The following is a 288,358-nucleotide window of genomic DNA, read 5'->3' as shown; positions in this document are numbered from 1 at the left end:
ATTGTCCCTTCTAATCCTAGGGCTAAGCTCCCCAGCCAGTCATTCTGAGGAGGAGGAGATGGTGCAGGCCCACGATCCAGGAACTGAACACAAGGTTTCCCGCACAGCGGGGGGTGGCCCTCAGTCCCCCCTTTGAACCGTCTGCTTCCCTGAGCTGGCTCTTCAGCTGTGCATGGGTCGGTGCAGAGTCTGGGGAGGATCATTAGATTAGGGCCTTGGGATTTCCTTAGAGCCAATGTGCTGGGATTGGATAAAGTAGAGTAGTGTTCACAGATTTTGAACCCCAGTATTTTCTTCAGCATTAAATACATAGCAAAATGAAATCATGAACGGGTTGATTTTACTTTAATTCACAGGTGAATGATCTTGTCTTACTAATTTGGCTGGGGAATGAAATGGGGGAAAAAAAAAAAAAGTCTTTTTCATTTGCTTCAGGGTTCCTTTGAAAAGCAGAGAAAACATTTCGGACCCAACTTCCCCCCTGAGGACAAAGTTTGTCTACCGACTCTCAGAACTGTAAGTTTTGTCTCTTTCTTATGTGCGGTACCATAATGAAGTTGACTTGGGTGTGGATGAGGGTTTGGGAGCACTGTGAATGTCTTCTCTGCCCTGTTCTGTATAGAAATGAGAGCCAGTATCAGACAGGCACCTCCAGGAGCCAAGCTGATTGATTCATCTTGAAGCACTGAGGTCCGTTTTCCCCTTTTAGTGGTGGAACTGGCACACAAATAGCTGAACGGTGTAGGACAGTCCCTTCTTATAGCTCTTACTCTTTAGGCCTGTGAGAGCGTGACTGTGCACATTGCCAGAATGGTTGCAGCGTGTAAGCAGGGAATTTTGGGACCCTCAGTAAGTATGATGCCACGGTGCAGCAGGACGGAGAGAGGAGAAGGGTTTGAAGCTGATAAAAAAGGGCATGGGGTGGAGGGGGTCTCTTTCTGTTTTCTGACCCTCCATTCTCGTTGCTGGTACAGTGGTAATCTGCCATTCCGTTGTAGGAATGCCCCCCCATTTCCCAGGGCCTCTAGTTGCTGGAAAAGGAGGGTTTGCCGGCCTTTGATCATGCAGGCAGCGAATCCTTTCTCCTCTGCTCATTGTTAAGAAGAGGAAATACAGATTCTTATTCTGGCCTGGGTACAGATTCTCAATGCTGGCGATGCTGTGTGGTGGAGAGAAAGCACAAGTCTAATTGTCATGACTGATGGCTGCTCTAGGCTAGTTGGGGCTGGCGAACAGCTTGTAGCCTGAGCAGCAAGAGTGAATAAACAGTGCAGTGCTGGGAACGGGCTTCTACCATCAGGGTGAATTTTCAGTAGGTAAAGCAGGCAAGTGCCTATGAGCAACTGTTCTGCCCATAAATAAGCTCCTTTATATCTCTTAAAACACTGAAAAATTCCCCAAAAAATGGGTAATCAAGTCATTGATTCTCATTACAACCATTAGCCTATCTACATGTATGGGCAGGCAAATATCAGGAGATCTACTATCTTGACAGTTATGATTATGTAATCTTTCCTTTTCTTTCTATACTTTTTATTTAAAATAATAGTTAATTATTTAAATCCTCTTTTGTTATAATTAAAAAAAAAATAAATTTATATTGATCATGAAGTTGATTGTATTTTTATTCCAACTTTGTTTTATTATTTTTTATTTTATTTGAATTTTTATGTTACTGCTATTGTAAACCGCTTTGGTCAATCTTGTATTGGTAAAACGGTATATAAATATTTTAAATAAATAAATAAATAATCCCTTTTCACAAAAAATGTTTCACAAAAAATGTAATTAGGAGGGAAGTGGTTGTTTCATAAACTTACCAAGGAATCATCCAGGTAATCCTCATTATTATTTTTAATCATGAACAAACCACCGTCCCTCCACACCTAATTTATTATTTATCGCAAAAAACAGTTTTTTTTATTTTTTATTATTTTTTCTTTTTGTAATTTTTGTAAAATGTCAATCCTTGTCAAAAATGGAAACAGTTCGCCAGCAAAATAATCAAAGGCTGAATATGCTTCTTATGTTTTCATTAACCAACCAAAAAGTACTTAGCTTGATTCGGACGCTGAGACCTCAATTCACAGTTGCGTCTTGGTTGTAATGAGACTCAATGAATTGATTACCCGTTTTTTTGGGAATTTTTCAATGCTTTAAGAGATATAAAGAAGAAGAAAAAAAAAAGAAATAAAGAAAAACAACATTTGATGTGGGTTGGTTGTTGTGATTTTGGGCGTGTTACCCTCAGTTGTGGATTTTTGGATTGACATAAATAAGCTCCAGCAGCATGGCCACATTGTCACAGAGAGACCCCTCCGGACTTGCTGCAACCTTGGAAGGGGAAACTCCCCTCTCCACCTGGAGGTTGTGGCTAGCTGTCGGCATGCCTAAGGGCTCCTGAGGGTATAGTCCCTCACTGCCTACAATCATTTATTGTTCTGGATGGACACTTTGGTGTCCCAGCCAGGGAGGAACTCTTTTTCCCTTGCCTTGGCCTGCTTTCGGTGGCTATGGTTAACACATGTGTACCCGTGTCTTCTAGCTGCAAGAAGTGTGACCCGGATGAAATTGAGCTGGGTGGCCAAATAGTGATGGCATCTCAGAGCAACAGCTGTAGTGACATCGACAATACGTGCTACACCTACAACAGGAACAAATGCTACACCAGCGACATCCGGTACAAGTATGGAGGGCAGACCAAGGTCATGAAGGCAGCCCTGACTCCAGAATCCTGCTACGACTACTAGATGAAGAACTTTGTCACTACTGTGTGTGATAATGTGCTGATAACAGAGCTGCCAGCTGGCTTCAGGTCATCAGGGAGGGGCTGAGCCAGTCCTGCTTTTGCCCAATAGCATCTATGAACTTGTAGCTCCAATTTGTTTTAGGAAAATCAAGACTACAAGGGGCAAAACTGGGATCAACTTAGCTTCTCGCTAACATATAGCCATTTGCTAATCCTATAAAAGAAATCCATGCAAAGAATTTGTGACTAGCAAGAGAAAACTTGTGAGGAGATCATCCCCTGCTGCTGTACCTTAATGATATATATAGATGCAAGTTTGAGTAACCCCGTTGTAGTTTTGACATGAAGTATCGCTTTCCCTTTATGTTGTGCTAATAAAGCTTATTTGTGCTCTATAACATTTTATGGCAACAGCAGAAGATATTGGGTGCAGTTCCTCAAACCTTTCCTCGAGTGATGTCTGAAATGCATTCCATTCAGCTGTTTACACAAATACATTTAAGCTCAAAGGAAAAGCATTTTCAACTCATTTCTGGGAAAGCCAAGAGTGTATTTCTGTTATACGGCTCGTCAACGTGTCATTAATGTTCCAGGCATTGGGGCGGATTTTAAAAGGGTTACCCACGTATATTATGTGTGAAACGCCGAAAACCCGCTCCTGCACGCGCCGAGCCTATTTGCATAGGCCCGGCGAAATGCGCAAGCCCCGGGACGCGTGTAAGTCCCAGCGCTTGAAAAGAATGAGCAGGGTGGGGGTGGGACGGTCCGGGGGCAGGGCGTGGGCATGGCCAGAGGCCTCTCCACTGCCGCTGGGCCCGGAGATCGCGTGTCGGCACTCGGCCGGCGCGCGCAACCTATGCCTGCCCAGAGGCAGGAGTAAATTAAAAAAAATAAAGGTGGGGGGGATTTAGGTAGGGCTGGGGGGTGGGTTAGATAGGGGAAGGGAGGGGAAGGTGGAGGGGGACGGAAGGAAAGTTCCCTCCGAGGCCGCTCCAATTTCGGAGCGGCCTCGGAGGGAACGGGGAAAGCTGCGCGTGCATGTTATCAAATCAGGCGTAGATTTGTGCGCTCCGGGTTGCGCGCACAAATCTACGCCTGCGTGTAGGTACAAATATCTGGTCTATTCTGTTCTATAGGATGCAAGAAATGATGCAGAGGGACAGAATCTCCCTGGGGGAGAGCCAAATATCCCCTGAGCCAATCTGAACAGCATTTTTGGGGGTTTTTTTTGCAGCCTGAGAAAACAAAAGTGCAACAGATCAAATATCTCCAAATACCTAAGCGTTTTATAGCAGCTTAGAAATTTGACAGGAGTGAGGCTTTAGTCCTCCTAACTCAGGGCTTCCCAAACCTGTCCTGGGGACCCCATAGCCAGTCGGGTTTTCAGGAAACCCAAAATTCATATGCATGAGATAAATTTGCATACACTGAGTCTCCATGATGTTCACATTTATCTCTCGCATATTCATTGTGGATATCTTGAAAACCTGACTGGCTGTGGGGTCCCCAGGACAGATTTAGGAAGACCTGCCCTACCCCATTGTTAATAGACTCGCTGAAGGCAGAGGATGCTCTCATGCAAAATGAACCGAGAGTTGAAATGCATGTGCAATGTACTCCTGAGCTGTTAGCTGTGGGAAAGCACTAAAATTCATATTTGGCTGTGCTACCATGGGAGACTTTGTAAATGTTCATGCTGCTTAGAATAATGGTTGTCTTAGACTTACCCTGTTTCCCCTCTACATGCCCTTCGTTGCACAGCCAAAGTGGTAAGCATTACCGTCAGTGCATGTCAATGTGCTGGTTTGCTTTAGAGTCATCTACAGTACACAGCATCATTTGTAGCATTTCAATATCATTTATTTATTTATTTAACATTTTTATATACCGGGATTCATGCAGAATTTGCATATCATCTCGGTTTTCATTGTAACTGAAAAAGACATGCAAGAAGAGTGCAAGTTACATAGAACAGGGTTCTTAAAAACTTGGAACAGAATACATGGGTAAAATAACTTATAACATAATAGATGAAGGAGAGACTGAATATTATCTTAGTTGTAATGTATCATGTTTAATGGAGATGTCCCCTCACAACTGCTGGCTACAGATTTTCCACTTGTAAGAAAAATATAGCACGCAATAAGTCAGGAAATTGGTTTCTTTGGTGGTCATGGCACATTTGATTGGACCAACAAAAAGAACCATCCCAAGATGTTGTAACAAATGAGCTTTCCAGATCCTGCAGGGCTGTTCTGTAGATCACTCAATAATGAACATTTCAGTTGCGGCATTCAGCTACCACATATTATATAAATCTGAATCATTATCAGATGTATTTCTAGGAGATTATTTATGGGGAGAAAAGTACAATCCTAAATGTCATCTATTTTTTTTTCACCTGACAGTTTCCTCCTTCTCCTTTAATGGGAACCAGGGCCGGGATCTGGCACCAGGAGCCTTCATTCACAACCACCCTAGGATTCCCACCCCCCATTTTATATCCCCTCCCAACATACTTTAGTGAGGTCATTGCAGCGACAGTCCTCGGCCAGAGTTCCTTTCAGAACCCTGCCATCATGGCTTCCAGATCCAGCCACTAGGTGTCACCATTGTGCAATGACCATGACTCCTTTCCCAGGGGCCGTGAACACTGCTTCAATGGCAACCCCAGCCCTGGTGGACCTGTGGAGTGGAAGATTGTGAGCAGGAAATTGAACCCAGGTCCTTCTGCTTGGCAATGCACTGCACTGCCACTGAGCAGGCAGGCTAGCCCCATCATCCATTTAAAAAAAAAAAAATATATATATATATATATAATCGATGGGCAAAATTGGCAACAAGGTAGTGTATGCATTTGACTGAATTGTGTACACATCCTGGTTCAGAGAGCTTGTAATCAAACAGTGGTATAAACATCCCAAAGCAGCATGAGAGGGGCAAAGCAGCCACTCACAATGGTAAGACCCCTCCGAAGCTTGGAACAAGGAGCACAGTCCACCAATAAAAGTGGTATGAAGATCCCAAGGCACCAAAAGAGGAGCAAATGGCACCAACAACAGTGACATGAAAACTCCAAAACACCGTGAGAGGGATGTGAGGGTAATGGCAATTTTATAGCCATTTTCTAATCAAAATCAAACTGGAGTACAATAAAAATATAAATATCAATACAATAATTTTCAAACACAATGCACATTGACAATCAGAAATCTAAAAGCAAGAAAATATGTTAAAACTAATCCCCTAAAATCTGAAGAAATCCTTCACTAAAATACAGTTGAAGATAGTTCAGTTAAAATCCTATACAAACAACCAGACTTTCAGAATCTTCCTAAATTTAAGATCATTTTTTTTTGGTTCTTAAATCAAAAGGGAGGGTATTCCACATTAATGGAGTCTGATATTGGAATGTTATCTGCCTCGTATTTTCTAAGCTTATCTCACGAGGAGATGGAAGGGTAAGCTATTCTAGTTGCAATGATCAGAAAGTCCTAGATAGTCTGTAAGGAACTAATAGGTTAGATAAGTGCATAGGTAAGTCTCTATATACTGCGCTGTAAGATAAATTACTTTAAACAGAATTCTGTATTGCACAGGCAAGCAGTAGAGTTCATACAATAATGGTGTCACATGTGCAAATCTTAATACACCAAGGATAACCCTAGATGCTGTGTTCTGTAAAAATGTTGCACCCTCCTCATAAAAACTTCTGGAATACAAATATAAGGCTTTGGGGTGTAATTGCCACTGGAAGTGGCTGCTTTGCCCCTCTCATGGTGCTTTGTGATGTTCATGCCACTGTTTTTTGCTGCTTTTATCCTTTACCAGTGCCTTGGGGGATTTTCTGCAACCTTTGGTGCTTCTCTCCCCTTCTCACAGGGGCGGATTGGCCGCTCGGGACTTCGGGCATGCCCTGGTGGGTCGGTCAGGCCAGTCACGTGGTTGCGGGGCTTAACTTGTGTAGGCTTTGTGCAGTCAGGGCATCGTTAGGACACACAGTGTTTGTTCCCCGAGTTTCAGACATAGCTCCCGCTTATCTTTTTTTTAAGTCCAATTTAGCCCCAACATTTCCTCGTTACTCTGCTCCGGATTAGGGACAGTGAGGGAGTTTTTTTGCTCCCCTGGGTCCCTCCTCCCTGTGGACTGAAGAGAAGGCTGCTATGTCTGCAGTAGCTTAATTGCCTGGATCTGTGTGGCAAAAAAGAGAAGGCCGCTGTGTGCCTGGCCATGCAGCAGAAGAGAGGAGCCCGCTATCAGCCGGTCCGCATGGCTTCCTCTCTTCAGCCGCATGGCCCAGCTGACAGGAACCTTTTCTCTTTAGCCGTGTCACTGAAATGAAGAGGTCCCTGTCAGCTGGGCCATGAGACAGTAAAGAGAAGGTTACTGTATGCGGGGCCGCATGGTGTAAAAGAGGCTGTTGCTGGTAGCTGCACTACTTAAGGGACTTTTGCACCTATAGGGCTGCATAACTGAAAAACGCTTTTTGCGCTCGCGAGCTGTGCGGAAAGGAGGCTGTTGATCAGTAGGGCCACATGGCTGAAGAAAGAAGGCTGATGCTACCTGAACCCTGTATGTTCCTTGGAGAGAGAGAGAGAATGTGTGTGAGTAAATAGAATGTAAGACAGCATGTGTATGTGTGTGTGAGAGATGTTGCACAGGCCCAAGGAGCAGGCTGCTGTAATTGGTATGTTCTGGGGGGAGAAAGATGGGAAGTGTTTTTGTGTGTGTGTGTATGAGAGAGAGAGAGCATATATATGTGAGATGGAGCATGTATGTATGTGTGAGAGAGCACACGTGTGAGCAAATAGCATGTAAGAAAGCATGTGGGTGAACATGTAGAGGAGAGTGTGTTTGTGAGAAAATAGCATGTAAGGCTGCATGTGTATGTGTGTGAAAGAGAGAAGTGTGCAGGCCCAAGGGAGAGAGAGAGAGTATGTATGCATGAAAGAGAATATGTGTGTGTGCATGTATGTGTGTGAGAGAGATTGTGAAAGAGCATATGTGTGTGTGTGAGAGAGAGAGAGAGTATGTGTATGTGAGGGAGCATATGAGAGAGAGAGAACATCTATGTGAGGATGTGTGAGTAAGCATGTGTGTGTGTGTTGGAGAATATGCATATGTGAGAGAGAGAGGAGAAAGTTGTACCACTCTATCCCTGAACTAATCTAAGACAATGTTAGGGTAAGGAGAGAAGGAGATTCTTTTAATCTTTATTAGTTTTGATGTCTTCTGTTTTTAAATATTTTATTTATTTGATTTAGATTCTGCTTTTAATGGTATTTGGGAATAATTTAAAAAAATTTAAATATTGGGTATTCTTTTCATCAGCTGTTTTGAAATAGTTATTCTTTTTATGACTATGGTTTTACTATTATGATTGAAGGTTTATATATCTTGATTTTATTGTTTGATGTTTAATGAGGAATGGTTATGTTTCTGTTTTTCCATTGTTGCACTGCATATAAATCATGTCTGGTTATGGTTTCCAGTTCAGTTTTTCTCTGCATGTTTCTAGTTATACTTCTTTGTCTCTTTATTCTGTATTTGGTGAGGGTCTGTCTGTGTTCTGCATATGTGAATGAGGTGAGATATTTTGCTAGCATGCAGCTTCTGTGTAGGGACCTATAACAGCTTGGCTTGTTCTGTTTTCCTAATATCAGGTGTATTAGTGTTTTAAGGCCTGGTGTAATATTTGAAGTGTTGCCTTTTCATAGGTATGGTTGTTACTGTTTGAGTGCTGGCAGTTAGAGCTTTTTTCATGTGGGAGGTTTACTATATTGTAATTAAATTTACTTAAAGCTTTCTGAGGGCCGACATGTTTTATAATAGTCCCAATACCATATGACTGCAGGGGTCTTTTTTGCAGAGTTTTCCCGCTTGGTACCACAGCAGTACATGTAAATAATACACATTTTAAGTGATATTTTTACCTTAGAACACTGAATATTCTTTTTCATGTAAAATCTGTTACTATAAATGCATATTTTTTAAATTATTTGTGGGAAGGGTGTGCAAGGCTGTAAGGCTCGCCTATGACACCCAATACCCTTGCAACAACTCTGGCTGTATTGGCTTGAAAACAGAAAACAGGATTCCATCTGGAACTGTGCTATTTTTGGATTAGTAGCTCTCTCCAGTCTTGGCCAGGGCTTAATTTTCTCTTTTTATAAGTCCAGGGAACAGTATGGGTCATTTCTGGTCCCCTCTCCCCTGGAGTCGGTAAGCAGTGCAGAGCCTGGGAAATCATAAAAGCAGCAGACTGTTTAGCCTGCAGTCAAGGGGAATGCACTAGAGTGGTGGGAGGGTTGCGGAGAATTGGAGGCAAGCTACAGGCACAGGAAGAAAAGGGGTAAGCCAGGAGGAAGTTCCTATGCAGTGTTAGGGAAGCTTCTGTCTGAGGTGACTGTACTGAGCTCTGAGAGAAACAGTTGGCTGTGGAAACAGAGAGTCTCCTAGAGCAGTGGTTCTCAACCTTTTTCCCATCGTGACACACCTGACAGACCATGTTCACATGTGTGACACACTGCTCATTACAATTTATGGCGGAAAGAAAAAATAAAGGCCCAGTATTATTTTTATTGTTAAGAATGACACAAGGAAAAGATACATATTCTGTCTGAACAGAAATTGCATAAACTGTAAACACCCCACACCAAAACAGCACCAATTTCCAGCACTTAAACAGTAACCCCCTTACCTAAGAAAAGGCAACACTGAAATATTACACCAGGCCTTAAGACACCAATACATCTCCTATTAGGAAAATGGACCAAGTCAGGCTGCTATAGAGTCCTACACAGAAACTACACGCCAGCAGAGAACCTTGCCTAAATCACATGTGCTGACCCTCACCTAACAAAGAATAAAGAGACCAAAACGCATAACTAGAAGCATGCAGATAAAAACTGAATTGGAAACCGCAACAAGCCAGAGTTTCTTTATGCAGTGTAACACACACATGCTCTGAATCACATACTCACATGCTCCCTCACCTAAACCAGCTCTCAATCACACACAGGCACACATGCTCTCTGTCTCTTTGTCTCATTTACACACAGGTTCTAAATCACATACTCACGTGCTCCCTCACCTAAACCAGCTGTCAATCACACACAGACACACATGCTCTCTCTCTCTTTCTCTCATTTACACACAGGTTCTCAATCACATACTCACGTGCTCCCTCACCTAAACCAGCTCTCAATCACACACATACCCTCTTTCACATGTACAAGCTCCCAGTCATTCACACACATGCTATCTCACTCACACACACACAGGATCTCAAACACACATGCTTGCTCATTCACTCACTCTCCCCCAAACTAGTGGCAGCAGCAGCCTCCTCCACATCTAACCCTAAAGGCAGCACCAACCTACTTCATTTTCAGCCCTCGCAGAGCAAGGAGTCCCATGGGCCGCGGGGGCTGACGTTGTTTTTCATTTATCTGCGAGCCACACTGCTCATTCCTCAGGCCGCGGCTCTCTTCTGTTCTTCGGGCCAACTCTGCCTGCACTAGCATGGTCTCTTCTTCCCGCGAACGCACCCGCTGATCACCACTTTCTCTTCCGGGGAGCGGGGGGCGGGAAGAAGAGAGCATGCCGGTGCTGCCGACTCCAGCTCTCCTGCCATGTTCCGCCCGGGCTTTCAGCATTTTAAGCCCAGGTGGAGGACCTATCTTGCTCGGGTAGGGGGAGCAGCTGGATCAGCAGGGGACTGGGAAGTGTCGCGACACACCTGCGTGTGCTTGGCGACACACTGGTGCATCACGACACACCAGTTGAGAACCACTGTCCTAGAGAATGGGTTTGGGAAAAGGAGAGGGCTGCTGCAGAATGGCAGCAAGCAAGAACTTTACACCATGATGCAGCAGTGCTGGACTGGGGGCACTTGCTCTCTGGCTATTTTAAAAGGAACGTGCGTGCGCCCATAAACATGCATATTGACACATGAGCACAGAAACGCTTAATTTTATATTGTGCGGGCAAGTACACGTGTATCATTTAAAATATTCCTGCGAGGAGCCCCGGGGGCGGCTCCAGCCGCTGGACCAGCCCGGGGATGTGGCCTTAGCGCCGCGAAGATGCCGGTGATGTTGGGGGCAGTCTCGGCCCGTGGTGAGGGACAGGAAGGCCGCGGTTACGACCGTGGGGGAGAAAAAGATCCAGGGCGGCCTCCGGGCCGCGTGGGGCAACTAGGCCCGGAGGCCCGACGGCAGCGTCCTGCCGCTTCAGGTGAAGAAGGGCAGCATGGGTGAGTGGCTCTGCTCACGGGGGGGCCCGCGGGCAGCGGGTCATAACACAACTGGCTCAAGAGCCAGACTGGGAATACAGGATATATCTCTATAAGAGATATAAGCAGATGTGTAGGGGGCCCAACCAATTTGCATGAATGGAACTGGGGCTGCAGCTCTGCTCACCCCTGGTTTAGAATGCATTCAGCTTCTTAGTTATTTAGGAAAGATGAAGCTTATTTTGGAGATATTTTGGCTCAATTCTGCCGAGATCCAGTGTTGACTTGGTGTGCTTTTGGGAGCTGTTGACATATGTGCTGCAGGGAAAGTGCATGAGGGCATCAGATACCCCATTGGTCAATTTTGAAAGAATCCCCCTGGCCAATATTTTCCTGCACTCTGCCCCTGCCCTCTCATAATACCTTGTGCTGTTCATGCCACTCTTGGTATTGCTTTGCACCTCTTTTGGTGCATTGGAATCTTCATATTAATGCTTTTTTTGTGCCCTTTCCTTTGCTTCTTGCCATTCTTGGTGCTGCTTTGTTGCTCTAACAATGCCTTGAAGTGTTGAAGCCTTTGGGCTACTTTGCCCTGTCATGGCGCCATGTCCTATGCATGTTACTCTTGGTTCCATTTTGACACAGTCTTGATGTCTTGGAGAGAGGCCTTCCCTCTGCTGCTGGAATTTGCCTGCAAGGTTCACTAAACTTAAATAGAAAATCCCCATGTTGGAGCCCAAAATAAAATGCATTACTTCTCCCATTGAGTTTAATGGGAAACTGTTATGCCCGTCAGTCCCAGCTGGCTGCGACCACTAATGCTGCATTGACACCGTTGACACTCTTTGACACCATTGACACTCTTTCTTTGCTGCATTGACACCGTTGGGGAAAGTGGTGACCTCCACCAGCTACTGCCGACCTGCCTGGCGTTCCCGGGATCATTCTTCGGGATCACTTAGGCACGCACGTGCATGGGCCAGTCTTAAGCACATCATGGCAGGAACCTTGGGGGCGTCCCCTCCAGATGACGTTTTTACTCCATGATACTTAAGCCGGTTGGCCTTGACTACTGACGACTTGGCAATGAGTTCCCTCATTGCTGAATCCACTTCGCTCACTATGGACTTCCCATTCCAGTTCCTGCATATTTGGCGTGAGACTCTTTGGGTACCTGCTCCTCGGGGGCCCTTCCTCGTCTCCGGCTATCCGCTCCTCGGAGGGCCTTCTTGCCTTGGACTGCTGCCTATCCCGTGTCCCGGGGCTTCCGCTGGAACACTTCTTACTGTAAGTACCTTGACTCTACGGACCACTACTGTACCATCTCTAGTGTGGAATCCTCTCCGGTGTACCCTGCACTGCAGGCCACTACCGTACCATCTCTAGTAGGAGACCTTTTCGGTGTACTTCGCGCTGTGGATCTCTACTGTACCATCTCAAGTGTTGCGCTCCTGCGAGCAGGCCTAGCCACGAGCAGGCGCTTACCTTCATGGCAGGAGGCCACTGAAGTTTTCTTTCTTTACCGTTGCAGGGAGCTGCGGACTTCGGCGTTCTTCAGCGCGGCATGGAGCCGCTGTTGCCGGGACCCTCTCGCAGTTGTAACCGCTGCCGACGCTATCTTTATCTTCGTGGCCTGGAGGCCGCAGACACTGGCATCTCTTGTGGCAGGAGCTACTCTTCAATCTCCGTCAGTGGCAGGGAAGCCGCCTCCCTCGTTGGGGCCTGCACAGAGGCCTGGTTTCTGCTCCTGCAGCATGGCCGCTGGCCATGGTCCTGCACAACTTCCTGCACTGTTCGCAGCGAGGATGCCACTCTCCATGGTTCTGACTTCCTGTTCTTATCTTCCTCTTCCTGTGATTTAAAGGGCCCCGAGGCCAGATATGCCCCAGGCCCCACCTGGACTCCTCCCAGGGCGTTTCCTGATCTTCAGCCCTATTTTAAGGCCCAGCTTCCAGTCTGCAGTGGCCTTCGCAAGGAGTTAGTTCCTCTCAAGGACTTCTCGTCTTCGCTCCTTCTGGTTTTCCTGTTCTTCGTGGGATCCCTCATCGTTCTTCATGTTCCTGGTCTTTCCTCTGGATATCTCTCATCTTGTCCTGATGTTTCGTGGTCTTCCTGATGTTCCTTCCTGATGCCTCATTTTCACTTCTGCTTCCTGGACCCTTGGTTCCTCATTGCTATCTCTTCTGGTGTGCCATGTCATGTTTCGTCACCTTGTGGCATGAGTCTGTTTTCTCATCTGCAGCACAAGCCTCTGGAGGGTCATATTTGCCTGAAGCCAAGTCTCGCCTTGGTCCCATGTCTCATGCCTGAAGCCAAGTCTCATCTTGGTCACCTGTTTGAAGCCAAGTCTCGTCTTGGTCCCCTATCCTGAATCTCATCTCGGCCCTCGGATGTTCTTGTGGCTGCTCCATCCATGCCTAAGACTCTGACTGAACCTGCTCCATTCCAGCATGGTCCGTGACCAGCCATGGGCGGCTGTGTAGGGCGCGTCTCGGTGCAGGATTCTACTGAATCTTCGCCATGTTTCGGCTTCATCTTCTAAGTATTCGTCTGGAGTCTGCCTTGCACTCAAGCGTGGTCTGCGACCAGTCCTGTGGGTTTGCCCTGTGGTGGGCTGTGTAGGGAGCGCTGCATCGCAGCCTCAACTCAGTACTAGACTTTGTTCCTGAACCTTGATCCTGAGTCTTTGTGCTCAAGCTTCTCGTCTGTGTCTTCACGTCTTCAAGTTCCTCATCTTGAGTCTTCATGTTCCAGAGCCTTCGTCTGCCCTCGTCTCCTGTCTGGCCTGCTGCCTTTGCCATTCCCAGCGGCAGGTCCGAAAGGGCTTGGAGTAGTTGGAGGACCACTCAGGGTCTGGCTTCCTGGTCTCAGCCCAGGCTCGGACATGTCTCACCAGCCTCGATTCTGCCTTGGAGTCCTCTGGGGTTGTGCCGAGGTCCAAGGGCACACAATCTCCTTGGAAATGGGACCGCTCTCCTAGCGCTCCCTAACATCAAGTGGGAATCCCTCACTGGTGTACCCCATGCTATGGGCCACTACCGTACCATCTCTAAGTGAGGAACCCCTTCATTGTATCCTGCGATGTATATCCCTCTGGATATACCCCACCGCACAGACTCTGTGTCTTTCTCCTGCACTCCCCGCTTCTCGGGCAGTGCTCTTCTATCTCTCTAATAAAGACTCTATTCCACAGCTGTGTCTGACATCTGCTGAGACCTTGCCTCCCGACAGTGAGGCTCATAGGGCTCCTCCCTGTGGGCGGTACCATCTCTCACCTCGGCCCAGGGCCCACATACCTACATAAGAACATAAGAAATTGCCATGCTGGGTCAGACCAAGGGTCCATCAAGCCCAGCATCCTGTTTCCAATAGAGGCCAAACCAGGCCACAAGAACCTGGCAATTACCCAAACACTAAGAAGATCCCATGCTACTGATGCAATTAATAGCAGTGGCTATTCCCTAAATAAACTTGATTAATAGCCGTTAATGGACTTCTCCTCCAAGAACTTATCCTCCACTGGGGAGGAATTGGACACCTATCTGACATCCTTGCTGCAGAATCTGCACCTCTCCCCATGCATGCTGTCCCCTGATATTAGGCATTGGGAGATCAATAAGTTGAGATTTCTAGGGCAACTGAGGACAGATGGGAGGTTAAAAACTTTCATTGAACTAATGGGAGAATTTCACATTCTTGCCGGTACTAGATATTTCATTTGCAACTGTGTAAGGTTTTGTTCCCCCTAACTACCATAGTGGATGCTTTGGAGTGAGGGAATTGAGGGGTTGCTTAGCTGCAAGGTTAGGGCACATCACCTGATATCAGTAATGTACAAAACAATCAGATCTGGTGTAATTGGGAAGGATACCCAAAATAATTTGATCCAAGAAAGGAATACAGATTTGGGGTGTGAGTATGATAAGAAAGATTGGAAATCAATATGGAAATGGACCAGAAATGTTACGATATGTAATAAAGGTCAAAAGTTACTATATAAGCTGGTGCATAGAATGAACCGTACCCTGGTTTTTTTTGCCAAGTTCACTAATCAAGGCAGCCTTTGTTGGAGAGGATGCAGGTAGATTGGGACCTATATACATATGTGGTTGGGATGCAGGGAAATTGTTGCGATTCCGGGCCGCCCCCGGAATCGCCACCCACCTGGTCGCGCGTCCGCTCGGGTCCCGTGCTCCCGGGCCTCCGGGACCTCTGCCGCCGCAGGCCCGGCGTCCCTCCACCTCGCCCGGGCCTGCAGCGCCTTCAGTTCCTGCTCCTTCGCTTCGCCGGAGCAGCCGGCGCCTCGCGGTGCTAAGCCCCGCCCCCTAGACGCGCGCGCGCGTCTAGGGCTAGTATTTAAAGGGGCCAGCGCGGGAAACCTCTGGGACGCCCCCTGATGACATCAGACGCTGCAGGGTACTTAAGCCCTGCAGCTGGACCAGGACATCGCCTTGCAACGAGGTTCCCAGGTTCGTCCTGCTCCCAGTTGCTGTGTTCCTGCTCTTCGCTTGATCTCCTGGTTTTCGACTTCGGATTGGCTTGTGGTTCTTCCTGGCTCCTGACTCTGGTTTGGCTTCGGTGACTTCTGGCTCTCGACTCGGCTTGGCTTTCGGTACTTCTCTGGCTCTTGACTTGGACTGGCTGACGACGATCCTCTGGCTCTAGACGCGGACTGGCTGACGGCGATTCTCCGGCACCTGACCCTGGCCTGGTGAGCTCGACTCCGTCGGTAGAGATCTCCTAAGTCCCAGCGGCCGGGTTCCTACGGGCTCCTCCCGGGGGGACACCGGCTTCCAGGGTGAATCGCCTAAGTCCCAGCGGCCGGACTCCTACGAGCTCCTCTCGGGGGAGTACCGGCTTCCAGGGCGAAGATCCTCGTCCACCGGGTCAGCCTCTCCTCCTGGCCCTTGGTCGCATAGGGCCCTCCGTGTCCTCCTCTCAGCTGTCCGCGAGCCTGTCTTCGCCGCCTCCCGGTTGGAACCGGTGTCTCTACCTCTCTAAGGTATTCCATCTCCTGGTTCCGATCGGCCCAAGGGTCCACGAAGCTGACAGATTGCAAGGCCATGGACCCGGCGGACCTTGCCGGTCTCAAGGCTATTCCAGGCCTGGCCCAGAAGTTGCAGCAACAACAGAGCTGCCTCGACACGCTCATGTCGACAGTACAACGTCTGGCAGATCGCGTTGATGGAGCCTCCGCAGCAAGTTCCCGGGCATCCATGTCCCAGGCCACTCCCAACTTCGCCGCTCCCGTACAGATGCCCGCTCCATCCCGATATTCAGGGGATCCGAAGGCATGCCGGGGGTTCCTCAATCAATGCTACATCCGCTTCGATCTACTACCCGCCCAATTCCCTACGGACCGAGTCAAAACGACCTTTATAATCTCCCTCCTGGAGGGGAGACCTCTGTCTTGGGCTTCAGCTCTTTGGGAACGACAGGATTCCCGACTGAATAATCTGGTTCAGTTTGTCAAAGCCTTCCGCAGAGTCTTCGACGAGCCTTCCCGGGCCTCCACGGCCGCTTCCGAACTGCTTCAGCTCCGGCAGGGCAATCGGCCCCTAGAGGAGTACGCCACAGAGTTCCAGACCCTGGCCACTGAGCTGGCCTGGGGGACCGACAGCTTGCACGGCATCTTCATGGAAGGCATCTCTCCTCGTCTTCAGGATGAGCTCGCCGGCCGTGACCTCCCCGACGACCTTCAAGAGCTCATTGAACTAGCTGGGCGCGTAGACCGACGAATTCAGCGTCGGTTCCGAGAGCGACGGCCTACTCAGGGCCAAACCACACGCAGGATCACTCCGCCTCGAGTCCGGACGTCTCCGCCTGCAGCTACCACTCCATCAACCGAGGAACCCATGCAGTTGGGTCGTGGTCCCCTATCTTCTGAGGAACGTCGACGCCGCCGTACCCAAGGACTGTGTCTTTACTGCGGGGGCCAGGGGCATTTTCTGGCCCGCTGTACCGAGCGTCCGGGAAACGCCCGAACCTAGAGCTCAGCGGGGAGTTGACTCTAGGCAACATTTCACCTAGCTCCCCATGTACCGTTCCGGTACGCCTGTGTCTTCCGGAGGGAGGCTTCGACACCCTAGCCTTACTCGATTCTGGCTCCGGGGGGAATTTCGTTCTCCAGGAGCTGGTACAACAGCTACAGCTCGAGGTTTGCCCGCAAGAACCGCCTGTGCGGGTTTCCTCTATTCAAGGGAGCCCTCTTCCTGGTATCATATCCACTCGCACCAGCCCTCTGAAGCTTCAGGTGGGAGCCCTCCACCAGGAGGAAATCTCGTTTCTTATCCTGGAAAAATCCATCCACCCAGTCATCCTGGGCTTACCCTGGCTTAGGGAGCACTCTCCGGTGATCGATTGGAGGTCTCTACAGATTACCTCCTGGAGTTCTGCGTGCCACCGTCATTGCCTTCCTGCACGCCCGCTACAACCCATTTCGCTCTGCACGGCCTCGTTAACAGTACCCCCACAGTACCATGCCTTTCAGGATGTTTTCTCCAAAGAGAAGGCAGAGTTACTCCCAGAGCATCGCCCGTTCGATTGCGCAATCGACTTGCTCCCGGACACCACGCCCCCCCGTGGGAGAGTATATCCTCTGTCCTTACCAGAGACCAAGGCTATGTCCGCCTACATTAAAGAAAACCTGGACCGAGGGTTCATCAGACCGTCTAACTCCCCGGCTGGAGCCGGCTTCTTCTTCGTGGCCAAAAAGGATGGGTCTCTCCGGCCCTGTATTGATTACCGGGGCTTGAACCAGATTACCCGGCGAGACCGCTATCCATTGCCTCTGATTCCGGAGCTCCTGGATCGCCTGCAAGGAGCTCGCATTTTCACCAAGTTGGACCTTAGGGGGGCATACAACCTCGTACGAATTCGACCAGGCGACGAGTGGAAGACCGCCTTTAATACCAGGGACGGCCATTACGAGTACCTCGTCATGCCCTTCGGTCTCTGTAACGCCCCAGCGGTGTTCCAAAACTTAATGAACGAGGTGTTACGGGACCTCTTGTACACATCCGTCATTGTGTACCTTGACGATGTGTTGATCTACTCCCGGAACCTCGAGGAACATCGGCAGCATGTACGACAGGTTCTGCAAAAACTGAGGGAAAACCAACTGTATGCAAAATTGGAGAAATGCCAGTTTGAGGAAGAATCTCTGCCCTTTCTGGGATACATCGTATCCTCCACCGGCTTCCGCATGGACCCTGAGAAGGTTGCTGCCATCCGGAACTGGCCTCAACCGGTGGGAGTGAAGGCGATCCAACGGTTCTTAGGCTTCGCCAACTTCTACCGTCACTTTATTCCACACTACTCCTCCCTGGTGGCGCCATTAACGGCCCTCACACGCAAAGGCGCCGACGCACGAAACTGGTCTTCCGCCGCCGTCCAGGCCTTCCAGGACCTTAAAGAGGCCTTTCTGCAGGACACTTGCCTCCGACACCCGGATCCCTTACGTCCGTTCGTTTTGGAAGTGGATGCCTCCAACGTGGCCGTGGGAGCCGTCCTGTCCCAAGCCTCCAAAGACGGGAAAACCCGACCATGCTCCTACTTCTCCCGAAAGTTTTCACCTGCTGAGAAAAATTACGGAATAGGAGACAAGGAGCTATTGGCCATTAAGCTGGCCTTCGAAACTTGGCGTCAGTGGTTAGAGGGGGCCCAACATCCCATCGTGGTGTACACGGACCACAAGAACCTCGAGTACTTGTCCCATGCTCAGAGGCTCAATCCACGGCAAGCACGTTGGTCCCTCTTTTTCAGCAGGTTCAATTTTGTTCTCCAATATCGGCCAGCAGCCAAGAATACTAGGGCAGATGCCCTCTCACGTGTTTCGGAGAGTGAAGATGGTCCCAACCCTCCGCAATACATTCTGGATCCGGCAAAGGTCCAACTGGCGGCCACCGAACTAGCACCGGCAGGGACTACGGTGGTTCCCGTACGTGCCCGAAGGAGGGTCCTGGCGTGGGCACACGATTCTTTGACGGCGGGGCACCCCGGGGTAGCCCGGACTCTCCAGCTCCTGACCGAGTTTTATTGGTGGCCGAAGGTAAAGGAGGATGTCCGCCTTTACGTCCAGTCATGCCCCACATGTGCGCAGCAGAAACCGTTGCCTGGTCGCCCCTGGGGACTCCTTCAGCCTCTCCCTGTACCCGCGGAGCCGTGGACCCACATCTCCACAGACTTCATCGTCGAGTTGCCTCCCTCACAAGGGAAGACGGTTGTCTGGGTCACGGTTGACCGCTTTTCTAAAATGGCTCATTTTGTGCCATTAGCGAAGCTACCCTCGGCTCCTGAGTTGGCAGACCTCTTCGTCCATCATGTCTTCCGCCTACACGGTCTGCCTCAGCATATCACCTCAGACCGTGGGCCCCAGTTTACGGCCAAGTACTGGCGGGCGCTCTGCAAGACGTTTGGGATTCAGGTAGACCTGACTACGGCGTTCCACCCCCAGGGCAATGGTCAAGTGGAACGCACGAACCGAACCCTGAAAACGTTTCTCCGCGCTTTTGTAGGGGAACAGCAGGACAACTGGGTGGCTCTCCTCCCCTGGGCCGAATTCTCGTACAACCGGCATCGACACTCTGCTACGCAACAGTCTCCCTTCAAGATGGTATATGGAAAGGTCCCTAAACCACCATTACCGTTGCCTGTCTCCACCTCCTCGCCAGCAGCGCAACTGACGGCCAGCCAGATTCAGCAGCTTTGGCACTCCACGCAAGAGCAGCTCCGCCATACCGCCGCACGCTTCAAGACTTACGCGGACAAGTCTCGGCGACCTGCTCCGGTATTTCTGCCTGGTTCCAGGGTGTGGCTCTCTACCAAGAACATCCAGCTCAGGATTCCCTCCATGAGATTAGCTCCCCGCTACATCGGACCTTTTCGGGTAGCCGAACGGGTTGGCGCGGTTTCCTACCGCTTACGTCTCCCATCTACCCTTCGGATACACGACGTCTTCCACGTTTCTCTCCTCAAACCAGTGGTCCTCTCTCGCTTTCGGCCTCTGCCTCCGGAGCCTTCCGAAGTTGCTTCTGATCCTGGGACCACGTACACGGTGAAAGAAGTCTTGGACGTTCGGTTCCGTCGTCATCGCTGGGAGTATCTTCTCTCCTGGGAAGGATACGGCCCTGAAGAGAACTCATGGGAGCCCTCCGCCCACATTCTGGATAAAGACCTCCTTCATCGATTCCATATGGCGCATCCTGATAAGCCGCGTCCCCCCGGGAGGGGGCGTAGGAGGGGGGGTACTGTTGCGATTCCGGGCCGCCCCCGGAATCGCCACCCACCTGGTCGCGCGTCCGCTCGGGTCCCGTGCTCCCCGGGCCTCCGGGGACCTCTGCCGCCGCAGGCCCGGCGTCCCTCCACCTCGCCCGGGCCTGCAGCGCCTTCAGTTCCTGCTCCTTCGCTTCGCCGGAGCAGCCGGCGCCTCGCGGTGCTAAGCCCCGCCCCCTAGACGCGCGCGCGCGTCTAGGGCTAGTATTTAAAGGGGCCAGCGCGGGAAACCTCTGGGACGCCCCCTGATGACATCAGACGCTGCAGGGTACTTAAGCCCTGCAGCTGGACCAGGACATCGCCTTGCAACGAGGTTCCCAGGTTCGTCCTGCTCCCAGTTGCTGTGTTCCTGCTCTTCGCTTGATCTCCTGGTTTTCGACTTCGGATTGGCTTGTGGTTCTTCCTGGCTCCTGACTCTGGTTTGGCTTCGGTGACTTCTGGCTCTCGACTCGGCTTGGCTTTCGGTACTTCTCTGGCTCTTGACTTGGACTGGCTGACGACGATCCTCTGGCTCTAGACGCGGACTGGCTGACGGCGATTCTCCGGCACCTGACCCTGGCCTGGTGAGCTCGACTCCGTCGGTAGAGATCTCCTAAGTCCCAGCGGCCGGGTTCCTACGGGCTCCTCCCGGGGGGACACCGGCTTCCAGGGTGAATCGCCTAAGTCCCAGCGGCCGGACTCCTACGAGCTCCTCTCGGGGGAGTACCGGCTTCCAGGGCGAAGATCCTCGTCCACCGGGTCAGCCTCTCCTCCTGGCCCTTGGTCGCATAGGGCCCTCCGTGTCCTCCTCTCAGCTGTCCGCGAGCCTGTCTTCGCCGCCTCCCGGTTGGAACCGGTGTCTCTACCTCTCTAAGGTATTCCATCTCCTGGTTCCGATCGGCCTAAGGGTCCACGAAGCTGACAGAAATCCAGGTTTTTGGTCTGAAGTGACTGCTTGTATTTCATGGATATGTGGTCAACAGCTAGAAGAGAGTTCGAAGCTGTATCTTATGGGTCATTGGCTCAATAGAGGGTTGATGAGAGGTTGCAGGAAGCTGGTGGGTCTTCTCTTTCATGCTGCTCATTTGATGATTGTCCATTAATGGAAATATACTCCTCTTTGCAAGAATGGGAGTTTAAGGTTGCTGAGATTGCCATTATGGAGAGACTGACCCTCATGTGGACAGATACAAAAGTATTTGGGGTCTATATTGGACTTGATGGGGGGAGGATTTGGGTATTTATGAAGGAAGTGTTGTGTTGGGGTTATAGAATTTGAGGCTCATTGGGGAGATATGGAACCAATGTAACATATCGGGATGCTCGAGCTGTTGCGATCCCCCCTGCTGCTGCGCTACAGGAGGTCTCTTACCTTCCTCCAGAGGCCGCTCTGAAGCCAGGGCCTCGCCTGCGCATCATCCAGGACTTGCTCCAGGGCCTGAGAGGCCTAGCTGCTCCTGGGGCATGCCTGTGGCTTGCATGCCTCAGCGTTTGGACTTCCTGCTTCCAGCCACGCCCGTTTCTCTAGGGGCTGGCCCGCAGCTCTCTACCCTAGTTATAGGACCAGCGGTGGGCGGTCCTGGCAAGCTCCTCCCAGGGAGTTGCCTTCTACCTCCAGTACTTAAGGACTGTCTGTTCACTTGCACCGGGCCTTCGATCAGGCCTTACAGTTGGCTGTAACCGTGCTGATCCAGGTCTTCCATGGTTCCTAGTCCAGTGTCTCTGCCTAGATGTTTGTTCCTGTGCCTGCCAGCCGTAAGGACTTCGGATGTGAGTATCCCAGCATCGGAGTTCCTCTTCGCCTGGGTCTTCCCCGCACCCTCCTTCTCAGCGTGGTCCACGACCAGCCTTCCTGGGCTGTGTAGGGTGCGACTGGGACAGGGTGGTCCGCGACTCAGTCCCACGGGTGGGCTGAGTAGGGCGCCGTGATGGACAGTGCAATGTTCCCGTCCAGCCTTGTCTACAGTGTCTGCTTCAGCCCTTGCCCGGATGTCTTTCTCTGCCAGCCGAGGGGGCTTCGGATGTGAGTATCCCAGCATCGGAGTTCCCGCTCGCCTGGACCTTTCCTGTGTCTCGCTTCAGCCCTTGTCCTGATGTCTCCGTCTTGCCTCAGCCTGCTTCTGCCCCGTCTGATGTCTTCTGCTAAGGACTCTGTCTGCCCTCGCCTCTGTCCGGCCTGCTGCCCATTGCCGTTCCCTGCGGCAGGTCCGAAAGGGCCGGGAACAGTCGGAGGACCGTTCATTAGTCAACTTCCCCGTGTTGGCTACCATGGGCATGCAGGTCCGGCTGAGGGTCGGACTCCCTGCTTCTGTTCCTGCCTGCCTGGCTCACCATGCCTGCTCAGCTCACCTCCCACGGTGTGGCCTTGGGCTCCTCCTGGGGTCCTGCCGTGGCCCAAGGGCTCACCACCTGCCCGAGACGACCGCGCCCCCGCGCGCTCGTAACACGAGCTATGTATGGGTTTTTTCTTGGATGTACTGTGTCATGAGCATGATAGGTTTTTGATGTATGTTATGATGTCTTCTTGAAAAAAAAAAAAGAAAAAAGTTATTAAAAAAAAAAATCTTGATGAAATGAAAGTAAACCATATTGAATGCCCTTCCTTGATCTAATCCTCTAGTCACCCAGTCAAGAAAATCAATCAAGTTCATTTGATAGGACCCTCCTCTGGTAAGTCCATGCTTCCTCAGATCCTGCAACCCACTGGATTGTAAATAGTTCACTACTCTTTTGTTCCATTAATTTTCCCACCATTGAGAGAAGGCTAATTGGCCTATAGTTTCCAGGCTCCTCCCTGTTACCACAGCTGCTTTACTCCAATCTTGCAGCACCACTCTCATCTCCAAGGATCTATTGAACAGGTCCTCCAGCAGACCAGACAGCATCTCTCTGAACTGTCTTAGTATCCTGAGATTTATCTAATCCGGCTCCATGGCCTTGTCCACTTTAATGTTCTGCTGTAGTTTAATTTGTTAACTACTTTGAACAAGTGCTTGGTAATAAGTCGGGCTATAAATGTTTGCAAATAAATAAATAAAACAATTACACTGATCAAAACACCTAATATGACATGTGATAGGGGCAAGGTCAGGTCGTGCCATTTTGAAAAATAATGCTGACTGTGCCCAGAACTGGGGGCTCTCTGGGCCCCATCAAGAGATTGGCTTCAATTTTTGAAGATTTGGGAGTGCAGGGGGGTTCAGGGGGATGCCAGGGAATTCCCACTTTTTCTGACATTAGGGGAGGGGAACAGGTTGGTAAGGGAGGCACTATATCCCCAACAATTTGGAACAACTATTGGGGTGGGAAACCAGTGTCAGGCTTGAGGACTTTGGAAAGAGGAGGTGAGGAAACTTTTTATTGAGGACAGGGTTGGGGATTGGGAGGGACGGTGACGCACGTGAACTTACATCTATTTTTTACACTTTGGGGTGTCAGGGCCCCCTCAAGTGGTGACCCGGGTTGAGCCAGGGGTCACCACTACCCCCACTCAACTTCTCTCTTTGCCGGTCAATTTATTTTGCATGATCTGTTAAATCTAATACAGGAGCCTCAGGACCTACATTAGGGTCTTGGGGCTCCAACATTAGATTTATTGAAAGCCAGGGAGGTAGTGTTAATTTATTGCAGTTGACCACTTTCTCAGTCAGCTTCAATAAATTATTAACATAGAATTGCCCAGTAATGAGCTATTTTGTATGGATTTCATTATTCATGCATGCAAATTGCATGCAAAGCAGTGATTTATGGGAGGGAATATGGGCAGGGCCATGCAAAATATCACATATATTGCACGATATCACCGCCATAGGGCTCTTTCACAAGATAAACAGCATGCAATATATGCTGTTTAATGTGCGTTAGAGCCCTATTGTGGCTTGAAGCAGCTCCCACATATGGGCCGATACAGTAAGGTGCGGTAGAATGGGGTGCGTTAGTGCCGGGCGCATCCGCGTTTGCTGCACGCACAGTTTGAAACACATACCGCTCGATACTGTATTTAAATGGCATGCAAATGCAAGCCGCATCTAACGCGTGTCCAGGAAGCGCAATCCATTTTACTGTATAGGCGCTATATAGCACCTATACAGTATCCTGGGTGCGCTGGAAGTGGATACAGGAGAAGGGCTGACTGACCCCCTAACTGACCCCCTAACTCCCCCCAAACTTTCCACCAGCCCCCGCTGGATACAGGAGAAGGGCTGACTGACCCCCTAACTGACCCCCTAACTCCCCCCAAACTTTCCACCAGCCCCCGCTCACCTGCCCTGGCCGCGTCCATCTCCCGCGCTGACAGCTCCGGAGCAGCCCCAGCCAGCCCCGCTTCACTGCCTGACCCCCTAACTCCCCGGGACAAGACCGAAGTGAATTGGGCAAACTTTCCGCCAGCCCCCGCTCACCTGCCCTGGCCGCGTCCATCTCCCGCGCTGACAGCTCCGGAGCAGCCCCAGTCCTCTCTCCCCTCCTCCCGGGGACAGCCGGCGGTGAGAGCGGCTTCAGAAGCCCGGGGCGGATCGGGCGCTCCCCATGGCTCCCTATTCTCTAAAATGTAATGAGTGCACGCCGTGACCTCAGACGTCCAGCCGGGCGCTCAGGTCACGGCGTGCGTCGTCCGAGGTCATAGCATGCACCTGCTTTGTGGTCCTACCCTGCTCCCAATAGGGTATCCCTAAACCCCACTAGCTATAGCACTCCCCCTCTAGCTATTCTCACTTTTTTATACACCAAAAACTGGAAATTGCTTGGGATAGAAGCAATGTCCCCTCTCCCTCTCTCTGCTTTTTATCAGTTCCAAGAACAGCTGTGATGTTCTGTTTACTTTCCCATCTTGAATTGCTGACAATAACTAAAGTTCTCAGATTCTTGCCGGTTCTTAAGCATTTTTTAGCATTCCTCGGTGACAAAACAGTAAATATGAGTTTACTCAGAGGCTGGCCTGTGGCTTTCAAACTAGCCTCAGTAAATTCCATTACACTCGTCTGGTTTGGCAATAACATCTCGCCGAGATTCGCCATGCCGTTGTTATAAAAGAGCCCTTGATAAAGGACGTGTGTAGAGTCTGAAACACAGTACCATGTCGGGCAGAGAGACCACAACCGGCTAAGAGCCTGAAAAACTTGGGCATGGAAACCACAAGTGGCTGACAGCTTCATGTGAAACGAGACACAGATAACTTTCCTGTGGAATAATATACAGATAATCTTTCAGATAAGTTACCATTTATTCATGAATTGAAATGAAATGACAAGGAAAACTGATGATTATTTTAATCTCACGGATAAAGTACTCACGGAGCACACAAACAAAAATATTTAAAAATAGTTTTGTTTACATTTTGGGACTGACCGATGATTAAATGTAAGGCAGAGTGGAAACAAAAGCTGTATAGCAATACACAATGATGCCTATTATGATGGTCATTTTGTAAGCGTCAATATATTGTTCTGAGGATTGGGAAATTAGTGGTTGGTTTTGGAGTCTTCTGACTTAATTAGGACATGCTTGAGACTTTTTAAAAATCGTGTTAAACAATTACAATTAATCACATGTGGTTATATTCTTAGAGGAAGTTAAGTATGCACTCTTTTCTTAATCTTTCAGAAAAGGAAGGACGATGCAGTCATAGTTTCAGTATATGTAAGGGGAAAAAAAGTGAAAAAGGACTTTAGACATTCCTGTTCTTGTTCTAATTCCCTCATACCCACTTCCCATGACCTCTTTCGATCTGCATGTGCAGTTCTAGGCTCTGTGCTAACGTTGCCTTTAGCACCCTGAGGTGATGAATGAATACTAGTCTAGGGCACGGCTCATCTATCCCTTCCAGCGAGCTAGCTGGGCAGTTTTTCTCTTTCATCCCCTTTTGTAAATCTTTACCTCTTAACAACCTCTCAGTGTACTTAAAAGGGGAATTTTAGGAGAACACAAGAACCGAAAACATTTGAAATGAAGATGATCAAACACTTTGAAACAAGCACAAAAGGTCTAGTAAGGGCATTGACTTTCTCACTCACTATCAGATATTAGGCTCTTTCAGCTGTAAAGTGTCCCTGTCCCAGTCATTATTTCACCCCCTTCACTTTCACTTTACTGAACCGAAATGGCACAAGCAGGCAACTTGAGGCTGACTCTATGTAACTCTGCTGCTTCTTCACTGACCCGATGAAGAGCGGAGAACTCTCAGCAGCTTGTCACAGATATATTCAGTTAGTCCAATAAAATGATATCATCTAGAGCTTGTTTACTGACCCATATGTATTTATTTATTTAATTGTTTTTTAATACCAGTATTCGTGGGTACATCATACCAGTTCACAGAGAACATAACAAGATACAATAGAACAATTCGGTTCAAAACGAAATACAATAGAATAGTTCGGAGGAATGGGGTAGAAATGGGGAAGGAGGGGGATCAGGGTCAGGGTAAAACACTAAGTACAAATGAGGAAGGGAGGGTAGCTGGAAAGTAGGGGGTAACATATATAAGAAATGAGGTGTGAGATTAACACAGAAGATAACTTATATATACAGAAATGAATAATTATAATTATATGAGGGGGGAAGGAAACTGGAATGGGAGGGGTAACTTGTATATGCGAAGTAAAGTATAAGATTAAAATACGGGCCGATAAATTACAGTGCGATCTGATGGAGCGCACTATTAGCCGGCATTTGGATGCGCGTTTTGGACGCGCTAGCTTTACCCCTTATTCAGTAAAGGGTAATAGCGCGTCCAAAATGCGGGTCCAATCCCCCCCGAATCTAATAGCGCCCGCAACATGCAAATGCATGTTGATGGCCCTATTAGGTATTCCCGCGTGATACAGTAAGTAAAATGTGCAGCCAAGCCGCACATTTTACTTTCAGAAATTAGCGCCTACCCAAAGGTAGGCGTTAATTTCTGCCGGCGCCAGGGAAGTGCACAGAAAAGCAGTAAAAACTGCTTTTCTGTGCACCATCCGACTTAATATCATGGCAATATTAAGTCGGAGGCCTCAAAAGTTACAAAAAGTAAAAAATTTAAAAAAAAAAATTTAAAATGGGCCCGCGGTTCGTGGGCCAAAAACCAGATGCTCAATTTTGCCGGTGTCCGGTTTCCAAACCCGTGGCTGTCAGCGGGCTCGAGAACCGACGCTGGCAAAATTGAGCATCAGCTGTCAAACCCACTGACAGCTGCCGCTCCTATCAAAAAAGAGGTGCTGTCCCTAGCGCCTTTTTTTACCGCCGGCCCTAATTAAAATAAATTATAATACTGAATCGCGTGCACAGGAGAGTGGCCTGTGCACGCGCCTGGAGAGCGGGCGTTCGCCTGCTCTCCGGCGATTTTACTGTATCGGCCCGATGGTAAGTAACTTATATATACAAAGTGTAATGTACATGATTAATACAATGAAGGGATCTTATTATGACCAGAGGATGAGAAAATGTAAGGAGGGGCTGGGGTGGGGGGTAGAGCAAATTAATGGGAATCATGAGGAGAAAATATATGCAGGGAAGGGGGAGGGGGTGTGACACAGTAAAGGGTGGGGGGGTTATTGAACAGCAAGGAGTGAGGGGCGCAGGAGGGCACTAGGAACAGGGAGATGTGGTGGGGGAGGGGGGAGGAGCTCAATTCTGGGAATGCCTGTTTAAACAGCCATGTCTTAAGTTTTTTCTTGAATTTATGAGAGCATGACTCTAGGCGGAGGTCAGGGGGCAAAGTATTCCAGAGGGTGGGCCCTGCGCAAGATAGGGCACGCTGCTTCGTCTAGATGAGGCGTGTAGTCTTGGGGGAGGGTGTGTATAGGCAACCACTGTAGGCGTGTCTGGTAGGATGGTTGGATGCAAGGAAGCGGAGAGGGTTTTCAAGCCAGTGGGTTTTGTCGGCGTTTAGGGTTTTGTGGACGATGGTGAGGGTTTTGTAGCTTATGTGGGAGGAGATCGGGAGCCAATGGAGATCCTTGAGGACAGGGGTAATGTGTTCTGATTTCCTGGTGTTGGTGAGGATTCTCGCTGCTGCATTTTGCAGCATCTGGAGGGGTTTGATGGTGGTGAATAGGAGGCCAAGTAGTAGGGAGTTACAGTAGTCCAGTTTAGAGAAGATGGTTGCTTGGAGGACCGTACGGAAGTCGTGGAAGTAAAGGAGGGGTTTAAGTTTTTTGAGGATTTGTAGCTTAAAGAATCCATCTTTTATGATTGCATTGATGTGTTTTTTCAACCCACTGGCTTGAAAACCCTCTCCGCTTCCTTGCATCCAACTGTCCTACCAGACACGCCTACAAAGGTTGCCTATACACACCCTCCCCCAAGACTATACGCTTCATCTCGACGAAACATCGTACCCTATCTTGCGCAGGGCCCACCCTCTGGAATGTTTAAGTGTTGGTCGAAGGTGACACCGAGATCCCGTACACTTCCAACTCCATTGGACTCTTTCTGCTAACGGGATACCCGCTCCTCGGGGGCCTCTCTCCTTCTTTCAGGGTGCTATCAGGTAACCGGTACTCGCTCCTCGAGGGCCCATGTTCCCTACCCGCTGCCTGCATCTATATCCTCCTTCTACTTGGAAGAATTCGCTACAGACACCATCAGTGAGTACTATCATCCACTCCTCAGAGCTGTCTCCCTGGAACCAAGTACTCACCCTCGAGGGCCTGCCTCCGTTCCAGCACCAGGGCCATCACTTATGTGGAACCGCTGTGTGAGTACTTTGCCAACAAGTCTCTCTGCTTCCAGGGATCTGGTACTCGCTCCTCGAGGGACAGCTCTCCCTATCTCGGGGCTCCTCCATATTTGGGACTATGTGAATGTTCTATTGTACTCACTATCTCAGTTCTCTCCACTACAGCACTGCTACCGGAGGAATCGCTGTTCCAGTGCCCTGGGGAATACTAGCCCAGCTGGGCTACATCTTCTACTCACTACTGCCACCTCTGGTGGCTTCTCAAACTGTCTAAATAAAGATATAATCTGTGTTTGTGTGTCCAAGAGCTGAGCCTGACCTGTGGCCCCTCACGGGACTTTTCCCCGTGGGTGTGGTCAGCTGCCACAGTGTCCAAGGGCCCACCCAAACCTCACTAACTATAACAGATTCCCATTCCATGTGCAGGATCCCAGAAGCAGGCTGAGCTCCAGAGTATCAATGCATGGATGAGAAGATGGTGCAGGGAAGAGGGCTCTAGATTTGTTAGGAACTGGGGAACATTCTGGGGAAGGGGAAGCCTATTCCAATGTGCTAACATTTAAAGAGGAGATAGAGCAGCTTTTAAAATAGAATATGGGGAAAGCTAAGTTGTTCAGAAATGCATGGCTCAGGGGAAGTATCTTCTAAGGCCAGTAGAGAGGCTGTGGTTAAGGCTAAAGTATTGTAATAAAGAATTTAGTTGATTTAACAAGAAAATACGGGTATATGATGTATAATTGTATGATATAGGATACCTGTAGTGAACCCATTGTTTAGAAATATATATCTGACCATTAAGGCTAAAGTAGGCCAGATGCTTGTAGATAAAGAGCATACAGATGTGAATGACTGCACTGCCTGTATTTTGTTTTAATAAGCAGGTTGTGACTACAAATAGAAATAAAAATGCAAACAAAAGACAAACTTTGAAATGTCTGTGTATGAATGCCAGAAGTCTGAATAGTAAAACTGGAGAGTTAGAATGTATGGTATCATATGAGGATATAGTCATTATATTCATCTCAGAGATGTGGTGGAAGGAGGATAACCAATGGGCCACTGATATAAATTATATCAATATGGTAGGGCAGATTGAACTGGTATAAGGGTGGCACTATGTGTAAAGAATGTCATAGAATAGGGATTTTCTGAAATGAAGAGAGCCCCATGAAGGATCAGGATATGGTGTGATGGTTGTCATTTGTGGGTTGACCCAGAAATGAGTGGCCTTGTGTCAGAATAGTCAAATCCAAGCCGCTCACGGTAGAAGATCTTCTGCCTATGCCAGCCACCTTCGAATTGAGCCCTCAAATACTAGTGGCTGGTGAGGCATGAGAAATATGGATAGTCCCCCATTACAAACAAGGAGCGAAAGGCCTGGAAATGAGTGAGAATCTGGAATAAACCAGAATCCAGGAGCCCAAGAAGGATAATAGGCAGGAGAGCTGACTGTATAATCTGCATATTAAGTCTTCTGGATACAGGATACAGGAACAGAGCCAGAGTATGAGGATTGGAAGATAGGACTAAGCTCTGGCAACTGACTGATGAAACTACCTCAGTATAAATACAAATCTATACAGGAAACTAGGGGCACTGGGTTGGGAGGACTGGATAGATAATCCAAGCAGTTCACAGTGCCACCTGCAGGCCAGAGGAGAATTAAGCAATGGATTCCTACAGTACTCCTCTCTTCAGGGATGGCCTCTGGACTACCCCAAGAAATTTCTTCAAAAGACGAGATGCATGGAGGTCAGATGAATCAACCCATGATCTTTTTTAGAAGCCATACCTCTTCTAATGGAGCAACTACTGTACTCTATTACAAGACACTCTAGAGTGCAGAATCTCCTCAACCTGGAATTCAGGCTGGTCATCAATCTGGACCAGTTCTGTATGTGTTCCTTGCCTGTTGAAAGGATCTGGTATGGCTGGCTTCAACAAGGAGAAGTAAAATGAAGATGATATCTTAAATGTGAAGTCACATGGTTACTGGGTTGATTTTCCCAATATTGGTATATGGCTCTATGTACTTGAGTTTGAGCTTAGCTCATGGGAACTTCAGATGTAGATTCTTTGTAGATAGCCAGACCTTATTACTACCCTGAAACTGGGTTTGCATCTACAATGCTGGTCAGCAGATTTCTTCTGCTGGGACATGGTTTTCTTCAAATTATTGCATACCTCTATCTAGGTTTTCTGTAAGTGTCACACCAAGCCATTGGCTGCAGGAATTTCAGTAGCTGGAGCAGAAGCAGGTAAACTATCATCTCTAAACTGTAAAGAATGGAGAAACCCTTGTAGATTTGCTAACATGATAGTTGTGAGCAAACTCAGCCCAAGGGAGCAATCTGGCCCAATCATACTGATGAGCAGAGATGAAACATCTAAAGAACTGCTCAAGATTTTGGTTGGTCTTCTCCATAAGGCCATTTGTCTGGGGATGGTATCCTGATGAAAACTGCAAATTGATGCCCACATTTTTATAAAAGGCCCTCCAGAATCTGGCAATGCAAATGGAATGCTCCATTCAGGAAAAGTGGTCCACTACCAGCATGATGGCAGTACAAGCAATGGAAATCGGAAGGCTCATAATAAACTCTGTGAGAGGTGAGTCCACAGTACAGAAGAAATCGGGAGCAGGTGAAATTCATCTGAAGATTTAGAATGAGGGGCATTCATTTTAGGACATGCTGGACAGGCCAAGATATAAGTCTTGCAATTCTTTCACAGAAAAAGCCACCAAAAAACCCTGGAAATCAGTTAAAAAGTTTTCTCTGAAGGTCTGAAAAGTGTGGAATCATGCTTCCATTTGAAAACATCTGGTGACAAGTGTCTGGACCAAAGTATGCCCAATAGGAACCACTACAGGAGGTTCCTAGACCAAAAATTTCAGATGAATTTTCTCTATTTGACTGTGTTTTTGACAATCCTGGAGATTAGTATAATGGAGTCTTTATCGCCAGGTACAGGAGTCTACTCAGAAGAAACCTGTCGTGACAACACAATAGCCTTAACATTCTTCAAACCAGGATGGCAGGAGATAATGAACTGGAAAATGGTGAAGGACTTGGCCCACCAAACGTCAAGGGTTTAAGCATGTCACAGCTTCCATATAAAGTAAATTTTTGTGATCTGTAAGGATTGTAATCTGAAAGGGGGCTCCTTCCAGCAGATGACTCCACTCTTCCAAGGCCCACTTAATGGCAACGAGTTCTCAGTTTCCTTCATCATAGTTGCATTCCACAGGAGAGAACTTTCGGGGAAAGGTAATCACATGGGTGGAGCCGATAATCTGTATCAGGTCTTTGAGACAAGACTGCACCTTCACCAACCTCGGAGACATCTACTTCTAAAAAGATGCAAATATCATAGCACAATGCACGAGTTCTGTTCAGCTGCAGAACTAACAATTTTCAAGTAAAAAATTATCTGTTAAAAAAAACACGGTGCTTATAGTGGCTCACTATTTATAAAAAGCTGATGCCTCAAACCAGTGGGTGAAAGGCAGAAGGTGCAGTTTTTATGTGATCCAGCAGATGGTAAACTTATCCCAAACACAGAATTCAGAACACAGAAGAGGCAGAAGACTTGGGAATGGGAAAATGCAGACGAAGCTGTTACAAAGAAGGAAAGCAGTCGATAGTAATACTGCTACTGTTTGATAGTTATACAAGTACCATCCTCATACACAGCACTGTACAAGGTAATTCCATCAGCTGCAACGTGCAGGGCTCAGGTAGATTAGATGACTTCCTTATAACCACATGGTCTTAAGGTCATGGGTCAAACTGGGGTGTCATGTTTGCAACCCTTGGTCTCATCACTCTTTACACTGCCATCCCCATTTGTCACACTGGCAATCCCTCATAGTCAGGTAAACTGAAAAATATCAAACAAAAAAACACAATGCCCAATAGTCCACAGGCTGGAACAAATTATTAGACAGCCCAAACGTTTTTCAAAACTATTTTTCTATTGAGAAATATTGTAATAAAAAATGTTAGCAAATTTCCCATAGGAAAACGGCCAAGTTCATTAAGACGGTAATTTTGAAACCAGCCCCGCGGGCGCACATTCGTCAGTCCGCGCCCAGGAACGTGGCTGTTTTATAACTTGTGCGCATATATGCATGAAAGTTATTCAATAGGCTGGCTGCATGCACATGTGCACCAAATTTTAAGTGGGCGTGCGCATGTGCGCTCAAATGGCAGTTCTACCACGTAAATCGGGGGATTTTAAAATGAGCATGCGCTGACGCCATTTCCAGTTTTACCAGTTCGTCCCCAGTTCACCAAGTTAAAAGACAGTTTAATAGCCTTCCCTAGTTATCCCCCACCCTTAAAACCCCACAGATTTGCCTATTCATCTTTATTTTACAACTTTACACAGCATCCATAGCAGAAGTAAAAGGTTACGCAGCAGGGGGCCTCGGCGTGCTCGGATTATATAAGTATTTACGTGCCCATCTCAGCTTCACTCCTCGAAATGCTGATGACCTGCCCCTACCACGTTCACACCCCACCCCTTTTTGTAAACCTCCGAGATGTGCAAGCTGCAGCATCTACCCGCGATTCCGGGCGGCTTTTTAAATCCGTTCTGCACATGCGAGCCTGACATTCGCACATCTAATGAATGTGTGCATCGGGCTTTTAAAATTCGCCTTTTCGTCTGACATACAATAGTGTTATATAATCATCAACTTGGCAAATTTTGACTGCCGCAGCACACTGAACTGACGATTTCAATGTGTTATCCACTATGACACCTAGATCTCTTTCTTGGGTTGTAGCACCTAATATGGAACCTAACATTGTGTAACTACAGCATGGGTTATTTTTCCCTATATGCATCACCTTGCACTTATCCACATTAAATTTCATCTGCCATTTGGATGCCCAATTTTCCAGTCTCACAAGGTCTTCCTGCAATTTATCACAATCTGCTTGTGGTTTAACTACTCTGAACAATTTTGTGTCATCTGCAAATTTGATTATCTCAGTCATCGTATTTCTTTCCAGATCAATTATAAATATATTGAAAAGTAAGGGTCCCAATACAGATCCCTGAGGCACTCCACTGTCCACTCCCTTTCACTGAGAACATTGTCCATTTTCCTTTGAGTCCCTGGGCCAAAGTTGGATGACAACTAATGGAAGAGAGGACAGGCTGATAACAGGGACAACATTTTTTCTCCTGGGTAGGTTCAATGGTAGATGTTGAGAGTGGAAGTTTCCCTCGGCCCATGCAAAAACTAATACAAGGGCAGTGCCTGTGAGCATTTGCTTATTCAAAAGCCCCATACTGACTTCCACTATTAATGCTGCTGGCACCTTAGCAAACCTGCTGTTTGAGGCACTTGTAACCCCAGCTGAAGGTTCTGTGACCCCATTTGGGGTCCTGACCCACAGTTTGGGAAGCCCTCTCTCGTGCTGCCTTTGGGGGATTCATGCTGCTAATACTAGGGCCCTCTTTTGAAGCCTTGGGGTGTTCTTGTCACTCTTGCTGCTGCTTTGCTCCTCTGACAATGCCCTGGAGAACTCCTGCCACTGCTGGTACCCATTTGCCTCTTTACAGCACCTTAAGCTATTCATGCCACTTTTGGTTCCACTTTGCCACAGACTTGGTACCTTGGAGTTCTCATCCCTCTTCTGATAATGTCAACCCAAAGGTTTCATTAGAATTGATTAGAAAACCCCAATTTTGAAGCTCAAAATAGGCTGCATTACTTCCACCATTGACTTTAATGGGAAATGAAAAACAAAATAATTAAATGAACATATTTTTTTTTGTTTGAAGTGAACAAAACAAATGGAGTTGTGTATTCTGCCTCAGGGAAAGGTGGCTTATAAATATGAGAATAAATCAATCTGTGGGCCAGGCTATTAGAAGAGTACAATGGCAGCAGATTGTCCATGAGCATACAGTTGCATTTCATTAGTGCACCAGCCTGAAGATGAGACTGGAGACACAACATGAATGTCCCCCCACCATTGTACAGGTTTTCAATCTCAGCCAACCCGTCAGGAAGGAACTGTCCTCAGTTATAGCTCAGATTCTACATTTGGAACTTGGCCAGATTCCTGAGAGTCAAATTCCTACAGTCAAAACAATAGAGAACACATAGGGGCAGATTTTCAAAGGGGTACGCGCGTAAGTCCCGGGGCTTTCCTGGGAGGGAGGGGGGGCGCGTGTTGGGGGCGTTTTGGGAGCGTGGCTGAGGCCTCCGAAACCGCTCCTGGGCCGGGTAATCGAGCAGGTGTAACTTTTCAAACAAAGGTAGGGGAGGGTTAGATAGGGCTGGGGGGAGTGGGTTAGGTAGGGGAAGGGAGGGGAAGGTGCGGGGGGTGGAAGGAAAGTTCCCTCCAAGACCGCTCCGTTTTCGGAGCGGCCTTGGAGGGAACGGAGGCAGGCTGCGCGGCTCGGCGCGTGCAGGCTGCCGATTTTGTACAGCCTTGCGCACGCCAACCCCAGATTTTAAAGGCAGCACGTGGCTACGCACGTATCTATTAAAATCCAGCGTACTCTTGTTTGCGCCTGGTGCACGAACAAATGTACGTGCGGGCATACTTTTTAAAAAATCTGCTTCATAGAGTATGAAAATGAAAACAAGAGCAAGACAAGGACGCATACTCTCCCCACTTGTATTCAATTTATATTGTGTAATCTCTGAGGCTCTGGAAGACTTGAAAGGCATAAACATCACTTGTATCAACTTAATAAACTTTTGATATCTGGATGATGCAGTATTAATGGCTTCTAAAAAAAGAGTTCCACAAGAGATAGACTATATGTGATTTGAAAGACCTGTAGAATTTATTTTTGTATTTATTTTACACTTTACAATGTCATGCCAAAATTTAATTTTTCCAAAGCAGAAAACAACAACAAAACATCAAATTATACATACCCAAAAACCTAAGAGACAATGCAGTCTTTGAAATGCATTATTAAAATAGCCTTTATGACTAATGTACCCTTTTTAAAACCAAAGTAACCTATGCATGGGATTACTACCCTTAACCAATAAGCCTTGATGCTTTTGATGCAACTGCAACATTGCTCTCTGCTTCGAAGGAGGGGGTTGGGGAGGTGGAGGGAAAGAGGAATTTGGATTCAGAGACAACCAACATGAGCCATAACTTTTACAGTCTGGGGTACTGATGCACAGACATTAAGGAAAAAACACAGGACTGCTTCTACAGCCAAGTCCATAAGCAAAGCACGTCAAGCAGCACTGACTGATACATGGGGGTAACCTGCACAGCGTGGCAGATACTACCATGGGAAGCTTGCTGGGCAGACTGGATGGACTATTGGTCCTTTTCTGCCATCATTTCTGTTTCTATGTTTATATAATCGCCCCAAGGTTCCAGATGTCCAATTTAAATGACAGTAATGTGCCGTCAATCTGTGGTGCCAGGCTTGGATCAGGAGCAAGTCTCCTACTCAGAGAGCTTCAGATTCTTTGCGACTGAGACACTGTTTATTCTGCCCCAACCAAGCACCATGAGCTTGAAATGAATACCAATAAGACAAAAATCATGACAATCAGCAAAAAACCTTTTTATTTTACAGAAATATCTACTGAAGGAATGAAAGGGAAACAAAGTAAAATGGAGAGCTGAGAAAATTAAAAAATATGACTTTTGGAACTGTCGGGAGTTTTTTTTTGAAGGAACTTAGACCTAAAACCAAAGAAAAGATTATTGACTTCCTAGACCTCTGTGGTAGGACCCAGAAGTGAAACATGGACTTACAGTAAAAAGATCATGAGTAAAATACAGGAATTTGAAAAGTGGTGTTATGGTAGAATCCTTACTCTGATATCCATGTCAGTCAGCAGTCAGTCCTTCTGTGGTTCATAATGCTGGGCTGTGCACATGTGCAGCCAGGGCTATGATAAAGTGCACACGTGCATGGCCCAGGGCTAGAGGACAATCGGGCCGAAGAAGGGAAAGAGAGCCAGAGGATGTCAACGGCACAATGCTAGAGGGGTTCCCAGCCTCTTCCTAGCAGGAGCAAAAAGCACTGAGAGGGGCCTGAGTGACTGAGAGAAAAGGGAAAGAGGAATGAGAAAGGGAGAGCATAGAAGGCAGTGAGTGAGAGAGAGGAGATGGGGATAAGTAAGAAGGGGAGGGAAGGGAAAGGGATGAGTGAGAGGAAAGGGGAAATGAAAGAGTGAGAGACAAGAAGGAAAGCACTGAAAAAAAGGGGGGTGAGAGTGAGAGGGGAGGGAAAGGGAGAGTGGCAAGCAGAGTTTGGAAGAGCAAGAGGCGGGAAAGGGAGGAAGGAAAGAACATGGCAGAGTGCAAGGAGGAAAGCACAACACAGTCTTCCCACCCCAGGCACATACACACACACAAACATACACACACACACACACACACACACAGTCTTCCCATCCCGGGCACACACACACACACAAACACACACACACACACAGTCTTCCCATCCCGGGCACACACACACACACACAAACACACACACACAGTCTTCCCATCCCGGGCACACACACACACACACACACACACACACACACACACACAGAGTCTTCCCATCCCGGGCACACACACACACAGTCTTCCCACCCCGGGCACATACACACACACAAACACACACACACACACACACACACACAGTCTTCCCATCCCAGGCACACACACACACACAAACACACACACACACACAGTCTTCACATCCCGGGCACACACACACACAGTCTTCCCATCCCGGGCACACACACACACTCACACACACACAGTCTTCCCATCCCGGGCACACACACACACACACACAAACACACACACACACAGTCTTCCCATCCCGGGCACACACACACACACAAACACACACACACACACACACAGTCTTCCCATCCCGGGCACACACACACACACAAACACACACACACACAGTCTTCCCATCCCGGGCACACACACACACACACACACACACACACACAGTCTTCCCACCCCGGGCACATACACACACACACACACACACATACACACACAGTCTTCCCATCCCAGGCACACACACACACACAAACACACACACACACACACACACACACACACAGTCTTCCCATCCCGGGCACACACACACACACACACACACACACACACACACACACACAGAGTCTTCCCATCCCAGGCACATACACACACACACACACACACACACACACACACACACAGTCTTCCCACCCCGGGTAAATACATACACACACACACACACACACACACACACACTGTTGTGGAGTGCTAGGAGAGCAGTCCCACTTTCCAAGAGGTGTGTGTCCTTGGGCCACGGCTTGACCCCAGAGGAACTCTGAAGAGGTGCCGCGGCAGGCGTGGCATGCCCGAGCATGGGCTGGACAGTAGCGGGACTGGAGTGACGACTGAGAAGACTGACCCTCCTCCGGACCTGCACGCTTCGGAAGACCAACAACGTAATGATGGTCTTATGAACAGTCCTCCGACCGTTCCAAGCCCTTTCGGACCTGCCGCAGGGTATGGCAAGAAGCGGCAGGCTGGATGGAGGCCAGGGCAGTGAAGACCGGAACATGGAGATACAGACGAGACTTCAGGGACGACGTAGACTCAGGCACAGATGTGGATTCAGGAACGAGGTACTGGATGCACAGACATAGCCTCAGGCATAGACATAGACTCAGGAACGAGGTACTGAATGCACAGATATGGACAGATATGGACTCTATCATGCATCTGGACTCTATCATGCATATGGACTCTATCATGCATACCACTTAGTTAATTATTTATTGCATATTCTACTCTGTTAATTGTATGTTTTTAATGATCCTTGTATATTCTACTCTGTTAATTGTATGTTTTTTAATGTTCCTTATATAATTATGATATTTGTAAAGCCTGTTGCTCAGTTCTGTTCTCTGTAAACCGACGAGATGTTCCCAACGTTCGTCGGTATATAAAAGCTATTAAATAATAATAATAATAAGGTACAGACGTAGACTCAGGAATGAGGTACTAGACTTTCAAGAACCAGGTACAAGACTTTCAGAAGATTGAAGAACAAGGTACAAGGCTTGCATCATGAAGCGCCCTACTCAGCCCACCCGTGGGCTGGTCGCGGACCACGACATGGCTTGCCGCGAGGTACCAAGTGTGCAGACAACTCAAGAACAAGGTACTTAGCTTTCAGGAGATTCAGGAATGAGGTACTTAGCTTTCAGGAGATTCAGGAACGAGGTGCAAGATTTTCAAGAACAAGGTACAAGGCTTTCAGAAGATTCAAGAACAAGGTACAAGGCGTGCATCATGAAGCACCCTACTCAGCCCACCCGTGGGGCTGGTCGTGGACCACGACATGGCTTGCCGCGAGGATAGGAGAGGCAACATCTGGACTGGAACACAGATACTGGATCGGAAGACAGACCTTAGGGCTGGAACATGGACAGCAGGCGGATATCAGGACGAGACGAGGAGCTCCAACGAAGAACAAGAAACACAGGACCTTGCAGAAGTGCTGGAACAAGGACGACTCCTGGAGCGAAGGACAGCAGGATCCCAGGAGTGACCAACTCCTTGCGAAGGCAAAGCTGGAATGAACGCGGAGCCCTTTTGTAGGGCTGAAGAGGACAATGCCCAGGGAGGGGTCAGCAGAGGGCCACACCTGGCTGGACCTTGAAGAGAGGGGTCAGCAGAGGGCCACACCTGGCTGGACCTTGAAGAGGAGGAGAGAGGCGCGCGCCCGCGCCCTAGGAAGCTGGAGAGAAGAGAGCTGGAAGCTGGTGGCGTCCTCAGTCACGTGGAGGGCCAAAGGAAACCAGGCAGGCAGCGGAGCAGCCCTGCCCTGAAGCTGGAGAGGTGGCAGGCTGCTGGAGCGGCTCCCAGCCGTGAAGACTGAAGCAGGAAGGCAGGAAGAGAAGAAGGGTTGGCTGCAGGAGGAGCAGAGAGCTGCAGGCACCGGCAGGAACGGCCTCCCTGCCGGGCGAGGACCCGGACTGAAGCAGGCACCGGCAGGGATGGCCTCCCTGCCGGCTGAAGACCCCGGGATCGAGTGCAGCACGTCGGATGGCACAGGAGCAGATGCAGCTGTCCCAGCCACATGGAAAAGCTCCCGGGGGACCAGACCCTGCTGCGCAGGGCTGGAGGCAGCCAAAGAGGAGCCCGGAGATGGCAGCATGCTTGCCGCGGAGGCAGCAGCATCAGCGGCCCGACTGGCCGCGAGAAGGTATCGCGGGCAGGATCGCAACACACACACAGTCTTCCCACCCCGGGCAAATACACACACAGTCTTCCCACCCCTGGGCACATACACACACACAGTCTTCCCACCCCGGGCAAATACACACACAGTCTTCCCACCCCTGGGCACATACACACACACACACACACAGTCTTCTCACTCCGGGCAAATAAACACACAGTCTTCCCACCCCTGGGCACATACACACACACAGTCTTCCCACCCTAGGCACATACACACACACAGTCTTCCCACCCCAGGCACATACACACCACACACACACACACACACAGTCTTCCCACCCCAGGCACATACATACCACACACACACACACACACACACACACACACACACACACACACACACACACACACAGTCTTCCCACCCTAGGCACACACACACAGTCTTCCCACCCCAGGCACATACACACACACACACACACACACACACACACACACACCCCATTCATACCCCCATCCCCAGGCACACACTGTCCACAACTCACCCCCGCCTGCTGGGCCTTTCCTTCTTTCAGCTGCTGGCAGGAAAGGCTCCATCGATGGCTCCAGTTCTCTTTCTCTCCTCTTTGACTGCAATAGGGTCATTTCAGGGTGTTCTTGCTGCTGTGATAATAAAATTTATGGTAGGCATCTGTTTAGTGAAACTCCAGGAGGCACTGCTTGGATTTTGAAGCTCTCTTTCAAACTGTCTTTCATGCTTAGATAACAGAAGAAATAATGTCTCTTTGTAGTCTTAGGCCCACAATGAAGAATCATAAAAAATGCATGTCTTCAGGGTTAGTTAGTTTCCCAGGACTCTTTGGAATGTCAGATGTAAGCAAATGTTTCTTTTCACCTTATGACCTTAAATCAAAGGAGTGTTGTTTTAATTACTAGGACAAAACTGTATTTAAGGCTAACCAACTGAATGTCTAAGCAAGTCAGTCTCTCAAACTTAGGAGCTGACTTCCTTATGCGCATAAGAAATAAAAGCTTTTGATTATGAGAAATATATTGTCTCTGTTGTCCTGTCCTTTGATAAACTTTTTTCATTAGACTGCGACCCCAAAATTTTGTCACTTTAGGTGACTGCCTCACTCTGCCTAATGATGGAATTGCCCCTGGTTATGGGTTTCTGATATACAGGGGGCCTATGGGAAAAAGCAGCCATGAACATAGCTGTGCTTTTATTTTGTCAAAATGCTACAGTCCAGGAGAACCTTGGAACTCTCTTGGAGATCTGGATTATGGGTGCAAACCCCAGAAAGGCCAATATTCAGTGGTCTTTAGCTAAATAACTTATAAGCTAATCATTATCTGGCTAAACATTAGCTGAATAAGTAGTGGGTGTTATGGACGCTCCAAACCATGGAGTTATTTCTTTCTTTCTTTCTTTATGTTTTTTAGATTATGCATGCAGTTCTCTAAAATTCAGTGTGGCTTACAATTCACAAACAAAGTAAAATACATACAATTAATTAGAGTAAAAAACACTCACTTACTCACATTAACATAAAACCAAAAATTAAGTTACGTACTTAAAAATGAACAAACTACAATTAAATAAAACTTTCTTGTTCTATTATCTAGAACAGAATGTCTCAAAAGAATCAACAAAAACCTGATTAAAAAGAAAGGTGATAACCGTTTTCCTAAAGTTAAAATAATCTAATTCACCCTGCACTTCTACAGGAATAAGGTTCCACAACAGAGGACCTATTTCAGAAAAGACCTAATTCTGATTTTCTGTAAACAAAAAGCAGAAACAGAATGTACAGAAAGCTGCAAATATGAGGATGAACGCAGAGTGTGTGAAGGTACATATTTCAAAAGTTTTTCAGTCAAACAATGGCACTTTACAAAAAGAACTTTATAGACTCTTTTCTACAGGAAGCCAATTAAGTTGTTTCAAGTAAAGCATTATCCTAACCCCCATGACAGTTTAAAAATCATCATAGCCAATGCATTCTGCACCAGTTGTATCAAATGGAGCAGATAATTAGGCAATCCTACATATAAGGAGTTACATAATTTACGTGGGAATGAATCAAAGCCTGGACAACCGTATGAAATTCTTGCAAAGGAATTAGTTCTTGTAAAGGCATAGCTACCCGTAACTTAAAAAAAATCCAATACGAGCCACTTTTTTCACTTGTGTATGAAAAGAAAGCTCCACATCCAAGATCACATCTAAATTCATTGCTTTCATGCAAGGATTTATAAAACAGTCACCAACCTTCACAGTCAAATCATTTCCAGAATTCCTTCCCAACCATAAAAGAAAAGTTTTATTGCAGTTAAGCACTAATCCATTCCCACTTAACCACTTAATTTTAGCCAGATAAGTTAGCTGTTATATGTTTTTAAAAATATTAGTTTCGGAGTTCCCAGGTATGGAAAGGATGATGTGATTAGAATTTATATCTTTGGGTTGGAATTATCTGATATTTTCTCTCATTCTGTGTCTAGAAGAGGGGAAAAATCTTTTGATGAATGAGGTGGCTACTTTGCAGAAAAATATACATAATGGAAATAAACTTGACAGTATGAACAGATGAATCCAGAGCCCCACTAATTGGGAAATGAAACCAACTCATTCCTTTTCCTGTGTTTTTTTTTTTTTTTTATTACAGAGCTTAGTTTGGATCTATTTTTATGGTGTCTGAAATTATGTGTCTTCTCAGCAGTTTCATTATGTGCCGCTTCCTCAAATACCATTAAATCTAGATCTATTTGTGTGCTTTGCAGTCAGTGAAAATAGTTAAACAGGGGCTGTGATCTTTGCTTTAGGAATTTTGGACATTGCTAATGCAACTCTTCTTGATTGGATGTCGCCTTATTGTGGTTTTTAGAAAGTACACTAGACCTTGCTACCTGATCTAAGGAAGCCTCAAAGCTAATGCACATCTGTCCAGTGCTGGTTGAAATTCCCTGTATACTGTGTACCAATGGTTTTCGACTTTTTGTTATTACTCCTTTCAAGAGTTTGGGATATCATAAGAACATGCCATACTGGGTCAGACCAAGGGTCCATCAAGCCCAGTACCCTGTTTCCAACAGTGGCCAATCCAGGCCATAAGAACCTGGCAAGTACCCAAAAACTAAGTCTATTCCATGCTACTGTTGCTAGTAATAGCAGTGGCTATTTTCTAAGTCAACTTAATTAATAGCAGGTAATGGACTTATCTTCCAAGAACTTATCCAATCCTTTTTTAAACACAGCTACACTAACTACAGTAACCACATCCTCTGGCAGCAAATTCCAGAGTTTAATTGTGCGTTGAGTGAAAAAGAACTTTCTCCGATTAGTTTTAAATGTGCCACATGCTAACTTCATGGAGTGCCCCCTAGTCTTTCTATTATCTGAAAGAGTAAATAGTTGATTCACATTAAACCGTTCTAGATCTCTCATGATTTTAAACACCTCTATCATATCCCTATTCAGCCGTCTCTTCTCCAAGCTGAAAAGTCCTAACCTCTTTAGTCTTTCCTCATAGGGGAGCTGTTCTATTCCCCTTATCATTTTGGTAGCCCTTCTCTGTACCTTCTCCATCGCAATTATATCTCTTTTGAGATGCGGCGACCAGAATTGTACACAGTATTCAAGGTGCGGTCTCACCATTGAGCGCATTATGACATTTTGGCATTTTATTCACCATTCCCTTTCTAATAATTCCCAACATTCTGTTTGCTTTTTTGACTGCCGCAGTACACTGAACCGACGATTTCAATGTGTTATCCACTATGACGCCTAGATCTCTTTCTTGGGTTGTAGCACCTAATATGGAACCTAACATGTGTAACTATAGCATGGGTTATTTTTCCCTATAGGCATCACCTTGCACTTATCCACATTAAATTTCATCTGCCATTTTGATGCCCAATTTTCCAGTCTCACAAGGTCTTCCTGCAATTTATCACAATCTTCTTGTGATTTAACTACTCTGAACAATTTTGTATCATCTGCAAATTTGATTATCTCACTCGTCGTATTTCTTTCCAGATCTTGTCTTGTGCCTGCTGCCAACATCTTTCTCCGGCCTACCCTGCGCTGCGGACCACTATTGGAGAATCCATCTCAGGTCTTCCTATTCAAGGACTCAGTTTACAAACTCGCTCCTCGGGTTTCTCTTTGCTGTATAATAAATATATCTCTGACTCCTGTGTCCATCACTGCTGAGACCCCACCTGTCGTGGAGAGTTCCCCACAGGGCTTCTCCCTGTGGGTGGAGTCAGCTCTCTCCACAACCCAAGGGCCCACAAACTGAGTTCAAGTATAACAATAATATTCTTGGACCATCCACAGGACAATTTACTTTGAGGAGCATGAAAGATGTATTTTAGGTCGAGGATTCAGCACTACCTTTTCCTTGGCTAAATTCACATAAAGATTTATCATATAACCAGTCTCGTACAATACGCAACAAACAAGCCAAGTTTTATGATTCCAAGTCAGGAACTCCCATTCCCCCTTCTGCCTAGTCTTTCTTTAAACATCTCAATGGGACCCATGCCAAAACAAATCAATATGGTGTCTAGAATGTGTAGATCTTTTGCAATAAATCAGTAGGAAGATTTTATAAAACATAAAGCCATTTTGAGAAAATTGCCATTTTAAAAAGGTTTATTCTTTCCTCCCCAATGACAAAGGTAAATTAACCCAGGAATGCAATTTCTGTTTGGTATGATCTAGAAGGAGAGAGATATTAATTCTATATATTGCATGCAACTCCAGAGATATCAAATATCTAATAGGGCCTAATGCTCACTTTAGTGGTAACCTACCAGGCCAATGCTCACGGAGAGAGATGAAAGAGGCCAATGCCTCGGATTTATCTACGTTCTGTTTCAACCCAGAAAATTCTCCAAATCTCTGAAAAGATTTCATCAGGACTGGTAAGGAGGACTCCGGTTCAGTCAAAAAACACTAGAATATTATCAGCAAATGCCACATATTTAAAATCCTGAGAGCTCATCTTCAGAACCTACAATTTCTTTCATCAGCTGAATGAAACATAGAAACAGTTCCAATGACAGTAAAAATAAAGCCAGAGAGAGGGGAGCAGCCCTGGTAAGTGCCTCTCTTAATCAGAAATGTTTTTGAGTGAACCCCATTTGCAACTACTGTTGCCTTATACAATAATCCTAACAGCTTTACTGCTTGATGAAACCTTTCTGTTAAACTCATATTAGTCAGGAATTCAAACAGATATTCCCACTCCACCCAGTCGAAGGCCTTTTCAGCATTAAAACTGAATAGGAAAAGGAACAAGGCGATGCACTCCCAAAGTCATAGCAGAGCGCAATAAATGTATATTAGTCAGCACATAATGCTTCCTCAGAAAACCAACTTGCCCCAAGCCAATAATCTTAGGCAATATTAAGGCCTATCTGTCTGCCATTATTTTTGCCAGAAGCTTTTGATCAAAATTTAATAAAGAGAAAGGGCAATAAGATGCTGGTGAAGATGGGTCCTTTCCAGATTTGGGTATTTCCATAATCTGCGCCAAATTGACATTCTTTGGGTATTCTGCTTGTTCTAGTAAAGACTGATAGACCACTCTTAAGGGTTCTGCAATATGATCTAGTACTATCTTACAGAATTTAGCATTGTATCCATCTGGGCCTAGTGTTTCAGGCACTTCGCTTTACGAATAGCTCCTTGAATGTCCATTAAACTAAACGGTCTGTTCAGCCAATCTAGTTGTTCAGCAGTGAATTTAGGAATAGTCACTTGCTATAAAAATTGTATTTCCCTTCTTGGAAATATTTCCCTTCTTGGAAATATACAAATCCTTATAAAACTCCTCTATGATTTTTACAATCTCCTGATTAGTGTTCACCATAACCCCTGACCTTGTTTTGAGGGTTGAGATATATTTGGGATGTGAACTGAGTTTAATGAGATTAGACATTAGTATCCCTGTTTTATTGCTATATTGATAAAGTTTAAATTTATAATAAGTGACTGATTTCTTAGTATGCTGATGTATCAAAGAATTCAATGTTGTACGGACTGCTAGATATGCTTCTTTATTATCTTTTGAATTGTGGACATCAACTTCTTTTTAGCCTTATTTAGTTCTTCTCCAATTGTATGAGTTGCCTATCAATGTTTTTCCTTCTATGCGCTACAAAAGAATTGATGTCCCATATAAGAACTGCTTTAGCAGTATACCAAAATAATACCGGATCATTTCTATGACACTGATTGTGGCTCCACTCCCCCAATTTAAATGTAACCATATCAGAGCATGATCAGATACCACAATGTCATCTATGCTCGTATCTATGACATGGGGAAAAATATGTTGGGAAATCAAGATGTAATCTATCCTAGAATCTGAAGAGTGAGCTTTGGATAGATGCGTAAAGTCCCCCTTTCAAGGGTGAAGGAGTCGCCATTCTTCTACCACCCCTAAACACTCCTCCAATAAGCAAATTCCTTTACCTCTTTTCACCTACATGGGAATGAGATTTATCTAAAGTAGGATTCCAAACCAGATTAAAGTCACCACCCACCACAATCCATCCTCAACATAAGGGAGCAAATGCTTATGCAGTTTGGCAAAGAAGCTTTGGTCAGAGCTGTTGGGTGCATAAACATTAGACGATCAAAGGCCTATACAGTACAGTTCAGCAACCAAAATTTCGTACTGGCCTTGTGGATCTTTAGATTCCTGCTGTAGAGTCAGTGGCAAATTTTTATGAATTAAAATAGCTATCCTTGCAGATCTAGAATCTGCAGAGGCATATCTGAAACCCCCTATCCACCAGCTTTTGATGCTCAGCATCATTTAGATGGGTTTCTTGTAAGAAGACCATATCAGCCTTTTTCTTTTTAAGAGTCATGAGAATTTTGGTACATTTAATCACTGAACCAATACCACAAACATTCCAGGATATTAACTTCAAATCATTGGAAGACAAATCTTATCTCACCAGTCCAAAAATTGCATACAGATGTGAAAAGAAAAGAAAACTTATCCTGACATATGAGCTCTCCCAGCATAGACCCACAGTCTGAATATACCTTCCCAACATTCCTATCTGAATGGTTATGCTACATCCATGAAGCTCCCTCTTCCATACTCCTATGCCTTTTAATGAACCCTTGCCAACCCCTCTCCACTCTTCCCCAACTCTTCCACCTAATATCTTCCCTTAATCCTCTCCTCTGTTATGGAAAGAGAAAAGTCATTTTGATGAGTGATGGTCACTAAACTCGCTAAGCAGCTGAAGGAAGCTCCAACAAAAAATAGCAGATTTCCACAGACAATGTACAGTAAAAAAATAAAATAAAAAATGGCGGACTGAACATAGCCGTACCTTCTCGCATGAATCAGACAACTTTCAATTTGCTTTGCTTCCACCTTTTCCACAAATTTCTTCGCATCCACTACAGACATGAACCAGTAAACCCTGCCAGAATGTTGCACTCTCAGCTTAGCTGGGTAGAGTAAGACCGAGCAAACTCCCATCTCAAAGAGTTTGGAGCAGAGATGGGCAAATTCACCACATGCAGCAGAGAGTTTAGCAGAATAGGCCTGGAATGCCAGTATCATTTTCCCTTTATAAGTCAATTGCTTACCTCCTCTCAATGCTTGCATTACAGCGACCTTGTGTGTAAAATCAAGTAGTCATGCTATAACCGTATGTGGCCTGAGTTCTCTTGACGAGAACCTAACCGGTGTGCTCGTTCCATGTGCAGAGTTCCCTGCACATTTGAAAGGCCCAACTCCTGCAGTAACCACATCTCCAGAAAACCTTATAGTTCTCTTTCCACCAAAGTCTCCAGTAAGCCCAGAAAGAGAATATTGTTTCGTTGGGACCTGTTTTCCAAACTTTCCAGCTGCTCCTCTTACTTAGTAACAGTTGCCTGGATAGCTGACATCTCAGACATGGTAACACGCAGCTCATCTTGCATGTCAGAGATTCTCTGTTCTATCTCTGTGAAGCTTCACTCGAATCCTGCCACTGTAATGGAAACTTCCTCCAGTTTATCCATGATTTTCCTCAACTTTGGCTCTAGTGCTTCCACCACTGCTGTTTTTTATTTCAGAAATTGCCCCAGTTTAGCCAGTTCAATCTCAGAGTCTACCATTTTGGATTCTGGCGCTGTGAGTCATTCTTTATCTTCCTCCTTTTAACTCCACACGGGTCAACATTACTAATGTAAAACGAATGCAAATGTAACCCTTCACGCTCCTTGTCACTGTGAGCCAGAATTAGCAAGAAAATTCACTCGATGGGGGCAGATTAGGAACAGCAGGATCTGAGAGAGAGAGAGATTACATCCTTCTGCTCACATAGGATGAGAACTTGTGCTTTCCCCGGTGTTGCTTGAACATTGTGGACTGTTATTCCCAAGACTCTGTGCTTAGAGAGGGATTCTTTCAGATTCTGGAAGATGTTGAGTCATATTTTTAGCCAGCCTTTTACTTAATTTAATTAGGCCCTCATATATTAAGGATATGCATTTGTTTAAAAGAAATTTGTAATCTTAACTGAAAATGGTAATTTTCAATTCGGTTTATTTCAAATGAATGAATCCCTACCTTGTCCAAACCACCTGAAAAAGTTCAAGTTTTTTGATCTGGCAAATAGTGAGCACTATTTGCTGAGAAATTGAAAAAAAAAAGAAAAGGCAGTCCCCACCACTCCCTTATCCCTTTCACAGTGGTGCTTCAAGACTGAAAGGAGCAGGAGCTCCTGAATCCTCTTTAAAAATGGTGCCAGTCGGTGCCATATTGTTTTATAGCATTAAAGCATCATGGTCATAAAATATGCCTTATTGCTGTAATACTTTATGACCATAAAACAATATGGCGCCAATCATCACCATTTTAAAAAGTACCCAGTGCAGCAGGAGTCACTTGGGATCACTCCTGCCCCTTTCGGTCTTGATACACCACCATGCAGAGGCAAGAGCGTGGTAGGGAGTGGGGAACATTTCTGGTTTGTTTGTTTTTTTGTTTTAAAGGTTTGGGTTTTTTTTAATTTAATGTTTACTTTGGTTCAGCCAATCAAACTGAAATAAACATTAAACAATGCAAATCCTGGAAAAAAAACCCCTGAAATAATTAAAAGATCCCAACCAAAATGAAATTTTTGCCTCTGCACATCCCTATTATACATATTCCCTTGTGGGAGTTTAATGACATGTTCATTTTAATTACACTGGAAAGGGCGCAGTGCAATATTTTAATATGTAAATATTATGTATGTATGATATGTTTTATTTATTGTAATTTTGCACATTATTTGTTGCATTTATTATATAGTATTGCCTTTGTATTTATGTCTAGTGATTTGGGACCTTGTTGGGTAAGATAATTAACACATAGCTGAATAAAATAATTTTCCATCCACCATGATTTATTATCCACCGTGCTCATGGATGGAAGTCATCTGACTGACAGAAAGAGCCAAAACTGGTAGGTTTCACTTTTCAGTTGAAAGTGAGAAGAGTCACATCTCTTCCCAATGCTCAAGGACAGGGAAATGGAAGGCACAGGAATGCATTTATCAGTGGCCAGTAAAAACAAACCTTTTGTCATTTTGGTAACTATCAGGGGATTTCTTCTGAGGGGGTGGGGATTTATACCAGGGAGCTACACTAAAGGGAAATTCCTCCCCTGCGTCGTATGAAATTCCTTCCCATTTGGCAGAATCTGAAGCCACTGCGTTGCTGTCATGAGTAGACAAGAAAGCTATTGTTAACACAGTAAAGAGAAGCAGAGGCAATCATAGAGCTCTCTGTACATACACAAGAAGCTGTTCATTGGAGAAGTCCTTCTTCTTCACCAGAGATCCCATCAGGAAGGCAACACAGCACCATGGGCAAGGCTGCTACCCTGCTCCTTGCGATTTCTCTCTGTGCCACTCTCACTGAAGGTAGGACTCGGCTTCCATGGACTTTCTATTTCTTGCAAACTTCTCAAGTTGGTTTTCTGCCCTGTTTCTCGCTTTTTTGCTCTTTTTTTCTTACTGTTGAGCGCCATGGTCCTGGCTAATGACATCTTTAGACAAGGAATTTATTGGCTTCATTGTGACAGGTCTGAAGGGGTAAATGAATGTCACTTTGCTCATTTGTTTGGCACTGTACTTGCTCTAACTTTGCACTGAATCCTGAACTTGCTTGGGGTTCTTTGAGTCAGGAGAAGGAGATATTTCACATGAAAGGCATTATATCAGGAAGGGAAGTTACCTATGCGCCCCATCTCTTTTTCACCACTTTTGCAGCTCAAGTTACAAAAGAATTAGAAATTCTTTTTTTCATGCTGTTATTGACCAGACCTTGCACCTACCTGAGAATCTTCTGCTTTTATTTCTTCCTTCAGCTGCCGGGGCTTGAATTTTTCCCTGGCAGACTGTTGAACAACATGGGGGTCAACCATTCCTACATTCGGTTTACAACTTTCACCCTCATCTCCTTCCTAACACTGATCTTTCTTCATTTACCGGTATCTAGCTTGAGCTCCAAACGTGGTACGTTTGTTAAACACCAGGGTCTTTTCTTTTTGTTTTAGAAATAGAGAGGGTAATTTGCAGTAGTGTGCAGAATTCAGCACATACTGTACATGCAGAAGCCAGTGGGCCTAAACTTACGCCTGCATTATATTAATTGTACCGTGGGGGTCACACAATTTATAAAATATCACATAATCACAGCCTTAAAAGGACACGTGTTAAGTTTTAGTACATGCATTTTTTAAATGCAGGGATCCGCATAGTTTATGCACTTGTTTTCTAGAAGTTTGCACATATATATTTTACATGCACATAATAACCCTCAGTTTATCCACAGAGGCTTTTATAAAGTTGGCTGATCTATGCACACATCTCGCTTTTGAAAATAATTGTGCTCCTGCTTCCAAGCACCAGTGTGCCGAGACCTCCACCAGGTCACCCACATCCTCTACGGTTCACCCACACCTTCCACTGTTTGTTCCATACTCCGCCAATCCAAAAACTGCAGACAAAACAGAAATCAAGTTTAAATTTCCCTGACTTGACTAGCAGATGAAAAAGCATGCAAGCATGACTGATTACGGATGTGTGCATGCTTTTACGCTTACTACTTCCAAACTCCTCCATGGAAGGCCCTTGAAATGCCTTCTTTTGTATGCACAAAGTTTTATGCATGGCACCAACAGTACATGCCTATTCCTACCCATCTGAAAATGTGTTTACCATACAAAGAGGCTATTTATGCTGATTTTCTGTGCACAACCCCTGCATAAGTCTGGAAATTACCCTCAAAGTGCATTGTCTGGTCACCATCTTTTAGTAATAATAAAGGACATTTTGGGCACATTTTCTGAAGAAAAGAAAGTTGGCTTATGCAATCATCATGTGTGTGTGTCCATGTGACTTTCCCTCCCCCCCCCCCCAAACATGTGTCCTATTCTCATCAAATTGTCAGAACATGTCAAAGAATCAGAGAATTCTGATTGGGATACTTTTATTGAGATTCCTGTATACGTTCACTTTATATTCAAAGCCATGTAGACAGATAAGTCTCAAGTTATCCATTTAAATGACAAATTTCTGAATATTGAGCCCCTTATCTGGCTAGCAGTCATTCCGAGGGCATTTCTGGGAGAGGTTTAGCTATCTGCTAACTACCAAATTTTAGCTGGATAAATTTAGCCCTGCTTCAAAAGATATTCAGTTAAGTAGCGATGGCAAATATAAAAACAAAAATAGTGGTAATGGGGCCTGCAGCCTGATTTCCTCCTTTCCCATCCCAAATTTTAGAGATGGCTCCATTGGGCTGTGCACCGCCCCCCCCCCCCCACCTCCTCCCCTCCTAAATATTAAAAATGTTCTGGGGTCTGCTGCTGGCACGCCCCACCCCTGGTTCTATAAATGTATGATCTGGTGATGCCGCTTGACCATTCCCTGCCCCCCTCCCCCGCCCTTGAAGTTTTAAGATACCACACTACACTGCCCACCCTTCCACGAGTGGGATATGGATTTACCTGTTCTTGGCGCTCCAGCGCAGCTCCTGTCACAAGCTGTGTTGGAAGGTGCCTCACTCTTCTCACCTACGGTACTTCGTTATTTAAGCTCTGGTGGTGTTGCTGACCAGACAGTAGAAAGCAGCAAATTCTGAAGAATGTTTATTCTTCTTATTTAGGCAGGGGCTAAACTTTTGGTTTTTTGTCAACGTGCCAGGTTTACACATTAAAGGTATGAAGATTAAAGAACAAAATGAATACATTTAAAAAAAAATGTGCTATGTCCTACAAGCTATAAATCACAGTAGGAACTTCCAATCCCAAAAAACAATATACAAGCTATGGCATACACTAGCCCCTGAAAATCTTACAGGGTAAACCATGGGCCCCATATTGCTCTTACTAATGCCAAGCAAAAATAATAACACCAAATATTTAATAATTATATTGCTCTACATATGCTGAACAACTTGCATTGTACAACATGGTAGATCAGCATTTCCACAAATGATATTCACTGATGTAAATGCTCCACACTAATCAAATCAGTTTGCAAATTACAAGACCCTTTCATATAAATCTGTTATTTCTATAAGCAATCTAGGCTGAAACCATACAAGACTTCATTTTATAGTAATATAGAATGCATTCATTTGCTACTACTATTTAGCTTATATAGAACATAGAGGAAAAAATGACAACCTTTTTATTGTTAGACCTCCAGTTCGGCAACAGAAGACCCTCTCTGAGACATGCAAGTGTTTAACCTGGCATGATTACTGGCCCTTGGCTCTATCCTCAGATCCAGAGGCAGCCTGAAAAATTCATATTGCTCTAAAGAGGCACCCAGTATAGTTTCACGTCTAGAAGATTAGAATAGGGCTGAGATTTCTTGCTCATTTTATATTTTGACTTCACTAATAATTTTATTACATTTAAATACATTAACATAGCAGTGGAATCCTGTAGAATGTGGTGTGTTTGTCTTAAATTGTTACTGTTTTACTGAAGTTAGGATATACTGTAAGCATATGTAAAACTGTCAGATTTGGACACTTTGATTGACCAGAGAGTCAGAAGCCCATAGAGATCTGTAGCTGTCTAACGTGTATATTTTTACTCTTATCCTTGAAATTTTCATTCTATGAAAAATGTTACCTACTGGTACTTTATCAAAGCCTGTTAGATATTTGAATCATATTTCCCCTTTCCCTTCTTTCTGCTAGAAACAACGTTTAGCTGCTTTATTCTCTATAAATTTGACTTATATTAGAGACCATGCACCATATGGGTGGCCCTCCATTGAGCTCTACAATATCAATGTCCTTTTGTAGATGTAATCAAGGTAAAATCTTCCAGAGACATAAGAACATAAGAAGTGCCATGCTGGGTCAGACCAAGGTCCATTGAGCCCAGCATCCTGTCTCTGACAGTGGCCAGTCTGGGTCACAAGTACCAAATAGATCCCCAACAGTTGATCTATTTCTTGTATTTTGTTTTCAGGGATAAGCGCAGGTTTTCCCAGGTTTACCTGACTAGTATATATTTATGGACTTTTCCTTCAGGAACTTGACCAATCCTCTTTTGAACCCCACTATGTAAGTTGCCATAACCATCTCTGGCAACAGATTTCATAGCTTGATTGTACATGGACTGAACAAATATTTCCTACGATTTGTTTAAATTTGCCTATACAGAAGTAATATTACCCCCCTTTTTCTGTTAATACAACATCTCTTTATGTATAATTTCCAGTTTTGGGGGGATTAAAACATAGTTGTTAAACCTTTGACTACCCTTTCAATTTTTTTAAGTCTTTTTAAATTTATCCTCCCTGGCATATCTATTTTGCTATAGATTTTTATATCATCTGTAAAACACATAATATAACTTATAAAGATATTGAAGAGGACTGAGCCTACCATTGATCCCTATGGCACTCTACTGGTCACTTTCTCTTCACCAGAGTGGATCCCATTGACCACCACTCTCTGAACTCTGCTGCTCAAACAATTCTCACCTAGTGAATACATTTTCTTCCGGAATGGTTAGTTGCTGACCAGTCTTTTACGTGGAACAGTGTCAAAAGCTGTGATATCCAAATAGGCCACATCTATTACATTCCTTGATCTATTACTCAGGCTTCTTGGTCATTGATTTTTGTTGGACTACAGCATTTGCATTCATGGCTTTCCAAGTTATTTTTCTACCTCCTTTTCTATTTGTTCCTTCCCATTACCATGACTTTATTCTACTTACTATACCTCCTTATCTATGGGGTTTTTGTCACTATTCCCCAATAAAGTTTAAAACCCTCTTCTCTAGGTTTGCAAACTTATGGAGAGATACTTTTACCACTTTTTGTTATTTCTGCTTGAAATGACACCATGATGACAAGGTTTTGGATTCTTGGATCAACACCATTCACACATCTGTATGTTCATCTCTAGGATGTTTCTATCCCATAGCATTCCTTTGTCCTTGAATAGAAGGATAGATGAGACCACCACCTTTCCCCTGCCTCTTTCATTCATACTCCCAGCCCTCTTTGATCTGCTTAGGATCATGCCTTGCTGTATCATTGGTGCTCACGTGGATAAGTAGCATGGAATAGTGGTCAGAGAGCCTGATGAGTTTCAACAATTTTTGGCCATGCTTCCAATTCAGATTCCTGGTAGGCACCTCACCTCCCAGGGCAGAAGGTAAGGGTCTCTCTATTTTGATCCGCACTTGCTTTGGCCACATTTTATGGCACCAGATTCCATAGCTTGACTGTGCACCAAGTGAAAAAATACCTCCTACGATTTGTTCTAAATCTGCCAGTTGCTAGTTTCATGGATTTTCCCCTATTCCTAAATTCAGGGCCAGCACGAGTATTAGGGGGGACTTGGTGTCTGCCTAGAGCTCTGGAAGTGGGCAGGGCACCATAGGAAGATGCAAGGGTGCCATTTTTAAAATGTGTGTAGGAGTAGTGAGAGAGGGAGCAGTATGTGATAAGAGGTTTACGGACTCAGAGAGATCAGATGGCGATCTTAAAGATTTTTTTGCGATTCAAGAAGTCAATAGAGAGACATGACATCATATCATGTAATGCATGATGTCATTGCCTAGGGTGGCTAGACCCTCTTGCACTGGCCCTGTCTAAATTTCAATCATATCCCCTCTCAACCATCTCTTTTCCAAGCTAAAGAGTCCTCATCTATTTAACCTCTCTGTAAGGGAGCTTTTTCAATCCCCTTTATCATTTTTATTACACTTCTCTATACATTTTCTATGTCTGCTATGTCTTTTATGAGATGGGGCAATCAAAACTGCACACAAACTCAAGATATGATCATACCATGGATCTATACAAAAGCAATATGATTCTCTGTTTTGTTCTCAGTTCCTAACATTCTATTTGCTTTTTTTACCCCCATTGCACACTGAGCAGAAGATTTCAAGGTATTTTCCATAAGAACTCAGAGGTTCTTTTCAAGGGTGGTGACTCCTAAAACAGAACTCAGCCTTGTGTACTTGTATCTTTTATCTAGGAAACAGAGGGCAGGACACTGCCTCCGCTCCCCTGACATTCCAATTTCCTGAGTATTTCAAGAGGGACTTTATCCAATGCCTTCTGAAAATCCATACACACCATATCAACCATCTCACCTTTAACTGCATGTTTATTTGCACCTTCAAAAAAAAATCTAGCAAAGGCAAAACTTCCCTTTGCAAAAGGCATGTTGACTCTCCCCCATTAAACTATGTCTCTGTGGTCAGTTATTTTGTTTTTAAGAATAGCTTCAACCTAAAGGGAAATCATTATTTGAGGGCTTATGCTCCGCCGCTCAGAACTCGGCCTTATTTGTTGCGGCCCCGACCGCCTCTCCCACGATTGGGGCCGTGGTCACTTACCTCCGCTCCGGACCGCGGAAGAAAACGCCGGGTTTCGGGCCTGTTAGGCCGCATGGCTGCGGCGTCTCCACGTGGGAGACGCCGCCGAGCCCGTCTCTGACTCCGCCCCCCCCCCTTACGTTGCTATGCGCGTGTGAGAATGGGGCATTTAAGGGTCCAGCACCCGGAAGTGCTGGACAGCCCCCTGGATGACGTCAGACGCCGGCAGAGAATATAAGGCCGGTGTCTGACTCAGGAACTTCACCTTGCAACGAGGTCCCTCCTTGGAGAGTCTAGTTGCCGTCCTGTTCCTGGTTCCTGCTGGTCTTGTCATCCTGGCTCCTGGTTCCTGGTGTTCCTGTGCCTGTTCCAGCTCCAGCTCCAGCTGTTCCTTCGTCTGCTGATCTCCTGGTTCCTGACTCGGGTTTGCTCCTGACGTTCCCTGTTCGCCGCCTGCCTTGACCTTTGGATCTGCTTCTCATCTCGTCTGCTCCTGTCTCGTAAGTCCCAGCCGTCCAGATCCCTACAGGCTCCTCCTGGGGGGATCTAGGATTCTCTGGGTGAAGCCCTCTCCGATTCCCCTGCCTGAGATCGCCTAAGTCCCAGCGGTCCAGATCCCTACGGGGTCCTCCTGGGGGGATCTAGGATCTCCAGGGTGAAGCCACCGCCAGCTCTTCAGCTTGATTCCGCCTCCCGGCCTGTCCTAAAGAACTTCTTTTTCCCTAGGCCGGTCCAAGGGTCCACCTCATCCCGCAACCGTAACATTATTTCTACGCTTTATTCTATACTTTAAAAAAAGACTTAAGGATTAAACCAAAACATATATTGGCTTGGGAAGAGGATTTGGGGATAGAAATTGATGAAGGGAGAGAGAGAGAGAGGGGCACAGGAAACAAGGTCTCTGTGCTTATTTGGATATTTATTTATTTTTATTTAAAAACCTTTCTATACCATCGCTAAGTTATATACCATCGCAACGGTTTACAAATAGGCACATAGACTAAGGTAAGTAAATGTAGGATATCGTACATTCTAACAGGTGCCAATAAAGTTCGGTTACAATTTCATAAATAAAATCATTATTTGAGTAAAGTTGGTCAAGTCCAGGTATATTATTGAGTTACTATCTCTCTGAGATATTACTTCTTAAATGTAGGATTGAGTAAATTCATTCTCATCTGCATTCTCATAGAACAAACAGTAATGAGGATAATAATGAGTTGCACCTGATTGACACAGCATTTACTGGCACGCTGCAGCTAAAGTTTATCACTTCAAGGACGAGGTAAAATCATCACATAGCAGGTGTACTTGTCTAGAAATTACTAGTGTCCAGTACTAGGCATGAGGGCTTTCTAACTCTGGGACCCTGGAAGTATTGCATTGCCGTCTGGTCCTAGTGCTTCACTTTCCCTCATACTCAGAAAGTGCCGTTAGCAATCCCTTGGTGGAGCTGAAGCATTGAGAACTATCCTGGCTGCATGACAGCCACAGTTTGATGCAGAGTGCGCTGCTGAAGAGAGCTGTGCCCTGGAATCCCGAGTGAAGGACAAGCTGTGTATAAAGGCAGATTTTCATCCCTTTTTTTTTTTTTTTTTTAAATCATGGGTTATAACAGCGAAGAATCAGCATTCAAACGAAAAAAAAAGTTATTTAAATGTATTATGCAAAATATGCATTGTTTTAATGAAACACAAGCCTTTTTGTATTTAAATGGTTTCTCTTTCCATTATTTCTCACACTGAGTAGTCGAAGACAAATATTCACTAAGACTTTCGTTCTTTTCATTTTTCAGGATTTTCAATTGTAGGTCACTCACAGAGGTGCCTTTGTGTTGGAAAACTATACAACTTCATCCCAAGCAGAAATATTCAGAAGTTTGAAATGTTTCCCAGGTCCCCCCGATGCGACTATGTGGAAATTGTGTAAGTAATTTCCCAACAACCATTACAAAGACAAGTTTTTGATTTTGAAGCGACTGTGAGCCAATGTTTGAGAAATTCCTTTCCAAAGAGACCAGCAAACATCTGTTATTTGTGATTAATTAAACGCAATTAATGTTGCTGTTCAGAAATATATCTTGACATGTAGAGGGTGACTTTTACACACAGACTTTAACCCAAATTTTCAATAATTTATGTACATAAGTTCATCTTGAAAAATCATATGTAATTGGCTTGGCACGCTGTGATGGGGGAATAGTCTTAGGGCATCTGTGGGGCTTATTTCTACAGTTACAGTTACAGTATGGATTTTAATGAGGTGACGTGCCCTCTGTACATCAGTGGGTTTTCTATTGCCAGAAGTTTCCTTAAAACTCTCACCATAAGGTCAAGGGAGTATCCAAGCTTCCACTTGTCCCCTCAGATAAGCATTCAGAGGTACAAGTTCTCTTGTCTCCCTAAACAGAGAGTACACCTAGGGTTCTTATCTCTAACATGTGACTAATTCCTAGTGGCATGAGTTTAGCATGGGTCTCCAGTCAATAAATAAGACTCTGTGCAAAAGAATGAATTCTAATATTTCCAGTTTAACTATGTCTTTGATAACAGTGTGAGGATCTCCCCCTTTTAACCAAAACAAACAAAAAAAAACAGGAACTGATCTCTTGATCCTTTGTAGCAATGCTTGTAATATCCTACTGCAGTTTCCCAAAACCCTTGCATCATTCCAGCTCTCAATGACTCAAAATAAAACCACAATTCAATTCATAAATTCCTTTTTAAAAATTATATCATTTATAATCAATGAAATGAAATACAAGTAATAATGTTACGGGACCGGGCCGTGCCCCGGTCCCTCCCCTACCTTGTGGCCGGCCCGGCCCACGCGGACTCTTCCCAGGCCATCTAGGCCCGTATCACAGCCTGCCGCGGCGTCCCCTCTGCGAGGGAGATGCCGCCGATTCCCCATCGCTGTCCCCACCCCCTAGGCACGCAGGGGCTCCAGATTTAAAGGGGCCAGCGCAGGAACTCAGGAACAGACCCTGGGATGACGTCAGACGCTGCAGGGTATATTACCCTGCAGCTGGGGCCAAACCCTCGCCTTGCAACGAGGTTTACTCAGGTTCCCTGAGTCTCGAGTTGCTGCATTGATCCTAGGATCGTCTCTGCTGTCTTCTGACCTCTGGCTTCTGACCCGGCTTCATCTTCTGACTACGTCTCCAGCTTCCGCTCCTGATTTGGATTTGACTTCTGATCTCTGGCTTCCGACCCGGCTCCGGCCCACGACTCCGTCTTCAGCTTTCACCCCTGGCTTCAGTTTGGACCTCCAACTCCTGGCTTCTGACTCGGCTTCATTCCTGGAGCTCGACCTCGGCTCTTCCTCCACCTCAGGTATCTGGTACTCGCTGGCCCAGAGGATTCTCTTAAATCCCAGCAGCTTCCGAGGGTGAAGTCTCTCCAGCTTCCTGGGTCCAGCAGTCCTCATCTTCCACCTCTTCGGCCGCGGCCTGGATCCTTGGTCGCATAGGGTCCCGCCTAAGTCCAAGAGGCCCGGGTCCCTACAGGCTCCTCCTGGGGGGGACCTCGGGCTTCCAGTGGTGAAGCCTCTGCCAGAGTCTCTTCAGTGCCGCCTCCCAGCTGCGACGCTTATGTGGGTCTCCACAGCATAACATCCACCGTCTCAGCCGGTCCAAGGGGCCACAACCCTAACAAATAATGAAATTCCAGAAGAAAGAACATAAAACATACAAATTTATAAATTATTAGCCCACATAGGAAATGAGGAGAAGCATACCTTAAAAAAAAAAAAATTCTGAGAGATTGAGGATACCAACTATTCTTTTATACCAGCATTGATAATGATATTAAACCCTACAATAAGTTGCTGAGTTATCTGATGAATCTCCACTGTTTTATCTATCAGGAAACACTCTTAAGTGTAATGGATCAGAAAAAAATAAAATTATTTTGATAAGTAACCAAACATTTGCATGGAAACTTAAAATAGAAACTTGCTCCAATATCTAGCACTCTTTGCTTAAAAGAAAGAAAATGTTTCCTCTGAACCTGAGTATCTCACGAGATTTCTGGAAAGATCTGGATCTTTTGACCACAAAAAGAGAAATTCCTATATTAGAAATATTTATAGAAAACCAGATGTTATGCTCAGGCTTGTGAACCCTTGGGCCGACGGGAGGATGGTGTACCTTAGGAGGAAGATCCGTAGGTTCTCCCGTCGGGTGGCGAGGCAGACAGAAGATGCAACCAGCTGACCCTCGGCACTGGAGACTGAGGTGACTGTGGAAGCAGATGAAGAGTCGTGACGTCAAGGAGAAGAACGGAGTCTTTGCCACTGGAAGTCCGCAGACCCCCCAGGAGGAGCCCGTAAAGACCCGGACCGCTGGGACTTAGGTGGACCTTTGAGAGGTCAAGGAGTCCAGAGTTCGGTGCAAGGGCTAACTGGAGCTTCACCCCTGGAAGCCTGCGGTCCCCCCGGGAGGAGCCCTTAGGGACCCGGGCCGCTGGGACTTAGGTGGGCCCTTGAAGATGGTGGTCCAGAAGAAGTCTGAGGTCACGTGCCAGAGGGTCGTTGCTTACCAGTCCGAGGTCATATACCAAGGGATCGCCACTTGCCAGTCCGAAGTCACACACCAGGAATCGCCGCTTGCCAGTCCAAAGTCAAACACCAGGAATCACCGCTAGCCAATCCAAAGTCACACACCAGGAATCACCGCTAGCCGATCCGAAGTCAGGAACCAAGTGTTGCGATCCCCCCTGCTGCTGCGCTGCAGGAGGTCTCTTACCTTCCTCCAGAGGCCGCTCTGAAGCCAGGGCCTCGCCTGCGCATCATCCAGGACTTGCTCCAGGGCCTGAGAGGCCTAGCTGCTCCTGAGGCATGCCGGTGGCTTGCAGCCTCAGTGTTTGGACTTCCTGTTGGGCGACGCCCTTCCCTAGGGGCTGGCCCGCAGCTCTCTACCCTAGTTATAGGACCAGCGGTGGGCAGTCCTGGCAAGCTCCTCCCAGGGAGTTGCCTTCTACCTCCAGTACTTAAGGACTTTCTGTTCACTGTGTCTTGGCCTTGGATCTGAGCATTACAGTCGCCTGTAACCTAGCCGATCCAGGTCCTCCATGTTTGATGGCGCCTTGTCCTGTCTCTGCTTGATGTTCCTGATGTCCAGTGTCTCTGCCTTGATGCCTGTCTCTGACCCTGCCTAGATGTTTGTTCCTGTGCCTGCCAGCCGTAAGGGCTTCGGATGTGAGTTTCCCAGCATCGGAGTCCTGTTCGCCTGGGTCTTCCCCGCGCCCTCCTTCTCAGCGTGGTCCGCGACCAGCCTCCCAGGGCTGTGTAGGGCGCGTCTGGGACAGGGTGGTCCGTGACTCAGTCCCACGGGTGGGCTGAGTAGGGCGCCCTGATGGACAGTGCAATGTTCCCGTCCAGCCTTGTCTCCAGTGTCTGCTTCAGCCCGTACCCTGATGTCTTCCTCTGCCAGCCGAGGGGGCTTCGGATGTGAGTATCCCAGCATCGGAGTTCCTACTCGCCTGGATCCTTCTAGTGTCTCGCTTCAGCCCTTGTCCTGATGTCTCCGTCTGCTTCAGCCTGCTTCTGCCCTGTCTGATGTTGTCTGTTTAAGGACTCTGTCTGCCCTCGCCTCTGTCCGGCCTGCTGCCCATTGCCGTTCCCTGCGGCAGGTCCGAAAGGGCCGGGAACAGTCGGAGGACCGTTCATTAGTCAACTTCCCCGTGTTGGCTACCATGGGCATGCAGGTCCGGCTGAGGGTCGGACTCCCTGCTTCTGTTCCTGCCTGCCTGGCTCACCATGCCTGCTCAGCTCACCTCCCACGGTGTGGCCTTGGGCTCCTCCTGGGGTCCTGCCGTGGCCCAAGGGCTCACCACCTGCCCGAGACGACCGCGCCCGCGCGCGCTCGTAACACCAAGAACACCAAGACAAGACAGGAACAAGGATCCGAAGTACAAGAACTCACCGAGGCAAGCAGACCTGACTACATAGGACATTGCCAAGTCGAGGAATGAGTGTAGTTAAAGGGATCAGGTCCCTTTAAATCTGAGGAGGAGGCGTGGTCACGCGTTTAAAGATGGTGGCGGCCATCTTGGATTCTCTCCGCGGAGAGAAACGCTGCTGGATGCTGCGAGGGAGGAGCAGGGACGGCTCCCCCTCCGGCGAGCATCACAGGGGCCCGTGCCGAAGTGACAGGCAAGGATCAGAGGTCTCCCCCGGAGCTCCCGCAGCGGGTCGCTGTCGCGGGCATGGTAGGGGACCGGGGTTGTGGCCTTCCACGGCCGCAGATCACAACACCAGATCCTTTTCTTGTTGTAAAGACAAGATTACTAACAAGGTGGCTCTAGTTGAAATATCATCAATGGACACCTCTAAAAAGGTGGTGATTCCTTGGCTCTCCTAGACATCTGTTCCCCTTCCCTAACATTAAGTATTTTCCTCTTTGGGAAATAATCAATCTTAGAAAGAACTGGCACTTTGTCTTCATCAAAGATAACACTTCATACACATATTTTTTAAATAATTCCCTAGGTGATAATCTAGAAATGGGAAAATTTAAAAAATGCAAAAGATCTCAACTTGTTTTTTTAACAATTCTAACTGATTATAAAAAATGAGATTAACCTTGATGAAAGATAAGGAGGAAGCTTGAACAGTAGACATCTGAATTAATTGCCACCACAGTTTTTTCCATTCCACAAATCTTTCTCTTGATCTTCCATCTTGGCTCTTACCTCAGAGAAAAAAAACATGCCTGGGAGACTGGCCAATGCCACACATCCAAGAGAGTCACATTAAGAAGTTTCCCCAATTCCTACTGTTGCCCCACTCATAGGGGGATGATCAAGTGAAGAGGTAGCCCTAAGGAATAAATCTTCTGATCTTCCAATCCAGGAGAGATGGCTATCAAGTTGGACTCAACACCAGTACTCTCCACAGCCCACTAAGGATGTGTGGACACCAGGACTGCATTTAAGATATCACTCGGGGGAATTATTCCTTCATTTAAAAACACAGCTGGAGGTTGAGAGGGTGGCTGGTTTACCCCAGGATTGAGATCCCAGATACGAAACCCTCACCATTTAAGTCCCTAACGGACAACTCACCCATTGAAAGTACATAGTCATCCATGGGCCACGAATTACTGCAGGAGCTGGAGAGAAAGCCAAAGCAAATACGACTCAAGTACCAGAGTGGCGTGAACCTCAGGGGCGTCCCCCTGAGGTGACGTCATCTCCACCGGATATTTAAGGTCTCTGAATTCGCTAACTAATCGAGTTAGCAAAAGCTTACCTTGCTACCTTGCCTCCTCGGACTTACCAGGGGTACCCGCTCCTCGGGGGCCTCGCTTTCTCTTTGCTTTTCAGATCGCAGTCTGGAACCGGTATTCGCTCCTCGAGGGCCCTCGTTCCTGGACTTGCTACTGAATACCACTTCTGCCAGGAAGTCATCGCTGCCTACAACACCAGTGAGTTACCATCTCTCTCTCAGAATGTTCCCTGGAACCAGGTACTCGCTCCTTGAGGGTCTAATCCTTTCCAGCTCCTGGGCTGCTTCTAAGAGACTATTGTGTGAGTGTTACCATCAAGGATCTGCTCCTGAACTCTGCATCCCCTGCCTACTCACTATACAGCTCAGTTATCCAGGATCACTGTTCCAGTACCCGAGGGACTACAGCCCTGCCGGGCACTGCCACTTCTGGTGGTTCCAAATACTGTTTAATAAAAGAACTAGTGTGTGTCTGTCTCCATACTCTGAGCCTGACCGGTGGTCCCTCTCGGGATCTCCTGCCAGAGGCGTGGTCATCTGCCACCGGCCCAAGGATCCACCCACAACTACCTCGTACACTAACAGCTTCCAAGTACCAAGCAACTTCGTCTCGTCTGAGCTTCCAAGTACCAAGTATCTTCGTCTCATCTGAATCTCAAGTGTCCTCGTCTTGTCTGAGTCCCAAGCTCCACATGTCTTCGACTCATCTGAGCCTCTGAGCTTCTTTGTCTTGTTCAAGTCTTCGGCCTAGTCCAAGACCGAGGTCCCGTCTTGTTCCAAGTTCCATTACCATCACCTGTCCTCAACCTCTGTCCGTCCTGCCGCATCTGCCACTACTCAGTGGCAGATCCGAAAGAGCTATCGAGTGGCTGGAGGGCTACCCCAGAGACCAGCATTGCATTGCTAGGTCTCTACTGGTGTGTGCATGTTCAGTAGAGGCTAGGGCGGTGGTCAGCCTGCTCCTCCCTTGCTTGGATATGTCTTGCCTGCCGCGGTGCTTCCATGGAGCTCCTCTCTGCAGTCACGTCGTGGTCCAAGGGCACATATCTCCCCGGAATCGGGAGCGCTCCCTAGCGCTCCCTCCTACAGATTCCAACACTCAGGAAGAGATGGTAGTTGCAAGCTCAGCCTAGATCCTTTTGTGAAATGGAGATTTCTCTTCCAGAGGAAAACAACATGCCCATGGTGGCCATGGGATCTCTCAGGATGACCAGTTGGGAAAAAGATTACACCCTGATTCAGGACAAGGAAAGCAGGGAGCACCCAATGGTAGGAGGAGGAGGGAGCCCCCATAATGCAACACTAATGTTCTGTTGGATCAAAAGTTACAGGCCCTTACAGTGTAACCGAGTTGACCTATATGACCACAGGTCATAGGGTGGCGGAATAACAAAAAAGATAAGTTATATATAGCATAACAAAGCACTGCCTGAACTGGAGCTGAGCAGGATTTGGTAGACAGTTTTAACACAGACCAAGATACAAAGGTGAGATGTGTGAAATATCAGGCGAAATGACTTTTCCTTTCCATGCCTGCTGTGTTTTGTCAAGGATAATGTAGGATTCTCATCTCTGTCTTCCAGGGGCCATTCTAAAGAAACACTTTAGGGCTATGAAAAACCGCTCTAGTGTGTGGAATATCCTTACAGTAGGGCTTTTCATAGTTGGAATTGGAATCTCCTGAGCACTTACACGTGCTTTTCAGTGAACAGTTTCTACTGTCCCGTTTCACATTCAATTATTATGGGGGCAGCAATCAGATTGTCAGCTGCAGGGTAGATTTTATCTGCAGAACTTGCACCAAACCAAAGCAAAACTGCTGTACATCTGTAATTTTGCTTTATTGCTCCCTCAAAGTACCCGGACAAATGTGCGCCTGCTTTTTTCACATAAAACAACATGTGTAAGTATAAATATCCAAAACTGTGCATGCTGTTGCCTCTATTGACCTAATCCCGCTCACCGGACTGCCTACAAAGTACACAGGTAGATGTATATGCATTGCTCAATTGTGAGCAATCTTACCAACATAGAGGATGGGCAATAATCAAACTGCCCATTTCCACATTTTTCAACTTATTCATGGTTGTTTAGTGTTCCGTATATTTGTTTTAAATTAGGGAGGTAGCATATGTAGAATAATAATCATATGAACTATGTGTTTTTCTGTTTACCAGCATTACATTAAAAACAGGGAAGAAATGGTGTTTAAATCCTCAAGCTCAAAGGATCCGTGCTGTGCTGGGAAAATTAAAATTCTTAAAGCAAAGGTACGTCTTTTCCCCTTCAGAACCAGAGATCTAAAGGAAGGCTCAGCAAACAATAACGTATCACGTACAGCAAGGATGGGCAATTCCAGTCCTGAAGGGGTTTCAGGATGACCCTAATGAATATGCATGAGATACATTTCCATGCACACTGCCTCAATTGTAAGCAAATCTGTCTCATGCATATTCATTAGGGGTATCCTGAAAACCCAAGCAATTGGTGTCCCTCGAGGTCCAGAATTGCCCACCCCTGACATAGAGAGTCAGGAACTCTACAGAGACAGGAACTCAAGCAGTCTGGGAAGAGAATGTATTTTTCACTTGTTTGTGCTATAAGATTCTTACATGGAATTACATAAGCATTCTAGAAAGAGGAAGGCTTTCATACACAGAAAAAGAAACTTAAGTCTTCATTCAGTCTGTCCATTTGCCCTTTGTATCATAATACAGCAAACCATAATTCATCTCTGACTTACCCTCACTTCCCAGTACTGAGGAGCTGCTGTGTCTGGCCCACACATTCTTGAATTCTCTAAAGTGTAAGGGTCCTGTAGCAAACCTTTGTATGGAATTTCTGTTATCTATTCATTTGTTCCTGTTTCCTCTTCTCCCCCATGGCCTCTCCTCTTCAAGCTGGAAGAGAAGTCTCTAAGACAGAGTACTTTATTGCTGCTCAGTGCTAGCTGGGTTTCAGCTTTGCATAGAACGTTACATACAGTTTTAACATGAATGTGATCAATTCATCACTTAAGTCCATGCATTGTTCATATAGTAAGAATCTCCTTCAAATCATTTTGCCTTGTCAGAGCATAGACCAAAAGATGGAAATGCTTAGACCATATGTGCTTTCATGTAAAGCAGTTGCTTCCTGGCAGGTAGAACTAAATATTGGTGATAAGCTGATAACAAGCTGTTGCTGTGTGCAAACGTTAAGCAACAGTTCTCCATTTGCATTACAGTTGCTCTTGCCGAAATTTGCGGAAGGATTATTCCTTACGTTCTTTCTGCAGGTTTTTAGGAGAGCCCCCTCCCAGAACTGCACCATACTGTAGCAGCTTCATTGCAACACGCATGGCCTTTCTTACCTCTTTCACGACACAGCAGTCACTTTCCTGATGTTAACCACATTTCGAACTGGGAGGAAGAAGTGCATTGAGGACACTATCTGAGTAGTGGGCGCTAGGCACTGGCTCCGTGGGTGCTGAAGGAGCTTGTGCAGCAGCCCCACTATCAGTTTTGCCTTCAAAATTGCTTCATCAGGCTCTCCTCTCCTCTCAGCTGTCACAGGTCCGGGAGGCTGAGGAGACGACGCAATTCAGATCTGATAATGGGTGCTCAGGCACCCATAGCACCCACAGCACCCACAGAACCAATGCCTCTGATCTGAGCCTGAGGTTCAGAAGTTAAAAACTCTTGCTCACGCTTCATTTAAATATGCTCCAAATCACTCACAGACCCCCAACTCCATATGAATCAATGGGAAAACAATGATAAATGAAAACTAAAACAATTTTTTTTTTATTTTACGGAAAAGCATGTTCTATTTATAAAGAAATGTATGTTATACAGGAATTAGGAAAATGACTTGTGTGTGTTGAAGTCATAACAAAAGAAAAAAGGTCTCCTGGAACCTTTACACTTTAGCAGGAATGAGTGGAAGACGAAAGACTGCAGTGTGATCCTCACAGTGAAAGGGACTTCTCAGGATGCAGTGTATGTGTGTTCAATAAGTGAGCTATGGACCAACAGGCACTATTGCAGCATTCTTCTCAGCTAGCAGAGGAGCGTTCGGATGGAACAGTAGGGGCAAGAGGAGATACTTATTATCCCTACAAACACAGGAATTTCACTTGCAATATTTACTTCATGCTTCCTTCACAACATTGCACACTCCCAGCAGAGCTCTGTCCCAGGGATCACAGCCACACGTACTCATGCAAGGGATTCTGCCCTAATGTAGGGGCATTAGGTGGCAGGATCCAGGAAACTGGAGCAACACATCTGTCACCCCCGTGTTCTGTGTATAGTGTAAAGGAGAGGTGGTCAGTTATATATATGTACATTATTATTATTATTTTAGCATTTATATAGCACCCTAAACCAAGGCACTTTACTACAAATTACAAACAAGTTCCTTCCCCAAAAAGCTTACAGGGTAAGTGGTTACCTAAGACAAAATGTGATTATGTGACTGAAAAAATGACTGTATGTCACATATGGCCTGTGGAACAGTGCACTCACTCTGTACACAAGATAGTTACAGTATATAGCATGATTAATAAATAAAAATGAGAAACTAGAGGCCAGCATGGTGGTCGTGTGCAGGCAAGTGTGGGAGGAGGAGGACACTCCACCAGGCATCCTCTACAAACAAAACCTTTACCCTGGGGTGGGGAAGATTGGACTTACTCAAGGGCATAGACCAGGGATAGGATTGCCAATTGTCCAGATTTCTTCCGGACCGTATAGATTTTTTGTTTCATATCCGGAAGCCAAAGGGAGGGCTAAAATGTCCGAAAATAGTCAATATTTTAGTACTCTGAGGTTTGTGAACTTTCTTATCTGCTGTGGGGTTTTTTCCCCCAGGTGGTGAAAGCTCTGTCTGGTCTTCCCTTGGCTGTAGAGGGAGCTTTATATCAGGCTGGATGGGGGGAGCGGGTGGCAGGGCAGTTCATTCCCTCCCTCTCACCCTCTGCTTGCTGTTCCCAGGGCTTCTCTTTGCTCTGATTGGTGGTACATTCAGTTGCCCACCATCAGACAAAGAAAAAGGAGAAGACCCCTCTGAGCCATCGGTGTGAAGAAAAAAAGAGGCCTAGCACTGACAAGGCTGTTGACCCAAAGTAAAGAAGAAGCTGCACATGTCCGTCGGCAGATCCCAATCTGCCGGTGGCCCAAAGAAGAAAAGAGGCCTGGCACCAGCAGTGTCTGAAGCAAAGGAGAGGACCCACAAGCCCATCAGCCCGAAACAAAGGCGAGACCTGTCGGATTGCAGCAAAGGAGAGGTCCTGCAGGCCCATTGGTGCTCCCCATCCTTCTGGTGGCACTAAGAAGAAAAGATGACTGGTACTAGCAGAGCTGTTGGCCAGAAGAAAGAGAGAGGCCCGCAGAGTCATTGGTAGACCCCATCCCACCATTGACCCAAAGAATATTAGAAGCATGGCCTGAGTGGCGAGAGAAAGAGAGTGCATGGGTGTGTCTGTGAGCTAGAGAGAGAGAGAGAGAAAGTGCATGTGTGTGTATGTGTCTGTGTGTGTGAGAAAGGGAGTGAGTGCATGGGTGTGTGTGTGTGTGTGTATGTGTGAACCAGAGAGAGAGAGTACATGGATGTGTTTGTGTGAATCAGAGAAAGAGAGTGCATGGGTGTGTGAATGAGAGAGAGAGTGAACATAAGAACATAAGATATGCCATACTGGGTCAGACCAAGGGTGTGTGTGTGAGCCAAAGAAAGATTGAGTGCATGTGTGTATGTGTGTGTATGTGAGAAAGAGAGGGTGTGTGTGAGCCAGACAGAGAGAGAATGCATGTGTGTGTGTGTGTGTGTGTGAGAGAGAGAGAGAGAGAGAGTTAGTGCATGGGTGTGTATGAGAGAGAGAGAGTGAGTGCATGGGTGTATGTGTATGTGAGAAAGATAGTTAATGCATGGGTGTGTGTGAGCCAGAAAGAGAGAGAATGCAAGTGTGTGTGTGAGAGAGAGAGTGAGTGAGTGCATGGATGTGTAGGAGAGAGAGAGAGTGCATTGGTGTGTGTGTGTGTATGAGAAAGAGAGTGAGTTCATGGGTGTGTATGTTTGAGAAAGAGAGTGAGTGCATGGGTGTGTATGTATGTTTGAGAAAGAGAGTGAGTGCATGGGTGCGTGGATATATGTTAGTGACCATGTGTTTATATGACAAAAGAAGAAAGTTTATGTGCCCTTTTACTCAACTAATCTATGACAATCTCAGGGTCAGGGGAAATCAAAAGCTACCAGATATGGAGCGTGAAGGATTTTAAAAATCCTTACTAGTTTTATTATTGGGTGTTATTTGATGTGTCTTCTGCTTTGAAATATTTTATTGGTGCTTCGTTAATTAAAAAAATGTTTATATGAGTTCTTAATTATTGCATGTTATTCTGTTTGTCAGCTGTACTGAAATATTTATTCTTTTGGTTCATATGGTTTTATAACTATTATTTTTTTTATTTTGTTGTTTGATGTTTTATGAGGAATAGTGATTGGTTTTTCTCTGTTTACGCTGCATCCAGGATTTGGCTTATGATTTTCAGGTCAATTTTTGTCTGCACATTTCTATTTATATTTTATGTTCTCTTTATTTTGTATTTAGTGAGGGTCTTTCTGTGCTCTGCATGGTTTGTTTTCTTTTCTTGACAGAAGAAATACTGGTGTTTTAAGTACTGCTGTCATATTTGCAGTGTTGCCTTTTCATAGGTAGGGTTTGAGTTTGAGTGCTGGCAGTTAATGCTGTTTTGATATAGGAGATTTACTATTTTGTAATTGAAATTGTTTACTCATAGCTTTCTGAGGGCTAAGCCAACACCCAACACATGTTACAATAGGCTACTTAATGCCTTATGGATTCCAAGTGTATTTTTTTGAAGGTTTTCTGGTTGGCACCACAGTAGTGTATGTAAATGCAATATATATATGATATTTTAAGTGATATTTCTACCTCAGAAGAGTGTACTTTTGTAACCGTCTCTTTTTAGTCAGTAAGGAGGCCCAGACAACTGATCCGTAAAGATAGACTTTTATTGCCAGCAAGATGCAGCTAAGACAAAGGCTCAGTACAACTGCATGCCCCTCCCCTTCAGGAGCAGACTCTTATGCACTTTACAGTTCTTATCTTTTACACATGCGTTCTAAGCATTGCTGAGCAAGCATATTTCGGCTGAAGGGGCTACTGACCCCCTCCCTAGACACCCTGGAACTTTCGTGAAACTTCTCCCATGTTCTGCAGGAGAGGCTGCTGGGACTTGCAGTTCTGGAAAGGAATTCGCGAGTCTGCAGTAATACAGCCCATCACATAATACATCCATTGTTCTAATCTAGGTTACAGCAGTGAAAGCTTATCAGAGAATAAGAACAGCGAAGCCAAAAAAAAATGAAAATGTGCAATGTGCTGACAGAGAGTTTCTCAATGTCCTAATTACAGCTGTATTGCAGAAGGTAAGTAAACCCGTCATGAAGCAGGGAATTCTGGTACATGAAGTCCTTTGTCAGGTTGAAGCATTCAGACCCCTTCATTCCCCCCTTTGATACTTATCATTCTCTATGAAAAGTATCACACCATCACAACGCAACTGTGGAGCTGAAAGAAACAGAAACAAGAAAAATTAGCAATTTGAGTTCTCCGGGGGCCCTAATTTCCCAAACAGTCCGTTGGTTTCTTCACGGGTTTGAGACGGATGGGCCCTAATGGCTCCACCCCCCTTTGTAGCCCGAACTTGTCATGTATGGGAAGATGGCCCAGGATAAAACATGAGGATGGTTAAACAGGTTCTATAGGCTCAGAGGAATACATGTACAGTGACAGGAGCTGCGTGGCTGTTTTGCGTTAGCAATGTCCTTCATCACCCGACGAAGGCGGTTTGAGCAAGAAAGGAATAATTCAGGGTCCTAAAAGACAAAACAGAATTAAACTGGCTGGGATAACAAACAAGCTCTTAAATCCACAGATCATGGAAAACCAACCACGGAATCCATTGGTCCAGTCCCAAGCACTATTCCATTGCTGGACAGGGACGTGTGCCATCTTGACCATGCGATCAGTGATGTCTTGGATAACCTTGTTTTGGTCATCTACCTGTAAACAACAATTGGACAGGTTAAATGTTCCACAAACCCTCCTTCCTGGGCCAGAGGGTAATCTAAAACCAATCTATTCTGGTACACTGCAGTCATAATTTTGGTATTTTGTTTTGCCCAGAGTTTAAGAGCGAAAGCAGTCGTTGGTGATGAGCTCCAGGACTGCCTGAAGCCTGATGATTCGATGCAATTAATACTGCTTGGAAGGGTTCCCGAGTTGCCCCTTTTTGCTGCTTCATCTGCTCTCTGATTTCCTTGACAATAGGGTTTGATTTCCTGGTGTGTGCTTTGCAATGCATTACAGCCACCTTGCGAGGTAGCCAAACTGCGTCTAGTAATTCACGTACTTCTGATGCATTGTTCAATTGTTTTCCCTCTATAATGCTCCATGCACTTGAATTGTAAGGAAGGCATATTTAGAATCTGTATAGATATTTACAGTTTGTCCTTCTGCCAACTGCAGAGCTCGAGTAAGGGCAATTAGTTCAGCTTTTTGTGCAGACGTTCCTGGGGGAAGAGGTTGAGCCTCAATGATTTCATCTTCGGATACAACAGCATGTCCAGCAGAACATATCTCATGCATGATTTGGCTGCTCCCATCAGTGAATAAAGTCCAAGCTCCTTGGCAGGATTGATCCCTCAGGTCTGGTCTACTGGAATGTATTGTAGTCATGACTTCTTCACAATCATGGGCAACTGGTTCAGGTGCCGGCATAAGAGTGGCCGGGTTCAAGTTATTGCTGTCTTGTATTTGGATTTCAGGTGTTTCACACAGTAAGGCTTTGATACTTGACGAAACGTGAATTAGTCATCCATTTTGGTCCATGAGTCTCTAGTAGTCCTTGAATAGTATGAGGAGTTGTTACTTGTAAAGTCTGTCCAAATGTTAGCTTAACAGCTTCGGGTATCAGTAAGCATGCAGCAGCAATGCTTTGAAGGCAACCAGGCCATCCTTTTGCAACATTGTCCATTCCTTTTGACAGATATGCAACAGGTCGTTCCTATGATTCAAAAGTTTGAGTCAATACCCCAATGGCCATTCCTTTCTTTTCATTGACGTATAGATGAAATGGTTTCATTACATCAGGCAACCCTAGAGCAGGGGGTTCAATCAAGGCGTCTTTCAGTTGATGTAAGCTTGCTAGCTCGTGTCCTTCCCATTGGAAGGGATGAGATTCCGATTCTTTTCCTCATAACTTGTCGTACAGGGGTTGGGCAATAACTGCATAGTTAGCAATCCACAGTCTACAGTATCCTGCAGCTCCAAGGAACGCTCGGAGCTCTTTCTTACAAGTGGGTACAGGTTGACCTCGTATTGAACTAGTGCGAGAAATTCCCAGACACCGGGTTCCTCCACGTATTTGGAAGCCTAAATATTCTACTTCCAGCTCACAGATTTGCGCTTTCTTTTTACTTGCACGATATCCTTTTGAGTACAACGTCTTTAGCAGCTGAAGAGTGGATACTTCACATTCGAGGTACGTCTCTCGAAACACCAGAAGATCATCCACGTATTGTATTACTGGCCCATACATGACTTGGTACATCTTCAAGTCTTTTGCCAGTTGCTCACCGAACAGCGTAGGTGAGTGCCTAAACCCTTGAGGCAAATGAGTCCATGTATACTGCTGCTTTATTCCAGTAGGTGCATTTTCCCATGTGAAAGCAAAAATCTTCTGACATTCCTCCGCCACCGGGACGGAGAAGAAGGCATCTTTGAGATCAATGACACTGTTCCACTTTGACGCAGGAGAGACTTGAGCCAAGATTGAATATGGATTTGGTACGAGGGCTACTAGATCTGCTACTTGATTATTCACCTTCCATAAATCCTGTACCGGTCGGTAATCAGTAGAACCAGGTTTCTTTACGGGCAACAAAGGGGTGTTCCAAGCAGATCGGATTCGCCGGAGAATGCCCAAATCATACAGTCTCTGCAAGTGTATCTCGATTCCTTGCCTGGCCATATATGGAATGGGGTATTGAGGTTGATTAATCACCTGTGCATTCTGTTTCATCTCTATTCATATGGGGGTAGCATCGATAGCTATTCCTCCCGGGTTCTGTTCGGACCATACTTGGGGTACACTATCCATCAGTTGTCTTCGTTTTTTGTTGAGGGGGGTGTTGTTTTCATATCGATGTTCGATGGTTCGTTCGACTATGGGAAGATGTAGTCTCCATTCTTCTTGGAGGGGACAGATGAGTATCACTGGATGGTCCCCGAAGGATGCTTTAACTTCCCCTGTTGGTTGAAATCTCAATGTGGTCTGAGGCTTACACAGCAGGTCCCATCCGATAAGGGATACCATGGTCCCGCCTACTTGTATAGTTCATTCTTTCTGCAGAGGGGCAGTGAGTACCTGACCTGAGGCACCCACTATAGAAACAGTCTCTTTTGTTGGGGGGGCCGATTGGTGCAGTCATGACAGATCATTGGCCTCTGAGTCCAACAGGCCCCTGATTTTTGTTGTGTTACCTCGTGGATCTCCACCAGAGGGTCAGTGGGGATTCTTCCCTCCCAGTCTCTTCAGGCTGTATGCTCCTTGTCGCCTCCCCCGCCATCTGCCAGTGGGGGTTGTCCGATCTCCTTCCTCCTCGGCCCCTTTTTGTCGGTGCAGGTCCATTTTTGTCGTTAGTATTCACTGCAGGGCTCCCGTATTTCTTTTGCCATTCTTCACAGTCTCTCTTCCAATGGCCTTCATTTTTGCAGTACGCACACTGATTCTTTCCCAAAGGGGGTCTTGTTCCCCCTCCTCTTCGCGGTCTGCCATTGTCTTGGCTCCTTCCCGTCCGAGTGTCCTCGAGAGCGGCGGCTAACAGTCACTTTCTCCTTCATGTCTCTACTTGCTTCTCTCTTTTCTCTTCCACTTCTCTATTTCCACATACTTGGTCTGCTATAGCTTTTAACTGGCTGAGGCTCATGCCCTCAAAGCCTTCGGCCTTCTGCAGCTTCTTTCGGATGTCGGGTCTATTATTAAGTTCCTGGTTGCAGGGACGGGCCCCTTTTCTTCTCTTCCTGATCCCTGTTCCCATACATCTCAAAATACGATGAAAAGATCACAGTCCATCTGGAAATTGAATAGGTGACCTGCGCCTGGAGGCAAATCAGTTCTGACGAGGCTGAGAAGCTGCAAAACATTGCTTCCTTCATACTTGTAAGTTTGGCATTGGGTTAATTCAATAAAGTCAACCTGGATCTGCAGGCAAGGATCCGGGGGGGGGGGGGGGCGCTTTAGGTATACAGGAGTGATGATCAAACCCTTGGAAGCCTTGTACCAATTACATTGCAAACACTAAGAACATATGGTAATAGCCAGAGCCCAGCCCCCACCAGTAGTAAAAGAACATAATTGCAATATATATATATATATTTGTGTGTGTGGGCTACTACTTTATCATTTGGGCCGACTCATATTTGCTCTTGTTCCTAATCTTGCATAGTGGCCCCTTCTCTTGCCCACAACTTCCAATAATCCTTATCTTGCGCCTGCCACTGAATCAAAATTTTTAATATTAAGTCTTTGTTTTCTCTATGGTTTTTGGTTTTTTTTTTTACAAACGGCATCCTGTAATTCCCACAGTCAGAACTGCAGCTGTCCTATCTTGCCGCTTGCTATGCCCTGCATATTTAACAAAGCCTTAACAAAGGTCCCATTCTTAATCATTTCTCCTCTAATTTTCCCAGAGACAGCTTCAAAATAAACTGCATCAGAAAAAGGGAGTTCATACTTTATCATGCGTTCCAATGTAACTTTTAAATAACAGATAATATATAGGAGACAAGTAAGAACAATAATTAACATGGTATTAGAGAAACATAGAAACATAGAAACATAGAAATGACGGCAGAAGAAGACCAAATGGCCCATCTAGTCTGCCCAGCAAGTTTTCTCTCTCATACTTATCTGTTTCTCTTAGCACTTGGTTCTATTTCCCTTCCACCCCCACCTTTAATGTAGAGAGCAGTGATGGAGCTGCATCCAAGTGAAATATCTAGCTTGATTAGTTAGGGGTAGAAGCCGCCACAATAAGCAAGCTGCACCCATGCTTATTTGTTTTACCCAGACTATGTTATACAGCCCTTATTGGTTGTTTTTCTTCTCCCCTGCCGTTGAAGCAGGGAGCTATGCTGGATATGCGTGAAGTATAAGTCTTCTCCCATGCCGTTGAAGCAGAGAGCCATGCTGGATGTGCATCGAAAGTGAAGTATCAGGCACATTTGGTTTGGGGTAGTAACCGCCGTAACAAGCCAGCTACTCCCCGCTTTGTGAGTGCGAACCCTCTTTTCTGGATGTGTGAAGTATCAGTTTTTCTTCTCCCCTGCCGTTGAATCAGAGAACTATGCTGTATATGCATTGAAAGTGAAGTATCAGGCTTATTTGATTTGGGGTAGTAACCGCCGTAACAAGCCAGCTACTCCCCTCTTTGTGAGTGCGAATCCTTTTTTCCACATTTCCTCTTGCTGTTGAAGCTTAGAGTGATGTTGGAATCACAGTAAGCCTGTGTATGTTTATTTAATAAGGGTATTGACTCCAGGCAGTAGCCATCATTCTGGCGAGTCACCCACTCTTCATTGGCAGCCTCTTGACTTTATGGATCCACAGTGTTTATCCCACGCCCCTTTGAAGTTCTTCACAGTTCTGGTCTTCACCACATCCTCCGGAAGGGCATTCCAGGCATCCACCACCCTCTCCGTGAAGAAATACTTCCTGACATTGGTTCTGAATCTTCCTCCCTGGAGCTTCAAATCGTGACCCCTGGTTCTGCTGATTTTTTTCCTTCGGAAAAGGTTTGTCGTTGTCTTTTGATCATTAACACCTTTCAAGTATCTGAAAGTCTGTATCATATCGCCTCTGCTCCTCCTTTCCTCCAGGGTGTACATATTTAGATTCTTCAATCTCTCCTCGTACGTCATCCGATGAAGATCCTCCACCTTCCTGGTCGCCCTTCTCTGTACCGCCTCCATCTTGTCTTTGTCTTTTTGAAGGTACGGTCTCCAGAACTGAACACAGTACTCCAGGTGAGGCCTCACCAAGGACCTGTACAAGGGAATAATCACTTCCCTTTTCTTACTCGATATTCCTCTCTCTATGCAGCCCAGCATTCTTCTGGCTTTAGCTATCGCCTTGTCGCATTGTTTCGCCGACTTCAGATCATTAGACACCATCACCCCAAGGTCCCTCTCCTGCTCCGTGCACATCAGCCTTTCCCCCCCCATTGATACAGTTCATTCGGATTTCCACTCCCCATATGCATGACTTTGCACTTCTTGGCATTGAATCTCAGCTGCCATATCTTCGACCACTCTTCCAGTTTCCTTAGATCCCGTCTCATTCTCTCCACTCCTTCCGGCGTGTCCACTCTGTTGCAGATCTTAGTGTCATCCGCAAAAAGACAAACCTTACCTTCTATCCCGTCCGCAATGTCGCTCACAAAGATATTGAACAGGACCGGTCCCAACACCGATCCTTGCGGTACACCACTTAAAACCGCTCTCTCTTCAGAGAAGGTTCCATTTACCATCACACATTGTCTTCTGTCCGTCAACCAATTTGCAATCCAGGTCACCACCTCTGCACTCACTCCCAAGCTTCTCGTTTTATTCACCAGTCTCCTGTGCGGAACCGTATCAAAAGCTTTGCTGAAATCCAAGTATATGATATCGAGTGCTCTTCCTCTATCCAATTCCTTGGTTACCCAGTCAAAAAAGTCAATCAGATTTGTCTGACAGGATCTTCCTCTGGTGAATCCATGCTGCCTCTGGTCCATCAATTCTCCTGACTGTAGATAGTTCACTATTCTCTCTTTCAACAGCGACTCCATTACTTTTCCCACCACTGAAGTGAGGCTAACTGGTCTGTAGTTACCAGCCTCCTCTCTGTTCCCACTCTTGTGAAGCGGGACCACCACCGCTCTTCTCCAATCACTCGGCACCACTCCCGTTTCTAGGGATCTATTGAACAGGTCGCACAGAGGTCCCGCCAGCACATCTCTGAGCTCCCTCAGTATCCTTGGATGAATCCCATCAGGCCCCATGGCTTTGTCCACTTTCAGATTCTTTAGCTCCTCCCATACATTATCTACTGTAAATGGATTTTCCTCTGTTCCGCTTCCCTCCAGTTTCTTGTTGTGTAGAGAAGGTCCTTCTCCAGGGTCTTCTTTAGTGAACACAGAGCTGAAGTATTCGTTTAATATTTCTGCCATTTCTTCGTCTCCCTCCACACATTGATCATTTCCACCTTTCAATTTCACTATACCACTTTGGACTTTTCTCTTTTCGCTGATGTATCTGAAAAATGTTTTGTCACCATATTTTATCTCCTTGGCAATCCTCTCTTCTGCTTGACTTTTTGCCAACTTGATTAATTTCTTAGTCTCCCTCAGTTGAATCAGATATTCTTCTTTGTGCTCCTCCCTTTGGGATCTTTTGTTTTTCTTGTATGCAGTTCTTTTAGCTTTAATTTTGTCAGCCACCTCCTTTGAGAACCAGATAGGTTTCATTTTTCTTTTGCTTTTCTTTACATTTCTAACATATAGAGCAGTTGCCTTGGCGATTGCTCCTTTTAGATTGGTCCACTGTTGATCCACATCTCTCTCATTTTCCCATCCATTTAGTTCTTCCTCTAGGTACTTCCCCATTTCCTCAAAGTCTGTGTTTTTGAACTGTAAAACTCTGGTCTTTGTGCTTCTTTTCCATATTCTTTTAGTGATGAATAGAAAGATAAGCATAGGGAGGACACTGGGATAGAAGATATGAGAAAACTAAAAACTTCTGATTAACAACGCCAGCATTGAAACGCACAGCCATATTGAATGCCTACGCACTACGTACTGACACGCAGTGGGACGCACCACCATTCCACAATTACATTTTTGTACTGTAACAATGAATTTGCTGCTATAAAATGTCTTAAAAATAACCTGCATCATAAGGCACTGTTTCCCTGTATGCAGGAGTTATAACTAATGTAGAGATTAAACAAACCAGCTAATAGAAAAAAACCCTCTAGGTTATTACAGTGCTCGGTAAAAAAAATGATTTGTAAGGGACCCTTGGTTCTGGTATTTCTTTGCAAGTAGCAATCCTTTGTCAGATTACAGACAGTTTTAGCAAGGACAGGTCTTCGGAGCCATTGTGGAATGATACCAATTTTTGTTTTTAACTTTGGAGAATAAATTTAATCAGCAGAACTCTAGTGATTGAACGCCAAGGAATCTTTCTTCCGTTTAATTAACATACCACAACTCTATCTTTATTCACATACGCACACCATCAACTAACTTCCAATAATGTTCTGTTTAAACAATCGAAACAATGTTTTCTTTCGGTTTGTCTTTTTTGGAAAAAATCTCTCTTCATTCACCCATGCAGACTCAACCTCTCCAAATTTTTTTTTTTTTCTTCTCTCTCTGGCTCGATCCCCTCCTCTCTCCTGTAATTATCTCTGCCGTTAACCCTTAACTGCCATCAAGTTCTAAACTTCAACACCAGTAAATGCATTCTCCAGTAATCAAATCAGTATTTTAACTTAACACTGTAAATTAATTTGTTGTATAGTAGTCTTGTGCAGCATCTGTAAACCAAAATCTCTTCTTATTAGGGTTTAAAACAATTAAAAACAATTAAAAAAATCCCTGGTACATGTGCTTGCAATTCACAGATAGCAGTTACATACATTACAATCCTTAATTAATAATGGGGACTTCCAGTTCCCCATTTTGTGCGCCTGAGCCACCATTACGAGGGCGGCTCCCTCCACTAACTTCTTTGCCCATGACGGAGCAGTTCTGGAAAGGAATTCGCGAGTCTGCAGTAATACAGCCCATCACATAATACATCCATTGTTCTAATCTAGGTTACAGCAGTGAAAGCTTATCAGAGAATAAGAACAGCGAAGCCAAAAAAAAATGAAAATGTGCAATGTGCTGACAGAGAGTTTCTCAATGTCCTAATTACAGCTGTATTGCAGACGGTAAGTAAACCCGTCATGAAGCAGGGAATTCTGGTACATGAAGTCCTTTGTCAGGTTGAAGCGTTCAGACCCCTTCACTTTGAACATCCTTTTGCATGTAAAATCTGTTATCAATGGATAATTTTAATTGTGTGTAGAGAGCATCATGGGGGTACAGGGGGGATCAAGGTTATAAGTTTAACCTAATACCTTGCACCAGTCCTGATTGGGAGTCACATAAAGAAAAGTGCATATGGAGAGAAAGAGGAAGACCATAGCAGCGACTGGAGCCACACAGAGGCAGAGAGAGGACACTGAGACAGCAGGAGACTGGGAGCTGGGAGAATAAAATTCCCCAAATTGTTGAGCATAGCAGAGTCTGACTCTGTTTACTATCCTGTGACAAGGAAAACACCATCTGCCTCCCATGGTACAGGGAGCAACTCATAGAGGGTCCAGGAGAGTCCAGATTTATATCCTAGACACACCACCTGAAAAATCTCACTCTTTGGCCTTCAATCTCACTCACTGGGATGGACCACCTTTGGCATCTCTGGGGATAGGTTTAGTGGGTGGGCTGGGATCAGTCTTTTCTGTGCTCAAAACTCTCCCTAATGGGTTTTTTTTGTTTTGTTCTCCCACCACTGAGAAGGGACCATGGGAATGAGGAAGAGCCTTCACCACCTTGGAGAGCAGAGCCCTGGCCCTTGTAAATGATTAATCAATAATAAAAACATCTCATGAAGGCTGCTTGAACACCGATACGCAAGCAAACAGTAGATTAAGCTATTTAAAAAATATTTTATTAGTATGTTTTTACTGTTATGATGGATGTTTTATATTTCTTTATTTTATTGTTTAACAAGCCGTTAAGCCCGTTAAAACGGGCTACATTACATTCTCCCTCTCCCCCTTCCACTTACATCCTTGACTCTCACCTCTCCCTCATTCTCCCTCTCCCCTCACTCTTCCCCACCCCCTACCTCCCTCCCACACACTCACCCACTCCTCCCTCCCTCCCCCTCAGTCCCTCCCTCTCACTCAGTCCCTCCCTCCCAGCCCCTCCCCCTCACTCAATCCCTCCCTCCCTCTCACTCAGTCCCTCCCCCTCACTCAGTCCCTCCCTCCCAGTCCCTCCCCCTCACTCAATCCCTCCCTCTCAGTCCCTCCCCCTCACTCAATCCATCCCTCCCTCCCTCTCACTCAGTCCCTCCCACACTCTCTCTCCGTCCCTCCCACTCCCTCCCTCCCACTCAGTCCGTCCCTCCCTTGCTACTGGCCGCCGCTGCCGCTACCGCCGCCGCTGCTACCGCCGCCGCCCGCTGCCGCTACCGCCGCCCGCTGCCGCCGCCGCCGGCCACCACCGCCGCCCGCTACCGCCGCCGCCCACCGCCATGTTTTTTTTTCCCTAAGACTGACGTGCTCGCCCGCACATGCGCAGTAGAGCTGCTCTCTACTGCGCATTTGCGGCACGTCGGTCAAGTGTCGTTTATCTAGTCTAGTTGTTTAATGTTTTATGAAGAATAGAGAGATTTCTGTTTTTCTGTTGTTGAATTGCATAACAAGAGTCTGTCTTGTTGCACTTTCTAGTTCAGTTTTTGTTTGCACATTTTTATTTATAATTATGGTCTCTTTATTCTGAATTTTATGAGTTTCTGTGTTCTGCATGTGTGTGGGGTGACCAATCAGCATCTTGTAAGCTGCATATGCTGGCTATATAAACTGTGAGTCTCCTGGAGAGTAGGGGTGCTGAGAAGGGGTGGGAATGAGAAAGAGAGGGGGCTGCTGTAGGCTGCGGAAAGGGCTGACAGCAAGCAAGAACTTTACATAATGATTTAGAGGTTCTAGGGCAGAGGGGCACTCACTGAGGGAGCACATGAGCAGCAGTACAACAGCAAAATGTATATGTGTGAGTCTTTGTGTCTGAGAGGATGAGTGTGTGTGTGTGAGTCTTTGTGTCCTGAGAGGGTGAGTGTGTGTGTGTATCTGTGAGTCTTTGGGTCTGGTGGGGGGAAGAGAGAAGCATGGCCTTTTCTTTCAGGTGTGGAGTTATTCCCCCCTCACTCCCTCCCCCCCCCCCCATAAGGGTGGCTCCCTATCTTAATGAATTCAAGTGGCTCTCGATGTGCGAAAGGTTGGCCACCTGCTATACTGCCTGACCTAGAATCTAGGCCCACTCCTTAGCAGGAATCCCAGTGGGGCTCTATACAATAATATTTGTATGTGGAAGTGGATTGACAGTGACACCATCGGTGAAAATTTTACTTAGTGCATCCAGTAGAAAGTTGGCAACCCTAACCAGGGGTAAGCAAACCTTTTGAGCCCAGCCCAGCCCCTTTCATTCATGTAATTAGTTGGGGTCCCCCATGATGGATACACATATATACATGCATATATGCTGTATATAAGGAAAACACAAGAATAGATGCCTTTAATCTTTTCCAAAGTTTATTAAAACAGAGACGTATTCGTAAGTTGCCCGACTCAGGCCGAGTTTCGCGGCTCAAAAGCCGCTGCCTCAGGGGCTTAAACACTCCACAGTAGAAATTAAAGCTCAGTAGTGAGGTTTCAATCCAGTATACAACCATTGATTGTCAGCAATACATAAGACAACTTTGTGCAACAGCGTGCAGCTTCAAGTCTCTGTTCCTAGGAACTTTAATTTCTACTGTGGAGTGTTTAAGCCCGAGGCAGCGGCTTTTGAGCCGCGAAACTCGGCCTGAGTCGGGCAACTTACGAATACGTCTCTGTTTTAATAAACTTTGGAAAAGATTAAAGGCATCTATTCTTGTGTTTTCCTTGACGGCTATCATAGATCGCCTACCTCTTTGCTTTATATGCTGTATATATACAGTATATGAAGGGTATCCACTAGGCAGCCTGCCAGTGGCTCAAAACCAGCATTTTGTTTCTCTTTAAGTTGCTGAATGGAGAAAGCTTACATATAGACACACACACAGGCACAGAGAGGCAGACTCCCCACACCCAGACAGACAGACACAGAAAAACATACCTCATACCCAGACAAATACCTACACCCAGACTGATAGACACAGGGCAAAACAGACACTCAGAAAGACATAAGATACAGAGACACCCCCCCCCCCCCCCCTCACACACACAGATACAGAAATCCAGACACAGAGAGACATAGACACAGATATCCCACACCCAGACAGACACAAAGAGACACAGACACCCCACAGAGAGACAGAAATCCACTTAACTTTATGTGTTTGCTCCTATATATATGCACAAGTACTCTGATAGTCAACAAACCACAAGTGGAAGTGAGCACGCAAGATTAAAGATCAAACACACACAGCATTTAAATCATCCCCTTGAGCAAAAACAGGATCTTGAAACATAGCCTGTGTATTTTTGTTTTTGCTGAATATGGAGAGATGTATTCCTGTTTTGTTTTTAATTGCATTACAACAAAAATGTTAAAATGAAACAGTGGGACTTATGATTATATCTTGGCGATGCTGGACAACATATATCTGTGGCCAACCTTTCTGAGTGTCCCTTTCTATTTACAGCTATTGCTGTACATTTCTTCCTCTCTCATCACCTCACTTGCTCAAACTCCTTCCCTGTTACTCATCTTCTGCTCTGTCTCTATTCCCTTTCTTCTGTCTCTTTCCCCCTACCCAACTTCCCATTCCTCCTCTCTTTTACCCACTCCTAGGCCCCCATTTCCACTCTCTCATATCCCAACCCTTTTCACTGTCTCTCATCCCCTCACCAGTCCTCTAGGTCTATCACAACATTTCTTGCCCACTCCTCACTGTTCAACCCCCATCCCACACCCTACCGCTAACACCCGCCCTAGCTGCATATCATATCTCCTATTCACACTACCTGTTCATAATCCCCGCCCCTAGTCTCACACCTTCCCGATTTACTCCCCATTCCACCAATTCCAGCTCATCCAGTTCCCAGTCACCCTATCCCCCAGTCACCACTGACCTCCTCATGTCTGCCCTTCCTACACACCCACCTTCCAGTCCCCATAAATCCCCTCCCACCCAATCTCCCAGTATCCATCTTCTCGCCCAACCCAAATCCCTAGATGCTTCTCTTCCCCCTCCTAACCACTAGGCCTTGCTCTGCCCCCTACTACCTCAGGTGCTGCACTTCCTCCTCCCTACCCACAATCTTTGTTCTCCCCCAGTGCCCTAGGTACTGAGCTCCCTCCCTACAGCCCAGCCCAAACTGGAAGAATGGAGCTGGTGTCTTTTCCTCCCTCCCATAAGGTTCATAAGCCGTCTAAGAAGCAGTTTGAACAATGAGGTTCAAGTAATTTGAACCTTACCTTTCTAGGGAGCCTCATATAGTTCAAATGGTATCTTAGACTCTGAACTGTGGGGAGGGAGAAAGGTACCCATTCCACTCTTCTTCTGGCTTATACTGGGCTATGGGGAGGAAAGAGTACCAGCAGCTGATTCACATTGTTTGCTTCAGTGGCAGCTGCAGATTCACAGCCCCACATAAGCAAGATCAAGAGGCTGGGGCATCAGTTGGGGTCAGGTAGGAGTCTTATGATACCTATAGAGGCACAATGCCTGGGAGAGGTGCTCCTCTCTTCTCCTCTGCCTTCCCCTAATTCTGGCAATTTTTGAGCCCATAAAATAGCACAGTTACGGTGCCCTTAGGGCAGTGGCACCTATGGCCACGGTCACATTGGCCTTTGTCTAGCTATATCTCTGCTGTATGTAGTAGTATTAGCTAGTGCTATATATAGTCTATGTCTTCGCAACTCCCGTTCTCAGGGGTAGACAGTAATTCTTTTTTCAGAGTAACCAAGCCATACAAATTAGCCTTGCTCTTAGATCATATGTATATCTGAGCAATGACCATTGTGGAAACCTGAGGACCATCCTGAAGACCATATCTAATTGTGGCCCTTGCTGAGAAGCCCTAATGAAGTCTGTATGATTAAATCCTGCTTGCTAATGCTGCACAGCAGTGCTGTGTGTCTTTTGGTAGTTCCTAGGGTTTCCTAGTCCCATGGATGCTTGCTTTGTTTATGTTTCAGAATGAGACTGTCTAATCCAAATTTTGTGATTTACCATCAAAATCATAGTACGATATGATACAGTATAGGAAACAGGACAATTCTTTAAGTCATAAGGAGAGCTCCCAAGCATTCTGGCATGAATACTGTTGTGCTTGGAGGTGGACCCTTGTTCTGGAGCCGTGGAGAACGGCTCCCTGGTAGGGTCCAGGAAGCACCTGCCCCCAGTGGGTGGAGCAGAGGAGGAGACAGAGGCTAGGATGAGCTTCATCACTGGAAGCCCGCGGTCCCCCCCCGAGTGGAGCCCGTAGGGACCCGGGCCGCTTGGACTTAGGTGGGCCTCGCAGGGTCTCCCGGAGAGGTAGTAGAGAAGCGTGCCCACGAGCAACAAGGGAGCGCGGTTGGTCACCAGGCTGTAGGCCTGGAGGATCAGGGAAGGCCAGTACAGCTTAGGCAATGACAAGGCAAGGGACAAAGCCAGAATCAGGAGACGTGGTCAATGGCAGCCGGGGTCAGGTTCTGAGGTTCAGTCCGAGGAGTAGTCAACGAAGCAGGGATCAGGTTCCAGAGCTCAGACGAGGTCACAAGGCAGGCAGAGGTCAAGATCCAGGCAGCGAGCAGTATGGTCAAGGAGCAGGCAGAGGTCAGTACTAGAGAGTCAGTCCAAAGGTACTACCTGAGGAGACAGGACAGACAGACGCTGGAACAGAAGGATGCTGGAACAGGAGGACGCTGGACAAGGCTGGAACAGTAGGATGCTGGAATAAGACTGGAACAAGACAGTGAACACGGAGGCAAACTATTACACTTACAGTGCCGACCCGATTGCCAAGGCAAGGAAGTGCAGGCAGGAACTTCTTTATGTAGTACGTTCAATCAGGACGCGCCACGGAGCTAGGACCTGCCCCTGGCCCTACAAGAGGCCGGGCAGTCTGAGTGCGCGAAGGGGCATGGCCAACGCCACTAAGGACGCCGAGCTCTGGCATGAGGCCTGGTGCGCAGTGGAAGGCCTGGCGACTGCTGCTGCAGGGCACTGAGGCCTGGAGGAGCTCGCGGCAGCCGCTGGGGAGGCCAACCCTTGACTTGCAGAGGAGCTAGCAAGGTGAGCAGGCCCGTGCGCGGGCCGAGCACAGACGGGGCGCGCAACAAATACAGCATGTAATTATGCCTAGATCTGTAACTCTTATGTCTTCTCATCATGATTTAAAGGACTGTCCAATTTTAGAGTTACATATACAGACCAAGATACATTAGGCTAACAAGATCAGTTAGTAAGGGTAAGTTGTGGTATAATGGCCTCTTGCTTTGACCACAAATTCCTCAGTTTCACCTCATACATACCTGTTCTACAAGGGGGCAATTTTCAACTGGATTCTCCATGGGCAAATGGGTATCTACAGGGTTGGTGCAAGGATATTTGGCACCCTAGGCAAACCTGACAGCTTTGCGCCCACCTCTCACCACACACACAATTACAATTTATGTATTTTTAGCAACAATAGATGTTCTTGCAACATGCGGCATATCAAATTCATTAAATAATAATTCTAAAATTTTCCAAACGCCAATAAAATATGGCCAAGCAGCAAACACTATTAAAACTAATAAAGATTTAAAAAATGTCCCCTGCTCTCAGTACCTGAGAACCTTTGGTTTCCAGCTGCCCTGAGAATGTGGATTAGCAAGCGATGGGGATGATTGTTGTGGGCACACTCACTCGCACACACTCTCAATCACGCACACATGCTCCCTTTTTCTCACAAGCAAACTCACATATATACACATGCTCTCATACAAACGCATGCTCACAATCACAAACACATGTTCTCACACTCACACAAGCCATCATGTTCAGAAACACACTCTCACACGTGTACTTACACATATTTATTATCCCACACAATGCTCTCTCTCTCTGTATCTCACACACATACACACACACACCCACATGCTCTCACTTACTCACTTTCTCTCTCTCTGGCAGTACAAGCTGCAGCAGCAGTCTTCCTCTTTTTTTGTTTCAGCTGCACATGAAGTCTGCCACTGCTTGGCTTCCTACGCAAACCTTTTTCTTTGGGCCTGCTTACCACTGCCTGGGACCTGCTCCTCCTTGTTTCTTGCCTTCACGGGCCACTGCTGTAGAAGCTCCTGCTCTGCCTCCATTCATCAACCCCAGGGGCCCGCCACTGCTGGAGCTTCTGCTCCTTCACCTTTCTTAGTCCAGTGCTCCCGCTGCTGCCGGAGCTTCTGCTCCTTCACCCCACGGATCTGCCCTCCTACTCCTCCTTATTTTTTAGTCCCTGCAGGCCTGAAGCTGCTCCTAATGCAACAATGGCATCTCTTTCCCGTCGGCAGAAGCCCCCGCTACACCGCTTCCTCTTCTGGCCCGAGCCAGAAAGAAGGACATGCCATCGCTCTGCTGCCCCCTAGATGATGGCGCTCTAGGTGGCCACCTGGTCCGCCTAGTGCTTCCGCTGCCCCTGGATGTTTATGCCCCTATGAAAATTGTACACTCACCCTGAGGGGAAAAGGGGTTTGTGCTAGGGGCAGAGCCAGAGCAGGACCAGGGCCAGCTCGGCAAGGTACAGAGAGTTTATTTCAAACTTTGAACTCTCTATGTGCACTTCCTGCCAGGGTATTTGCACTTGTAAACTCTGCGGCTACGTAGGTACCTTTGGAGCCTGCCAGGCCACCACATTTCAAAGGGGAATGTCACAGGAAGTTCCCATTTGAAAACTGGCTTGCAGGCTCGATGGTACAAAGTATTTGTGGGCCTGCAAGCTCTGTGGGGAGACTGAAAATTAATCTGTAAAGGCATTGCCTTGGTTTCAATATTCCAACTCAGTTTTCCTTTCTAATCATTCTGTCACAACTTCTTTTGAAATAGTCCCTTAGAAACCAATTTTCAAACTCCCCATGGTGCTTGCAGGCCTGTGGGTACAACGGCTACTTTGTAACCATGCACCTACAACCCAGCTTTCAGAAGGAAGTCCCCCATGGCATTTGATTTTGAAAATTCGCTGGTGGGCCGGTGCTGCAAGGAGTCTTGTGCATACTTCATTGACCCTGCCCTAACCTTTCCTGTGGCACCCCATCTTTTCTCTGCACGGGGTGGGGGTGAGGTAATGTTCAAGGGAATGGGGGGGTTCTGCCATGCAAACACCCATTGACTTGCGGAAATCCCTTTGAAAATTGCCCCCTTTTTTTTTTTTATAAACAACATAGAACAGTCTAAGCATGTTGCTTTATTTACTTTCTAGGAATTTCAAGTACAATTTTTGAAGAGAGGGACTGCAAAGCTGCACCAGAGACCTGCCATAAGAAGCATTTTTGGACTACTTGCCTTTGTCTGACTCTTTGATCATTTTGTATGGAATGTGACTCTCTAAACTACCATGTATAAAGCTTATTAAGCCTATTACCGCTAAACTAATTGCCTACTCCAGTGACCACCAAGCTCAAATGCAGGAAATTCAAAATGTAAACTGAAAGATTGCATTTGTTATGGTACTTCTCAACCATTTAACTTCCTTGTGATGCTTTGAGAGAAAGGGTGGCAAAACTTATTTCCAATGTCCATACAATTGCTTAAAATTAAATGTGCACAACATGGCAGCTGGATTTCACCTTTCAATTAAATAAATAAAGACATACATACATTTTAAAAAAAGGGTATGATTTTCAGAACTAAAATGGCTGTGCCACTGGGTTTGCAAGGTATGCATACGCCTTTCCTGAGCCACTCAGATACTAATTTGTGTAACACTAGGGCCACCTTCGGTTGTTGCAGAGGTGTTGCACTGCCCTGCTGCAGCCCCCAGAACAGACTCAGACCTCTAGGGATCGCCAGTTGGGGACCAGAGAATTCTCAGGGAGGCCCATGGGGAGACTTACCAGATTCCAACAAAGTCCAAGGACCACACCTGAGTTTGGTTCCAAAATAGAATTTTATTGTGGGTCCCAAATCAGTTCAAAATCTTGAGGCATAACTCTTAAAATGAACAACTGGATACAATCCAAAAAAAAATAAACACAATGTCATGGGGTGCCTGGCTGGGGTTAGGATACACCCCCCACAGGTGTGGTACAGGACTGCAGGGCTGACCAAGGGCTGGTCGTCTGCCTATCTAGCCCCCTGCCCCCCAGGTTGAGCAATTTGGTTCTGGGAATCAGTAAAGATTACTTGGACAAGGTGAGACAGATTGGACAGGCACAACCTGGAACTGAGGTCTGGCACAGGCTGGACGTTATGAGCAGAGACAGACTGGAAGCAGAGGTCTGAGTATGGAACAGGCAGGGAACTGAGGTCTGGATACTGAAACAGGCTGGACAAGACTGGACAGGATAGTAAGCAGGGACTAGGACTGGATACAGACACAGGATTGGGCAGGATTTTGAGCAGAGACTGGGACTAGATACAGACTGGGGCAAGGCAAGGCAATAGCAAGGTAGGGAATGGATACTAGGAACTGGACTGGGCAGAACAGAACAAGACCAGACAAGGGCAGGACTAGACAAGACAGACCATGACAGGACCGGACAAGGACTAGTCAAGACAACACAGAGCAAAGAACACTGAGGCCTGAAGGTAGCAATACAGAAGGCCCGTAGGTCACTAAGCATAAGGACTGAAGACCTCTAAATGAGGAGAGGCCTGAGTAAGCCACAGAGCAAGGTCTAAGGTAAGAGTAGGCCCAGAGGTGACAAGGCAAGGTAAGGTCTGAGTAGGCCACAAAGGATGGTACAAGCAGACAGGAGACCCAGAGGTCACAAGGCAAGGTGAGGCCTAGATAGGCTGCAAGACAAGGAACAAGATACAAGAAGGCCAGGAGGCCACAAGACATGGAAAAAGTTAAGAGCAGTCAGTGAGCCAAGGGTGCTTGGCTTGGGTTCTGGTAAGGCAAGATTAAATGGGGCTGGAGCTTGGTTGTGGTGCAAGCAGTGAGGTGGAGCTTGACAAGGCTGGAGGTGAAGCTCACTGAGGACCCCTGGTGGAGAGAAGGCTGCACCACAGACTGAGTCTGGTGGCCATTGAGGAGATAGCTTGGGTAGCTAGGAATAGAGCTCACTGGTGGCCTCTGCTGGTGGGGAGGTGTCATAGCGGACATAATCAGGGCACGGTGAGGCTGCATGGCAGGCGAAACTGTGACACACATGCAAAAATCTCACTCTTCAAATTAGCTTATTTGAGAATGAGAGGTCCAACAAGTCAGCATCAGACCCAAGGCCTTTGGGGCAGCATTCGTCAAGTTAATATTTTATTCCCTGGATCTTCCCCAGCAGAGATTTACTCTACTTGTCTTCAGGGTTTCTTCCCTCTGGTTGGGTTTTAGGAATCTTTATCAATTTCTGGATTCAGTCAACTTCTTTAGCTCTAACTTCTCAGATGCTTCAGGAGTCCTCAAATCTCTCTAAGACTCCTAAGATGCCTGTGTAAGCATCTTATATGCACCTGTCAGGTCCGGTGGAAGCACTAGGCAAGTTAGGCCTGGGCCTAGGACGCCGACCATGGGGGAGGCGCCACCACGGCTCGCAAGCCAATGAGGCAGGGTGAGGTGGTCGCTTCAGGTGGCAGAATTTTGAAGCAGCAAAAATTCTGCCCAGCCCCCGCCTCACCCTGCCTTCCTCCCATTGCGCCACCCTCCTGACCCTCTCAAGATTCACGAAAACACCTGGTGGTCCAGCAGGGGCCTGGGAGTGACCTGCTGCTCCCAGGCCATCGGCTGCCACTAACTAAAATGGCACGGCACCGGTGGTCTCTAGCGCCTACCATGTGACAGGGACTACTGGTGCTATTAGCCAGCCCTTGAGACTTGGTGGAACTGGCGCAGGGGGTGGGGAGCGCCAGCAAGTGGTCCCGGCACCCGAGGTAGGAGTCGGGGGCTGCAACCGGGGGTGGGGCAACGCAACTGGGGGGTGCGGCGCAAGGCTGAAGGTACCTAGAGTGCCTAATCCCCTTGCATCTGCCCTGCCTCTTGTAATCCTAACTTGTTGGATGGCACATACCCTGAAGGGCCATAAAAGAATTTATAACTGAGGCTGTCCTCATTCCCCTCTCCTGAGTTCCCAAGGTGTGGGTCCTTTCTGTAGGGGTGAAGGCTAACCTTCTTGGCCAAGGCAGTAATGTTCTTCCGTGTGTGTGTTACCCTTGCCCTTCAGGACAGGTACACTTACAAACCAGGCTGGACTCTCTGGATGGGTGTTCAAATTAAAATTTACTGTGATTGTGTTCAAAATAATCAAGAGGTGCAACAAATGAAATGTCCAGTTACATCCAGAGTCCTTAGATTTACATGAGCCAGGCTTTAATTGATCTCTGAGTCTGTGGATGTGTCCCTCCAGGCAGAGGCTTGAAACTGGCTTATCCTCCATGACCGGGAATGATAAGTGTCCCAATTGGGCTGGGGGTGTCCTAACTGTGATGAATACCCTACCCAGTACCCTAGGTCCATGAAGAAACCCGAACGCCAACCTGGCAGTGTCCTGTGTTCCAGGGGTGGAAACTTTGTTGGGGATCTTCAAATGTCCATCTCCTCTTTTCTCCCTCTGATTCATCTTCAAAAGACAGATGCAGCCTTCCAGTTTCTAGCTCGGGGCAAGGAAGGGTGGCAGAAAACAGTTTCCTTCTCTCTTGGTAGTAAAAACTCAGACTATTATCAAAACACTTCTCTTTTGTCTGCAAGATCACTGCAGCCTCCTCTTGGACGGGGCAAAGAGGCACAGAGCTCCCTCCTGACCCACAGAGCAAAACTAGAGCAGAAGGCTTAGGAAAACTACAGAACAAAACTGGAGCAGAAGGCTTAGGAAAACTACAGAGCAAAACTAGAGCAGAAGGCTTAGGAAAGCCACAGAGCAAAACTAGAGCAGAAGGCTTAGGAAAACTATAGAGCATTCGGAGACATGAGGTCAAGCAGGGAGCCAAGTAGACTCAATGATAAGGCCTTGGCCATAATTAGAGGCAGGATTAAATAGTCTAGACCCTGCTGAGCCATGAGATCATGGTGGCTATGACTGGAGAGAGGGTAAGAATAGCTCCCGGAAGGCCATACCTGGGAACTCTCCGGATTTGGTGTGGAGACTCTGGAATTCTAAAAGAATTACTGGGTCTCCAGGCCAATACCAGAAATCTCCAGGTGCTGCAGAAAAACCAATCTGCTTGGACCCGGAAAGAAGAAAGGAACATCATTGGTCTTGTGTGGCTGAAAAAGGAGGAACTCGACAGTGATTTCTACCATCTCCGGACCTTTTTAACTCTTAACTTCGCTTCCTCATGACACCACCTGCTCCTGCACAGCCTGTTTCCTGTATCCAGCCTCTTGCCCGCCATATCCTGTTTGCCTTGGCCAATCGACATTGCGATTTCCTGACCGTGCATCAAACGAGGAGTAAGAAACAGGCAGCATCCACTTCCACAGCACAGGAGAAGGAAGATGCTGCTGCTGCTCCAGGAGCCCAAGTTAGAGTCTGCTGTTGCTAGTGTGTTTTGAAAGGGGGGGAGAGAGAATGAATGAGCATGTCTGTGAGAGTGAGTGAGTGTGTATTTGTGTAGGAAGAAGAGATCTGAGAGTGTATGTAGGAGAGAGCTGAGTGCAAGTGGGCATGTGTGTGAAAGTGAGTGGGCATGTGTGTATGGAAGAGGGAGAGAAGTGAGTGAGTGAGTGTGTGTGTGTTGGTGGGAGGATGGCAGAAGTAAAGGTGTAAATGGACACGTGAGAATGTGAGAGAATGAGCAATGAAAGTAAGTGTGAACATGTAACAGTGTTTATGAGAGCAAATTTGTAAGCATCCGGTCCCACTATGCAGTCCCCCCCCCCCCCCCCCGTCCCCGCTAATCCATGGTAATCTCAGGGTGGCTGGAAGTCAAACGTTCCCAGCTATGCTGAAGGCCTCTGGTGCTTGGAAGGCTACATAAAAGGCAGAATCACAACAATAATGTAACTGTCTGCAAAGATTTATAGGCAATTACTAACAGACTTTACATCCATTTTCATTGAAAGTACTCATACTTCCCCTTTTTGAAAATTATCTATTACACATTTACATCTGCTAATATGGGCAGATAGTTTTCTTTAAAAAAAATGGTCGCAAAGCCCCACTGCCGGTCCTATTCACCTGCACCGCATCATTGCGGCTGGGCCAGCCCCGGGCTTCGTGATAGCGGCGAGGAGCCATCACCGATGCAGCCACTCTTCTTCGCGGCTGTGACCCTTATGGATGATGTCATTGACCTAGATCCTGCTTCCAGCCTTTGCCTTGGCAATAGGTCTTCTCTCTTCAGAGCATGGATTGCCTTCCTGAGTTCCTGAATTCCTTCCTGCCTTCCGTGTTCCTCATCTTCTTCCTTTGTTCCTCGGACTGATCCTGGGTTTAACTTTGGACTGGGCCATGACCACGAACTACTCCACCTGCTTTGACCCTTGCCTGGACCTTGATCACAAGCTTTGCTGCCTGCCTCGACCATTGCCTGACCCTTGACCTTGAGTTTCACTGCCTGTTCCGGAGCTTGGCCTGAATACCGCTTCTTCTCTACACCTGAACTTCCTTTGATGCAGAGGACCCACCGAAGTCCAGCCAGCCCTGGCACCTGAGGACTTAACCTAAGGGGAATATGGGCTGGTAGTGGTGAAGCTCTGCTGTCCACCAGCCTCACCTACTGTCAGTGGGGATCTGTGGGGCTCCTCCCCACAGGTAGCGTCAACTCCTCTCAGTCCAAGGGTCCTTCAGCATAACAGATTGCCAAGGCCATGGGCCTGGTGGAGGCTTCTGCCTAGCCCAGAAAATTCTGGAACAGCAGCGGTTCCTTGAGAATCTAGTGGCCTCTATGGAACGTCTGAGTACCTGCCTTGACTCCTCAGTTCCTGTGGGGATGCCAAATCCGTCTATACCGGAGCCTACCCATCCGGTACCACCCCAATACTCCGTCATACCACTTCCAGCTCCTCCCCACTATTCTGGGGAACCTCAACGAGGCTTCATTAATCAATGCAACATGCATTGTTGCCTTCAAGTGACATGGTTTCCGGATGACATCTCTTAGGCCTCACCTTTGTGAGAGCGCTCTGACCCTTATCCTTCAAGACCCCCCCCCCCCCCCGCTCTGGTTTTTTCAAGACCGTGTTTGATGCCCCGGGTCATCAGGCCACTTCTGGCTCCGAGCTCCTCTGCTCCCACCAGGGTAATTGTTCACTGTCTGACTATTCTATAGAATTGGCTGGGAGGATCGATCGCCACCTCCAGGAACAGACCTGGGAATCACAACTTTCTAAGAGGTGCGTGCCTGTCACCAGCCACCCTTGGTGCCCCTCTCTTCCTCCAGGGGTTTCTCCGTCCTCCGGAACCCTGACAGAGGAACCTATGCAACTGGGCCATGGTTGGCCTACTCCGGAGGAATGCCTTGGGTGCCGCCAGGCCAGACTATTTTGTGGCGAGGCCGGCCATGTAATAGCTCATTGTCCAGTAAGGCCGGTATTCCCAGGCCTAGGACTCAGTGGAGGACTGATCCTAGGTCTTACCTCTCCAGTTCTCCCATTAACACTTCCAGTGACTCTTTCTGTGGGTACCCAGGAATTCAACATGCTAGCCCTAATAGATTCTGGGGCAGGAGGAAATTTCCTAATGAACACTCTGGTGGAACACCTCTGGATTCCCATGGATCTCTGCCCGATTCCTCTGGTTCCTTCTTCAATCCACAGGGATCCTCTGCCGGGGAAGGTTACCTGCATTATTCTGCCCTTGAAGCTCTGCACCAGATCTCATCACGTGGAACACCTGGCATTCCATGTTCTAAAAAAATCTATACATCCTGTGTTTCTAGGATTACCATAGCTCCAGCAACATTCTCCGCAGTTTGATTGGGCCTCTCTTTAACTATCCTGGTGGGGTCTTGATTGCCATTCAATCTTCTTAGAGGGGGTTATGACCTGGCCATGTCTCACCACTACTGAGATTCCATTTGGGCTTTCTTCGCAGTATGTGCAATACGCTGATGTATTTTCTAAAAATAAAGCTGACATCTTACTTCCAAACAGGGTGTTCAATTGCACCATCGATCTGCTGCCTGATACCAAGCCTTCTCGCAGAAGGGTTTATCCCTTGTCCCTACTAGAGACAAAGGCCATGTCCAAGTATATAAAAAAAGAACTTGGAGAAAGGATTCATCCATTGCTCTACTTTATCCTCAGGCTCTGGCTTTTTCTTTGTGGCAAAGGACGGGACCCTTCACCCATATATAGATTATCGAGGTCTGAACGCCATCACCCGAAAGGACTGTTACCCTTGCCTCTGATCTCAGAGCTATTCAACTGGCTGCAAGGAGCCAAGATTTTTTCCAAATTGGACCTCTGGGGGGCATACAACTTAATCCACATTCAACATGGAGACGAGTGAAAAAACCTTTTAATACTAGACGGCCTTTACGAATACTTGATCATGCCATTTGGATTGTGCAATGCACCAGCCATATTTCAAAACATGATGAACGAGATATTCAGAGACCTCCTTTATGAGTGTGTAGTCGTATACTTAGATGACACCCTGGTCTTCTCAAAGGATATGGTTATTCATCGCCAAGACGTCTCTCAAGTTCTCCAGCATCTCCGTGAGAATCGGCTCTATGCCAAACTAAAGAAGTGCCTATTTGAAAAAGAAAGCCTTCCATTTCTGGGATACATAGTCTCCAAATGAGGATTTCACATGGACCCCGAAAAGCTCAAGTGCAAACAAGATTGGCCTCAGTCTAGTGGATTGTGAGCCCTACAGCGGTTCCTGGGCTTCACCAATTACTATCACAGCTTTATTAACTACTCTAAGCTGGCAGTTCCGCTCATGGCCCTGGCCCACAAGGGGGTCAATGCCAAACTGTGGCTGCCTGCAGCTATGACAACCTTCCAAGAGTTAAATACTGCTTTCCTCCAGGAACCCTGTATTTGTCACCCAGACCCACAGCGTCCTTTCATTATGGAGGTGGATGCCTCGGCTGAAGGAGTAGGGACCAACTTGAGCCAGTACTCATCCTCGGGAGCCTTGCATCCTTGCTCCTTTTTTCAAAAAATCTTTCCCTAGCCAAGCATAATTATGGAATTGGTGACAAGGAGTTACTGGCCATCAAGCTCTCGTTGGAAGAATGGCAGCAGTGGTTGGAAGCGGCTCAGCACTGTATCACCATCTATACTGACCATAAAAACCTGGAGCACCTCCACCAAGCCCAGCATCTGAACCTACGACAGGCTTATTGGGCTCTTTTCTTCACCCAGTTCGATTTTGAACTCAGATACAGGCCTGCAGCCAAAAATGTTCGAGCAGATGCCCTTATTCGCTCCTTTTTGACCGAGGATACTACTGAACCACTCCGGCGCATCATAGACCCTGCCCGGATCCTCCTCGCCTCTACCATAACTGTCCCTCCAGGGAAAACAGTTGTTCCTCGTAAACACAGTGAAAAAGTATTAAGCTGGTCCCACGATTCCCACGTCGCAGGCCACCCTGGATGAGCCCGGACCCTTGCATTGCTCCAGCAATTCTACTGGTGGCCCAACATGTAGAAGGACGTTCGGGCTTATGTGGCCTCTTGCCCTGTCAGCACGCAGCAGAAACCAGTGATGGAATGACCTTGGGGGCTGTTATAGCCATTGCCAGCTCCCAAGGAACTTTGAACTCACTTCTCCATTGACTTTGTTGTGGATTTAGCTCTCTAAAATGGCAATATAATCATCTGGGTGGTAGCTGACCATTTCTCAAAGATGGTACAATTCACACCGTTGCCTGGTCTTTCTACAGCTCCACAGCTCAACTTCTCCTTCAGCACATGTTTCGTCTTCAAGGACTCCCCAAACACATCATCTCTGATTGTGGTGCCCAGTTCACCGCAAGATATTGGCAGTCCCTATGTAAAAGATTCAATATTACACTGGATTTCACCATAACATATCATCTGCAGGGTAATGGTCAGTTTGAACAGACAAATCGGACACTAAAACATTTTCTCTGAGCTTATGTCAATAGCTGACAAGATGACTGGGTGGCTCTCCTCCCTTGGGCAGAGATTACCCATAACTCTCATCCTTACACTGTCATGGGTGCTTCTCCATTTCAAATCATTTATAGCAAGCAACCATTACCTCCTCTACGGCTTCCTTTGATAGTTTCCTCACCTGCAGCTGAAATGATGGCGGAAGAGCTGAAAAAAATCTGGAGCCATACACAGCAGATGCTGCAGAAAGCAGACCTAAAGGCCAAAAAATTCACTGATCACAGACCCATGCCGCAGTTCAAACAAGCGGGCCGATACAGTAAGGAGCGGTAGGAAGAGCTGCGTTAGTGCCGGGCGCACCCGCGTTTGCCGCACGCACCCGCGTTTGCCGCACGCACAGTCCGGCTCACCTACCGCTCGATACTGTATTTAAAAAGCTTGCAAATGCAAGCCGCGTCCAAGAAGCGTCCGTGAAGCGTTAGGCCCGCGCAACCCATTTTACTGTATAGGTGCTTTATACAGCGCCTATACAGTATCCTGGGTGCGCTGGTACCTGTCATTTCAAATGTCATTTCAAATGACATTTGAAATGACAGGCACCAGGAAGTGGATCCCAACTTTAACCCAAGAAAACCTAAAAACCTAAAATCCCCTCCTCCCGAAGCGACTGGACATGTAAAATATTGAAAACCTAAAATCCCCTCCTCCCGAAGCGACTCGACATGTACCAACTTACATTTTGTTGCTTTTTCAGCCCTTTCAGCCTTCTCTGCCGTCCTCCGGAGGGGGCAGCCAGTGGCAAGAGTGGCTTCCAGCGGCCCCCACCGGCCCCCGCCGGCCCCCGCGGTCCCCGCACGCCCGTAGTGCACGGGCGCTCAAGCCAATGAAAACACATGGACGGGCGTGCGTGATGTATGCCGTGACGTCACGCACGCGCGTTCATGTGCTTTCATTGGCTTGAGCGCCCATCAATTTGGAAGCTGCTCTCGCCGCTGGCTGCCCCCTCCAGAGGACAGCAGAGAAGGCTGAAAGGGCTGAAAAAGCAACAAAAAGTAAGTTGGTACATGTCGAGTCGCTTCGGGAGGAGGGGATTTTAGGTTTTCAATATTTTACATGTCCAGTCGCTTCGGGAGGAGGGGATTTTAGGTTTTCTTTTGGGGGAAAGTTTTCCGTCTACCCTTACCCCTGCCTCTAATGCAGGGATAGGGGTAGGCGGTAAATTAGCAGGTTAAACGCACGGCTAAACTGCAGGTTAAAAAGGCAATAGTCGGGGCGCGCATTACTGAATGGGGGGTATAGCTAATCCGATCGTTTACATCTCATATACATGCTGTGGGCGGAAGGGGTTACTCGTTGATTTAAAGAGGCGGTAAGAATGGGTTAAAGGGGATAGTGAATCGCAGGTTGGACTAATGCGGACAAATTGTGAGTAAAAGGCAGGTTAGAAACAGGGTAACCGCAGCGGAACTTTACTGTATTGACCTGAAGGAGAGAAAGTATGGCTCAGCACCCGTCATACATCTTTGTGAGACTTTCCTCACTCCAAATGATGTCAAATCTTCACTGAGGTGTATTGTGCTATTCGTACATCTAACTCTATATGAGAAACTGGCCCCTAAACCCTAAACCATCACCAACACCTCACCTCGAGCTATTCGATGGCCCTCCTATTGAGATATAAATATTTGACTAATATGAAGGTCTCTCTCAGGGCAAGATGCGAAAATAGGAATTATCGCGGGGCTCAATAAGTTTACCGCACCACATGATACTACTGATGCGAAGTGGTATGTTATCGTGTGGTGCGGTAATTCTAAAATTTCCCCAAATGCTCCCCTTTTTCTTATCGCGGGCCGCTTCATATGTTAATAACGGATTTTGAAGAATCTAGGGGTATGTGAGTAATTTGGTTTACAACTTGTTGGGACCTGTGACATGGGGATTTTGGTGGAGCATCCACTTCTGGTATTAAGACTTGCTCCTGTTCTATGGCAGACATGTGGCCCAGTGGTAGAAAGGAACAAATGGGCTCCAGTGTCTGGAAGCGGAGGCCTTGCTGCCATAAGCTCGAAGCCACAAAAGATCTGGGACTTCCTGAAGGAAGGTGGATCACAGTTTCATACGAGTAGATTCCCTGAGCGTGCTTAAGTAGTGGTATCGCTACTTCTAAGATGTCATAGGCCAATGTGGAGTCTTGGGGTAAAGATGTTGGCATTGCTTTCTCTCTACCTGCAAAGGAATGTGACATTTCGGGGGCTGGATTGGGCGAGGCCAGTCATCTTTTCTGGGTGTGCCTGAAATGAGTCTTGAATACACTTGCTACGATTAGTTTGAGAGGACGCTGAAGGAGTTCTAGATCTGTGATGCATCGTGGTCCAACACAGTCTGATGTCGAGGCTGCTGCGCCAGTGGAGTTGCCTTGCCTGGTTCATTGGACAAAGTCTCCTTATTAGATGAGTGAGAGTTGCCGGGCTCCCTGAATCTGGACTTCGCTTGCGCATTTCTTTTCTTATATTGTGGCGCAGCAGCATCTGGCACTGGTCTCTTGGTGGATGAAGCCTTATGCTCTTTGGAGCCATGTGTTTTGGAGCAATGCATCTCTTGTGCAGTAATTGTCATAGGCTTCACACCATACATCATCTGTTGAGTACCATGCATGTACATGGGGAGCATCATAAGAACAGAAGAAGAACAGAAGAACATAAGAAAATGCCATACTGGGTCAGACCAAGGGTCCATCAAGCCCAGCATCCTGTTTCCAACAGTGGCCAATCCAGGCCATAAGAACCTGGCAAGTACCCAAAAACTAAGTCTATTCCATGTTACCATTGCTAATGGCAGTGGCTATTCTCTAAGTGAACTTAATAGCAGGTAATGGACTTCTCCTCCAAGAACTTATCCAATCCTTTTTTAAACACAGCTATACTAACTGCACTAACCACATCTTCTGGCAACAAATTTCAGAATTTAATTGTGCGTTGAGTAAAAAAGAACTTTCTCCGATTAGTTTTAAATGTGCCCCATGCTAACTTCATGGAGTGCCCCCTAGTCTTTCTACTATCCGAAAGAGTGAATAACCGATTCACATCTACCTGTTCTAGACCTCTCATAATTTTAAACATCTCTATCATATCCCCCCTCAGCTGTCTCTTCTCCAAGCTGAAAAGTCCTAGCCTCTTTAGTCTTTCCTCATAGGGGAGCCCTTCCTCATTTTGGTAGCCCTTCTCTGTACCTTCTCCATCGCAATTATATCTTTTTTGAGATGTGGCGACCAGAATTGTACACAGTATTCAAGATGCAGTCTCACCATGGAGTGATACAGAGGCATTATGACATTTTCCATTTTATTCACCATTCCCTTTCTAATAATTCCCAACATTCTGTTAGCTTTTTTGACTGCCGCAGCACACTGAACCGATTTCAATGTGTTATCCACTATGACACCTAGATCTCTTTCTTGGGTTGTAGCACCTAATATGGAACCCAACATTGTGTAATTATAGCATGGGTTATTTTTCCCTATATGCATCACCTTGCACTTATCCACATTAAATTTCATCTGCCATTTGGATGCCCAATTTTCCAGTCTCACAAGGTCTTCCTGCACTTTATCACAATCTGCTTGTGATTTAACTACTCTGAACAATTTTGTGTCATCTGCAAATTTGATTATCTCACTCGTCGTATTTCTTTCCAGATCATTTATAAATATATTGTAAAGTAAGGGTCCCAATACAGATCCCTGAGGCACTCCACTGTCCACTGAGAAAATTGTCCATTTAATTCTACTCTCTGTTTCCTGTCTTTTAGCCAGTTTGCAATCCACGAAAGGACATCGCCACCTATCCCATGACTTTTTACTTTTCCTAGAAGCCTCTCATGAGGAACTTTGTCAAATGCCTTCTGAAAATCCAAGTATACTACATCTACCGGTTCACCTTTATCCACATGTTTATTAACTCCTTCAAAAAAGTGAAGCAGATTTGTGAGGCAAGACTTGCCCTGGGTAAAGCCATGCTGACTTTGTTCCATTAAACCATGTCTTTCTATATGTTCTGTGATTTTGATGTTTAGAACTCTTTCCACTATTTTTCCTGGCACTGAAGTCAGGCTAACCGGTCTGTAGTTTCCCGGATTGCCCCTGGATCCCTTTTTAAATATTGGGGTTACATTTGCTATCCTCCAGTCTTCAGGTACAATGGATGATTTTAATGATAGGTTACAAATTTTTACTAATAGGTCTGAAATTTCATTTTTTAGTTCCTTCAGAACTCTGGGATGTATACCATCCGGTCCAGGTAATTTACTACTCTTCAGTTTGTCAATCAGGTCTACCACATCTTCTAGGTTCACCGTGATTTGATTCAGTCCATCCGAATCATTACCCATGAAAACCTTCTCCAGTACAGGTACCTCCCCAACATCCTCTTCAGTAAACACCTAAGCAAAGAAATCATTTAATCTTTCCGCAATGGCCTTATCTTCTCTAAGTGCCCCTTTAACCCCACGATCATCTAACGGTCCAACTGATTCCCTCACAGGCTTTCTGCTTCGGATATATTTAAAAAAGTTTTTACTGTGAGTTTTTGCCTCTACAGCCAACTTCTTTTCAAATTCTCTATTAGCCTGTCTTATCAATGTCTTACATTTAACTTGCCAATGTTTATGCTTTATCCTATTTTCTTCTGTTGGATCCTTCTTCCAATTTTTGAATGAAGATCTTTTGGCTAAAATAGCTTCTTTTACCTCCCCTTTTAACCACGCCAGTAATCATTTTGCCTTCTTTCCAATTTTCTTAATGTGTGGAATACATCTGGATTGTGCTTCTAGAATGGTATTTTTTAACAATGACCATCAGACTTCTTATGCCATTCATCGGGCGCAGTGTGTTGAACAATGTATGGGCAATGTACGGCACTGTCCATCTCTGAGTAAGCTGAATGGGATTTTAATGGAGCTTTCAGCTTATGTGTTGACCTTGGGGAGGCCGGTCGGTGCTCCTGGAACTCCTTTATCTTCCTGGGGAAGGAGAGTGAGGACCTCCTACCTTCTCAGTCGATTCCAGATGACAAACTGTCTGACACCAAGGCAGAGAAGGTTTCTGTGAGCGACCACAGTATACCCTCTGTCCAGAGGCACGCTGTCTTCTATGCCCGCTGCCTCTGGGTCCTGTGCAACATTCTGCCACAGATCTGGCAGTTATCCTGGTCATGATTGGGGCACAAGCATAAGTAACAGTAGTAATGTCCATCTGTTATTAACATAATGTGTCCCCATGAAATATATTTAAAGCCAGATGACTTACGTTGAACCATGGTAGCACTGAAAAGTGCTTTTTGGGGTTCGCTAACATGAAGAGATCTTGAGGAGAACAAAACTTATGAGAGACAAGGTTCCAGCCATCCATGCAAAGTGCAGACAATACAAGACTGAGGAGACTTCTAGAACATTCACTTGAGTGGGAACTGCTGAGCATGCCCAGTAGAGCTGAAAGTCTTACAAGCTTTAAAAGGCAACTCTACCTTGTGTGGCCTGATGATATCACCCACTGGGCATGAATAATTCAACCTGCCTATTGACAGAAAAAAAAATATAATCCTCCTGGGAAGTGTAGATTTTCAAGAATCCACTACTGCCAAATCTTTTAAAAAACCTTTTAATTATTTTTTGTGGCTACCGAAACCATCATTTTCAATTGCCTAAGCTGGGTATAGTTGTGGCTTCTAATATTTTTTAAATAAATAGCTAAATAAATAATCACCCATTTCCCATTAGCAAGAGGACCCTTAGCAAATGCTTGATGAATGAAAAGGACATCCCTAAAAGTGGGAGGTGCATAAATGTTGGTTGGGAAAAGAATACAGTCCCGTCAATTGCTGCCTTCCTGAAGGTACAAAGATCAGAGAAGAGAAAAAAAAGAACATAGGTTAGATGTCTTTGTCTCAGTAGATTAATTCTCTGAGTTCAAATTGTTATAGTGGCTTCTTTCCTGTTATCAGTACGTAATGACATAGCTCCCCATAGTCTCTCTACTTAGGAAATGGTGTCTTATTATTAAATCAGCAAGAACTAGCAGAATTTGTGTAAGCAATCCACCCTCCCCAATGGAGTAGTGCACCAGAGCCTCCACTGGAAATTCACTTCCAGATGAAAGAGCTCCTCAGTGGATGCACCCTATTAAGATGTTTATCTAGACTAATGGTCTTCTTGTGGTCATTCTGCCCTGGTCCTCTCGAGGCTAAAGTCAGCCATGATGTAGCAGAAAAAAAGAGAGCTCCCAGGTCCTGGCCTACTGCAAGAAGTCACTAGGAGAATTATACAGACTGCCATCTGGGAGATTTCTGAGGTCTTCTGGGAGAGTCACCGGACAGAAAGGGCTGAGTGAGTTGAAAACTCTTATAAGAATTAAATGTAGACGAGTTGACAGGAAAAGTGAGAAGAAAAAAAAAACGATTGTGTCCTGTGGTCAGGATAGCAGAGACTTCCACCTTTGGGTTATGAAATCCTTTAACTCTTGTTGATTGGAATATTTTCTTCCAAGGACAATGTGAGAAGGATATCTTGGGGCTGTTTCATAGTATACCTGAAGGTACTAAGTTCACTGTGAGTTACCTGTGGATGTGGAACTACCTCTGCTTCTGTGAATAAAACAGACACTTTTGGAATCACCAGCACTGCTTTTGGTTTGAACTGTTTGACTGGGACTGGTCCCTGAGTCCATAACACCTTCCAGTGTTTTTTGTTGTTTTTTTTTTTTGCATGTGAGTTTGTCTGAGCCTAAAAAGAAGTAATTTCATCCCAGAGGGGTTTGGTCAACCCTATATAATGAGTTTATCACCTTGGCTGGTCCTCTGCATCATTTGCTACAGCATGACTAAGAACCCAGTCACCAGACCTAGGGATGTAAGCCCACCCACCATTAACTGGTTGCACATAGTTTTCATTTAGAGTACACAACAGCAGTGGTTGTTGTTTGTCATTGTGGACAGCAGTGATCCATCCTGGGAGGCTCTCCCTGTTTTACTGTAAGATACAATCACTGCACTAAAAGAAAACTGAAAGCTGAGACTTGCTGCCCAGTTCTGCTCCCCTGGTCTCAGTTCAATAAACCTGCTGCCCGGCAGCAGTCATGCTACGAGGATGGCAGGCAGTGGCACTGCTTTGACTTCTCTGTATGGGGAAGTTTGTGGGGAGACTCCATAACCACAAGCGCACGGCTGTATCCCTGTGCGGCTCTGGATTCCCCAGCCACCCCATGACCAAAAAGGCCCTCCGTGTCTCTTTTCCACTTCTCAATCACATGATTATATTGCAAGCCCACTACAGCCTGGCTGTGGGCTAGCATGGTTTGCAAAATGTTTCTACTGCTGCTTTCTTTTCAATGTGCTATTTTTTAATCCAAATTGGAAAAAAAACCAAAAACCAAAAAACCCCTACCCTGATCATCCTTGTTCAATCTCACCACACGAATTCTTTTCAACACTTCGCCACAGTACTCTGTGGTGGATGACTCATGTTTAAAACTCACAGAAAAACTGAAACACTGTACTTAATTAGTCATTACTCACTTACTGTTGTTATTATTATCATCATTGATGAAATGATTTTCTAGGGCATGTGTTACATATTTTGAACTGCACTTACTGCACTTAAAAAAAAAAGATTACTACAGAAATTAAAATGGGTTACTAATAGCACAATCATCTGATAGCAAACTAAAGAAATAAATCTGAAGTTTTTCTATGCTTTAGAGGACTCTTTCACACTACAGTTTACAAAATCTGGGAGTCTTTGTCTGCAAACATTTGAGCTTCCATTTGTTAACAGTGGCCATAAATCAGGATTTTCTCTGTCTCTTCTGTTGTAAAAATTGAAAGACATGACATGAAGAGACATTTACAAATGCACAGATAGGAGGCAGTAGGAAGAGTGAAGTGGTTGCTATGATTAAGATACGTTGGCAATTAAACAAATGCCCCTCTCATCAGTATTAGATTCTTGAATTACTGTTCGAGATTCTGGTAAGTTTATCATGCTCCACAAAAATCTTTGGAGTCTTTGTTGCAATTACTTTCGGGTGAAAGCATGGATTTTCCAAATTTGTTAATCTTAGGGAGTCTTTAACATCCATTTTATCTTTAAGCTAGCCAACAGTGCGCCAAATTTATAGCTGCTCTTAAGGCTTAGAGCTTTGCACAATTGATCTCTTATCAAACTTATAACAACAAGGCCATAGGTTAGAAAGGAGATGGTGCCGTACCTAGAATTTTGATAAACTGATGTACAAAATCCATCTTAAAACCTATCATATAGAAGTTAGAGCAGCTAAGAAATGCCTTTTAACTAATAAATTACCGAGTGCTAAAAACAGAACTAGAGAAGAATTTCAGCAGGCTATCCAGCTGTAGATGTCATCTAATATACAACTCTCTTTGATATCTGCGGTACAGAAAATACAATCCATAAAGCAACATCACAAGACAAACAATACCAGTATTATGAGTTGTTGTCTTGTATTTATGTTATATAATGCGTACAGTACTATGTGAAGTTAAAATTAAATTAGTTGTGGTTGTAAACCTAGATCTATTTTTACTGTACGATGTATTTTTGTAGTTTCTTTTTTATACTGGTATTGTTTGTCTTGTGATGTTGCTTTATGGATTGTACTAACAACCATTATTTATTTATTTGTTTAGTTTTATATACTTCATTCGGTTCAGCCATTATAACGGTTTACAAAAATCAAACAGAGAATAAACCATTAAAAACATTGATGCATAAATTAATAGTGGAAAAGAAGAAGAGATCGGGGAGAGGTTGGTGGTGAAAAAGGGAGCATAAGGAAAAGAAGGGAAAAGGATAGTGGTAACTAGAGATGTGAATCGTGTCCTCGATCGTCTTAACGATCGATTTTGGCTGGGAGGGGGAGGGAATCGTATTGTTGCCGTTTGGGTGTGTAAACTATCGTGAAAATCATTAAAATCGTGAGCCGGCACACTAAAACCCCCTAAAACCCACCCCCGACCCTTTAAATTAAATCCCCCACCCTCCCGAACCCCCCCCAAATGCTTTAAATTACCTGGGGATCCAGCGGTGGTCCAGAACGGCGGCGGTCCGGAACAGCCCCCTCAATTGAATCCTGTTGTCTTCAGCCGGCGCCATTTTGCAAAATGGCCACCGCAAAATGGCGGCGGCCATAGACCAAAATGATTCGACGCAGAAGGTCGTTCCGGACCCCCGCTGGACTTTTGGCAAGTCTTGTGGGGGTCAGGAGGCCCCCCCAAGCTGGCCAAAAGTTCCTGGGAGTCCAGCGGGGTTCCGGGAGCGATTTCTTGCCGCGAATCGTTTTCCGTACGGAAAATGGCGCCGGCAGGAGATCGACTGCAGGAGGTCGTTCAGCGGCGGTCCGGAACCCCGCTGCCCTCCCCCTTCCCCCGATTTACGATTTTTTAACGATAAATCGGGGGAATTGGTATTGTATCGTGGCCCTAAAGATTTTTGACGATTTAAAATATATCGGACGATATTTTAAATCGTCAAAAAACGATTCACATCCCTAGTGGTAACAGTATTGGTATTTAAACATATTCAGGATGGTCTTCTAGTGTTGTTAATTATAAGTTCATATTGCTATTATGATGGTTGTTGCCAGACGATATTTCATTATCTCTTTTGCATGAGTATGGTTGGTAGTCTTGGTTAAAATTAGATTGTTGAAATAAATAATCATTAACGTAGACTTTATGAAAAAGAAAAGTCTTTAGATCTTTTTTGAAAGTTTTGATATTCGTTTGAGTTCTTAAATAAGGTGGTAAGGAGTTCCATTTTTTAGGACAGGCTATGGAGAAAGCTCTATTTCTTGTTGTTGAAAGATGAGCATCTTTGATGGGTGGAATTATTAGACGAGAGGTATTATTTGATCGAAGATTCCTGTTGTTGTTCTGTAACGTGATTTTTAAGCTTGTTTGTGGTGATCGGAATGAATTAATTTGTGTATAATTATTAAAATCTTATAATCAATTCATGATTTAATAGGGAGCCAGTGTAGTGAAGATAATATAGGGGTAATGTGATCATTCTTTTTTTTTCCAGTTAAAATTCTTGCTGCAGCTTTTTGAAGAATCTGTAAAGGCTTGATGTTGATATATGGAAGGCCAATCATAAGGGAATTACAGTAGTCAATGGTTGAGAAGATAATTAAAAAAAAAAGAGCAATATCTTATAAGGAGCAGTGCTTACCAAGCAATGTAAAGTGAACGCCAGTTCAGCTCTTCTGAGCCATTAAATATGTCACTGCCTCTAAACTTATACACCAGTGAATTAGTTAGTTTTTTTTCACAACATTTTTCAGCTAGTTGGCATTATATCTCATATATGATATTAAGAATGGATTCTTGTAAGTCATATGATTTCTTGTAAACTGAGTCTAAAAAGCAAAAATGAAACTTGATACTGACCTTTGACATACTAACTAACCTTTGGCATCGTTTTAGCATTTCAACAACCTTGGCTTGTGCTGTTATTATCTTTCTGTTTTTTTTCACTGCAACCAAAATAGTCTGGCTTCACAAAGAAACTTTTCATTCAACCCTTACAATCAAAGTTGAAAAAAGACATCAATTGTACACAAAATTGCAAAGGCAATGTCAAAACATCCCATAACAGAAAATATCCTTCTTCTGGGAGATTCTATTATCAAAGGCTTTAACTTGGAGCACATTTGGAAACAAAAAGGTCAAACAATAACAAGAATACAAACCATTTCTCTTAGTACTACAGAGAAAAAAGAAGGGATTCTGATATTGTTGTTATATTTCATTAGGGGACAAATAACCTGGTTAGAAACAGAACTGTTGTTGCTGAAGGTCCGGCTAGGGCTCAGGGACCCCACGGGAGCAGCCCAGGACTTCAGGGCAGAGCTGAAGGAATCTTCTGCCTGTATCAGCCACCTCCCCTGCAGGTTGAGCCCTTGAGCTCTGGTGGCTGGCAGGACTTAGACTGTGACTGGAGTCGAGGTGCAGGCTAGAACTTGGAGATGAGAGTGGATATGAAGACAAGACAGGGCTGGAACCTAAGGTGGTGCAAGACTGGAATCTGTGGTGGTGCAGGACTGGAGTCAGAGGCAAGGCTGTAGACTAGGGTAAGGGCTGGATACAATGCAAGACTAAGCCAGACAAGGTCACGACCAGACAAGATGGACAAGTAAAGGGCAAGACAGAACAGAGAACAAGTGACACAGAAGCCCAAATGTAGCAGTTCAGAAAGCCCCAAAGACCAGAAACCATAAGGTCAAAAGGCCAGACAGGGAGATGCTAGAAGAATGGAGGTTGCAGGCTAGACAGAAGACCTGAGAAGGTCACAAGACTGAGGCTAGGCAGAATGCCTGAAAAGGCCTCAAGGCTGAGGCTAGGCTAAAGGCCTGAGAAGGCCACAAGGCTGAGGCTAGGCAGAAGGCTTTAGAAGGCCACAAAGGCTGAGACTAGGCAGAAGGCCTGAGAAAGCCACAGAGCTAAGCAAGACAGAGTTGGAGAGCCTAGAATCTAAGGAGTGATACAATGAAGAATGGGGCCAAGCAGGGAGCTGAGAAGATTCAATTACAAGGCATCAAGTATTACAAGAGGCAGGGTTAAATAGGCTAAACCTTGCTGAGTCATAATCCCATGGAGATTATGGCTAAAGCGAGAGCAGATGTAGCTCCATGGGGACTTCTGGTGACAGGGAGGTTGCATAGCAGGCAGGATCCTAACAATATGTTAAAATGGGATAGGGATGGCAGACAAGGGGGAGGAGTATCTTTACATAAAAATAATATCAAAGCACCTGAAAAGCAGGCAGCAGGGGGAAAAGAGGAGGTGCTATGGGTCATCTTGAAAAGGGGTGATCTACTATCCTCAGACTTAGGCAGATGAACTGAACCTAAGAATGAACACAGTAACATAGTAAATGAAAATAGGTAAAGACCAAAATGACCCAATCAGTCTGTCCATCGTGGAATTTAGAGTTGTAACCACTGTGTACAGATATGCATTCTGTTTAGGGTTGTAACTGCTGCTCTGTGGGGGTAACCCCCTGCCTTCTTGGAGGCACAATACAGTAATTACACTGCTTAACCTGGTGCTTTATTACCATCGTCTTGCCACAGGGATCCTCTATGTTTATCCCGCTCCTTTTTGAAGGGATACGACGAGTGAGGAGATCAAATTTGCAGATGACACAAAAATTATTCAGAGTAGTTAAATCACAAGCGGCTTGTGATAAATTGCAGGGAGACCTAGCGAGACTGGAAGATTGGGCATCCAATGGCAGATGAAATTTAATGTGGATAAGTGCAAGGTGTTGCATATAGGGAAAAATAACCCTTGCTGTAGTTATACAATGTTAGGGTCCATATTAGGAACTACCACCCAGGGAAAAGATCAAGACGTCATAGTGGATAATACATTGAAATTGTCAGCTCAGTGTGCTGGTCACCACATCTCAAAAAAGATATAGTTGCACTGGAGAAGGTACAGAGAAGAGTGGCCAAAATGATAAAGGGGATGGAATAGCTCCCCTATGAAGAAAGGCTAAAGAGGTTAGGGCTGTTCAGCTTGGAGAAGAGACGGCTGAGGGGGGATATGATAGATCATGAGAGGTCTAGAATGGGTAGATGTGAATTGGTTATTTACACTTTCAGATAATAGAAGGACTAGGGGGCACTCCATGAAGTTAGCAAGTAGCACATTTAAAACTAATCAGAGAAAATTCTTTTTCACTCAACACACAATTACGCTCTGGAATTTGTTGCCAGAGGATGTGGTTAGTGCAGTTTGTATAGCTGGGTTCAAAAAAGGTTTGGATAAGTTCTTGGAGAAGTCCATTAATTGCTATTAATCAAGTTGACTTAGGGAATGGTCTCTGCTACTTCTGGCATCAGTAGCATGGGATCTTCTTAGTGTTTGGGTACGTGACAGGTTCTTGTAGCCTGGTTTGGCCACTGTTGGAAATAGGATGCTGGGCTTCATGGACCCTTGGTCTGATGCAGTATGGCAATTTCTTATGTTCTTAGGTCTGCTACCATTTTTCTTTCCACCACCTCTTCTAGGAGGGCATTTCAGGTATCCAACACCCTTTGAGTTTGTTCCTGAGACTACCCCTAGTTCTACAACTTCCTTTGTTATTCATGATATTAATAACCCTCAGGTATTTAAATGTCTCTATCCTCCTTGTCTCCTCTCTTTTCCTCTAGTGTATATATATATATTAGGGTCCTCAAGTCTCATCTCATATGGTATTTTGTATAGATCCTTCACCATTTTGGTTGCCTTTCTCTGGACCACCTCTATCCTATCTCTACCCTTTCTGAGATGCTGGTGAGTTTTAGCCTGCTGGATGTGGATTGGAGTATCCCATCTGCAGACTCAGAAGTAGAAAGATCAAGGATTCCCTTCAAGGGGCTCTGCTCAGCAAATAGTGATGGAAACCACAATGGAAGGGATGATAATGTACCTGGTATTTACAAATGGAGAAAGTATCTCTAATGTTTGGGTAGGCATCCACCTGAGCTTCAGTGACCACCAGATGGTATGGTCTGATATTATGGACATGGCAGAGAGGAATCACACAAAATTCAAAGTCCTGAATTTCAAAAGGACCAATCAAGGTGAAGCTGCTCTGCTCCTGGTGATGCACCGTGAGGAGGGAGGTCTTGCTACCATTCTGCCTTGCCATTGTACCCCCAAATTCTACACCTTAGAGGTCTTACACCACTCTGCCTTGCTGCTATATTCCTTATGCTACTCCTTGGGGGGTCTTACTGCAACTATGCCTTTCTGCCTTACCCCAGACTCTGTACTTTGGGAGTATTGCTGCCGTGCTCCTTATGCAACATCTCAGGGGTTATTCTGATATTCAGTCTTGATGCCATACTACCTTGGGGTGTTCTTGCCACTGTGGGTGGCTACTTTGCACTTCTTATGGTGCTTCAGTGTCTTCATGACACTCTTTTGTGTTGCTTTGTCCCTCTGTCAGTGCCTGGAGTTTTTTTCTACCACCTTTGCTGCTTTGCTCCCCCTTCATGGTGCCTTAGGATGTTCAAGCTACTCTTGGTGCCATTTTGCTCGCTCGTATTGCCTTTCGGATTTCATGCCACTGTCATTGACATCCTCTTTTGAAGCCTTGGGTTGTTCTGGCCACTCTCACTTCTACTTTGTTCCTCTGCCTGTGAACTCCTGCCACTGCTGGTATTCTTCTGCCCCTTTATTTATGCCACCTTTTGTGCCACTTTGCCACAGTGTTGGTGCCTTGAAGGTCTCTTCCCCCTTCTGATATATCTTTGTCTACCCAACAGTTTAATTACAATTGAAGCTCAAAATAAGCCTTGCCCCATCAACTTTAATGGGAAAGGAAAAAAACAAATGGAATGAATAAACAAAAATTATTTTTGGTTGAAACAAACCAAACAAATAGAGGTGACCTTTGAAATGAATTAACAAACCAACATTAAGATTTTGCCTCTGCAAATCCTTACTGCCCACAATCCAGGGAACACAGCTGGGCTTAGGTTTCTCCCTCAGGTTTTGACATTTCTTCTTGGATGCTGGTGCAGATTTTCCAGTGCTGGGTCCTATGGATATCTGAGAAAGAAGAGAAATTGGCAGCTCATCAGCAAATCTTCTGTTATTTTCTGAATGAAGGCAAAGATGTGGAGGGGCCTTAGCTGCCTCTCCCTGTAAAAACTGGATTAATTTTTAGTTTAAAATACTTGGACAGGTTCAAAGTATAAGAACATAAGAAATTGCCATGCTGGGTCAGACCAAGGGTCCATCAAGCCCAGCATCCTGTTTCCAACAGAGGCCAAACCAGGCCACAAGAACCTGGCAATTACCCAAACACTAAGAAGATCCCATGCTACTGATGCAATTAATAGCAATGGCTATTCCCTAAGTAAATTTAATTAATAGCCGTTAATGGACTCTCCTCCAAGAAATTATCCAAAACTTTTTTGAACCCAGCTACACTAACTGAACTAACCACATCCTCTGGCAACAAATTCCAGAGCTTTATTGTGCGTTGAGTGAAAAAGAATTTTCTACGATTAGTCTTTTTGTGCTACTTGCTAACTTCATGGATGGAATGTCCCCTAGTCCTTCCATTATTCGAAAGTGTAAATAACCGATTCACATCTACTTGTTCAAGACCTTTCATGATCTTAAAGACCTCTATCATATCCCCCCCCCTCAGCCGTCTCTTCTCCAAGCTGAACAGCCCTAACCTCTTCAGCCTTTCCTTATAGGGGAGCTGTTCCATCCCCTTTATCATTTTGGTTGCCCTTCTCTGTACCTTCTCCATCACAACTATAACTTTTTTGAGATGTGGCGACCAGAATTGTACACAGTATTCAAGGTGTGGTCTCACCATGGAGCGATATAGAGGCATTATGACATTTTCCGTTTTATTAACCATTCCCTTCCTAATAATTCCTAACATTCTGTTTGCTTTTTTGACTGCTGCAGCACACTTAGCCGACGATTTTAAAGTATTATTCACTATGATGCCTAGATCTTTTTCCTGGGTGGTAGCTCCTAAAATGGAACCTAACATCGTGTAACTATTCTCAAGATCAAAATCATAGAGCATATAGAAAGAGATGGTTTAATGGAACACAGTCAACATGGATTTACCCAAGGAAAGTCTTGCCTAACAAATCTGCTTCATTTTTTTGAAGGGGTTAATAAACATGTGGATAAAGGTGAACCGGTAGATGTAGTGTATTTGGATTTTCAGAAGGCGTTTGAAAAAGTCCCTCATGAGAGGCTTCTACGAAAACTATAAAGTCATGAGATAGGAGGCAATGTCCTTTCGTGGATTTCAAACTGGTTAAAAGACAGGAAACAGAGATTAGGATTAAATGGACAATTTTCTCAGTGGAAGGGGGTGGGCAGTGGAGTGCCTCAGGGATCTGTACTGGGACCCGTGCTTTTCGGCAGATGACATTTAATGTGGATAAGTGCAAGGTGATGCATATAGGGAAAATTAACCCATGCTATAGTTACACGATGTTAGGTTCCGTATTAAGAGCTACTACCCAGTAAAATGGATTGCGCTTCATGGACGCACGTTGGACGCGCATTGGATGCGGCTTGCATTTGCATGCCATTTAAATAGAGTATCGAGCGGTATGTGATCCGAACTGTGTGTGCGGCAAACACGGGTGCGCCCGGCCCTAACACACCTCTTTCTACTGCACCTTACTGTATCGGCCTGTCAGATTGTTAGCAAATGAAGGGCAGGCTAAATACCAGGATGTGCTGACGTCACTCGGAGGGGACACCCCCGAGGTTCCCGCCATGATGTGGATAAAGATGTGGATGGCGTGCGCGGGCGCACCCTAGGAGGCCCTCAGGAAAATCATGGTGAACGCCATCGCTGATCCAGGGACACCGGAGAGAACGGCATGAAGACGCGGCAGCAGCCATCTTCCCAAGGCTTGAGGAGAGAGAAGGAAGAAAGGTGAGGCACAGAGGTCGAAGCCGTCTGAGACCGATGGATGCAACACCCAGTATGGCATGTTCTTATGCATTTCACCCATGTAAATGGCTTTGAAAATTGCCCTCTCTATGTAGTTGTTAACTGTTTTGCCACCTCGCCATTTATTTGCAAAGCATATTGTGCCATTTTAACAATGTATAATGCGTTTTTGTAAAATATGATATTTTTATGGTTCCCATGAGAATTTTGCATTTCAGGCCTGGCAACACTGACTTGATTCACTGCTCATCTCAGTAGGAAAGTACCTGAACATAAGGAGCACTAACAAATGACAGGAAAGTGAAAGTGCAGTTTCCTGGAAAAGGACCCTTCTACTCAATCCATGTTCTGTTTTTGTGATATAAATGCTCACATGCAATAAGCTCAGAACAGGCTCAGAAGGAAGCCCGACCCGGGAAAGCAGCCAGATCTACAGAGAAAGGCATTCAGTTATTCAAGAAGGCGTGGGGAACAAAATCAGCAATAAAAATAGAGGTAAGCTATAATAAAGCAGAAGATCAGAAAGGGAAAATGCAGTTTCCTGGAAGAGGGAAAATTCTAGTCCATCGCTGCTCTTCTGCTTACATGATTTGACACCGGCCTTCTTCTGTTATCAGCAGGCTGGGCTCCTGGTATGGATCGCTCCTACTCACATGAGAAGTGCCCCCCCCCCCCCTTCAGCACAGTGGCAGGGGGGGGGGGACTTCCACGATGAGCTATTTATAGCAGAGGGAGGGAATAGCATGATAGTAGGGCCCATCTCTCCGGTTCCAATAGCCATAAGCAATACACCTCTCTCTTCAAGCATTTAGAGGATTCTAGTAGTATGCTGGACTGAGAAAACCTGAACTTATTAGATCTTAAAAACTGGAAAGCATCGGGCTTGGCTAGCCTCTGGCAGGGAGACTACCCAGAAAGTTCAAGTGCTGTAAGCTGCAGAAGACAATAGCTAACATCTGCACTGTTCTACCAAAAAAAAAAAGGTCACAAGCACCATGGGGGGACTCTGTTTGCCTAACCATTAATATAAAGCAATAGATAGAAAAAATAAACAAAGGCTGTAGTCTTATCAGCAAGAATGCTCACAAATGAAGTACTTTATGATGTCAGGGTCAGTATACTGGTCCTCCGTTTGTCTATTAAAGCTGGGTAAATTCTTTATCCATCCTATCTACATTCAGAAGAAACTCAAGAGGGGATGAAACCAAACTCTTACTGAAGTCCAAACGCACATGGTAACGTGGCCAAGTAAAGGCACCACATCTCCTACGTGAAGTGTGCGCTATATATCTAACATACTATAAGCCTGGTATGAAATATATTGACCCTACTTTTAGAAAAATAAAGGCATATACACAGAAATATCCAGCAAGAATTTAGAACAATGGGCTTGGTTAACCCAAAGTTGGGACTTAGAAAACTTTCTGGCAGAAAGTTATTTGCTGACTTTGGCAAATACAAATAATCTTATCCCTTTTTTTTTTTTTTTTTGTTATTCAGATGCAATGCATAAATCCCCCATATGGATTAGGATTTTAGATTTAAATACTTGCCTTTTCCAAATCTGAGCTCAAGGCAACACCCCCCCGGGGAATAATATAATATATTAGCAGCTTCATTACAACATCCATGAGCCTCATTGTCTCTCTCCCAATATGCAGTTGCTCTCACAGCATTACCAGCATCTTTAATTGGGCTGGGGGAAGCACCCTCCAGCTGTGTCGTCACCATGAAGTAAAGGCAAGAAACCTAAAATGCCTGCCTACACTTCAGTTACCAAACTGACTCTTTTAAATATGGGAACCCCCCCTCCCCCCACTTACATGGACCAACTCCATTGTGATCAAGGGAGAAAAGAATTACACGAAAAATATAAGTATTTCTTTTCTAGAAACAATACGCTTTTATATTTATGAGCAAGTATGACAATGATCTACAGGAGGTAGGGGAATCTCACATGCATATTGAAGTCAAATAAAGGTTTAAAAAAATTGCATTCTATGTCTTGCCCTCACTCCCTTATCAGTAGCATTGCACATCAAGGAGGAATAATTACTTTATAAAACACATGGCTCCTTTATACAGCTGTGATGATTTATTCTTCATCCCTTCTAGGAAAGGATAGAATGGCCTGACAACTCAGGTCTGCACTATACAGAGCAATCTAGCATGAGAAGGTTAGGGAAATGAGGAAAGGGACGCTTATCTGCCTCATGCAACAGAGCCATCCCTAGCTTGCAACAGTCTATAACTTGAACCAATCAACACATGAAGCATATTAACAGCTGCACAACTAAAACACAAACACACACAATCCACCTCACATCCAAACAAGCTACAGTATGTAAGGATAGCATTTGAACTCTGCAGATATAAAAATTAATTTTGGGTCAATTGAACCCAATGAGAAGAAACCCAGTGTCCTGCAACTTTGATGAGTTTGGTAGTGGAGATGTCAGAGGATTTCTCTTTTATGGGAATAGAGAAGGTGAAAGCAGTTGTACATAATGGGGGCAGATTAAAGTAATTAGAATCACATGGGGTTTATAAACTTACTAGAAAATATGGCTTTCCACCAATACTTGGTGGCTAAAGGAATCATTATATTTGACTCTGTGCCTCAGTGCTTTTATTCCCCAATATACATGTGTCACATTTTTACAAATCTGATGTTAAATAACAGTGTGGTAATGGATAAGTCATCATCATTGTTATTGTTTATTACATCATGCTCTTCTAGCAAGCGAGTTCAAAGTGAGTTAGAATAGGTTTAGGAATTGCAGCACTTACAATACATAGAAATTACAAGTAGATTATGAAGATTTTACAGTTCAATACATAACAAGGCATCACAGATTGTAGTATACAGAAATTACTGACAGAGTCCTGTCAATTTGCATGAGAACAAATCGAGAACCAGAGAGAAGGATAAAGTGTATTTCAATAGGCATTGATTTGTTGCAACTATAACACAGTTAAATTTGTTCTTTATTTTATTGTTTTTATTCTACTTGTTTTTTACTCAGGTGTTGTATTTCTTTTATGGTCTGCTTTTAATTCCTGTATATCGCTTTGATTTACTTCATGTAAGAAACGCGAGATCAATCAAGACATAAATAATAATAATAATATCAATGACAGGGGGATCAATCAGTTTTAAACTATAATAAGACATTATTTTATTTATTTATTTATTTATTTATTTAGAGGTTTTATATACCATCTTTCCAAATGAGAATCACTAGATCACAATGGTTTACATTGTAAACATTCACAATTATAAGTGACCAAAGGGGAAAAAAAACACATCTTGAATGCTGATTGAAGCATGGTTCACAGGTAATAAGTGTAGGAGACGGTACCATTTCAATCTACAGAAATTAGCAACAGGAGGCCTAGTCAGGCAGGTGGGCCAGTCAGATATGGTAGATGAGGACAGGAGAGTCATAGTCAGATTGATTAAGTCTTGGACTGTATGCTGCTTCAAAGAGTCAGGTCTTCAAGATTATTTTGAATGTAAGGAGATTTGGAGCTCGTGTAATATTGGATGGTGGCGAGTTCCACAGGTTTGGAGCTTACCCTGCAAAGATTCTATATCTGATACTGGCAAGGTGAATTTCCTTTGGGGATATCACCACTAGGCATGCTTGAGGTAATGTGCATAGCCAGTGGGAGGGAGTGTAAGGGGTGAGGCACCTGCTAGTGCACATTCCTTGAGGGACTTGTAGGCTAGGATTAGAATTTTGAATTTGGTGCAGTAGGGTGTTTGAAGTAAGTGCAGGGTTTTTATGATTGGTGTAATTTATTCAAATTTGTTTGCATTCCATAAGCTGGGCAGCAGCTTTTTGTATGAATTGTAAACACCTATTTAACTTCTTTGGGACAGCCGTCTGTGAAGGGACCAATCGGCAATAAGCGAAGGAGTGAATACATTAATATTAAGTGCCCGACACTTTAATACTGATTTATAGACTCCGGTGCTGGTAGTCAGGTAGGGAGAATGGACGCTGAATTTATCAGCGTCCATTTTCCTAACCTGTGCATGTGCGCTGGTTAGGAAAACAGACGCTGATAAATTCAGCATCCGTTTTCTTAACCAGTGGACAGCCGCCGACAGCGGACCTCTCTCAGGCGCACGCTGTCATGGAGGCGCTAGGGGCATGCAGTCGCCCCTAGTGCCTCCTCGACAGCATGAGCCCTAATTTAAATATTGCATCACATCCCCAGGAGAGGTGCCTGGGGGCGCGTTAGGAAAGCGGGTGCTGAACACTCAGTGCTCGCTTTCAACGCAACATTTTTGCATCAGCCCCTAAGTGAGGTTATTCAGAGGTGATTATGCAGGATGATAATATTCAGTGCATCATATTGACTACAGTTTAAAGCCCATTGTGGGCAAAAGACTGCAGATTCTAATTTGCACTGCAGGGTGAAATAATCCCCTCTTTTGAGACAGTAGTATTTTATTTTGTGAGACATCTGATATTTGGATTCCACTTCATTTGCAATTTTTGCATATATACGTTTGATCTTGTTTGAGGTGTAAGGCCCTTAAACAGTATGTAAAAAAATAGGTTTTCACAGAAAGAGTGGTGGATGCCTGGAATACCCTCCCGGAGGAGGTAGTGGACTTAAAAAATACAAAAACGGTAATGGAGTTCAAAAAAGCATAGCCCAAAACAGCATTGTGCTTCCTAGAAGGCATGGGGTAGCCTGCATGGAGCAGCAGTTACAACCCTATAAGGCAGTCATAGTACCTTGAAGGGTTGGGTTAGGGGCATGGAGGTCAAGCTCCATATGGGAATTTGTATGGGCACCTACCCAGCCTAGACAAATTGCTGATGGGCAGACTGGTTGTTGGGCCATATTGGTCTTTACCTGCTGTCATTTACTATGTTACTATGTAACAGTGGAAACGAGCCAGTATTTTGTTACTGCATGCACATCTCAAGCCCGAATCAATAGAGGTTCTTCTATGGGCAGAAAGGAAAGTCCACGGGCCTGCGTCAAACCTTTTCCATATAAATTAAAATCATACCTCCCAGGCAGATGACTCAAGCGTGACCAGCTTAAGAGCCAAAGACAGGGCATGAAGTACCTCATAAAAATATCACCGTCGACCTATTTTATTTCCACATAATGCAGTGTTAAAGATGGACTCTGAAGGGGATTATTTCTTTAACCTTTTAAATGTTGTTACTTACAGTGAGTTAGGATGTTTTAAAAATAGGAAATAAAAGCCATGACACAGTATCCTAAAACGTTATTCTTATCTTCTTCTTGTGATTTCTTGTTTTTATACTGAGCTGAGCATTTATCAGACCTTAACTGATGACGTTGCCACGATTCACAAAAGGAGCATCTTCTGACCCTGCATCTTCAGCAGGACCAGAGTCATGTAACGTGGGCAAATTCTTTCCAGATCAAAAACAGGAAGAAGACAATGCAAAAAAAAACCCAAACGAGTAGCTTTACTGTTTTTCTGAATATTTAACATCTTCTTTTTGCAATGAAAATCTTTAAGCTTTGCTCATAGTGAATCATGGCTGGAGGACGGGCATTGAAAGTGAAAGCTGTCTCAAAGCTGTTACAATAAATTCAAGATTTCTAAGAAATTGTATTAATGACACTAAAAAAAAGCTCTTTAGTCTTACTGTGGGACTTTCTCTAACCAGCTCTGTGGCTGGATTAGCTGACAGGGCAATTAACAGTTTTGCCCAATAAGGTTAAGGAAGTGCGGGGAGCTGCAGCAGCTTAAATATAAAGCCGGGCGACACTTTCTCTGGGTGACACTTTCTCAGCCTTTCAGCCACAGTAAAGCCTCAGTACCGCCATGGACAGGAGGGGCGCTCTTCTCCTCTGCTCACTGCTTCTGATCGCTGCAGGGATTCAAGGTGAGTGCAAGTGTATGACAGGGGGGAGAGAGAGAGCGGCGGAATCATAGGCTCTGAAATGAACACGACACCAGCACCTTCATGCACACAGTAAACATTAACGAGTCTAAATTACAGATGATTTAAAAAAAAAAAAAAAAAAAAAAAGCATCATTTATATATTTGGTGTCTGGGCTAGCAGTATGGACCAGCGTTTCTCAAGCTGGTCCTGGATTACCTCTTAGCCAGTATGGTTTGCAGGATAGACATTATGTATATGTATCACAGTGCTTGTTTGCAGACTCTCTCATGCATGTTCACTGTAGACATCCTGAAAACCCGACTGGCTGGAGGTCTTCAAGGACAGGCTTGGGAGCCACTGGTTTAGGCTATGTATGTGGCTCCATGTTTAAAACGGATTTTCAATCCAGTCTGGTTTGCATGCACTGCCTCCATTGTATGCAGACCTAGTTCATGCATATTCATAGTGGATATCCTGAAAATCAAACTGGCTAGTGGGGCGGGATCTTCCAGGACTTGCTTGAAAAACACTGATGTAGAGCAGTGGCTGAAGCACAAAGCTGCACACCTGGACACCACAGTTTGCTTATTGCGTGACCTTCAGCATGTCTCTTAAATGACCTGCACTCCAACTAAGACTGTATAATCTGGGGAATGGGTACATTGTAACCATGTGACCTTACCTTGTACAGCACTTTGCACACTGAAGGTGCTATGGAAGTAAATTATTAGAAATAAAAAAGGAAGCAGAGACACTTTTAGGTCAGGCCTCACCAAACCTGTCCTAGGGACCCCACAGCCAGATGGGTTTTCAGGATATCCATAAAGAATGTGCATGAGAGAAATTTGCATACATTGGAAACCCAGTACATACAAATTTATCTCATGCATGTTCTTTGTGGATAACCTGAAAACTGGACTGGCTGTGGAGTCCCCAGGACAGGCTTGGGAAGTCATGTTTTGTTGTTGTACTTTTTATGTCTATATGCAAAAAAATTAAAAAAAATTGGGTAGTAATTGGCATCGTTCCTCCCTGGTCTTTTGCTCAGGTTTATCGATTGCTGGGAAAGGACGTTGTCTCTGCACAGGAACAGGTTCCAACTTTGTTCGTCTTATCCATATAAAAAAAATTGAAGTTTATCCACAGAGCTCTTTCTGTGAGCACAAGGAAGTGATGTAAGTATCAGTCAGCTTCAGAATATTCTGGAACAACCAGTGAAAAGGTGATTTCGGCTACTAGAAAAAGGAAACAGTTTACCTTTCTTTTTAAGGGTGAGACAGAAAAGTAACAGGCAGGCTTCAGCATTTTGTGATTCCACTAGCCCAGAGTTCAAGATTTCCTTACTGGAATTTTTTCTCTGACCTCTCATCCTGTGGCTAATAGTCAGTCATTCAACCCTCTAAATGCCTTCTTCCTGCACAGCAAGCTTGCCAGTGCCACTTGCCAAAGAGCTAGGGTCACCAACTGGCTCCAGATCTTCAGGATGGCTTGACCTGGTCCTGGTTTTACCCCACTGCATGCAGGGACTTGTAGTTCAGATCAACCTATCCTGAAACTCTGGAATCAGGTGGCAACCCTCCCACAGAACTGAGGCCTGAGATCAGGCACTGGCAGGCTTTGACACCCAATCATCCCTCCCGGGAACAGTTTCCCTTTATTACTGCTAAGCTGGTCCTGTAGCGACCACTGAGCTGAGCACAGGAGGAAGTTCCTTGATCCCTTGCCCTTCCTCTTCGCTTCCTGCCCTCTGATGTTCTGTTTGGAAACCAACGGGTGTTCCTATTGCAATCCCACTGGATATTCTCTCCCTTGGGACTCTGTTAGGGGTGATCACTTATGCTCTCCCAGCTCTGACCAGCCTGAGAAGTGGTAATGTGAGCAGAAAATCAAACCCTGGCCCCCTGCCTGAGAGCTCAGCGTTTTCTTCATAACCTGACTTATACGGTGTGTGTGTGTAGTCTCCCGGCTTAGGAAGCTTCTATCCGGAGAAAAGAGAGATTTTGTTTATTTTTATTGCAAAATGCCATCTACAATACTTGATTGATTTCAGAGCTACCATGAAGCAGTCTGGAGAGAAGAGATGTCTGAATCCTAACTCTGAGTGGGTGAAAAGGCTACTGATCATAATGGCGAAGAGGTGAGTTTGCATCGGGTGAAGGATAAACAGTACAGGGGACAATTTTCAAACCCACGGGCTTTGCTCCAATTTTCAAAGCAAAAGCATGCGCATACTTTCTCTATAAAAATTGCCACGGTTACAGAGTACACATAGTTCTTTGCGTCGGCATTTGAGGGGGCACAATTTTGCTCAGAGATACGTGAAAAGGTTTGAAAACCCCCTCTCCTCCCCCCCTGACCCGCCCCCCCCCCCCCCAAGAAATATCTCCTGTAGATGCAGCTTAAAGCATTGGCATCACTGAGCAATGTCTCGTACATTTTGCCAACATCTGAGAGAGAACAGGTCTGAAGGCTGATTTACATGAGTAGAATGCTTTTCCAGACTCTTACATTTAGGCGGATAGATTGCTTGGAAAATTCCCCTCATTGTAAGTGTTATAATCCTGCAGTGTTGAGCTATTGCTGTCCCCGCTGCGGCACTACCCTCTACACTCATGGCTGCCATTGACACAAAGGGTCTGCCCAGACCAGACTGACGTAAAGGAGTGAAACCCCCTTTGTTAAGGCCCTTAAAGTAGACCCTGACCTGGAGACTCGTCATTGTAGTTTTACATCTTGCCGCCATCTTTTACTTCATAAACTGTGAGGAAGAGTCACTCGGAATGATTTTGTGATAATTGCAAGGGTTTTTGGGGTTTTTGTTTTTGGGGGGGGGGGGGAGGTCTGAAATCTCAAAACTTCTCCTACGGCGGCCCTTGAAAGCTTATGTTATTATACCACATGGGCGGTAATAGTGAGGGAGTGGCACAGAGATGAGGTGATGTATATAGCGCACCGATGTGAGTCAAGCAGGAACCTGAGTCTCCCATAAGGAGGAGTAAAGTCCTCCTACCAAACTTCAGGCTAGACAGATCCTGGTACTTTCTTGTTACATAAAGAATAACTTAATTACATTCAATTTCCATTAGAGTAACCTGACTGCATGTGGAGGGCAGTTACAGCTGAGCCTAGGGGTGGCAAAATGGAAAATAAGTACTGTACATCTGAAATAACAGCCACAATTATTCCATTTCCTGTTTTTTAACTTTATCTCCACAGGTCTTCCTGGTAGAACCTCAAAGGATAAAAAGGTGAAAATGAAACTGGAGTCTGCAAACCACTGTACATACGCCATCAGTGAGAGGTTCCATGATTTTCAGCAAGCTTTCAAGGCATTTTTGAAACTGACCACTTCATAGTCATGAGACCTTTTCAAGCTATACTGTATATGTGTAAAAGTGCTTTAAATCTATGTTTTTTCGCTATCATTTCTTAGAGCTAACAGATGGGGCTGCCCCTGTGGCGCTAGCTACAGTGCAGTGTGCTTTGGCATAGGGGGATCCAGGTGAGGATGCGCCATCCACTGGGGAGGTAGTGAGTGCGCTGGAGCCCAGGGAGGGAGAAGAGACAGTGGTAGCTCCTGCTGGCCAAAGCGAGATGCTGAGGTACGCCTGAATGAGGTAACCCCCCTCCATCCCTGGGTCTGGTGAGAGTTCCATGCTGTCGGGAGAATACATCAAAGATGGAAGTCCTAAGGGGATAAAATACTGAAAAGAACACCTAACAGATGATAGCAGAATAAGATCAACAATCTGCCCAGTATATCCCGTCCAATACTACTAAGGATATGTCCCAACTGCCAGCTGTAGAGCGTGACCACTTGTAAGATATCTCTTCTTATCAAGGATACTTTTTATTCTCTTCCTCTGTTGTACTCTACCTATCTAGGCAGATGAGCATACAAGATCCCCCTCTTAGTTAGGGTTGCCAGCTGGCTCCAGATATTCAGGTCAGGTTGATCCAGTCCTGGTTTTACCCCATTGCATGCTGGGACTTATTCTGATTTTCCTATTGCTTTCCATAAAAAGAAAATCAAGACTATAAGTACATAGAAATATAGAAACATAGAAGTGACGGCAGAAAAGGACCTTATGGCCCATCCAGTCTGCCCAGCAAGCTCCCATAGTCACCAGTTTCCCATACTTATCTGTTACTCAGTCCGCCAACGTCAGGGATCTTGTTTTTACTCCCTTGCATTCAGGGGAGTAAAACCAGGACTGGATCAATCTGTCCTGAAAATCTGGAGCCAGTTGACAACCCTACACATAGTACATACCAAATACCCCTCCTATCCCACGTCGAACGACAAAGCTTTGAAATAATTGAAATAGCTAGCAATAATTCAGCCTCCTAGATTCCCTACATAGCCTACCAGACAAACCTGGCTACATGAGTGACTGCATTTCCACTAGGACTTCTAGTTATCACTGTACTTGCATCCTGTCAGGCAGACACAGCTGCTGGCTTAATTCTATCATTGTAGCCTGTCAGAAAAACCTGTCCACTTGGACTTCTATCATTTCTATTACCCTCTTTGCCATTCATTCTGGCTGCCTCAAAACTTGTTGATAAATTGTCTTTAGTAAGGAACTTTATACATATGTTGCTAAGTCATGCTTTTGCTACATATGAATATAATTATTGAAAAAGTGACATATACATTAGTTTCCTGACAGGATTTGTATTTATAAATGTTACAATGCTGTAAACTTAAAACAAATATTGCAATGTGTACCATATACTGCATCCATCAGACACTGGATTCTTAGCATAAACTGTAATTGAAAATATCAAAATAACTTTTCGGACTTGTAACATATAGAAATATCAATGTTTTGAGTGTTTTGTTTTTTTTTTTTTTAAATCTTGTGGAAAATTTATAATGTAAATAAATAATCCATTGAAAAGTATAAAGAAGTTCCAATCATCTATAGGGATTCTTCTTCCTGAATGTATATATATATATACTATCTATTATCTACATTCTTAGTCCAAAGAGGTGTTTCATGCAGGGGTTTCATCTATAAGGATTCTTCTGTCTGAATGGCCATATATATATATATATATACTGTCTATAATCTACATTCTTAGTCTACAGAGGTGTTTCATACAGGACTGATATGTACAATACATAGAGGTCACCCCAAATCTTTTTGACCTCCAAGGGATGTGTAAACCCGTGGCCTTACCTAAATCCTATTACCTAAAGTGGGTAGTTGTAGAAACCAGTTCACCCCTCAGGCTGAGAATGGCTTTTCAATGGGCTTTCTAGTAGAGAAATCCTTGTAGGAAGTTATTTTCTAGATACTAGAGAAAGAAAAGCTATGAGAGTCTCCCAGCAGCTGAGGTGGAAGGACATGGATGAAGAATGTAGAGGCTTTCAGGCATCTTGACCCATCACAGGACAGGACCTGTGAGTAAGTAAGCTCCATGTGGGAAAATATATCCTGGAAGAACCAGTTGTAATACTTTTATGGGATGGAGGGCATAATCCCAGAGTTTTTCAGTGGTAGCAGGAGGATATCACATTTCCAGAGAGAAGTTCCTGGAGAAGACCACGCTAGAGAGGATGAATGAATGAATGAAGGAGCAGCTTTTCTGCTCAGTTAATAGCTGCTGTCTGTTATTAGCTCAAAGAGTTCTAAGGGAGTGCTAACAGCAGAAACCTCTTCTGGTATACTTGAAGTAAATTGAACATGCTGTGAAAAATTGCTTCAATCTTGCATAACATTTCATTGGAGGGTTAAACTGTTATTCTTTGTATATATTCTGTTCTGTGCTAGTTTAAAGTTAGCATTTAAGTTTAAGTTTTATAATTTTTTTCTAGTAAAATAGGCAGAGCTTGAATTAATTCTGTGTGCTAGTTTAAGTTTAGTTAAGTTAGCATTTAAGTTGTACAACTGTGAGTTTGTAAAGATCACTTACGTGAACTGAGAAAGTGCAAGAACTGGATCCTGGCAACTAATCGCTAATGTCCAATACCCACCTCAGCCATATTTTTTGAAATATAGATTACCATCACCACCACCCCCAATTAGGAAAATATTCAAAATAAAAATCAATTAGTAATTTAGAATAACATTCAATTAACCCTAAATTTAGTGACTGACTAATTTTAGTCCTGTTGCTGGACATTTAGAAACATAAAAGACACCTAATTGTCAAATTTAAAACCCCTGAGATTTAAACATAACCAGCTTTCAAAACTTTAACAACTCAACAAAAATTAAGCTGGAGACAGAAGACCAGCAGTAAGACAGGGGCTAGTCTACCTGTTGGTGAGAGATTGTACGTATGCACTCGGTGCAAGGAATAGGAATAAATCTAACCTCTGGAGGCCAGAATGGCAGATCTGAATGAGCTGAGACAGACAGAGAGGTATAGAGAGGAGACCTTTAGGGACACAGTAAAGCAGTCCCAGGTCCAATCTAGAAACCTTTGTGCTGCGTTGGAGGAGCACCTTGATGGAGCGAGAAGTGATCCTGTAGGTAGGATCTGCCCTGCAGGTGATGCCTTACCCTATCACACCAAGGATATGTCTCCAGGAGTGTGTGTACAGAAGGGATGGGTTAGGACTGCCATTATAGCTGGCAATTAAATCATTAGGAATGAAGATAGTTGGGTGGCTGGTGGGCATCAGTATCGCTTGATAACTTCTCTGCTGGGTGCAAAAGTAGTGGACCTCATGCTTCAATTTGATAATAGCTACCAACGAAAAGGCGTGAGATAAATCTAAAATAAAAATACAAAATAAAATAAGACTTTTGAGAGTGCTGGGGAGAAACCGACTGTCATTGGGTACAGGAGGGAGATTCTGCAGGCTACATTTAGGATTTTAGGTAAGAAATTGAAATCCAGAACCCCAGGGTTGCATTCTCTGAAATACTCCCCATTCCACATGCAGGACCCCTGAGGCAAGCTGAGCTCCAGTGTGTTGATGAGACGATGGTGCAGGGAAGAGAGCTATAGATTGTTTTTAGGAACTGAGGAGCATTCTGGGAAAGAAGGAGTCTATTCCATCAGGATGAGCTCCAAATAATTAGCCAGGCTCGAACATAGCTGCTGGTACTAACATTTAAAAAAGAGACCGAGCAGCTTTTAAACTAGAACATGGGGGAAAGCTAAACGCAGAAGTTCATGATTCAGAAGGAGCTATATTCCAAATAAACTTGCAAAACAGGGAAGTTAGAATACCCCAATGGAGAGGTTGTGATTAAGACTGAAGTGGACAAGATGGATACAGATAAAGAGCAAACACGTGAATGACTTTACACTGCTTGTATATTCTGCTAATAAGCAGGTTGTGAATACAAATACAAATAGAAATACAAATTAAAACAAAGAGGTCAATTTTCAAAAGGTTTAGGCTACTAACCTTTGGAATTAGGGTCCTAAATTAGCCCTTTTGAAAATTTACTAGGGTTGAGCTCCTAAATTTAGACTCTTAGAATCACTAAACTCCTAAATGTAGGGTCCTAAGAAGTGAGTGGCTACAAGGGTGGAGTTAGGCACTCAGCTCTGAATTTCAGAACTAGGCAACTAACTTAGGATCCTAAATCTAGGCAATTGAATAGCAAGCCTAAATATAGGGACCTAAGTTTTAGGGTCCAGAATTTATGTGGGAACCCCAGGAGGTCATGCTGCCAGAGTTGGGCTATAAGCCTTCCAATGTGCTCCCAAGCCCAAGAGCTGACTGGGATGGTTTCGGCCCGGGGCGGCCCGGGGGCGTGGCCACGCCCTCCGGAACCGCCCCCAGGTCCCGTCTCAGCGCGCTAGAGGCCCGCTGGCGCGCGGGGATTTACTTCTCCCTCCGGGAGGCGTAAATCCCCCGACAAAGGTAGGGGGGGGGTCTAGATAGGACCGGGGGGGTGGGTTAGATAGAGGAAGGGAGGGGAAGGTGAGGGGAGGGCGAAAGCGAGTTCCCTCCGAGGCCGCTCCGAAATCGGAGCGGCCTTGGAGGGAATGGCGGCAGGCTGCGCGGCTCGGCGCGCGCCAGCTACACGAAATCGGCAGCCTTGCGCGCGCCGATCCAGGATTTTAGCGGCTACGCGCGTATCTACTAAAATCCAGCGTACTTTTGTTTGCGCCTGATGCGCCAACAAAAGTACGCGAAGGTGCGCTTTTTGAAAATCTACCCCAAAGTGTTTGCTGAAAGGGTGCCTAAGGGCATCAGACTTAAATGATAAAGAAACAGCTTTATTTTAATTTGCACAATTGCAAGAAAAATGTAATCTACCACAGATTCATTCTTTATATTTTTTTGCACATCTATGAATTCAACATGACATAAGGACACTGATAAAAACCACCCCATCACGTTTACTGGTAGAACAACCATTGGACACTAAAATTAGGGAAACAGTAAGAAAATAAGAAAATAAGAAAATGCCATACTGGGTCAGACCAAGGGTCCATCAAGCCCAGCATCCTGTTTCCAACAGTGGCCAATCCAGGCCATAAGAACCTGGCAAGTACCCAAAAACTAAGTCTATTCCATGTAACCATTGCTAATGGCAGTGGCTATTCTCTAAGTGAACTTAATAGCAGGTAATGGACTTCTCCTCCAAGAACTTATCCAATCCTTTTTTAAACACAGCTATACTAACTGCACTAACCACATCCTCTGGCAACAAATTCCAGAGTTTAATTGTGCGTTGAGTAAAAAAGAACTTTCTCCGATTAGTTTTAAATGTGTCCCATGCTAACTTCATGGAGTGCCCCCTAGTCTTTCTACTATCCGAAAGAGTAAATAACCGATTCACATCTACCCGTTCTAGACCTCTCATGATTTTAAACACCTCTATCATATCCCCCCTCAGTCGTCTCTTCTCCAAGCTGAAAAGTCCTAACCTCTTTAGTCTTTCCTCATAGCGGAGTTGTTCCATTCCCCTTATCATTTTGGTAGCCCTTCTCTGTACCTTCTCCATCGCAATTATATCTTTTTTGAGATGCGGCGACCAGAATTGTACACAGTATTCAAGGTGCGGTCTCACCATGGAGCGATACAGAGGCATTATGACATTTTCCGTTTTATTCACCATTCCTTTTCTAATAATTCCCAACATTCTGTTTGCTTTTTTGACTGCCGCAGCACACTGCACCGACGATTTCAATGTGTTATCCACTATGACACCTAGAACTCTTTCTTGGGTTGTAGCACCTAATATGGAACCCAACATTGTGTAATTATAGCATGGGTTATTTTTCCCTATATGCATCACCTTGCACTTATCCACATTAAATTTCATCTGCCATTTGGATGCCCAATTTTCCAGTCTCACAAGGTCTTCCTGCAATTTATCACAATCTGCTTGTGATTTAACTACTCTGAACAATTTTGTGTCATCTGCAAATTTGATTATCTCACTCGTCGTATTTCTTTCCAGATCATTTATAAATATATTGAACACTAAGGGTCCCAATACAGATCCCTGAGGCACTCCACTGTCCACTCCCTTCCACTGAGAAAATTGCCCATTTAATCCTACTCTCTGTTTCCTGTCTTTTAGCCAGTTTGCAATCCATGAAAGGACATCGCCACCTATCCCATGACTTTTTACTTTTCCTAGAAGCCTCTCATGAGGAACTTTGTCAAACGCCTTCTGAAAATCCAAGTATACTATATCTACCGGTTCACCTTTATCCACATGTTTATTAACTCCTTCAAAAAAGTGAAGCAGATTTGTGAGGCAAGACTTGCCCTGGGTAAAGCCATGCTGACTTTGTTCCATTAAACCATGTCTTTCTATATGTTCTGTGATTTTGATGTTTAGAACACTTTCCACTATTTTTCCTGGCACTGAAGTTAGGCTAACTGGTCTGTAGTTTCCAGGATCGCCCCTGGAGCCCTTTTTAAATATTGGGGTTACATTTTCTATCCTCCAGTCTTCAGGTACAATGGATGATTTTAATGATAAGTTACAAATTTTTACTAATAGGTCTGAAATTTCATTTTTTTAGTTCCTTCAGAACTCTGGGGTGTATACCATCTGGTCCAGGTGATTTACTACTCTTCAGTTTGTCAATCAGCCCTACCACATCTTCTAGATTCACCGTGATTTGATTCAGTCCATCTGAATCATTACCCATGAAAACCTTCTCCATTACGGGTACCTCCCCAACATCCTCTTCAGTAAACACCGAAGCAAAGAAACACTGAGAGGAGAGGATCACCTTGCTGGTGGCTGAAAGGAATCAGTAAGTTTTTGCTTGGGACATTGACTTTTTTAAAAGTATTGGGGCAAAGTTAACTATTTGGGAATATTATTTAGTGTGTTTGTGTGTTTGTGCCTTTAATAGTCAGAAAGGCAGTGAATAAACAAGTTAGACTGTTTGCATTTTTAAATAGTCAGTCAATAAGGTAGCAGTAGGTAGGCAGTGAATACACAAGTTAGACTGTTTGTATTTTTAGTCAGTCAATAAGGTAGATGTAGGTAGGCAGTGAATAAACAAGTTAGACTGTTTGTATTTTTAGTCAGTCAATAAGGTAGCAGTGGGTAGTGTGTTTATTTTTAAAAGTCTGCAGAACTGAGTGTTCTCCAGACTTTTAAAGAGCTGAGTGTTTGTATTTAATACTAGCTGAGTGCATTGTATTGAAAAAAAAACAAAACACAAAAAAAAACCAAAACCCCACAAAAAAGTAGCCAGAAGCTAGAAATAAGCTAGGAGCAGTATACACCAAAGTAAAAAAGTTGAATAGTTCAGCTCAGTTCCTCACCTTGGAAAGGTGTTGAGGTAGTGTGATTGGGTTTGAATAGGGACCAACATTTGTTAATCAAGGGAGCAGTGAGTCACTCAGGCTGACTAACTGAAGTTAAACTGTTTCTATTTCCCAACCCTCCCACCTACCCCTAGCTCATCCCTAAATTTATAGGCAGGTGCCACTTTCACAAAAAAACAAAAACAAAAAAAAAAAACATCAACAAAAACTTTATTGAGAATTCGATCAGACCCCGGTAGGCCACTACCAGACACATAGTGAATTCACTAATACATTTAAAGGAAGTTAGACACATTCCTACTCCCATAGCAACCTAAAACTTAACTAGGAACTGATCAAAATTGAGATGAAGGCAGCAGTCCAGCAGCAAGAGGGGGGCTTCCCAGTCTTTTGCATCGAGTGTGGTCATTGTTAAAAAATACCATTCTAGAAGCACAGTCCAGATGTATTCCACACATTAAGAAAGGTGGAAAGAAGGCAAAACGATTACCGGCATGGTTAAAAGGGGAGGTGAAAGAAGCTATTTTAGCCAAAAGATCTTCATTCAAAAATTGGAAGAAGGATCCAACAGAAGAAAATAGGATAAAGCATAAACGTTGCCAAGTTAAATGTAAGACATTGATAAGACAGGCTAAGAGAGAATGGAAAAGAAGTTGGCCATAGAGGCAAAAACTCACAGTAAAAACTTTTTTAAATATATCCGAAGCAGAAAGCCTGTGAGGGAGTCAGTTGGACCGTTAGATGATCGAGGGGTTAAAGGGGCACTTAGAGAAGATAAGGCCATTGCAGAAATACATTTTCAGTATGGTAAAACATATGTAAGGGCTACCAAGGGCTACCAAGACGCAGCAGGATAAGATGATAATCTATCATTAGAAGATATGGAGATTTTTTTTAAAATGAAGCCTACAATATCCCACTAAATGAAGCCTATAATATCCCACTAAAAAGAATGAAGAAAATACAATTATAGGTAATTATGGATATTTGTTATAGATTAAATCACAAAATTTAACATAGGGTGGCTTCAGTCTGACAAAAGTACAAAGCGTGGTATCCAGAGGGGTACACTCACACATGCCCTCTTTCTGCATTCCAAATAGGGATGTGCATCCATTTCATTTTGTTGCTTTATACACACAAACTTCTTAAGCATGTTTCTATTTCTAAATTATAGTCCCTTATTTCTGTATTAGGTAAGAGTCAGTCTGTATTCTGCCTGTGTGTAGCTAGAATGTAGTTTCTCTGTAGGAATTTGTAGCAATTTGGCTTGTTCTGTTACCCCAGTAGGTGGTGTATTAATGTTCTAGGGCCTGGTGTACTATCTGCATTGCTGCTTTTTCATAAGTTTGCTGTTATTTGAGTCCTGAGAATCAGTGCTGTGATTGTATGGTGTGGCAAGGTTCTAGGCACCATTTATTTTTTTCAGGGGTTTGTGTTTAGCAGTGGAGAGAGGCTTTTTTTTTTGTTCTTAGGTGACTCCAGAATTTGAATGTAGTTTTATTCATGTTGGGTTGCAATGTGAACTGTCGTAGTTTTGCTCTGCACCTGCCCTTATGATTATTGCTATTTTATTGTAGTTATGATGATCTCTGCCTTTTTGGAAAGAGAATTTATGAAAGAAAACATTGATATTTGTTTTATATGATATGATTGATGGGATCTGATGTTTGTGTTCTTTGTTTTTTTATATTATATTCTTATGTATATAAAAAGTACAATAAATGTAAAATAAATTAATACAGATTAGTAAGGAATTTTTAATGTTGATAAGTGCTTGCAATAATTGAGTTAAAATATTCTAAAACGTTTCCCTCATGATTCATACGGCTGTTGTAGACTATTTAGAAACCCATTGTAGGGGGGGGGGGGGGGGGGAACCAAGATGGCCGAACTGACCTGCTGATTGTGAGACGCCGGTTGGAACCCAGTCGTTTTTTCCCTCAATATGCCCCACTCTGGGAGGAAGAAAAGGGCCAGAGAACGGGCTTTACCTGAACAATTGCTATCGTTGGAGATTCGGGGTCCTATGGACTCTCACGTTCGGCATGAAGGATACAACAGGGAGTGAACTCGCTGGTGTAGAGCCAGCAAGCAGAGGAAGCTGGTTTGCTCCCAGAGCTGTCCATCACGTTCTCCCCGGAGGAACAGCGTCCCCCCTCCAATCCAGCGGAAGCACACGCTCTGAGCCGGCCTGAGGGAGACTTGGCCGAGAGAGAACACGGAGATGTTGCTGTGCTGCCAGTTTCGGCGTCTTCTTACAAAGCACCGGACCTAGAACCAGGAAAGGAGGAGGCTTCATCTGCCGATGGTGAAAGAAAGCAAGGGGAAGAACCATTGTTTTCTCAAGTCGTTTCCCAGCCAGTGGCATTGATAAGACCCGCTTCTATTACTCTGGACGCATTATGGGATGCTCTTCAGGTCTTGAATTCAAATTTGGCTATTCAATTTAAATCTGTGTCAAATTCTTTTTTAATAGTGGATACTCAGATTAAAAGTGTGGAGGCAGAGATGGTAGAAGCAAAGGAACTATGTGAGTTTAATAAAGTTGAACAGGAAAACTGAAGAATTTACAACAAACCTTATGAAGGAAAATCAAGTGCTTGCTTACAGATTGGAAAATTTGGAAAATCAACATATGGCAAAAAACTTATGTTTTATTAATTTTCCTAGGGACCCAAAATTTCTTCCACTAGAAATGTGGAGAAAACATTTGATGGAAAGTTTAAAGATCCCGGAGAAAGCAGTTCCACCTGTTTCTCGTATATATTACATCCCCTTTTTCAAGAAAAAGGTTCTGGAGAAATAAATGGTGTGGATGAATTATCTCCTATTGTTAGTTCTCCATTAGATGTAACTGCTTTATTGGAAACCACTCAAAAAGAATTGTTAAAACCTGCAACATTATTAGTCTCTTTTCTGTTGGAGTCGGACAAGGATTGGGTTCTCAGACAGTTTTTCCGTCATCGATCTGAGCTTTTTTTGGATATGAGACTCTCGGTTTTCCCAGACTTCTCAAAGCAAACCCAAAAAAGGAGAAAACAATTTTTGCTTCTGAAACCTAAGAAATAGATCTTCAAAACATACGTGCGCGCGTACTTTTGTTCATGCCACCGGCACGAACAAAAGTACACCAGATTTTATAAGATACGCGCATAGCCGTATCCGGGGTCGGCGCGCGCAAGGCTGCGCAAAATCGGCAGCCTGCGTGCGTTGAGCCGCGCAGCCTGCCTCTGTTCCCTCCGAGGCCGCTCCGAAATTGGAGCGGCCTCGGAGGGAACTTTCCTTCTGCATCCCCCCACCTTCCCCTTCCTTCACCTATCTACCCCACCCCCCAGCCCTACCTAAATCCCCCCTACCTTTATGGGCAAGTTACGCCTGCTTGAAACAGGCGTAGCTTACGTGCGCCGCCCCGGCATCCCCCGGCACTACGGCTTGTGCCGGGGGACTCGGGATTGCCCTCCTGGCTCGCCCCCGAACCATTACCATGCCCCGGACCCACCCCGGACCGCCTCCTGCCCCCGGACACACACCTGGACACGCCCCTCCCGCCCTTTTTATGAAGCCCCGGGACTTACGCGCGTCCCAGGGCTTTGTGCGCACCGGCGCACAAAGCCCTGGGACGCGCGTAAATCCGGGAGGATTTATGCACGCAGGAGTTTTAAAATCTACCCCTAAGGTTTTGGAATTGGGAACCTTTTTTATACTTAAGTTTCCCTGCAAATGCATAGTAAAGTTGCATCATGCTTCTTTCCAGTCTTACCAATTGATCACTTTTTTGACAAGTAAAGCTGTATCTACCCCATTGTTTGATAACTGTCAAAGACAGTATGAAGGGCCACCCAATATATAAAATGTCCTTTAGATAGTCAGTATTGCCTAAATTTGTAACTTGTTTACTATTTCCTGTAAGTCTGATCTTGTTGTTTCCCCTATTTGAGGACTTGGAAGTGGTAATTTACCTTTAAAATGATTATTAATATAGTGGAATTATTATTTTTCTTGTACCACAGAATTTCAAATCAAGTATATTGCCTTGATATGTTATTGAAAATGCATAAATAAAAAAAAAAGAATAATAATAAAAAAAAAGAAACCCATTGTTGGGTGCATGCTAATGCATTATTTATCAATAAGAGTACAACTAGTAGGGTTCAGACTTGTGTGCCTGCAGCCCACCCATGTTAACCTTGGACCCTCCCAAAATATCAGTTCTGGCTATACCACTGTTGTGTTATGGCCACCACGGGGCTCCTCCTTTTGTGGGGACCGGTGAGTTCACAGCTGCCTTAAGGTAACCCTGGCTGGGTGCTAGCCCTGCACATCTATCACCCACGCTAGGAAAGTGACTGCTATGATATGAAACCCTACTCATCTGATGATGTTCCAGCACAGTACAGGGATAATGGATGTCGTCAGTTATACAGTCAAGTATAGCATATAAAAAAATTGATACCCTGCTCCCCCCAACATATACCCAGAATGGTCCCAAAAAGCAGAACATTAAACAAATGTTACCTATTTTTTAGTAAAAATGTTACAGTTTGCTTAATTTGTGTCTCCTGTTATGTCCGATAGGTTTAGTGGATATGATGAACATGATTGATGGGTATGAGTGTAGAAGAATGATTGTAAGTGTGCAGTATCGGTACGGCTAGTATACGTGTGTGAGAGTGGGTGTGTAGAGGGAGGTATGATTGAAATGAAAGGGCTTATGCGGTTAGTGAGAACATCAAGCTGGCTGAGTAGAAGTGCTAAAGCATTTCTAAAAAGACGACAGCTGCAGTTTCTGGGGAAAAAAAGCAATATTGTCTCTTTAAAAAGTCAGGAAAGCCTTTGACCTGACATTTATTTTACCTTCTGTAATACAGAATATGGAAGAGTAAAAGGACAGAAGGTGTGTTTAGCCCCCTTCTCAAATGTTTATCAGAGAGGTTGCTCCAGGCTAAACATTTGAGGTGCTTGTCCCGTCCTGAACATAGCAAGAGATCTACTCAGAGCCAATTAAGGTAATGTGGATAAATGTATTTCTTAGACAGCAAGCAAATAGGTTTCAATCAGTCAGCAGTATATAAAGCGTAAAGAAAAAAGGTTTACATATGTGATTTCCAACACTCAAATCTCTCACTGTAGCTTTTTGCTACATTCCCTGCTATCCAGCTCTCTTGTCTACAGTCCACAGCACTTTTGCTTTGCTGTTAAGTTTTCAGTTTCTGGAAAATGCCAGCCTTTTTAATTTTACTTTCTTACTATCAAGAGGCTCAAACCTTAGATACCCATTTAGTCATTTATTCAGGCTTATATCCCAGTGCACTTATGTCCTCCAAATCACCTTGGATTCCCATATGTTGTTTTATTTTCATTTTGATGCTCATTCCTTTCACTGCCCACTATTGCAAAGCTGGCCAGGCTCTGCACTACATGGCCCAGCAATATGGACTCTTACAGCACTATATATTTCTACAGGTGTTATGAATCTGCCCTCATAAATGTTCCATGGGAAGAAAAGAAAATAATCTGAACCACTTGTCTTTTATATGCAAGGCCCATAAGCTCACTAGAATAATATTAGGAGGTAATTTTCAAAGAATTACTCAGGGGTTGCACGCATAAGTAGCATGGGCATGGATATATTCTATTTTATAAACCTTGAGAGTTTGCGTGGAAATGTTAACAGGGAATAAAGGAGCAATTTAGGGGCATTCTGGGACAGGGTTTGGAAGTACGTGCACAAATTGCACAATACCAAACTTATCTGTACAATTTTACATCTGCTAATTGATTCGCAGAATTAAAATTGGACTTGTCTTTTGTCTGGAGTTTGTGGGTTGGAGGTCTGGGCGAACTGGTGGGGCTAACTGGTGGGGCTAAAAACTTGTACAGCCCTGGGGTGGCAGGAGGCCTGGCTGATTAAATGTTCAGGATGTGTTTTACTGCATGGCCTTGAGAGTTGTATAAACATAAATAAAGTTACCACTTATGATACTAATGTTAACATGGGTGCTAAATGTCATGCAGAAAATGTGTGCACTCTGAAACGTAGCAGCTACAAATGTGCTGTAGGAACGCTGCCCATGGGCCTGTAGTGCCGCTATCATTAGAGAAATTATTAAATCCTACTGCACAAAACCAGGACCAGCTGAACTTGCCCCTAGAGCCATCTGACTACCTTGCCACTCAGTCTACCATTAGCCACTATATGTTAAATTTTAGTCTTCATTTATTGGTACTGAAAGTTTTGCATATTTTATTTTACTATTTTGAATGCAAAATCTTTCTGTAAAGGATGTTTGGAAGATGCTGGCAGCATCTGTTGTTCTTCGAGTCATTTTTACTTTTGTTAACTGAGAATTCTTATTTTTTTTAACCAACAGTTCCTTACTGCTTTTTTGGGACTTCTAGCTCCATTTATTTATTTTAAACTATTTCTAACTTGGAGAATTCTAATAAAACATAAATTAATCAATTATACAAAAAAACACCAACAAAAACCAAAAACAGAAAACCACAGACATAAAACAGGGCAGTGAGATACTGCAACAAGACAAGGGCGAACTGTATCTTTTATGCAGAAACATGAGAAGCCCACATAATCTAACCTATGGATGAAATACCGTATGATCTGTATGAGTTAAAGGCATGAGAGAAAAGCAATGCCTTAACCCTCTTCCTGAAGGCTACATGATCTGGTTCTTCTCTAATAGTGAAAGGAAGGGAGATCCATACAGGCCGATACTGTAAAGTGCGCTCAGCTGAGCACACTGTTTAACACGTGTCCACAACCCCTTATACAATAAGGGATTTAGCGCGTCCATAACATGCGTCCAAACCCCCACAAAACTATTAGCGCTTATCACAAGCAAATGCATGTTGATGAGGCTATTAGTAATTTGCCCCAGATACCGGAAAAAAATGTGCACCCTATCCACACATTTTATGTACAGAAAAGCAGAAAATACTGTTTTTTCTGTACATCCTCCTACTTAATATCCTAGCGATATTAAGTTGGAGGAACCAAAAAGATGTAAAAAAAAAAATAAAATAAAATGTGTCGGGGGGGTCACGTTAGGAAAATGGATGCTCAATTTTACAAGGGTCCATTTTCCTAACCCGTGAATGTCAGCGGGCTCAGAAAACAGACGTTCGTAAAACTGAGCATCCTTTTTCTGAACCCGCTGACAGCCACCTCTCCTGGGTTTCTGTTGCTAAGGAGGCGCTAGGGACACTCTATTGTCCCTAGCGCCTCCTTTTTAGCACGACCCCTAATTTAAATACAGTATCGCATGCCCAGGAGAGGTGGCTGGGCACTCGTTGGGAAGGCAGGTCCTCAGCACTGAGCGCCCGTTTTCCCACGCACCTTACAGTATCGGCCTGATTATGTGGGAGCAGCCACAGAGAAAGCGCAGTTGTGGGTTTCTTGCAAGTGGATAATTTTAGGAGAAGAAAATCACCAGCAAGTCCCCTCACCCCAGATCAAAGTGAGTGACTCAGGAAAAAGGTCTTCCAAGCACCCTGGGCCTTCATCTCTGAAAGCTTTATAAATGAAGATAAGCATCTGGAATTACCTACTCGCAGGGTACTCGGGAGCCAGTGGAAGTCCTTCACTTTAGGGGTAGTACGATCTCTAACACTGCACCCGCTTATCAGTAGGGCTGCAGCTGAACAACTCATACTGGTGCTTTAAACTGTTCAGGCGAAAGGACCGTCATGCAGTACGAAAATTGCCTGTACACGGGATATATTTAAGATATCTCACAGTCATGAGCTTAAAAAATGGAACTGGAATAAACTGGAACCAGGGCTGGGACCCAGTGCCATGAACCATTTGCAACTACCCAGGAATTTTTTTCCCCCCTATTTTATACTCCTTCCCACTTACTATTTTAATCCAATCATTTCAGAGACTTCGGCCGCTGACCATCTGAAACCCTGCAACATGGGCTCTAATTCCGGCCACTAGGTATCACTAGTATATGAGGATCAGGACCCCTTCCCCTGTAGCATACCCAGCCTCGGCTGATCTAGGGACTGGAAGATCTGAGTCAGGAGCTGAATCCAGTTCCCTCTGCGAGGCTGGCCCCAGCATACTCCGCTTTCTTGCTGGATATGGGTTAACCACAGGTTTTGGAAGTAAAAAAAATTCCATGTATACAAATTTGTTCTCAAGTTTTAGGAAGTTGAAATAATAGTAAAACTATACATTTTAAAGAAAAAGGAACCACTTTTGAAAGTCGGTGACTTTCACCCTTTGTACGTTTGGAACATTTTAACACATTTTGTGGAAGTAAAACCCACCCACCTACCCACCCACCCCCCAAACAGATTAGCTAAAGCCCTACGTTCTTGCATAATGTATTCCTGGGGGAACAGTGGCCTCTCTGGGTAAAGAATGCAAGCCTGATTTATCAAGCCTTTTCTCTCATTTTGTGTCTACCACAAAGATTTCAAGAAATCACTCCCATTGTCTATAACTGTTTTGCTAATGGATGTGTTAATTTGTTCTGAGTTGTGTGTTACTGCTAATGTTCATTATTTTTGTAATGCCAGAAGTTGCTTTTATTGGAGGAATGATAGCAAATGGTCAAAGCCCCAGATCACACAGTAAGGGGTTAACATTCCCTGGCTGAGTCACTTGGGGGAGCAGATGACCTAGATAGGATGCAACCTGTATTAGTTAATCCCAGTCTCCATCATCCTCCCTGCCTATTATTGTCCCATCAGCACAGTCTCTGAGTACAGGACCACAAATTATCACCAGTTTTGTTCAGTATTTATATTGTACCATGCTGAAATTTTTCATCGAGCAAAAGTGAATTATCATGTGTTTGAAGGTGGCATGCAGATTTGGTTTACTTACTGCGGTGCTGATCCACTGGAAGAGAGAAGAATTCATGAGCGTCAGGTATCTGATTGGTGCAAAGATGAAAATAAATAAATATAAGTCAATGGCTCTTTGGATCAGTAGGTCAGAGCCACCTGAAAATTTGTGTTTCTTTAACAGGCACTGAGTTACAAATTTGTCATACAGCAAAGAATCTATGGGTCATATTAGACTCTAACCTAACTGTGGTGGAGCAAGCTACAGAACAAGATACGGTACTTTGAAGTTATTTCATCAATTTCAGCCACATTTTTCATCTCCAGATTTGGTAAAAATAGCAGTAGCTCTTTTTATGCCAAGAACAGGCTACTGCAATGCACGCTTGGTTGCCTTGCCACAGTGTTAAGACAACTTCAGGTAGTCTAAAACACAGCAGCCAGAATTCTGGTTGGGTTAAGGGCTGGGGAGTGCCACTTAGGTTTTGAAAGGTTTACATTGGCTCCCAATCAAAGCCATAATTTTATTTTAAAATTGTATTTTATTTTTTAAAGTTTTGCATGGGACAGTGCCAGTTTATCTTCAAGATAAATTAAGCAAGTATAGGCCAAATCATCAGCTTTGATCCTCCCAACAGGAGTTGTTATCAGCTCCAGGCACTAAGCAAGCCAGACTGAAAGACCTTTCAGAGCATGCCTTTTCCATAGTTGTGCCAAAGTTGTAAAATAGTCTCCCAAATGGACTGAGTCTAGAACGGGATTACTTGTCCTTTAGAAAAGGCATTAAAGCATAAGAAATTTTATGAATAAGCAGGAAGGTTAGACTAGAATGACCGATTAGCTATTATAGTGGGAGGGGGAGGTTTGATTTTATTTAATAAGAGAAGAGTTGCTGTTGCTTACTTTTAGATATTAACAGGGGTATTTTAAATCCCTGGTGCCATTTTGCTCTGAAGTAAGTTCAGATGAAGTAAGTTCCAAAATAAAAGAAAATAGGTTAGTTGGGACAGGTTTAGGGGTCGGGATGGAGAGGGGAAAAGGGAGGAAGGTTAGATAGGGGAATAGGGAACTGGGCAAAGGCCCGATTGTGTCACCATGCATGTTTTAAAAAATTCCCTCCCCCTACGTGTGCGAATGGACGCCCACAAACATATGCATGCGCCAGTACGAAATCAGGCGCGCATGTGTGTTCGGGCATCCAATTTTATAACATGTGCACAGCGACGCGCATGTTATAAAATCGGCATGTCCGTGTGCACGTGCCGGGGAACCACGCGCACAGGGACACCCGCGCGGCCCTTTAAAAATTTACCTGTAAGAATATATGATTCTGGTGGTAACAACATTTTATGGAATGGAATTGTAATTGAAGATGATGAATTGATAAATAATTATAGTGCAATTTTAAAATGTTTTGTTGCTGTAAATGGATTGTTGTAAGTCACTTTGAGTTTTATGAAGAAAAGGTGATACACAAATGTAAATAAGTAAATAAAATAAACCATCTACATATAAAATGTTTATTAGTTTTCTATGCCAGTTTTCCCAGTAAAGTATCCTTGCATGAGGCCACTGAAGAATGCCGAGTCATTTCTGCTTCACAATACGTTTTTTCTCCTGGAGGCGTGGGGGGTCCCTACTGCGCATACCCGGCTCTGACGCTGAACAGCAAGACTGGGCCAGACCAGTGCCAGATAAACCTATGGTTGTGTGACAGTGATAGACTGGGTTTCATATTACTCTGTGACTTTAAGGTCAGAGCTGCTCATTGTCTTTAAAGAAGAAAAATCACTCCCTTTGACACTGCATAGCGTGGCAGGAATATTTGCTTCAAGTTGTGTTTCCTCTGCTTATGACATCTTCAGACTATATGTTGGTGATTATCTGATGAGATCATGAGCAAGAAGAACAAAGACTAATCTGAAAAGAAATGTGCAATTCTATATATCTACACCTATGTAACTCCAGGGTTGGTTATCTCTAGAGATCATATCTTGAATATGGTTTTTCAGTAGTACACTTCCCTTAATGTTAAATCACGCTAATTTCCAGGATTCCCTGAGAGGGGGGAAGATAGGTCTTCTAGACCCTTTTTGCATTTGCAGATCTTTAAACCCCCAGAATACAGTTCTTGCGTATGGCAGTGATGATAACCGCACTGATAAGCGTTAACTTCACTATGGAGTAAGAAACACATAGGGAGCTGTGATGGTTTACTGAATTGTTTTGAAATGATGAAATATTTTTTTACAGCAATATCTTCAATTCAGATGTTTCAATCAAGGTTTTGGAATAACTCTGTGACTTTATCAGTTCTTTCGAGTATTTATGGACGTAAAAGCTAATTATCCAAATTCTTGAAATTAATCTTTTCTATCCTTTCCCAAGGTAAGGGGCAGGTGTAATCTTCCCTCTGATGTCGATACTGAATAAAATGTTATACAAAGATTCATCTCCTACCTTTCCATGTACTTCTCCCTTTCTGAACTCACGTTCTTGTCCACATACCAGATTGATACTATTGTTACTCCATTTCTTCCACAGTCTCCCATAGATGTAAATGACCTTTGATTCATGGTGATTCTTTTCTCCTAAGAACATAAGAAAGTGCCATACTGGGTCAGACCAAGGGTCCATCAAGCCCAGCATCCTGTTTCCAACAGTGGCCAATCCAGGCCATAAGAACCTGGCAAGAACCCAAATACTAAGAAGATCCCATGCTACTGATGCAATTAATAGCAGTGGCTATTCCCTAAGTAAAATTGATTAATAGAAGTTAAAGGACTTCTCCTCCAGGAATTTATCCAAAACTTTATTAAACCCAGCTATACTAACTTCCCTAACCACATCCTCTGGCTACAAATTCCAGAGCTTAATAGTGCGTTGAGTGAAAAAGAATGCCACCCTGGAGGTCTGGATTTCAGCTTTCTACCTAAAATCAGCTTTCAGAACCTCCCTCCCTCATTTTCCTATGTCATTGGTGCCCACATGTACCATGACAGCCAGCATCTCCCTAGCACTGTCTAAAATCCTATCTAGATGATACGTGAGGTCTGCCACCTTCGCACCAGGCAGGCAAATTATCAAGCAGTCCTCACATCCACCAGCCACCCAGCTATCTACATTTCTAATATTTGAATCATCAACTATGACAGCCAACCTAACCCTTTCCTCCTGAGCAGTAGCCCTGGGAGATTCATCCTCGCTGTGAGGATGGGTATCACCTGGAGAGCAGGTCCTTGCTACAGGATCACTTCCTGCTACACCAGGGTGATGCTCTCCAACCGGGAGACCATTCTTATCCAACACATCACTGCGGCTGTCAGATTGGATTTGGGACTTGGCTACTATGTCCCTGAAGGTCTCATCAATGTACCTCTCAATCTGCTCCTCCAGGTCTGGTATGCTAGCCTCCAGAGATCAGACTCGTTCTCTGAGAGCCAGGAGCTCTTTGCTCCGGGTGCACACATACAATCTCTCACTGGTGAGTAAAAAATCACACATGGGACACTCAATGCAAAAGACTGGAAAGCCCCTCTCTTGCTGCTAAACTGCTGCTGTCTTCTTAATTCTGTTCAGTTCCTAGTTAAGTTTAGGTTGCTATGGGAGGTGGAATGTGTACAATTAGAGTCCTTTAAATTTATAAGTGTCTCACTAATTAATCTGGTAGTGAACTACAGCGGGATGATTAAACTTTCAATAAGGACTGGTGCAATAATTTGATTTAGATAAGACCCTGATTGATGTTTAATGAGAAAGTGCCCCTTGCCTAGAAATCAAGGGATGTGCTACGGGGTGGGTGGGAAGGAAAGACAGACACTAGAAATAACTCTCTCTGGCTTGCTTAATATCTCAGATACATACAAATTCTAAAGAATATATCCCACTATTTCACCTCTCTCCAAACTTTTTAAGTCATAAGATTTCTCAAAGCTAATCTTACCGATCTTCTCTCAATGGATTGAGAGATTTGAGTTTCCTCTTCTACTGCAAAGGGTGCGGGGCCTCTGGAAGCTGGGACTGTGGAGTTTGAAGCCTGGAACACTTGCTGGGACCTCTGGAGTCCTCTCCCAGGGGATGCTGGGAGCAGTATGCAGATGAGCCTTCTAGTCCTCTTCTACTGAAAAGGGTGCGGGACCTCTGGAAGCTGGGGCTGTGGAATTTGAAGCCTGGATCGCTCACTATGACTTCTAGAGTCCTCTCCCAAGGGATGTTGGGAACAGTATGAGACTGAGAGTTGAATGAGGGGGAAGGGGAGTGAGACAGTGGCAGAAGGGAGTGAGAAGAGAGGGTAGAATGAATGCGAGAGAGAAAGGAGAAAGTTTGTGTTCCCTCCTCTCCTGCCCCTCACCCCACCTCCCCTCCACTAATTCACAACAATCTCAGGATGATGGGAAATTCACATTTTTTTTCCTTATTAGTGTTAATTATTGGCTATTTGATATGTCTGCTGTTTTGAAATATGTAATACATTTTGGGGAAATATTTAAAGTTTTCCAACCTTAATATTTATTAGATGTTCTATTCATCATTTGTTTTGAAATATTCTTTTTATTAGTATGGTTTACTATTATGATTGATGATTTATATTTCTTGATTTTGCTTTATGAGGTATGGTGATGTTTATGTTTTTGCATTATTGCACTGCTTACGATTCTGTCTGGGAGGAGAGAGAGAACTGGGGAACAAGATTGCTTGGGACTGTGAGGTCTGGCAGGGCACCAGGGAGCAAGACTGCTGGGGATTAGGAAGGGGAAAAGGGCTGGGGATCAGAACTGCTGGGAACTGGGAGGGGAGAGGGTAGGAGAGGGAGACTGCTATTGCTTCTGTTTCTCTGAGATGGAAAGTGGGAAGCATTTGATTTTCACTGTGTCATTTTTGGGAAATGTGCCTCTGAATATTTCTATGTTTTTTTTAACAATACAGAAAAAATGCAATTGTTTTTATTTATCTGGCAGAGTCTGGGTTTTGGGGGTTTCTAGTTCAGTTTTTGTCTCCATGTTTCTCTTTCTAATTTGAGGTCAATTATTCTGTATTTGGTGAGGGTCTGTTTGAGTTTTGCATGTGGGACTGAGATGTTCTGTGAGCGTGTAGTTTCTGTGTCAGGATCTGTAGCAGTCCAACTTGTGTTTTTTTTTCAATCTGTACCTTCTAGTACAAGTGTGTATTGTGTTGTTGAGCTGTGAGCATGTGTGTATGTGTGTATGTGAGAGAGCATATGTCTGTGTGACTGAGCATGTATGTGAGCCTGAAAGAGAGTGCATGAGTCAGTGACCCCGAGACGTGTTCTCAGGTATAGAGGACAGGGGAATTTTTTATAAAGCCTTATTAGTTTTAATTATTGGGCGTTATTTGATGCATGCTGTTTTGAAATATTATTATTGGTATTTGGGAAATTTTTTAAAAATTTGTAAATGAGTTTTCAATGATTGGATGTTCTCTTTGTCAGCTGTTTTGAAATATTTTTTTTTTTTTAGTAGTATTTTGAATTTAAAGAAAGAAGTAATGGTATCCTGTTTGGAGTGTTTGTTTTTGGGGGGGGGTGCCAAATTATTAGCCTGCCCTGGGGCGCCAACATGTCTCAGTCTGGCCCTGCAAATACAGAATAAAGGATCACAAGTTAAAAACAGAAATATGCAGGCAAAAACTTACTTCTTCTTTGTTTTGCTATCTACTCTAGCTTCACCCATTCCTGTTACTTGCAGACAGGAGGGGGGGGGGGGGGGGGAGGGGCTGGATTAGAGAGCAGAGGGCTCTTCTTTGCTTTGCACTATGCTCTGTCTGCTCTAGCCTCACTCATTCCCGTCCTTCCCTTTGCAATGCTACCTGGGAGCAGGAAGCAGAGGGCTGCTCTCTGCTCCTAAGATCTGGGGCACCGGCCAATAGTGTCATCATGGCAGAGCCATGCCCAGCATAGATGAAAGCAGCCCCGCTGATGATGCCCTCTTGGGTTTGACACCTGGAGCAGCCATCCTCTTTGCCTCTCTTTAATCTGGACCCTGGGCAACAGACAACTGCCTAGGGTGCCAAATGCTGAAGATGCCAAACATCCCAGCAAAGAGGAGCCTGCTCCTGTTTGCTTTCGACTCATGTCAGTGCCCCTTTAAAAGAGTGGCACAGTGGATTTCTGGTCCTCCACCCCTGATTTCTGTGGGAGACCCAAAAGCTCATCAGTCTCCAAGGGACGAGAGGGAATCTTTCCCCTTCCCTCTCCCCCCTGACTCTGCCAATGGGTGCCAAACACACTCCATTGTATGCAAATCTCTCATGCATATTCATCATGAATATCCTGAAAACCCGATTGGCTAGGTGTGGCCCAAGGACTGGGTTGAGAATCTCTGGATTGGAGGGAATATTTAATCCCCCATATATTGTTTGATGACATGCTTGTTGCACTGGGTAAAATGGACAACACTGAGTTGCATGTGAATAATCCATATACTTCTATTCATACAGGAGGGCACGCTGTGAGATGACAATTTGTGTGCATTGTTACTAAACAAGTCCTGCCCTTCTTATCAGTGTGTGCTGAAGCTGTCCCTTGTCCTCCCTAGAAACATGTCACTGTTTTTAAAGGTCAATTATCATGCTTCCTAACAGGGCAGCTCTGTTGTCCACTTATGTGCAAGTTGGATACAATTTTACATTTTTTTGTTTTTAAAGGTGTTTACAAATAAATTGGCTTGAAAATCCTTTTCTCCAGTTGCTGGGAACATCCATCCATCTCCACCAGCAAGAGCAGTTTGGGACATTGACCTGACCTTCCTTCTACTGTTATCTCTAAAGCTGTTCAAGTGTTTCCTTTCACCATTTTATATTGTTGGCCATTCATTATCTGGCTTTGTATTTGCCTTTAGATAAATCATATTGACTGTTCTATTTGTCCAAACATGAAAAAAATCTCAGGACAGCACCAGTCTGAATGTGCTATTGCACTGTGCAGGATATGGCTGATATGCACCATTTTCCCTGGGAAGTTACAGGATATTTTCGTAAAGCCTTTACTTTTTTTTTTAAATAAGATCTTTTTATTCGACCTACATATTGCTCAGTTGTGTTTGGCAGTAGCAGCCTTTTATTAATCAGATTGGCTTTATGCACGGAATAATTGGAGCTTGTGTTTCAAAATCATCACCAGTCGAGGCCCGTTAAAGTCCGAGCCAGGAATCTGGGATAATCAATGTCTCTCTTCCACCGAAAGCGAAAGCTCTTCCTCCTTTTCTAATAAAAAAATAAACGCGAATATTTCTGTGAAATAGGAACAGGTTTACAAACCAAAAGTCCCTAGCTCGCTTAGTTGGGACTTTCCCGGTCAGGAGAGTTTTGCCCAATAAGGTTAAGGAAGTGCAGGGAGCTGCAGCATAAATATAAAGCCGGGTGACACTTTCTCTGGGTGACACTTTCAGCCTCAGTAAAGCCTCAGTACCGCCATGGACAGGAGGGGCGCTCTTCTCCTCTGCTCACTGCTTCTGATCGCTGCAGGGATTCAAGGTGAGTGCAAGTGTATGACAGGGGGGAGAGAGAGAGCGGCGGAATCATAGGCTCTGAAATGAACACGACACCAGCACCTTCATGCACACAGTAAACATTAACGAGTCTAAATTACAGATGCGCACGGTAAAACCGGAGAAAAAGCGGCAGGGGCGAGAAAGCCTTCCAGCGCAATTCCTGGCATTTATACCCGCTCAAAACTGAACAGGCAGAGCCGGGCATCGGACCCGTTCAGGCTCTGCCTGGGTTTTTCAAAAGCCCCCCCACATAGTCGAGCTGCGGGCTTTGTGGGGTTCCCCCCTCCCCTTCCTCCCTGCTGGGTAGGGAGCGTTGCAACATTTCTCACTGCATGGCATCAAGGGAGGAGGTTAGGAAAAACGAACCATAAATTATGTATTTCACACTTTTAAAGTGTGTGTGTGTGTTTTTTGTTTTTGATCTCCTAATGAATAGAAAGGTGAGCAGCGGTGCTATCTGGATTGCTGACACAGCTGTTGGTTTCCTTGTTCTGTTCCTTTGGCCTGCGCTCTTGTGCCCAGGTCTCCTTTCTTCTTGTCCAAAGACATTTTAGGACTTATGCTTTCACATTTTTAAGGCAGAGGTGTGCAACTTTCTTAATTAATTAATTAAAGCAAAAGAAGCAAGTGCAATCTTTTTTTCTAAAGTAACAGATCAGTATTTTGTTCATAAATTACTTAAATCTGTCGAAGGGGACTCTGTCCTGGAAAGCTCATGCTTTAATAAATGAGTCTATAAGGTGCCACTCGACTCCTTTTTTTTTTTTTTGAAACTTAAGTCTATACCTGCTGATAAGGAACTCATCCTTCCGGTGCAAATGTAACAGACAGTTGCTTTTGCCCTGTCTTCAGAAACAGTACCTATGCTGTTGTTTGGCAGGAGAGGAAGGAAGCAGGCAAGGAATGGGGAGGAGAGAAAACTTAAGTAATGGGGTAAGAGAGGAAACAGGGAATGGAGGACAGTGAATGGGAGACAAACTTGGAATGGAGAGGGGTGGAGAGAAACCAGGGGAGAACACAGAAGACCAGGTGAGGAAGCTGGGCCAAGGAAGAGGAAGAAGGCAGGAGAGGAAAGCAGAGGTGGAGGAAAACCAGGAGGAGAAGCTAGAAGAGGAACCGGGGTAGGGGTGGGGAACAGGAGAGGAATGTGGAGATGAGGAAAGAGGAGGAACACAGATGGAGAAAAGAGACCAGTGGTAGAGAACCCAGATGGAAGGGGGGGGGGGGGGGAAGAGAGAGTGGCAGACGGACAGAACTACTAGAGCAATAGTGGGTATGTGGAGAGAAGAGAAAGAGAAAGAGGAAGAGGCAAGCTTGGGTGGTGATATGTTGAACTCCAACACATTATTATGGCCAAAAACAAATCCCCCCCCCGAGTGTTGGCTTCAGCCTGCATTCTTTATCTGATTCACTGCAGTGCCCACCTGGGCTTCTGAGGACCATTAGCAGAACAGGGCCCTGAATTACTCACATACACAATGGTGGCAGGGGGTTAGGGAGCTGTCAAAGTCTTTCATGCTTTTCTTATTGCCTTAACAATGAATAAAAGACTTCTCCTCTCTGGCCCGCTTGTCAATTTTGTCCCGTGTCCTTCTCATTTCAGGGCTGTCCATCGGTGGGAAACGACGTTGCCTCTGCCCTGGGAAAGGCTCTAACTCTGTTAAACCCCAATCCATTCAAAAAATCGAAGTGTTTCCCAAGAGCTCATCCTGCGAACATGTCGAGGTCATGTAAGTGCCACCTCCCTTCCCAAAGTTAAAGAAGAGCATGTGCCAGAGCGCACTGAACAACAAAAAAAATAAACATTTCCTCTGGTTTTTACAGTTAATTTTTGCAAACAGATAATGGACTAGTCGAGAGCATTTCGTTCTTTAGATTGTTAATTTCCACTTCCCACACGCAGTACACTGAATTGAATTCATGAATAGAACCTTTTACCTCTGATTTCTAACTGCAGTTTCTCACTGTTGCAAATAAAGCCATAATAAGATGTCAAATAAGTAAATTAGTGCCACCCTCAGGATTAGTGAAAGTTAGTTTCAGAATTAATCTGTGTCACTTTTTGTGGGGGTGGGGATAGGGATGCATCTTGGAATTATGGTAGGCAAGGTGGGAGATCTGCCTGTGTCCCACCTGATAATCCTAGCATAGAGGTAGGCATCTCCAGTCCTGGAATGCCACAAGCAGGTCTGGTTTTCAGAACATCCAAAATGAATATGCATAAGGCATATTTAGTATATAATGGGGGCAATGCTTGCAAATATACCTCATGCATATTCATTGTAGATATCCTGAAAATTAGACCTGTTAATGGTGCTCCAAGACCAAAGTTACCTACCCCTCACCCAACACAGAGGCTCCCAAACCTGTCCTGGGGGTCACCAAGTCAGTTGGGTTTTCAGGATAACTACAAATAATATGCATAAGACAAAATTTGCTTGCTATGGAGGAAATGCATGCAAATTTATCTCATGCATATTCTTGTGGATATCCTGAAAACCTTCTCCAGGACAGGTTTGGGAACCTCTGTCCTAGCAAATCTGACTAGGCCTTGCACTGAATGTAAGAACCAGCCTGACCTGGAGGACCCCCAGCCAGTCAGGTTTTCAGGATGTCTGCAATGAATACAGGATGTATGAGAGAGATTTACATGTAATGGAAGCAATGTTCCCTCTAAGCTGTGATGTGCACGGCCACTCACAACTTTTACCCTCAACACAGGTAGACCAGCAGGGGAGTGGTGGAGCTCATCCCACCATGGCTCAAAGTGAAAAAGAGACTGTATGTGTGAGTGTCTGTGTGAAAGAATGTGTGTGTGTGTGTGTGTGTGTATGAGAGCCTGTGTGCATGTGTCACATATAGGCTCTCATAGGCACACACTCACAATGTGTGTGTATGTGTGTGAGAGCATGGGTGTGTGTGTGTGTATATATATATATATATATGGGTGTGTGTGTGTGTGTGTATGTATGTATGTATATATATATATATATATATATATATATATATATATATATATAAATAAGAGAGGGAGTGAGAAAGAGAATGAATATGTTGGTATATGTGTTTGTGTAAGAGAGAAGATAAAGTTTGTATGGTCCTACTTTCCCCAATTCAAATCAATCATCAAAAGATCCCAGGTATGGAGAGCAGGAGATGTTTTTAATCCTTATTGGTTTTAATTATTTGTTTTTTGATGTTTCTGTTTTTTTTAAATATTTTGTTTTTTGGGGGGGAAATATTAGAACATTTTAAATTATTGGATGTTTTATTCATCGGATGTTTTGAAATATTTAATTGGTGTTTGAGAAATATTAGGACAAATTTATGCAAGTTCTCTAAATTATTGGATGTTCTTCACCTATTTTGACATTTATTCTTTTTATCAGTATGGTTTTAATACTATGAATGATGTTTTATATCTCTTGATTTTATTGCTTGATGTTTTGCGAGGAATGATGATGTTTCTGTTTTTCTCTTATTGCACTGCATAATACAGTCAGGCTTGTGGTTTCCAGAACAGTTTTTGTCAGCACATTTCTATTTTATGGTCTTTCTATTCTGTATTTGAGGATCTTTCTGTATTTTAAAGGTCCAGTTCTTGTGTTACTAATTCTTGCTGTGAAAATGATGGTACTTAGCACTGGCTTTTATGGCATTATGGTCATCTCTTCCTCATTTCTATTTTAAACAGAAGTTTGCTCTTTATTAATTTCACTTACGTGCAGAAAATGGTTTTGAATGTTCCTGCAGAAAACACTTTTTCATTTTCATATTTTACTGTTGTAACTTCTTGTATAGATTAGGCCAGTGGTTCCCAACCCTGTCCCGGGGACCTCCCAGCCAGTCTGGTTTTCAGGATAGCCACAATGAATACGCATGAGAGAAAATTTGCATGCACTGCCTCCATAACATGCACATTTTCTCTCATGCATATTCATTGTGGATATCCTGAAAACCCGACTGGCTGGGGTCCCTGGGACAGGGTTGGGAACCATTGGATTAGGCAATTATTTTAAGGGATGCACTTAGCCAATGTTCCCTTTAAGGACTGGGTTGCTGTGAGCATAATATTGATAGGCCTTTTGCATCAAACTTACAGGGTAATGTAACCAAACATTTTTGCTGATGGCAACCCAATCCTTAGAGGGAACACTGAAGGCAGTGCATGCAGATTTATCTCATACATATTCATTGCACACATCCTGAAAACCTGAATGGCTGGGGGTTTTCCAGGACAGATCTGGGAATCACTGGCCTAGATGATGTAAACAGCAAAGGGAACCCAGTTAAGACTGACATCAAACTCCATTTTCTAAAGGGACTACCTGAGCCAGTCCTGGTTTTACCAACTACATGCACAGATTTACAGTCCCCTCTTTTCTTGGAGAAATTGATTTTATTTCCAGACAGTTGATCTTCCACTTTTTCCCAAGACTGGTCTCAAAGCGGATTACAATATATTACAATGGACTGACACAAACTGAAACTAGCATCTTGAATAGCAGCTCTAGTTGCCCACCAAGGGTTCATGGATGGCGGAATTTAGTTGTTCTTAACAAACAGACTGAAGTTACAATATCCTAATGGTTCCCAAACCTGTCCTGTAGAATCCCCAGCCAGTCAGGTTTTCAGGATATCTGCAAATCACTCTCATGCATATTCCTTGTTGATATCCTGAAAACCGGACTGGCTGGGGGTCCTCCAGGTCAGGTTTGGGAACCACTGCAATATCCTATAGGGTAAAACTAGATCTGACTCAACTCAACTCCAGCCCTCAAAAGGCACAAACAGTTCTGGGTTTCTGGATATCCTTATTGAATATGCATATTTCCATGCAATGGAAGCAGTGCATGCAAATCTCTCTCATGCATATTCATGTTGGCCACCCCTGCCTTTTGACTTATGTAGGCCCTTGCCAGGGTGATTGCCTGCTGGGTCATGATGTTTTATTAGATCTTGAATTGGAGCTTGGGCGCTCTTCTTTCTGTTAGGGTGACTCTCCCCGCTGTGCTGTGGTCATGCACTCACACAGTGAAAGCAAACAGAAATGCATCCTTTTTATGAGCCCCAGTTGTCCTTCTTTTATGTCACAGAGGATGCACACACACTACAGCTATAGGATAAAAAAAAGCAGTTAATGACAACTCTGCCATTATCACTGCTCTTGAGAATGTCTTGCAACACCTTGCAGATGGCTCTTAACCTCCAAGCAATTTAACTGTCTTGCTCAATTCTTGAGTTGTCCACCTTCTTTTGCTGCACTGAAAGACCCGCCATATTCACACTTTCAGGATAGAGTATTGAGACATCCAGGATGGAGAATCCACCTGGGTTAGAGGCTCATTAAAGTTTCCTGTCGCTCAAACCTACTCTACCCAGGAAGCTGGGTCCTCTGGGCTAATATCATGAAATTGCTGCTGCCGTTCAGACTCCACCAGGGCTCTCTTAGGGTTACACTACCACCTGCTAGCGCATGCACCGTACTCACTTGGTTAGACCAATTATTGTCTTTTGCACAGGGTGACTGGAACGCACCAGTATGACCAGTAACATGTGGAGCTTGTTGGCAAATCCTAGAACGAGATTAGAGGTTTTGGGAAATGGGACATTAATCCGAGCCAGGCTGTTTTAATCTGGACTAGTATATGCATCTGGACAGTTGATTCACCCATCCTCACATTAAAGGCAACGATTAATAGCTGGTAATGCATAAGGACATGGACAGCATACGAAACTACGGAGATGAACTGGTCAAGTGTAAAAAAAACAAAACACTTTTAGTTTTTTTTAAATAAAAAGACATTACAGACTATAAGAGAAGGAAACAATAATAGGTTCAGTTATGCTCCTCCTTAATATGCCTCCCTTCTGGTTTCCCTATGCTTATCGTAAACTGACACACAAATGTAGCAGGAATTTAAACCATTAATTTTATTGTAATTTGTCTTGAGACCAGATTGGCAAAGGTGGCATATCAAATGTTTATAAATAGGAAAATATCCCATCATGGGTCCTGCTATTTATTTAATAGTCCATTATATATTACAAAATGGTACTAAATCTGAAGAGTTGTAGGAACTTTCTAGGACTATATTTAAGGTTAGTTTAAAAGGAATCTAACTTCTAAACATTGATTGTTTTTTTTTTCAGAATTACACTAAAAAAGTCTGGGAAAAAAAGATGCTTAGATCCAAATGCTATAAGGATACAGAAAATGATAGCTGGTGCTTTGAAGCAAAGGTGGGTTTACTCTGCAGGAACAAAGCACTTGGCTTGTTCCTCTTAGTTCCAGTTCCATGTTTTTTTCATTCAGTCTCCATCCTGGAATCAGTGGCTTCCCACATACCCAATCCTTCCTCTCCGTCTCTGCGACTCTTCTGGCACCACAGCCGCTGTTCTTGATCCTATTGCCCCCATCACCTCTCAGTCCTCACCGTAAGATCTCTGAAACTGCTGCTGGGAATATTTTTCCTTAGCTGCTGGTCCAAACATATTAAATAGGAGCCCAATAATAATAGCTCTGATGGGAGTTCATTGAAATATCTTTTCACTGCCTTGGAATGCCTTGCTGTTTCTGTTTAACTTGAGCTGTGACCTGTGAGCACTGAAATGATCCCAGAGGAGCTGTTTTTCACATTTTCATAGGAACAGGCCGATGCAATAAAGTGTGTTCAGCTGAACGCAGTTTTACCCGCACTTAAATGCACATTTTAGGCTGAATTTTCAAAGGTCCAGGTGCGCCGAATTGGGGAGATATGCGCGAGGCTGGGCCATGTGCGTAACGCACGGATTTTCGAAGGCCTGCAGCCATGGCGTAGCTCCTGATACATGAATAGGAAGGGCTAAAGGAAAAAGGGCGGGCCAGGGGTGCGGTCTGCGTGGGGCTGGACAGCGCCATTAAGGGACAGTTCTGCTGAAATGCAGGCTGGGAACAATGGACTCGTGTAACCTGCTGCTGCTCCGGATCACAGGTAAGTATAAAAACAAACAAAAATAAATCTAGGGTAGTGGGGTAGGTTAGGTAGGTGGTGTAGGAAGTCAGCTCCTTTACTGGAGTGAACTGGAATTTGGGCCTATCCCATTGCCCCGTGCATCTACTGAAATCCCCCCTGCTTCTGCGTGGGAGGGCATTCGCGTGCACATGTGCGCTGATATAAAATCGTGCGTGCACGTGTGCCCGGGTAGTGGATTTTTATAACGTGCGCACGACGACGAGCACGTTATAAGATCGGCGCGTCCATGTGTGCGCACCAGCAACCGTGCGCACATGGACACCCGCGCAGAGGTTTGTGTGGGTAAACGTTACTCCCGATGCAGGAAGGAGCTATACCTGCCAAAACAAAAAGTGCATTTAAAAATGTGTGCTCAACTCAGTGTCCTCACAAGGAAATTCCATGCAAATGAGGGCATTAAGCATTTCCTCCCAATGCAGCAAGATGTGCTGGCTAAGCGCACATTTTATTATCACTAGAAACTTTTCTCCTGGTCGGAGGTGGAGTAAACGTTCTATCGCTGGATCCACTGCTGGGGTTCCCCCTGTACTCAGGACGACAAGCGGCAGAGGCTCAACCATATGTTTATTTTCTTGTCTATCCGTGGCCAGATAACTTCTGTTGTGCTCCTAGATAGCTATGCTCCTAAGTTAGGTGTACAACAAGAGATATGCGTTTAAATTAGGAGCACAAGAAAAGATATACATTATGCTCTCTCCGTTCAGCCCCTCCCCTCTCGAGTTACAATATGTGTTCGGCTTGCTCCGACCACACGTTAACTCTTGTGTTACCATATTTTAACTAAAGATGCATTAACATAGCATTAGCTTACTGCATTGGGAGGTTAAATTTTTTTTTACCTGTGCGTTAACACTGTGCGCTGAATTTCAGTGCAAAGGCTCTTAATGCACAGGTTATTGCATCGGCCTGAACGTTTTTGGTCTTTGTACATATACCATCATCTCAAGCCGTCTTAATAGTTACTCTGTCTTTGAAGACAGCGTGACTTACATTTGCTTGTGACCGTACTTATAGCTCTGACAGTCCTAATGTGTGAAACCAGCCACTGTTAGTGAGTCAAATTCAGAACTATTTAGTTTTACAAAAAATGGATGAAAACATGTTTTTTTTATGTTAGCTTTTATATAATTCAATTTTGACCTAGCCATTGATTATTGGCTATGATTAGTATCAAATTATGATTTATTGAAGCTGTGTTTAGGCTTAATTTGGCGTAGATCAATGGATAGGATTTTATTTGTATAAAATTATGAGTCTATTATATTAGCGTATGCCGTGTTAGTTATTGTCAAATAGTTGATGTTTTATGTATGTCAGTTTGACTGTTATGTCCTAATTTTAGATTTGGTGTAATTAAATATGTTTTTATTTTATGTTTATTTATTATATTTTAACATTTCTATTTCTCCCTCGGAGTGTCTATTGATGAGCGAGTTATATATTTTTAATAAAAAAAAATTAAATCAGACCTAGACTTGCATGAAATGTGGGTTTTGTTTTGCTTTTTTTTTTACCATTATCTGAGATAAAGGACTCAGAGCAGTGAACCTTGATCCTGCCCCACCAATTTTGGAAAAAGGATCAGCATCAAGGTGTACCCTACCTGCTGACTTGTGAAAGGATTCCCAGCTCTGTCTGTGTAATTCCAGTTAATAACACTGTACCCTTTTCTTGCCACTGACCCATCAAGGCATACTTCAATTTACTATTTTTCATCAGGACCTTTTCCTGCTCTCAAACCAGTTCCTTGCTATTACCAAAAAAAGAATAAAAAGAAAGCAAAGAATACTCTTTTTGGTGCATCTTAAAAAAAAATCTTGCATATTAACACAATTGTTCTCTTTCTACAGATTGTCAAAATCTCATCTGAAAAAATGACGAGGCAGCATAAGTCAGTCCAGAGCCTCAACATTTCACACTTCCATTTGAATCAAGATGTCTGAGTCTTAGGGATTCAATAAAGAATCTACAGCTTACAAAACAATGACAGGATGCAGCATTCCTATTACCTTGTTCTGGTGGCCATGGTAGTTACTGGTACTCGTTTACACTATCATCACAGATTTTCCTCCCATCAAGATGAAAAGCAGCACTGGCAATGCTGGAACGTACAGATCTTTCATATACCTGAACCTATAATATAGTCAGATTCATGGAATCATGTTCTTTTTCAAGCTATTTGTACATACAATGAGTTTTACAAGCTATTCATGTATATACATTTTTATATATAGGGCTAATGCATACTGTATTCCTACTATTTACTATTGTAAATCTGTATAGTATTCCTGGATGCCTCTAATCTGCACTGGTTGGAGGTATGCAAAATGGTTTATATAGAAGATGTTTTGCAGGTTTGAGCCAAATATCCTCTGGGCCTGAACACATTTTTCTTCTGGAGCATGAGAAATTAAACAGGCTCAGCAAACTGCAAAACAGACACTTTTCTATCTGCTCTAATTATATAAGTAGTATAGCTTTGCTTTCCTGCAGATTTTGCTTTTATACATTGACTGCAGAGATCTTAAAAGGTAATGAATATGTAGGAAATAGGTGCTGTGCATGCAGATGTTCATGCAGTGTTAAGAAACTGGACGTATTATAAGTAGGGCAGGCTTTTTGTAGCAGTCTGCTATGGAGAAATCAAAACTTTTTTTTTAAATTATTTAAAACTTCTCTGTACTGACATACATTTGCATATCACATCGGTTTACATTGAACAGGCAAAAAAAAACATTAGAAAAGAAAAGTTACATGTAACAGGGAGCTCAAGGAACCTTGGTTGTATAAGGGAGAAAGTAATGCGAGGTCTGGAAGATTATAACAAGGTATTTACAGATAAACTTAAGTCCTAAATATAAATTGGTGATTAAAAGAAATAAGTGCGAGGGGAAGGGGGGGATGAAAGGTGAATAAGGGTTGACTAAGGGGGGGGATAAGTGTACTGAGGCAAGTATAATTCAGTGGAGGAGGGAGTATGTAGAATGGCGAGCAAAGGGGGGTGGAGGGAGGGGATTATGTAAAAGGCCTGTTTGAATAGTCTAAGTTTTTAGTTTGTTTTTTTTTAAAGTCTGGGTGCAGTGTTCTTGGCGAAGGTCGGGGGACATAGAGTTCCATATTGAAGGTCCAGCTATGGATAGTGCACTTTCTCTCGTGGAAATGTGATGGGTAAGTTTGGGAGAGGGTGTGTAAAGGGATCCTTTGTAAGCGGATCTGGTGGGTCTATTCGAGGTATGGTAGTGTAGGGAGTCATTTAGCCAGCGAACATTCTGGTTGTGAAGTGTCTTGTGTATGATTGTCTCCTCCCAGTGCTTCGCCCTGGATCTCTTCATGCCATGTCTCTTCCTGCCCCCCTATACCAACAAAATATCTTCCGCCGCCACTTGTAATTTATACTTGCAATGCTAGTTCCACCCTATTTTCCCCCCTGCCCCCCTATACCAGCAAAACATCTGCTGCCGCTACTTTAAATAATACTTACGTTGTTCTCGTTCTAAGCTCTTCTTTCCCTGCCCCAGTTGTACCTCTCCCTGTTCAATGTACTTTTGTTGCAAGTTATATGTAAACTGATATGATGTTCCCACGAATATCTGTATATAAAAACATTAAATAAAATAAATGATTGTGAGACTCTTATGGAGAATTCTGAAGTGGACTGGGAGCCAGGGGAGGTCTTTAAGGATAGGCGTAATATGGTCTTTTCTGCGGGTATTAGTAAAGATTCTGGCCGCAGCATTTTGTAGCATTTGGAGAGGTTTGGTAGTTGTGGGGAGGCCTAGGAGTATAGTCGATTTTCGAGAATAATGTGGCTTGAAGGACCGTGCGAAAGTCATTGAAATGGAGGTGGGGTCTTAGTTTTTTTAGAACATGAAGTTTGTAATAGCAATCCTTCATGGAAGTGTTGATGAATTTTTTTAGGTTCAGTTGGCTATCCAAAATGACGCCTAGGTCTCTCACATGTTGGGAGATAGTTATGGAAGGATCGGCAGGGGTAGTGTTATGGTCGGGTGAGATAAGCTCAGTTTTGGACGTGTTCAGGGTGAGATTGAGGTTTGTGAGGAGGTGGTTAATCGATGTGAGGCAGTTGTCCCAGGTCTTGAGGGACTTGGGTACAAATTTCGTAAAGGGAATAAGAATTTGGACGTCGTCCGCGTAGATAAATGATTATTTATTCAATCTCACCCAGCTGGAGGACTTTCACATTTCTCACTCTCACAGCTATTTTATTTTCATATCATTATGTTATCTCCAAATTCTTTTCCAGAATAGTATAGGTAGATATTGAAGCTATATTAATTTTTGGTCTTGTTTGAAATGGACCAGGCTGAGTGGCAAGTCCTTATGGAGATTTAATGCAGTACCTTTATTGGATGATCCTGAGTTTTCTGATGCTGTCTATAAGGCATCATCTGAGCATTTTTCTGTAATGATCAAGGTGATATGGCCTCACATGTAGTTTGAGATGCCTACAATGCATACATTTGGGGTGAAATTATGAATTATAGTACCCATAAAAAAAAAAAAGGCTCAAGCACCTTAAATATCTTGAAATGGAAATGAAAGAACTAGAGAAGAAAGAAATGAAAGCTAATGTTAACTTTTATCAAATATTTATCAGTTTAAATATCAATATAATTCTACTTTAAGTCAGAGGACTGGGCAGTCTGTTTTTACTGCTGATCCTAAATATTATGCAGAGGATAATAAATGTGGGAAATGTTTGCCCGATGACTTTAGAACAAATTGCAATGCAACTGACATTCATGCTGCTAAACGAAGGATAAAGTATTAAAGAATGAGGATATTATTCTGCCCTTTGTCAAATTTTATTTCAAACTAAATTGTTCTGTAGGTACCCCCAAGAGACAGAATTAAATAATTTATTAATAATCTTACCCATCCTTGTTTAGTGAAGCTCTTAAGATTGTATCATATCTGTTGAAGAAATTGAGCAGATGGGTTTGTGAGACATTTTTGTAAGAATTTCAGATCCTCTCCCCTAATCTCAGCTTTATCAAAATTTGACAGTTATGGACACTTTTGCAGAGGCCATTACTGTGCTATTAGGAAAAGCTAGAAGAGACCCACTATTATGTCAAAATTTTAGACCTATTTCCTTGATAAATTTTAACTGCAAGGTTTATGCAGAAATTCTAGCTTTAAGATTATCCATTGTAAATGCTGATTGATTCTGATCAAGTGGGTTTCTTAAAGGGGTGATTGAGCTCTAATAATTAGATTTTTTTGGCATAATGTTTTTTGCCTTGATGGGACAGTTCTCCTTGATGTGAAAAAAAAAATTGAAAGGGCACTACAGTAATTTGGTGAAGAGATGGGGGTAGATTTTAAAAGAAGTGCGCGCGGCCTACATGTGCGCGTGCTACCCCGCTCGCATGTACGCCCGATTTTATAACATGCGCGCGCGCAGGCCCTACTCTAACCCCCCTCCCTGTCCTTTGTCTTACCTTTTGCGCCTGCCTCCGGGCAGGCTGCCGGCACGCGATCCTCCGACAGAGCTGCAATGGCCGCTCTGTCGGAGGTCTCTGGCCCCACCCCGCCCCCAGACTGCCCCTTTTGTAAAGCCCCGGGACTTACACGCGTGCCGGGGCTTTACGTGTGCCGCCGGGCCTTTATAAAATAGGCCCGGCACGCGTAACCTTTTGAAAATCCGGCCCATGGTTTTGTCAAAATAATACTTATATGTTAATCCTTCGGTTATATTTACACAAAATTGTACATCTTTCATTTTTCCCCTGGGAAGAAGCACAAGCCAAAGCTGACCATTATCTCCAATGTTATTAATTATAGCACTGAAATCTCTGATGTATTGCTTTTCGATCTCAGGATATATGATATAGGGTATCCTACAAGGAAATGCTTTCAAATAACTTTTATGCATGCATTTTGTTGTGTTTCTCAGCCTTTCATATCTGTTAAGCACTACTGAATTTTTCTCTTTATTTTTCTGGGTACAAAATTAACTGGGATAAATTAAATTGGTCCCTGTTTTGTCAAATTTTGCTTTCAATGGAAGGATGCAGGTATCTTGGAGTTCTTTTACAAAAATAAACTGACACTGTTCAATATAATGCACTTAAAATTATTAACTGAGTGAAGGATATATGCTTCTTTATGGAACAGGTAGTGGATGTATGGAATGGCCTCCCAGTGAAGGTGGTGGAGATAAAAAAAAATAAAAAAATAAAAAAAATAATGAAACTCAAGAAATCCTGAGATAAACAAAGATCTCTAGTTGTGAAGGGAAGAGTAAACCAGAGCTCAGCAGGGGTCTGTGGCATTGCACCACAAATGAAACTGGGCAGACAGGGTGAGCCTAATAGTCCTTATCTGCTGTCATATTCTGTTTCTGTAATTTAACGGCATGGCGTAGAGTGGATTGTATCCAAAGGGTTCTTAGCCCTCGTTTTATATCTTAGGCATGCTCCCTTTAGTGCTCTCACACTCTTTTTATGCATTCCAACCACTAGAACGTTGAAAAGCAGTTGTACTAAAGGAGTCTGTGTCTGTCCATCCATTCCAGAACAAAATAACCTTCTAGAGAAGGAATGGAAAATACCAAATTTGCCATGCTGGAAGAAAATGGGAATGGAGCCTCCCACAAAATCCCCAATTCAGGAGGTAGTTAGAGGCTATGAATGTTGGCAAGTGATCCTTTTCAAAAGCCTCACTCTCACCCAGAGCAGGATTCTAATTTGTTCAGTTACCATAAATCTCGATGATGTAAATTCAAACTTTACAAAAGCAAGGAAGGGTGCGCCACACACAGACAGACAACATATCTCCAGCCACGCCACAACTTCCACCTTTGATGGAACCATAAAGCTAAATGCCAGGCTTACCAACTTTCCCAAAGTTGTTATGTTAATTTACATTTCTAGATTCTCTTACTTGTACTAAAATACATATCAAAGTGGTTTACAAATAAGAGTACAATAATAATAAAAAACATACATCAATATATCATTAATCTAATATAGTGGATCCAGACCTGGGGTCTGTGAGATCATCACAGTTGGTCTGCAGGTGTTATGACCGTTGGTCGCAGATGGCTGCGACCGCTATTACTTCATGCGCTGCTACCCTCTCTCCTTTGGGAAGACTTGCAGCTGTGGCTAGCCGCTTCTGACACACATGGCTCCGTCCCAGGACTCCTCAGTGTGGCGAGGATGCCGCCGACCGCCATGTCGCTCCTGGGCCTTCCTAGGCATGCGTGCGCACTACATGGCCCTCCTTTAAGAACCTTGAAGTTGAGGTGTTCTAATCATTTATTGGCGGCAACTCCATTGCTTCACAGAGACACAATACTTAGACTGGGTCCCCCGACCCGGACCCGTGTTTCCCAACCAGAATACTTATAAGCGCAAATTGCTGGAGTTGAAGAATCCCGCTGTAAATTACGTCCCTCCCGATGCAGCCGCGTGTGGCGAAACACGGGTCCGGGTCGGGGGACCCCGTCTAAGTAGTGTGTCTCTGTGAAGCAATGGAGTTGCCGCCAATAAAAGATTAGAACACCTCAACTTCAAAGTTGTCATTGGGACTCATTAAAAAATTACTGCACTTCCTCTCTTGTTTAATGTACGTTTGAAGTGCAGCACTCTGCTCCCTATTTGTTGTGGATTCCTCCTTTAAGAACGCCAGGGTGGGAGCTTCAGGGGCTTCTCCTCTTGATGACATCACTAGCCCTGGACTCTTAAGCACCATCGGGGCCTGGCTCTAATCGACTTGGCAACGAGTTCTTTCCTTGCTGAATCCTGTTGATCTCTCGACGGACACTGGTTCCTGCTTCTCCTGGCGTGAGACACTCTTGGGTACCCGCTCATTGGGGGCCCTGCTCCTGTCTCTGGCTATCCGCTCCTCTGAGGGCCCTGCACCTCGAACGCTGGTTACCAGCTCCCCCGCTTCTCAGGGTTGCTCCCGGAACTACTCTACTCGTGGAGACCCAATGTAGGTATACCCCGCCCTGTGGGCCATTGCCTCACTACTCTGCTTCGTGGAGACTTAGCACTGGTGTACCCCACTCCACGGGCCATTGCCTTCGCTTGTGACTGAGTTGCACCCCCCGCTCCTCAGGGTAGCGCATTGTGTACCTTGTGACTGTGCCACGCTTCCCCGCTCCTCGGGGCAGTGCCTTGTGTATTCCTGTGACTATACCTCGCTCCCCACTCCTTGGGGTAGCATCCTGCTTTATCTCAGAGACTTTACTGCCCTCCCCCGCTCCTCGGGGAAGTGTTCTCTCCCACTGCCAGAGACCCCTGGGCTTCCCCGCTCCTCGGATAAGCCAACGTCATTCCTCCCGTGCTGACTCTTTCTGTGGCACCACCCCCTGGGGGTCACTCTCTCAGCACTCCTCCATACCCTGCCTAAATTCCCCGCTCCTCAGGGCCTGCTCAGCACTTCAACACTAAGAGGACCTATTCTGGCAATCGTATCCACACCCCAGTCTCCTGCTCTCTCTGTACTCTCTGGCTGTGTCTCCTATTGCTGCAGACCTGATCTCCCGATGGTGAGGCTCAGTGGGGCTCCTCCCCGTGGGCGATACCTTCTCTCACCTCGGGCCAAGGGCCCACGAATCCTAACAGCAGGAAAGAAGTATTTTTAAGTAGCTTCTTTCCTCTCCTGGAGAATCAGCACCATCTCAGGAAGGCTGGGAGACTACAGTCCGCATGGGCTGGGAGATTAGCAAGGCACTGATAAACCTGTGAGGCTTGGGGCTGTGGCAGACCAGTGGAGGCTGGAACAGCAGCAGGGCAGTGATGGCCTCAAGATCAGCAGAGGAATGGCAGATCCAGGCCTGGAGATTAGGGGGAACCTGCACAGGCCCAAAAGAAAGTCAAAGAAGGTGCAGTTAATGAGTGGTGGGGATGGGCTTGGGGGGGGGGGGGGGGGGGGGGGGAGGGGACTTAGGTGAGAGTGGTGGGGATCTCCAAAATTGTTAGTGACTGAAAAGCGGTCTGCACATTCAAAAAGGCTGGGGGACCCCTCACCTAAAACATCAAGAAACTAATAATCAATAAAATACATTTAAATAGTTAATACATAACAAATACATCAATATATCAAACTGGAAACAATCTAAAGCAAAACTACCCTCCCTAGGAAGGCTAAGCCATAAATCAGCTAACAAAATATCCATTTAATACCAAACAACCATATCCCAATACACTCAACCCAATCACTATCCCCAAATTATACTAGACTCCTATCACTCCCAAAGGAGCCCCCTAATGGGCAACAGGCTTGCCTCTACAGGAGCAATCCACTCTGCAGTGGGGTTAGCTAAAGAATCGCCCCCTTATGACATAGTAGGGAGATGGCAGAGGCACACTAACATAGGGAACAACCACATCACTGTGGCATTAGCAAGCCAGCAGTCAAGCTCACCCATGAAGACTCAGAAGCAGGCTGCAAGATCTGGCTACAAGCATCTTTCCCTCGACAGTGTGGTCGATTAAAGTGTCTCCCCCACACGACATCGCAGAAGGAGGCAGATTCACGCCAGGATAGGAAACCATAGGACAGCAGCAGCTGATGTTGTAGTTGGCACGGTTGCTGCTATCACGAACTCTTGATGTAAATTCTTTTTAATGTAAGCAAAGAGTGCCCCCCCCCGGGCACTAAAAAAAAAAATGTTCTCTCTATCTGCTGGGCTTCGGCCATCGGCTGCCAGTAATCAAAATGGCACCAACGGCCCTTTGCCCTTACTATGTCACTGAGGCCGACCAATAGCAGCGGTAGTCCCTGTGACATAGTAAGGGCAAAGGGCCATTGGCTGCCAGTAATCAAAATGGCGCCGATGGCCCTTTGCCCATACTATGTCACAGGGACTACCGCTGCTATTGGTCGGCGCCACTGACATAGTAAGGGCAAAGGGCCGTCGGCGCCATTTTGATTACTGGCAGCCGACGGCCCTTTGCCCTTACTATGTAAAACTGGAAATGAAGGTTCCTAAATATATACATACACACACACACACACACACATATATATACATACACATATATACATATTTTTTTTTCCTATTCTGGAAACTATCCAGGTCATCCATCAAAATGTGTTAGGGCCCTAATGCATGCGATAAATATCGCAACATGCATTAGTATGCAAATTTTACATTCAGTCTGCAAGTGGGAGGAATGAGGGTCTATATATACCACTTTTAAGAGGGGACACTTTCAACTCAGGGTGGGTTTGGAAGGGTGGTTTTACATACACAGTCAGAGGAATTATCTGTAAATTTGATATGACTGTTGAATTTCTATCATTTGAATCAATGACAGATACTAACAAGAGGAGTTGATTTGTACAATGCAACTGCTCTGAAAATGCTCGGTGCGCGCACACGGCCCGGCCACGCACACAGCTCCCGGGATTTGTGCGCACCAGCCTTTAAAAATTTACCAGTAATGTTTTACTGTGTTTAAAACTAGTATTCTGGGGACAAGATGGCAGCCAGATAGGAAGGGTTGGAAGCGAGCTCCTGGTGTGGCATTTTACTTGTTAAATTTTCCTATAACAAAATGCCCCATACTAAATGAAAGGGGAAAATTCGGGGAGCAATGTCTGGCTCTCCGGTTGTTGACCCTTTCCAGCCACGCATAGAGGGCTTCCTGGCGGGAGCAACCGGTTTGCCAAAGGGGCTGGTCGCTGGGGGGACACGGGAGGAGCGAACGCAGTCCCCCCCCCCTGCCCCTGGATATTACTCTGAGCCCAGGCGAGTCGATCAGGCCGATGCATCCAGTGCAGATTGAATCATCTCCGGTTGAGCCAATCTAAAGCGGATTACAGCTGGAGCTATTGGAGGCCGTGCAGGTGTCTCCCGAGACGCGAGAGGATGGGATGGTTACCTCGCGAGCTGGAGAAATTCGTCGTGCACTGGAACTGGGCCCCTTAGGAGGAGAAACCCTGACCCAAGCCGCGAATATCATCACAGGTAACATACTGCATTCAACAACTGTAAGGGAACAGTGAGAGGCACGACCGGAGTCCATGGCAGTGAGTGTCAATCTTGGGCAGCCCGAGGATATAACACCCGGGAAAGTTTGGTATGCTTTAAAAGTTATAGATATGGCTTTGAAATCAATCGCCCAGTCTATAACTGAAGTTAAAAACCAAACAAAGGAAAATAATAATTTGATTGGAACTTTTAATCTCAAGATTCAAAACCATGAGGAAAGATTAACTAAAATGGAGAGACTTTACAACAGAACATCGTAAAATCAGAAATGGCAATGGGAAAAAGAATGGAGAGAGTTGAAAACAATCTAAGAATGCTGAACTTGAGAGTATTAAATTTTCCTGTGGTTAGAATGATATCACCTGCCGAGTTGTTTAAAATATACATGAAGGAGATACTAAAAATACCAGAGTCAACGTTACCAGTATGTACTAGAGCATATTATCTTCCCCAGCCGGGTCGCGAGGTTGAAGGAGAGAACATTCCATCTATGAATATTTCTGAATTGTTAGAATTATCAATAGTCAGAAATAAAGGAGAGAAAAGCTATGTTAGTAACTTTTGCATTTATATCTGACCGTAATTATATATTGAAAATGTTTCTCAGAAATAGATTAGCTTTGTTTTATGGGGCCCAGGTCTGGATATATCCGGACGTAGTAAAGATAACACAGCAACGCAGGAAAGAATTTCTTGCTATGAAAGAAAGGGTTCTCAGCCTAAAAGCCCAATATGTTTTAAAGTACCCCTGCAAATGCTGCGTTAGATTCCAAAATAATAACTATGTTTCCTTTGAACCTGTGCAATTAAAGGATTTTCTGTTGGGCCACTCTCATGAAGTTCCCGAAGAGAGATCGACTTAAAAGAAATAGGGTAGCTCACCTATCTTATTTATTTATTATTTATTTTTAACTTTTATATACCGGTCTTCTTGCATGGGATACAAATCAAACCGGTTTACAGTGAAACAATAACCTCGCATGAGAGCGTTACATAGAACATGAAACACCGAATAAACTTTGAATAAAATTAAATAAAATGAAATAACATTAAACAGTTGGGGCTTGATTGAGCCAAAGGATGAACATCTTGTTCCTATATAAGAAAAAAAGAAATAAATGTTTGATTCGCTCATATATTCTCTTGCCCCTGACTTTCCTATATTTAGGTGCATAATCTGGATTGTTCTTTATTTTTCTTTGAAGAGTGATGTCTCTATAATGATGTATAAATAAATGCCAGAAGATACACCGTATTCTTATTAGAAAGTATTTCATGTAAATTTTGTGAAATTTTGAAAATAAAAAAACCCCAAAACAAAACACACCTAGTATTCCACTGACTTTCTGTAAGTGTAATCAACAGTTCCCTATTCCACTTATCAAGTAGAGAATTTAGAGACAAGGGTGAACCAATATTCAACAAAGCTTTATATAGCTGAGATATCTTTACCCTCCTGTCATCCTCAATCTGAAAAAAGTCCTCTGTTTGGTTACAGAAGTTCTCCTTTAGATAGATGGCCCCTAAGCTGCACACATAATGATGCAATTGCATATAAGCAAAATTGTCTTTGGGTGCAAAATCAAACCTTTGTTGCAACTCTTGGAAAGATAACATTTGTCCATCCCCCTTTATCTAAGTGATCCCGTTAGACTTCATATACCAAAAACTCTGTATTGCGTCCCTAGCTAAAACGAGTGATTGCCCTGAAGAGGAAAATTGTGTCTTACCAGCTAATTTTTGTTCCTGTAGTACCAAGGATCAGTCCAGACCGCTGGATAGTGAGCCCTTCCAGCAGATGGAGTCAGAGAAAAAAGCTGAAAGGCATCCCCTCTTACACTGGTGTGCCACCTGCAATCCGTCAGTATAATCCAATCCATAACAGAATGAAATAGAACATAAAAACCTCAAACTTAACAACCAATGGCTATATCAAATTGCCTAATGACAACTGTATAACGCATATACATGGAGGGAGCATTTCCATATGCAACTTGAATGCTGTCCACTTCAAAGTATTCTACAGAATGAATAAACGAGACTGAACAGACTCTCCAGGCTCCATGGGCGGGCATCTGGACTGATCCTTGATACTACAGGAACGAAAATTAGCAGGTAAGACCCAATTTTCCTTTCCCTGTATGTACCAGGATCAGTCCAGACTGCTGGGATGTACCCAAGCTTCCCTAAATGGGGTGGGACTTGGAGACCGGGAGGCAGCAGTCCGTCTCCGCCGATGTCCGTCTCCAGAGGAGGGCTGCAAGAAAAGTAAGTCGCTTTGTTGCTTTACACTTTACATGTCGTTTCACCAGTCCTCTCTCCCCCCCCCCCCCTCCCTGCGCCTTGCTTCGGGAGGAGGGGAGAAAGGACTGGCAATCCCGAGCGTAGGAGAACCGTCCACTTCCTGGTACCTGACATTTGAAATGACAGATACCAGCGTGTCCGTGAAGTGTTAGGGCAGCGCACCCAGGATACTGTAGAGCGCTCTATACAGTAAAATGGGTTGCGCGGGCCTAACGCTTCATGGCGCTTCTTGGACGCGGCTTGCATTTGCAAGCTATTTGCATACAGGATCGAGCGGTAGGTGAGCCAGACTGTGCGTGCGGCAACAGCGGGTGCGCTCGGCACTAACGCAGCTCTTTCTACCGCTCCTTACTGTATCGGCCTGAGTGTTAGTTGAAATTACCTATTGTTTAGTTAATACTTGTGTGCTACTTGCTGTATAGTGATAGCAAAATTAAAAGAAAGGCAATGCAGGTTTGTCCTGCATTGCCATGTATCGTGATTCAAAATATCAGGGCTAGTCCTAGGAGAGTTGTAGGATCGCGCCGTGCTTTGGCTGGCATTAGGCAGGGTGGCAGCGGTAAGGGTTCGTGGCTTGTTGTTGCACTGTGCGTTTGCAATCTGGTTTGATTGCAGTGCATTGGTCTTTGCTTAGGATTATTTAATTTCCTCCTTACTTTTCTCTATTTTTTCTGTGCCTTTTCCGTCCCTCATTCTCTCTTTTTTCTTTCTGAGTTTGGCTCTTAGTTTTGTGTGGCCTGAGTGCGGCGGCTGCTGTGTGATTTTCGAGCGTGAGCATGCTTAGGAAGGGGCACGAGAGGGGCGGTCGCTTGGGAGCCCACGTGTCGGCGACCAGGCCCAGCAATGGTCGGAGGGGCGTGGGCAGGAGAATGTCCAGAGCCATGGCTATGGCCGAATCTGCGGCTCAGGCAAGTGTTTGTGGGGCTTTAGCTCCGGTCACCAGCTCTGGCGAGAGCGGGCCGGAGGGGGACTCCGGTCCTCCTGTTTTGTCGAGCAGGACGGCGGCTATGAGTGCGCAGGGCCGCTCGACTTATCCCTTAACGTGTCGGGTACTGAGTTCGTGGCTCCAGGCAGCTCACCCCTCGGGGCCACTGGGTTGGAGACGGTGCCCATCCCTAAGCCTAAGCGGAGCAGTGGAGGGTTCAAAGAGAGCGGGGATAGGGGCTTGCTGCGTTGCATAAGGCACAGGCGGCATTTAGGGGTGGGAAGGGGAAAGTCGCTGGTGCGCGCAGAGCTACTGTTGCTGGGGGGAGGCAGGTGGCTTTTTCCTCACATGGGGCGGGTTGTTTTAAAGAGTTGGGTAGGCCCAGAGGTTCTTTGGGGTTCGTGGGGCGGGGGAAGAAGCATGTAGGGGGTTCCGGTTTGGCCACGGATGATCTTCCAGTGGCCAGTCCCCTCGATTCTTACTGCAGCGGATTGGGTGCGCAGCCTTGTGGCATCCCCAGCGACGGGGTTGGCCGGCCTAGGGGTCTTTCTGGGGACAGTTCATTTGAGGGGCCGGACAGCCATCAATTTACTGGGTTTGGTGGGTGGTCGTCTTGGCAGCAGGTAACATGGGAAGTGCTGGAGAGATGGGGCAATGGTTGGGCAGGGGGGTAGACCATTGGAGCGAGGGTTGGGATCTGGTGAGGGGAAGCAAAGGGTCTTACCTGAAGGCAGAGCAGGGGAGCTGGGGCAGGGAGAGTTTGGTACGGCAATGGGTCCTGCGACTTCTCCTTTTCTTCCAGCAGGTTCTCAAGGGGCGGACAGAGATGTGGAGGGATCCAATCTACCCCAGGAGCGCGGCCGAAGAGACAGGAGGACAAGGGGCGTGTGTTGGAGTGGCTCAAAGGTGGAAGGCTCAGCACGGGTACAGGATCAGGTGATGTTGATTTCCGGGGCAAGACAAGCGAGCGAGGGTCTGCTAGGAGCAGAAAGCGGGCGCTTACAGGTAGCTCCGGTTCCGATACAAGCTCCTCATCTTCTATGTCTACGTCCAGTGGGTCAGCAGGGGCGGTCAGGCGGGGGCCCTCTCAGGACATGGCTCATCCAGCATTGGCATCTTTGACTGAATTATGGGAGGAGGTGCCCAATAAGTTGAGGAAGAGGATTAAGAAAAGGAAGTAAGTTAATAATTTTAGATTATTGGAGGGCAGGAGAGGGGCCAGAAAGGAAAAAAAAGGAAGGCAAGGAAAAAGAAGGGCGAGAATGCGGGACCCAGGTTTTCCAAGAACATAGTCAATAGGGTTTGGGGTTTCTTCAGATTAGCTAGCGTAGTCAGACATCATCAGCTCAGTTTGTATGGCGGGTTGTTGGTCTACGGGTATAGTATTTTAGGGGCTTTTAGAGATTATGAGGGTTGGGCGTGGTTAAACTACAATGAGAAGGTCAGGGACAAGATGGCTGGTAACAGGTTCATGTCTTGGGGCACGCAGGACATTAATTTGTGGCTAACCCAGATGACTAACAAAAGCGCTATTGGGGGTCAAGAAGGGCGCGACTCCTCCGTTGGGGCGGGTGTAGGATCCGGGGGTAGTCAGGTGGTTAAAGGTAGTTCCTTTCGGGGTCCTGGGGCAGGGAATAAAGTTGGGTCGGTGCAAAAAAAAGGGGGGATCCGGACTGTAGGACGTATGTTGGAGATTTAACAAGGTCACCTGTTTGTTCCCAGATTGTAAGTTCAGGCATGCGTGTGCTACCTGCAACGGCGCGCACCCGGCTTCCAAGTGCGGATGGTTACAGGTTGCTTCCCTCGGCAGAGGGGGAAAGTAGCAAGTGCGGTTTTTCTAAGGCCAACTCGCCGGTTGTGTTAGCAGCCATGAAGGAGTGGTTGCTACCCTATCCTGATTGCGGAGCGGCACATTTTGTTTTCTGGGGTTTTAAGGAGGGTTTTTGGATTCCGTACCAGGGTCAGGGTAGTTTGGGGGTGGTGAGGAACGCGAAGCCCACAGCGCTCTTAGCAAGCATTGCACGGGACAAATTGAATGCGGAGTTGCGACTGGGTAGGATAGCAGGGCTCTTTGGGGGGGGGGGGGGGATGTGAATGAGTACAGTTCGCATTCTTTTCGGATAGGGGCAGCTACATCCACCACAGAAGGGGGCATTCCGGCTGCGGGTATACAGGATAAGAAAGCCTTCGATTTCCATGTGCGGAAATAAAAAAAAGAGAGAAAAAGAAAAGGGCTGCGGGTGAGGGTGGCGTAGGGAAGGAGATGGGCGGGGAAGCAGGGGGGGTGCTGTGCCATAGATTTGGGGGAGGGGTGGCGACTGATATTGACTGCGTCTTCTCTTTGACAGAGCAAAGAGGGGAGGACAGGAGACGAGAGTGTGTCTGGATCGTGGGCCACTCTTTTGTGCATTGGGCGCAAGTGCAAGCTCGGTAGCGGTCGTACGAAGAAGACCCTGTGTCTTGGTGGGCGCAATGTGACGGTGCGATGGTTCAGCAGGCGTGGAATGCTGTGGGATGAACTGTTGCCTTTCTCTTGGGAGAGAGTGGACTGGTGAGGGGGTGCCAGACATATTGTTGTTGCATCTTGGGGGTAAGTTATGCGCGGGTCAAAACTTGCAGAGCCTGGATGACTTGCGGTCAAGAAGGACCTGTCGCAAGTCTGTATTCGCTGGCCGCGGATTAAGCCGGGCTGGTCTTACATTGTTGTTAGGTGGGGGTGTAAGGACAGTGCTTTGTGGAAGGCGGGGGTACCTGAAATGAACAAGCAGATTGGTAGATGGTTACTGCGGGTTTTGGGTGAGGCACAGTTAGTCTTAGATAGTGGAAAAAGGGTTCTTCAAAGGGGATGCCATTCATTTGTCGGAGGTTGGCATGGATTTATTGAACAATGACTGGCAGGAGGGGTTGGAGAAGGTGGTGGTGGGGGGGGGGGGGGGGTTTAAAGGCCACCATGGGGGAACAAGAACGGCTGAAGTCGTCCTTGTTTGTGTAATGGGGGCTTAAAGGGAATTAAGGGGGGGGGGGCAGCTCATGTATCGGGGGGGGGGGCTGCTACACAGTATGGCCAGTGAGCTGAGGGGCTAAGCTCTAGGCCAAGTTTGCTCTCGCTGGTGGAGGGGCGGGGCAAATGCTGAGTGAGAATGGGGGTGGGGCAAGTGAAGGTGGGGGCAGAGTCAGGGGTTGTTATTGTTGTTATGCCTTGAAGTTTATAGACTGTTAGGGCTCGGGTTAAGTGAATAAAACTGCGGCCTGTTACAAATGCCAAACAAGGATTCTGGTGTGGTGTGTTTCTTGGGGGTGGGGAACGAAGGGACTGAGCCCAGCGCATGTATTGACTCCTGTGTTATTTAAAAAGTAAACTTATAAAGACAATAATACAACTTCATTAAAGGAGTTTGCTAATGGGATTTTTCTTTCGATACTGCTGCTTTCCAATATGCAAAAGGTTGAATTCGCACAGGTTTGAAACTTGCTAGGAGTCTTCCTGTAAGGAGGACTCTCTTGATCAGGGGACCACCACTTTCACATCCCACCCACCTTCCTCCCCAAGAGTATTGAAGGAACAATTGCAGCACTAAAGTGTCAGAGCTGTTTTGTAACTTGCTGAGAAACAATGATTTTTGTGCTTATTTTTAGTGGTGCAATGGCACAACTGCATTTGCATTCCAGCTAGCAATTTATTAATGGATTTATTAATTTGGCACAAAGATATCATGTATGCAGAGGCTGAAGGGAGAGGGGATGACCTAGTGCTTACAGTACTGGGTGGTGTGAAGCCGGAGAACAGGATTTCAAATCGTGTTGTTCCCAATGCTCATTGCTGCTCTTTGTGGCCTGGACTGGCACCTCTGTGTAATTTGTTATAGTGTACACCGAGTCAGGGCACCATAAGCATGCAAAGATTAAATAAAATGTATTTAGAGTTTTTCTATACTGGCATTCATGATACAATCACATCATGCTGGTTTACATTTAACAAGGTGTGTAAATGAACTTGAAACTGGAACAAGTGAAAAGAAACAATGAAGTTACATTAAAACAAGGCTACTCAAAACTGGGGGAAGAAGAAGAAGCTAGAGAAATTTAACAGTATGAGGTGTAATTATTTACAATATTCTGGAGTGTCTGTCCATAGTTGTTGTTAAATTGAGTTAAACTATAATTAAATTAAATATAATTCAGTCTGTATAATATAAATATAATTAAATTATAATTGAGTTAAATTATAGTTGTTGTTAAATTAATAAATAAAATGTATGCTCGGAGGGACAGAGGCAAGCCGAAAGCCAGAGAGATTCAGTTCTGGTTGATCACGCTGTGGCCATGGACTGCCCTTCTCATGAACTTTAAGTAACATCAGGGATTATTGTTCGTGTTTTGGATTGGGCGCCCTCCTTTGGGTGAATAGCTTTTCCGCTCCGTTTCCCTTCTCTTTGCCCACCACATTATTTATTCCTCTTGCACGTCTCTAGCTTAGTACTCTCAGCCCGCCTCTGCTTTCCAGCAACTCCCGAACTCGCAAGTTTTCTCCCGCTCCTGATCTCCACGCAACTCTCCTACCAGCCCTCGCACCTAGGCTGGGGCGGGGTCAGTCCAAGGACGCACTGAGCGGGAGAAAGGTTCTACTAAATAACTCTATGCAAACAGTGTTTGTCTTGCAGAGGCGGCGAGAGACAGTCCACTCCCATCCCATCTGCGATCAGCTCTAGGTCATATCAAAGAGAAAAGTTTCCTAACCCGCATCTAAAAACTTTATAATTTTTCAGTCCCCTCTCCTGTGCTGCAGCATTCTATTCTTCGCAGGTCGATTGTTCTGGGTTGCTGTGGCATGAAAGGGCTTCAGGACGTTTAGAGGCAAGTAACGTAGTCACATGGGCCTCATTTCTTCGGTTGCTGTCGAATCGCCTTTTTGTTTAGTTTGTCTCAATGCAGAAGGGTTGCCAGGTTTGCATGAAAGAACAAGTACTTTTTTCCAAAAAAAGCCCAAAACAGTGAAATTGAAACACCAATGTCTGTGAGTCGCATAGATGACAAAGGAGCTTAACATTTTGCATGTGTCTCTGTTTTAGCAGGTTGCAGAAGGTCTGCATGACATGCATGAATGTCACACTTACAAAATTTGCACATAGCCTTACTCTCATTGCTGACACAGACTGAATCCATGCTTTTAGTTCACATTCCTCTTCCCACGCTTAGCAGTATCTTTTAGTTTCTTACTTTAGCTATAGTAGATCAAATCCATTTAGTAGCATAGCAGCCAATGGCAGAAACAGTAGGTATGGACAGGCTTTCTTACAAAAGTGATCTGCTGCAGGGAGAAGAAATGAGAAAACAAATTAGATGAAATTAAAAATGGTGTAGAACAAATTAAAAAAAACAAAACACCAGCCCCACACATTGATTCCCCCCTCCGAGCACATCCCTGGCCCCCCATACACTGGTCCCCCCCCCTCCAAGCACATCTCTGGCCCCTAAACACTCATTTCCCCCTCCCCACAAACACGTCTTCAATCTCCCCACACTCATTCTCCCCTCCTGATACCTGGTTGTAGCCAGCTGAGTGCTACACACCTTTCAGCATTCAAGTCTGCAAGTGCACAGAAGCTTCTTAGTTACCCAGGACGCTTGTTGCTTGCTACAATACCATGCCCGGTCTGCCCACGTGCTCCCGGGAATGTTTGGAGCTCGGGCTGGCTTACTGCTGTAATAAATAACAAATTAGGGTGCGCCTGCTATGGACAGACCTCACCGGCAGCAGCGACCAATCACTGCAACATCAGAGTACAAGTCCCGCCCACCAAGCAAAAACAAAACAAAAACCCACGATTGGCAGGAAAAACGCCCAATTACAAGCAACCCGTGAATAAAAAAAACAAACAAACTGCGAGTGGCTAGAAAAAAAGCCCAATCTCGCGGGAAATAAGCGAGGATCGCGTTGGCAATACTCCTATGCGGTCCTCGTCACGCTAGATGACGTCGGTGAAGATGGCGGCGCCCATACAGTAGGAGCTACACGCGTTGGAAGTGGAGATCTAGGGGAAAACAAATTCCCTGACAGTCATAGACGTGCGCGGGAGTGAAGTTTTTATCGAAAGCTAAACCGTACCACCATGAGCGCTCGCCACAATAACAAACTGCCGACCAACCTGCCGCAGCTGCAGAACCTCATTAAGCGAGATCCGCCTTCCTACCTCGAGGAGGTGAGGAGACCGGGGGGGATATGACACCACCTGGCTACTTGTCTCGGGGGTCTGGCTGTGATCAGCTCCCGGTTTTACTGCGAGCACATGTCCATAAGCATAGTACTTCCGATTGCTAGAAAGGAACTACACGGATATGAAGGTGAAATATTGGGCTACTGCAGGAGTAGTCAGCTCCTGTCTTGCAGTGCTACAAACAAATCGGGTATTCAGGACTTCTGCAGCAAATATACATGGAATAGATTTGCATACAGTGAAGGTAGACCATGCGAAAATGTGAATTAACTTTTCAGAATGATCGGGGGTGCTAAACTTAGCACAAGTTACTGCTTTCTGGACACAGTGAAAGAGTTTTTTTTAATATTGGTGGTGCTAAAGTACCCATAGACGGGTCGATACAGTACAGTGCACTGTTAGCTGGCATTTGGACGCGCTAGCTTTAACCCCTTATTCACAGCTCGATACTGTAAAGTGCAGCTGGAGATTCCCCGTCTGTAACTCGCTGTGGGCGCACAATTCGGACACGTAAGGCGATCCTGCGATACAGTCTCCAGTTTCACGTGTCCTTAGTGCTTCTTGAAACCGACGCGTAACCCTTTCCGCACCCGGCATGTATATGATATGTTAACGAATTAGCTATTTAATGAACGAATTAGCTATTTCCTCCAATACTGTGACGCGCTCTCCGATTATCTCCTTTCTAACCTGCTATTTTGCCGCGTCCTTAACCTGTTAGTTTACCGCCTACCCTCTACCTGGCGTTAGTGTGGTGTTCGAACAGCTACGTACCAGACTGCACCATGGACGACCTGCTTGTTTTTGCTCTGGCGCTATTTATCATTCGGTGGAGACGAAGATATGCTCGACTGAGCCGGCGGGCGCGCGTTTATCCAGGCGGCGGTGTGAGCCGGCGGGGGCGCGTTTGTCCAGGCGGCGGCTGCGGGAGCTGGCGGGCGGGCGCGCGGTCATCCAGGCTGCGGCGGTGGGAGCCGGCGGGCGGGCGTGCGTTCATCCAGGCGGAGGGAGCCGGCGGCGAAAGCGGCTTCCAGCAACCCCCGCCGGCAGTGAATGAATGCACGCCTGTGTACGCCCGTGCAATTTCGGCGCTCAAGGCAGGGCATTAGAGAACGCCGACGTCACGTGCCGTGACGTCACGCCTTGAGCGCCAAAATTGCACGGGCGTACACAGGCATGCATTCATTTATTGCCGGCGGGGGTTGCTGGAGGCCGCTTTCGCCGCCGGCTCCCGCCGCCTGGATGAATGCGCGCCCGCCGGCTCCCGCCGCCTGGATGAACGCGCGCCCGCCGGCTCCCGCCGCCGCCTGGATGTCCCCATATTAAAGATATAGGGGCTGATGTAAGAAAACCATTGCTAAAATTGGAACAATTGTAGCATAGGTTTTATGTTACTCCTGTGGTAGAAACCCATGGCCCCAGGCAATGCAGTAAGCTAATGGTATAGAAATATATGGGTAAAAAAACAATGTGCTAAATGTAAAAGATATGCTGCTCTTACTCACAAGGCATTTGCATGCCATTAAAGAGCAAACTCATGCAAAATAAATGTGGAATAAAACAAAAAAAAAAATACAGTAAAAAAGAAAATAGCAAAATCCATCCATCATTGCTGGGCTGTTATCTGACATTCTCTCACAGCAGTAGTCCCCAACCCAAAGATGACAAAAAAAACCCACCTTTGGGCCAAAGGAAATGGATGCTCCCTTATCCCACCCACAATAGGAGCCCCAGGATTTGGGCTGCTAGGATGGAGGGAGACCATCCTGCAAGAATTTGTGTGCAGTTTCTTTAGGAGGTGTATCTCTTTTTCTTTTTTTTTTTTACACTTATTTAGACTTAAGCAGAGCCATAGTGTTGGGGATAGGAGGAGAGGGTTCACCTTTTGCTGTGGATTGACTTAACAGAGGCACTCCGCACTATTCATCCTCCCCGCTATAAACACTCCCCTCCCACCACCACCAATAAATACTGGGATATCTAGTACTACATGTTTCTATAACGCTATACAACATACACAATGCTGTATAAACATACAAAAAGACAGTCTCTGCTCAATAGAGTATTCAATCTAATAAGATAAACGTACAGGACAAGAGACCTGGTTAAAAGAAAAGAAAGTTAGTTAAGACTAAAAGCAGACAATCAGGCATAAGATTTAAAAGCAGTTTCAAAAAGGTGGGTCTTTAGATAGGATTTAAACATGGAAAGAGAGGGAGCATGATGCACCAGTTCATGAATACCATTCCAAGCACAAGGCGCAGCCAGGTAGAAAGCACGGCATCTGGAATTGGCAGTAGTGGAGAAGAGCACGGTTAGGAGTGACTTATTCAATGAGCAGAGTGCACGAGGTAGGGGTGTAGAGAGAGATAAGAGAGGAGAGGCAGTGAGGTGCTGCAGAGTGAAGACATTTGTAGATTAGAAAGAGGAGCTTGAACTGTATGCAGGAGCGTATAAGGAGCCAATACAATGACTTTAGAAGAGGGGTTATGTGATCATAGCGACTTTGGAAAAAGATAAGTAGCACAGCTTAATTTAGGACAGATTGCAGTGGAAAGAGATGGCTTGCCGGGAGACTTGTGAGTAGTAGGTTGTAATAGTCCAAGTGGGAGGAGATGAAAGCGTGAATAAAGGTTCTGGTAGTGTTTTCAAAAAGGAAAGGATGGATTTTGGCAATGTTATAAAGAAAGAAACATGTTTTAGCAGTGTTTTGGATATGCTTAGAGAAGGAGAGAGAGAGGAATCGAAGAGGACTCCAAGGTAACGAGCTGATGGGACAGGGACAATGACTGTGTTATCTACACTAACAGAGAAAGGAGGAAGAGGGGAGGTGGGCTTGGGGGAAAGATAAAGAACTCTGACTTTTATTTATTTTATTTATTTATTTTAAGTTTTTCTATACCGGCATTCGCGATGAAAATCGCATCATGTCGGTTTACAATTAACAAGTGGAGAGGGTACAAAAAATAATAATAAATAATAATGATAATAATAATAATAATAAACATTAAACAAGTGAAGGCGAAAGGTTGCAGTTACAATAAAACAAGGGAGTTATAGAACTTGGAACAGAGAAAAGAAGCTAGGATTTTAACAGAGAGAACAAATATGCCAATGGCGGCATTTGCAACATTAATGAATTACCCTGTTATGGTGGAGTTATTAATTACCATGTTAAGGCAAAGTCGAAGCGATTAGGTTAGATTAGGTTAAGGCATGTTAAGGTTAATTACCATGTTAATTACCATGTTAAGGCAAAGTCTAAGCGATTAGGTTAGATTAGGTTAAGGCATGTTAAGGTTAATTACCATGTTAATTACCATGTTAAGGCAAAGTCTAAGCGATTAGGTTAAACTCAACTTTGCCATGTTGAGTTTAAGTTGGCAGTGGGACATCCAGGCAGCAATGTCTGACAGGCAGGCCAAGATCCGGGATTGGATTTCTGGTGAAATTTCTAGTGTACATAGGTAGATCTGGAAGTCATCAGCAACAGAGTGGACACGTCGGAAGGAGTGGAGAGAATGAGACGTGATTTAAGGAAGCTGGAAGAGTGGTCAAAGATATGGCAGCTGAGATTCAATGCCAAGAAGTGCAGAGTCATGCATGTGGGATGTGGAAATCTGAAAGAACTGTATTGGATGGGGGGTGAAGGTCTGATGTGCTTGGAGCAGGGGAGAGACCTTGGGGTGATAGTGTCTAATGATCAAAAGTCAGCGAAACAATGTGACATAGCTAAAGCCAGAAGAATGCTGGGCTGCATAGAGAGAGGAATATCGTGTGTGTGTGTGTGTGTGTGTGTGTGATCTGCATAGAGAAAGGAAGTGATGATCCCCTTCTCCAGGTCCTTGGTGAGGCCTCACCTGGAGACCGTATCTCCAAAGGGACAGGATGGAGGCGGTCCAGAGAAGGGCGACCAAAAAGGTGGCTGGTCTTCATAAAATGACTTATGAGGAGAGATTAAAGAACATAACTATGTATACCCTGGAGGAGAGGAGGAGCAGGGGTAATATGATACAGACTTTCAGATACTTGAAAGGTTTTAATGATCCATGGTCAACAACAAACCTTTTCCGTTGGAAAAAAATCAGCAGAACCAGGGGCCACGACTTGAAGCTCCAGGGAGGAAGACTCAGAACCAATGTCAAGAAGTATTTCTTCATGGAGAGGGTGGTGGATGCCTGGAATGCCCTTCTGGAGGAAGTTGTGAAGACTAAAACTGTGAAGGATTTCAAAGGGGCATGGGATAAACACTGTGGATCCATAAAGGCTAGAGGATGGGAATGAAGAGAAGAGCCAAGGGGGTGGATTACTGGAGTGGAGGCTACTACATGGTGATTACTACCCTTAGTCAATAAGCCTTTGCAAGGTTAATGCAACTCCAAAATTGCTTTCTGCTTCTACAGCAAGGGGAAATGTGGAAAAGCGGATTTGCATTCAGACAACAACCAACAAGGACAACTTCACAATCTGGATAAACAAATAAGCATGGGGGTAGCTTGCTTATTACGGCGGTTACTAACCTAAACCAATTAAGCCTGATACATCACTTTGAATACACATGCAGCACTGCTCTTTGCTTCAACGGTAGGGGGAAATGTGGAAAACAGGTTTCCCTGTACATACCAGGATCAGTCCAGACTGCTGGGTTATGCCTCCCTTCTAGCAGATGGAGTCAGAGAAACAAACCAAAAACACACCCCCTATATAACCCGGTGTGCCACCTGCAATCCCCCAGTATATCTCTGACTCCAGCAGATGAAAGAGAGACTTAACCTGTGGTCCTGATTCTCACCATATTACTACCTCTCTGGGTTACCAGGTTTGATTTGGGGGGATCTTCTATTGACTAGATCAATTTTCTTTAAAAGTTTTAGATTCAATAAAGTTTCAAAAGAAAAACAAAAACATTTTGTCAGCGACTGCAAGCAGGCACGGCAGGGCAATACCCTAAGGTCGTTTCCCAGAGTTAGTGCTGGTGCCCGGTGAGTTAGGGGGAGAATTCATCAGTGGGCCGATCACTCTATTCCACCCCACCTGATTCCCGGAGACGAGTAATTCCTCCAGAAGGTGCTGACTTCTTCATTTTTACTGGCACGGGGATGTAAAAAAAAAATAAATTTGAAAATTGATAATTTCTCCTTTATTTTTGTCCCTGCCCGCTGACCAGCACTTGCCTGCTGTCGCTCCCGGGCCTCCAGATGTGGGGGATTTATTCGCCCAGCTGCCTTTCTTTATTTTTCGCGCGCTTGCAATGCGTGGTTCTGGCTGTGGGGCGTGTGGGGAGCCGGTATCTCTGCTCTCGCGAGATGGTCTCTGCTCGTGGTGTATTCCCGGGGGCAAGGGACCATCGCGGAGGCCGCATTCGAGGCGTGGGGAAGTTTTGCCGTGATCGCGTGGCTCCGAGTCTGAACCGGCGTCTAGCAGGCGGAGGCCTGCCTCCCCACTGCGTGACTTAGCGGCGGCCATTTTGCCTTCTCGGACGGCAGATGCAGGGTCAGACTCAGAGGGAGAGGATCTCCCTCCATTATCCCCGCCGAATTTGAGCCCCCAGCGGTCCCGCGGCTGGCAGCTAGAGGCAGACCCTCCCTCTGCTTTCCCTTCGGGGGGGGGGGGGCCTTAAAGCGACGACACCCATTTTCGTCGCAATTTGTGCTGTTGCTCCATAAAGCCTATCTGGAGGTGGAGGCTGGCTGGGAGGCGCAGGAGACGGCTCCTGCAAAACAATTCAGACCCGCTGAGTACATGGGGGTACTGCCCCTAGCCTCTCCTCCCCGCTTCCGCTTGCAGGGCCCTCCTTGCCTTTAGTTCCAGTACAGCCGGACTCCCCCATATTGGATGTGGGCGATACGGGCGCTGCAGGCGATGGTGGGGATTGTTCCAGCCCCTGGAAGGAGACGATCCACAGGTGCTTCGCCTGTTCCGTAAGGAGGAGCTGGATCAGTTGATTCCACTTGTCCTTCAGGAGCTGGAGATCCCGGCGCCACAGGCAGTGTCCGATTCCGCACAAGGAGATGTGGTCTTAGCGGGGCTTCGTGACCCTCCTCGGACTTTTCCTTTGCATCCAAAGCTGTCCCAAATTTTATCTCGGGAATGGGATGCGCCTGAAGCCACATTGCGAGTCAGTAGGGCCATGGAGAAGCTTTATCCATTGCCAAATGAGACCTTGGAGCTTCTTAAGGTTCTGAAGGTGGACTCGGCGGTCACGGCCATAGCTAAGCATACCACAATTCCCGTTACGGGAGGAGCAGCAGCACTGAAGGATTTTCAGGATAGGAAGCTGGAAGTTTTGCTCAAGCTGATTTTCGAGGTTTCCGCCTTGGGAGTCCGTGCCGCCATCTGTAGTAGACTTATGCAGAGGGCTACCCTCTGCTGGGTACAACAGATGCTCACTTCTCAGGAGCTCCCGCCAGAAGAGGCGGAGCAGGCGAGCCGCATGGAATCAGCGGTAGCCTATGCGGCAGATGCTCTATACGACCTTCTCCGCACCTCGGCACGTACGATGTCTTCGGCAGTTTCTGCGCGGCGGCTATTGTGGCTCCGAAATTGGTCGGCCGATGCCTAGTGTAAGTCTCAGTTAGCTTCCTTTCCTTTCAAGAGAAAATTGTTGTTTGGTGACGATCTGGAGCAACTTGTTAAGGCCTTAGGGGATAGCAAGGTTTACAAGCTTCCAGAGGGCAAGCCCCGTTTGTATCGGCAGTTCGGCTCCGCTCGGGGGTGTTTCCGGGGGCAACGTCATTTTCGGTCTAGCAGGGGTGCTCCTGTTGCCAGTCGACAACCAGCAGGACTGTCACAGGCAAGGCCACAGTCCATTCGTGGCAGACGGCCTTCCTGAGGTAGCTCTTCCCAGAGTTTCACAGCCAACAAAACTCCCCAATGAAGATGCGCTGGCTCATTCCTCCGTCCCACAGATAGGGGGACGGCTGTCCTGGTTTCGCGAGGAATGGGCCAAAATCATGTCTGACCAATGGGTACTAGATATTATAAATCACGGTTACGCTTTGGATTTTGCTCGGCCTTTTCGGGATTTGTTTCTTGTGTCGCCCGGCGGGGCGTCAGCAAAACGTCAGGTGATTCTTCACACTTTGAGGTTGAAGGCCCTAGGAACGATTGTTCCAGTTCCACCGGGGGAATGTGGAACCGGTCGATACTCCATTTACTTCGTGGTTCCCAAAAAGGAAGGCGCGTTCCGACCTATCTTGGATCTAAAGGAGGTCAACAAGGTTTTACGAGTCCCGCGGTTTCGTATGGAGACGATACGGTCCGTCATAGCGGCCGTCCACAGGGGTGAATATTTGGCTTCTTTGGATCTGATGGAAGCTTACCTTCATGTAGGAATTTGGGAGCATCATCAGAGATTCCTGAGGTTCATGGTGCTGGGAGAGCACTACCAGTTTTGTGCTTTTCCCTTTGGACTCGCGACAGCTCCCCGAGTATTCACCAAGGTGATGGTAGTGGTCGCGGCCAGTCTCCGGCGAGAGGGGATCCTAGTGCACCCGTATCTGGACGACTGGCTCATTCGGGAGAAATCAGAAGAACTTTGCAAGGAGGCGGTTCAGTCGATCATACGCCGTCTACACTCGTTAGGATGGGTGGTCAATTATGTCAAGAGCCAACTGGTCCCATCTCAAATCTTGGAGTTTCTGGGCACTCATTTCGACACATCGGCGGGCAAAGTCTACCTGCCTCAATTGAGAATGGAGAAGCTTATGACTCAGGTTCGCCGTCTATTGGCTCTCCTGGTTCCCATGGCATGGGATTATTTACAGGTACTTGGTTCTATGGCTTCTACTCTGGAGATGGTTCCTTGGGCCTTTGCTCATCTGAGACCCTTACAAAGGGCCTTGCTTTCCTGCTGGGATCCCAGGTCAGAGGAGTTCCACCTACCCTTACCAGAGACTGCTCGAGCCAGCCTGGATTGGTGGCTAGTGCCGAACCACTTGCTTCGGGGGCGTGGACCTAGAGAATCCGCAGTGGCTAATCGTGATGATGGATGCCAGCCTCTCCGGATAGGGGGCGTTCTGTCAATCGCACATCGCACAGGGGCTGTGGACACCTCTGCAGGCCAAGTGGTCCATCAATCGGTTGGAAACCCGAGCAGTTCGCCTAGCGCTGTGTCATTTTCTTCCATTGGTTCGGCAGCGGGCTGTACGGATCCTTTCCGATAATGCGACCACTGTGGCTTACATAAACCGACAAGGAGGAACAAGGAGTCTGCCAATAGCCTCCGAGGCAGACCAGCTAATGTCATGGGCGGAATGCCATCTGGGCCGCATAGCGGCATCTCACATAGCCGGAGTAGATAACGTCCAGGCGGATTTTCCCAGTCACCAACGGCTAGATCCCGGAGAGTGGGAATTGTCCGAAGAGGCAATGCACCTTGTGATGCGACGTTGGGGGACGCCTCGCATGGACCTGATGGCGACCCGTCTGAATGCGAAAGCGGCTCGATTTTTCAGTCGCAGAAGGGACCACGGGTCGGAAGCCCTGGTCCTCCCTTGGCCTCCCGGCATTCTCCTCTACGTGTTTCCTCCATGGCCACTAGTGGGAAAGGTGCTAAGGCGCATAGAATCCAACCAGGGTCCAGTCATACCTGTGGCCCCGGAGTGGCCGAGAAGACCCTGGTTTGCGGACCTGCTCAACCTCGCGATCGAGGGCCCTCTAGGCCTGGGTCACCTGCCAAATCTACTGCGGCAAGTTCCAGTATTTTTCGATCAGGCAGCTCGCTTTTGTCTTGCGGCTTGGCTTATGAACGGCGGCAATTAAGAAAGAAAGGCTACCCAGAGGCAGTGATTTCCACTTTACTTCGAGCACGTAAGACTTCTACTTATCTCTCCTATATTCGGGTTTGGAAAGTGTTTGATTCTTGGTGTAGCGGGAAGAGGGTTTCCCCGTGGAAGGCCTCCGTCATTCATATCCTTGCTTCTCTGCAGGAGGGTTTAAAGAAAGGTTTGGCATACAGTTCACTCTGGGTCCAAGTATCGGCATTAGGATGCTTGAAAGGTAAGGTCGATGGTTCTACTATAGCGGGCCATACGGATGTAATCCGCTTTTTGAAGGGAGCCAAACATCTGAGACCGCCGCTGCATACGGTTTGTCCTCCCTTTGAGCCTCTCAAGCAGACAACCTTGAAGGATCTGATACTCAAAATGGTGTTTCTAGTGGCTATCTATTTGGCCAGACGAATCTCCGAACTTCAGGCATTGTCGTGCAGAGAGCCATTCTTACGTATTTCGGACTCGGGGGGGGGGGGGGGGGGGGTTTTCGCTTCGGACGGTACCCTCCTTTTTTGCCTAAGGTGGTTTCGGCTTTTCATGTCAACCAGACGGTGGAGTTGCCAGCCTTTACAGGAGTGGATAAAATTTCGCCTCAGTACCGGGATCTGCGGCGGTTGGATGTTCGTCGTAGTCTCTTGCAGTACTTGGAGGTGACAAATCCTTTCCATATTTCTGACCATTAATTTGTCTTATGGAGTGGTCCAAAGAAGGGGTCTAAGGATTCTAAGACTACCATTGCGCGCTGGTTGAAGGAGGCTATTGCCTCCGCTTACATATGTCACGGAAAACAGGTACCAATCGGTTTTAAAGCGCATTCCATCAGGTTGCAAGCAGTTTCCTGGGCTGAAAGCCAATGCGTGTCTCCTCAAGAGATTTGCAGGGCAGCTACATGGAAATCCTTACACATGTTTGCTAAGCATTACCGTTTGGACGTCAGGGACCCACATGTGGGTACTTTTGGTGGCAGTGTACTTCGAGCGGGACTCTCTGGGTCCCACCCCTCTTAGGACAGCTTGATTACATCCCAGCAGTCTGGACTGATCCTGGTACGTACAGGGAAAGGAAAATTGGTTCTTACCTGCTAATTTTCATTCCTGTAGTACCAAGGATCAGTCCAGATACCCGCCCATGAGTATGCGAGAGTCCGCTCAGCTGATTGTATTTCCATTTTGCAGAGTTTCGCTTCACCATGATTGTTTTCTGGCACGGGTTCTTTTTCCCTTTTCGGGTTTCTCTTTTTTTGTCAAAGTTGCAGTTTGGATTGATCTAGTCAATAGTTATTGAAATTTACGTCATTCTGCTTGGCTATTCATTATATTGGGAGATTGCAGGTGGCATACCGGGTTATATAGGGGGTGTCTTTTTGGTTTGTTTCTCTGACTCCATCTGCTGGAAGGGAGGCATAACTCAGCAGTCTGGACTGATCCTTGGTACTACAGGAATGAAAATTAGCAGGTAAGAACTAATATTCCTTTTACATTCAGACAACATCCAGCAAGGCATTGATTTGTGCAGTCTGGGTAACCAAGCTTCGGGGTAACTTGCTTGATGCGGCGGTTACTATCCTTAACCATTAAGCCTTATGCTCACCTTTGATGCAACTCCAACATTACTCTCTGCATCAATGACGGGATGGCAGGAAATTTGAATCAAACAGTTACCAACAAGGGCCCTGAACTTGCTGGTAGATGAAACAGATAAGTATGGGAAAATAAGTGTGTGGGAGCTTGCTGGGCAGACTGGATGGGCCGATTGTTCTTTTTCTGTAGTCTTTTCTATGTTTCTATGTAAAAATGGTATTGAAAGCCATGACAGGAAATCAGAGTACCAAGGGAATTAGTATATAATGAAAAGAGAAGAGGGTCCAGGACTGAGCTGTGAGATACACCAATTAATAGTGGAATGGCAGTAGAGGAGGAACCACCAGAGGAAACACTAAAAGTGCGATGGGAGAGGTAAGAAGAGAACCAAGACAGGACAGAGTCCCGAAATCCAAGTGAGGACAGAGTATCAAGGAGTAGGTGGTGAGCAACAGTGTCAAAAGCAGCAGACAGGTCAAGGAGGATAAGGATAGAATAAAGACCTTTGGCTTTAACCATAAACAGGTCATTGGAAACTTTGACAAGGGCTGTTTCAGTTGAATGTAGAGGGCAAAAACCAGACTGGAATGGATCAAGAATGGCTTGAGATGTAAGAAAGTCAAGACATCGGCGATGAACAGCACGTCCAAGTAGTTTGGAAGCAAAAGGGAGAAGGGATATGAGACAATACTTGCCATGCAGGTAGGATCCAGTGAGGGTTTTTAAAGGAGTGATATGATTACAGCATGTTTGAAGGCAGTAGGAACAGTAGCAGTGTAGAGTGATAGATTGAGGATGTGACAGAAGGGATGACTGCAGTGGAGATGGAGCTGAGGAATCAGCTGGGGACAGGGTCAGAGGAACAAGTAGTGAATTTGGAAGAAGAGAGAAGACTAGCAGTGATTTCAGGAAAGGAGGAGAGAGTGGCAGAGGCTAGGAAGAAGGGTAGAGGAAAGAAGTAGGGGAAAGGCAAGGGGCTGTGAGCAGGAACATTGGACATCTTGCTCTTTTGGAAGTCGCCCATATATGTGAATTTTTGGGAGAAGTGGAAGTATAGTTTGTAGTGGTCCAAGTTCCATGGCGTACACATTCTGCTGCTGAGAGGCTCTGCATCCAGTGGAGAGGTGGCAGGAATTTCTTCCAAAGTCTAAGAGAAGAGCCGTTCTCAAAGGAGAATCGCTGGCCTGAGGAAGAATCTCATTGTGGTGCAAATGAGTCTGCCCTGCAAAATTGTAAGAGGAGAAGGAGGCATCCATTACCAGAATTGCATTTGACTCAGACAGTGGATCACACCTTTTCAGTAATCGCTCCAAGATTCTGCAGTGGCCTCCCATATGAGGTACATTTGGAAAAAAATTATTTTGTTCTTTTAGAAAAGCTGTCGAGAAATCTGGTTATTTTTGTAGATTTTTCCTCTGAAATTTAGATTCTGACATTGGTTGTAATTTAGCTGTGATTTTTATGATTCAGTTGTTGTTTTTTAAATAATGAATGTACCATAAGTTGCATGATTGCTGCATTTGTTTTTATCCGGTATCGTGATAGAGATGTAATTGTAAATTGCCCTGAACGTGATGGGAGGCTGGGAATATGATTCAGAAATGTGAGCCGAGGGGTTTGGATTTTTTTGTTTCCGCTATGGATGTTACACAAAGAAACTGTACTTCTTGTCAAATCATTACCGTTTCATGAGCACCTCAGTAAATAAGGCGTTCCCACCAGCGTTGTGCACCCAGTCATTTGAAGAAATAGGGCTGGTACAAACCTTCCCCTGGTAAGAATAAAACAGAGGACTGGATGGGTCAGGGAAGGAAGAGGAGCCTTTCCTCACTAAGTTATGACCCCTGTTCCACTCACTATTTGGACACACACAGGTACAGCTGGGAGCTCAGGGGCCGTCACACACTCCATGGGCTCCTGGGTTTTTCTAATGGAGGAGAGGGGATGCAGAGGGGTGGGGATGATATATTTCAAGGCCATTCAGGTGATAGACTTTCTTTTTGCCTTCAGTAGAACAAACCTCATAGCCACAGCAACTTGGAACTGTTCCAGAAAAAAAAAAATAAAAATTTTTGTTAGCAGCAGGTTCTTGAGTCTTTTGTTTTCCAGGAGGGACTGGGCAAATGAGGATTTTTCTTGTTATCTCAGATACCTGTATCAGAAATGTTACATTCTCTGAAACGTTTTCACAAAGGCCAGGATCGTCCTGCTTCCAGATCTGTTTGATCCACATTTTGTACTGCCAGTGCGTTGCTATAAACTCTGCTGTTCTTCAGGATATGTGAGTGCCTGCCTCGTTTGGCATCTTTAGATTTAAATAATAAAACACATTCTGCTTTGTGTCTCTTCTAGTTTCTTCAGCAGTATCATCACTACCTGTCCAATGTTGAGGTTTTCAAACTGAAGCCAGACAGGGCCAGTAAGGACTTGGCTGAACAGGTTATGTTCATGGCTCAGGTAAGAGGTCGGAGCGGCAGTAGATATTTACATGTTTTAAACACCTTGCAAAAGTACTCAGATTATGCCCAGGTTCTTTTGAACTGTCAAGAAAATAAAAAGTTACCATACTGGGTCAGACCAAGGGTCCATCAAGCCCAGTACCCAAAATGTTAGGTTTTTCCTTAGCAGACATACAAAGTTTACAATATCGTTCTTTAAGTATACAATGAGGTCAATATTCAAAGCCATTTAGCCGGATAACTCACGTTATCCGGCTAAATGGGAATTTTTGAATATCCCTCTTACTTATTCATCTAAAACAGTGGTTCCCATCCCTGTCCCAGGGACCCCCCCCAGCCAATTGGGTTTTCAGGATATCCACAAGGAATATGCATGAGAGAAAATTTGCATGCACTGCCTCCATAAAATGAACATTTTCTCTCATGCATATTTCTTGTGGATATCCTGAAAACCCGACTGGCTGGGGGGTCCCCGGGACAGGGTTGGGAACCACTGATCTAAAAGTTCGCTGGATAAGACATTATGGGGTAGATATTCAAACTGTGTTCAGCGCTTTTTAGCCAGAGAAGTGGGACTTATTCAGCAGCTGCTTTATAGCTGTATGTTCTCCTATGCTCAGCGGCCGCTGCTTAGCCCTTATATGGCTAAAAGTTACACGCATAAAAAGTGGTACTGAGCGGAGCGAGATAGCCGTATAACTTATAGGGATATCTGCCGATATTTGGCGTTAACCAGATAAGTTTACGTCTTAAATTTAGACACCATATAGAGCAGATCTAAACTTAGCCAGGTAGACTTACCCGGTGAAGGGCGCACATATATGCGTATTTTCAGCGGCTTTGCCATGCTGCTGAATATACATTGTAACTTGGCCGAATTAGTTCTTACCGGCTAAGTTACTTACATGGCCAGCTTTGAATGTCTACCTCTGTATGGCTAAGATTTAGCCAAATAAAGTTATACATGTTCCTGTATAACTTTTTCCTTAATTGGCTACATTCAAGAGAAAAGTGCCGCGATGCAGGGGTTTAAACCAAAATAGATGGCAGACCTGCATACCTATTACAACAGCCCCCTGCCTCTTCCCTGCCACCTGAGATCCAAAGGTTTGGCCCTGTTGGGCCGAGCCTGCAGCCTCTCCAGCTCAAACCCCCTCCATCTTAGAATTATGCAGAAAGAAGGGCCGGGGCTGATGCTGGTTTCTCTTCCTGCTCATGGGTGCCGTCTTATCACAACCTTCCCTCCATGGTCTCCTTCTACTCCCCCACCCCACCCTAACCCTCCTGGTATCTTCCAAAATGTTTTTTCTTCACCCTGGATTATGGTAGCAGCCTGCTGTGACCTGGATCCATTGCATGTGCTGTTGCTAGAGCCTATGCTTTCAGAGTAGCTCCCTAGCAACAGCACAAACGCCAAGCCCATGTTATGGTAGGGCTGCTACTGTGATCTGGGCTGAAGAAAAAACATTTTCAAAGATATACGAGAGGGTTGTGGTAATGGGGAGGGAAGAGGGCCCTGGAGGAGAGGATTTCTGAAAGATTAGACAAGACCTGGAAGAATAGATCTGGGGGGGGAGGAGACCAGCCTTGGTCCTTTTATTTGTATAATTACGAGATGGGCGGGGTTTGGGCTGGTGAAGTTACAGACTTGATCTGGCAGGGCTGAACTTTTGGAGCTTGGGTGGAAGGAAGGAGGGGAGGTGTGAGAGGCTTGTAGGCCCACGATCTTTTTATTTATTTTTTTTAAACCTTCACAGCTTGGCACATAACCACCAGCTATACTCTTGAATATATATATGGTAAACGATAAAGTTATCAAGCTAACCATAGCTGGATAACTTTATATCTAACCTGTGATATTAAAAAAAAAAAATCTGGTTAGGTTTAAATTTATCCAGCTATTATTAGCCAGATAATTGTAAGCGGGTATATTTGATGGGAAGTTTTAACCCAGTGAATATCCCAGATAACTTAACTGGCTAATTGTAGCTGGATAGGTTATATGTTTTGCTGGTTTTTGAATATTGGCCTCTGTATTTTTACAGATTGGTGAGGTTCAATCCAGTACCCTCATGCATATCTCAGTGTATTTTCTTCCAGTTATTTATTAAGTTATTTATTATGTATGTTAGATAAGCTAAGAATTCATCATGTATAGACATAGCAGAAGTTGAGAAGTCTCAGGATAGGTTAAATTACATATCTCATAACAAGATGCTTTCTGGGGCTCATTTGTTCATTAGATTGGTCAATTTTCTTTATTACCTTTTCCTAGCTATAGGTTCTATTCTGGGTCATATTCATAGATTTATTTCATTGTACCAACTAAGGGGATCCAGATAGTTACATATTGGGTATACCTATTCTTAAGTGATACAAACAGTGGAAAGAATAACTCTGTCTCAGGCATTGGCCAGTTACTGCTCAACTGTTGGACCAATTGTTAGTGCAGTTTTGGCTGACAGTGGTGTGGTCTATAAATAAATGCTTAAAGAAAGATCTTTATTTAGATAAAGTATGAAATATTCAAGGGAGTGCAAAGCAATTCAGAAGCAGACTTTCAGAGCACAGTTGACACAACACATTAGAGTACCACCTCCCAATATACACACCAATCAATTTGTTTGCATAACATTTTTCTATTTGGTTGACATTAACACAACATCCTCTTAATAGAGTGCTGGTATAATTTTATCTCATATGTTAATCAAGATGGATTTCTTGTAAATCATGTGATTTCTTGTATATTGAGCCCAGAAGGCAGGAATGAAACTTAAAGCAGAATTTTGACATGCTTTTTGACTTCTGGCCTACGTTCTAGCATTTCAGTATATTCTGACATGTCAGCAACCTTGAATAATTTTATAAGTCTTATCAGTGTAATTTCACAGTGCAGTAATAATAAGAAGGAAAACCTTTTCAAAGCATTCAAACACCTGCAGTAAGTGAAGGACCAGTTTATTGTGTGGGCCCAAGTTTATATTCCATTCTCTAATCCTACCAGGAACATTCTTGGATTCAGCATCGGTCTGTGATTTGTGATTTTATTTACCCCAATGTCTGATGGCCAAAATAATCCTTTGATTGAAGATTCCCACCACATATGGAAGAAATCTTGATAGAGAAACTAAATGATAAGGAACCTCCTGTAAGAAGATAATTTTAAGCAAGCTAGCTAGATCCCCGGAAGACTTTGTTCCACGAATAGAGAGCTATGGATCAGAACAGACTCCAGTGATTGAGTGTGAATCAATATATTGCATATAATTTAAGTACGAAGATTGTATAAAGGCATGACACGATCACCATTTGTTCCCTTCATTCTGAGACATTCTGGTAACAATGAGTTGATAAAGAGCTGGGATGGCCCCAAGGAACATCTGGTGTCTCTAGGGACATCAAAGACTAAGACATTTGGTATCTTTTAACACCTGGGAAGATCAAAAGCTAAAGACTAGTACCAATACCAATGAGCTGATAATGAGTTAAAACATTTGGTGTCTTTTACCAAATGGGAGATAAAAAGACTGGTACTGAAATGTCTTCCTGGGTAAAGTGCAAATTAAAACACCTAACTTGCAGAGGGATATATAAGGCATTGCATATGCTTATTTTAGTTGGATCTGCTGTAAGGAACAGAGAGCCAGTTGTTGTTTTTAGAGTCCCCAGGCCCGCATCTTCCAAGTTTCTATGAACACTGGCTTATATACAAGGAGGACATATAAGGGATGTGTTCTTCTGGGTTAGAAAAGAAAAATCAAACAGTTCGAGAAACAGCATCAAACAAATAGACATTTTAGTCTCCCATCCTCCCAGTATTCGAGGCAGGTGCGCAAGGGTCGGGGACCCTGTAAGCTCTGCACCCAGGGTGATACTAGGGGTCCCGCCTCACTCTCCCTGGGGGGAACCAGGGGAATCTTTAGAGCCTGGTTTGTTTTTTGTATTCAACAAAGATTTAAAAAAAAAAAAAAAAAAAAAAAAGGACAACGGCAAGGTCTCAGAATTCTGAACTCTCTCAGGTAGGTGTTGATATCTCTTCTCCTCTGGCTCTTTCCCCGCTCCCCTGCCGCTGGGGCTTTTCTTTGTCCTTCCAGCAGTCGGCTCCCATTCCCTAATGCCTCATGGTCCGGCCTGTGGCATGTGCGGGGAAACGCGTACGTGGCTTTTGCGCGCCTGTCTCTGTTCCTGGTGCCTTCCCGGAGGGGAGGGCTCCTTAGGGAAACCTTTGAGGAGTAGGGCAATTGCCCGCTGGGAGCCTGGGAGGCTCGTTCTGGCGCAGGGCTTCTCACAGCAGTTGGCAGCAGACTCGTTCCTGCTTAGCATGGAAAAGGAGGCCATTTTGGCCGACTTCGTGGCTCCTGCGCAGGCTGTTGAGGGGGATTTCCCTCTTACACTATCCCTGCAGTCTGGAGCCTCCGGGGGGAATGGAATTTCTGGGGATCTGACCTCTTCCTCCGATGAGGGCCCCGAGGGGGGCTCAGATTCCTCCTCGACCTTTTCATCTGACTTTGTTCTGTTGCTGCATAAGGCTTTTAAAGCTAGGAAAGCAGCAAGGAAAGGTGGGGATAAAAGGACATCCCCTAAAGCCTCCAAGAAGCACCGGACCCCTGAAAAAGAGGGGGTCTCTGCTCCTAAGAGAACAAAGGTCCCGGAGAAGGAAGGCACCACAAGAGCCAAGCATTCCCCTCCGGTCCGTGGCTGCGCAACCTGTGGACGACTTCACTTCCAAGGCTTCGGGGCAAGATGACCAGCAGGGGTTGCACCTTCAAGGAGTGGATCTCGATCTTGCCAACCAGGATATGGATCAGCCACTGTCGGGGGGCCCCAGAGGTCGAGGGTGATGATCTCAAGGTGGTTTGTTTGTTCTGCAAGGAGGAATTGGGTCCCCTTTTTCCCACTGTTCTGGAGGAGCTTGGCATTGAGGTCCCTCAGGAGGGTACTGAGCTGGGGGCTGTGGATCTGGTCATGATAGGTCTCTGGGATCCGACCAGATCTTTCCCTTTTCATATGTCAGTCAGTGCCCTGTTTCGAGAGTGGTACACTCCAGACACAGGTTTGAAGGTTAGTTGAGCAATGGAAAAGCTTTACCCGTTGCCGGAAGAGGTGCTTGACCTTCTGAGGATTCCTAAGGGATGCGGTGGTGTCTACAGTTACCAAAAAGATGACCATTCCAGTCAATGGCACGCCGGCTCTCAAAGACTCCAGGATAGGAAGCTGGAAGCTCATCTGAAGAAGATCTTTGAGGTTGCTGCTCTGGGGGCGAGGGCTGCTATGTGTAGCAGCTTTATGTTGAGAGCCGGGCTTCGCTGGGTACAGCACTTGCAGATGGACAAGTCCTTGTCAGGTTCTGATGCCCTCTGGCTGAAAAGCAGGAGACTGTGGTGGCCTACAGTGCGGATGTGCTGTATGATCTCCTCCGGACTTTGGCCCGGTCAATGATGTCAGCCGTCTCTGCTCGCCGCCGCCTCTGGTTAAAGAACTGGTCTGCAGATGTTTCTTCCAAGGCGCAGATGAGCTTGTTGTCGTTTAAGGGTAAGCTCCATTTTGGCAAAGAGTTGGAGGATTTGATCATATTTCTGGGGGAAAATAAAGTCCACAAGCTGCCGGAGGATAAGCCAAATGTGAAGACTCCTTTTCCCCCTCGCTCCAGTTTCCAGGGGAATCAGCGGTTTCAAGGTTCAGTTCGTTGGGGTCCTCCTCCAGACAGGTCTCGGGCAGGCAGCAGTCCTGGAGCCATTCCTTTCGTAGGCGACGTTTGGGCAGAGATGGTCCCTCCCAAGGTTCGGGTCTTCTCAATGAGGTGAGGCCGGCCCATTCCTTGGTCCCAGTAATAGAGGGCTGGTTGGCTCTATTCTACGAGGAGTGGACCATAATCACCTCTGACCAAAGAGTCTTCAGCGTAGTAAGACAAGGCTACACTTTAGAATTTGCTTGTCTGCTCCAAGATCGGTTTCTGGTCTCCCTGTGCTCTTACGAGCAAAAATGGTTGGCAGTGCGGGACACCATCCATCAACTCGGTGAACTAGGGGCTGTCGTGCCAGTGCCTCCGTAAGAATGGGGGCAGGTTGCTACTCCATTTATTTCATAGTGCCCAAGAAGGAAGGCATGTTCTGGCCCATTCTCGACTTGAAGAAGGTGAACACCTTCCTCAAGGTTCCTTGGCTTTGTATGGAAACACTCTGTTCCGTGATTGCTTCGGTCCACAAAGGAGAGTTCCTCGCTTCCCTGGACCTAACGGAGGTATACCTGCAAGAAGTACCTGAGGTTCATGATTCTGGGGGAGCATTTCCAGTTTTGCGCCCTGCCCTTCAGCCTCACGAAGGCTCCCAGGGCATTTACCAAGGTGATGGTGGTAGTGGTGGCAGTGCTCCGGAAGGAGGGCATCTTGGTTCATCCTTACTTGGATGATTGGCTGATCTGAACGAAGTCAGAACCTTTCTGTCAGATGGCGGTGGATCACGTCCTCCAGCTCTTGAGGTCTCTGGGGTGGTTAATCAATTTATCCAAGAGTCGCCTAGTCTCCTCCCAGACCTTAGAGTTTCTGGGGGTGCTTTTTGACATGCGGTTGGGCAAAGTTTTTCTCACCAAGGACCAGATCTACAAGTTGCAAGCTCAAGTGCATTCTCTGTGGGGCAAGCGTTTGCCCAGGGTCTGGGATTACTTGCAGGTTCTTGGGTCAATGGTGTCTACCTTTCTAGCTGGTTCCATGGGCTTTTGCTCATATGAGACCTCTACAGTCCGCTTTGCTATCCCGTTGGTTCCCCATCTCGGAGCAGTTTCAACTACCTCTTCCTCTTACCAAATCTGCATGCTCCAGCCTCTCTTTGTGTCTCCTCCTGGACAAGTTGCACGGGGGGGGGGGGGGGGGGACTTAGAGATTCCCACCTGGACAGTAGTAACTATGGATGCCAGCCTTTCCGGGTAGAGACTGGTTTGTCAGGACCGTTCGGTACAGCTTCGATGGAGGAGGCATCGTGGTCAATCAACAGGTTAGAGACCAGTGCAGAGCGAATGGCTCTGCAGGCTCTCCTTCCTCTGGTAAGGGGAAGATCAGTACGGATCCTGCCTGACAATGCGACAGCAGTGGCCTACAAAAACCGCCAAGGAGGTACCAAGAGCTGGGTGGTAGCCTTGGAGGGCCGGGATTTGATCAGCTGGGCGGAACTGCATCTGGAGAGGCTCACAGCCTCACACATTGTAGGCACGGACAACGTTCAAGTGGATTTCCTCAGCCTGCACCAGCTGGATCCCGGGGAGTGGGAGCTTTCAGAAGAAGCCTTTCACCTTATATGCCGCAAGTGGAGCCAGCCCAGCATGGACTTAATGGCGACTTTCCACAAGGCCAAGGCCCATCAGTTGGCGGAGGGGGTGGACACTCTAGTCCTCCCCTGGCTGTCGGATGTTCTGCTATACATATTTCTACCGTGGCCACTCATCGGCAAGGTGGTGCGCTGCATAGAGGTCCATCGAGGGGATGTAATTCTCGTAGTACCGGAATGGTTGAGGTGGCCGTGGTTTGCGGACCTGGTCAACCTTGCAGTTTCAGCTCCTGCCAAATCTACTCCGTCAAGGTCCTGTTTGTTTGGAAGGGGCAGATCGCTTTTTGTCTAGCTTTTGAGAGGGCACGGCTAAGAAATAAAGGTTATTTGGATGCAGTGATTGCTATTCTATTGCAGTCCAGGAAAACCTCTACTTCCCTGGCATATGTCAGGGTGAGAGTATTTTTGAATCTTGGTGTATGGACTACAGTGTGGCTCCCACCTGGGCCTCCGTCGCTGATGTCTTGGCCTTTTTACAGGATGGTTTGGTTAAAGGTTTATCCTTTAATTCCCTGCAAGTTCAGGTAGTGGCTCTGGATTGCCTTCAAGATAGAGTGTGTGGAGTTCGTTTGGCTGTGCATCCAGATGTCGTATGCTGCCTTCGGGGGGCGAGGCATTTATGTCCTCCCGTCCAAAATCCTTGTCCTTCCTGGAGCCTCAACCTGGTTTTGAGGGCCAGGTGTGCGTCACTGTTTGAGCCTTTGAAGCTCGCGACGCTAAAAGATCTTACTTTGAAAGTTATTTTTCTAGTGGCTATAACCTCAGCTCGGCAGGTGTCAGAGCTTCAGGCCTTATCCTGTAGGGAACCTTTCTTGAGGATTACAGACACAGGAGTGTCCTTGAGAATGGTTTCCTTTTTTCTGCCGAAGGTGATGTAAGCTTTTCATTTGAATCAGCGTGTGGAGCTACCTTCCTTCCAGGGTTCGGATTCTTCCACTCCTCAGTCCAGAGATTTGCGAAGATTGGACATGAGGTGGGCCTTTTACATTACTTGGAGATTACCAATAGTGTCTGACTGTTAGATCATCTTTTTTGTGCTGTGGAGTGGTCCCTGGAGAGAGCATAAGGCTTCTAGGGCCACTATTGCTTGGTGGTTGAAGAAGACTATCAGCTCTGTGTGCATTGCTAATGGTCGGCCTGTGCCGGTTGGGTTTCGTGCTCATTCTACCCGATCGCAGGCAGCCTCTTGGGCTGTGTGTCAGTAGGTTTCACCACAAGAGATCTGTAGGGCGGCTACTTGGAAGTCTTTGCAAGCTTTTGCCAGGCACTACTGTCTGGATGTCCAGGCCCCATCATCTAGAGGCTTTGGCGAGAGTGTGCTTTGAGCGGAGCTTTCAGGGTCCCACCCAGTGTAGGGGAGCTTTGGTACATCCCAGGAGTCTGGACTGATCCGTGTACATACAGGGAAAGGAAAATTTGGTTCTTACCTGCTAATTTTTGTTCCTGTAGAACCACTGATCAGTCCAGAATCCCACCCGGTTCGGGAACAGGAGATTGGAGAGTCTGCTTGACCAGTTACTTTTTCTCTGAAGAATCAATGAGGCTCAGGTTCCGGTCCCACCTAGGTTGGGCAAGGCTATGTAGTTTTCATAGTTTTACTTCCCTCTGCTCGTTTGGGGGATAAATTGTTTATGGTTACTGTTTTTTGGCTAAAGTGTTTATTCATCTGGCTTGGGTACAGTTCAATACTGATGGACTGCAGGTGGCACCTCAGGATATAGGGCAAGTCAGTCAAAACTTCTCTGTCTCCATCTGCTGGAGGGGAGGCAAAACCCAGAAGTCTGGACTGATCCGTGGTACTACAGGAACGAAAATTAGCAGGTAAAAACCAATTTTCCTATTTTGTTTTTGATTTGATCTGCCTCATGGGCATGAATGACTTGTTTTCATGGAACAGGTGAGCCAGGAGTATGGTTTTTGGTCTTTCAAGCTTTGTGACCCAGCCTGCATATTCTGATACTGTAAATTGATCAAAGTGGGCAATTTTGTTATATGGGATAGGATTCCTTTGATATCTATTTTCTTTTGCGCAGATTTTCAGATAAGAACGAGTGGTTTGAGTAATGGGTAGTTGGTGATGTGTCGCTCTTGTCTTCTTAAGGTTTATCAGTGTTCTGAATAAGGGTTTAGGTTTCTGGAAGTTGCTCCTTATTTGCAGATGATGGAGTATTGTAGTAATATGTAACAGTTTTTGTTATAGTTACCATATAGTACAGTATAGTATTAGGGCAGACTAGTCAGACTTTCTCTATTGATAGCATAGTATGCTCCGTTTTATTCTGGGTTGTTTTTTTTTTGTCCATTCCATTCATAGGAACTGTGCATCTTGGCTAGTTAAATAAATAAGGTGGATGACTGTTTTATTGGCAGCATGCTGAATAAGTATATTAGTCTGGGTAAAGTATTCATTCAAATAACTCAAATGTGGCCCAGCCAGCTTAATGAGAGAGAACCCCATCTCTGTAAGTAAAGCTTAATTTTCTGAAACCTTGTTTTATACTTTAGGCCAGGCATTTATTTAAGTATTTCTGTACCACATTATCTACAATTCTAAGCAGTTCACATTCATAAAATAACAAAAAAACCCCAAAACATAATGAAAGTATACTAAAGTAGCTAAAAACAATCAATTAAAATCATATTAAAAAACATCAGACTAAAAAAGGTTACATGAAAAAAGGGCCTGTAATGATGTGAATAAATAAAACACCATAAAACCAGTAACATACATAAATAACATAGTGAGAACAATCAATATCATGGAGAAAAAGCATCCTGAAATCAAATTCGCTGTTAGCTTGTTTGATATATTTCTATCTAGATATCTTGACCTGTTTGTCCAAGGTCTGGATTGCATCTTATTGATAATGCTTCTGTTTCTCCATATTCATCTTAAAGTCTGACATTTCTGAAGATTGTGTGATTTCATTTAATAGGTGGGGTGCTGAGCTCTCTGGGTTTCATACATAGAACATTATGTGGGTTGCCTTTAATTTCTTTGTTTAGCTGCGCCTTACAGGGAAAGGGTTCAATTGTGAGTGTAAATAGCAGTGAGGATGGTTTCTATGTATAGGTCAAAATTATCAGATGCACACCTTTGTATTTGGGCTTGTGTTTAGAGGTTCTTATTTGGTGCTTTGATGCACTATTCATAGTTGGTGTAATGACAGAGCATCGTCTTTAGGAATCTCTGTGTGCTGTGCGTTGTTTTTTATGTTTGTTTGTTTTTTAGTTGGGGGAGGCGGTTGACCTGGCAGTTTCCTCCTCCTCCTCCTCCTCCTCCTCCTTTGGGCTTCCAGCTCAACTGGAACCAGGGCTGGTATATGGTGCCATGAACCTGCATTCACAACTGCCCTGGAATTTCCCCCCCTATTTTATCACCTGCCCCAGCATACCCACCCAGTGTGGTCATTGCAGCAATGGTCCTGGGCTGGGGATCATGTGCAGGAGCTCCTTCTGGAGCTCTGCAATCATGGGCCCTGCATTTGGCTACCAGGTGTCTCATTTAAGTAATCACTCTAGCTCCCTGACTCCCCCCAGCGGGTGGCGGGAGAAGGGCTGTGAATGCTGCCTCCGCAGCATCCTCTACTGATCTGAGGAGCGGAAGACCCAACTCGGGCGGTGGACCCGTGAACTTTCCGCATGATGCTGCACAGCACTCGCCACTGGGCTGGCCCTGTGTGCATTAGTTTTGTATCAGCACAGGTTTGTTTTAAAAGTTTTGTTTCTTGGGACACTGCCTCCAAATATTCTGGCAAAATACCTCTTTATTTGTAAAATGCTCACCTTTTAGTTGAATTGCATAGATTTGGAGTTTTAGGTGCAAGGGATTCAGTTCCTGGTTTACCACAGCAAAAAAAAACAAACCCACCCAATTTTCATTTTTATAGCATGTAACCTGCTAGTCGACTCTGCTCCTGAAAGGTTTGATCATTTTAGTGCCAAAACAGTGGGAGTTTTTTTTGTTTACATCTCAGGATAGGGATCAAATCAGTGGATGGGACTTTGGGAGAGTGGTGGAGGTGCTGTGCATTTCTTAACAGGCCTTGTTTTAGATGTTTGCAGCCTGAAGTAAAACATTTCCTAAATGTGCAGCTCCTGAGCAATTTGTTTGTGTTGCAGGTTGCTCATTGCTATCCAGAGCATCTTGCTGACTTTCCACAGCAACTTAAAGAGATCCTTTCCTGCAGTCACATGATTCTGGATCCTGATCTGCGTATGGTATGTTGACGCAGAGTGATTTTGCACAATTGCAGTGCCATGGGGGGTGTATTGCACAATAAGAGGTTGCCTTCGATATTGTATGTGTTCTTTCTTGCGGGTTTGGGTAGAAATGGGTACTAACTACCTTCTCTGTGGCCGCACACAGTCTTGATGTGTATCCTTGTCTCTGATGCTTTCTTTTCTGTCTCAACAACTGCTCAGTGGCTGATGGTTGGAGCCTCTGCACATGCTGATAGCTCAAAGGGGGGGCAATCTTTTTCTAATCCCCTGCAAACAGTCCTCACAAATGAGCCCGTTCTCAGTGGGCACAGATGATGCAGAGGCATTAGTCTGCAGGGAGGAATTGGACATTTCCTGTTCTTAGCTATTTTATTAAATCGACGTCCTGTAGTCCACTGAGCTTTGTGTGAGTTCAAGGTTCTTGTACTCTTTTGCCCTCATCCTTTTCTGCTTTTGTGTCTTGCAGACCTTTTGCAAAGCCCTGATCATGCTGAGGAATAAGGATCTAATAAACCCCACCAGCTTGCTGGAGCTGTTCTTTGAGCTCCTCAGGTGCCACGATAAACTTTTAAGAAAGGTAAACCACAAAATGATGCCTGTGTATATCTACCTAGGGTGGGGGAAGTTAGCTTTTGATCTCCCAAACATTATTAGGTAAATGTGGAGTTTTGTTTTGTGTTTTCTTGTCTTTTGAACACGTAGACAATCTGCACTCCCAGCAGTTGGACAAAGAAATGCCAGTGGTTGTCTTTACTAAAGCCAGCCCTGCCCTAACCCTGTCCCCAGTGCGGCTGCTTTTCTCTGCTGAGACTGGGTCACAGATGAATGGACATGACTTGCTTATAAGGCACTCTTTTCTTAAAGAATGCCTAAAAAGACAGTACTGTGACATGAAATAAGCCTTTTGTAGCTTCTAGCAATATTATTTACCAGTTTATTATTCACTCAAGATCTCTCTTCTTTTTCCTTCGTAGGTGGCAGCCCTTATTTTGTCTTTGCCCATTCTCTTGGGGTTAGTTTTTCCAAATGGGTTTGTGTTACATATAGCAGGATGAGAATGAATCTTGGCTTTAAGCCAGGGTATTTTAGGTATGCCAGTCTCTCAAATTGGGTTCTGCCCTTTTTAATACTTGCCTTGTGCCAATGAGAGCTTCCTCCTGGAGAATATAAGTTGTAATCAGACAACACAGGGAGGTACACCTGGAAGTTAGTTTTTTGATCAGGCTGGTGGCACCCAATAGGAGAGGATCTATTTTGAAACTTTCTGCCACGTTTTCTGGTCTTTGATTGTTAGTACTTGATGGTCTTCTGGCTCTCCACACATAGCACAGGATAGTCACTTGGTACCGGCAAGACTGTTAGCAATGCTGTTCTTTTTCTCCTGTACCACAGTGTCTTCTTTTCCTGCATCAACTTTATTGGTTGTAATGGGAAGGTCTCAGGTGATCTTTACTCTCTGCAATTCTGTGAGGGTTAGGATCCTAGTGTATTTCTGGTACTGCATTACATGGTTTCCAGTGGGTGAGCTGTACCACCTTATTGTGCCTGTGTGTATGCAGTCCTTCCTGTATGTTGCAGCCAGCCATGAGATGAGAAACCACCTATAAACATTCTCTTAAAAGGTGACTAGTTTTATGCAGCCTTTAATTTGTTAATGAGCCTCCTGCTCACTTTGTTATTCATGGAACCTCTACAGCTTGCTGTGAAAACAGGGTTAAATAGGGTCTGTGATAGCTGAGATGTCCTCAGACGCTTTGCTGCTTAGAGACAGGGCATCTTGGATTTTCAAATAAGGATATTGCTTGCTTGCTGTCTAATATGGTGTTTTAACTGCTGATTTAACTGCATTTTCCCCAATATATTTTGTTTCTTTGAAGAACTAATCTGTACTGTGCAGAGCCCTCCCCATTTCCTATCCTACTTTTATGTGCATAACTCCTTTGAAAATTCAATCCATTATTTTGGGTTCTCTGATTCAACTTCTTGTAGATTTACCCAATTAGCTAAAGCGATTCCATCTTCAATTAATCTACAGAGCCTTTCACACTTTCAAAGCTTATTCCTGCCTCTCCGCAAACACTTATTTCCATCTCATTCTGCTACACAGTCCAGTCATGACAAGTGGGTTATTTCTCCCTACCAGCAGATGCAAGCGGACAACACTGTTTTCCTGTGTGACGTCTCAGCCACTACTTAGGAAGTGGTGTTAGCAGTAGGAATTCAGTATTTTCTGCCTCCAGCAGATGGTAGGACTGAACTGGTGCAGCAGCTGATTGGTGGATTTGAGGTCAGACCCTCTGGGCCAGGCCAATAGTCACAGCCAGAATTGTGAGGCCTTAATTTGCTCCAAAACCCTGAAGGGGTCACTGGTTGAGCTTGGCTGTAAAATTTTATTAATGTTAAAATAATAAAAAAAAAAGACAAAGGTTATTTTCTTTTTGTCTCCTACTGAGAGGGGTTTTCCCTGCTCCCTGAGCCTATGATGATTCCTACTGTAAACTGTGCTGTGGTTACCTCGCTGACCCTACTGTCTCCTCCCCCCACCCCTCTACTCCTCTATTCTCAGGGGTGTTTATAAAAGAAAAAAAAAAAAAAGAGGACAAGGGCTTTTGGTGTTGGCTGTCGGCCGTTAGGGGGATATTTCCCTAGCGGCTCATCCAGATGTGTCCCGCTTCTTGAAGGGCATGAAAAGGTTGTGGCCTCCTTTTTGTTCAATCGTTGCCCCCTGTGGGATCTGAATTTGGTGTTGAAGGCCTTAATGGGTGCCTCCTTTAAGCTCCTGAAACAGACCTGGTTACAGGACTTATCGCTGAAGACGACTATTTGTTAGGTATATAGGTTCTCAAAATTGCAAGCTTTGTCTTGCCAGGACCCCTATTTTTTTTTTTTTTTTTTAGTGATCACGTGGAGCGTGATCACTTTTTGGCCAGTGCCATCCTTCCTTCCTAAAGGGAATTCTGTTTCATATCAATCACATTCCCTTCCATCATTTTCCCAGAAGGCGTGTGGACCGGCGTTCCGGTCCCTCCGATGTCTGGATGTGCACGGGGATGATTCTGCACTGTTTGGAGGTTAGCAACACCTTCCACAAGATGAACAAGTTGTTTGCATTGTTTGGAGGTCCACGTAAAGGGGAGAAGGCCTCTGCTTTGGCTTGCTGGATATGAGACGCTATCGATTCAGCTTATTTTGCTGAAGGGTAAGAAGCCTACGGAACTGATGCACATGCACCCCACCAGGGCACAGGACAGTCAGTGATCTGGGCGGAGGTGCATGCTCTCGCACCAGCTGATATTTGTAAGGTGGCTAAGTGCTTATTCCTTAATTCCTTAGGGGTAGATTTTCAAAAAGTGCGCCTTCGCGTACTTTTGTTGGTGCATCAGGCGCAAACAAAAGTACGCTGGATTTTAGTAGATACGCGCGTAGCCGCGCAAATCCTGGATCGGCGCGCGCAAGGTTGCCGATTTCGTGTAGCCGGCGCGCGCCGAGCCGCGCAGCCTGCCGCCGTTCCCTCCAAGGCCGCTCTGAAATCGGAGCGGCCTCGGAGGGAACTCACTTTCGCCCTCCCCTCACCTTCCCCTCCCTTCCTCTATCTAACCCCCCCCTACCTTTGTCGGGGGATTTACGCCTCCCGGAGGGAGAAGTAAATCCCCGCGCGCCAGCGGGCCTCTAGCGCGCCGAGACGGGACCTGGGGGCGGTTCCGGAGGGCGCGGCCACGCCCCTGAACCGCCCCGGGCCAAAACCACGCCCCCGGGCCCGCCCCCGAAACGCCGCGCTGATCCGACACGCCCCCAACACGCCCCCCTCGAAAAACCCCGGGACTTACGCGAGTCCCGGGGCTCTGCGCGCACCGGTAGGCCTATGGAACATAGGCGCACCGGCGCACAAGGCCCTGCTCGCGTACATCCGCCCGGATTTACGCAAGCAGGGCTCTTAAAATCCGCCCCTTAGTGAAGCGTTTATTGGCTGCATGTGCTTGCACGGGAGGAGTCTGCTTATGGGGTTGGGGTAATTGAAGCTTTGGTATTCCCAGTTGTCATGGCTGGACTGGTGTAGCAGGGCGAGGTGGAAGGAGACATTTTTGTACCATCTAATTTCCTTTCCTCTAGTCCTGCTAACACCAGTCCAGGAGCCACCCGGGAAGCTCAGCTGCATAGTTCTCAGACTGTTCTGGTTAGTTTTCCACTGAAGATCAGCTTTAGGGATTTCTTCTTCCCCAATGTTATTACCTTTTGTTCCCCTTCTCCCTTGGTAGGGGGCAGGGAAATTTCGTTTCAGGTTTTTTTTTTTCTATCAATACATGTTATATAAAGGGGATCTGACCGAAACTTTGTCAGAAGGATACTGGATTATTGCTGCTAGCATCACCTCCTCAGTTATAGGGGCCGATATTCTGTTGCAGAGCGGCTAGTTAAATTAGCTGGATATAGTGGTTTTCAATGTTGTCACATGCATTGGCCCGTCTTACTTATCAGACTTAATATCTTTATATCAACCCTCTAGGGTTTTCGATCCAAAGATCTTTTTTAACTGTTCCAGCCATATTAAAAAAAAAAAATCATTTATTAAAACTCATTCTTGGATTTTCTTTCAATCCGAACTTGTGAAATTCCCTTCTCAAGGACTTGAGTCTTATCCCCGATATTAAACTGTATCGTCAGCAGCTCAAAGCTTTCTTTTTTTCTTTTTCTTTTTTTTGGGTTTTATAATTTTATTTAAAAGTTGCCTATATAAAATTTGGTTTGAAAAGCGATGGACAAACAAGATGTATACAACAGATGTAAAATAAAGGTCACAGTTGTTAGCTTTCTTAATTCTGAAGCATTTGGGAATGTTTAGCATAATCGCTGAGATTTTGAGAGAAATTAAGAAATTTTTTAAATCTGTGAATTTGAGAATGTATTATGTCTGTTATTGTGGTCTTGCACTGTTACATTTAAAATAACATAAAAACTTATCTGATGATATATGTTTAACTGCCTAGTAGAATATATTTCATTTATGCAGTATTTAAATTTAAAACATAAAATAATACATTTATATTGTAATGTTTTAGTTAGCTTGTTATGTTATTGTTTGTATATTTTCGTTTTAATTCTGTTCAGGTGTTTATGGTTTTGACTGAGAGATCTGCAAAGGATTCTATGAAAAAATATTTTCTTCTGTTACTTCTGACGCTGCCTTTTGTGACCCTCACATGACCTCTTGTTGTAGAACTTCTTTCTCACTGAAAAAAAAAAAGCTTGCTCCTTGTGCATTATTGCTACATGTTGAGGTGCTTGACAGTCTGTCATATCAAGTCGGCCTTTTGGGGTATATGTGTTGAGGTTCTTAGGCCTCATTTCATAGGGCTTTTGGTGCAGACCCTGCACATTTTGGTAACCTTTCTTCTACTCCGTCTATGTCCTTTTGGATTTCCAGCTTCCAGATGTGGACACAACATTCTAAGTGAGGCCCCGATAATGACTTGTAGGGAGGCATTATTGCCCACTTTTTAAAAAAAATATTTTAATACTTGTTATACCTAGCTTTTCTTTGACACTGGCCAATGCCTTGTTGCACTTTTGCAATCTTGAGGTCATCTGTTTTGTAGCTCACCCCCATCATGCGCTGGTCTTTTTGATTTTCTGAATGAGATTGCACTCTTTTGGCATAGGGTCTTTAGCTATCAAGCATTTGATCATTCTCCATGCTTTCTTAGATTGTTCTTCATCTCATGTAACCCACTGGGAGTGCCTATTGCATTGTAGATCTTGGTATTTATTATATGCAAAAAGACGAGCCTTTTTTACTAGCCCTTCTTTTAAAGGCAAAACACCCAAGCTATATTAATTTAGGGTTTGTTTCCTTTTTCAGACCCTATACACCCACATTGTGACTGATATCAAGAATATAAATTCTAAACACAAGAACAATAAGCTCAACACAGTAAGTACATGATCTCTGAAGCAGCAAGGAGTTGTATCCCATTTTTCATTGTCACATTTTGAAAATAATGTGAACTAATCTTCACCTATCCTAGACCTTGCAGAACTTCATGTATACCATGTTACGGGACAGCAATGCACTTGCAGCCAAGATATCCCTAGATGTGATGATAGAGCTGTATAAAAGAAATATCTGGTGAGTTAGACATGAACTTGTATGGAAAGATCATTTTATTTTGTAAATGAGCTGTTTATCACTTTTAAAATCCAGATCCCCTGCACTGTGAGTCTGGAATTCTTATTAAGCTCTTCGAACATGTCAGCAAACCATATGAGCTTTCTTTCATATTTAGGTGACTTCTATAAACCAGATGGTGTGATTTGTCCATAATCTATTAACTGGATCTTAATTCCCTAGAAATGTTATTTTGTTGACTTTATTGTGCAAAATGTTCATATTGTGATTTTTTTTCATTAAATAAAAACAAAAATATTCTACAAGCAGCTGATTTTTAGTTTGTAAGAGCAATAATAATCCCCTCTAGATGGAAAATTTTAATAACGTTCTTGCTTTAGCCCTTCAAAACCTTCAGGGTTCCAGTTGGTGCCCTGTCCAAAGACTAAAAGAAAGTTTGCCAGGCTTTGGGAAGATTGTTTATTCATGCTTTGTTGTGTGGTGTTGTTCTAGAAGTTTGAAGCCTAATACCAGTCTTTGGAAGTGACAGGGCTGCCCTGCCTGCAGGGAGGGAGGGGAATGGGAGACAGATTGAAACCTACTCACACTTCTTTTTGGCTTTCCTTGATATAATGTCTAGTGATTCTCTTACATTTTTCAGGAATGATGCCAAAACAGTAAATGTTATCATTACTGCTTGCTTCTCAAAAGTCACCAAGGTAAGGAAAAAATAAATATTATCTATTTGGAATCTTATCTGTTAAAGAAATACAGCACCCACACAAAGTAGTTAAATGTTGCTCATCCTAAGGTTCAGAGGCCATTTGCTGTTTTATACCACTGGACGTTCAGATTTGTTTCAGCTAAAACAGAGCTTTATACTTCAAGATAAGAATACAAGAATGTAGGTTTGACAGGGGTCTAGTCACTAAAGGAGAGTAATGAATTTTTCATGTCTAAAAGATGCATTCTGATACAAAAGTATTATCAGTTTATTTGTTGAGCATGGAAGAGTTGAAAATATCTTGCAAAAAGTGTGATATATTTCAAGTTCCATTCAAACAAATATGTATGTCTTTTATTGCCAAATTAAGAATTTTGCACCGACTTCTAAATAGTGATATAACTGAGTGCAATTAAATTACGGCGAATTTTAGCAAAAGCATTTTGACACCTTCTACTACTACTACTACTTAACACTTCTTTTCCTAGCGTGTAACCAGATGGACAAGGGACCAGTGGGTTATGTGCTCTTCTGCTAGCAGATGGGAGACGGAGTCAGATTTCAAAGCTGACGTCACTCTAGATATACCCCTGCAGTAACCTCAGCTCTTCAGTATTTCTCCGTCTCCTAGCACAGTGGTTCTCAACCTTTTTTCTGTCGGGACACACCTGACAGATGGTTCTCACATGCGTGACACACTGACCCATGATCGTCACAGGGCTAGATGTAAATGTACAGTTTGCATCCACGGGAACCCCCCTGATCCACAATAATGGATGTAAAGCAGAATTATGACATTCCCCGTTCAACTCACTCTACAAAAAAGATATTCTGGTTCTGGTGTCATCTCAGTAACAGCAACTCAAACTCCTTCTACTTTCAGGCTCAATAGCCCTACTTATGAAAAGACAGCAGTTTACCACCAATGCATGTCCTCTTGAGAAAACGCAACAAATAAGACTGATAAAACACTTACATGCTAGTAAAATATCTCTGTAACAGACACAGAACCGACCTAACATACTCCCAGGATCTGTAGTAATGCACATAAACTAATCCACACACAGTTACACCTGTATTATGGAATACACTCAAACAGGAGCAACCCTATCTATGAAAAGGCAACACTACAAATATTAAATCAGGCCCTAAAAACCAATACACCTCTTATTAGGAAAACAGAACTAGCAAGCAGCTATAGATCCCCACACAGAAATAATTGTAAAACTATACTAATAAGCAGAATAAATGTTTCACAACAACTATGAACAGAATAACATCCAACAATTAAAAACTCATAAAAACTATTAAGAACATAAGAAATTGCCATGCTGGGTCAGACCAAGGGTCCATCAAGCCCAGCATCCTGTTTCCAACAGAGGCCAAACCAGGCCACAAGAACCTGGCAATTACCCAAACACCTAGAAGATCCCATGCTACTGATGCAATTAATAGCAGTGACTATTCCCTAAGTAAACTTGATTAATAGCAGTTAATGGACTTCTCCTCCAAGAACTTATCCAAACCTTTTTTGAACCCAGCTACACTAACTGCACTAACCACATCCTCTGGCAACAAATTCCAGAGATTTATTGTGCGTTGAGTGAAAAAGAATTTTCTCCGATTAGTCTTAAATGTGCTACTTGCTAACTTCATGGAATGCCCCCTAGTCCTTCTATTATTCGAAAGTGTAAATAACCGAGTCACATCTACTCGTTCAAGACCTCTCATGATCTTAAAGACCTCTATGATATCCCCCCTCAGCCGTCTCTTCTCCAAGCTGAACAGCCCTAACCTCTTCAGCCTTTCCTCATAGGGGAGCTGTTCCATCCCCTTTATCATTTTGGTTGCCCTTCTCTGTACCTTCTCCATTGCAACTATATCTTTTTTGAGATACGGCGACCAGAATTGTACACAGTATTCAAGGTGTGGTCTCACCATGGAGCGATATAGAGGCATTATGACATTTTCCGTTTTATTAACCATTCCCTTCCTAATAATTCTCCAAACACCAATAAAATATTTCAAAAAAAGCAGACACATCACATAATATTAAATAATTAAAATAGCAGTCAATCAAGAAAAATAAACTTAAAAAGCCACCTTTACTTACCCCCTCCAGCAGCTTTCCTACTCCTCTTCCATGCAGGCTGTAGCACACACCAGAAGCAGCAGCAGTGGCTAAGCTCTATACTCATGGTCCTCTTCCTTAGGGCCCATGTCTCTCACACACACACACACCATACCAGTCATGCCCCCATGACCAGTTTCTGTCTCTCACACACCAATCATCTCCCAGTCTTTGACAAACACACCAGTCACCTTCCTGAACAGTTTCTCTCATGCCATACACACACACACAGGCTTCCCACTCCCGTGTTCCACTTACATATATGGGCTTCTCACTCTCATAATCACTTTCTCTTTCTCACATACACTCACCAGTCTCTCACTCCCATGCTTGTTCTCTCCACATGCACAGGCTTCTCATTCCCATAATCACTTTCTTTCTCTCCCACATACACACACACCAGTCACCTGATCTCTCTCATGCATACACACACAGGCTTCCCACTCCCATGTTCTCTTTCAGATATACAGGCTTCTCACTCCCATGCTGTATCTCACACACTCCCAGCTTTCTCACTCCCATGCTCACTCTTCACATGTACAGGCTTCTTATTCCCATAATCACTTTCTTTCTCTCTCTCACATACACGCAAACACACACCAGTCACCTGATCTCTCTCATGCATATACACACACACATAGGCTTCCCACTCTCATGTTCTCTTTCAGATATACAGGCTTCTCACTCCCATGCTGTGTCTCACACACACACAGGTTTCTCACTCCCATGCCCACTCTTCACCTGCACAGGCTTCTCATTCCCATAATCACTTTCTCTCTCTCTCTCTCACACACACCCGTCACCTGATCTCTCTCATGCATACACACACACACAGGCTTCCCACTTCCATGTTCTGTCTTACATACACAGGCTTCTCCCTCCCATGCTGTGTCTCACACACACCCAGGTTCTCACTCCCATGCTCACTCTCTTCACATGCACAGGCTTCTCATTCCCATAATCACTTTCTCTGTTACACACACACACACCCAGTCTCTCTCTCATTTCCATGCTCGCTCTCCACGTGCACAGGCTTCTCATTCCCTGAATCACATTCTCTCTCTCACATTCACATACACACCAGTCACACCGTCACCTTACCAACCAGTCTCTCTCATATACATGCACACACACAGGCTTTCCACTCCCATGCTTTCTCTCACATAATCAGGCTTCTCACTCCCATGCTTTCTTTCACATACACCCCCACAACACCAGGCTTCTTACTCCCATGCTTTCTCACATACCCAGATTTCTCACTTCCATGCTTTCTCTCTCTCTCTCTCACACACACACATCCCTGACTGTCTCACACTCTCACATACATATCAGTCATCTCCTTGAGCAGTCACTTTCATTGTCTCTCACATATACACATACATCAGCTCTCTGACCAGTTTCTCTCAATCACACCCATACTCTCGATCAAATACATTCTCTCACTTACACACAGGCTCTCAATCACACACATTCTCTCACTTACACACAGGCTGGCTGGCTGCTTCTCTCTCTTTCTGTCACTCACTTCCTCTCCCCCCCCCCAGCACAAACGGTAGCTGCTCCTCCAGCCCCCGCAGGCCAAGAAGGAAGAATTCCATCGATCGCGGGAGGCTCATGCTGCTCTCTCCTTTCCCTTCCGCTTTCTCCCCCAGAGCAGGAAGATCAGCTGCCTCTCCTGCTGCCACCGGACTCCTGCTATCTTCGGGCGTCCGAACTTCCTGTCGGGGGGGGGGGGGGTAGCGGAAGCGCAGTGCACAACGTCCGCTTCCTCCCTCCCCCCCCCCCCCAAGCAGGAAGATCGGCGGACCATACGGCCCGACGCCCGAAGATAGCAGGAGGCCGGTGGCAGCAGGAGAGGCAGCTGATCTTCCTGCTTTGGGGGAGAAAGCGGAAGCTGTGCGCGACGCTTCCGCTCCCCCACCCCAAGCAGGAAGATCGACGGACCATACGGCCCGACGCCCGAAGATAGCAGGAGAACGGGTGGCAGCAGGAGAGGCAGCTGATCTTCCTGCATTGGGAGGAGGAAGCGGAAGCTGCACGCGGCGCTTCCGCTCCCCCCCCCGAACAGGAAGACCGGTTGGCCATACGGCTGCAGCAGCGCTTCCCCATGTGTGCCGTGATGGCGCGCGAGGCGTGGGTTCTCTTGCGGCACGGCCTTTCTTCTTCCCGCGCACCACTTCCTGTTCCGGGTCCGGGGGGGGAATGCAGGCGCGGGAAGAAGAAAAGGCCAGCCGCGGATGCCACAGCTTTTTTTTTTTTTTGCACCGCTGCCGTTCCCGCTGGGCTTGAACGTGCTGATAGCCCGGCGGCAACGGCAGCAGGGAAGAACGAGCAGCGGGAGGGACCGGGAGCCACGTGACACACTAGTGTGTCGCGACGCACCGGTTGAGAACCGCTGTCCTAGCAGATGCGGACACTATCCCACACACTAGAATGGTGTTAAGAATTACAGCAAAGAAGAAAAAGAAACAGATTTTGCCTTGAAGAAGATCAAGCCCCGCTCTCCTGCAGTGAAACCTGAGGGTCCCTCCCCCAGATGAGAATTCCTGAGGTGATTCTGATATCCCTCAGAGGTGTGCCTTGGTCCAGTAGCCGGTTCCCAGCGTGGACAGTCCCCAGAGGAGTGGCTGAAAGGCAGCAGGTGCACACCCGAGCGCAGCAGTGAAGGCAAGTCCGAGATTTGTTATCCAAACAGCCTCCCAAAGCTTTCGATTATTTACGAGTCCTGGGGTCAATGGCGTCCACTCTGGAGTTAGTCCCATGGGCCTTTGCGCATATGAGACCTCTGCAATCAGCATTGCTCTCCCGTTGGATCCGTTGTCAGAGCGATTTCACCTTCAACTTCCTCTTACAGACTCTGCATGGCTCAGTGTAGATTGGTGGCTCCTTACGTCCAATTTGAGCTGAGGGGTCCCCCTGGAGGTTCCCAAATGGACGGTGGTTACTACAGATACCAGTTTCTCCGGTTGGGGAGCAGTTTTTCAAGAGATGTCTGTGCAGGGACAGTGGTCAACAGAAGAAGCTCGGTGGTCGATCAATTGCCTGGAAACCAGGGTGGTCCACTTAGCATTACAGGCTTTCTTGCCTCTCCTGAAGGGCAAGTCTGTTAGAGTTCTGTCCGACAATGCGATGGCGGTGGCTTACATCAATCGCCAAGGAGGAACCAAAAGTCAACCGGTTGCGGTGGAGGCGCAACAGTTGATATCCCGGGCGGAACAACACCTGGCCAGGATAGCAGCCTCCCACATAGCTAGAGTCGACAATGTTCAGGCCGATTTTCTCAGTCGCTACAGACTGGATCCGGGGGAGTGGGAACTCTCCCGAGGTGTACCAGATCATTTGCGACAAGTAGTCCACTCCGCGGTTGGACCTGATGGCAACGTTCCGCAACTCCAAGGCTCCTCATTTCTTCAGTTGATACAGCGAGCTGGGAGCCGAAGGGGTAGATGCCCTGGTTCTCGCCTGGCCAAGAAAAATACTCCTGTACGTGTTTCCGCGCCGTGACCTGTCATAGGCAAGGTGCTGCGGCGGATAGAGCTTTACCCGTTGGAGGTAATTCTGGTGACCCCGGAGTGGCCGAAGCGCTCATGGTTCCCGGACTTGGTCAGCCTAGTGGTAGAGGGTCCGTTGAGGTTCCGGGACCTTCCCAATCTTCTACACCAGAGACCTGTCTGTATTGCTGAGGCGGATCGATTTTGTCTTGCAGAATGGCTTTTGAGAGGCAACGTCTAAATAGCAAGGGATATTCGGACGCGGTGGTCACTACCCTCTTATGGGCATGGAAGCCCAGGGGATATGATAGAGGTGTTTAAAATCATGAGAGGTCTAGAACGGGTAGATGTGAATCGGTTATTTACTCTTTCGGATAGTAGAAAGACTAGGGGGCACTCCATGAAGTTAGCATGGGGCACATTTAAAACTAATCGGAGAAAGTTCTTTTTTACTCAATGCACAATTAAACTCTGGAATTTGTTGCCAGAGAATGTGGTTCGTGCAGTTAGTATAGCTGTGTTTAAAAAAGGATTGGATAAGTTCTTGGAGGAGAAGTCCATTACCTGCTATTAAGTTCACTTAGAGAATAGCCACTGCCATTAGCAATGGTTACATGGAATAGACTTAGTTTTTGGGTACTTGCCAGGTTCTTATGGCCTGGATTGGCCACTGTTGGAAACAGAATGCTGGGCTTGATGGACCCTTGGTCTGACCCAGTATGGCATTTTCTTATGTTCTTATGTTCTTACTTCCCTAGCTTACGCCAGGGTGTGGGGGATTTTTGAGTCTTGGTGCGTCGACTACGAGGTACCCTCCTTTTGGGCTTCACCATTATTCCTACCATGTGACAGGGGCCGACCAATGGCACCGGTAGCTCCTGTGACATAGTAAGGGCAAAGGCTATCGGCGCCATTTTGAATACCGGCAGCCGACAGCCCAAGTGCAGGAGTTCGTTCCAGGATCCCTGCTGGACCACCAGGGACCTTTGGCAAGTCTTTGGGGGGGGGTCAGGAGGGTGGGGGGTTGTAGTTAATTACATTTAAAGGGTTGGGATCAGGTTTTTTTTGTTTTTTTTAACTTTAATGGGAAACGAATACCATACGTAACTAATGGACGAATCTGGGTCCCCTGAAAACGGATGTAACGGATTTGGGTCCCGATGAATACGAATACCGAATCGAACGTATCCGTCCCTGCTGCACATCCCTAGTATAATATTTTCAGTGTTGCCTTTTCTTAGGTAAGGTGTCCGCTCATTCTAGTGTATATTAGTTGGTACTGAAGACTGTTTCTTACTGATTCCATAGTTTTTCTCTGTTCTGTTCTTTTTGAGGTTTGTGAGCAGAAGGGTTTAAGTGGCGAGGGGGAATAGGTAATTTATTTTACTAGTTAAGAGTTCTGCTTTGATACATTGACATACTGACAGACTGTGGGTGGCACCTTAGGGTATAGGGCAGATTCCGTCAAAACTTCTCTGTCTCCATCTGCTGGTGGGGAGGCAAAACCCAGGTGTCTGGACTGATCCGTGGTAGTACAGGAACGAAAATTAGCAGGTAAGAACCAATTTTCCTATTCAGGTCTCCGGTCTCCGAGGCTCGGATTGCCATACTGATTCTGTCCTCTTCTTCCGGCGAGATAAAAAGGGAGCACCGATTGGGTTGAGCGGCCCTGATCCGGTGCAGGGGTCCATGTGGAGACCCTCGGGGATGCCATCTTACTCACGGGGGGCGTCGGCGCCATCTTCCCTTCTCGACCGGCGGTACGAGTGGGGTAGGCCAGGCGGCTGATGCGCCTAACTTGTGCACATCCAATACAGACGCGCGCAGAGCTGCGCGCACAACTGAGCTGAGCACACACTGCGCGCACAACATTACCTGTGTGCCTAGAGATAGAGGTGATGGCACCGGTGTCCAAGAAGGCCAGAAGGCATTCTTTGCACAGCATGCCACATAAGAGCCGCGCAGCCTGAACTGGAGTCCTGCCCGTGTCAGCATTGAGAAGAAGCCCAGGGGGAACCAAAGCTTGGTCCCTCACTGTCTGGGGATGGGTCCGGAACTACTACAGATTATAGATCCCCAGAGCTGTGCGTCTCCAAGATGGCTTCTCCACAAGAGGGCACCTCAGGTGCTCCTACTCAGACTCCCCCTGGGATTAACATGGACCCAGCACATCCTGCGATTTGCGATACTGGGCCAGCATTATCAATTCAGGGCACTACCCTTCGGTCTAGCCACCGCCCCCAGAACCTTCACCAAAATTATGGTAGTGGTGGCGGCAGCACTGAGGAAAGGAGTAGTCCTGGTACACCCCTATCTGGACGATTGGCTGATCAGGGCAAAGTCTCCGGAGAAGAGCCGACACACAACCACCAGTCAAGAATCTACTACAGGAACTCAGGTGGGTCATGAACACAGCCAAGAGCTGCCTAGAGCCCTCCCAGTCATTAGAATACCTGGGAGTCCGATTCGATACCAAGCAGAACAAAGCCTACCTTCCCCCTCCACAGAGGAAAAAACTAATGGGACAGTTACCGAAGCTGTTGACCTCGATCCGTCCCAAGGTATGGAACTACCTTCAAGTCCTCGGCCTCATGACATCAACTCTGGAAGTTGTCCCGTGGGCAAGGGTCCACATGCGACCACTACAATGCTCCTTACTGTCACGATGGAACTCTGTGTCCCAGAACTACACGATATGCCTCCAGCTACCGTCAAAAGTGCAGGAGCAGCTCCAATGGTGGTTACAGGAAGAACACCTAAGCAGAGGCATAATCCTATCCACTCCAAAGTGGATCTTGCTCACCACGGACACAAGCCTGCGAGGTTGGGGAGCCCACTGTCAGGAACTGATGGCCCAGGGTCAATGGAACAAGGAAGAGGCGGACTGGAACATAAACTGCCTGGAAGCTCGGGCGGTCAGACTAGCATGCCTACAATTTAGCCACAGACCTCGGGGCGAGTCCGTCAGAATCATGTCTGACAACGCAACAACCGTTGCCTACATTAACCGCCAGGGAGGAACCAAGAGCCAGCTGGTATTGCTAGAGAGAGATTCCCTCATGGCATGGGCGGAAATAAACGTACAGGAGATTTTGGCATCTCATATCTTGGGAAAAGACAACATCTCGGCGGACTACCTCAGCAGAGAAAGCCTAGACCTGGGGGAATGGTCACTGGCGGATACAGCTTTCCAGCTGATAGTAAATCGATGGGGTCCCCCAGTCATGGACCTACTAGCAACAAGTCGCAATACCCGGGTCCCCAGATTATTCAGCCGCAGACGAGAACCCCACTCTCAGGGAATCAACGCTCTCGTTCAGGAGTGGCTAGAGGAAAGCCCCCTGTATGCCTTTCCACCCTGGCTGCTACTGGGCAGGGTCATCCACAAGATAGAGCACCACAGGGGACTAGTCCTGCTAGTCGCCCCGGATAGACCAAGAAGACCACAGTACGCGGACATGCGAAGACTGCTGACAGCGAACTCTCTGTGTCTACTGCCATACAGGGACCTCCTCCAGCAGGGACCGATCTTCCACGAAGACCCGGCTCGATTCTCTTTTACTGTATGGCCCATGAGAGGACTAGCCTAAAGAGGTGCGGCTACTCTTAAGCAGTGATTGACACCCTGCTCCGGGCACGCAAGTTTTCCACATACCTGTCCTACATACGAATTTGGAGAATATTCAAAGCTTGGTGTGAAGACCGCGGCCTCCTACCAAGGACAGCCAAGATCCCCACGGTCCTAGAATTCCTACAAGACGGCCTGCAGAAGGGCTTGTCCCTCAACTTCCTCAAGGTCCAAGTCGCAGCACTGGCCTGTTTCAGGTCCGATGGGGACAATATCAGACTATCAACTCACCCTGATGTGTCCCGCTTCCTTAAAGGAGTCAAACAACTCCAACCACCACTAAAGTGGCCAGTGCCTCTATGGAACCTCAACCTAGTACTAGACTTCCTAGTAGGGGAGTCCTTCAGACCAACAAGTGCACCCTGTCTCCTGACCTTGAAGACAGCGTTCTTGATCGCAATCTGTTCAGCTCGGCGCATATCCGAACTTCAAGCATTATCCTGTCGGGAACTGTTCCTCAGGTTCACACCAGGCACCATACAGCTGCGGATGGTACTATCCTTCCTTCCGAAAGTGGTCTCCCAGTTCCATATGAACCAGACCATATCCTTACCGTCACCAGAGGAACACATGGATTCGGAACACTCACGCCCCCTTCACCACCCGAATGTCGGCAGAATCCTAGTCCGATACCTGAAGAAATTGGAACCCCTGCGTAAAACAGACCACCTGTTCATCCTCCACAGTGGGAAGAAACAAGGGGAAGCGGCATCGTGGGCCACCATAGCCTGCTGGATCAAAGAAATAATTAACGCTGTCTACATAGATGCAGGAAAGCCGTTACCCCTACAGGTCAAGGCACATTTGACAAGGACCCAGGCAACTTCCTGGGCCGAAACCAGGCTGCTCTTGCCAGCCGAGATCTGTTGGGCAGTAACATGGTCCTCCCTACACACCTTCTCCAGGTTCTACCGCCTGGACGTCCAGGCCAGGGAGGACACAGCCTTCGCAAGGGCAGCACTAAGTGGGCCATGGGCAGCTTCCCACCCTTTAGGGGAGGAGCTTTTGTACATCCCATTGGTCCTGAGTCCATCTGGCTATACGCTAAGAAATGAAGAAATTACTTACCTGATAATTTCGTTTTCCGTAGTGTAGACAGATGGACTCAGCATCCCGTCCACGGCTGCCCCAGAAATAGAGAACCTCTGAGATCAACTTGTGAGACAAGTACGGGTAAGCCACGGACTACTCTAATCCAAGACTCCTGCAGTTACCTAGGTGTCGGAGTTTACTGTTTCAGTGCACTGGCGGTCTCCAGTTTAAAAAATTAAAAATTAAAAAAGTTTTCCAAAAGCTTTATATATTTAATCAATTGAACCAGTTCAAGTTTAACCATGTTTAATCAAATATTAAGCGACATATATCCACACTGGCTTTTCGAAGAAATACTGAAGAGTTAAGCTTCCTTCACGGGTATATGTAGGCTGACGTCAGCTTTGAAATCTGACTCCGTCTCCCATCTGCTATCAGGAGAGCACAATACCCATTGGTCCTGAGTCCATCTGTCTACTCTAAGGAAAATGAAATTATCAGGTAAGTAATTTCTCCATTAAAAAAAAAAGCATTTTAACAAAAAGTCTGATTTTAAATCCACTGTACTTTGGTTTACATTTTTTATTTAAATTTTTCAGCATTTTTTTTCCCAGTGTTCGAAATCTAATAGCTTCTTTTCTTCTGTTTAGGTTCTGGTTGCTTCTCTGAAATTCTTTCTGGGAAGAGATGAAGATGAGAAGCGCGAGAGTGACTCTGAGTCAGAGGTTAGTTAAGCCCTTTCTACTGGTGAACTCCTGCCAGTGACATGAAGCATCAGTTTCCATGGATTTTCTGCAGCTTATCACAACACTTGTAGCTCATTTGGTTCTCCTATTGCATTTTCTAGAAAGGTACATTTTCTCAACACCAACCTAGCACATATCAGTGTTGAGTCTATGCAGTGGTAGAAGCAGAGTCCATCTTGGAGTATGAATGCTGGTATACTCTGGGTTGGTTTTTAAGAATGTGCCGATTTCAAAACTAAAACAAGAGAACCAGTGAGCTATGCTTGTGTGGTAGATTGCAAGAAGTCCAAGGAGGCTTTGATGTTTCATGTCAGTGCTGGCTGAGGGAATTCAGTTTATGCTGTATGAGAGCTCCAGCAGTTGTGATATGCTCAGGCTGCAGGGTAATGCCAGAGTGCATTGATGTTAACACCACTGGGCATTCATGACCATCCCAGTTGTTTTCAGGGAATATATTTCATGCCAGTCAGTCCAAAATCTTATGTCTGTCCTGATGAATGAACTGGTAATGTCAAGTTTATTCAAATTTCTGGTAACCAAATTTCTGTAAATTATGTAGGCAGCACAGTTCATCTAAATGTTTAGTAATCCAGATGAAAAAATTATAACTTGAATTTAGATGACCTGAACAAGAAGCTGTATCTTGGAAAGAGGTGAAATAGGATATATTCTTTAGAGTTTGTATGTGTCTGAGATAATAAGCAAGTCAGAGGGAGTTAATTCTAGTGTCTGTCTTTCTCACCCACCCATCCCTATCTCAGCCCTTGATTTTTAGGCAAGAGACATTTTCTCATTAAATATCAATCAGACTCTTATCTAAATCATACTATTGCACCAGCCCTTATTGAGAGTTTAATCATCCCCTTGTAGGACTCTAGCAGATGAATTAGTAAATACACCTGTAAATTTAAATCACTCTAATTTCAACTCCCTTAGTTACCTAAACTTAACTAGGAACTCAACAAAATTAAGTTGCAAGTTAAGTGAGCAAGAGGGTGTCTTTCCAGTCTTTTGCATTGAGTGTCACATGTATGATTTTTTACCCACCGGTGAAAAATTATATGTGTGCACCCGATGCAAAGAACTCCTGGTTTTCAGAGAACGAGTCCGATCTCTGGAGGCTAGAGTGGTAGACCTGGAGGAGCTGAGGCAGACAGAGAGGTACATTGATGAGACCTTCAAGGACAGAGTAGCCAAGTCCCAAATCCAGTCTGGCAGCCTCAGTGCTGCCTTGGATCAGAAAAATCTCCCGGTTGCCAAACATCACCCTGGTGTAGCAGGAAGTGATCCTGTAGCAAAGACCTGCTCTCCAGGTGAATTATTGTCCTCTCTCAGTGAGGATGTGTCTCCCAGGACTACTGCCCAGGAGGGAAGGGTTAGGTCGGCCGTCATAGTTGGTGATTCGATTATTAGAAATGTAGATAGCAGGGTGGCTGGTGGTCGTGAGGATCACCTGGTAACTTGCCTGCCTGGGGCGAAGGTGGCGGACCTCACGCGTCACCTAGATAGGATTATAGACAGTGCTGGGGAGGAGCCGGCTGTTGTGGTACATGTGGGCACCAATGACATAGGAAAATGTGGGAGAGAGGTTCTGGAAGCCAAATTTAGGATTTTAGGTAGAAAGCTGAAATCCAGAACCTCCAGGGTGGCATTCTCTGAAATGCTCCCTGTTCCATGCGCAGGTCACCAGAGGCAGGCAGAGCTCCAGAGTCTCAATGCATGGATGAGACGATGGTGCAGGGCATTCAGTTTTGTAAGGACCTGGAGAACCTTTGGGGAAGGGGGAGGCTTTTCCAGAAGGATGGTCTCCACCTTAACCAGAGTGGAACCAGGCTGCTGGTGCTAACTTTTAAAAAAGAGAGAGAGAGCAGCTTTTAAACTAGAACAAGGGGGGAAAGCCGACAGTCACTCAGCAGTGCATGGTTCGGAGGAATGTATCTTTGAAGGATACTAATGAAACAGGAGAGTTAGGGCATCCCAACAGAGAGGTTCCAATAAAAGCAAACGTAATCCATGTGCCTATAAGTAAAGTATCACCTGAGCTAAAGAATTTCAAAATATCCCTATCAACTGAATGGCAGATTTTTAATACAAACAAAAACCACAGTTTGAAATGTCTGTATGCCAATGCCAGAAGTAAGATGGGAGAGTTAGAGTGTCTAGCAGCAAATGATGAGATTGACATAATTGGCATCTCAGAGGCTTGGTGGAAGGAGGATAACCAATGGGACAGTGCTATATCAGGGTACAAATTATATCACAATGATAGGGAGGGTCAACTTGGTGGGGGTGAGGCACTTTATGTCCGGGAGGGTATAGTCCAACAGGATAAAGATCATACAAGAGACTAAATGCTTATAGAATGTATATGGGTAGAAATCCCATGTTTGTTTGATAAGAGATTAGTGATAGGAGTATACGACCGTCCACCTGGACAAAATGGTCAGACAGATGATGAAATGCTAAGAGAAATCAGGGAAGCTATCCAATTTGGCAGTGCAATAATAATGGGAGATGTCAATTACCCCAATATTGAATGGGAAAATTTAACATCAGGAAATGCTAGAGACATAAAGTTCCTGGATGGAATAAACGACTGCTTCATGGAGCAATTGGTTCAGAAACCAATGAAAGAGGGAGCTATTATAGATTTAATTCTTAGTGGAACGCAGGATTTGGTGAGAGAGGTAACGGTGGTGGGGCCACTTGGCAATAGTGATCATAACATGACCAAATTTGAACTAATGACTGGAAGGGAGAAAATATGTAAATCTACAGCTCTAACACTAAATTTTCAAAAGGGAAACTTTGATAAAATGAGGAAAATAGTCAAAAACTGAAAGGTGTAGCTGCAAAAGTTAAAATTGTAGAAGAGGCATGGACATTGTACTTTTTAAACAATCATAGAAGCGCACTCCAGATGTATTCCACGCATTGAGAAAGGTGGAAGGAAGGCAAAATGATTACCTGCATGGTTAAAAGGTGAGATGAAAGACTATTTTAGCCAAAAAAAAAAATCCTTCAAAAATTTGAAGAAGCATCCATCTGAAGAAAATAGAAAAAAGCAAAAGCATTGTCAAGTTAAGTGTAAAACATTGATAAGACAGGCTAAGAGAGAATTTGAAAATGAAGTTGGTTGTAGAAGCAAAAACTCATAATAAAAACTTTAAAAAATATATCCGAAGCAAGAAATCTGTGAGGGAATCGGTTGGACCGTTAGATGACAAAGGGGTTCTTAGGGAAGATAAGGCCATTGCAGAAAGACTAAATGAATTCTTTGCTTCTGTGTGTACTAATGAAGATGTTAGGGAGATATCAGTTCTGGAGATGGTTTTCAAGGGTGATGAGTCAGAGGAAGTGAACCAAATCACTGTGAACCTGGAAGATGTAGTAGGCCAGATTGACAAGCTAAAGAGTAGCAAATCATCTGGACCAGATGGTATGCATTCCAGGGTTCTAAAGGAACTAAAAAATGAAATTTCAGTTTATTAGTTAAAATGTATAACCTTTCATTAAAATCATCCCTTGTACCTGAAGACTGGAGGGTGGCCAAGTAGCACATTTAAAACTAATCAGAGAAAATTCTGTTTCACTCAGTGCACCATTAAGCTCTGGATTTTTTTTGCCAGAGGATGTGGTTAGAGCAGTTAGTGTAGCTGGGATTAAAAAAGGTTTGGATATGTTCTTGGAAGAAAAGTCCATTAACTTCTATTAATCAAGCTGACTTAGGGAATAGCCACTGCTATTACTGGCATCAGTAGCATGGGATCTACTTAGTGTCTGGGTACTTGCCCAGGTACTTGTAGCCTGGTTTGGCTATTGTTGGAAACAGGAAGCTGGACTTGATGGACCCTTGGTCTGACCCAGTATGGCAATTTCTTATGTTTTTATATCCTTATGTTCTTATAGCTTCAAGGATCACGTCTGTTTATTGCAACTTGTTATCAAGGAAGAGGAGTTGTAGTTACTGCAGAATGTTGTTTGCTAAAATGCAAAACTTTCCCTCAATAGTACTAGTCTTTGCTTTTGTGTCTGCATGTTTTAGGACTGTTCTGCATTGTGCTAACTCTGGTGGTGCGGCCTCTTTGCTCTTTGTGAACCTGTGCAGTCTTGCTATAAATATTTTTTCCTTCCAGGATGAGGGGCCAACAGCAAGAGACCTGATCATGAGGTATGGGACTGGGAAGAAGACCTCGAAGCATAAGAAGAAGCTGGAGAAAGCCATGAAAGTTCTTAAAGTAAGTCATGGTGAGGCTTTGGCAGAGCTATCTGAATCCGAGCTCTTGGAATCTGCCTCCACAGGGGAAACCAGGTATCTAGCCTACAGTGCCATCCTTAGCAAATATCCTGGGAGGAAACGGGCAGAAGCCTGATCAGAGAGAGGGAGAGATCTAACTTCAGAAAAAGGTCAAACTGCAGCCCTAGGTAAAGATGTAATTTGTGACCTAAGGGGGCTCAAATCTTTCTAAAGCAAGTAATTCAGTGCTCTCAGATATTTTCGTTAGCATGTGTGCAGGGTACTAAAAATTTGAATTTTTCCACTTTTTAGCATTGAAGTTCATTTTCCAAACCTTTCACCATTCTAGTTTTTTTTCAACCACCTTTTAACTGTTTTCACCCTCTGGGTTACTTTAGCCTCGTCAGAAAGGTTTCTTTTAACCATCATTCTTTATATCCTGTCGCTCAACTACTTATTTTACCCAGTGTTCGACTTTCTGTTCCACTACCTTATTGTCCAGTTTGTTTACCAGCTTTCTTTGCAGAATGGTCAAAAACCTTACTGAAGTCCAGATAGGCAGCGTCTGCTGCTTCTTACTGATCTATTACTTTTATCATTTTATTGAAAAAGGTTAATTCAGGTTCAGGGCTGGTGCTAGCATTTTTGCTGCCCTCTGTGAAAAATTGCTGTGTTGCCACCCCCCCCCCCCCCCCACCAAATTCTGTTTTATTTTTTATCACAGCATTTTTGTTGTTTTCCTCAACAACCAACATATAATAGAAACTGTCAGGCCCATGCTCTCTTCCCAGGCCCTCTTTCGCTGCCGGAAAAAAAGCCCTTTTCTCTTTGACAATCCAAACTGTCAAAATTGATACTCCCCTCCCCCCCACCCTGAACCTATTTTACCCCATCCACAAGTCTAAAATTTCGAAATTGTGCAGGAATGATTCCCAGTTGCTCCTTCTCCACCTACCGGTACATAAAATTGCTGCTGGCTAGGCCCTGTAGCTGGCATCAGTTTGTTATACAGAAGAACATGCATTGCTGTGCTGCCAACCAGAAAACCCTGCAAACAATACACTTGGACCCATGTGGTATTAGTTCTGTTGTAACGCATGTTAGGTGTGGGTGTAGCCCTTGGATAGCCTTGACTAAACTGAATGACGACAATATAGTAAAATTCCCAAACCACAACAGTACTAACTGCAAGCACTCAAACAGGATCAACACTATCTATGAAAAGGCAAATATTATACCAGTCCCTAAACACCTCCTATTAGGAAAGCAGAACAAACCAGTCTGCTCTAAATTCCTACATAGAAACTAAATGCTAGCAGAATACCTTACCTCACTTACTTATGTAGACAGACCCTCACCAAATACAGAATAAAGAGACCATAAAATACAAATAGAAATGTGTAGACAGAAACTGAACTGGAAACTGCAACAGCCTAGACTCTATATGCAGTTAAGCAATGAAAAAATAGAAACATTATCAGTCCTCATAAATCATCAAACAATAAAATTAAGAAATATAAATTGATCATAATAAACCATACCAATAAAAAGAACATTGCCAAACAGATGACAAATAGAATAACATCCAATAATAAAGAACCCAGGTTTTTAAAAATTTCCAAACAAAAATAAAATATTTCAAAATAGTAGACACATCAAACACCCATTCCTGTTCTTACCCCAAATCAGTCCAGGCAAGAGGGTTTTGCATTCCTACCAGCAGATGGCGGCAAAGAATAAAACCTTTTCAGGCACTATTACTTATCCAAGAGTGCCACATGCAGTCCCTCAGATGGTAGAGGTGCAAACCTGCAGTCTGAAAAAAGAAATAGATAGGGAAAGAGAAGAAAAAAAGAACTGAAGACAGATGCTCCCAGAGGTGTTGGGTTCTTTCGTGAGCCATCCCTCTGGTTGAGCAGGGTGAGGGGGTTGGGGGGTGGTAATCCCTAGCCAGGCTCAACTCTTGATTTCCATGGTGAGGGAAAGCCAGGGGTCCTGGTTTCCTCACTCCTTCTGAGGCTTTCTCACCTGACCTGTCAACTGGATGATCCGGGAACGCCCAGAAGCAGGAAAGTATATCTTCCCTTTGATTTTCTATCTGGGTTGCTTGGTGGCTATTCCTTTAAGGAAAAAGAAAAGTGTAGTGCAGTTCTTTCGGCATTTGGCTGAGTGTCGAGGATGATAAGGGAAGTGTGCACAGCTCAACTTCAGGATCTGGGGCCAGGACAATGCCGGCAGCGGCATCTGAGGTTTTTTTTCTCCCGCTTGGGGCTATTTTTAGCTGCGGGCCGCAACATACGTCATGGTAGCTCCCGCAGAGTGTGGGAAAGTTTGTCTGGCTTCCGGTGTGAGGTGATCATGCCTCAGTGGAGCCCTCTTGTGTGCCGACTGTGCCATCAGAGGTGAAGGAGCCTTGGCAGAGGGCTCAGCAGGCGGACACTACACGTGGTCTTCAGGGCCCCATCCAGGAGGCCCCAGGGGAATTGAAGGAGACCATTTTGCATCCACGTGGCAAGAGCCCTGTAATGGTTAGGGAGTTCAGAGACTCCCCTCCCCCACTTTCTCCAGTACAACGTGGGTCTGGAGAGGATATAAAAGAGGCAGGGGGCCAGGGGAGGATCTGGCGGATAAGGAAGACAGTGAGTTTGATGGGTTTTCTGCAGATTTTGTGTTTTTGCTACATGAGGCCTATCTCGCTAAGAAGGAAACGGTCAGTCACCCAGAAGTCCCAGAGCTCGGCTAAGAAGCCTCGAGCTGAGGCACCTTCCAGGTCGGAGGGCATTCTTCGCCTGCTGGGTCTGGGACACTTGGAGGGTGGAGGAGAACTCTTTGGAAAATTTGGAGGGAGACGCTCCTCAGGAGGATTCGCGAAATGACCCAGGTACTGATCTGGGCGCTGATCCTGCTAGTGACTCTGATGCGAAGGATATTTCTCTCGTGGAAGGAGATGACTCTAGGGTGATGAGATTGTTCCGAAAGGAGGAGTTGCCGCCTCTCATCCCCCCAGGTGCTGGAAGAACTGGGGATCAAGGTCACACAGGAGGATTCGGACAATGGGGGTGTGAACCCGATATTGGATGGGCTGCCAAAGACGTTCCCTTTGCCAAAGAAGCTGATTGACCAGGAATGGGATTTTCCTGAGGCATATCTGAAGGTGGCCAGGGCTATGGCCAGGTTATATCCCTTGCCGGAGGACACTTTGGAGGTTTGGAAGCTTCTGAAGGTAGATGCAGCAGTGCCTGGTGTGACCAAGAAGATGAACATTCCCGTGGCAGGGTCGGCGGCTCTAAAAAGATGTCCAGGACCGGAGCTAGAGATCTTGCTAAAGAGGCTGTTTAAGTTCTCGGCTCTGAGCCTTAGAGCTGCAGTCTTTGCTAGCCTAATGCAGAGAGCTTCTGGGTGCAGAAGGCGCAGGAGAAGACATTGGGGACTTCTGCTGATTCCAGCCAAGAGTCTTGATTGGAGGCGGAGGTGGCCTAAGTGGCAGATGCCCTGTATATGTTTCGGATGTTAGCCAGGAATATGGTGTCAGGTAGCCGCTCGAAGACTCCTGTGGTTACGTAATTGGTCAGCGTATGTGTAGTCGAAAGCACAGCTTTGCAGTCTTCCCCTTCAAAGGAAAGTTGTTCAAGGAGGATCTGGAGAAGCTGATGAAGTATTTGGCAGAATCTAAAAGGAACAAATTACCCGAAGAGATAAAATGAACAAGAAGATCTTTCCACTGAGCACTCGCGTTTGGGAAATGAGATTTCGCTCCAACAGGAATTCTTCCGGATCCGCGCAAAAGCAGGCCGTTGTATATTGTAAAAATAAATAAATATAAAAAATAACAGGGCAGAATGGAGTCTGATCCCCTCCCTCCCAGCCCCACCGAAATTTAAATAAAAAATAGCAGACTGAGCTGGTGATTCCCCCCCCCCCCCTTCCCCATCCAAGTTTTAGGAAGGTTTGGTAAAGTTGTACTTCAAAAAAAACCCTAAAGTTTCTTTGGTAGACCTCCGGAGTTAGTCGGGAGCCGGCTGGGGCAGTGGGTACTGTGGCCCGAGGAGGAGTACCGGACAAAGCCTGTTGTGTGGGGGGTCGACAGCCCGGGGCTCCGGGCAGGTGCGACAGGAGACACGATCACTCGCCATAGTCCAGACAGAAAAGAAAAGGAGAAAAGGAAAATTAACAGCTTTGCAATGCAATGTTCAAACACAGGCAGAAATGTGCCATCTGTCCAACAGTTCTAGAATAGAATAGACCCCCGAAATTACAGTCCATCGTTCTCACCCCTTGTCGGCTGTAGAAGCCCCAAGTCTGTTTTGATGTCGGCATGGTCAGCCCTTTCAAGGGCTAGGACGCTGCCATCTTGGTGTTGCATCAGGTACTGAAGCTGGTGCCGTTTGGGGTGCTACTGTGAAGCCAACTTCTATGCCAGCCTGTTGAAAGCAGTCAGCAGCCTCTGCTAATGATTTTACTCGGTAGGTGACTCCTTTGCGTTGGAAGATGAGTGCAAACGGGAAGGCCCACTGGTAGCGGATTTCTTCATTCCTCAGGGCCGCTGTTGCCTCCCATAGCTGGTATCGTTTCTGCAGCATGGAGGGGGCCAAATCGTTGTAGATAGAGAGATCAAGGCCCTGCCACTGCCAGTTGGGTTTAGAGTGCGCCATTTTGATGATGTCTTCTTTTACTGTAAAGTTGTGAAATTTGATGATGATGTCCCGCGGTAGGTTGTCCCGCCGGGGACCCAGCGCCCAATGAGCATGCTCAAATTCGATCCCGCGCCCACTGCGCTAGTTTCTCCGCCGGCTGATAATAAATCCTTACAGAGGGTCGTCGCTACCTGCATGCAATCCTTATACTGCGCAGTTTCAGGGACTCCGCAAATGCAAATGTTCTACCGACGCGACCTGTTCTCGAGATCTTCGATTTTGCTAGCCATGGACTCGAGATCGGAGGTCAGCTGTTTTGTTTGAGTGGTTAGTGTATCCAGCGTTGCTCCTTGATTGTCCGCTCGGACATCCAAATCATGAACACGATGTCCCAAGGCATTTAAATCTTCTTTCACCACTGCGATGGACGCCAATAACTCTGCCTTGTGTTTTTAAATCCGCGCGTAGTTCCAGGAACCAGCTTCTGATTTCAGGACGAGTCGGGTAATCCGGATGATGCGCACCTGTAAACTGGTCGTCGGCTCGCTCTTCCGCCTGATTTTCCTCAGTGGGGCTCTCTGCGGCCTCCTGCATCTTTGCTGCCTGGGCCTCACCCTCTGGTGGTAACTCCCCCGCTATTTTACTGAACGAAAATTGTTTTTAAGTCCATAGTTCTTTTTCAGGTTGTCATCCTGGCGGTTTCCTGCGTCAATAAATTGCGGTTCGTTTAACGAGGGGCTGGATCTATGCTATGAAAATGCCTCTAACAGTGGATTCGGGAGCGGAGCAGACGGGTCAAGCGGCCATCTTACAGTGCTGCTCGATAGCGCCCCCATCATAATTTGTTTTTAAATTAGATTTCTGACACTGATTCAAATTTTGAGAGGAAAAATACTACTGGATGGCCAGGATCCTTTCTCAAATTTTGATTGCACGAGTCACAGATTTGGTTCTACAAGGGGGGGAAAAAGTGTATAATTAATTTCAGGCCACAAGATTGCTGCTGCCTGTCCCCTGATTGCTCTGGGGGTGTTAGGATGCTATTCTTAACTTTCCCAGCAGCAGCTTACATTCCTGTTTTCTGCTCAGATCCCTTTGGCTGTCAGCAGATGAGGGGATCTTTCTGTGCCTGCAGAAAGCTTGGATTCGCCATTGGTGGTGTATGAGTGAGGTTAATACACCTTGACAGCTGAACTAGGAGAGCCATGTAGAGGATAAGGGGAGTCATGCAGAGAAGACATCCGAGGTGGGGGGGGGGCAGGGGGATTCTGACCATTATGCAAGGAGTGAGGTGTGGGCATAAAGGAGAAAAAGGGGCTTGAGGAGAGAGAAAATAAAACTTATATTTTTTTGTTCTTGACATTTCATTTTGCTCTGAATGAGACTGTCCTCTGTGGGGGGGGGGGGGGGGGGGGAATTCTGAAACAAGCCTTGATGGAACAGAATGATTTGGGTGTTTTTTCCTGAAATGAAGTACTCTGACATTGTGTGGTGGTGTGTGTACGATGGTTCAGGCCTTCAGGTCTGTAACGTGCTAGTGTGCAAGCTAGACTCTTCATAGTACCAGCCGGCCTCTTCTTTTTATTACTAGGCTTTCTTTTTTTTTCTCATAACCATGCTTATTAAGGTCAATATTTAAAAACCCAGAAAACGGATAACTAAAGTTATGAAGTCCCATATCTTTTATTTTAATTCTGTGTTTTTGTCAGAACAGCAGTGCAGTGTAACATTTCTGAGCAAATATAGGCATCACTTGTTAAATTAAAGCTGTTTGGGATATGCATATAGACCTCTGGATCATTTTTTTGTTTCTTTTTTTTTTTATTACATTTTACACAGAAACATAAAAAGAAGAGAAGAGCTGACGTATTCAACTTTTCAGCTATTCACTTGGTTCATGATCCCCAGGGTAAGCAGTGCTTCAAGACCAAATTAAAACTCGAAGATCTATAAACAGGGACCTTCATTTTCAGTTTTTATTTTATTTTTCCTGGGAATTTCTCATTATTTATTACAACATAAACAAAAACAGGAGTCATCAGTGGTGGAGGGAAAAATGACTTGACATTTTTTCCAAGTAAATATATTTTTTTGTTCTTCTTGAAATAAATACTGAGAAATTCCCAGGAAAAATAAACTGAAAGCAAAGGTCCCTATCTATAAAACACTCAACAATAAAAATACATGAAAATTAAGCTGCCTCATCTCCCGCCACCACAATATCTTTATAGCAGATGTGAGCTAATCAGAAACTCTACCCATATCCTATGACAGGTAAGACATAAGAAGTTGCTGTACTGGGTCAGACCGAGGTTCCATCAAGCCCAGCATCCTGTTTCCAACAGTGTCCAATCCAGGATACAAGTTCCTGGCAAGTACCCAAACATCAAATAGATCCCATGCTGCTAATGCTGGTAATAAGCAGTGAGTATTCTGTAAGTCAGCTTGATTAATAACAGGTTATGGACTTCTCCCCCAGGAACGTATCCAAACCTTTTTTTAAACCCAGCTACACCGACTGCCTTAACCACATGCTCGCACAATTAAGCTCTTGAATTCACTGCCAGAGGATGTGGTTAAGGCAGCCGGTGTAGCTGGGTTTAAAAAAGGCTTGGATAAGTTGCTGGGGGAGAAGTCCATAAACTGCTATTAATCAAGTTGACTTAGGGAATAGCCACTGCTTATAACCGTTAGAATTTTTGATATAGCAATCAATAGAGTGAGAGAGCAAGAACCCAGGAAATGAGGATATAAATGCGAGTCCATCCTGTGATAGAGAGCTGTGCCTGGTGGGAGGAAGGGGAGAGGGTTTTGTTTGAGAGAGCGAATGCACTGGTCAGCATGAAGGAAGAAGCATGGGTGACATTTGCTGTGTCTCACTAGGAGTTGCTGAGCAGCTTTGGGGGTGAGACACAGTGTAAGTGCGAGGCGGAATGAAAGATGAACAGCTTCTCAGGGTGCGGATGGTAGATACTGGTGAAATGGGACAAGTTCAAATGGTTGGAAGCGTGAGAGGAAAAGAGAGACAAAACAGGAATCCAAAACACAAGAAAAAAGTTATGCAAAAGAAGAAAACAAGATACACAGCACATTGCTGTATAGAATGAACAAGACAGGAAAAAGGGGTTGAGAAGTGTTCTATATATGTCTGTGTACCCTTTTTCATTTTTACCACAAGGGATAAGTGTTGATGCTGCGTCTCTGACTTTCTGAAGCTGCCCTAAACCAGTCTTTGGTTGCTTTTTGGTTACAGATTTTGCAGAGAAATTATTGAAGCAGCTTGAATCCTCCAAGGAGAGGTTTGAAGTTAAGATGATGCACATGGACCTTATTTCAAGGCTGGTTGGGATACATGAGGTAAATGGAGTTAAGTCTCCTGTTGTGTTAGTGTCTGTGCATGTGCCAAAGGCAGAATAGCAGAAGTCTGACTTAAAAATTAATAGTGAATTAAGACCTCACGTTTCAGTAGTATGAAACTGTTATAACCTTTGCACATTACCACAATTCAGTCAGTATCAGCAGGCATCATCGTGTAATGGTGCTCCAAATCAGTGGCAATTGGTAACTTCCAAATCAGTGGCAATTGGAGGCCAGCAGGAATCGCTGTTTAAATTTAAAAAAAAAAGTGTTCTTTCAAATATACTTCTCACCTACTTTGGTCATTTGAATTATTTATAATACTAACAGTAATCCTCTAAGTAGCAGACTACATGTTGTGTAATTACCCTTGATATTCACAGCATGCCTCTTTGTCTTGGACTGCACAACTGTTGTGGTAGAATTGAACAGTTTTTTTAAATTTACAGACTTTAAACAGTTACTTTTACTTACCAGCATCTAAAATGGTGTTAAGAGGGGGATGTTGAATTGGACCGGAAGAAATACTAAATTTCCCAGTGAAAAGCATTACAGATAATGGAATTTTTTGAAGCTTTACTGTGGAAGAACGGTAAAATTTTCAACAAAAAAGATGGGTTTCCTTCATCTAAAAAGAGAAGCTGAAATGGCATCTCATATTCTACCACAAGAGTTGTGGAAGTCCTAGCACAAAACTCTCAGCAGTAAACAACTTTTGTATAGGGATTTACCAGTAAAACAGTCATACATGAAGAAATATGCTTTGCCCTCGAGTACACTTACTAGCTTTAAGCTTCTGTTTTCTCTCTAGCTTTTTCTGTTCAACTTCTACCCCTTCATACAGCGGTTCCTGCAGCCACATCAGAGAGGTAAGCAACTCGGGGGATTCCGCTGTTTGCATTCTGCATAAGACACGATAAACCTTTTGACATCTGTGGTATGCTGGGTGAGAGATTAGTAGCAAAGTAAAGACAGCTGGGCATGTCTCTTTCTCTCTATAAGGGAAATTTAGGTAACCCGTGGCTGATATGTTGCTGAAAAGAACGTATTGCTTGTGAGACAGCTAACAGGCATGGTCTTTTTTTTTTCACTTTAGGTTAGTAATCATAATGCTGAAAAGCTGCCTGTGAGGTTCTCATTTCCCCTTTGTCCTCTGACATCCCAGCCCCACAGTAGGAGCAGTGCAGAGAAGTGGCTTACCTGTGGAGATCTCCTATCCTCCCTAAAATAGAATCAGCTGCTACCTGTACGTTGTGTGCACCGGCCAGAACTAGACTGTAACCTGCTTGCCTTTTGTTTCCATGCTTTCAGAGGTGACAAAGATTCTTCTCTTTGCTGCACAAGCTGCTCATCAGCTGGTTCCACCAGAGGTAAACTTTTTCAAAGAGTTTGCTAGTGTTTGATTTTGTCCAGATACTACATAGAAATGGATAAATTTAGTTACTGTCAGGCCGATTCAGTAAAGTCCGCGGGACAGCGATTCAGTATTCAAATGAGGTAGTGCGGTAGAACTAGGGACACTAGCGCGTCCCTAGCGCCTCCTTTTAGCCCGGAGCGGCAGCTGTCAGCGGGTTTGACAGCCGACGCTCAATTTTGCCGGCGTCTATTCTCGAGCCCGCTGACAGCCACGGGCTCGGAAACCGAACGCCGGCAAAATTGAGCGTCCGGTTTTCGGCCCGACAGCTGCAGGCCGAATTCAAATGGTTTTTTTTTTTCTTTTTTTAACTTTTGTTACTCTTCGGGACCTCCGACTTAATATCGCTATGATATTAAGTCGGAGGGTGCACAGAAAAGCAGTTTTTACTGCTTTTCTGTGCACTTCCCCGGAAGAAATTAGCGCCTACCTTTGGGTCGGCGCTAATTTCTGAAAGTAAAATGTGCGGCTTGGCTGCACATTTTACTTTCTGTATCCCGCGCGCATACCTAATAGGGCCATCAACATGCATTTGCATGTTGAGGGCGCTATTAGGTGCCGCGGGTTGGACGTGCGTTTTCCTCCCCTTACTGAATAAGGGGTAAGGGAAAACGCGTGTCCAAGACCAGGCTAACAGTGCGCTCCGTCGGAGTGCACTGTACTGTATCGGCCTGTGTGTTAGTTCACTTGAATATGGAGAAATAAAGGTCAAAACACCTCAGTAATATAAGATGATTCCTTTTGTATTAGGCTAACTTATTAGCTTCCCAAGAACAATAGTAAATTAGTCCATTAAAATGGTATCACCCGATGTATTTTTTTGTTTATTAATCTTTATTTTCATACACAGAAATGTAAATTGAGCTATTTTTATGTAACAGAGAGAACCTCTGTACCTTTGGAATTATGAGCTGATACTTTGAGATGTTATCTCCGCAGTGAGCTGGCACTACTTGTGCTGTAAATCAAAGAGCATGTGTTGAAGCCGTGTGCTGCAAAGAATTTGCTATATTCAGATACTCATGGCAAAATACAAAAAAATAGTAACCGGTTTTCTTGGATTTAGGGAAAATGATTGGGATCACAAAGTAGGGTCACTGCTTCTCATGAAGTAACTGTTGGCAAACATACCAGACACGATTCCAAAATGTTTCAAGGGGGTTGATTTGCTCAGGATAAATCAACGTACAGACTGGGCAGGCCAAGTGTGCCTTCTCTTGTTTACAGCTCTCATGTTAATATATAATGACAAGATCTCAGGACCTCCTCGGTGTGCTGCCTGTCATTTTTCTCCACTCTGAAAGCTTTATGGGGGGGGTGCATTTTTCAAAATTAAACCAGTAAAAACATCAGTGATGTTCCCTGTACGTACCTGTGAAAATGCAGAGTTTTAAAAAAATGTTCTAAAGACCAGCCGTCTTGATTCTAATAATCTCATGTTCCCTGTACGTAACTGGATCAGTCCAGACCGTGGGTTGAGCCTCCTGTCCAGGAGATGGAGACAGACCAAAACTGAAAGGGTATCCTATAGCAGGACAGAGCTTACCCTGCAGCCCTTCAGTATTTGTCTGTCTCCAGCAGATGCAGGCAGCTGAACCTGCGGTTCCCCTTCCCCTTCTTCTTAACTTCTTCTCCCTGCGGGGATCTTGTACTTTTCTTTATCAGGATCAAGCAAGTATTTGTTATTGATTTTTGTTTAAAATAAATAAATAAATAAATTTAAATAACAGTTTGAAAGATTTCTCTTTTGTTCCTTGGAGACAGCTCTGTCTCCTCGCTCTGCTAGGGGCCTAGGGGGGCTTGCCCCTTGAATTCTTCAGCCTAGGCTCCCCATTCCTGGGGTGATACTGGTGGTCCAGTCACTCCCCTTGGCTAGCTGTCCACCCTTGAAAAGTGTCCTTTCTAGGGCCTGTGGCAGGGAAGATTTTTCCCCTGCACTTGCTAACTTAAAAAAAAAAAGTTTTTAAAACCAAGCCCTATTTAGCTAGTAATTTAAGGACAGCTTCGACAGTGTGCAGGGTTCAGTCTCTGCCTCCACTGACCAGCAGGGCTCAGCTCAGCAGTTTTTTCTCTCGCAGCGATTTTTTTTCTGTAGCTGATGCTGCGTTCCAGCGTGTGTACTGCCTGCGGGAGCCTGCCACGCGGCTCTCCTGCGGCGGGCTCTGCTCCGGGTGCCTGCCGGGTGGTGAGGGTCCCTCCTCGGCATCTGCAACTACTACGACCCGGGGTCGGGCTGCACGCCGCGTGGCCAGGCCGGTCCCGACTCGGAAAACCGCGGGAACAATGTCCATTTTGGGAGCACTTTCTGAAGCTGAATTGGGGCTGCAGGAGGAAGGTGAACCCGATTCTCCATTTTCCCCTCGGATTTGAGCCCCTCACATTCCCCGGAGGAGGTTTATGACCTTCCCCCCCCCCCCCCCCCGGGAAGTCCAAGCCTCATTTTTCCACCGAGTTTGTTCTCCTCACGCACAAATCTTATCGTGCTAGCCTGCAGGAGGAGGAGTACCCCGCCTAGGGCCCCCCCCCACCTAAGACCCCACGGGTTTCTTCTCCGCAGCCTCCTAAGGCTCCAGAAGGGTAGGGCTCCATTAGGCTTAGGGTGATGCTGGGGGTCCTGCTGCCTCCGGACCCCCCTCAGCTGCCTCCGGTCCCTGATCCGGATTCATTGCTTCCCAGCCCCCTCCTCGAGGGGGACGACCCACGAGTGCTTCACTTATTCCAAAGGGAGGAACTGGAACCACTCATTCCCTTCATCTTGAAGGAGCTGGGAATTGAGGTGCCCCCTGAGAATACGGTTACAGCCGCTATGCCCGCTAACATGGACCCGGTCCTGGCGGGACTTCAGGCTCCTCCACATACGTTCCCATCCATCCTATGCAGAAGCTAATGCTCCTTCGGGAATGGGAGTCTCCGGAGACGGAGCTCCGAGTGGGTAGGGCTATGGATAAGCTCTACCCCTCTTCCTGCTTAGAAATGCTTAAGATACCCAAGGTGGATTCCTCCATCTCTGCGGTTACTAAGCATACCACCATCCTGGTGGTGGGGGCCACGGCATTGAAGGATGTTCAGGACTGCAAACTGGAATTTTATCTTAAGTGCATCTTTGAGGTCTTGTCCTTCGGAGTTTGGACAACAATCTGCGGCAGTCTCATGCAGCGGGCAAGCCTCAGGTGGGTTCAACAATTACTCAACACCCAAGACCTCCCGTCTGCACAGGCGGAGCAGGCAGACCAGCTAGAAGGTATGATTGCATATGGGGCCGATGCCCTTTACGATCTTCTGCGGGTGCAAGCCAGAGCCATGGTCTCCGCGGTCTCGGCCAGGCGTCTCCTCTGGCTGAGGAATTGGGCTGCGGATGCCTCTTCTAGAGCGCAGTTGGGCACTCTCCCTTTCAAGGGTCAGTTGCTCTTTGGTGAGGACCTAGAACCGCTTATTAAATCTCTGGGTGAGAACACTGTTCATAAGCTGCCGGAGGACCACCTGAAACAGTCTAAGGCCTTCTTTCCTTCCCGCACTCACTTTAGAGGTCAACGTCGATATAACAGCAGAGCACGGGGCTCCTTTCCGAGAGGCAATGCTTCCAGATCCCAATCCTGGTCTCATTCCTTTCGTGGACGTCGACCCTTCCGGGATGGTAGCCAGCAACACTCGCCCACAAAGTCCTCTTCCCAGTGAAATACGGCCGGCCCATTCCTCCGTTCCAAACTTAGGTGGACGGTTGTCCCTGTTTCTCGAGGAATGGGCCAAGATCACAAGTCCTAGAGGTGATAGAAAAAGGCTATGCGTTAGAATTTGCTTGAGACCTACCGGACCTTCACCTAATCTCTCCCTGTGGAAGTCGAAAGAGACCTGTGGTTGACCAGACTCTGAGCAGGCTGCTGGAACTGGGTGCCATAGTTCCAGTCCTGGTGGAGGAACAAGGGTCCAGCCAATATTCCATATACTTCGTTGTTCCCAAAAAGGACGGCTCCTTTCGTCCAAATTTGGATCTCAAGCGAGTCAACCGGGCCCTCAAGGTGCCCTATTTTCGAATGGAAACCCTAAGGGCTGTGATAGCGGCGGTTCGCTCCGGCGAATTCCTGGCATCGCTTGACCTGACGGAGGCTTACTTGCACGTTCCGATTCGCCTTGACCATCAGAGGTATCTTCGGTTCGAGATCCTGGGCCAACATTTCCAGTTTCAGGCGCTCCCGTTCGGTCTCGCCAAAGCACCGCGCACTTTTACCAAGGTCATGGTGGTAGTGGCAGCCTCTCTTCGTCGAGAAGGAGTTCTGGTCCATCCTTACCTGGACGATTGGCTCATTCGGGCCAAGTCGGAGTCTCTCTGCAAGCTGGCGGTCGACAAGGTCCTGACTTGTCTGACCTCCCTTGGGTGGATAATCAACTTTCCCAAGAGCAAGCTTCAGCCATCCCAGATCCTGGAATTCCTGGGAGCGCGATTCGACACGCGACTCGGCAAGGTGTTCCTTCCAGAAGCGCGGGCGTTCAAACTCAGGGACTAAGTGCGCAGTTTTCTCGCACTTTCTCTGCCCACGGCCTGGGACTACCTTCAGGTCCTGGGGGTCCATGGCCTCCACTATCGATCTGGTTCCTTGGGCTTTTGCGCATATGCGTCCATTACAGAAAGCTTTGCTATCCTGCTTGAAACCGGTGTCTGAGTAGTTTCGGACTCCCCTCCCGCTCTCCGAGTCTACCATCGCGAGCTACAATGGTGGCTCTCGCCTGTCCACCTTCTGAAGGGAGTGCCCCTCCAGACGCCACAGTGGATCGTTGTCACAATGGATGCCAGCCTCTCCAGCTGGGGAGCTGTGTGCCAGAACCAATCTACACAGGGACATTGGTCCCCAGTCCAATCTCACTGGCATATCAATCGACTGGAGGCTCGAGCGGAACACCTGGCCCTCAAGGTTTTCCTTCCTTTGCTCCATTGCAAGGCGGTGTGGGTTCTCTCGGACAACTCCACCATGGTAGCTTATATCAATTGCCAGGAAGGTACCAGGAGTCGCCTGGTGGCTCTGGAAGCCAGCAAGCTCTTCACCTGGGCGGAGCATCACTTGGATCACTTAGCAGCTTCCCACATTGCGGGGAAGGAGAATGTTCAAGCCAATTTCCTCAGTCGCCAGCGGTTAGACCCCGGCGAGTGGGAGTTGTGGGATCATCCGCAGGTGGGGGTCCCCCCCACTTAGATCTGATGGCCACAATGAACAATGCAAAAGCTCCCAGGTTCTTCAGCCGCAGAATTGCAATTATTTCCCATGAACGAGGAATTCCCAGTAAGTGCGGGTCATAAGCTCGCGTTGATTAAGTCCCTTTCACGCGAGCTTATGACTCAAACTTGTGCGGAAGGAGTGGATGTGCTGGTCCTTCCCTGGTTTCACAACGTTCTCCTGTACGTTTTCCCTCCTTGGCCGCTAGTGGGAAAGGTACTCAGAAGAATCGAGCTCCATCGGGGTCCCATCATCCTAATGGCTCCCGAGTGGGCCCACAGACCATGGTTTGCGGATCTGGTGTACCTCGCCACGAACAGCCCTCTCCGCCTCGGTCATCTCCCACACCTCCTTCGGCAGGGTCCCGTATTTTTCGATCAGGCGGATCGCTTTTGTCTAGCGGCCTGGCTTTTGAATGGCGGAGATTGAGAAAGAAGGGATATAAGGAAGAAGTTATATCCCCACTGAGGGCCTGGAAGCCGTCTACCTCTCTCGCTTATGTCCGGGTCTGGAAGGTCTTTGAAAATGCGTGTACCGCATTGGGAGTGTCTGCTCATAAGGCTCCGGTGTCCCAGGTCCTTTCCTTCCTCCTGAATGGCCTCCCCAAGGGTTTGTCTTTCAATTCCTTGCGGGTGCAGGTTGCCGCCCTCTGCTCCCTCTTAGGCAACATTGACTGTTACATGGTGGCGGCTCATCTGGATGTCATCCGCTTCCTCAAGGGGGCCAAGCATTTGAATCCACCAGTCCGGGCTACTTGTCCCTCATGGAGTCTTAACTTGGTTCTTTGTGTTCTCTGCGAGGCTCCCTTCGAACCTCTATGGAGGGCTACATTTAAACATTTGACTCTCAAAACCGTCTTTCTGGTGTCCATTTGTTCCACCAGAAGGGTGTCGGAGCGCCAAGCTTTATCTTGCAGGGAACCTTTTCTACGTTTTTCTGATTCAGGAGTATCCCTCAAGAATGTACCCTCCTTTTTGCCGAAGGTCGTGTCTTCCTTTCATGTCAATCAGTCGGTGGAACTCCCGGCTTTTTATTCCGAAGACATAGTGAACACATCTGGTGGTGATCACCGGTGCCTGGATGTAAAACGGATTTTACTGCACTATCTCCAGGTTACAAATGAGTTCCAGGGTCTTGGATCACCTGTTTGTCCTATGGAGTAGTCCAAATAAGGGTAACAAGGCTTCAAAAGCCACGATTGCACGTTGGCTTAAGGAGGCTATTGCATCGGCTTACATCTGTAAGGGCCGATCGCTTCCGGAGGGCTTGAAGGCCCATTCATTGCATTCTCAGGCCACTTCTTGGGCGGAGAGTCAGTCGGTCTCTCCACAGGAAATATGCAGGGCAGCTACTTGGAAATCTCTGCATACCTTGGCTCGTCATTACCGCCTCGATGTACAGGCTCCAGTTTTTGGCTCCTTCGGGCAGCAGGTTCTTCGAGCGGGACTATCTCGGTCCCACCCTGTTTAGGGAAGCTTTGGTACATCTGGGTACGTACAGGGAAAGGAAAATTGGTTCTTACCTGCTAATTTTCGTTCCTGTAGTACTACGGATCAATCCAGACACCCTCCCGTGCTAGATCTGTTCCATCCGCTCGAAGTTTTTTCCTTTACAGGTTTCCGGATACCTGAATCTTCTATTATTGCTTTAAGGCACCGGAAGCATTTCATAGATGAAAATGGAAATGAATCTTTATGCAACAGCGTTTTTTATACAGAATTCTTTCAGTTGTTCAATTTCAGTTTTCTTGTTATTTGCTTGATCTTTTGGGAGTTATTTCTGCTTTGAAAATATTTATACTGAAGGGATGCAGGGTAGGCTCTGTCCTGATATAGGATACCCTTTCAGATATGGTCTGTCTCCATCTGCTGGACAGGAGGCTCAACCCATGGTCTGGACTGATCTGTGGTACTACAGGAACGAAAATTAGCAGGTAAGAACCAATTTTCCTTTTTTCTCTCTTTGAAACCCCTAAGTTCTCCTACCTAATAAAAATGGCACTATTCACTATTGCTTTATTAGTGGAAGATTTACATTGCTGATAATATGTATGAACAAAAAGTCTCTAAAATTATATCCATTAAAGTTTGAATATTTTAAATATATACAAAAAAAAACCCCCAAAAGCAAAGAAAATGTAGTTGACAACATGAAACAACAACTTTAAGCTCTCAGTAAAGTCACTCACATCCTGTATGAAAATATTAAGGATAGCACCCACCCATCATAAAAAAAAGGTTACAGAAGGTCTCCTGAATCATTACACCAGTGCTTGGAAGACCTATGGTAAATGCAACATGTTTTAAGATTGATTGTAAATGTTAAAGATTACTTTCAATGTATGACGCCCTTTTCACTTAAATTGGTGGTTTTCACCCTTTTTCTCTCATGACCAGGACTTCGTTTATGGGGGAGCGGCCTGGAACACAGTTCCGCCACTTCTTTTCAGATTTAAGAAGCAGAGCAGCGGGAGGGGGGGGGAGGGGGGTTTTCTGCCCCAGCCTCCCCCCTCCAGGCAGCCTGCAGGGAAGAGGGCAAGGGATGAGCATAGGCGAGGAAAAGAAGGCTGGGAGTTAAACACTGGTGGGGGCTGGGAGTGGAGGATCACAGAGATAAGGAGGAAGAACATGTGATCAGTATGTTCGGGTATAAGTGTGAGAAAAAGAGAGAGAGTTCACACCTGGCTTTGACCCCCACTCCTTCTTCCTCTCCACAATTCCTCTTCTTTTCTTTTTGTCTAAAATTAAGCCCTACTCGTGACCCAGCAGGAAAAAAAACCCACATTTATCCTTGTGAACCATCCTCTCTCCCCCCCCCCCCACACACACTCTGTCCTCCAGATCCCCCCTCCTACCTTAGTCCTGATGTTCTGTCTGCCACTTTTCTCCCATCCTTATTCCTGCCCCTATCGATGGTGCTGCAGCCACCTCCATAATCTGACTCTGTGAATACATTTTAGTGGTGTGGTCCATACTTCTATGCTGTTCATAAGGATCTTAAACAGCTTCGTAAAAGCAGCGCGGGAATGCAGGCACTGAGCTGCTCAAACTTACGGAAAGATTAGAGAAGTGGCTACCATAACGGGACGGGAGCATGCCTCTGAGTACCAGATTGCGACCCAGAGTTTGAAAGCTACTGTCTTAAATAATAATGTTGGGCATGTAAAACGAATGAGCTCATGTATTTATATTTTACTCCAAGAACCTTAATAAAATATATTCCTCTTCAAGTAGTCAAGGTAATCCACACAAGTGGGTTATGCAGAAGGAGACGGAGACCAAAAGCTTGCTGACCTCATTCCTCATAATGCCTCTGCGCTGACATCAGCCTGCCAGTATTCTCTGTCTCCAGCATATGGTGGATGAGCTTCCCTTGCTGGAAGCTGAGGCCTGGTTAGGCTGGATGATCAGGAAGATTCTGGTGCAAGGCCATTGTGATGATAGATGCTTCTCCCTCCCTCAGTTGAGCAGAGCCCTTGACTAATTACAGATAGCGAAAATGTTCAAGGTGCTGGGAAGAGGGCTGGCACTGGCACTGTCTCCCTCCATGGAAGTGCTTCAGTTGTGATAGTAAGAGCTTTCTCCTTCTACGGAGGAAGGTAGGACTATGGGGCTTCCATGGATGGGGATCTTTTCCTCCCTGATGTTTTCCACCTGCCATTTGTTCCCCCCCACATCTGATGTGTCATCCTGGAGCTATGAAAAAAAAAAAGAGAAGCATGCACTGTTTGGCAGCGATAGTTTTACTGCAGCGAATGTGCTGAGGGGGCCAGCAGGATGAATCTTATTCTTCTCCCAGTTCCTGATTATGCAGGGCAGGACAGTGGAAGACTGCATGGCCATGTGGGCAGACCAAGGGAAGAGCTTCATGTTGCTCTTGTTTTTTTGTTTTGTTTAAAAAAAAAAAAAAAGAAAATTGGAGCACAGAGTCTACGGGTGGTGCTGATAGGGTTCACTGCTTCAGTAGCCACGCTGTATGAAGGAGTTTCAGGGATGGGGGCTGTTCTCTGTTTTGCCGGTTCTCGTTGAGGAATTGTACTCTAGGATGGGAGAGGCGGCCATTTTGTGCTTGTGGTGTTGGTGTGCTGTGTCAGCCCTCCTCAGATTACCATGCTAGCGGCAGCAGAGCCTATTCTCAGTATTGCAGGTTGTAAGGTCCTGAGGAGAGGATCAAGTGTGCAAATACATGACTCTTTAAAGACTTCTAGGGTGGCTCCATTCTGTCTCCTGGGCTGCAGGAGGATAGCATGCCATTGGCGATCTCAGCATTGCTCTGAGGGCTTACCTCAAGCCCATTCACAAACAGTTCTTTGTTATCTCCTCCTGTGGGATGAAAGGCACAAGCAATAATGGAGTAACTTGGCGTGCTGTCTGTGTTTCTTGGGTTCTCAGGGTAGAGCTTCTGCCAGAAGGGCAGGGACTCATGTTCCCTTTGCAGTGAAGGGGTGCAAGACAGTTATTCTCCTTTTTTGGATATAAGTTATTGCTCAATTCAGTTACGGTTTCTGTCTGGATGTCCAAGAGTATTTTATTCCCTTATTTTGTTCTACCTACCTAATGGTAGTCATTAGTCAATCCTCCTCTAGGGCAAGAGACTGTTCCAGTGTTACCTCCCTGCTGGGTACAGGAGGGAGAGGTACATAGGAAGACTAATGACAGTTACATATTAAATACTTCTCCCTTGCCTTCTGTTAAGGGTAGTAACACATTACCCCATGTTTTCTGTTTAGGGTAGTAACTGCTGCTCTGTGCAGGTAACTCCCATGTCTTCTGTTAAGAGTAGTAGCTGATGCTCCATATAAGTTACTTCCAGGATTTTATTAAGGGTAATAAATATTGCTGCATGCAGGTTATCCATATGGCATCTGTTAAGGGTAGTAAATGCTGCACCATGCAAATTGCTATCATGTTTCCTTTAAGGGTAATAATTACCTCTCACTGCTAATTGCCCCTTACCTTATGAAAAAGGTGGAATCGGCTTCTCTGGGCAGACTTTGCTATTGCCTGTTGTTGTAGTAGGACTTGGACATCATTATGATTGAAGGCCCATAGTGGAATTTGAGAGCCTAAAGATTGTTGGTCCGGGTATGTTCTGGACGAGCTCAAGGCCTTGCCAGCCCTGTTCATGCACTCTAGAGGTTTCAAGGTTTTTTGATTCCCGCTGGTTTTAAAATGGAACAGTGGTGACATTTGTCTTCTGGAAGGTAAACAGTTATCGTTGGGCAATAGGCACTTTAAAAAAAAAGGGGGGGGGGGTAATGAAGGGGGGGCCTCTCCTCCCTTCTCCTTCAGTGCACTTTCTTGAGGGTACATAAGAACATGCCATACTGGGTCAGACCAAGGGTCCATCAAGCCCAGCATCCTGTTTCCAACAGTGGCCAATCCAGGCCATAAGAACCTGGCAAGTACCCAAAAACTAAGTTTATCCCATGCTACTGATGCTAGTAATAGCAGTGGCTATTTTCGAAGTCAACTTGATTAATAGCAGGTAATGGACTTCTCCTCTGGGTGGATGTTGTTCCTAAACTGTCTGCTAGTTTTTCCTATATGCTTGCAGTCCGGGAAGGCAGTAGGAAGGGATCCGTAGGAACCTGCTCTCTAAGGAGTGCGAGGAGATTTGGAGGGGGCGTCCTCTGTCTCTGTTCTTTTCCAAGTTGAGCCCATATTTTCTCTGGGTAGTGGATTTGGAGATGTTACTTCAAGATTATGCTCTGGAATATGCATCTCTTGCTTCCAGTGCCTGGTGGAGGTCAGTGTTTGTTCACAGATGATCCATTTCTGTAAGGGCACTTTTGGAGTTCATGTCCTTGGTTTCACAGAAGTTTATTCTTCCCAGTCTAGTGCAGGTGATTTATCAGCATTTCCTAATATCGGCAGTACTAGACTCTGTCCCTTGGTTGTGCATCACCCGAGAACTCTTGAAAGGTCTTGCTCATGGGGGTTGCAATATGGCACAAGGCAGATTTTAGGTACATCCTTCCTTGCATGCTGGTTAAGAGTGATGTCTTTCAAGAGAGCAAGTGGGCTTCTTGGCTACTGCCTCTTGCAAAACCTAGCGTTTTTTTTTCTGGGAGCTCAGTTTGCTGCAGATTGGAACCAGAAGCTGTTGGATCTCGAAAGAAGTTGCAGACAGTGGTCTGTCTGTTCAGATCTAACTTTGATCCCTGGGTTCTAAGACACCAGTACTAGGCTTAGTTTCGGGGGTCAGGACACTCAGGTGTCTTCTTCAGGAGGCCTTGTTCTCTTGATGGAATTTCCAGTCCCACAGCAACTCGGTTTGATTACTTCTCCTAAGACAGCTAGTCAGAGCTTGCATTAATGGCTGCAACACGAGCAGGTGGTCATTGTTATGTGCTCATGGCTTGGGAGCAGTGGTCTCCTGGAAAGACTCTATTGTTCTTTTGAAAGCCTGAGCTTTTTGGTTAGTACTTCTAAAGTTTTTACCCATGGTAGGCTGTGGGCAGTTCTGTAGCTGCAGCTTGCTTGACATCTCATGTTGCAGGAACAAAAGCCTTTCAGGCCATTAATTTCATTCACTGTGCTATGAGCCTGAGGCAGTAGTGTTGGTCAGACAAGTCCTTCATGCTGTTTCTTACAGATTGGGTCAGGCAAGTCTGGATTAGCTGGTGAGCAGTGTAGGTGCGACTGGGCACCGGTTTTTTTCACTGTAGCTGAAGAGATCCTTGCTCGGCCAACCTAGATGATCTAGTAGAGGATTGGCCACAGGAGGGATTGTTGTACGTATTCCTTTTTGATCCATGTTTTCCAGAGTGCTTTGGTAAATAGCAGGCCATTCAGGCATGGTTCTTCTAATAGCCTCGATCTGGCCTCAGGGCCATGATAAGTGGATCTGGGAATTGCTTGATTTGCAGTCCTCTTCGCCAGCCAGTGCGAAAGGTTTTCCTTCTCTAGTATCCATAATTCTTGACATTCTGGATCACTTTTGTCTTATGGTCTATCTGAAAGATATGTGTGGTGAAAAGAGTTTTTCTCAGCCATGTTTGAAGGCCTTGCAGAAGTTTCTTCATTTGTGTTTTCTTTTGTCTCTGGAGTGTGTTTGTGCTTTGGTGCTCAGGACAGCGATGTGTTCCAAGTCCACACTCAGTACCTATTATTATGGATTCTATCCAAGATGATCAGGCTGCAGAGCTGGTTCTTGCTACCCTGAAAATCCAGGGGGCAGCCTTACTGTAGAGGTCATGGTCAGGGTTGGCTCCAATCTTTTCTCCCGGATATGTCTGGCTTCTTGCTCATTATGGATGGTGTTCAGCCTGTTCGCATCTTCTTGCAGTTGCTAACCTTGCACTCTTTTTTTTTCTTTTTTTTCGGGGTCGTTGTATATTCAGCACCTCAGGGATTAGAATTGATGGTGCTCTCTTGCTGGTGGTTTATCCGAGCAGGGTGCAACTTCTTACAGTTCCTCCCTTAATGGTCATCTTGGAATTTAATCAGTATCAGCTTTTGTTGGTTTCCTTGTCTACTCTGGATGAGTGGAGGAAACTGCAGGCATATGTGGGCTTTTTGATCCCTTTGTGACCACTGACTTTCGGAGATGGTCTGCAGAAAGGAGATGCAGCCATTCATGCTTCGATGATGCATCAGATTCAAGAAGTGATTAAGGCAGCCTAAGTGGTTGCTGGTATGCTTCCCGAAAGAGGTTACAGCCCTTTCTACAAGAGTGGAGTTACGACTGGTGTCTCCATTGGGTTCTAGCCCACTGGATTGAAGAGGTGGTCAAAACTCCTTATATTGTTATTATTGTGTCCTTATGGAAAAGGATTGACCCTTATTCCATGAGAGCACTGGCCGCTTCTTAGACTGAGCTGATGTAGTGGGTGTCTTTGATATCTTCCAGGTGCTTCTGTTTTTCAGTGTCCAGGTTAGGGACATCCTATGAGAGAGTAGCTTTGGTATATCCCACTTGTGTGGGCTAGCCTGACTAGATGAAGAGGTAGGTGACATTGCTACTTGCCTGATAATTTCCTTTCCTCTAGAACAGTCAGGCCAGTCCACACTCCCTCTCATTTCTGCCTTTCAGATTTATTTTAGTATTAACATAGGATGGGCATGGAAGGAGGTGGATTCCTCTGATGTGGGTAAGTGTGGGAGATTTGTTTCCCCATGTTCCCTAGTGTTCCATTGTCTGTTTTAGATTTCTTGCTCTTGTGCAAGTAAAAAATAAATAAAAAAATAGATAAAAGAGATGAAGAGGGCTGTTTCTGGACTTTCAGTTGTCCTCTGTTTAGATTTTGCAGAACGTACTGGCAGACTGATGTCAGCGCAGAGGTATATATGAGGAGTGACATCAGCAAGCTTTTGGTCTCCATCTGCAGGTTGGAGTGCATAAAGCACTTGTGTGGACTAGCCTGACTGTTCTAGAGGAAAGGGAATTATCAGGTAAGTAATCATTTTACCTTCCCTGTGCTGAAATATGCTGTTCGCTTGAAGTGTTTTACCCCCAATTTCATGTTTTCTGCAAATATCAGTAAGGAAAGTGTTGTTCATTATTTTTCCCCATCATTCCTCCTTAGATTGTTTGGTGCTAAGCCTAATTATTTCCGTATTATAACTTTTTTTTGGTTTGTTCCTGGTTTTTCATTTTACATGTATTTACATAACCACACTAATTTTTTTTCTTTTATGCATATCATGAGGTGCCATAAGTAGGACACTATTTAGAAAACAATATAAAAAACTAAATTGATGTAATGCAGAATATTTAGAGGAAGCACCAAGGAAAATGAAACCTGTTACCGAGGCCTGCAGAGTCCTATGTGCATTCTTGTATTACCCTTCAGAAATGAGAGCACACAAGATATCTTATTGAGTACCTCGGTTTAACTTATATAACATTCCTAATGCTACTTTGTGTTCTCCAGATCACCCAGTCATTATTAATGACCATTGCCAATAACTTCGTCACAGACAGGAATTCAGGAGAGGTCATGACCGTAGGGTAAGTACTAAATTAGCTTGTGTAGAATCACAATATTTGTCATTTTACTTACTCTCTGAAAATTATTGTCCAAAAAATACCATAAAATGTTGAAAACTCAACATTTATTTATTTTTTTTGTTTTGCCAAAGCAGATAGAGTAGAATTTTTTTTTTCTCGACAATATTCTGGTTTGGGCTCCCAGCTGAAATGTAATTGGCCTCTACTGGGACTTACAGTGCTATGAACTTTTCATTTGGAACTACCTGGAATTTTCCCCATATTTTTAACCCCTCCTCTCCCCCCCCACCCCCCCAATACCCGTTTAGCTCCCCCATTGAAGTAATAATCCTTAGCCAGGGGCCACAAGCTACAACCCCTTCGAGAACCGTATACATGTAGCCTGAGTCTGGCCACATGTTGTCATTGTTGTGCGATGGCAGACATCCAAGACTCCCCTCACCATCCCAGGGGTCTGTAAAATGACAAGTGAGCCCTATTTTCAAAATGGCCTTTTCCTAGCATATATTTATTTATTTATTTATAACTTTTTATATACCGAGGTTCAATTAACAGGATTAATTATCACTTCGGTTTACATTACAACCTGCAAAAATATCCAGATGGTCTCAGGATCAATGGGTTAAGCTCCCCTGCCAGCAGATGGAGACAGTCAGGTTTCAAAGCTGATGTCACCCTACATACACCCCTGCAGTGACTTCAGCCCTCCAGTATTTCTCCATCTCCAGCAGATGGTGGACATACCTCTCCCTATGGGGACTGCTGTACATTTTGGAATGAGAAATCTTACATTTAAATTGGAGAAAGAATTGAGCCCCTTTCTCCTGTGGTGATACCTAAAGGTCCCTCCCCCAGTTGAGAATTCCTGAGGTGATTTCTGAGATCCCTCAGAGGTGTGCCTTTGTCCAGTAGCGCATGGACTTTGCTGCTTAAGCAGCTGAAAGGCAGTGGGTGCAGGAAGCCAAGCACGGCGGTGACAGCCAAAGTCCTCTCCCCCCACAACCGGAGACCATCTCTGTACCTAGCCGGTAAGAGCTGAGCCCAGGTAAGTAAAAAAAAAAAAAAAAAAAGGAGAGACATTTGGAGGGGTTTTAGTAAGACTTCCTCCCGTCTCCTTGTTCGGCACGCCGACCGACATCCTTCCCGATCCCATTGGGGTAAGGGGAAGTGACCTGAGTGGATTGAGCGCCGCCCCCACCTCCAGGTGGGCTAGGCCCCGCTTTTAGGCTTGGTCAACGCACTGCATGGTAGGCCACGGCAGCGCCATCTTGTGTGTCTTTGTGTGTGCCATATTGCCCTCCATATTAGAGCTTCACAATCTGACCTGGATTCCAGCTTATGTCAGCACTGTGAGGAAACCCAGGAAGAGTTGGCCTCCCCGGACTTTGCTAAGCCCAGCTTCTCCCATTCAGAGGATGGGTTAGCCACAGCCTTAACTGGAAGCACCCTGGATCTGAGTGCCTCCGGGACTGGGTCATCCATGGGAGAGGGAAATTCAGTGGCACCTACCTCAGTACATCCTGGGCTAGGCATGGACCCGACTGCCTTTTCTTGGATGGAATTTTTCCGGGGCCTTTAAGCTTTCATACAGGTGCAGCCTGCTGCCTCACTTGCCCCTGTCTGGACGGAAATTCAGCCGGTAAGCCCTCCCTCTCCCAGCGCTATCGGCAGACCTTGAGGCATGCCTCACCTTACCGAGGGTATCCTTGGCAGGGACCCGGACGGCACAGATGAAGAGGAGGATACAGATTCCTTGGAAGATGGGGAAATTCCCCCTGGTTTAGAACCATATCAGACCATGTTACGGTTTTTCCGTAGAGACAAATTGCCAGCCCTGGTTTCCCAGACCCTGAAGATGCTGGGATTTCCTGGGGCAGACTCTATGATAGAACCAAAGAAGAACCCTGTTCTGATTTCCCTATGGAAAGTCTCTTGCTACTTTCCAGTACTGCAAGCCATCTAGGAGTTTATTGACCTGGAATGGAATACCTCAGAAGCAAATTTTAAAGGGGGACGAACGTTAGAAGCTCTATACCCATTGGATTTGGCAGTGCGAATGTGTTTGCATTTCCCTAAAGTGGATGCGCTGGTCTGTACCATCTCTAAGCGAACAACTATTCCAGTGGGGTGAGGAGTGGCCTTAAAGGATGCGCACGATAGATGGATGGAGTCCATCCTTAAACAGGCCTTTGATGCAGTAGCAATGTCCTTACAGATTGCTTCTTGTTGTACCCTGGTAGCTTGTTTGTGCCTACTCCTCTCTCAGGAGATGGATGACTCAGGGCGAATTCCAGAATGATTATGTAACCCACCGCCGCCTTTTTAGCTGACGCGGACTCAGATCTAGTCTGTACTTCGGGCAGAGGAGTGGTCTCAGTGGTGGCGGCCAGAAGACAGCTATGACTGTGGACTTGGTCAGCAGTCACAACCTCCAAGACAAATCTTACAAAGATGACTTCTAAAGGATCACACCTTTTCAGAGGCGAATTGGAAAAGCTGGCCAATAAATAGGGCAAGTCTCCAGTTCCCCGGCTACCAGAAGATAAGAGAAAGCAGATAAAGTGCCCCTCGACTATGAGGGGTTGATCCAGGGGCTCCCAACACTTTTGCCCCTACAGAAACTTGACATTTCAGAGGTCTCTGCCCTTTGGGAGGTATCAGTCCTTTTGTAGTTGACACCCAAGAGAGGGGCATGCTCGGGTTCAGGTTCATCTCGAACCCCCCAATGAAAATTTGCCAACCCACTCTCAGAACGAGGAGATGGGGTGTTGACTGTCCTTTTTGTACTAGAGGTGGGTCGAGATCACTTCGGACAAATGGGTATTGGAGGTCATACGAGAAGCATATGTGTTGGAATTTCACAGCACTCCTCAGGAGATATTCATGATGTCTCCTTGCCACTCCCAGCACAAGAAGCAGGCAGTGGAGACTACTCTTTTAAGTCTCTTCAGGAAGAGGGCTATAATAACAGAACCTGCGCCCCAGGAAAATATTGGGTATTATTCCATCTATTTCATTGTACCCAAGAAGGAAGGTTCCTTTTGCCCCATCCTGGACCTCAAGAGCGTAAACCGAAATCTATGAATGAATCATTTCTGCATGGTAACCCTACGCTCCATGATAATGGCCATACAGTCGGGAGAGTTCTTAACCTCCCTAGACCTTTCCGAGGCCTACTTACATATTCCAATCCATCAAGAACACCAATGTTTCCTACGCTTTGCGGTACTGGTTTGCCATTATCAGTTATGGGCACTGCCCTTTGGAAGGAAGCGGAGCAAACCAGCTTGTTCCCTGTACGTTCCCTGTACGTACCCGGATCAGTCCAGACCATGGGTTGAGCCTCCTGTCCAGCAGATGGAGACAGACCAAAACTGAAAGGGTATCCTATATCAGGACAGAGCCTACCCTGCATCCCTTCAGTATTTGTCTGTCTCCAGCAGATGCAGGCAGTTCATCCTGCGGTTCCCTTTCCTTCTTAGTTTGCCATTTCCCTGTGGGGTTTTTCTGTCATTCTTTTGGCAAGATTAAGCAAGTATTATTTATCTTTGCAAATTTAAAAAAGAAAAATAAAGATACAGAAATTGCTGTTTATTTTCAGAAGAGAGCTCTGTCTCCTCGCTCTTCGGGGGCCTGTCCCTTGATTACTCAGCCTAGGCTCCCTTTCCCGGTGACCTGTGTGTTTTGAGGCGATACTGGTGGTCTATATTTCTCTCCCGTTCCCCATGGCCTGGGACTACCTTCAGGTCCTGGGGACCATGGCTTCCACTATTGATCTGGTTCCTTGGGCCTTTGCGTATATGCCACCATCACAGAAAGCTTTGCTATCCCGCTGGAAGCCGGTTTCGGAACAGTTTCGGACAGCTGTCCCGCTCTCCGACTCTACCATCACCGACATACAATGGAGACTATTGCTCGCACACCTCCTGAAGGGGATGCCCTTACAGACTCCTCAGTGGATCGTGGTCACGACGGATGCCAGCCTCTCAGATTGGGGAGCGGTGTGTCAAACCCAGGCTATGCAGGGATACTGGTCCCCAGTTCAATCCCGCTGGCACATCAATCAGCTGGAGGCCCGAGCGATACGCCTGGCTCTCAATGGCTTCCTTCCTCTGATCCTTCACAAGGCGGTGCGAGTGCTCTCAGACAGCTCCACTACGGTAGCCTATATCAATCAGCAGGGGGGTACCAGAAGTCGTCTGGTGGCCCTAGAAGCCAACAAGCTCTTTGCCTGGGTGGAGCAGCACCTGGATCGCTTAGCAGCTTCCCCTATTGTGGGGAAGGAGAAATGTGCAAGCCGATTTCCTCAGTCGTCAGCATCTAGACCCCGGCGAGTGGGAGTTGTCAGATGGAGCGATGGATCTGATCGTCCGCAGGTGGGGTCCTCCTCACCTGGACCTGATAGCTACTTTGAGCAATGCCAAAGCTCCCAGATTCTTCAGCCACAGAAGGGAGCACTGCTCGGAAGGGGTGGATGCCCTGCTCCTTCCCTGGCCTCACGACATTCTCCTGTACTTGTTTCCCCCTTGGCCTCTGGTGGGAAAACTACTCAGAAGAATAGAACTTGACCGGGGACCCGTCATTCTCTTGGCACCCGAGTGGCCCCGCAGACCGTGGTTTGCGGATCTGGTAAACCTCGTGACGGATGGCCCTCTTCACCTTGGCCATCTTCCACACCTTCTCTGACAGGGTCCCGTATTTTTCGATCAGGCGGCTCACTTTTGTCTAGTGGCCTGGCTTTTGAACGGCGGAGATTGAGAAAGAAGGGATACAAAGAAGAAGTTATATCCACTCTGCTGCGGGCTCGTAAGCCATCTGCTTCTCTCGCTTGCGTCCGGGTCTGGAAAGTTTTTGAGAATGTATGTGCTCAATCGGGAGTTCCGGCTCATAAGGCTCTGGTATCCAAGGTCCTTCCCTTCCTCCAGAAGGGCCTCTCTAAAGGTTTGTCTTTCAGTTCGTTGAGGGTGCAGGTTTATGCTCTAGGCTCTCTGTAGGCAGTATTGATAGTTACGCGGTGGCGGCTCATCCGGATGTCATTTGTTTCCTCAAGAGGGCCAAGCATTTGAATCTGCCTGTCTGGGCTACTTGTCCCGCGTGAAGCCTTAACTTGGTGCTTCGGGCTCTCTGCGAGGCACCCTTCGAGCCTCTTTACCGGGCTACTCTCAAGGATTTGACGCTTAAGACCGTTTTCCTGGTTTCTATTTGCTCGGCAAGGAGGGTGTCGGAGATCCAAGCGTTGTCTTGCAGGGAACCCTTCCTACGTTTTTCCAATTCAGAGGTCTCCTTCAAGATGGTACCTTCCTTCTTGCCGAAGGTTGTGTCTTCCTTTCACGTCAATCAGTCAGTGGAGCTCCCTGCGTTTTCTTCTGATGACATAGAGAGTATGGCTGGGGATGATATTCGGTGCCTTGATGTGAAACGAGTTTTACTGCGTTATCTTCAAGTTACAAATGAGTTCAGAGTTTCGGATCACCTCTTTGTCCTATGGAGTGGTCCAAATAGGGGCAACAAGGCTTCTAAGGCTACGATTGCTCGTTGGTTGAAGGAGGCGATCGCATCAGCGTATATCTGACAAGGCCAGTCGGTTCTGGAGGATCTAAAGGCACATTCCTTGTGTTCTCAGGCTACTTCTTGGGCGGAGAGTCAGTCGGTCTCTCCGCAGGAAATATGCAGGGCAGCTACGTGGAAATCTCTGCATACATTTGCTCGTCATTACCACCTCAATGTGCAGGCTCCTGTTTTTGGCTCCTTTGGATGGCAGGTGCTTAGAGCGGGACTGTCTCGGTCCCACCCTATGTAGGAAAGCTTTGGTACATCCCACGTTCTGGACTGATCCGGGTACGTAAAGAGAAAGGAAAATTGGTTCTTACCTGCTAATTTTCATTCCTGTAATACCATGGATCAGTCCAGACACCCTCCCGTGTACTGTCTGTCCGCCGCTCGAAGTTTTCTTTCTCTGCAGGTAATTGGATACCTTGATTTTATATTATAGTTTGAGGCACCGGAAGCATCTACTAGATGACAATGGATATCTATGCAAGAGCGATTATATTCAGAGTTCTTTCAATTGTTCAATTTTCTCAGTTTTCTTGTTGCTTGCTTGATCTTCTACTGGTTATCTTTATAGTTATCTACTTTGATAATGTTTATACTGAAGGGATGCAGTGTAGGCTCTGTCCTGATATAGGATACCCTTTCAGTTTTGGTCTATCTCCATCTGCTGGACAGGAGGCTCAACCCACGGTCTGGACTGATCCGTGGTACTACAGGAACGAAAATTAGCAGGTAAGAACGAATTTTCCTTTTCCGGTTAGACCATTCCATATTTGAGAACCTCCTACCAAGAAACAACAAGCCTTAATCTTTGCAGATTTCAGCTTGATAAGGGACAGAATACATATGTAAGCTCCCTGGGAAGATCTTACATCTTACATCTTGCATTGGCATATAATTCTTTCAAATAAAAAGGTCCGACTTCTTGCAGAACCTTGAATAGCAAAGCTAGAAGTTCCCTTCAAAGAGGAGAACACTATTAGAAAGGAGGTCCCAGGAGTCTTCATGCAACATATAAAGTATTAGGCTTCCCTTACCAGAAACATTTAGCAACATGCAAACTGTCTAAAATTGTCCTTTTTGCCCCCTTTCACTAAACAGTACTGTAGATCAAATTAAAGAAAAAACCCATATTGTTGCTTTCATACCAGATATGTGCATTTGATTTTAAATTCCCTCTTAAAATTGGCTTGAGAAATATGTACAATTTTAATCTTGGTGATTTTTAAATTGTGCACTGTGAGAGTCTGGATTATCCTTTGATAATTCCTGTAGTTGGGTCAGATTGCATGAGGTACAAAAAGACTTGTCCTATGATCTAAGCCTTTTTAATGGGGGGAAGGAAGGAGGCATGTGGCACTGCAAACAGCTACCAGCACATCACCAGAAGGTTAAAATCCTTTTATAACTGATGTGAGAACAGCAGTTAGTGCTTGTTTTATTTTCTAGGATTAATGCTATAAAAGAAATAACTGCAAGGTGTCCCCTGGCTATGACAGAAGACTTGCTGCAAGATCTTGCACAATACCGATCTCATAAAGATAAGAGTAAGTTTGTTTTCACTTGCTTTTTAAAAAAAAACTAATTTTTTTTTCAAATTTTATTGCTGTAGTTTGTATGTTCTTATGCTGCTTGAACAATCAATGCATTTTGCTTCTGGAACAGTCTCATTTTAGTGGACAAAAAAAAGCATGAATCCTATTAAGCAAGAACTGAGAAAAGGATCTAGAACTCTAGTATCACTTGCCTTTTTTTTGTCATGTCCCACTGTACCAATTCAGTTCTTCCTTACCATCCATACTAGACCAGTCCAGATAAATAGGTTATGTCCCCCTGCCAGCAGATGGAGACAGAGAAAAAAAGCTCAAAGCTGATTTCACTCCCCCCTCTAGAGTCTGGTGCTGACGAGTGGACTGGTGCTGCAACTACGAATAGGCTGCTCCTGGGAAGGCTTTAGGCCCGGATTTCCAGTGGAGCATAGGCCGAGTTGTGGGGGCGCTCTGGGTGATGGTCCTGATTCTCCCTTGGAATCTACTTATTTGGGGTCTGAGTTCTTGCACCAGGTGTTCCTGACTGTTCCCTTGGTAGGTGCTGCAGAAAGAGATACTGATAGCACACACGCCCTCTATTCTAGGAGAGCAACAGGGAGTTAGTAATGTTTATTAATGAAAAAAAAAGTTTGCAGCACAACCTTTTTTTCTTTTGATAAACAGTATGAGTTAACCTTGCTCTATGGGGTGACATTATCAGGCAGTATTAGGCAGAGCTGTCTCTCAAAGCTTGTAGAGCTTTTAGCTTTACTGGGGATGTGCAGCTCTTCCCGCACAGATCAGCTTCCAAAAGTCTCCTTGGTCTATTTTTATCTGCACACTGCACGGACAGTGAATCCTGTATCTTTCTTAATCACATTAGTGATCTCAAAACAGCACTCTTCAGTTCTACTGTGGCCCAGAAGAAAGTATTTGGCTTCAAGCACTGCTCATGTGCATCATGTATGCTGATGAAATACAGTTTTACATCCCTTTCTCCAAATTGGTTGAAAATACAGTATCAACACTTTCAACCTATATGAAAGCAATACAGCAAGAACTTTCGTAACTTAAACTAATATTAAACTCTAAAAAGACTGAAATAATTTGGTTAAATAGAAATTCATCGATAGTTAAACCATCGGCTGTAGACCTGGGTAATTTTCAAATTACCCCCTCAAATCAAGTACAGGATTTAGGTATACAGCTATATGAGAACCTTACTATGAAAAAGCACTTCAATAAATTAATTAACACAGGTTACGCCAAGTTGCGAATATTACATTGGTTGAAACCTCTATAAACTTTTGAGGACTTCTGTACTGTATTGCAAACTCTAATATTCTGAAACCTAGACTACTGTATTTCCTTATTACTCTGTCTTCCTGCATGTATCTTAAAACCATTACAATTATTGCAAAGTGCTTCAACAAGACTTTTGTTAGGAACTAGGAAATTTGATCACATTACACCCTTGCTGATTTCACTGCACTGGCTACCAGTACAATCACGAATATACTATTGTTAGATTTTTTGTGAACCTTAGTAGAAGAATCCAACAGTCTTATCTTGGGGCTGAGGTTGAAGCAGGCTGTAAACAGAATCCAAGTCCAGAACCAGGTGGAGGGTCAAGGCCAGACAAATAGAGGACAGAAACAAGGCTCACACAACAAGGACACACCAAGGCAGGAACCAGGGACAGAGGAGAGCAAGGAGGACCAGAAGAATAGCACCAACTAGAGCAGAGCAGCAAGAATCGCAAACTCACCAAGCCCGTTGCCGAGGCGAAGAGCAGCAGGAAGACTGGCCCCTTATGTAGTCTCTGCTGCTGACGTCTTAGGCTGGAACATCAGAATATAGAGAGCTACAATAACAAGAAGGACAAAAGATACTAATTGAAGATTGAGAAATAAATTCAACGAAAGAATGTAAGAATCTCAATACAACATACTGGCAAATTATTGAAATATGTGAAATCTGTTGTTGTTTTATTTGATGTCCTAGTTCTTTAATATATTTTGGAAGATTTCATTTGATAGATGTTAATGCATGTTTATGAATACTACCTCTGTAACCCGTCATTATTTGCTGATTTTTAGCCTTGAATGTTACTTTTGTAAACTGTTGTGATCTTTACATGGAATGACGGTATATAAAATGTCTAAATAAAATTAATCAATTATGCCAGTGACAGACGGGCACAATTACTGTTTGTGCTTAGGCCCCAACTATGATCAGGCGAACTGCTGTGACTGGCAGAATGTCACCTACAGCCCAGAGACAAAGGGCTGAAAAAAAGAACACCTCTGGACAGAAGGTGCCTCTTCATCTCCTATGGTAGTCTCCTCTGCTTTGCTTTCGGAATGTATTTCCACAGATACGGGTCCTAAAGGTAGGAGCGCTTCTTCTGGATGGAGGGAAGAATTGAAAAAAGTAGAGAGCCGGCTGGTCTCTGCAGGGATGTCACACGCAGTGAAAGTATCATCGTCAACCCCTTCAGTGTCTGCTAAACGCGATCCACGCCAAAACAAAAGCAGCTGACACACTCCGTGTACAGCTCACTGCATTCGATGCATGGAGCGAAAGAAGCTGCCTTGCATGCTCAAATTGACACATATGGCACATGAGCCACATCACACCAAAGTACATGATGCAAAGAAATAGAAAATAATAAAAAACCGGCGCCAGATGACACAACAGCACAGGCTAAGAAAAAGAAGTCTCATGCATTAAAGATCATGATTGGACTGAAACCTGTTAAGATTACTGCGTGACAAGAAAGGAATTCCATTCCCACTGGGATGCACCGCAAGGAGCCCATAGATCTCGAACTCCATCAGTCTTCCAAAATCAGTGGGGCCTCCCCCATTAGTCCAGAACCCTGAGGTGCAGATGGGCAACCTCCTCTACCAGTTCTTCCACTTGCCCGCCATACGATTTCTGGATAGGGGAACGCCACTCTCCAAAATTTCTCAAGGGATTTACTCCTTCTACGAGACTTTGTTTCACGTACCAATAGGAGGTCCCAGTTCGTTTTTAGCCTCCAGTACATAGTAAATCCTCTCAACCAGTGTGCTCCCTTCTACCATCAAGTACTGCAATGGCAGCAGACCAGGAACAGGTTTTGGTACCAGAGGAGGACATCCCACCATCGTCCCAAGTCTACGATCAATGCAAGCAGTGGATCAAATCCCAGATATTGTGCGCAATTTCTTTTTCTTTCTATTTCCGCAGATGCCACCATCAGTTTTTCCACTGGCATACCTATCAAACCGGCTACTACAGAAACGGTTATGCCAGGAGCACCACCAATGCCTTCTTCCTCTCCTTCAGAAGAGTTTGGAGAGGAGTGCTCACCATTAACTGTCCCTTCAAGGGACCCATCACCAATGCCATGATCAGAAAGCCGAGTCCCCCGGTAATTCCACAGGAATTCTATCTGACCCGCTGGATGAATACTTGACCATTCCTCTCCACTGGAGGATTTGACTGACTTCTCTTTCTTTGTAAAGATGGTTCCTGTACGAACCCGGATCAGTCCAGACTGTGGGTTGAGCCTCCAGTCCAGCAGATGGAGACAGACCAAAATGGAAAGGGTATCCCATATAAGGACAGAGCCTACCCGGCATTCCTTCTGTATTTGTCTGTCTTCAGCAGATGCAGGCAGCTGAACCTGCGGTTCCCCTTCTTATCTTTTGTCCCTGTGGGGATCTTATTCAGTTCTTTAATGGATCAAGCATGTATTGTCTATTAAAAAAAAGAAAGTTACTTTTGAAAGATTCTCTGTATTTTTCTGGGAGACAATCCTGTCTCCTTGCTCTGCTAAGGGCCTAGGGGGGCTTTGCCCCTTGAAATCTCCAACCTAGGCTTCTTTCCCGGTGACCTTTTGGGGTGATATTGGTGGTCCAGTCAGTCCCCCTTGACTAGCTGTCCACATAGGGCTGGTGAGGGATACACTTCCCCTGTACTGCTGTGTTAAAAAAAAAAAAAGGGAAAGATTTTTATATTACGCCCTATTTACCTTTCTAAGAACCGAGGACAGCTCCGGAAACGTGGATGGAACTACCTGACCATTCCTCTCCACCGGAGGATTTGACTGACTTCTCTTTCTTTGTAAAGATGGGTACTTCTCTCAAAGTGGATTTGAGGAAGGACGCTGACTCTTGAACAGAGATCATGAGGATACTAAAAATTGTAGAAATACCAGCAGAACCATTATTGCTACCATGCCACGCTGTGCTAAATAACCTCCTCTTAAAGTTAAGGGAATCCCCCTTCTGAGGCCAGTGGTTCCGCGCAAGGTGGATCTGAAATTTCAAGTGAAAAAGTCCAGCTTCCACAGAAGTCAGTAGTGGTAGAATCTTCAATGTGGAAAGTGAAAACAACGGGGCTGCAGTCCAGTACCCCTTCAGGAAAAGACCATAAACTCCTGGCAATTTTGGCAATAAAGCTTTCCAGATTGCAATGCTCACCTCCAGAATCCAGCAGCACCAATTCGATATGGTGCAATATGGGTATGAATGCGAAGAGAGGCTTAAGACCTTTATCAAATTGGAGGATGGACAACAGATTACGCCATATCCATTACATAATCTAGAGGAGGGCATCTGCCATCTTTTAAGATCAGTTTATGCACATATCCTTATACACCCTTCTTGTTGGCAATACCTCTACTTCAAAGTAGGAATGAGGCACTATCAGTACAAGGTCCTCCCATTTGGACTTTTGTCTGCCCCCAGAGTCTTCATGAAATGCCTAGCTGTGGCGGCGGCACATTTAGAGTCATGTGCAATGGTGCAATATGGGTATGAATGCGAAGAGAGGCTTAAGACCTATATCAAATTGGAGGATGGACAACAAATTACGCCATATCCATTACATAATCTAGAGGAGGGCATCTGCCATCTTTTAAGATCAGTTTATAAGAGATTTGAACTACATTGAAGACATCTGAAACCACAATAGTGTGAGGCGAATGGCGTGGCTGAGGGCAAGTAGCATCTGAGAAAATGTCCATGAGAAATTGTGGACCTCCCTTATTTAGGGATAATCTTTTTGTGGGAAAACTTCAAGAAACAGTATCGCAAATAAAAGAGCAGAATCCAATCCTTGTCCATAGGTGGAGACCTGCAAACTGCTCAAAACGATAATACCCCCAGAATAAAAGACCTTTATATCCATGGAGGTCTTACCAGCTGTACCAACAATATTGGCAGCCATATCAACTGCCTCGATAACAAAGCCAACCTTCCCAAACTTGAAGTTGCCAAAAAGAGTGATGACAGCAAAAACCACAAACCCAGCCGGCTCATAAATCCCAGCAGGATTTTTAAGGATGACACCGCCATAGCACAGCATGTCTGTAGGGGGCAGGATCCAGTATTTTTACCAGCAGTAGACCAGGATAACCATCGACCAGTGGGTATTGACTATAGTTCAACAAGGATACTACATGAACTTTTTCCTTTGCCCACCTGCCTCACCTACTGTCCTTCTCAATAGATCACTCCCATCATTCCTGTCCCAGGAGGGCGAGTGCTTACTTCAACACAATGCCATCTGGGAGTTGCATCCTCCCCAACACAATCAAGGGTATTACTCCAAATACTTCCTCATTCCTAAGAAATCGAGAAGCCTTCCACCTATGTTAGATCTTAGGGCGCTCAACAAACATCCCCTGCAACCAAAGTTCAAGATGACATCTCTGGGAACAATATTACCATTCATCCAACTTCTCCATTGGATGTGCTCTCTCACCTCAAGGATGTTTATGCACATATCCTTATACACCCTTCTTGTTGGCAATACCTCTACTTCAAAGTAGGAATGAGGCACTATCAGTACAAGGTCCTCCCATTTGGACTTTTGTCTGCCCCCAGAGTCTTCATGAAATGCCTAGCTGTGGCGGCGGCACATTTATGATATAAGAAAATGCCATACTGGGTCAGACCAAGGGTCCATCAAGCCCAGCATCCTGTTTCCAACAGTGGCCAATCCAGGCCATAAGAACCTGGCAAGTACCCAAAAACTAAGTCTATTCCATGTTACCATTGCTAATGGCAGTGGCTATTCTCTAAGTGAACTTAATAGCAGGTAATGGACTTCTCCTCCAAGAACTCATCCAATCCTTTTTTAAACACCGCTATACTAACTGCACTAACCACATCCTCTGGCAACAAATTCCAGAGTTTAATTGTGCGTTGAGTAAAAAAGAACTTTCTCCGATTAGTTTTAAATGTGCCCCAAGCTAACTTCATGGAGTGCCCCCTAGCCTTTCTACTATCGGAAAGAGTAAATAACCGATTCACATCTACCCGTTCTAGACCTCTCATAATTTTAAACACCTCTATCATATCCCCCTCAGTCGTCTCTTCTCCAAGTTGAAAAGTCCTAACCTCTTTAGTCTTTCCTCATAGGGGAGCTGTTCCATTCCCCTTATCATTTTGGTAGCCCTTCTCTGTACCTTTTCCATCGCAATTATATCTTTTTTGAGATGCAGCGACCAGAATTGTACACAGTATTCAAGGTGCGGTCTCACAATGGAGCGATACAGAGGCATTATGACATTTTCCATTTTATTCACCATTCCCTTTCAAATAATTCCCAACATTCTGTTTGCTTTCCTGCGCTTGTCCCGCTCCCAGCGTGGTCCGTGACCAGCCTCCTCAGGCTGTGTAGGGCGCACAGTGGGACAGGGTGGTCCGCGACTCAGTCCCATGGGTGGCCTGAGTAGGGCGCCCTGAGAGACAGTGCCAATGTCCTTCCGCCCAGCTTCTCGTCTCGTCTGGACTTTGTCAAGTTCCTCGTCTTGTCATGGATGCCATCACATCACTCTTGGTATCATGTCGTGTTCCTGATGTCGTCGCATCGACCCTGGTCTGGGCTGCCGTCGCATCGACCATTGGTCCGTGATGTCTTCGTATCAGCTGTGGTGTCAAGTCTTCACCCACGATGCCATTGCATCGACCCTGCTGTCATGTTTTCGTCCGCGATGCCGTTGCATCGAGTCTGCTGTCATGTCTACCTGTCAAGGCCCGTCTGCCCTCGACCATGCAACAGGTCCAAAAGGGCTCGGAATGGTCGGAGGACCATTCACATTCCAACATCATCTGTTGTTGGCCATGGGAGCTTGCCGGCCTGGCAGAGGGTCAGACCGTCAGCCGTGGTGGAACCCGTAGACAACCCTCGGTCCGGTCCTGGATCCATCTGGGCTCGGGCTGAGGCCCAAGGGCACACTAAAACCCCGACGGGGATCGCTCCTTAGCGCCCCCGCTTGCTAATAATCTCATTAAAGACTTGGGGGATAGCAAGGTTTACAAACTGCCGGAGGACAGGCCCAGGTCTTCTCGCCCCTTCAGTTCTTTTAGGGGGTCATTTTCGGGGTCAACGGCATTTTCGGTCCAGTAGGGCTCCGTCATTTCCTCCTCGCCAGGTGCCGTGGAGGTCCTAGGCTTGGGCCCGTTCTTTTCGGGGCAGACGGCCTTTCCGGAATGGAACCTCCCAAGGATTCTCCACCAACAAATCTTCCCAATGAAGGTGTGCTGGCCCATTCCTCCGTTTTGGTGATCGGGGGTCGCCTCCCTCTCTTTCGAGAGGAATAGGTCAAAATCACGTCGGATCAGTGGGTCTTAAATATTATAGAACGCGGTTACGCTTTAGAATTTGCTCGCCCACTGCGGGATCTTTTCTTGGTGTCCCCTTGCGGGTCTCGGGCAAAACAGCAGGTGGTACTCCAGACCCTGTGTCGATTGAAGGCTCTGGGAGCAATCGTCCCGGTTCCGCCGGGCGAGTGCCAGACCAGCAGATACTCCATTTACTTTGTGGTCCCCAAGAAGGGAGGGCTCCTTCCGTCTGATTCTGGACTTGAAGAAAGTCAACAGGACGCTTCGAGTTCTGCGTTTTCGCATGGAGACTTTGAGATCCATCATTGCGGCCGTCCACAAAGGCAAATTTTTGGCTTCTTTGGATCTGACGAAGGCATACCTGCATATCGGCATCCAGGAGCATCATCAAAGGTTTTTGCGGTTCATGGTAATGGGCAAGCATTATCAGTTTCAAGTGCTCCCGTTCGATTTGGCGACAGCTCACCGCGTTTTCACCAAGGTAATGGTGGTGGTAGCAGCGGCTCTTCGGCGAGAGGGGATTCTAGTTCATCCCTATTTGGATGACTGGCTGATTCAGGCGAAGTCGGAAGACCTTTGCAGACAAGGTAGTTCAGTCGGTGTTGCTTCGTCTTCAGTCGCTCGGCTGGGTTGTCAATTTCTCCAAGAGTCAGCTGGTTCCATCTCAAGTGTAGGAATTCCTGGGAATCCGTTTCAACACGGTTGTAGACAAAGTTTTCCTCCCCATGGAGAGAATGACCAAGCTCATGACTCAGGTTCGCCATCTGTTGGCCCTCCCCTTGCCCAAGGTCTGGGACTACTTGCAGGTTCTTGGTTCTATGGCTTCTACTCTGGAGTTGGTTCCCTGGGCGTTCGCTCATATGAGACCTTTGCAGAGGGCGTTGCTTTCCCACTGGGATCCCAAGTCCGAAAAGTTCCACCTCCGCATACCTCTCCTGGATCCGGCCAGGAGCAGTCTCGGGTGGTGGTTGGTTCCAGAGCACTTATAGCTGGGGATGGACTTGGAGAATCCCCAGTGACTGATTGTGACAACGGATGCCAGTCTCTCCGGTTGGGGGGCAGTTTGTCAGTCGCGATCGGCCCAAGGACAGTGGACAACTCAGGAGTCTAAGTGGTCCATCAATCGTTTGGAGACTAGAGCAGTTTGTCTAGTGCTGCGCAGGTTCCTTCCCCTCCTCCACCATCAGTTGGTAAGGGTTCTCTCGGGAAATGCCACGACTGTGGCATACATCAATCGGCAAGGGGGAACAAAAAGTCGGCTGGTAGCCGCCGAAGCGGACAAGCTCATGGTCTGGGTGGAACGCAATCTAGTTCGACTGGCGTCGTCTCACATAGCCAGAGTGGACAATGTCCAGGCAGATTTTCTCAGTTGTCAGAGGCTAGACCCCGGAGAGTGGGAGATGTGAGGAAGCGATGCGTTTCCTAACCCATCGGTGGGGAGTACCCCATCTGGACTTGATGGCAACGCGGCTGAATGCAAAGGCGGCCCGTTTCTTTAGTCGCAGGAGGGAGCAGGGGGCGGAGGGAGTAGATGCCCTAGTCCTTCTGTGGCCCCGGGACGTGCTTCTCTGTGTTTCCTCCTTGGCCACTGGTTGGCAAGGTCTTGAGGTGGATAGAGTCCCACCAGGGGTCGGTAATCCTCGTAGCTTCAGAGTGGCCATGGAGGCTGTGGTTCGCAGACCTGATCAACTTGGTGGTAGATGGACCCTTGCGTCTTGGTCACTTTCCGAATCTTCTTCTTCAGGGTCCAGTATTTTTCGATCAGGGGGATCGCTTTTGTCTAGCGGCTTGGCTTATGAGAGGAGACAGCTGAGGAAAAAAGGATATCCAGATGCAGTGATTTCCACCCTACTCTGCGCACGAAAGACCTCCACTTCGCTTACCTACATGAGGGTTTGGAAAGTTTTTGATTCCTGGTGCAGCGGGTTGAAGGGTCCCCACGTAGGGCCACTGTTGTGCACATTCTCAGGTTCTTACAGGAAGGTTGAGGAAAGGATTGGTGTACAGTTTACTTCGGGTTCAGGTAGCGGCTTTGGGCTGTTTATGTGGTAAAGCTGATGGTGCATCCATTGCAGGATATCCTGATGGGGCACGCTTTTTGAAAGGGGCCAAACATTTACACCCACCAGTGCGTCCAGTATGCCCTTCGTGGAGTTTGAATCTGGTTCTCCGGGCGCTGTGCGGTATGCCTTTTGAGCCTCTCAAGCGGGCTACATTGAAGAATTTAACACTCAAAGTGGTGTTTCTCATGGCTATCTGTTTGGCCAGACAGATAACTAAGATTCAAGCGTTGTCCTGCAGGGAGCCATTCTTGCGGGCTCAGACTCTGGAGTTTTGCTTCGGACGGTGCCTTCTTTTCTGCCGAAGGTGGTATCGGCTTTTCACATGAATCAGTCTGTCGAGTTATCGGCTTTTGTGGATTTGGATCACAGTTCTCCTCAGGCTCAGGATTTGAGAAAACTGGATATCTGTCGGGTACTTCTTAGGTACTTGGAAGTGACTAATGCTTTCGGTTATCGGACCATCTTTTTGTCTTATGGAGCAGGCCTAAGAAGGGACAGAAAGCGTCCAAGGCCACTATTGCCCGATGGTTAAAAGAATCTATTGCTTTGGTGTACATATGTCATGGGCGGCAAGTGCCGGATGGTCTTAAAGCTCATTCGATCAGATCTCAACCGGCATCTTGGGCGGAGAGCCAATGTGTTTCCCCACAGGAGATTTGCCGAGAAGCTACTTGGAAATCTTTACACACCTTTGCTAGGCATTACCGCTTGGACGTCCGAGCTCCAGATGTCGATTGTTTTGGTAGCGGTGTGCTTCGAGCGGGACTTTCCGGGTCCCACCCCAGTTAAGGCGGCTTGGGTACATCCCAGCAGTCTGGACTGATCCGGGTACGTACAGGAAAAGGAAAATTGGTTCTTACTTGCTAATTTTCGTTCTTGTAGTACCACGGATCAGGCCAGACACCCGCCCAGTGAAATTGTGTTCTGGTAAGTCTGCTCGATTTCTTTGTTTATCTTCCTGCACAGGGAATTTGAAGACTGCACAGGTAATTTGAAGACTACGAGCAATTTCATAGATATGATAACAAATGAAAGATGGAAGAATATCTACTCCTTGAGTGTACATAGTTGAACAGGTTATTGTTTAGTATAAGATCTTTAGGTCTAGTCATTGGCTGTTAAAGTGTTTCATTCTGCTTTGATATTGATTATATTGAAGGATAGCAGGTGGCACACTGGGTTATCAGGGGTGCCTTTCAGCTTTTTTTCTCTGACTAACTGCTGGAAGGGAGGCAAAACCCAGCAGTGTGGACTGATCCATGGTACTACAGGAACGAAAATTAGCAGGTAAGAACCAATTTTCCTTTATTTTTATGCACCTAAGTGAACTAACACAGCAACCACCCTATTTTATTCTAGATAATTTAACAGAAACATATTTTGTTTGGGTTTTTTTTTTTTCCATCTGTACCTGATCACTTTTGTAAGAAATGCCTTGGTGGTTCATTACTCTTAACTGCAGCAGAGACTGTTGTAGTCAAGGGTCAGTTTGAATTTGATTCTGCTGTGGTAAGCAGGGCTGAATCCTAAGCAGGTTTTATTTTGTTGGTTTTCAAAGGTTTCAGCTTATGTGATTTTTTTTTTTTTTAAGCTGGAAAAGTACTGCAAGAATTTTTCTACTGGTTCCCAATGTGATCTTGTTTTTAACAAGACACAAATTATGGGTTATTAGAAGAGGAGTTTAGCTGAGAAGTTGTGACTGTTACTGTGCTCTGTCAGTGCTATATTGTACTCTGAGTATAATTTTAAAAATACCTCTTTAAAGGTTTGTCTTCATATTTGTCATTTCTCATATCCAGCTATGCTTTGACCTTGCAGAGCTGCTTCCAGAGTACAAGTGCGGTGTCCCTCCTCCCTTCCCTTGTCCCCACAGTCTCTCTTTCTCAATCCCCCTCACTCTGGCTCCACCAGCTCTCTCTATCAAACCCCTCCACCTCAACTATCCTTTTCCTCTACACATTCCCAGCAAGCCAGTTCAGTTAACTCCATCTTCGCACCCCTTAGCCAGGCTCAGTCAGCCACTCCTCCCTCTCACCTTTCTGGCTGCCACTACAGACCTGTGTAATGGGTTAAGACGTTTAAGGGTTTTGTTTTTGTTTTTTTAAACAGACTAGTGGTCATTGTCCCTTAAGGACCCTGGAGTCAGCAGCTTAAAGGAGGATGCTATCCAGTGCTCAGGGAAATAGTTCATTCTTGTTGTGGAGGCCATTGGCACTGAGGGATTGCCTATGAGGTACTCATCAGTCTGTGCCACAAAACCAGAAGTTAGCAGCAGCAGAGGGATTGAACTGTAGCAGTGGCAGTGACAGGAGCCAGGCTACGGAGGTGAGGCAGGAGACCAATGGCGGCAAGATGAGCAGTTTGCCCTTGGGTTGCACAGCTGCTGACAGCCGTCTCTTCTCCCCCCCCCCCCCCCCCATTGACGCTGTACAATTTACGACGCCATCCTTCCTCCCTTCGGCTGTGTGGGCTGCTGATTCTACAAGGCTCCTTCTCCCTTCAGTGCAAGCCACTGACACTACGTCTTCCTACCATTGGGCTGCATGGGCTGATGACTCCGCTGTTGCTCTTGGTGGCATTAAGAGTTATGTTTCCAAATTCAGGGAGCCACATGTGGCTTGTGAGATGCCTATTAGCTGCCCCAAACTAATCATCTTCTGCAAGAGCTTTTTTGATATAGGCTGGCTTCCACAAACCTCTTTAGATACAACATAACACTCCAAAGAGGAGAATAAGGTGATATTCCTGTGGGGAAATATTTTTCTAGACCAGACTATTACATCTGTGACCCATCTGATCAGGATACTAAAGGAAATAGTATTACCTAGGAGCCTAAAACATTTGAAATCAAGATGATCAGAGACAAAGGGATTAACTAGTGACATTGCTTTCCTAACTCCTTACCAGACAGTCATCTTACAGCTGCAAGCTCTATTGTGTGATTCTTCTCCCTCGCCGTTCTCACGCCTCTTTAAACATGTCAGTGGCCCCATCCTTTTACCTTAGAAAGACTCGTATAATTAAATGTACTATTTTGTATATTCAGGTGATGACATCTTTTGCTCATTTTATTGTGATCTAATGAAGAGTACAGTTCTTGAAAACTAGTCACAGATGTATTACGTTAATCCAATAAAAAGGTGTCATCTACAACTGAAATGTAGTCATGCAAAAATCTCTCCGTTTTTCTCATTTATAAACCCAGCAGAACCAAACTAATTTTAAATGTGCCCTCATAGATCCGTGACACTGTTTTTATTTTTTTAAATTGTGGTGTTTAAAATTACTCTGTGGCGTTTGTTTCACAGATGTAATGATGTCTGCAAGAACCCTGATACAACTTTTCCGTTCCTTGAACCCTCAGATGTTGCAGAAGAAATTTCGGGTAAGCAGAGAGAATTCATCATTTTAACTTAACCATGGGGAAGTCGTGAATCAAGAGCCCGGAGTAAAACATAGTGAAAGAGAAATAAATGGGGAAGTTTAGCCTAGATTTAAAAAAAAAAAAAAAAAAAGCTAAATAAAATACGGGGAATATGCTCTCTCTCTAAAATGATGTGCCATGTGCCTTCTCCTTCCTCTCCAAACCTGGGAAATGAGTGGAAAGTCCCTCTTGGAATGGCTTAAGTAAAATTTGCCACCAGTAGTTTTTAAAGTCACTTTGAGTGAGGTTTCAAGGCACTCCTTGTTCTCTCTGAGTGCACTCGCTGCCCTGTGAGAGAGAGAGGGAGAGATGAAGCATGGCAGCAGCCAGAGGTTACCGGTGGCACGAGCGCTTCTCGCCATCATAGCTGCAGGTAACCCATCCTAATGATGCTTGACCTATCAGCAGCATTTGATACAGTAAATCACAACATCCTACTAAATAGATTAGAAGAAATAGGCCTAAGTAATAAAACAATCAAATGGTTTCAGTCATACCTGGACAACAGATACTACCAAGTGCAGATAAAAGATGTAACGTCAAATAAAATAAAACTTCAAACTGGAGTCCCACAGGGATCAGCTTTATCGGCCACCCTATTCAACATATACCTACTACCACTCTGTCACCTACCAGCTGGTCTAAACATCTCACACTACATTTACGCTGACGATATCCAAATAATCTTACCCATTGAAGAGACAATCGAAAGGACTCTGAACATAGCCAATATGTATCTGGATATCATTAAACAATTACTAAACCAGATGGAATTAGTGATCAACATAGAAAAAACTGAATTCCTACTATTGGAACGTAAAAACATTGAAATCATCCAAAACCCTATCATACTCAAAAACAACCAAACAATTAAACTTTCAGAGAAAGTGAGAAACCTCAGAGTGATAATTGACACAGAACTTAACCTAAAACAACACATATCATTAAAAGTAAGGGAAGGATACGCTAAACTCATGACCCTCAGAAGACTAAAACCGCTACTTACAGCAAGTAATTTCCGTTCAGTGTTACAAGCTCTTATTTTCGCTAGCACAGATTACTGTAATGCCCTCCTACTTGGGTTACCGTCCACAACAATCAGACCACCTCAAATAATGCAGAACACGGCCGCCAGAATTCTGACTGGTAAAAGTAAAAGAGACCACATCACTGAAACCCTGATGGAATTACACTGGCTACCCATTGAGCAAAGAATACAGTATAAAACCCTGTGTACAATACATAAGCTAATACATAATGAAAATACTGATTGGCTGAATACAGCCCTCCACGTACACATCCCTAACAGAAACCTGAGATCAGCTAATAAAGCTTTACTGTCCATCCCCTCAATCAAAACAGCCAAACTAACCCAAGTAAGGGAAAGAACGCTCTCCTTAGCAGGCCCTATGCTATGGAGCTCCATGCCCGTCGAGATCCGCTTGCAAAGAGACATCAAAACCTTCAGAAAACAGTTAAAAACATGGTTATTTAAAAAGGCGTACAACAAAGAGAAAGGAGAGTAGAACACAGAGAATAAGAAAAGCGATCTGCAGAATACTCAAGCACACTACCCCAATCTACACGGGTATATGTATTCTATTTTTATTTTAAACATGTTTGCTCTTGATTTTAGAATTTTAAAATCTGTTATAATAAAGAATGGACATGATATATTATGATACAACACTTCCAATTATGAGTAATTATAAACGAGCTATGTTACCGTAAAATCTTGGCACCTGTTTAATGATAGATTTTATTATAGTTCCAATATTATTATTTGTGCCTTATTGTAAACCGTTATGATGGTCCCTAACTTAATGAACGTATAGAAAAGTTTTTAAATAAATAAATAAACTCATTTTAATGACAAATCCAGCGAGTGTAAGAGTGGCGTGTACGGTGTGACCATTAAGCATATGCGTCTGAATGAAATGCCAGCATGCAGCCAGCTGCTCAACATAAAACAGAAAAATCTGAGCGGCCTGAGAGCCAAGTGGGCACCTAGATTTTTTTAATCAGTTCCTCGATCATTCTTTTTCTTTCCATAGTTTTGCATAGCAGCTTCTGCCACAGAGATTTTTCTAGTCTGATCAGAAATGAAAGAATTCTGAATGGAGATTATTTTGCTCCCTTCCTTTCCCTCCCTATTTCCCCTGATTCACTGCCTGCACGCTTTTGTATGCACTGTAGTTCATAATATTCATGGTGCATTCGGTCCTTCAGAACCAAAAGTGTTTTTTCTAAGATACCTGTTTGTGAAATTTAAAAAAAAGGCAGATACACGCCGCATATAAAAGTAAAACTCTGTTTCCTAATATTAGGGTAAACCCACAGAAGCTTCAGCCCAAGCCAGAATACAGGAGTATGGTGAGCTGGACACCAAAGACTACATCCCAGGAGCCGAAGTGCTGGAGGTGGAGCAGGAACAAAAAAAAGAAGAGGAAGGTGAGGCTCCTCTGTTACTGCAGCATGAAATGTCTGCTTAAGAGAGCAGTAATTATAAGTGAAGTTTCAGTGTTGGAGGGCTTTAAGCAGTCGCACACCGATTCACACTCACCTGGGTAAGACATATTGGGATCAGGCAACCAATACGCAGACTCTGTGTTGCTGAATGAAAATATCGCGGAGGAAATTAGTCCCAAGTACAGGCGAAGTATGTCCTGATCAAGGCGTGAGAGGAATGTGGAACTGATTGCCATACGAGGCTCGCTCCGCCACCAGCTTTTGGCAGTTCTGAAGGCTTTTTAAGGCCTGATTATTCATGGAAGCCTTTAAAAGGGGTCATTTTATAACAGACTGCATACGTTTGTAGGCTGTTATGTGCCCAGGTTCCACCCATTTTCAAAGCAAAACTGTGTGTAAATTCACTTTTGAAATTACCCTGGCAAAACTATGTGCACACAATTACCCCTGCTATTTGGTTCATGTAGTTTTGCCAAGAGAATTTATGCACGTAATTTTTTTAATTAAATAATTTAATAATAAAAAACATAGGGAGGGTAATTTTCAAAAGGACTTCTGCAGGTAAAATAATGCTTTACTTGCAGAAATGGATCTTTAGCAAATTATGCATCTGATATGCGTATAGTTTTACATACGAGGAGTGTTGTTCCAGGGGGTGGGTTGGGATTTACGCACATCATTTTTTTAATTTTAAAAATTATGTGCTTAAATCCCAACCCACCCCCTGGAACAACACTCCTCGTATGTAAAACTATACGCATATCAGATGCGTAATATGCTAAAGATCCTTTTCTGCAAGTAAAGCATTACTTTACCTGCAGAAGTCCTTTTGAAAATTACCCTCCCTATGATTTTTATTATTATGAGTTTTTCTTCTTTCTCCCACATTTTTTGTTTGTGTTTGCATTTTTATGTGTATTGTTTAGATTTGTTAGATTGTTTAGATAATGTTATTGTTCCTCATTTTGAGAACCTTATTGTTTGAGAGTGAGTAATAAGTTTGATGCATAAATAAAATGTGCATGTAGAAGGAGTTTATGAGAGAACTTTTCAGGTTCCTTCCTTGGGAGTCATTCTTCTTGTGATGTATCTCTCTTGCAGCTTTGGTCATGTGCACATTTGCTGCAGGCTCTAATTGGACTGGATATCAAGGAAACGTGATCTAACAGGAAAAACAGATTTGTGGATTGTGCTATGGTGCACTAACCTTTTAACCAGCAATATATAAAATGAGTTTGATAGTTTCAGTCCACTCTCTAGTGTTCAGATTACAGTTTGCTTGTGTTTACAGTCTGTGCTCAGAAGAATCCTCAGATTGGAGCCAGAGTCTCTCTTTTACCTTCATTTCCTTCAAAACCACTCTCCATTCAGACATTGGATAAGTCCATGCTGTTGTTCTCTGTATTACCTTTCAGATGAGTGGGAGAGTACCAGTATCAGTGATGCCGAGAGCGAAGGGGAATGGATCGATGTGCATCATTCTTCAGATGAAGAACAGCAAGAGGTGGTGGGTGTTGAAACTTGCAAAAAGGCTGATCTATACTGACTAGAAAATAAAGTCTTCAGCATTGAGAAAGCAGATTACCCCTGCACAGCTAGGCTTGTATTGGTCACCACAAAGGTTCAGAGAAAAGGTGACAGTGACTGTGTCATGGATCTGGACAAAAGCACTACCATTTTAAAGAGAAATCTGAATCTTCCTGCACCACCCCGATCTGTTTGTTGTCCCAAAAAAAGACACATTCTAACCAACACTATAGATACTATGGATCAGTGCAGTGAGGTTTGTGACGGTGACTTCTGTAGAAAGGGCACAAAAGAGAAAGCTAAGTGGACAGTTCTTGTTTTCTTAGTCAAGTGTCAAAACTCATACAAGTTCAGACTGTACTATAGGTTGGAATGTGTTTCCAAAAATATAACAAAGTACAAAAAAACTGGGATAAGCAGTGCAGGAAGATTTTCTGTTTTTAGCCTATTTTCCCACAAGGAGACTAACCTTACAAGGTCATCATATCCAGGAGCGGCTGAAGATAATCTGATGCCTAAGGCAAGGGATGAGATGGCGCCCCTACCACCGCCACAAGGCACAGCATAGGACAAATTACTGGGGGGGGGGGGGGAGTCGGGGAAGGAGTCCCCTCTGGAGTCTGCCCATTTTGCTGGGGAAGGGGGAAAAGCAGGGGGTTCGGGTTCCCAGAAGAGCGACGGATAAAGTGTCAGTGATAATATTTCTATGTAACTGGTAAACCTACCACACTCCCAGGAACCCTACCAACTGCCACTTCCTAAGGGCAGGTGCAAGGATGTTAGGTGCCTCCTCCCCACACACAATTAAAAAGTATGCATTTATTTTAAAGTGTCGTATTAACCACTTCCCCCAATCCAAAAAGGAAGATTTTAAATTAAAAGGGGCATTCAGTTTTCTGAGAGAAAAATATCTTTTATAATATGCATATTATATTTACATGCATTGCTGTACCAACCAGAAAACCCTGCAAAAAATACACTTGGAATTTATATGGTATTAGGCCTGCTGTAAAGTGTGTTGTCTAAGTCCTCAGATAGCTATGAAAAAATGAAATTATGATTACAATATAATAAACCTTCCATACCAAAACAGCACTAAATGACAGCACTCACAGTAACACCCCTAGCTATGAAAAGGCAACACTGCAAATATTACAGCAGGTTCTACAACACCAATATAACTCCTATTAGGAAAACAGAACAAGCCAGGCTACTATAGATCCCTACACAAACTACACGCTAGCAAAGTACCTCACCTCGATCACACATTCATAACACAGAAAGACCTCGTCAAATAGAATAAACAGACTTACTTGGGTAATTGTGTGCAATAATTTCTTGCAAATCAACTGTTTTTGTTAACTATTGCATTGTACTTTGATGTCAAGGCATCTTGGGAAGTAAAATAATTACATAAAGATACCAAGATTTTTCCTCCTAACACAGGGGTTCATTAATTTGTTTGCATCTCTAGGCAGAGAAGTTACAAGGCATGCCTGTAGAAGAGCAAAAATCGAAAGCAGCTGCAGTCAGCGCCAGCCGACTCCTAACACAGGAAGACTTTCAGAAGATCCGCCTTGCCCAGATAGCAAAAGAAATGAACGCTGCGCCAGGCAAAGCACAGAAGAGGAAGAACATCTCTATAGACAGTGATGAGGAGAGCAGGTAGCTCAGCAGACACACTCAAAGCAGCTCTTCATGTTAGACAAACAGAACAATATCTGGCTCCCAAGCTTTGGCCATAGCAGCACCGGAGACTCTGGATCCAGTCCCCTTGCCTGACGGGACTGGCAGGGCTTGGCTGTGTGCGTTGCAGCATTGATGTTCCAGAGTTTCATGGGATGGGGTGAGTGGTGGGGAAGGAATGTGACGTCTGCTACTAAGGTGACGCCTACTGGCAAAAACTGTACTGAGGATTAGTCCTAGAGGTGACTCCCTCTCCAGTGCTTGCCCAGTGAAGATCCTTGTCTCTCTTGTGCATTCCATCTGGGGGCAGAGAGAGAGGGGGGGGGGGGAGGGGTACTAAGGTGGGAGGAAAGAGAAGTTGTTGCATGTATAAGCAATAACTGATGGTGATGGTCAGTGAGTTACGGCATAATTGCTGTGCATTGAAAGTTTTCAACACAGCCCCTGTATGCTGCCTGACAAATAATCTTAAATTATATTTTCAGCCATTTTAGTTTGCTTTTATTTTACCGTTAGTAATGTATTCTTCTGTCACTGTCTAGCCTATTGTAAGTGGATTGCTTTGGGGAAAATGGTCAGCACTGGTACTGAAATTACAGTATATGCAGTATTTAGTCATTGGCAGTATAGCATGAAGAGACAGCACTTACAAATGGAAAGAAAAGGAACACATCCTACGGAAAAGAATTTACAAAAGGCCCAGCTGAAAATACCTGGCTTTCATCCTTTGTTGTCATAAAACTTGGAGAAAAAAAATCAGTTCTAAATGCAGTTAAAAGTGAAAATTCTAATTTCCTGAACAGTATTATAAATCCTAAATATGAGGGTTGAGAATAAAACAGATGTGGCCCTGTGTAAGCATAGAGCAGTGGGCTTGCGCTTGGTTCGAGCTGCTGCTCTAGTTTCCTGTGGTAGTGTTTCAGAAATAAGTTCTGTAGCTTATTTGCACACTCTCTTTGTAATTACAGAGGGGAGCTGCTTTCACTGAGGGACATTGAGCACTTGCATAAGAAGCCCAAGTCTGACAAAGAAACACGACTGGCCACGGCCATGGTAAGCAGGCTCAGTTTGGATATGCTAAATATTTTTTTCAGATATGATGCATAGGTACATTACAATGATTAAGAATCTTCACACTGTAACCTAAAAGGTGATATTGTATTATGGGAAGCTTCTGAATCTTCTGTTTCACGTTAGTGCTTCTCAAAATGTGAGCCATTTCTGCTCAGGATAGCACCAACTTGCCTTTTTTCACCCTGGTTAAAAAATGCAAGTTCCTAGCAGATAACCAAGATGGTGGTGTGAGTGGTTACATATTCAGCTGCTCCCCACTTACCTGTTTCTTGGTTGCTTTTCGTCCTTTGGAATACCTCATAAAAGGAAGGGGAGTGAGGGTTACCCTTCCGAACCTTTACTCCCTGGACCCCAATGGACCATCACCGAATATGCCATAGCCACCCTCGAACTGCGGTCTTAGAGCCCCGCTGGTGAGGCAGAGAAAGGAGCTCTGTTTTCGTAGTGTGTAGCCCGATGGACTCAGACCAATGGATTTATGCTCCCCTGCCAATAGATGGAGACAGAGTCAGGTTTCAAAGCTGATGTCACCCTAGATAGACCCCTCCAGTGAACTCAGCCCTTCAGTATTTCTCTGTCTCCAGCAGATGTGGACATGCTTTCCCTATGGGGATTGCTGTACCTTTTGGAAGAAGAAATTCTACTTTTAAATTGGAGAAAAGATTGAGCCCCACTCTCCTGTAGGGATACCTAAAGGTCCCTCCCCAGTTGAGAATTCCTGAGGTGATTTCCAGGATCCCTCAGAGGTGTGCCTTGGTTCAGCATGGACTTTGCTGCTGAAGCAGCTGAGACCGCAGGTGCAGGAAGCCGAGCGTGGCGGTGACAGCCAAAGCCCTCTCCCTCAGCAGCCAAAGACCATCTCTGTACTCAGCCGGTAAGCGTGAGCCCAGGTAAGAAAAGAAAGAGAAAAAAAAAGGAGAGGATTTCCTCCTGATTCAGAGATGTTGGAGGGTTTTCGGTAAGACTTCCTCCAGTGTCCTTGCTTGGCGTGCTGTACCGATGTCACGATCCCGTTGAGGTAAGAGGAAGTGGGCTTCCGAGCAGGTTGAGCGGCCCAGTGGGCTAGGTCCTGCTTTAGGGTTTGTCGGCACACTTCATGGTAGGCCGCAACGGTGCCATCTTGCACACTTTTTTTGTGCCTGTATTGCCCACCATAGAGCTTTGGTGCACGCAGTGCGTGTCGGTTCTGAGCGCACGCTGTGCACGTAACGTCACGTGCGTACATACACGCACAACTTATTAGGCACAGAATACAAGTAAAGCCGGGCGCACGGGCTGAGCATGCGCCTCACTGCAGCCCGCATAGGCGCCCGAAATCTGTGTGCAAAAAATATTTTAAGCGTGAGACATCTGAGTATGCAGTTACCATTGCCAGTGGCTCAGGCAGCAAAGATCCATACATCCAAGGAGTTGCAACAAAATTGATATGGTCCAAACTTCAATAAGTTTATAGCAAATAATTCTTCTTTAATTTAACTTTCAAAATGGCAACTCCATTGCTCATGTGTCAAATATTACACTTCTCAATGAGGTCCCCCGACACGGACCCCGTGTTTCGCCGAAAGGCTGCGTCGGGAGGGACAGTAAACAAAGGTAATTTTAACAACTGAAATGTAAATACAAAAAATTAAATATTAGTATTTTTTAAAAAGGACCGAAAAACAAGTTGGTATAACATTTAAGTATTTTGCCTCGAGGACATACCTTATATGCAGAGCCACATTCAGACAGTTGACAAGGCAAGGAGAGCGGGCGGTAAAGGCAGCCTTTCGGCGAAACACGGGGACCGTGTCGGGGGACCTCATTGAGAACTGTAATATTTGACACATGAGCAATGGAGTTGCCGTTTTGAATGTTAAATTAAAGAATTATTTTCTATAATCTTATTGAAGTTTGGACCATATCAATTTTGTTGCATCTCCTTGGATGTATGGATGTTTGATATTTGGGGTGCATTTCTCTCTGCTCTGTTCCTGTTGTTCAGGCAGCAAAGAAACATAAATGCCTTTCTCACTGCGCTGCTTGTCATATTAGGGCTGCACAGTCTGACCTGGATTCTTGCTTATGTCAGCACTGTGAGGAAGCCCAGACATTGCTAAGCCCAGCTCCTCCCATTCAGAGGATGGATCAGCCACAGCCTTTACCAGAAGTATCCCAAATCTGAGTAACCATAGGACTTCGGTCATCCATGGGAGAGGGAATTTTAGGAGGTACCTATCCCGGTACCTCCTGGGATAGTCATGGACCTGGCCGCCTTCTCTTGGGTGGTATTCTTTCAAGGCCTTCAAGCCTTCGTATAGGCGCAGTCTGCTACCTTACTTGCCCCTGTCCAGATGGAACCTCAGCCGGTAAGCCTTCCCTCTCCCACTCCTATCAGCAGACCTTGAGGCATGCCTCGACTCAACAAGGATATCCCTGGCAGGGACCCGGATGGCACGGATGAAGAAGAGGATCCACATTCCTTGGAATATGGGGAAATCCCCCCTGGTTTAGAACCGTATTGAACTATGTTACGGTTTTTCTATAGAGAAGAATTGCCGGCCCTGGTTTCCCAGACCCTGAAGATGCTGGGAATTCCTGGGGCGGACTCTGACGGAACCAAAGAAGAACCCCATTCTGATTTCCCTATGGAAAGCTTCTTGCCACTTTCCAGAACTGGAAGCCATCCAGGTATTGATTGACCTGGAATGGGATGCCCCAGAAGCAAATTTTAAAGGTGGGTGAGCTTTAGAAACTCTATACCCACTGGGTCCGGCAGTAAGAGAACACTTGTGTTTCCCTAAAGGAGATGCTCTGGTCTGTTCCGTCTCTAAGCGAACAACTATCCCAGTGGAGGGAGGAGCCGCCTGAAAGGATGCGCATGATAAGCGGATGGAGTCCATCTTTAAATAGGCCTTTGACTCAATAGGAATGACCTTACAGATTGTTCTTGTTGTCCCCTGGTAGCTTGTTCATGCCTAGTTCTCTCTCGGGAGGTGATGACTCGGGGCGAATCCCAGAGTGGTTATGGAACCCACCGCTGCCTTTTTAGCTGACATGGGCTCGGACCTAGTTCATACCTGTAAAATGCATGCATATGCGTCTGATTTCTTCGGCCCGAAGAATTAAAAAAAAATCATCGAGGTAATGCTGCTCGATCCTGCCCTAATGAAGGAAAGAGCTGAAGAGCTCGAAGTAGGCACATGAAACTGAACATCCCATTGTCATGCATTTATCAAAGTAGAATTGGTCTCTGAACCGAAAGCTCAACAGTGGGAAGCTGCTAAGATGAACAGGCAACAATCTGAATGCTGATTTTATATCGGACTTGGCCATTAAAGCGCTCGCAATGCACCTCCTGAGCCAGGTCAAATGAAGCATATTGCACTGAGCACTCTTTGGGGGAAGTTGTTCGTTCACCGACGAGCCTGGAGGGTAGGAGAAGTTTTGGATGAGCCAGAACCCTCCGGTCTCCTTCTTAGGGATCACTGCCAGAGGTGATACGTACATTTTTTAAAGGGCTGATGTGAAAATGGACCTGCCATACGTCCAAATACCAACTCCATGTCCAATTTCGCTTGTACGATGGCAGCATGTCACATCGCGGATGTAGCACTTGACCTGTCCAGAACATAGAAAAGTATCTAGCTGTTCGACCCTCTGGAGGTATACATTTGTTGGTTCATGCCGACCAGGTCCCAATGACCAGATATCAATTCTCCGCTGTGCTCAGAGTGGCTGTAACTAGATTGGGCCTGGATGTCAGGAAATTTACCACACACTCCTTTAGGATCGGAGCGGCACAAGCAGATCTATGGATCGACACTATACAGTGGATAGGAAGATGGAGATCCGCAGCAGTCAATACTTATGTCAGGATGAACCATGCAATCACACCTCTATAATTTTTAATTGTATTTTGCAGATCCACGCTGGGCGCAATTTACTGCTTGTATTATCAGACACTCTTTTGTGCATTGGGCCGCTAGGAGAGCATGCGATCACCCCTATGGACCGTACTTGGGATTAGCACCTCGCAGGCGGGTCGTGACATGGATGGGCAAGCCAGGCATGTGTTGGGACCATTTGTTACCCCTTTTGTGGTATTTGAGGGATTAGGCAGCCCTGGATGCCATCATAATACATTTGGGGGACAATGACCTTGGCGAATTATCAAGCCAGCAGTTAATTATGAGGATCAAGAATGACTTGGCTGAGCTATCATCCTGGTTCCCTCATACTCAGTTCTTGTGGTCTGATATTATTCCACGTCCAAAGTCGAATGGTTTGAAACTATGGAGGAGAGGGCGCAAGGTCAACCATCAGATTGGTGAATGGACCTGCAAGCTTGTGGTCACCAAATAAGGCACAAATGGGCAGATGTCCATTGTAAAGGTTTGTATAGGTCGGACAGAGTCCATCGTTTGGACATTGGCTATGATATATTCACCAATGCCCTACAGGAGGCTTGGTTGTTGGGGGACAGATGTCTGCCACAGCTCAATGTTGGTGGGGGGCATGAGGCAAGGGCACACCCTACATCATGCCTACGGAGGTTAACCTGGGCTGGTAGGGGCATTTCAGACGTGGTGCAGGTGTGCATCATGGTCCAGGTCAGCAGTGGACTGGTGCCTTGGGCGACGCATGGCAAGGCATTCCGTATGCCTTGGGGGGGGGGGGACTCCCTTGCTTGGGGACAAGGCGAGGTGTCTGTGTTCGATGCTATCTTGCTTGGTTATTACGATAGGCCAGTGATGGCCAACCTTTTGAGCTCAGTGTGTCAAAATTCATAAAAAACCCGAGCATAACTCGGGTGGTGTGTCACTTCTAGAAAAATCCATAATTTTGTGATATTTGTAGCTCTAATTAATAACAAAGTTATAATTTTAATATATGTACTGTATTTATTAATAAAGCAAAAACAAATAATTCTTTACCTTACCTGCTTAGTGACTTTTTTGTTGCTGAATTTCATTGGCTAAATCTTCAATTGAAGGTTGGTATTTCGTACACTTCAAGCCCAAGCAAGAGTTACAAACTTCATCTGTCAGTCTGTTTCTTTTATTGGCTCCCATTCATTTTCACACCACTCCCTCCCCATCCCCCAGGCATGCACACATTCATTCTCACACACACAGACCCCCAGGCAGGCACCCATGGATTCACACACATACACCCCCCATGCAGACAGGGCCGCCATCAGGGCAGTATTCTTGGGCCTGCAGTATGGGGCCCCAGGATCTACTGCCACATATGGGGGCCTGCAGCCGCCAGGCGGCAGGTGCGCTTGGGGGATGTATTAGTTCATGGCAAAGAGGCCCACTGAGGCTCTCTCCGACAGTCTGTCGCCCAGGGGCCTACTGAAACCTGGAGCCGGCCCTGGGTGCGGGCCCCAGAGAAGGGAGAGAATCAATGCTATGCGTGTCTTTTAGACACACATAGCATTGATTTACAGAGCACCGCAGACAGAGACTCGTCCGCGCGCTCTGTCCTGCCAGCGTTCACTGTCTGACGCGGCGGTGACGTCACCGCCGCGTCAGACAGTATGGGGCCTCAAAATTCCTGATGGCGGCCCTGCATGCAGAGTCCCTTTCATACACATGCACACACTAAAGGCAGACCCCCCTCTCTTTTGCCAGCAACCTCGGAACCTCTCTCATTCCTCTGCTGCCACTGTCACTGCTGCCACATGGCTATTGGGGAGGTGCCGATTGCTGCTACTGACACTGAAGTCCATTCTGCTGCCTCCTCTGTGCAGGCCCTGTGGGCTTCCACTTTCTCCATGCTGATCTCGTACATTGTGAGATCCGTAGAGAAAGTGCTATTCTTGCACATTCCCAAAGATTACATGTGCCAATCACTAAAAAGTAATCTATATTTTTTTTTTTGCCTTTGCTGTCTGATCTTAGCTTTCTAATTGGTTGGTCACAGGCTTTTTTTCCCCACCTTCCCTTTCTTATTTTTTTTTGCCAATTCCTTTTATATTGTCTTTTTTTCTGTTACTTTTCTCTCCATCTTCTTCCCTCAAACACACAGTCAGGTTCTCATTCTTACATGCTTTTCTCTCTCTCACACACACAGGCTCTCACTGTCACATGCTCTCTCATACAATCATTCATACACACAATCTCTCACTGTCACATGCTCTCTCTCATACAATCATTCATACACACAGTCTCTCACTGGCACATGCTGTCTGACTCTCACACACAGGCTCTCTCTCTCTCTCTCTCCCACATGCTGTCTTGCTCAAGCACATGCTGTCTCTGCAAACATTCAGGTCCTCACTCTCAAACACAATCTCTCAACTCATCTCATACACGCACACACACTCTACAGACCCTCAGCCTTTCTCTCACCTCTGGACCTCCTCTTCGCGGGTCGCCGCAGGATGGGCCCTGCAGCGGCCCTGATCTTCTAGGGCCGCGGTGGCCCTGCTACCAGGCCTCTTCCTCTTCTCGGGCCGCTGCGACTTGGAATTTGCGGCGGCCCGTAAGCACAAGTGCTGCTCCTCTTCTGCACGCGCTGATGCTTCACCTCCTTCTTGCCCACGCGGCTCCGGCAACGTTTACTTCCGGGGCCGCACAGGCAGGAAGGAGGAGGAGCATCAGCACGTTTAAATGCGATCTGTTTCTTCGGGCTGTGGTGACGTGAGCCTCACCACGGCCCTGCCTATCGCTGCGCCGAATGAGCCTCCCTGCGCCCGGGGGCATTGGGGAGGGGGGGTGGAGGGGTCCGGAGGGTGGGGGGATACTAAAAACCTAATTTTAAAGGGTCGGCGCAACCGGAAAAAAAAAAAGGCTCGGTGCAGCCGATACAAAAAAAAATTCCCGATAGTCCATGAAACACTGCATGTGTCAGCAAAAACGTCTTGGCGTGTAACCTCTGACACGCATGTCATAGGTTAGCCATCACTGGCCTAATCCTTACTCAGTCGTTGGCACTGGCAGAATGGCCCTAGGGCCAAGAGGCAGTCAAGCGTCTGTTGGACCATGGCCTGCTTCTGAAGGCTTCCGCAAGGGGAAAAGAGGAACCTGTCTCGTAGAGGCCGAGCAAACTCTAAAGCGTAGCTGCGTCTTAGAATATCCATGACCCATAGATCTGAAGTGATCTTGACCCACACCTCGTAAAAGAGAGACAGGCGTCCGCCTATCTTGGGAATGGAAGAGTGGGTCGGCAAGCCTTCATTGGGAAGACTTGGAAGAAGACCCTTGAGGGAGGTTGTCTTGGACTGCTCTCTGGCCTCAAAAGGAAGGAGACCCGACTGCGAATGTGAGGAGGGTGGGCTCTGCGTAGGCGGCCTTGTCTGACGAAACCAGTGTTGTCCTCTGAAACGAGTTCTCGAAGAGCTGAAGGGTCCTAAAGGTCCGTGGACGATCCTTGGGCAGCTTATGGACTTTGTTTTCCCCGAGTGACTTGATCAGTTGTTCCAAATCCTCGCCAAAAAGCAATTTTCCTTTGAATGGAAGAGATCCCAATTGCAATTTGGAAGACGAGTCCGCCGACCAGTTGCGAAGCCAAAGCTGACGTCTAGCTGAGACCACGGAAATCATGGACCTGGCAAGAACCCGCAGAAGATCATATAGAGCATCAGCCCCATATGCAATAACTGCTTCCAGGCGTTCAGCTTGTTGAGCTTCCTTGGGTGGTAAATCATGTGTGCTGAGTATTTGCTGAACCCAACGGAGCCCTGCCCGCTGCATAAGAGAGCTGCAGACGGTAGCCCTGACCCCTAGAGCCAACACCTCAAAAATTTGTTTGAGGTAAACTTCCAATCTTTCAGGGCCGTTCCACCAGTAACCGGAATCATAGTTCATTTCGTAACCGCTGACATGGACGCGTCTACCTTAGGGACCTTTAGGAGCTCCAGGAACTCTTCCGGCAGAGGATATAGCTTTTCCATAGCTCTGCCCACCTTGAGAGAAGACTCAGGCGAATCCCATTCCCTAAATAACAGTTCTAGTAGCATAGGATGGAAAGGGGAAGGTTCGAGAAGGTGGACGCAGATCAGCTAGGACTGGATCTCCTTTGCGAGATGATATAGCAGAAGCAGGTGGGTCTGGTGGGGTCTCTATGTCCAGTTCGGCCAGAATGTGAGGAATAAGGGGATCCAACTCGTCCCTTTGAAAGAGACGCAGGATCCGTGGGTCGTCACCTTCCACTTGTATGGGAAAAGAGAGATCATCCGTATCTGGGTCATCCTGCGCGGTGACAGGTGGTACCAACCTTATCCTGGAAACAGGCTGCTGCCCCCATGCACCAGGGGGGGCCGGAGGCTGCATGGCCTCTAAGGACCCCACAGGCTGCGGGACCGCAAGGCTATCCTGGGATCCAGAAGGCTGACCGGTTGCAGGATCTGACAACAGGAGCACTTTGGGAGGCAGGGGCCCTGCAGCAGCGCCCTGCTGTTGGCTCATACTGGCCATGTATGCGCTATGCAACAACAGAACAAAATCTGTTGAAAATGGACCAGGGAGAGGAGCTGAAGAACCAAACCACCGGGGGGGGGGGGGGAGATGGACAGCAAGGCCCGGCCCGAGAGCTGGGCAGGAGGAGGCTGCGGCTCTGGGTCCGGGGAAGTCACTGGAGAAAGGTCCGGTGGAGATTCAGGCTCAGAGTCGGCGTCTGGGAGCACGGGAGCCATCGGCAGGGAATCCAAGAAGGCCGCCATTCCTGCGCTGGGCGGGAACAGGGCCGGCCTCGCTGCGAGAACACGTTAGGACGTCCGGCCGCCCATGAGGAACCCTCCCCGCTAGGGAGACATCTTACACAAATACCTTCCTGGGAGAGCCGCGATCCTGGCTCTCCACAGGCGCAGCAACGAGTCGGGCGCGGCATGTTAGAGCCGGTAGGCTGTCAGAAGCGGGTAAGGAAAAAATGTCTGCTGACAGAGCAACAACAAGGCTTACAAGCCTGGAGCCAGAGAAATAACCCTTCTCTGGTAACACTGCCCCAAGGAAGCTACCTCTAAGAGCAGGGCACTATGTCATTGGGGGGGGGGGGGGGGGAGGCTGGACCACCAGTATTCACCCCTGAGCCCTTAAATTCACTCCAGAAGAAATTGGGACCTGAAAACGATAAAAAGCAACAGCACTTACCCCCCAAAGTACCATAGGCTCAGCTTGCAAGTTTTAGAGCCTAAAACCTGAGGGAGACTGTCCCTGAAATTTATTAGTTAGTAGTGTTTGTTTTGGGTTTTTTTTTAAATTAGCTTTAAGCAAAGAGATCCATCCAAAGTAAGGAAATACTTCAAGAGAAATAAGAAAGTAAAGGAAAATCTATCCTTTCTACATCGAGTTAGGAGACCAAAGGGGCTGCTACCTTTCATCTGCTGGAGTCAGAGAAATACTGAAGGGACAGAGAGGGCGCTCCAGCTTATAAGAGGCCAGCCTTTGAGTTTTGCTCTGACTCCATCTGCTGGAAGGGGGACAAAACCCACTGTCTGGACTGATCCAGGTACATACAGGGAATGGCCTCCCCTCGCGATCTTTTCAAAAGCTATTTAGTGAATGTTCTGAAATTTCCTGAACAAGAGGTCCCAGCAATCTCAAGGATATTTTACCCACCATTTAAAGATGAGAAAAATGACCTGGAGGTACAACCATTTGATTCATCAGTGAATTTAACAGCAGTTCTGAAGATGTCTCAAGAAATTATTATTGAAACTAGAGCAACTCTTTTGGTAATATTTACCTTTATTTCAGAAAGAGGCTCTGTGCTAAGAATGGCTTTTCGTAATCAGTCACAGGAATTTTATGGTCAGCAAGTTCGTGCATTTCCAGATATAACGAAAAATACGCAAGAAGGGAGAAAAACGTTTTGGCAATGAGGAATGAGGCAGTATCAAGAGGGGCTAGATTTCACTTAGTTTTCCATGTAAATATATAATAGTTTACCAGAATTCTAACTATATTTTTACTGATCCTATGCAATTGCATGTATATCTGGACTCACATTCCTAATAAGAAACTATGGGGGGATTGGCTATGATGGAAATTTATGGGTTGTACTATACAGCATTTTGTAATTTGAATGATGGAATTTGCTTTTTATGATTGCTTCATTACATCATGGTCTCTCATTATTCTTATAATATTCAGACCTGTTTCTAATTGTTCAGAAGGTTTCAGATAATATTTGGTTTATATAATTTATCTGATATTTTACTGAGAACATGTGTTCTATTGTTAATTTGAAAATTCAATAAAAATAAAATAAAAAAAAAGAAATCATTGGCCAAATTGAAGAGGTTTTTAAAGAAAGTCCTGTGCTGCTTGGACTGTCTGCGATGTCTGTCTGTCTGGTTCTCAGCACTTCCTAGGGAAAGACTGAGGAGACTCGCAAGGCAGTATAAGAACATCAGCACATGCTCAGAAAGACAAGTCTTTCTGAGCTCTGCGAGCACATCCCACGTCAGCATCATCGGATGACATCACTTAGCTTTTGTGACTGAATTTTCCTGCTGTCTATGGAGAACTACTGTTACAAGTAAGCAACTTTGCTTTACAGATTAATTCAGCCTTTACACTGCAGAGAGAAAATGGTTTCACTTGTATCTCTGTGTTGTCAGAAGAATGATGTGAAACGGATTAAAAAAAAAAGGTTATTTTGTATCCCCAATAAATAATATTCACACTGGGGGAAATTTTCAAAAGCCCATTTGCACGTTTGTAGTGTACTTATACACATAAAACCTATTGACACTTCAATAGCAAATATTGTAGCAATTTTCAGAAGCCTACTTACATGATTAAAGTGCATTTCAAACCACTTTTGGCATTGTCAGCTCAATGGAATGAGGATATGGGTCTGGTCTCTACAGCAAGGACTGGTGATGTATTTGGAGGGATGTGCACAAAATTTCTTTATGCAGTCACAGAATTGTACAAACTGGTAGATAACATGCAGATTCCCTTTATTTTTTTTCTAAGTTCTTTCCTGTATCATCTAGGCTGTGCTAAAGAGCATGTGGCGTTTAGGGGCCCTATTTATATGTATTGTGATCCTGTCCTTTTTGGTGCAAAACTGAGGGGAAAACGGAAGGGAAAATATCCTTGATTCACAGCTCCATTTATCCCCTGCACTCTGTCTTCTGGAGCTCTGGGAAGAGAGGGCCGGATTTTATAAAAGTACGCTGGATTTTATAAGATACGCGCGTAGCTTATAAAATCCGGGGTCGGCGCGCGCAAGGGGGTGCACATTTGTGCAACCTGCGTGCGCCGAGCCCGGCGCGCGTTGCCTGTTCCCTCCAAGGCCGCTCCGAAATCAGAGCGCCCTCGGAGGGAACTTTACTTCGCCCTCCCCCCACCTTCCCCTCCTTTCCCCTACCTAATCCACCCCCCCCCGCCCCTATCTAAACCCCCCTACCTTTGTTGCCAGATTTACGCCTGCAGGCTGCTGGCGCGCCATCACCCGACCCAGAGGCTGGTCCGGAGGCCTCGACCACACCCCCGGGCCGGCGCCATGCCCCTGGTCCCGCCCCCGGACACGCCCCTTTTACGAAGCCCCTGGACTTACGCGTGTCCCGGGGCTCTGCGCACGCCGGCGGCCTATGCAAAATAGGTGCGCCGGTGCGCGAGGGCCCTGCGTGCGTAAATCCGGCCAGATTTACGCGAGCAGGGCATTTAAAATCCGGCCCAGAGGGTCTTGATTTTTTTTTTCAGCACAGGTTATGTGATCAGTTTATTCTTGCGGCCATATTTAAAATGGTGACCCATTGGAAACCTGATCCTCCCATCTCTCATTGGTTTGTGCAGGTACATGAAATGGTGTTAATTGAGAAATTGATTTTTTCCCTTCAGAAGAAATCTGCTATATTTGACAATATGAGATCGATACTGGTCATATATTGGGGGCTAAAGATGAGAACTGTAATGGGTGAATCTGGGAGTTTTTAATGGTACGTGTCATTTATCCTGAAGGATTATCATTTGTATTCTTTTTTTTTTTTTTGTGCTTTTATCTGCTTCAACGTTTTTTGTTTTTTTTAATCTCCTTTTTTCATGTTTAATATCAATTGTCTGCTGGCTCTTTAAAGAGTTTCAGGGGGAAAAAAAAAGTGCATTTGCACATGTAAGACTCAGTTTTAAATGTGTAACTCCTTTTGAAACTTGTCCCCATTGTATTTATGAAAGATACAGTTCCCCTCCATTTTTTGTTACAGGCCGGAAAGACGGAGAGAAAAGAGTTTGTGAGGAAAAAAATAAAACTGAATCCATATGCCAGCTCCACCAACAAGGAAAAGAAGAAACAGAAGAACTTTATGATGCGAAAGTACAGCCAGAAGGCCCGATCCAAAAACAGACGTTCCTTCAGGGATAAACAGGTGAACCCGGCCTTGTTTTGCCAGCAGCGCAGCAATTACGACAGATTTAACATATATAATATAAAGAATCTCACTTCTGGAAGGCTGGGTTGAAGTGGTTTGGATTAGGAGAACCATACTCTGCATCGTGGCTCAGATTACTCCACAACCATTTTCCTAGTGAGCCAAGTCCAGTTTGGCATGACAGTTTTTGACCCAGTGTTGAAACCTTGAAACTTACCCCGCCTGGTTTCCTCCCCAGAGAGGACACACAGCCAGTGATGAAACAGCCTTTCAGTTTCAAAACATAACATTTATTAAGTAGCTTAGAGATCTATAATCACCGGCAAGTTTGTTTTTTTTATATATACAAAACTTGATCGCGGAAACCAAAGGAAACAAGATTGTGTTTCCTTAAGGGAGTAAATGGAGCCCAGTTTACAGAATGAACTGCTCTCTGAGCAATGTCAGTTTATTAATTGTTTTGAATTTGCATTAGTCTTTTATACACTGTTAAACATGGCTCGCACATTTTGCCTCTCTCATCCCTTACATTTGCTGCTCCTTTTCCTTCATGAGCCTCTCAGACATCATATATTCTGCTTACTCAGTACTTCTTTTGTTCTTGTAGCTTTCTTGGCACCTTCTTATCTCACATTCGCTCTGCACTCTTATGCCATTCTTTTTTCACACTATTGCAAAGCCTCTGTTTTTCTGTCTCTGGGCTGACCGTGACGTTTTTTTATTTCAGTTACTAGTCAACATGGGGCAGTTTTCTTAAAGCAGCAGTTAACAAACAACCTACATCCTCACCAGTTCTCAAAAGGTTTAAACCAAATTGCTGCCCGATTTGTGCTTGTCACCATACACTGCTCTGCAGCATCCGATGCAGATTGAAGCTTCTCATTGCAAAAACGTTGCCGAGCTCCTTGCCAGAATCAACATAGGCATCTTGAAAAATGGCTTTCAACTGAACGTTATTTGTGCAGAGTGGTGTACAGTGACAGGTGCATTTTGTCATTGAAAGCAAAGCTCCAGGATCTGCTTTAACTTGAGATGAAGACTGGGACGTTATGTTCCACACAAGGAAGTATGTGAACCCCTCCTAGTGAGTGATCCCTTTGTTCCTAGGATCACACAATATTTGTAACTCATCTTGAGCTATCAGTAAAAAAAAAAAAAAAAAATGTGTGAGCTAAATGTAAATGACTAAATACATCAACAATCCCGGCGAGACATCTATTGATTTTGAATATCTTCAGTGTATTCCTCAATTTCATAAACATTGAAATAAGGATTTTCTACCACAGGTTTCTTTTACCTTTTTAACTATTCCCCTGAAACAAGTATTTCTGTCAGAACATGACTATGTTGGGACTACAGTTTTATTCTTGAACCAGTTCTTTTTAATTGCTTTTATTTATATAGACATCCGTGGTATGTATTCTTTTGGGTTCAGTTCATCCACTGGATGGCTTCTGAATTGTATTTTTATCTTTGTGCTTAAACGGCTTTCTGATATGTGGTTTTAACCTATACTTGGGTTCTATATGTGCTTACATTGTTGGAAGCTCTGTCTCTTGTTCTGTCCTTTTTTTCAGTTCTGCTGCTTTTTCCTTTTGCCTTTTTTTATGTAATGGTATTACCCCTCCTGTTTTGGTATATAAAATCAAAGCTATATGAAACCGTTCTCAGAATTCCTTTGTTACACAGACTCGTAACGTGATATTTTTTTCATTTATTCTAGATTGCTTTGCGAGATGCTCTTCTGAAAAAGCGAAAGAGACTGGTGAAGTGAATCCTAGAACATTGCAAGAAAACCTTTTTATTAACTGCTGCACAAAAACTCCAGAGACTGATTTGGGAGAGTGTATCTGCTAGTGAAGACCGAAAGCATTCCTGCATGCACCACTGCAGACAGTTTTACAACCATAAATATATATTTTGTACACTCATATCTGGGAAGAATCCTGGAAAACTTCTTTAAAAGCAAAGGCTAAACAGAAGGGTTGTTAAAAGGATCGCAATACAACATGTACCCGGTGCCTTTAACTGAGAGAGAGAAATGACTAAACCATGCCCAGGAAACACGACTTCCCACCATAATACACAAGTATCCTCTTTGCTCACTATCCTGGAAGTCTTCTTGCCTGTGACTGTGACATAGTAATATATGTGCAGAAAGCATACGAAATTTCATGCCTTTTTGAAATGCCGTCTTTTTTTTTTTTTTTTTAATTATGAATACAGTCAAATTTAATCTACAGTCTTCTGTCTCTCCCTCCTTTTCCCAGTTTTTTTTCTTTATTAGTGCACTTGCGTATGTATGTAATACAGTTCTGCGTGGCTGTCATGTATTTGTATGCATGGCTAGTGTTTTTTCAGCCTTTCTAAAGTCAGTCAGCCTCTGCCTGACCAATAATCAAGTGCCCCTTTTTTGCTGTGTTTTTAAGTGGTTGGTTATGAAGTGGTGACTGTTAATCCATTTGGCATTATTCCCTGTGCTTTGCTGTCATAGTTGTATTTATATTTGGCAGCTGCGCTTCTGCAGTTTGTCATTTGGATGCACATTGTTCACAAAGAATGTTATGGTTCTGTGCATCTGCATATGATGAAGGCAGATCTCTGGTTTCCCACACATCATCAGTTGCCATGTATCATTCACTTCTTACCTGCCCATAAAAGAAATTCATCTATAACAAGATCTGGAAACCGTGGCTAGTTACTTTAAAGACTCATTTCAAGTGAGATGACTCTGTCATCTAGGCTCAAAATCTCCTTCCCAGTGGATGTGCAGTGCTAAAATATAACACTTTTATTATCTCCTAAAAGGAAAGAAGTGTTTTAAATTTGAAAGTTATTTGCTCTTGTTTCTTTCCCAACAGTGCCCTTAAGCTTGCAGAGGTCGAAGGACAGCCAGGTGCATGACACCAGGGGCTTACCTGGAAATCCCAGAGAGCAAACAGCTTTTCTGTTTTCTCCTGAGGATGTACTTTGAACAACAGCTGGACAGCTTTGACTGGGCTAAGCTAAGATGCCTCACTCGTCAAGTAATTTTTTTTTCAGAGGGCCTTTATTTCTCTTGTTAATTTTGAGGAATCACATAGCTGCAAATTCAGATACCACTAAGCTTTTATATCCAGGATTCTTACTTTGTCTGAGCCAGGCATCTGCTCCATTTTTAAATGCTTCTTCTTGCATCCATCCCTATTGTCCTGCTCTCCACCCACCAGTTCCTTGATTATCCACTCTGTACTGCCATTACCTAGATGACTACTCTCAATCTACCTTATCTCCTTAACTATTTGAATTGCTACAACCCAGATCTTTTCACAAACTATCTCCCCTCTTAACTTCATGTGTGCAAATGCCTTCCCCTTGTTTTCTATTGTCTTTATTCCAATTAAAAATTAAAAATCTGATTTAATTTTGATTGTAATCACCAGAAGACTAATGCCACTGTAAGTTTGGATTAACGTTGTAACCTTGAGACCATCTTGGAAAAAGGTGGCATGTCAAATGTTTGTTTCAAAAAATAAGAATGTAAGAAATGCCATGCTGGCTCAGACCAGTGGTCCATTGAGTTCAGCATTCGGCCTCAGGCAATGACTAATCCGGGTCACTTGAAGATATTTGGCAGATCCCAGTGAGAAAGTCCATTCTCTGGTGCTCGCTCCTAGAAGAAAGAAATGGTGATCCCTATGTTTATCTGGCTAATGACTGTTAAATTTGTCATTAGTTCATTGAGTATCCCCTAGTAACATGACTATTTGAAAGGGTAATTAACCATTCCCTATCAACCTGTTTTACACTACTCATGTTTTTATAAATCTCAGTTATATTGCTCCTCAGTTATCGCTTCAAGCTGAAGAGCCCTAACCTCTTTAGCCTTTCCTCATAGAGCAGCCATTCCATCCCCTTTATCATTCTAGTTGCCCTCTGTACACTTTCTCCAATGCAACATTATCTTTTTTTGAGATATGGAGACCAGAATTGCACACAGTACTCAAGGTGTGGTCTCACCATGGAATGATACAGAGGCATTATGATATTCTACATTTCTTTCCTAATAATTCTTAATATTCTGTTTGCTCTTTTGGCTGCTACTACCCACTTAGCTAAAGATTTCAATATATTGTCCTCGGTGATTCCAATATCCTTTTTCTGAGGTAACACTTAATATGGAATCTCGCATTGTGTACATATAGGGGGTAATTTTTTTTTATAGCCTGCCTAAATGCATACAAGTTGGATTCACTGACACAAAATGTGAAAAACATTCAAGGGGGTGTAGACTTTAGCCACTGTAGGTGCCTAAATGAAGTGTAGTGCCCTCTTGCCTTGCTGTTTATGCAGTCATACTAGGTCTTTGTAGTGAAGATCAGAACAGTACCCAGTAGTTCTTGGGAGCTTGAGAACCTTTCTCTCGCATACAATGAAACTTTGGGTACTAGGCTCTGTGCTGAATTCTAGGCTGCAAATTCATTATAGTGACATATACTGCCTTAAAGAGAGTTATTCATCGCCATCACATGCAAACATGTGGATTACATAAATTTTGTGTTTCAACTTTAACCCTTTAATCCCCAGTTAAATCACCATATACCTGGAGTGGAAGGGGCATCTCTTTGCTCATTCCAGTTGAATCAGTGTTGTGTGTCAATATTGTCTGTCACTCTCAGAAGGCCAAGGGCACATCACGTGGCTGCTAATCCCTGTGGACCAAGGCACATTTAGCATCACAGCACATACCTGCAGAGGGCCAGGGGACAATTGTCAGGCCGATACAGTACAGTGCGCTCCAACGGAGCGCACTGTTAGCCTGCTCTTGGACGCGCGTTTTCCCTTACCCCTTATTCAGTAAGGGGAGGAAAACGCGCGTCCAACCCGCAGCACCTAACAGCACCCTCAACATGCAAATGCATGTTGATGGCCCTATTAGGTATGCGCACGGGATACAGAAAGTAAAATGTGCAGCCAAGCCGCACGTTTTACTTTCAGAAATTAGCGCCGACCCAAAGGTAGGCGCTAATTTCTTCCGGCACCGGGAAAGTGCACAGAAAAGCAGTAAAAACTGCTTTTCTGTGCACCCTCCGATTTAATATCATGGTGATATTAAGTCGGAAGCCCCGAAAAGTAAAAAAAGTTAAAAAAAAAAAAAAAAAAAAAAAAAAAAAAATTTGAATTCGGCCCGCGGCTGTCGGGCTGAAAACCAGACGCTCAATTTTGCCGGCGTCCGGTTTCCGAGCCCGTGGCTGTCAGCGGGCTCGAGAACAGATGCCAGCAAAATTGAGCGTCAGCTGTCAAACCCGCTGACAGCCGCCGCTCCGGGCTAAAAGGAAGCGCTATGGACGCGCTATGGACATGCTAGTGTCCCTAGCGCCTCCTTTTGCCCGATTCTACTGCACCACCTCATTTGCATACTGTATCACGCGCACCGGCGAGTGGCCGGTGCACGTGCCGTGAGAGCAGGCGTTTGTCCGCTCTCCCTCGTTTTTACTGAATCGGCCTGTGTATTTGTTAAAGCATGTGTATTACTAGAACCAGTGATTAGTGTAGTGATCTACCCTAGAGGGGTAGTGTGAACTCACTGACAATTTAAAAGTGTACCAGTAAATAAAAAGAGATACATTTTTCAAAGGACAGAAAATTACTGTAAAACTGGTTCATGCAGATTATGGATATTTGCACTTGTATATGTTTAAGCCTTTTATGCACACCATTTTATATGTAGTTCTGGTTCCTCCCACAATAAAAGCTGCCTTCCCTGTACGTACCCAGATCAGTCCAGACTCCTGGGTTTTGCCTCCCTTCCAGCAGATGGAGACAGAGAACGTTTTGCAGACACTGCCACATAACCTGGTGTGCCACCTGCAGACCCTCAGTATTTCTCTGTCTCCACCAGATGGTAGAGGTGCAAAACCTGCAGTCTGAACCTAGTTTAAAAAATAAATAAGAAAAGTTGGAGATTTCCTCCCAGGAGGTTGGTAGGTCCTGGTGGGGCCATCCCTCCTGGT

The 288,358-nt window shown here is 45.4% G+C and overlaps 5 protein-coding genes and 1 long non-coding RNA gene across 6 annotated transcripts in view; 5 read left to right on the top strand and 1 right to left on the bottom strand.

Annotated features, from left to right (window-relative positions):
* Positions 1 to 3,160, top strand: part of LOC115090004 (immunoglobulin J chain-like) — a 9,820-nt gene extending 6,660 nt beyond the window's left edge. The window contains exons 3-4 of the mRNA XM_029598540.1: positions 436 to 516; positions 2,546 to 3,160. Of these exons, the coding sequence (XP_029454400.1) occupies positions 436 to 516; positions 2,546 to 2,750 (286 nt within the window). The 3' untranslated portion in view covers positions 2,751 to 3,160. The remainder of the gene's footprint in view (positions 1 to 435; positions 517 to 2,545) is intronic.
* A 46,633-nt stretch (positions 3,161 to 49,793) lies between these two features.
* On the top strand, positions 49,794 to 87,904 carry LOC115080723 (C-X-C motif chemokine 11-1-like). The gene is made up of 4 exons (XM_029585101.1): positions 49,794 to 50,027; positions 57,768 to 57,897; positions 65,380 to 65,472; positions 87,508 to 87,904. The coding sequence occupies exons 1-4, from the start codon at positions 49,970 to 49,972 to the stop codon at positions 87,527 to 87,529; spliced, it is 303 nt and encodes a 100-aa protein (XP_029440961.1). The 5' UTR covers positions 49,794 to 49,969; the 3' UTR covers positions 87,530 to 87,904.
* Positions 87,905 to 118,509: 30,605 nt separating this feature from the next.
* Positions 118,510 to 122,603, top strand: LOC115080715 (C-X-C motif chemokine 10-like). Its single transcript, XM_029585090.1, has 4 exons — positions 118,510 to 118,618; positions 119,668 to 119,794; positions 120,670 to 120,756; positions 121,836 to 122,603. Exons 1-4 carry the CDS (start codon positions 118,558 to 118,560, stop codon positions 121,846 to 121,848), a joined length of 288 nt encoding a protein of 95 aa, XP_029440950.1. The 5' UTR covers positions 118,510 to 118,557; the 3' UTR covers positions 121,849 to 122,603.
* Positions 122,604 to 145,536: 22,933 nt separating this feature from the next.
* LOC115090002 (C-X-C motif chemokine 10-like) lies at positions 145,537 to 157,484 on the top strand. Its single transcript, XM_029598527.1, has 4 exons — positions 145,537 to 145,644; positions 147,265 to 147,391; positions 151,815 to 151,904; positions 154,528 to 157,484. Exons 1-4 carry the CDS (start codon positions 145,584 to 145,586, stop codon positions 154,553 to 154,555), a joined length of 306 nt encoding a protein of 101 aa, XP_029454387.1. The 5' UTR covers positions 145,537 to 145,583; the 3' UTR covers positions 154,556 to 157,484.
* Positions 157,485 to 170,777: 13,293 nt separating this feature from the next.
* LOC115089997 lies at positions 170,778 to 172,644 on the bottom strand. The gene is made up of 2 exons (XR_003856286.1): positions 172,453 to 172,644; positions 170,778 to 172,189 (listed from the first exon to the last, which is right to left on the bottom strand). It is a non-coding gene; the product is annotated as an uncharacterized LOC115089997 (long non-coding RNA).
* A 153-nt stretch (positions 172,645 to 172,797) lies between these two features.
* Positions 172,798 to 286,316, top strand: SDAD1 (SDA1 domain containing 1). Its single transcript, XM_029598504.1, has 22 exons — positions 172,798 to 173,081; positions 185,803 to 185,907; positions 197,351 to 197,449; positions 197,919 to 198,029; positions 203,310 to 203,381; positions 203,476 to 203,576; positions 204,217 to 204,274; positions 215,212 to 215,286; positions 219,444 to 219,545; positions 226,018 to 226,087; positions 227,432 to 227,535; positions 228,347 to 228,404; positions 228,847 to 228,905; positions 243,035 to 243,111; positions 250,114 to 250,211; positions 263,187 to 263,263; positions 265,630 to 265,753; positions 267,187 to 267,278; positions 268,773 to 268,963; positions 269,953 to 270,037; positions 282,201 to 282,362; positions 284,089 to 286,316. The coding sequence occupies exons 1-22, from the start codon at positions 172,992 to 172,994 to the stop codon at positions 284,137 to 284,139; spliced, it is 2,061 nt and encodes a 686-aa protein (XP_029454364.1). The 5' UTR covers positions 172,798 to 172,991; the 3' UTR covers positions 284,140 to 286,316.
* The last annotated feature ends 2,042 nt before the right edge of the window (positions 286,317 to 288,358 follow it).

The sequence above is a fragment of the Rhinatrema bivittatum genome, chromosome 1, assembly GCF_901001135.1.
Source record: "Rhinatrema bivittatum chromosome 1, aRhiBiv1.1, whole genome shotgun sequence".
Taxonomy (NCBI): Eukaryota; Metazoa; Chordata; class Amphibia; order Gymnophiona; family Rhinatrematidae; genus Rhinatrema; species Rhinatrema bivittatum.
The sequence above is the reverse complement of the archived record's forward strand: the minus strand, read 5'-3'. Positions and strand labels throughout refer to the sequence as shown.

Coding starts and splice junctions, on each gene's coding strand:
- SDAD1 (XM_029598504.1), top strand. CDS start 172,992: ATGAGCGCTCGCCACAATAACAAACTGCCGACCAACCTGCCGCAGCTG. Junction 228,906..243,034: donor ATCAGCTGGTTCCACCAGAG/GTAAACTTTTTC, acceptor TGTGTTCTCCAG/ATCACCCAGTCATTATTAAT. Junction 282,363..284,088: donor GTTCCTTCAGGGATAAACAG/GTGAACCCGGCC, acceptor CATTTATTCTAG/ATTGCTTTGCGAGATGCTCT.
- LOC115090002 (XM_029598527.1), top strand. CDS start 145,584: ATGGACAGGAGGGGCGCTCTTCTCCTCTGCTCACTGCTTCTGATCGCT. Junction 145,645..147,264: donor GATCGCTGCAGGGATTCAAG/GTGAGTGCAAGT, acceptor TTCTCATTTCAG/GGCTGTCCATCGGTGGGAAA. Junction 147,392..151,814: donor TGCGAACATGTCGAGGTCAT/GTAAGTGCCACC, acceptor TTTTTTTTTCAG/AATTACACTAAAAAAGTCTG.
- LOC115080723 (XM_029585101.1), top strand. CDS start 49,970: ATGGGCAAGGCTGCTACCCTGCTCCTTGCGATTTCTCTCTGTGCCACT. Junction 57,898..65,379: donor TGCGACTATGTGGAAATTGT/GTAAGTAATTTC, acceptor TCTGTTTACCAG/CATTACATTAAAAACAGGGA. Junction 65,473..87,507: donor TTAAAATTCTTAAAGCAAAG/GTACGTCTTTTC, acceptor TTTACTTTCTAG/GAATTTCAAGTACAATTTTT.
- LOC115080715 (XM_029585090.1), top strand. CDS start 118,558: ATGGACAGGAGGGGCGCTCTTCTCCTCTGCTCACTGCTTCTGATCGCT. Junction 118,619..119,667: donor GATCGCTGCAGGGATTCAAG/GTGAGTGCAAGT, acceptor TCTTTTGCTCAG/GTTTATCGATTGCTGGGAAA. Junction 119,795..120,669: donor TGTGAGCACAAGGAAGTGAT/GTAAGTATCAGT, acceptor GATTGATTTCAG/AGCTACCATGAAGCAGTCTG.